The sequence below is a fragment of the Scyliorhinus canicula genome, chromosome 13 (assembly GCF_902713615.1).
Source record: "Scyliorhinus canicula chromosome 13, sScyCan1.1, whole genome shotgun sequence".
NCBI classification, from domain to species: Eukaryota; Metazoa; Chordata; class Chondrichthyes; order Carcharhiniformes; family Scyliorhinidae; genus Scyliorhinus; species Scyliorhinus canicula.
This window is the reverse complement of record NC_052158.1, coordinates 43,500,656-43,743,919: the sequence shown is the minus strand read 5'-3', so window position 1 is coordinate 43,743,919 and position 243,264 is coordinate 43,500,656. Positions and strand designations below refer to the sequence as shown.

Sequence of the window (243,264 nt, the reverse complement as noted above, 5' to 3'; positions counted from 1 at the left end):
CCAAATGCAGCCTTTTTTGTCGGCTCCTCTGCCGTTCTCGCTGGCCAGGCACTGCATGAGCCCAGTGGTGGTATCGCCCTTAAGGTTGTGGGGGCAGTGCAGGCAGCATATGGGAATGGATGGTGTCTCGGTGTGGGCGCCGATCTGCGACAACCATAGGTTTGCGTGGGGTGGGGGGGGGGGGGGGGGGTTGGATGCGAGGTTTCAGGGATGGTGGCAGGCGGGGATTGAGCGATTTGGCAATCTGTTCATAGGGGGCAAAGTTGGAGGACATGGAGGAAGATTACAAGTTACCCAGGGGAAACGATTTCATGCACCTGCAGGTCTGGTATTTTGCAAAGAGACTGGTGCCATCCTAGTGTTGCAGGCTAAGGTACTGTCGAAGGATGAGATAGGGGAGGGGAAGGTGTCCAAGGTTTACAAGGAGTTGGTGGACTGGGAGAGGGCCAGGATGGGGGACATAAAGCATATGTGAAGGGTGGCAAGGTTAGCACTGCTGGCCACGGCGCTGAGGAAAAGTTAGGTTTCAGCTATAAAAAGTGAATTTCTTGTGAGTTAGAAATCTATACAGAGAGGGTGGCACATGGCACAGTGGTTAGCACCGGGACTACGGCGCTGAAGACCCAGGTTCGAATCCTGGCCCTGGGTCGCTATCTGTGTGGAGTTTGCACATTCTCCTCGTGTTTGCGTGAGTTTCACCCCCACAACCCAAAGATGGGCAGGTCAGGTGGGTTGGCCATGCTAAATTGCCCCTTAATTGGAAAAAAAACATAATTGCGTACTCGTAGACGTAATGTCTGAAGTGCTGGGGGTGAAGGTGGCCCTGAGTCCAGAGGTGGCCACCTTCAGAGGGGTCAGCAAAAAAGGGGGGGGGGGGGGAGAAAGAGTGGTTAGGGGGTTAAAAAGGGGAAGGCAGGATAGGAGAAGGGGTGAGATTGGGGGAGTGGGTGTTGGTTATTTATAATGTATGATTTTTCTTCTGCTTTTGTTTGTTTATATGAAAATACCTTGACTAGAATCATACAGTTTACAGTGCAAAAGGAGGTCATTCGGCTCATTAAGTCTGCACCAGCCCTTGGAAAGAGCACCCTAATTAAGCCAATGGCTCCGCCCTTTACCCAAAACCCAGTAATCCCACCTAACCTCTGGATACTGGGGGGTAATTTAGCATGGCCAATCCATCTAACCTGCATTGTGGGAGGGAAAAGGAGCACCCGGAGGAAACCCACGCAGACACGGGGAGAAAGTGCAAGCTCCACACAAACAGTACCCAAGGCTAGAATTGAACCCGGGATCCTGGAGCTGCGGCAGCATTATTCAAGGAACTATTCAAGGAAGTTATGGATAGTTTAGGAATAAAGCAATTTATCGCAATGGTGTATCATCCGGAATCACAAAGGGCATTAGAAGGTTGGCATTAAACTCTTCAAGACCATGTTGGTCTGTAGTCAAGATTATCCAGAGGATTGGGATAAAGGCATTCCATTTGTACAATTTGCAATTAGGAATGCACCGAATGAATTAATTATATGCAGCCAATTCAAATTGATTTTTGGTCCTGGGGTAAGAGGACCACTTAAATTGATTAAAGAGAAATTGATGAATCAGCGGTGGGAGACAACGGTGTTGGACTATGTGTCAAATTGTAGGGAGATATTAACTAGGGCTGCTGAGCTGACTGGGAAGCATTTATAATTGTCACATCTTGTGATGAAAAAGAGGTGGATAAGCAATAAAAAGTGTGTAGTTTTGTTAGTGGGGAGAAAGTACCGGTATTGTTACCAATGATCGGTGAACCATTAAAAGCAAAATTTAGTGGGCCTTGGGAAATTGAATAGGGTGCATTATTTGGTAAGAACGGCAGACAAGGGAAACTCACAAGAGTGTGTCCTGTTAATATGCTCAAAAGGTATTTTGATAGAGAAGGAATTAAGGAGGAAGTCTTCGTAGCTCTGGGAGAAGAGATAAATCCAGACAATTATGAATTTGACATTCCTCAAATTAAATTGAATAACGAGGATGTATTCAAAAATTGGGATAAATAATTGAGTTACCTTCAGAAGAAAATCAAAATGACCTAAAAGAGTTGTGATAATCACATAGAGCCCTTTGTGGCAATAAATTGGGAAGTAAGAAAGTAATTATTCATGATGTCGATATAGGAAATGCTATTCCCATTAAACAACATCCATGCAGGCTCAATCCACTAAAGTTAGCACAAGTACAAAAGGCTGATATACGTAAACGCCAAACAGAACTCCTCGATAGAGTTAATGAGGAGCTGAAGGCTAGGGATCAGCATTGCATTGGAGCCTCATCTAGCAGAATGATGACAGAAGAGAAAGCTAGCTTGAAAAGGCAGATTCGGGGGGGGGGGGGGGGGGGGGGGGACTGAGATCCGGCATCAAATTGCACAGGAACCTCAGCATACCAGATGTTGTCTGCATGAGCTAGAAGAGGAGTGACAACAACTTTAACAAGAGAGGAAATTAATCACAGGACAACAGGTTGCAATTTAAAGAAAATGCAAGAACTATGGAGTTCCAGGAAGTCAAATTCCTATCATTGTAATGACTCAGGAGTTGATGATACTAGGATCTGCTCAGGAGGGACAGATGAAGGACTGGAACTGTCTCACTGTTTCACAGAGAGCCTCTTCAGTGGAGGAATATTGTATCTGGAGGCTGAAGATCTGGTACAAATGTAGCCAGAATATTCAGCAATCTTTCAGCATATAATGACTCTCGTCTTGCACTGTCTGAATACACTAGCTGTTACCAACTATTTTTTGGATATCCTCAACAGACCTCGATGGAAGCAGAATACAAAACAGTTGATAAATGTGAAGAACTGATGATGAATGCTGCAACATCGATCAACAACCTGCCTTACTGTCAAGTGAAGAATTCTGCTGGCAGTGCCAGGCAACTACATATAACTGAATTGTTGATTAAACTTTTGTTGTGTAACAGTATGGATGAAATCTTAGTGGCCGCCTGGGTCTTTGGAAATCGCTCTCGCTCTTGGAGTGGATTATAACATGTGAGAAGATTAAAATGGACTACATTCATGTTGATGTTTGCCGGTTGAAAAATGTAAAATGATATATTGTCTAAAGTATAAGTTGTATATGATCTGAAGAAATGTTTAACATTAAAAAGGTTTTAGAAAAATGAAACAAACTGTTTACATTGCTGGTTCATTTTTTTTAAGGGGGAGGTGTGATGATTGGATTCATTCAGGAATATTGGCTTCTGAAATTGGTACAAGAGTGAAAAGCCTGCGAGTATAGTCTATGGCTGCAGTGATCATGGTTTTAAAAATAATTTTATTTGCTTCTATGCAATCGCAGGTAAAATTAACAAAGGAATGTGTTTTTCAGTCTTGGCTAATGAACTGTGGTTTGACTGGGGAGGCCCTTGGGGAGTTAATGTGCTTTTGCAGCTTGCAGAGATAATTTGTATTTTAGCTTGGGAGATGAGGTCATTGCTGGGTGCAGCCCAGAAAGGCCGTGAGTTTGGAGAACCTTTGAGAACGAGAGAGGAGCTGAGTTCTGATCTGCCTGACTGAGTCCACAATTCTTTCCAAAGAGGATAGTTTTTTAAAAAGAGTAATAATACTTTAAAGCAGATCAATCTTGTCTGAAGGGACTGAAACAATCTAGGTGAAGCAGCTATTTGAAGATATTCAGCCAGATTCTGAAGGGATTCCAACCGGAGCCAAATCTATTTTATAAAGCTAGTATTACTCTCCCTGCTAATTTTACGTTGGATTAAGAGCTGTATGTTTATTTTCTTGTTGTTTAATGGGAAATTGTATAGTTGTGTTAAGGGGTAATTGCAAGCTACTCTTTTTAGGTGTGAAGTTAAAGGTTTAATATTGCATTCATAATATAGTTTTGGTTTAGAAATACCAAAACCCTATTTTTCATGCAATCATTCCTGCAGTGAATCATTCTTTCCAAACAGTCCTAAAATAAACTAAAATATTGGGGTTTAAGTCCAGTAACCTAGCCTCTGTTAGGGTCTGGTCTGGGATTGTAATAATATATGTCCATCCGTCCTCGCCAGCAGCAAACACAGTTGTGTTGGCACGAAACACCATGGACACGTTAACTGTTACGGCCTCACAAATTCGTGCATGGACTCAAAAGGACCCTACATTGGAAACATTATGCCTCATCATGCTACATGGGGGGGACTACAGGGAAAACTTTCAGAAGAGCTGTGAGCATTCGCAACTAAGCAACATGAGCTTAGTGTAGAGGACGGCATCCTCCTGTGGGGAGCCCACATGGTTGCCCCGAGGCAAGGCATTAAAAAACATTTTGCAGAACTTACACAGTGGACACCCGAGAGTTTCCAAAATTAAAATGCTCACCAGGAGCTACGTGCGGTGACCAGGGCATGATAGCAATGTTGAGAGGATGGTGCAGCAGTGTGCGGCCTGCCAAGAACATCAAAAGCTCCTGCTGTCAACCCCGCTTCACCCATGGGAGTGGCCGGGGTGCCTTTGGGTGTGTTTGCACGCCGACTTCACTGGTCCCTTCCTGAGGTCACTGTTTCCACAGCTGATTGATGCCCACTCAAAGTGGATGGATGTATATCGGATGCCTTCCACCACTTTGCAAGTCACCATAGAGACGCTACGCCAATCATTCAGCATCCACAATATTCCAGATGTGCTTGTCACCAGTAACGGTACCCCTTTCACAAATGAGGAATTTCAGGGGTTTACCGCCCCATATCACTCTTCTTCAAATGGTCTGCCTGAGCGGGCAGTGCAAACCTTTAAGAGCATCATGAAAAAACAACTACTAGGTCAGTTGAAATAAAATTTGCATGTTTTAATTTAATTGGAGGATCACACCACATGTTACAACCAGGATAGCGCTACTAATGGGTCGACGGCTCCAAACCCATTTAAGCTTTTCCCGTTTAAGATATTTCTCAACCTTGGCGGGAAGGTGGAAAAGAAACAAAATCGCCAGAAGAGATATCATGACCACTGGAAGCAGGACAGAGGGTTCAAACCAGGAGTCGCAGTTGTTATGTTAGTGTCCCTTGAAGAAAAATTTTGTTTTGCCACATGGCTTGTAGCACAGCTTCAGTGATGTCCTTTGTGAGTGGAGCTGGGCTGTGGCTGTCAGTTGAGAAGGGGTTTAGTGTTTGGCTTCATTTTCGGTTTGTTTGTTTGGACTGGAGGAAGTTTCCCTGTTTTCTCTGTTTTCTCTTAAATCTGTTCCAGTGAACTGAAAGCACACTGGGTGTGGCAAACTGCCTTGGTGACCTTAAAGCTAGGGTTGCTTTCCTGAAGGAGTTTTGAATCTGCTGGTTGGAAACTGGATCAGAATCTCAGGGAAACGACCAGTCCCATTCAAATGAAATTACAGTGTGCTGGGCCACACCCTTGAAAGGGGTTTTGGTTTTATTGGATTTTGTATTGAATTGGAACAGCTAAGGGGATTCATTAAGAGTTATACACATAGATTACTGTCGCTGTTGTATGTTTCTTCATGTTTGTAATTGATAAATTCTTGATAAGTGTTTTATATATGTTAACTATACTCTTATAATAAACTTTGCTTTGATAAAAGCGCCTAAGAAGTTTGATGAATCACACCTGAAGCGAAGGCTCTTGTGCTCATCCTAGCCAAGTTCAACATAAAAGTTATAGGTCATGTGAACTTCATATTATACTTTGGAGTTTGTAAGCCCTGGCCCATAACGCAGTAAACTACTGGAATTTTGGGGACGACACCCAGTGGATACCGGGGACCATCATGGAGAAGACAGACAAAATCTCCTAAATGGTTAAAACCAGAGAACGGACTGTACGCAAGCATGTGGACCACCTCTAAGCCAGGCAGCCCACACCAGAGGCAAACCTGCCAGATGAATCAGTCCCGCGTCCCCCTTGCCTATCATTCATTAACCAGGTAGCACATACCTCCAAGGTCCAGGTCAGCAGGAGATGGAAGGCTCAGCGTCAGAAATGGATACATAACCAGCAGGGGCTGGTTGAGCACACTCAGCTAAATCGCTGGCTTTTAAAGCAGACCAAGCAGGCCAGCAGCACGGTTCGATTCCCGTACCAGCCTCCCCGGACAGGCGCCGGAATGTGGCGACTAGGGGCTTTTCACAGTAACTTCATTGAAGCCTACTCGTAACAATAAGCAATTTTCATTCATTTTCAATATCGTTGGTGGACACTATGGTCAGAGATGGATGGTCGGTAAAGGCGACACTCCTTGATGCGTTACACACACCCGGACCCAGCCCCAGTAAAAGGCGAAGGAGACCTCTTCTGCAGGCAGCGACAGAGAAACCTTCAGACTTTGAGGGGGGAGGGATGTAATAACCCTAGCGAGACCCACGAGGATGGAGCTCACAGAATCAACTTTGAAAAGCTGCCCCGAATTGGGACCGGCATGATCGGTAGTCCTGTTTGGAAGCTGTGTGCCTTTTCTTTTGGTTGAAAATAAACTGCTATTTTCACCTTCTCGGATCTTTTGAGCTTTTATTCTGACCTGAGCATTTCCAGCATTTTCTGAATCTCTATCACATTTCCAGCATTCACAGTATTTTGCCCCATTGGATCCCAAGAGCTGGCTGTGTGCACTTTAGGGAAGTGGAGACTATGGGCTGATTTGGTGGACAAATTATTTCAATTGGAGAAGAAAGGGAGGACCAAAGGCCATATTTACAAGTTGTGCAAGGACAGAATTACAGGTTCATCAATCATTAAAAGTAACAAGACAGCTCAACAAGGACATTTTATAAAAAATCAAACAATATTACTGGAGTCCATTTTTGGAGGAATAGTAGAGAAGTGATGTTGAACTTTTCTCGAACCTTGTTTAGACCCTCTGAGAGCTGTGCAGGGTTCACATCAACATATTGAAAAAGGACGGAAAGGAACTGGAGAAGGTGCAAAAAAATATTGAGAGGATGATATTGAGAATTGAGAGATTGTAACTATCAGGGCAATATCGAACAGGCTGGCACTCTTCTAGAAAAGAGTAGGCTATGGGGGGACATCACAGAAAGCTTTGAAGTGATAAAATATAAAATCAAGAATTTGGGGGTAAATGGAGAGATGTTTCCACTTGTGTGGGTGAGTCCATAACTAGGTTCCAGAAATATAAGCTGGTCAATAATAGATCCTATGAGGAATTCAGGAGAAACCTCATTCCAAAGGGAATAATTGGAATGTGGAACTTGCTCTAAGAGGGAATGGTAAAGGCAAGTAGTTTTAATGTATTTGATTGGAAGTTAGGTAAGTAGATGAGGAAGAAAGGAACAGAAAGCTCTGCTGATAGCGTTGTCATGATACACAGACACACATATAATGATATACAGACAAGCAGCTAATGGACACAGAAAACAGGCCATGACCAATAAGCAGGCAGGACACTCGGGGGTGGGATCTGACCTTAAAAGACACAAGGCACTCGCACTCCTCTTTCCATTGATGAACATCTAGAGAGTCAGTCAAGGGTGTTGTTACAATCTCACCTTCACTACGTGGCAATGAGCTTGTCTGGTTCAGTCAGACAGAGTAACCACACTTAAATTAGCAGAGTCGAACTCACAGAGAACTGTGCTGACTGCACTATTAGTTCCATAAACCTGATTGAACTAACTTCAAGGTCTGGAGTATCTTTCTGATCTAAGCTGCATCCAGTTGCAGCCAGTGTTAGACCAGTGTACCTAACACAACATGATACCAGGAGATTACTAATTTAAGGTGGCTTACCTCAGTCCGTTCAGTGACGACCAGCAAATGTATCCCGGCACCATGGAAAAGATTCAGGCTCCACACCAGCTTAGGACCTGGCAATCTCAGTGCCAACTGACGGATATTCAAGCAAAAGTTTCTGCTGTACATCGAAGCCTCAGACCTCGAGGGTGTGTCTGATGCAAGAAAGATCGTGCATCTCCTCTCAATAGCAGGTGATCAAGCCATTGAACCCCTTCAACTCGTTTAACTTCACTGAAGACCAGGATAAGACAAAGTTTCAGACCATCCTGGACAAGTTCGATAGTCACTGTGAAGTGGACACCAATGAAATCTTCGAGCACTACATATTCAAACAATGTCTTCAAGGTAAAGATGAATCTTTCAATGCCTTCTTAACTACCTTCTGCCTGCTAGTGCTGTCCTGCACCTATGGTGATATTGCTGATTCCATGATCAGAGACCAAATCGTACTTGGAGTTCACTCTGATCCTCTGAGAGAGCAGCTCTTAAAAATCAAGCATATGACCCTGCCAGTCGGGATTGAAACATGTACAGTGCATGAGCACACAAAAAATCGGTATTCCCAATACAAATTGGCTGAAAATGATAAACTTGCCTCCCACAAGGCAGTGAGTGTGCAGGCCATCTCCCGGATGCAGTGCCTCAGCATTGAAGACAGCGGCCATCTCGCGCGCTATTCTCGAAGCCTCACGCATGTGCGATGCGAACGGGATAATGAAGCGACCGACACCCACACTGCGCAAGTGCAGACGTCTGCTGACCGCACTGTGCATGTGCGACAACGTACACCGTGTCACGACACTGACGTCATGACGTGCCCGAACTGTGACAACGCCTAATTAAAGGGACACTGCCCTGCAAGAGGCAAGCGATGTTTAAACTGCTGGAAGCCTGGATACTATGCAGCCTTGTACAAGTCTGCACCACCAGTCAGAGGCCAACGCTCCCAGTTCCGATGACGACGCATCCAGAATGTGCAACGACAATTACAGGATTCTGATCCTGGCAGTACAACGGATCCAGAGGACGAGTGCCTGGAGTCCGCCTACCGAGTGGACATCATTACCACACATGAACATGCCACACCTAACTCATTTCCCATTTGGTCCATCCTCGCTGTGAATTCGGAGGACGAATGGCGTGCGGTGATGCAGGTCAACCGCTGCTCCATCCTGTTCAAGCTGGACACAGGTGCTTCTGCCAACCTCCTCTCACAGGCAGACTTCAAACGCATCAAGAAGCCCCCCAAGGTCCTTCCAGCATGGACTGGACCTGGACTAAAATGGTAATGGCATCACGGCACTGGGGTCCTGCCATCTACTCGTCTCCAACGGAGTACCCATGCACGGCTAAGGTTTGAAATTGTCAAGCCGGACATGGCATCCCTATTGGGCGCGCATGCCTGCAAAAAGCTAAACCTGGTGCAGTGGGTTTATTCAACGACATCCTCCAATGGGGATCTTCAAGCTGGTATTGACGACATCCTCGCTCAGTATCCAGATGTGTTTGACGGGATGGGCACTTTGCCATATCGGTACAAGATCCTACTGCGACCAGATGCCAAGCCAGTGGTCCATGCACCACACCGGTGAAGGAGTGCCTGAAGGAACAGCTCAAGGAGCTGCAACTGCAGGGGATCATTTCCAGGGTAACCGAACTGACTGACTGGGTTAGCTTGATGGTGGTGGTTAAAAATCATCTGGAGACATGTGCATCTGCATTGATCCCAAGGATCTCAACCAGAATATAATGCGTGAACACTACCCTACCCCGAAGCGGGAGGAACTCACCAGTGAGATGGCACATGCATGATTTTTCATGAAGTTAGATTGCGTCACATGGATTCTGGAAAATCCAGCTGGATGAGTCCAGCAGAAGGCTCTGCACCTTCAACACACCGTTTGGCAGGTACTGCTATAACCGTATGCCGTTCGGCATTGTCTCAGCATCGGAGATATTTCATCGCATCATGGAGCAGATGATGAAGGGCATTGAAGGGGTTTGTGTGTACGTGGACGACATCATCATATGGTCCACGACCCCTGAGGAGCATGTTTCCCGTCTCCAGTAGGTATTCTGCCGTGTCCACGCCAATGGCCTGAAGATGAACAGGGCCTAATGTTGCTTTGGCATGTTGACACTCAAGTTCCTAGGTGACCAGATCTCTCAGCAGGGCTTGTGCCCCGCCACAGACAAGGTCAAGGCCATCGCAGCCATGAAGGTCCCGGAAGACAAGAAGGCGGTATTGCGCTTCCTGGGCATGGTCAATTTTCTGGGTAAGTTCATCGCAAACATGGTCTCACACACCCAAGTCCACTGCCTTCGAGTGGAAGGCAGCCCATCAGGCAGAGTGGCTGGAGCTGAAAGCCAAGCTCACCACTGCAACCGTATTGGCATTTTTTGACCCAGACAGGGAAATTAAAATCTTGACAGATGCGAACCAGGGTGGCATCGGTGCGGTCCTGCTGCAATGCGATGACACTTCATCCTGGGCACCGGTTGCCTACGCATCAAGGGCAATGACGCCCACCGAACAAAGGTATGCACAAATCAAGAAGGAATGCCTGGGCCTTCTCACTGGCATTCTCAAGTTCACGACTATATCTACGGCCTGCCGCCATTCACAGTCGAGATGGATCACAGGCCCCTGGTCCACATTATCCACAAGGACCTTAATGACATGACGGCTCGGTTGCAGCGAATCCTCCTCAAACTCAGAAGGTACGACTTTGACCTGGTCTACACACCTGGCAAGGAGCTCATCATCACCGATACACTGTCCCTAGTGAATCACTGAATGTCATCTGGCAAATTGAGTCACAGGTTGAGTCACAGGTGCAACTGTGTGCTAGCACCCTCCCTGTATCTGATGAGAAGGTGATTCGTATCTGTGAAGAGACAGCCAAAGACCCCCTCTTGCAGCGTGTTATGCAACACCTAGCCAATGACTGGCAAAAAGGGCAGTGCCCTCAATTTTTCAATGTAAAGGACGACCTGACGGTGGTTGATGGTATTCTCCTCAAACTGGACCAGATTGTAATTCCACACAGTCTCCAGAGCTTGGTGCTCTGTCAAATCCATGAGGGCCACCTGGGTGTGGAAAAGTGCAGACGCAGAGCCAGGCAGGCTGTCTACTGGCCCGGGATCAGCCAGGACATCGCAAACATGGTCCTTAACTGTGCGACCTGTCAATGCTTCCAGCCAATGCAGAGTAAGGGGACACTTCAGCAGCATGAAATCGAAACCTCTCTGTGGTCCAAGGTTGGCATCGACTTCTTTCATGCAAATGGTTGTGATTACGCGTTAATCATTGATTACTTTTCCAATTACCCTGAAGTTGTGAACTCTCATACCTCACACCTTGGACCATCATCAAGGCCTGTAAGGAGACATTCTCCAGGCATGGTATCCCACTCACTGTCATGAGTGACAGTGGCCCGTGGTTCAGCAGCCATGAATGGTCTGTGTTTGCCCAGTCGTATCAGTTCAAACACGTCACCTCCAGCCCACACTGTCCGCAGTCCAACGGAAAAGTTGAGAGAGGGGTGCACACAGTGAAGCAGCTCATCTGCAAGACCACGGATTCTGCGTCTGACAATCACCTTGCACTGCTTGCGTAGAGGGCGACCCCACTGTCCACTGGCATGTCGCCGGCTCAACTCCTGATGAATAGGGACCTGTGAACAACACTTCCAGCCATACATGTGCCCAACCTGGATCACCTGCCGGTGCTACAGAAGGTGCAGCAACTCCGAGACCGGCACAAACAGTGCTATGATGCTCACGCCACTGATTTGCCTGTGTTATCCCCATCAGACACTGTTTGGGTCAAGATCCCTGATGGAGGCTGGTCAGCTTCAGCTGTCGTTGTTCGACAGGCTGCCCCCCGCTCGTATGTTTTGCATCTGGCTGATGGTTCTGTTGTGCGATGAAACAGACGGGTACTGTGCAAAGTTGCCTGTTCACAACCATATTCGTCTCCGTTTCCTTCTGTTGTTTTGCCACCTCCTGATACCTCGACTCACGAGGCCACCAGTCAGGCTTCAATCCCACCCCAGGCGCTGTCGTCCCCACCACCACCTCTCCAGCGGTCGACCAGGATCAGTTGCAAGCCACAGAGACTGGACTTATAAACATTTGTTCTCTTTGCTATGTTCCGTGTTCTCACATTAGACAGCTGGTTTCACATGTACATATGTTCACATCCACTGCATGTACATATGTTAATATTGGCCTATTCTTGCAAATACGTTCACATATGTCATCCAAACATAAAAAAGGGGAGATGTCATGATACACAGACACACATATAATGATATACAGACAAGCAGCTAATGGACACAGAAAACAGGCCATGACCAATAAGCAGGCAGGACACTCAGGGGTGGGATCTGACTATAAAAGACACAAGGCACTCACCTCCTCTTTCCACTGATGAACATCTAGAGAGTCAGTCAAGGGTGTTGTTACAATCTCACACCTCCACCACGTGGCTTAGAGCTGGTCTGGTTCAGTCAGACAGAGTAACCACATTTAAATTAGCAGAGAGTCAAACTCACAGAGAACTGTGCTGACTGTGCTATTAGTTCAATAAACCTGATTGAACTAACTTCAAGGTCTGGAGTATCTTTCTGATCTAAGCTGCATCCAGTTGCAGCCAGTGTGAGGGCAGTGTACCCAACACAAGAGTGAGATAAAATTGGTAGGGAGAAAGGCCATGTGGAGTAATAGAAACGGTAGAAAGATGGGCCGAATGGTCTGTTTTGTGCCTTAAAAGCTAGAATCGAAACAACAAATTTTGGAAATACTCAGCAGGTCAGGCAGCATCTGTGGAGAGAAACAGAGGGACTGGAAATTCCCATTATCAATTGATCTTTGGTTGGTTAGTCAAATTTTCCACAATGATTCCCACCACTCCCTGAGTCAAGTTCTTAATCCCCCAAGCCAGAGTCACTGAGACACAGTGTCGCTCCCCAAGGACTGGCACAATCTAACACTCGATTCTCAGTCCCTCTCTTCCATGCCTCTTTCCTTCTAGCCCCTACCTCCAATGTCCCTCTCCCCTGTGCATGTGCTGACCCTACCACTGCACGTCATCACTGTTCCAGATGCTGTGGGTCCTCTTCAGATCTGCTGTCAAAAACATCCGAGGCTACACATCCCACACGGATGTTGTCAGTTTGAAAGCCTCCGAGGGTGAAGAATGCTGTTCCCACACTAGAAATCTCTGTCAAACGTTTACCAGGGGAACTGAGACAGCAGCTGCAATAAGTGAGGTTTTATTCAGATGGGACAATGACAAGTTTAAATCCCCACCTGATCTGCTGCTCAAAGTCTCCTCCGTTTCCCAGGTCAGTTTCCCAAACTTCAGGAAACTCCTGTTCCTGCAGAAATATTTGGATTGTCTGTGAGAGACGTCAATCAGAGAGCCCACCCACTCTGCCCATTCTCTCCTCTTCCTCTACCACAGCTGCTTCACTTCCTGTAGGGACTCAAAACCAAGTCAGGAGATGGTGAGTGAAGGAGCACAATTTACAATCATTACATTGCACAATATCCACACTAATGTTCAGGCAGTCTGACTATCCTGTGGGCAATCAGCTGTGGAAATGCCCCTTATGCTGTGTGAGAAGATCCAGCTCACAGACCTGTTTACTCGGTGCTTTGTGCTGAGCTGTTTGATTGGCTGTGTGTTGGATATTGAGGGTGTTTATTGGAAGCATTTCCCTTCTGATTTACAGTCTGAGTTTTGTTGATGGGTCATTGCTGAATATGAGAAGGTGAGGTGTATTTATCTGGGAGGGGCAGAGACACATTTATTGAAATATATTTTAATGTCTTCTTTAAAGGTTTTACCTGGAGGCATCAGCCTTTCCCAGAAGCCTGGCCTTGGATTTGATAGTTTTGCCCAGTGCTGTGTGTGAGAGCTGAATTTGAGATGTGCAATCTGAGTGAGTGCAATGTGTCTAATTTCTCAGGATAAACCAGAAGCCATCAATCAGCTACACTGTATCAATATTTTCTTTAGCTTCCAGGACTTCCTGCCCAGTGAGTTCCCTTCAAATAATTTTGGAAAACAAGGGGAGAAATTTCAAAATCTCGATTAAATTAACATTTCTCCTGAGTTTTTTTTATTTTCAACGTATACTATAAGGGTAAAACTGGTCTTTATCAGCACAACTCGAGTTCATAGTGAATTGATAACCCGTTTGTACTCTGCCCAACTGTCTTTTCCATTGTTCTCAGAGCACCTGGGAAGATGGGGACTGGGTGGAAGAAAGAAAGTAGTCACGTTGTCTGCTTCTGATCACTATCCCGTGTCCATGTGCTGGAAACAGAGGGTGTATGACAGTCAGGTGAATACAAAGAAATGACTTTCACACAGGGGAATAGCAGACTGGCACACACTGCGGAACAGTCTTTGACTGAGGAATCAGACCCTTCAGCAAAGGAGAAGAGGGAGTTGGAGGAAATCATGTTTCCTTTTCCTGTTTACAGAAGGATTGCACCGTACTAAACCGGAGAGTACAGAGGGGATAGACACCGCAGATAGATCCTGAGCGTCGCCCAAGGAACAACTACACATTTTGCGAAGACATCCAGTATTCCTAAACACAGAGAAGATTGTGCAGTAAAGGCATAATCTGGAAATTGGTTTGGTCAGGGGAGCTTTGACACATCATCAGATCTTAAACTGGTCAGTAGTGTGGAACCTTCCATCAGAACTAACCTTTCCGAAGGTTCGGCTGTGGGTGATCGGTCTGGGTGAGGCTGGGAAGAATTGTGAAAGGCTCCAAGTGTGGTGAGAGCTTCAATAATTCATGGAGCCTCATGAACCACTGCCTCATTCTTATCAGTGAGAGGCTGGTCAATTGTGAGGGCTCCACAGGCTCATAAAATCTGCTAACACGCAAGGAGGACCTGTTCCTCCATCAGTAACAGAAGTACACCTACATGGAAGTGAGACCATTCAAATTTGAGGCATGCGAACAAGCCCACCCTGAATCACTGACATTCAAGAATCAATACGTTCACAATGGGGTGAAACCATTCAAGTGTGAGGTATGTGACAAACCGTTCGAAAATCTATCAGTCCTCCATGCACACCAACGTGTTCACAAAGGGAAGATGCAATTCACGTGTGAGGTGTGTGACAAATCATTCTCTCAGTCATCAAGCCTCCGTAGACACAAACGGATTCACGCAGCTGAGAAACCATTCAAGTGCAAGGTGTGTGACAAATCTTTCTTATGTGCATCGGCCCTCAGCGCACACCAACGTATTCACACAGGGGAGAAACCCTTTAGGTGTGAGGTTTGTGAGACAGCTTTCACCCACTCCTCTGATCTCCTGATCCACCAGAGGATTCACACAGGGGAGAAGCCATTCACATGCGAGGTGTGCCACAAATCATTCTCACGGTCATCGAGCCTCCGTGCGCACGAACGTATTCACACAGGAGAGAAACCATTCACGTGCCACGTTTGTGAAAAATCGTTCTCTGCCTCATCAACCCTCCGAGTACACAAACGTATTCACACAGGGGAGAAACCATTCACGTGTGAGATTTGCGACAAATCATTTTCGCGGTCAACCGCCCTCTGCAAACACCAATACATTCACACTGGGGAGAAACCATTCACGTGCAAGTTGTGCAACAAATCATTCTTGGCTTCATCAGCATTGCGTGTACACCAACGTAATCACACCGGAGAGAAACCATTCACATGTGAGGCATGCAACAAATCATTCTCGGACACAGCAATCCTCCGTGCGCACAAACGTATTCACACTGGGGAGAAACCATTCACTTGCAAGATGTGTAATAAGTCATTTTCGCGGTTATCAAACCTCCATGTACATAAACGCCTCCACACTGGGGAAAAACCATTCACATGTGAAGTGTGTGACAAATCGTTCTCATGGTCATCAGCCCTCAGTGCACACCAACGCATTCACACAGGGGAGAAACCATTCACATGCGAGCTGTGTGATAAATCCTTCTCAGACTCATCATCCCTCCGTGCTCACCTACGCATCCACACAGGGGAGAAGCCATTCATGTGTGAGGTGTGCAACAAATCTTTCTCCTGGTCATCAGCCCTCCGTGCACACCAACGCATTCATACAGGAGAGAAACCCTTCAGATGTGAAGTTTGTGAAACTGCGTTCACTTATTTCTCCGATCTCCTGACGCACCAGAGGATTCACACAGGTGAGAAACCGTTCACGTGTGAGGTGTGCAACAAATCATTTTCGCGGTCATCGAACCTTCATGTGCACCAACGCATTCACACTGGGGAGAGACCGTTCACGTGTGAACTGTGTGCAAAATCATTCTCGCAGTCATCAAAACTGCTGCACCATCAGAGAATTCACACAGGGGAGAAACCATTCACCTGCAAGGTATGTGACAAATCATTCTCAGAGCCATCGAACCTCCGTAGACACCGATATATTCACACGGGGGAGAAACCATTCAAGTGTGAGGAGTGTGACAAATCATTCTCGCAGTCATCTAAACTCCTCCTCCATCAGAGGATTCATTCAGGGGAATAAACCTTCAAATGTGAGAAATCTTTTGTGACGTTTTCAACCCTCCTGAAGTACCAGAGGATCCACACTGGCAAGAAACCTGTGTATGAAAAGGTTTTCACGCTGCCTGTGTATCTCCTGGTCCAACAACACATTCACAGGGGAGAAACCCTGTGTGAGTTCTGTAATAAAGCCTTTACGCAGATGTCAGATCTCCTGGAACATCAGAGACAAAGCCTTCCAGCCTGACATGTGCCAGAAACGTTTCACCTACTCCTCTCGCCAACATCCCCACACGGACTTGGAGCCGGCTCACCTGCTTCCCTTACACTGAGAGTTGTCTGTGTTGTTTACCCTCCAGTGCTCACACAGAGGAGCTGTCGTTCCAAGGCACTGTCTGTCTCAGCAGTGCCTGTCTCCATACACTCCCGCATCATCAGTTCAGTAATTTCAAAAAGTCCATTTAACCTTTGACCAGATGGCCAAACATCACCAAAAGAAGACATCAATTTGTATAGAAGCTGCTGTATAAACTCAGCATCCTTTCAGTGCAGCGTCAGATACAAGTCACTCACTGACTCTCACTCTGACCAAGAAGACAATCAGATAATCAGTATTTGGAAAGGTTTCAGCTTCTGACCTACCATATATATATTATAAAAATATATTTCTTTCTGCTCCAATGATTTGGATGTCCAAGAAACTTCATCACAATTCTGCAGTTGCTTTTTGATGATATGACTGTGACTGAGCGGGAGATCTGAAACAGAAGCCTTCAAAATCCAGACTGGTGTCAAGCAAGGATGTGTGATAGCTCCTTTTCTATTTACAATATACCTGGGAGTGACTATTCACCTCATCAAAAATTAACTACCCTCTGGTGTTAGTATTAAATATCATCTCAATGGGAAACTCAATTACCGTTGTCACCTCCTTGTCATAACTAAACTGATCACCATAGATTCACATGGTCTACAGTTTGTAGGTGACTGCAGTATCGTTGTCCACTCCAGAAAACCTCTCTTGACCTTTCCTTGATGGAAACAAGCCCCATCTTGTGTCACTAAAGTTCAGTGTAATTTCTGAGCATTGGAATTGGGAGGCAGACTACAGCACAGGGATTTTAAAGAAACCTCTGTCTGTAGTATTCTGAGAGAATTTCCCCTCATGTACGTGTGTGTCAGTAAAGTGAGCCAGCTCTCAGGAGTGGGTATGGGGTAAAATCGGATCCTGCTTTAGATGGTGATGTTAATTATAGAAAGATCCTCTTCAGATGACGGGTGTTTGACTAATACCATGGGTAATGTTTGTACTCTCCTGTCTGGGGAGACTACTATCCTGAGTATGGTGAGGGAACGGGGGTGAGTCTCTCCAGACCTGAGTTCCCTCAGCCCATCATACCTCGATGTAATAACTATGATATGTTCACCTGACACTCTTTCAAGATTCATCTCATGTTCTGGGAAAGAATTTTGGTAGAATTCTCCGGCCATTGTAATTCACTTTCCCCACCTTCAGCGCACCCCGACCTGTGGATTTCCCAGCAGAGTGGGGTGACTTCAATGGAAAACCCCATTGACAAGTGGTGGGACTACAGAATCCTGCCGACTGCGAACGGCCCGTTGCTGCAAAACATGTTGCTGGGGGACCAGAGAATCCAGCCCCTTGAGTCATTTTCAAATGCTTTGTTATTTTGGTTGATTCAGGGTTTGGGATAAACTGAATATTTTGTTGTTATTTATCTGTTGTTTTTATCAATCTTCTGTATGGATTTATAACTCGCAATAAATTTTAGCTTAAATCAGATTACCTTGTTGATTTGTCGATTAATCTATCGATGTCCCTTTGCAACTTTCCACCCTATCCACAGTACTGACTGTCACCTCACTTAGTGTCATCAGTAAACTACCCCAGACTATTCCACCATCAAATTTATTGATCAATATAATGAAAAGCTGAGCCTCCAGTCCGATCCCGAAGGAACACGCCTAGACAATCAGAGAACATTCCCTTTATCCCAGCTCTCTGTCTCCGATCTCCGAAGTCCATATATAGGGAAACCTCTAGAGACCCTGTCCAGCATGTCAGTGATCTCCTCAAATTGTTTTAATTAAATTGATCATGTTTGTTATAATGACTGCTGCACAAGAATTAACAACAGGTATAACCACCCAGAGAACACGGTGAACAGAAGATTATAAGAAATAGGAGCAGGAATTGACCAATCAGCCCCTACTGCCTGATGTTCCATTCAATATGATCAGGGCTACAGGGCTAATCTTCTACCTCAATCCCACCTTCCCACACTACCCCATCTCCCTTATTCCCTCGTCTTCCTAAATCCATCAATCTCAGTCTCGAATCAATTCAGTGAATGAACATCGACAGCTCCCTGTGGAAGAGAATTCCAAAGATGCACAATCCTTTCTAAGAACAAAGAAAAGTACAGCACAGGAACAGACACTTCGGCCCCCCCAAGCATGTGCCGACCATGCTGCCCGTCTCACCTAAAACCTTCACTTCCGGGGTCCATATCTCTCTATTCCTATCTGACACGTGTATTTGTCAAGACGCCCCTTCAGCGTCACTATCGTACCTGCTTCCACCACCACTTCAGGCAGCGAGTTCTCGGCACCCATTATCCTCTATAAAAAACCTCCCGCACATCTCACACTTGCATGTTAACTTTTCCCTCACACCTTAAACCTATGTCCTCTAGTAATTGACTCTTCCACCTTGGGAAAAAGCTTCTGACTGTCCACTCAGTCCATGTCCCTCATAATTTTGTAGATTTCTATCAGATTGCCCCTGAACCTCCGTTGTTCCAGTGAGAACAAACCGAGTTTCTCCAAACCGAGTTAATTCAGTGAAGACATTTCTCAGCATAGTTCTCATGGATTGACTGTCTCTGAACAATGATGTTCCATTGTTTTAAACATTCACAGCTACAGGTGATGGCCAATCAGCCCCTCAATCCTGACCCCACTTTAATTCCATGATGGCCGATCCATATAAATCCTGAACACCCGATAAATTAAGGAACATCAGAGCAGGACGAGACCATTTAGCAAATTTTAGCCCCTCAAGCCTGTTCCACCAGACAATTAGATAATGTCTGATTTGTATATTCACCCCATCCATCCCACTTTGTTCTATATTCATTCCTTCATCACCTTCATGATGTAAATCTCTCAATCTAACTTTACATATTATCAGTTGCCATTTCACAGTAGTGACTGTTTGGGGTGTTGAGCAAACTGAAGACAGGAGTTAAAGGGACAGTATTTGCCTCAAAGGTGGAGGTGACGTTGTGTCTGCTTCATCCGATGCCAATGCTTATGTAGTACATTGTATATATTGTGTTGCCCTATTATGTATTCTCATGTATTTTCTTGAATTCTGTTTAATTCCCTTTTCTTCCCATGTACTGAATGATCTGTTGAGCTGCTTGCAGAAAAATACTTTTCACTGTACCTCGGTACACGTGACAATAAACAAATCCAATCCAATCCAATCCATGAGTGTTGGGATGGTTCACAGCTCAGGAGAAGCATTGTATTGGTTTGTGTCAATGAAAAGCCAGTGACAGAGTGAGAAGGAGGCTGAACAGGAACTCCCCAGATTGAGAAGTTAAACATCCCAACTTGGAAATATATCACCCATGTACATAGGGGAAAATCCTGCAACACCCTCCCTAACAGCACTGTAGGTGTACCTACATCACAGACTGCAGCGATTCAAGAAGGCAGCTCACCACTTTCTCAAGAGTGATTATGGATGGGAACTAAATGATGGCCTAGCCAATGACGCCCACATCCCATAAATGAATTTTAAAGTAAACAAATAACATTTCTCAACTCTCATCATAAGACAACCATCTCATTCCAGGGACCAATCCAGTAACCATTCCCTGTGCTGCCCCCCAAAGCAAGTATGGAGATGGAATGTGCACACAGTATTCCAGGTGTGGAGTCACCAAAAACCCACACAATTGTAGCAAGGCTTTTTAAATTCATGTTGTCACATTCTCTTGCAATAAAGACCAAAATGTAATTTGCTTTCTGAATTCACCGTACCTGCATGCTAACTTTCTGTATTCTTTGTACAAGTACACCTCTGAAAATCAACATCTAAAAGTATCATGCCTTTTGCATGCACTCATTCATAACAGGATGCATCTGTCTTTAGTCCCACATTGTGTAAGTATCAACAGTTTAATCTATGTTTGGTCTCGTGCTCTTTCACATCTCGTTAGATAATTTGCATATTATAATTTATTCCTCCAGGCATTGAATAGCTAAATAAACACTAATATAAATAGAGAAGTGAAAGTTTATTCCATCCCCTTACAGCCCACACCTTGATAGGAGGCATCTTTTCTGACTCCTCATATTTACCCAATTAACATGTAATTGATGCAACTAATTGAAAATTATCTTCTCTTTTGACCTAGTGTTTCATTAAGTGTTTCAAGTAAGATACCATAATTATTAATTAAATCAATGCAATTCCATGAGCCCAATTCAGAATAATAACCAAATGCTTATCCACTGGTGTTGACGAGCATTATTTATTTATTCATTCTTTCACGGGATGTGGGCATCGATGGTGAGGCCAGTATTTGGTCAGCTGCCTTCATGAACTGCTGCAGTTTGTCTTGTGAATGCTGTGCAATCATTAGTGAACATTCCCCATTTCTGACCTTTGATGAAGCAGCTGAAGATGACTGGGCCTGAGATACTATCCTGAGGAATTTCTGTCCTGGAGCTGAGATGATTGATCTCAAATCAGCACACCATCATCCTTTGTTTCAGGTATGACTCCAACCAGCAGAGGGTGTTGCCCTGATTCCCATTGACTCCAGTTTTGTTAGGGCTCCTTGATGCCACACAGTCAATGGCTGCCTTGATGTCAAGGGCAGTCGCTCTCACCACACCTCTGGAGTTCAGCTCTTCAATGTTTGAACCAAGGCTCCAAAGAGGTCACGAGCTGAGTGACCCTGGTGAAACCCAAATTGAGCGTTATGTTATTACTCTGCTTCTTTTGGGTAAGCAAATAAATTAAATCAACAAATTTGAGGGACAAATTAAAAGGCAGCTCCTTAAATGGAAACTGTATCAAAGTAAAAACAGAATGTCAAAAAAACTTAAAAACATCAAAACAAAATGTGATTGAAGTGGTTGACCACCCCAGTGCCCGTGAGCAAGGGCTCGATGGTGCCGGCAGACACTGCGTGTTCCCTTCCCAGGAAGAGGAGCAAACAGTCGGGACAGACGGCTCCCTTGACCATCTGCTGCCTGGATTTATTAATGACCAGCTGGCCAGGCCCAGGAGCAGTCCCACAAGGAGGTCCTACTCCCTCCCCGCGTCCCCCCACACCAGGAGCCTGAAGATCAGGAGCATGGGGTTGAAGTGGAAGCAAAAATGAAAGCAAATGTTTTCTTTGAAAATTGAAAAAGGGTTGCAGCATTGCACAGTTTACATATGCATGGTCCACACGTACTTCGCAAGGCCGCAAAAGGCACAAAAATCTTGAGATTCCGTGAACCAATGCAACCCATGGGACTGCTGCGTGCAACAGTGCAACACCCTCCACCCCAGGACTCCAATGGTAAGGAGACCCTCTACCAGGACCTCTGCCGCCAGACGGCAACAAAGCGTGCCAGGGTCTTTCCAGAATGTTATTGCTGACTAAGTACGGCGTGATAGCACTGATGACAAGAATAGACTGATGGGGAAGTAATTGTACGGGTTGGATTTGTCCTGTTTCTTGTGGACGGGACATATCTGGGCAATTTTCCACGTTGCCAGATAGATGCCAGTGTTCTCTCTGTATTGGAACAGCTTGCCTAGGTTTCACAGCAAGTTCTGGAGCTCAAATCTTCAGTATTATTGCAGGAATATTGCCAAGGCTGATATATACTTTTCAGAATCCAGTGCCTTCAACCTTTCATGCTATCACGGGGAGTGAATCAAATTGGCATCTGAGTTGCTTGGGACCTCAGGAGGCCGAAGTGGATCGTCCACTCAGCACTTCTGGCTGAAGTTGGTGCAAACAATAATAATCTTTATTAGTGTCACAAGTAGGTTTACTACTACACTGCAATGAAGTTAATGTGAAAATCCCCTAGTCACCACACTAAGGCCCCTGTTCGGGTACACTGAGGGAGAATTCAGAATATCCAATTCACCCAACAAGCAATTTACTTGTAAGAGTAAACTGGTGCACCCGGAGGAAACCCATGCAGACATGGGGAGAACGTGCAGACTCCGCACAGACAGTGACCCAAGCCGGGAATCAAACCCAGGTCCTTGGCGCTGTGAAGCACTGTGCTACTGTGCCACCCATTAATATGATACAATTGGATATAATTGTGCCCCTTCTTATCTAGAAACTGAACTATATACTGATGGAACTAGCTCTGTCAATTGTCCTTGGCAATTGAATTCAAAAGCATGCTTGCTTTCTTCCCATCCTTGAGAGCCATTATAGTGTCTCCAACTTGAAACTCAACCAGTCGAACCGTTTTAATCAAAGGAGTTTTTTATCTGTTTTTTGGGATTTTCACAGATTTCTCGCTAGAAATTATCTGCTCAATGCAATATATCATCTGGTTCAACTATTCAGTCTCTGTTGAACTAGAGGAGTTACTGTGGGTATCATTAGATGTCTTTATGTACACATCAGTCATTACCTGCTAGTGGTTCATTCCTGCAGATCACAAAGCTGGTAAACATATGGGGGCAGTAATTGGCTAACATATCATCAAGGGGCTCGTCTGCACAGAACTCATTGAACATCGATTGTAGGCTGCTCTTCCTCTTTCTATCCCTCCAGATGTTTGAGGATGGTGAGACATGTGCAATTTGTGTTTAATCATCGTCGGTTTCTGCAGTTCTTTCAAAAGAAACGTGATCTTTGATCACTATCTACCTGTACAGGCATTCCTCATCTGTAGATCACTTTGTGCTCGCATAAACTAGGTGGGCTGAATAGCTTGTTTCCGTGTACCAGATTCTATGTACGTGATGAATGTTGCAGTTCACTCAGTGAGTCGTTGTAGCTGTGGCAACATGCATTTTTACATGCATGTTGCAGCCTTGAGCTGCGATTAGAGGCTGACCATCATATGGCTGACCATGAATCTCTCCCGCTCTTACCACCCGCCAGTGGCATAGATATATATGGCGCGATTTAACTAAATGAGAACAAAGTCCCATAGTGAGCACGTTTAGCCGTGAGCGCTGGGAAACACAAAGCTATAAAATGCCACTTGCGTTAAATAAGGGGCCTCAGCGGGGAACATGGTGCCGAGGCCGCACTTGGCCCCGATTTCTGCACCAAGGAGCCTGCTCGCCGCGTAGCCATCTGGGATGGCCACTTGCAAAGGACCATGGGAATTATGGCCAGCACAGGACTCAGACAGATTCAGAGCTTGTGTGTGTATTTGCAACCCAGAAAGCCAGATGCAATCGAAACCCCCGCTCGTTTGCATTCTAATGGCCCATTTCCCCAGAACGAAAGGACTGTACTCAGGTAACCAGTACAGATGCAGACTAACCGGCGCCACTCCCTTTGCTAAGAAAGCCCAAACAGTCAAGGTCAATGACCGCTCAGGACATGCCAAGCCATCAAGGCACCCGCCCCTTTATTGGCCAAAATCGAAGATAGTGATCGATGCCTGTCGAATTATTAGGTCCAAAGCTAAGGACCGCCCCAAAGAGTGCGAAATCCCAGAGGGAGGAAAAGAGACACAGCCATGTGTTCGGTCTCTCTTGGCCCCAGCCTAGGCCTAAAACCAAGTGTCGCACTACGACCAGAAGACAAGTTCAAGACCAACGATCGCTACCAGACGGATGAGCCCAGCAGAAACGAAGCCACTTCTTCTACCCAGCCACGCAAGATCCCAACAAAGGCCTTGTTCATCTGCAAACAGCCGGTTGCCCTGAAGTTAAGTATAGCTTATTGTAGTTGTTAGGTGTAGTTTAACTTGTAGTGTTTTATGTTGCATGTCGAAGCAATCCTTGTGTGTAAATAAACCATCTTTGAACTTGAACTGACTAACTGGTTGTTTGGCCTTTGATCGATATCTGGTAAAGCCTTGTGGTGGTATCATTTGATACCTGGCGACTCTGAAAAGTAATATTATCATTAATAACTGCCATATCTAGTTAATTTGGCAACATTATTGGTGCCGATTGGCAACATTATTGGCAACATCTGACGGGACTCGACCTAGAAGTGATTTTGTCACTCCGAGAGAACCCACAAAACTTTGCATTAGAAATCCAATTGAGGAAAAGTGAAAGAAACCACAAGTGTAAGGCCTGTATCGATCAAATCACCAAGATTCGGAAGTGTGTATTAATCTGCATGCGTACTAACAGGGATATAAGGTAACAGAACCAACAGAACAGAGCAGTGACCCATATGGGAAGAGGAATTGAGGAAGTATTTGAAGGGGAAAGCTTTGGTCCGGGTTTTGCTCAAATGATGAGTCAAGTCCAGGAGGAATAAGACAAACCTGGTGGGACAACCTAACCGAGGTACAAAAGAAGAATGCAGCGAAAGTTCGTAAGCCGATGGCAATAGTGTCCTGTTTGGCACAGTTGCGAGGCACAGAGGAGGTCGCTCCGCAGACAGCTAGTTGAGAAGAGGAGAAGAATGAGGGAAACTATAGTGAATGTGAAAAGATTAATGAGCAACTCCGGGAACAGTTGGCAGCTAAAGATAAAGAGATGGCTGATGTCAAATGGGCACACCAATCTTGTTTAGTTCACCTCAGCAGCTTTCAGATCCAGTACGATAAAGCCTATCAAGATACACAGCGCGCAATTTTGGTACAAGAGACAGAACAGCAGGTAGCACAGTTAACAAGACAATGCACAGATTTAAAGGCAGCTTTACGAGCGTTCCATAGCTCCACTACAGAACAAAGACAGAGCACAGTAGATCACACGAAATGTAGACGACAAATAGAGAAGTTGCAGTCACTACTGTCAGTGCAAAACGGATTCAGAGATACCTTTGGACAAGATTTAGATGAGGAGAACAGCCCCAATTGGCAAGAACTAAATGAAATCACCCATAGATATGTGGAGAATACCGAAAAACACAATAGAGCACACCACCCCCCCCCCCCCCCCCCCCCCCCCGCCCCAGACCCCGAAAAGAAAAGCACCCGCACCACCCATTGCACAGGCAGCACACACCCCCATGAATCCAGTCACCACACAGTGCAAGTCATCGGATCGGGATGAGCCTGATTTTGTTCACACCAGCCAACTAACCATCACCCAATTGAGAGATGCCTGCGCCAAAATTGAACTATTCGGACTCACCACAGACCCAAATAATTTATTTGAGAGAGTACGACAGCAAACGGTTATGTACGGTCGAGATGAAAGGGAGGAAGTTAAGCTTATAGTCATGAGCCTTGACCCGTCCATTAGCTCAGCTTTACCAGAACCCCAGAATGTAGGAGGAGGAACCCTACAGGAGATGAAAACGGCTATTTTAGATGCGATTGGGTATTAACCCGACTTTTTAATGGCCCATGGACAAATTTACAGCTCAGCTACATTGGTCCCCTACACCCCCCCCCCCCCCCCCCCCCCCCCTCCCACCTGCAGAAATGGTTTTAAATATATATTAGTAGTAATTGACACCTTTCCAAAATGGGTAGAAGCATTTCCATCCCGGACGAACACAGCGAAAGCCACAGCTAAGATTTTGACCCAACAGATATTTACGCTCTGGGGTCTTTCCCGTAGCATTGAGTCAGATAAAGGTTCCCATTTCACCAGCAGAGTCATGCAAAATGTCCGAATGGTTTTTGGAATCAAGCAAAAATTTCACAGAGTGTAGCACCCCCAATCCAGCGGCATTGTGGAACGAATTAATTGCACCTTGAAAGCGACCATTAGAAAAATGGTGCAACAGCAAAATACCACATGGGACACAGTCCTCCCATTCACCTTTATGTTTGTTAGGAACACAGTATCCAGTTCCACACGTTTCACCCCCCACACTCTCATGACTGGACGGCCCATTAAAGGAACTGAATATTTATTAGGTCTCGATTTGGCAAGCCCCACATTCACTGCCCTCACCCATGAAAAAGCAGTCCAACAAGTCATGTAAAATATTAAAACAACCCAGCTCGCTGCAGCTGTCCGACTAGGTGCTAGGAAAAAGCAGAGTAAGGCCTGCTTTGATAAAACAGTTCACCCCGTAGAGTATACAGTCGGTCAGCAAGTGATGGTTTCTCCGTACAATCCCAGTTTGTTCCTCTCCCCTAAATTTGCAGGACCCTACTCCATTTCGGACAAAGTGAGCCCCTCTGTGTACAAGGTAACGTATCCCAATGGTAAAACTGGTTGGTTCCACATCAACCAGCTCAAAGTCCATGGAACCCAATGTAGCCACTCCCCGGCAATAGCAGACGATGCCACCCTGCCCATCGACAACCTTGTCCAACATTCCCCCAGCCATGACAGTACGTCCACGCCCATAGACCCGACTTTGTCTCCGCCCATAAGTACGACTTCAAACCAACAATTGGCAATAGAGAACAACCACATGACACTGTTATCTCAGGGAGTCTGGAGATAGTCGTTGTAGTGGATAGTCACATTTGTAGTAGCACTGAGATAATTTATAATAATTAGTAGTTTTTGATAATTTTCTTATGGTTATCTAACCCATGTTATTGTTTAACAATAAACATTTAACTAGCCATGAACTAGACGTTCTCTAGTGCACGCATTCTGACCAACCAAGCACGAGAACGTAACATAGTACCAGGACTGGTTTTGAAGATTAACAAGATACCAGGATTGGTTGTGAAGATCTCAAAAGGCAAAGATAACAGAAGAAGAAAAGCTATTTCTACTAACCACATTGAGTACTGACAGATATCACTCAACGCCCTACTAGGCATCAGTAATGGGAGGTCTGAAGACACCACACCAGCTTTAAGTCACTGGTAATGTAGATGCGAATTGGTGCATTTTTAAACAATAATTAACATTCTACGTAGCAGCTCCAGGTCTTCAGGCATAGCCTGATGAATGGAGAATAGCGTTGCTGCTCACTGTAGCAGGTCTACAGGCAATAGAAAAATAACGAACCTGCTAAAAATAACTTTGATGAAGTCGTGAAAAAATTCGACCGGCTCTGCACTCCGAAAAAAATGAAACGTTTGAGCAGTTTGTTTTTCACACAAATACACAGCAGGCAGGTGCATCATTCGACAACTCCTTAACAGACTTGAGGTTAAAGGCTCTATTTATGTAACTTTGCAAGCGTCTATGATACATGCTCAAATCGTGTTCGGGATTAGCAATGACAAAGTTCTGGAGAGATTGTTGAGGGAGAATGAACTCCAGCTTGACGATGCCATTAAGATTTGCCATGCCAGCGATCTAGCTGCGCAGCAGATTAGCACTCTAAACCTAAAGAATTTTGGCACGAAGATCGGCGATGCAGCTGATGCCATTAGTGTTGTAACACACTCTAACACACTCCCAGCAGCAGTGGCCATTTTAAATGAGTAACCAAAACCACCATTTTGCGCAAGCGATGTGGCAACAAGCATTTGCAACGGCAATGTCCAGCATTTGGAAAAATCTGTTCTAAATGCAAAGGCAAGAATCAATTTGCAAAACAATGTTTCTCGAATAAAAAATCGGAAGTACAAAAATCAATCAACATGATTGATGAGATAAATCTTGGAGACGCATTTTTTAACGATATCATATCTCGTGAAGGATAAGCATTGTAACGGCATGCAAGCAGACAAGGTTTCAAAGCAAATTAGCAGTAATAGCCAATTCAAATACAAGTGTTCAAAGAGATAACTGGATGGTTCCTCTGATGATGAATAAAACATTAATCAATGTTAAACTCGAGCTGGGAGCGAGGGCCAATCTTATATGTGTGTCGGATACGCAAGAAATGAAAATTAAACCACACGTTTTAAATAAAATGGTACTTTTGAAGGATTACAACGGCAAAAGAATTAATACTCTGGGAGTATGCGAACTAGAGGTCAGTGTATAGAATAAGGTGCATAAAGTGAAGTTTCCCATCGTAGAGCTGAGTGTGAATCATTACTGGGAGTGGAAGCATGTGAAGAACCCGAATTTGTAAAAAGAGTATACAGTGCTGACTGTGCTGTAACAACGCAAAGGATATCAGTAGATTCAATCCTGAAAGCATTTCCAGAAATATTTCAAGGATTTGGAGTTTTGACATTCACTTATCGAATCTAGTTAGAAGAGAATGCGCAACCAGTCATAGATGCACCAAGGTGAGTACCAGCTCCATTAAAGAAACTAAAAAATGAACTAGAGAGAATGACAAATCTGGGGATGATAAAACGAATTAAAGAACCAAAGGATTGAGTCATAGAATCATAGATTGAATCATAGAATCTACAGTGCAGAAGGAGGCCATTCGGCCCATCGAGTCTGCACCGGCCCTTGGAAGGGGCACCCTACCCAACATCCACCCTATCCCCATAAACCTCACCCAACCTTTTTTGGACACTAAGGGTAATTTACCAAGGACAATCCACCTAATCTTTGCACATCTTTGGATTGTGGGAGGAAACCGGAGCACCCGGAGGAAACCCACCCAATCCACACGGGGAGGACTTGCAAGCTCTGCAGAGACAGTGACCCAAGCCGGGAATCTAACCTGGGACCCTGGAGCTGTGAAGCAACTGTGCTAACCACTATGCTACCGTGCTGCCCCACAGTGAACTCCATGGGCTGCGTGAAGAAAATAAATAACGACTTGAGAATCTGCATGGATCCCAAAGATCTCAATTTAAACATAAAGAGAGAGCATTATCCTATTGCGAAAAGAGAATGGGCCGAATGGCCTCCTTCTGCACTGTAGATTCTATGATTCAATCTATGATTCTATGAGAGATGTCAGGAACGACATGTTTCTGGTGCAATGAGGTTGGCGTCTGGCGCAACGTGTTGGGAAAATCTCACCCATAATATCAGTTTGAATAGTTGGGCATGGAAGTACGCACCATGCTGACATTTCTGCCTTGCCACCACAACCCTGGCAGATGCACTGAGGCTGTACGAGCAGGAGCTGCTCGGGGATGGCCCTGCAGCAGCGGAGCGTGCTCCAGAGAAACAGGAGCCAGCCAGTCTGGATGGAGAGCTGGCCACCCAACAGGCTGAGGAGGAAGTGGGAAGGAGCAACCACATTAGGCCTCGTGTACACCTGCCGCACCTGTCATTCGAGGACCTGCCGCCCCCGGCGTGTTGTCGAAGACTCCGGCTGAGCAGGAGACCATATGGCATATCTGCCGGCTCATGGCTCACCTGGAACCGCGGTGGTATTGGGGTGGGCACCTGCTCCCAGTGGCCGTCAAGGTGATGGTCGCCCTGAACCTTTCTGCAAAGGGGTGCTACGAGGCACCGAGCGGGGACCTGTCTGGCATCCTGCAGACCTTGTTGCACAGGTGAATTTGTGCCATCATGGAGGCCCTATATGCCCGGTCGGCACAATATATCAGCTTCAATGTGGACTGAACCCACCAGGTTTCTCAGGCAGCAGGGCTCACTGCCATTGTCAGGATGCTCCAACTCCACGCGCTCTGCACCCTCCACCTCCTCCCCCCTCGCACCTAAAACCCCCTCCATGATTCCGACCTGCCTCACTACAGGATGCGGGCCCTGGGATGGCAGTAACAGGGCCTGTTTCATGGGATGGAGGATGATGACGACCTGCTCTGCGATGAGCTCTGGTGCTCTGCATCGTTTTGATAACATCTGACTCTTGGCCACGGTAGCACTTTCCACCATCCACCTGGGTGATCCTGCATGTGAGCTGTTCATTCTATTATACTATCCATCGAACCCTGGGGCGAGAGGGATGGGGTGGAGCCAGGTACCGGGGAGATGTGCAATGGCTGACTTGGGGGCTCTGGCCTCTGCCCACCTCCAACTGTCACCCATCTTACCCCCCCTCGCACCACCCCAGCGCAACCAGCCCAGCCCAGCCAACCCATCCCTCACATCGAGGCAGGTTGGAATGTTTGTGAACAGGTGTTTATTGTGAACAGGTGAACATGTTTCTACAGGTTTGTGCCCGAGCCCCTAACGCTATCCTGGGTGCTGCACCTGTGCCAACTTAACTGGTGTCTATCTTTCTGGCCTTACAGGCCCTAACGTTCACCTAGGTGGATCCCCAGGTGATAGATCAGGAATGGAGGTGTGACTGAGCCAAGCTCTTGTGCGCCGCTGCAATGTCCAGATGGCTCTCGTACATGGCTGCCTGTCATGTGCCACAGCCACCGCCCGCACAGAATGTCCCAGGCCTTGGGCATCTTGAGCCATTGCCAATACCAAGGCCTCCACTGCGAACACCACCCTTTCAGTGTTGGCCTGGGAAGTATGCATGGTGGGCACCACCTTTAGCCTCCGTAAGGGGTTGGGCTCCTCTAACTGCAGCTGTAAGGGCTGGATGTTTGCTGACATTTCCTCATGTTGTCCCTGGCTCTGTGTCTACATCTCCATGCATCAATGGGACCAACATTTCCAGAAGCGCGAGACCTGTCTGGACGACAGCTAGTCCCGGAGGTCGGGCCCTCCCTCATGGGGATCCCTACCTCCACCTGATGTACCGCTGCACGTGTGTGTGTGTGGTGCGCACCAGATAGTGCCCCAGGAGCCTCTTCACTACAGTGCCCAACGAGGTGAGTGTCTCTGGGATGGTGGAGTGTGTTGTAGACAGCTGTGACAGAAAGTTGGTATCGTCCCCATTTTGGTGCTCTGGGATGTCGCGAGCTGACATTTTGGGGCTCGCTTTGTCACTCGATGTGTGCTGGGGTTGTGGCCAGGGACGGCGGGCACAAGAAGCCTCTTCGCCGGGTAATCCTGCAAGACATAAGACATGACGCATGGTTGGATCGCAGGTGGGGGTGGTGGAGGGGCGGTGTGGAGATGATCGGGTGTTGGGGTGGGGAGCTGGAGGTGTGGTGCAAGGGTGGCGGTGGTGTGGTGCTGAGGTGAAGAGGTTGTGGGTGGTGCGGTTGTGTGCGGGTGGTGCCATTGGGACACCGCAACTCAGCAGGGGCTCACTTGATTCCCCGATGGGTGGGGTGCAGGTGTGTTGGGTGGGGGACACGGTGCTGATTATTCACTGTAGCTGTCCTCCGGAGATTGTGCAGCTTTTTTTTTACAACACTGCTGTCTGGTCCTGGCGGTGGGCCCACGGTGCTCAGGGCCTCTGCCGCCTGTGCCCAGGCCTGGTGTACGGCAGCAGGTGGCAGGCTCCTTCCCACCCCGGGGAACAGAGTGCCCCGCCTTTCCTCCATGGCATCCAGGGGGGTCTCGAGCTCCGCACCTGAAAAATGGTGTGCCACTCTTCGGGGCGCCATCTTCTTGGCTGGAATGAGTGTGTGTGGAGATAGAGCTTATATTGCTCTATCCTGTAAAACCTCAGATACTTCGAACTTTTAATCAAAGTTTTACTCAAGTGTCTTAAATAGCAAGAAGAGCAAAGGCGAAACACAAGTATAAGTTCAATCAACTTTATTAAACAACAATATTATCCCTTAAATTAGCACAATAATATTTACTAAAGATTCCCAAGATTACTAACCGTAAAGATGACTTTGGTTGAGCCATGGGTCTGATTCTCGGAGGTCCTTTGTTGCGAAGGTGGATCTCACATGCTGCTTCTCGATTGCCTCTGCATGGAGTCTTTGCTGCTGATGTGCCTCGGGTGCCTGTTTTTATCTCCCCCTTCTGACTTTCTGCCAATGAGGCCTCGGGAGGGGAGCTCAGCACCCAATGGTCTGGCTGCTGACTGTTTGACAGGACACCTGACTTGTGAGTCTGGCTCATTCTGTGCTACTGACAATAGACCAGTGCATATCAATAGGGGTGTGATGGGTGTGTTCCAGTCATGTTTCTGGCAGTTGTTTGTCAGTTGTGTATTTGACTTTGGCCAAGTCTGAACTCCCCACAGCCTGTCTGAGGTATGACTGCAGTTTGATTTGAAGTGCCCTATTCTTTAATTTAAAATATCCAATTTAATTGCGCTCAAAACTAGCCCCTATCAGGTTACCACAATATGCAGCTACTGCTCTGGGGTCGGCGCCGCTTTCAGGGTCGTATAACACCACCGATTCAGTTCTGGCGTCAGCACTTAGGGCGCGATTCTCCGCTCCCGCGGAAAATCGCGAAGGTCGTCGTCAAATCGGCTGACTTTCACGATGGCCTCGGAGGCCGCTCCTCGCCCCCTATTCTCCCCTCCCGGCGGGGCTAGGAGCGGCGCTCCGTAACTCTCGGCCGCCGGGCGGCGCGCTGAGAATGATGCGACGGCGGCGCCTATGTGACGTCAGCCGCGCATGCGCAGGTTGGCCGGTTCCAACCCGCGCATGCGCAGCTGACGTCACGACACCGATGGCACGAACCCGCGCATGCGCAGCTGACGTCACGACACCGATGGCACGAACCCGCGCATGCGCAGCTGACACTGACGGCACGAACCCGCGCATGCGCGGTGGCCGTCTTTCCCCTCAGCCGCCCCGCAAGACGTGGCGGCTTGATCTTGCGGGGCGGCGGAGGGGAAATAGTGCGTCCGATTGGGACGCCGGCCCGACAATCGGTGGGCACCGATCGCGGGCCTGTCCCCTCCCGAGCACAGTCGTGGTGCTCTGAGCCCTGTACTCCCCCAACAAGCCCAAAACGGGCATATCTCGCCGTTTCCTCGACGGCAGCGACCCGGTGTGGGGGCCCTCCCGCGATTCTCCCACGCGGCATGGGGAGCGGAGAATCGCGCCCTTAGTCTCTGGGTTGGACCAACAAGCAGCCATTACTATATTTATTATCAATCTCTTACAGACAATAACAGCTGCTGATGTGGATCAGAAGCGTCAGTTATTAAACCTCAACACCTCATTCTGTTATCTGTGCAAACATACAGCTGACGTTTTGGCGGATTTCTCTGATTTCCCAGCCGCTGTATTTCAGCGGTGCGCCGTTCACTGGCAGCAGCATTCTCTCTTCCTGGCGCTTGTCAATCGGATTTCCCATTGAAGCCATCCCACACCGCCGGGAAACCTGGGGGCTGGGATGCGCTGCCAGCAAAGAAATCCGGCCTTGAAGTCCGATTAAACTACGGCTATCCTAAAATAAAAACAAGTTACTGCAGATTTAAAATGTACTCAGATTGTCAAAGGCAAAGCAAATCTTTGCAACATATTGGTAAATTCATCAGTAACAATAATCAATCAACTAATCTATGACAATTTTACCAAATACCTCACAGAAACACAAGTCTTCTCACATCAGGTGACATTTATTTCACACTTGTTCATAACAGGATACATCTGTCCAAAACTGTGTTTTGGACAGAACAGTTTAGATTATATTTGACACACATCCTTTCACACCTCGTGTGATAATTTGCATAAAGCAATTTATACTCATACACACATCATTGCTAAATACTTGTCATTAAGAATCAAAAAGAAAAAGCTTATTTTATCCCCTTACTCTGTCTCATCTACTGGTTCTGTTTGAACCGGAACAGAGGACTCGAGGGGAAATCTCATCGAGAGTTTTTCCAACTGGTGAGATTTCATCGAGGGAATTTGGAAATATTTTCCTGTTTGATCAATTATTGGCAAGAGGCAAATGATTTTAAATGGTCACTGATCGGAAGGGAGGTTCGGTGAATTTCTTTGGTTGTTTGAACAGGGAATTGTTTGTCGCAGGGAGTGGGGAGGTGGGAGGAGAATTTCTTTATTTTTTTTAAAGGTAAAATTGGACCAAAATTTGACATAACAGCAGAGGTTTGAAAGTCAGGTGGTAGTGTTCACAGAAGCTGTCTGCAGTGTGTGGGTCGTGGTTCTGACGCTGAGGCCTGGATTTCTGCTTAGAGGCAGTTTTCCCGAGTGGGGAAATGTTTTAGGATGTGCAAGCCCCACAATCATAGAATCCCTACAGTGCAGCAAGAGGAAGCCATTCGGACCATCGAGTCTGCACTGACCCTCTGAAAGAGCACCCTACCCAGGCCCATTCTCCCACCCTATCCCCATAACCCCACCCAACCTGCATATCTTTGGACTGCGGGAAGAAACCAGAGCACCCAGAGGAAACCCACGCAGACACAGGGAGAAAGGGCAAACTCCACACAGATAATCGGCCAAGGCTGGAATTGGACCCGGGTCTCTGGCGCTGTGAAGCAGCAGTGCTAACCACTGTGCCACCGTGCTGCTAGACCCTGACTTCAAACCAAAGTCCAATCACTGTCCCTCACATCTGCAGCACAACTCCCTCCCACTCTCCAGGTGACAGATTCTCTAGTCTATCAAACAGCTCCACTGTCTCACTAAGCAGCTGTAGGGATTCTGAAACTTGTTGCTCACCAGACCTGGTTTAGAAACTTTCAGTTTTTCCCCTGATTAAATTAATCTTGCCTTTACTGCCAGGAATATCAAACCTTCAAAATCCAGTCCCACCCCTGGAATTTCCTGCTCCCTTCGCCAGCATACTGACTGTCCGATGGTCCAGAACTGTTGTACCTTCACAGTTGATGAGCTGAAGGGAACTGGATTCTGCAGCAGGCCAGGGACCTTCAATAGAACACAAGGCTCCCAGGAGATCCCTGTTAATCCACCACTGCAGGACCAGGGATACAAGGAGACAAGTTCAAAGAATGATTGAATGATACTGCTCTCTGGATCGGGTCATGGAGAGCAGATAGACACGGGGGGAATCAGATAAATCAGAATTCACTGATCAAGGCAGAGCTGGAGAGGCTGAATGGCCTCCCCGTGGTATATCTTTGTGATGGGAGTACTGAATGGCAGGGAGAATGGAGGAAGGTGACCCATTGTCAGATCGAGGAGAAGGGATCGAGCCTCACCTCCCAAGCTGATCGGAATGTCCTCAATACTGATGGTGGGTTTGCAAAAAACTGTTCCTTCTCACAAAACAAACTGGATATTGATGGATCTCTCGTGTATTAAACCAAAGCAGATCAATTCCAAACCGGAGTTATTCACTTCATCACTGGAGCCTTTGTCTTTCAGAGACTGAATCATGATTTCCCTACTTTCACTGAGTGAGAGAAATCATTACAAATGTCAGGTGAAAAAGCAGCAAGTCTGTGATGAAACACAGTCCACTCTCCCCCTGAACCCACAGGTTTTGCAGTTTATAACTTGGTTTGGTGCACGTCCAGCTGTTGTTAACCTACTGACTCTGTATCTCAGGCCTGGGAGGATGAGTTTGAGGATGATTCTCCACCTGCAGTACCGGAGAAAAGAAAGGTTTCTGTCAAACATTTTACAACATGGGGAATGTTCTGAACAGAGAGAGCACACACACACACACACACACAGACAGACAGACAGACAGACACATTCCAAAACGGACAGACAGACACACCAAAAGAGAGATAGACAAACACACCAACATGGACAGACACTAATAGAAACACATAGACACACAGTGATAGAGATAAACAGACACCAACAGAGAGAGACAGATACACAGTGAGAGACAGACACATGCAAACAGACATGCAGACAGACACCGACAGAGACAGACACAAACCAACAGAGACAGATGTTCATTGACAGTGACAGACAGACACAGCCTCAGGTTTGTCTTGTTTGTACACTTACAATTTGCTGGTCTGTAAGCAGATTTTCTTTCTACTCCTACAAGGGACAGAAACACAAACAGACATTCAGTTACAAACACCTCCCTCATCCTGTTCAGCCCCCTCGACTGTTACCATTCATCACCATAGCCCCCAACCCTCCCCACAACCAGGTAAAGTTTCTAAATTGTTGTGATATTTAAAGCTCCTCATGCCCGAGAGTGAGAGATGCTGCCCTTGTTTCCTACCTGTTTTCTTCCACACAATTGCACCAATGACAACAGTAATCAGAGCAACGACAGCCACAATTCCAACATCCAATCTGGAATTTGTTCCCTGTCTAGATCCTGGACGAAATCTGAACATCCCATCTGTGGGGGAAATGAGAAGAAAATCAATGAACAACGGCACTCACTACACATTCAGAAACTATTGTAATGAAGCTGTGTCTGTGACTGAGCAATACATAGAACAGTACAGCACAGAACAGGCCCTTCGGCCCTCGATGTCGTGCTGAGCAATGATCACCCCACTTAAACCCACGTTACCCGTAACCTAACAATCCCCCCCATTAACCTTACACTACGGGCAATTTAGCGTGGCCAATCCACCTAACCCGCACATCTTTGGACTGTGGGAGGAAACCGGAGCACCCGGAGGAAACCCACGCACACACGGGGAGGACGTGCAGACTCCACACAGACAGTGACCCAGCCGGGAATCGAACCTGGGACCCTGGAGCTGTGAAGCATTGATGCTAACCACCATGCTAACGTGAGGGCGGGATTCTCCGATTCCCCCTGCCGGGTCGGAGAATCGCCAGGGTGCGGAGTGAATCCCACCCCCGCCTTGAATCCCGCCCCTGCCAGCCGCCGAATTCTCCGGCACCGGAGATTTGGCGGGGGCGGGAATCGCGCCGCGCCGGTCGGCGAGCCCCCCCCCCCCGGGCGATTCTCCGGCCCGCGATGGGCCGAAGTCCCGCTGCTGTAATGCAGGTCCCACCGGCGTGAATTAAACCACCTGCCTTACTGGCGGGACAGACGGGGCAGGCGGGCTCCGGGGTCCTGGGGGGGGACGCGGGGCGACCTGGCCCCCGGGGGTGCCCCCACGGTGGCCTCGCCCGTGATCGGGGCCCACCGATCTGCGGGTGGGCCTGTGCCGTGGGGGCACTCTTTCACCCTCCGCGTCAGCCGTGTCAGCCTCCGCGATGGCCGACGGGGAGGTGACCCCCCTGTGCATGTGCAGGGATGACGTCAGCAGCAGCTGATGCTCCCGCGCATGCGCAGACTTCCGCTGGCCGGCGGAGTCCCTTTGGCCCCGGCTGGCATGGTGCCAAAGGCCTTCCACACCGGCCAGCGGCGCACAAGCCACTCCGGCACGGGCCTACCCCTAAAGGTGAGGGCTTGGCCCCTAAAGGTGAGGGCTTGGCCCCTAAAGGTGAGGGCTTGGCCCCTAAAGGTGAGGGCTTGGCCCCTAAAGGTGAGGGCTTGGCCCCTAAAGGTGCGGCCCGACGCCGGAGTGGTTCACGCCACTCCATCCCGCCGGGGCCCCCCGCCCAGCGAAGTACGGGAGAATCCCGCCCAGAGTCTGTGATGTGACGGGCAGTCTGCCCAGAGAATACAAACATATGGGGCTAGGCTCTCCACAATCGGGATGCTCCATTTTTCCGGCAGCCCGGGGGTTTCCCAACAGCGTGGGGCTGCCTCACAATGGGAAACCCCATTGACCAGCTGGCGAAATAGAGCATCCCACCGGCATGCTGAACCAGAAATGGAGAACCCAGCTCATGGGCTGGAATTCTCTGGCCGTTGGGATTCTCTATTCCCGCTGGAAGCCCCCACCCCCATGGGTTTCCCAGCACAGTGCAGTGGCTTCAATAAAAAAATCCCATTGTCATGCGGCAGGACTAGAGAATCCCGTCACCAATGACCGGCGCATTGCTGAGAAACACATGCTGGGGAACTGGAGAATCCAACCCAAGAATTAGGAGGAGGCCACTCAACCCCTTGAGCCTGCTCCCCCATTCAGTAAGATGATGCCTCCTCTGACTGTGGCCTCAACTCCACATTCACATTCACTTCCATTTAGTCCTACTCTCTATGTTTCCTGGAAGAAGTCTTACAACACCAGGTTAAAGTCCAACAGATTTGTTTCAAACACGAGCTTTCGGAGCGCAGCTCCTTCACCTGAGGAAGGAGCAGTGCTCCGAAAGCTCGTGTTTGAAACAAACCTGTTGGACTTTAACCTGGTGTTGTAAGACTTCTTACTGTGCTCACCCCAGCCCAACGCCGGCATCTCCACATCATGGCTACCATCTATGTTTCCTGTTAGCTAACCAATCCTTTATGGGCAGCATGGTGGCACAGTGGTTAACACTGCTGCTTCACAGCACCACTCAACTGATGAAGGAGCCACGCTCCGAAAGCCTGTGATTCCAAATAAACCTGTTAGCCTTTAACCTAGTGCTGTAAGACTTCTTATTGCTTCACCAGAGATCAGGTTCAATTCAGGCCTTGGGATGAGCCAATTAGGGGGATGGAGTGACACCTAGGTCGGGTAACTTCATTGCAGTGTTAATGTGAGCCTACTTGTAACAATAATAAAGATTATTATTGTAATGCAACTGTCACTATCACTTACCCGCCCCCCTGATCAGCCACTACCTCTCCACCTGAAACCTCACCCTCTTGCCCACCAATATCACCACTCACAAAGTACTACTATCAAACCCCAAATGAAACACCTGGTTCACCCACTTCTTCCTGAGCCTCACCTGATCCATAACCTTCAAATGGGTCTTCTGCAGCATCACCACATCAGCTTTTAAACTCTTCAAATGTGCAAAAACGCTCAATCTCTTCACCGTCCCCCTAACCCCCTCGCGTTCCTCTCTCTCTCTCTCCCCCCCCCCCCCCCGCGTCCTGCCCATCCAGCGAGGTCCGCCCCAATCTTTTGTTACCGTCGAACATCCCCCCCCCCGGGCAGAATTCCACCCATCTACTTCCTCTTGCAAATACCTCATCAGTTTGATTCCCTCTATCACCATTCACACCCCAGGTCCATCGAAACCTGCTCAGTCAGGCTCCACCAACACTCCCGTTCACTAGCCAACATTTGTTTGCTAGTGCGGTGACCCCTGCCAGCGTCCCCCCCCCCCCCCCCCCCCCTCAGTAACCTGGCCCCACGTACCCCAACAAATCGCCACCTCCCTTATATCAAAGAACAATACGAACATGTACTCATAAAAAAAGGAAACCAAAACCCAAACCACATGTGAACAAATGTAAACAATACCTCCCTATTCAAGAAAGAGAAACAAAACGCCAATCAAATAGAAAATCCTCCACAAGAAAAACACTATCCCCGTCTCCACCAACCAAGCCCATCTCTCATCTCAGTCCCAGTCCTTCAGCCTCAACGGACGACTCCACTGCCTCCACCATCTCAAAATAAGAATCTCTTGAGTTGTGCATCACTCTCAACTTCGCGGGGTAGACCAAATCTCACCCCACTGCTGCCTTCATCCGTCCAAAGGCCGCCCACCTTCTTGCCAGCTCCACTGTCAGTTCTTGGTATATTCATGTACCAACGCCTTCCCACTTTACCTCTCGTCTCTACTTCACCCAGCTCCAGACCTTTTCCTTCATGTTGAACCGGTGAAAGCAGACTATAACCACGCTTGGTGGCTCATCGCTTTAGTCTTCGGCCTGAGTGACCGATGTAGCGAGAGGATTCTCTTCCTCCCGCCCCCCAATCAACTCCGCAAACATCTTTGTAAAGTACTAGGTAGGCTCCGGGCCCTCCACCCCCTCAGGCAGGCCCACGATTCTCAGATTTTACCTCCTTGACCTATTCTTCAGTTCCTCCACCTTAGGTCTGAGCCCTTTGTTGGCCTCCGCCACCTTCCACAGTTCCTCGCCCAGGTGAACTGGTCGCTATTTTGCGACAGAGCCTCCTCCACCCCCTTCAGCTTCTCTACTTGTTCCCGTATATCGACCAATGTCTTCACCACTGCCGCCTTTACTGGCGCAATCGGCCCTCCAGCCACACCTTCATTGCGGTCATCATCTTCCTCCGTATGCTTCGAAAAGGCCTCTTGAACTCTACCGACATCACCTCAGGCAGAGTCTCCACGTGAAGGGAGCTGCCCCAGCCGTCGACCCAGTCACCGCCATCTTTCTTCCTGCAGCACTCATCAACTCACTCGACGGTAGACGTTCACTCAGCCCCTTCTTTCTAGCACCCTTCTTCTGGGTCTTCGATATTTCATGTCTTCCTTATAATTTCCCACACCAGCTCATTTACAAACTACCGCTGAAACTGGGCATAAAAGTCTAAAAACCAGAGACTCTAGCAGGAGCCACTTAACGGGAGACCTCCACCTACATGTCGCCACCAGGAGTCAGACAAATAGTTTTTTTTAAAAATAATTTTTATTCAAATTTTCACATTTTCACAAAAAAGAAAACAGTAACAGAAAATTCAAAGAACAAAAAGAACAAACACCCCCCCCCATATATACAAAAGAGAAATAATAAATAAACGCCCATCGTTAGCGAAGATTCAAGCAAAAATAAAACAAAGAGACCCCCCCCGGGTTGCTGCTGCTGCTGACCTTTTGATTTTACCGTTCTGCCAGGAGATCTAGGAATGGTTCCTGAAAAGCCCCTGCACTGACCCCCTTAGGGCAAATTTCACCCTCTCCAATTTAATAAACCCCGCCATATCGTTGACCCAGGCCTCCATGCTTGGGGGCCTCGCATCCTTCCACTGAAGAAGAATCCTCCGCCGGGCTACTAGGAACGCAAAGGCCAGAACACCGGCCTCTTTCGCCTCCTGCACTCCCGGCTCCACTGCAACCCCAAATATTGTGAGTCCCCAGCCTGGATTGACCCTGGATCCTACCACCCTCGATACCGTCCTTGCTACACCCTTCCAAAACTCCCACAGCGCTGGGCATGCCCAGAACATATGGACATGATTTGCTGGGCCCCCAGAGCACCTAACACACCTGTCCTCAGTCCCAAAAAACCGAATCATCCTTGTCCCGGTCATTTGAGCCCTATGCAGCACCTTAAACTGTATGAGGCTAAGCCTCGCACATGAAGAGGAGGAGTTCACCCTTTCCAGGGCATCCGCCAACGTCCCCTCCTCAATCTCCTCACCCAGCTCCTCCTCCCATTTACCTTTCAGCTTCTCCACTGAGGCCTCGTCTACCTCCTGCATCACCTGGTACGCTTCCGAGATCCTCCCCTCTCCAACCCACACCCCCGAAAGCACCCTGTCCTGAACCCCACGCGGCGTCAGCAGAGGGAACACCACCACCTGCTGCCTGACAAACGCCCTTACCTGCATGTACCTAAAGGTGTTCCCCTGGGGGAGCCCAAACCTCCCTTCCAGCTCACCCAGGCTCGTGAACTTCCCATCTATGAACAGGTCCTCCAGCCTCCTGCCCTGTGCCAACTCAGGAACCCGCCATCAATTCTCCCCGGAACAAACCGGTGGTTCCCCCATATCGGGGACCCCATCGAGGCCCCACCTCCCCCTGTGCCGCCTCCATTGCCCCGAAATCTTGAGGGTAGCTGCCACCACCGGGCTCTTGGTATACCTCGTTGGAGGGAGCGGCAGCGGCGCCGTTACCAGCGCTCCCAGGCTCGTGCCCACACAGGATGCCATCTCCATCCTCTTCCATGCTGCCCCCTCCCCGTCCATTACCCACATACACACCATCGCTGCGTTGGCAGTGCAATAATACCCAGAGGTTGGGCAGCGCCAGCCCCCCCCCATGCCTGCCCCGCTCCAGAAACACCCTTCTCACCCTTGGGGTCCCGTGCGCCCACACAAATCCCGTAATACTCCTGTTAACCCGCCTGAAAAAGGCCTTCGGGATAAGGATGGGGAGGCACTGGAACAGGAACAGAAACCTCGGGAGCACCGTCATCTTCACTGACTGAACCCTACCCGCCAGAGACAACGGCAGCATGTCCCACCTCTTAAACTCCTCCTCCATTTGCTCCACCAGCCTTGTGAGGTTAAGCTTATGCAAGGCACCCCAGCTCCTGGCCACCTGAACCCCTAAGTACCTGAAGCTCCTCACCGCCCTTTTCAGTGGGACCCTCCCAATCACCCCCTCCTGGTCCCCCGAGTGTATCACAAACAGCTCGCTCTTCCCAAAGTTAACCTTATACCCTGAGAAATCCCCAAATTCCCGGAGAATCCCCATCACCACCGGCATTCCCCCCACCGGGTCCGCCACATACAACAAGAGGTTGTTCGCGTAGAGCGACACTCGGTGCTCCTCCCCACCCCGGACCAGCCCCTCCAATCCCCCGACTCCCTCAGCGCCATAGCCAGGGTTCAATTGTCAGCGCAAAAAGTAGGGGGGACAGGGGACACCCCTGCCTCGTCCCTTGATATAATCGAAAATACTCTGACCTCCTCTTATTCATGGCCACACTTGCCATCGGGGCCTCATACTACAGCCTCACCCAACTGACAAACCCCTCCCCAAACCCAAACTTTTCCAGCACCTCCCACAAGTACCCCCACTCGACCCCTAGCAAAGGCCTTGTCCGCATCTAGCGCCACCATTATCTCCGCCTCCCCTTCCACCGCTGGCATAATTATAACGTTCAAGAGCCTCCGTATATTAGTGTTCAGCTGCCTCCCCTTCACAAACCCCATTTGATCCTCGTGTATAACCTGCGGCACACAGTCCTCAATCTTCGTGTTTAAGATCTTTGCCAACAACTTGGCGTCCACATTCAAGAGTGAAATCGGCCTGTATGACCCACACTGCAGGGGATCCCTGTCTCGCTTAAGAATCAAGGAGCTCAGCGCCCGAGACATCGTCGGGGGCAAGGCCCCCCTCCCTTGCCTCGTTAAAGGTCCTAACCAACAGGGGACCCAACAGATCTGCATACGTCTTGTAAAATTCAACTGGGAACCCATCCGGCCCCGGAGCCTTCCACGACTGCATGTTCCCTATCCCTTTGACCAGCTCCTCAAGCTCAACTGGCGCCCCCAGACCCTCCACCCGTCCCTCCTCCACCCTCGGAAATCTCAGCCGGTCTGAAAAGCGCCCTATCCCCCCCCTCCTCCGCCGTAGGTTCGGACCGATATAGTCTCTCATAAAAGTCCCTGAAGACCCCATCAATGTCTACCCCCCTCCACACCACATTTCCTCCCTGATCCTTAACACCACCAATCTCCCTGGCCTCATCCCGCTTACGGAACTGATGTGCCAGCATCCTGCTCGCCTTCTCCCCATACTCGTACACCGCACTCTGAGCCTTTCTCCATTGAGCCTCTGCCTTTCTGGTGGTCAACAAGTCGAACTCAGCCCGAAGGCTGCGCCGCTCCCTCAGCAATCCCTCCTCCGGGGCCTCCGTGTACCTCCTGTCCACCCTCACCATCTCCCCCAGCAATCTCTCCCTTTCTCTCTGCTCCCCTCTCTCCCTGTGGGCCCGAATGGAGATCAACTCTCCCCAAACCACCGCCTTCAGCGCCTCCCAGACCATCCCCACTCGGACCTCCCCATTATCGTTGGCCTCTAGATACCTCTCAATACATCCTCGAACCCGCCCCCTTACCGCCTCGTCCGCCAGCAGCCCCACCTCCAAGCGCCACAACGGGCGCTGTTCCCTCTCCTCCCCCAGCCCGAGGTCCACCCAATGCGGGGCATGGTCAGAAATGGCAATCGCCGAGTACTCAGCGTCTATTACCCTCACAATCAGCGCCCTACTCAAAACGAAAAAATCGATCCGGGAGTAGGCCTTATGCACATGGGAGAAGTATGAAAATTCCCTGGCCCTCGGTCTCGCAAACCTCCATGGTTTCACCTCTCCCATCTGGTCCATAAACCCCCTCAGCACCTTAGCTGCCGCAGGCCTCCTACCCGTCCTGGAACTGGATCGATCCAGTGGCGGATCCAGCACCGTGTTGAAATCCCCCCCCCCCCCCCCCATTATCAGGCCCCCCGCCTCCAAATCTGGAATCCGGCCCAACATGCGCCGCATGAAACCTGCATCATCCCAATTCGGGGCGTATACATTGACCAGCAGCACCCGCTCCCCCTGCAGCTTGCCGCTTACCATCACATACCTCCCGCCGCTGTCTGCCACCACATTCAACGCCTCAAACGACACCCTCTTCCCCACCAGGATCGCCACCCTCCGGTTTTTTGCATCCAGCCCCGAGTGAAACACTTGGCTCACCCAGCCCTTCCTCAACCTGACCTGATCCGCCACCTTCAGGTGCGTCTCCTGAAGCATAGCCACGTCCGCCTTCAGCCCCCTCAGGTGCGCGAACACGCGGGACCATTTAACCGGCCCATTCAGTCTCTTCACATTCCAGGTGATCAGCCGGATCGGAGGGCCACCTGCCCCCTCCCCCGTCGACTAGCCATCACCCTTCCGTTATCCGCCACGTGCCCGCGCCCCCCACTCACCCCGTTCCCCACAGCGACAGACCCCAATCCCGACCCTCTCTACACGCTCCAGCTCCTTCTTGGCCATTCCAGCAGCAACCCGTTATCCCCCCACCCGCCCAAAACCTCCCCACCCTCCCCCCAAGCTAGGCCCCACCCTAGCTGCGTAACTCCAGTCATTGTACTTCCGTAAGTCAGCCGACTCCTGCCGACCCCGGCTGCTCCCGCCACCCCAATTACCCTTCCCAGTGACACACACCCATTCCCCCAATGCCGCCCCCCACCCCCTGCGTCTCCAGTGCGGGAGAAAAGCCCGTGCCCCCATCCCAAGCCCCGCCCCCGACCCAAAACGCAGGAAGACAGGCACATGACCCAACAGGGCCACAAACCCCACCCAAACCCGTAACCAGTGAAATAATAAAAGTCCCAACATGATATGATAAAACACCCAAGTAAACAGATAACAGTCCCGAAAAGTAGACAAGAAAAAACAGAACAGCAAAGAAAACATCGTCCAACAGAACCAAAAAGAAAAAAGTGAAAGGATATCAAGGAGGACAAAGCCGTGTACAATGTTTCCCAGCCCCCAGTTTTCAGTTCAAGTCCAGCTTCTCTGCCTGGAGAAAATTCCAGGCCTCCTCTGGGGAGTCAAAGTAAAGTTGGCGCTCTTTATAGGTGACCCACAGGCGTGCCGGCTGCAACAAACCAAACTTGACCCCCTTCTTGTGGAGCACTGCCTTCGCCCGGTTAAACCCAGCCCTTCTCTTCGCCACCTACGCACTCCAGTCCTGGTATATCCTGATCTCCGTATTCTCCCACGTGCTACTCCTCTCCCTCTTCGCCCAACGAAGCACACACTCACGGTCGACCAAGCGTTGAAATCAGACCAGCACCGCCCTGGGTGGCTCGTGCGGCCTGGGCTTCCGCAGCAGCACCCGATGGGCACCCTCCAGCTCCAGGGGTCCCCGGAACGACCCCGCGCCCATCAGCAAGTTCAGCATCAGGACCACGTAGGCCCCCAAATCCAAACCTTCCAGCCCCTCCGGGAGGGCCAAAGTCCGCAGATTCTAACGGCGGGAGCGATTCTCCATCTCCTCCATCCTTGCCAACCATTTCTTGTGAAGCGCCTCGTGCGACTCCACCTTCACCGCCAGACCCAGGAGTTCGTCCTCGTTCTCCAAAGCCTTTTGCTGCAGCTCCCGAATCTCCGCAGCCCGAGCCATCTGAGTCGCCCCGAGCCTCTCCAGCGATGCCCTCAATGGCTCCAGGATCTCAGCCTTTAGTTCCTGGAAGGAGCGCAGCAGCAGCTCCTGCTGCTCCCTCGCCCACTGCTGCCACGCTGCCGGTTCCCCGCCCACCGCCATCTTGTCCTTTCTGCTTCGCACCTTCTTCTGCTGCAAAGTTGATTTTCTGGTCGCTCTACTTCTAGTCCAGCCCATCCACCGGCCGCTGAGCACAGTGGCTGCGTTCCCACCCGGGGAGAAGCCGAATCAGCGCTGTTGCGGGCCCTTAAAAGAGCCCGAAAGTCCAAAAATAGCGGGAGCTACCGAACGTGCGGCTTAGCTCTGCATCGCCGCAACCGGAAGTCGAATCCCCGATTTTTCAATGGCCTTGGTGAGATATTTTCACAGTTACTCCCTCTGCTGCTAGAATTCAGCTTTCATAAAGGCCTTCAAGTCAGCTTGAGGCCTCTAGAGCGCCCTTCCCCCGCCTGCATGCTGGAAGAGGCTTTTATCTTTGCTGCAGCTTCAGCCAAATCTTTCACTGTTTCTGCGGGTCTGGTAACCAAGAAGCATACCATTCCTGGGGGAAAGTACTCCTCCAACATTCACCTACGCCTTTTCATCAAAATTCTATCCCGTATTGATTAAAAAAAGAGCTGTTTTCTGTAACCTTCGGCAGGAGCTGCCTTGTGTGTGACCACTCACTCCATGGTGCACACCGGAAGCCTCCGACAAATAGTTTTTGAATTAGTAGCCGGATGAAGGTGGAGATAAGGCTGAGATGAGATCAGCCATGATCTTATTGAATGGCGAAGCAGGTTTCAAGGGCTGAGATGTCTACTCCTACTCCTAGTTCATATGTTAAACAAGTGATCAACAAATAGTGGGAGGGATACTGAAGGGATAGTTTATAGGCAGATTATAGAAATAAGCCAGAACTATCAAGTTGTGACAATAACTTATCCAAATATAGACTAGGATCGTGTGAAGAGTAAGGCAGTGGGGAGGGGGAGAAATTCCTGAAATTTATACAGGAAAACGGTCAGCAAGGCAGAAATTAGTGTTGGAGCTAGTTCTAGACAATTAAGTGGACAAAATGGTGGACTATTTAGTCAACAGTGATCACAACATCAATAGGTTGCTTTCACTTTCCCCCTCTCTTCACATGGTCCATCACCAACACATCCCTTGCCTTCCTTGTCCTCTCTGCCTCTATTTCCGGTAATAGACTGACCACCAATAGTATTTGCAAGGCCACCGACTCCAACAGCTACATCAACGACAGTTCCTCACACCCTGCTTCCTGTAAGGACTCCATCCCATTCATCTTCACCTTCCAGTTAGGCACATTACAACCCTCAGAACTCAACATTTAGACTGTGATGTTTTCCGCCATCATGATCTTTTTTTCTATATTCGAAACTGTAACTTCATTGAAGTCTACTTGTGATAATAAGTGATTATTATTATTATTATTATTTGTCCCAATGCAAAAACACCACTCCCCTCCCCCACTGGACCTTCGGTCACTTGTTCTTTAGTTCTGTTTTTACTGAGCACCGATTTATTCTCCCATTAAAACTTTCTGATATTCTACCTTTATGCAACTACTCGTACCTTCTCCTGCTATTAACGCTTCCTCTGTCTCGTGATCAACACGTCTCTGTTGCAATCTGCTAGCTCCAACCAATCACTGACCTTTTTCTCTATTCTGCTGCACCCGTTTTATACAGTATATAATCTGTCACATTTCTCCCTCTCTTTAACTCTGAAGTTGATTCATATGGACTTGAAACATTAACTCTATATTCTCTCCACAGATGCTCCAGATCTGTTAAGATTTTCCAGCATTTTCTGTTTTGTTTTAGATTTTCAGCATCAGTATTTTTTTTTTCTCAATTTAAGAGTACCCAATTTTTTTTTTCCCAAGGGGCAATTTAGCGTGGCCAATCCACCTAACCTGCACATCTTTGGGTTGTGGGGGTGAAACCCACGCAAGCACGGGGAGAATATGCAAACTCCACACGGACAGTGATCCAGGGCCGGGATTCGAACCCGGGTCCTCAGCGACGCAGTCCCAGTGCTATCCACTGCGCCAAATGCCGCCGCATCTGCAGTATTTTGCTTTTGTTTTTAAGTTTGAAATGGGGACAGGAAAGAACAAGGAAAAATCAAAAATGAAAATAACCACCCAGAGGAGGGCTAATTTTAGTGAGATTGAAAAGGGATCTGGCCCAGCTTTTCTTTAGGCAAGGAGGGCTGGGGCTGCTTTGTGACTAAAAAGGAGATCATCTAGAAACAGAGGGTAAGGGATATGGTATTAAATGAATATTTTGCATTGGTTTCCACTAAATAGGATACTGTCAATGACACAGTAAAGGAGGAGGTTGTAGAAAAATTGAGTAGGATAAAAACATATCAAGAGGAGGAACAAAAGTAAAGTATTGTTAGCCCTCAAGGTCATGGGGGCTGGGTTGACTGCATCCGAGGTTACTGAGGAAATGAAGGCTGGAGATAGAAGAGGTTCTGGTCACGAGCTACCAATCCTCCTTAGATATGGGAGTGGTGTAAGAAGATGGCAGAATCACAAATGCTACTGCCCAAAAGAAGGGATAAATAAACCAATCAGTCTGGGGAGGTGGTGGTGTAGTGGTTTTATCACTGGATGAGTAACCTAGAGACCCAGGCTAATACTTTGGGGACATGGGTTCAAATCCCACCATGGCAGTTGGTGAAATTTGAATTCAATAAAAATCTTGAATTAAAAAGTCTAATGATGCTCATAAATGAATCCATCGTTAGCAGAACTTGTCTTGTTCATTAATATCCTTTAGGGAATAGGAATCTCCTTTAGGAGCAAAGGAAATCTGCTATCCATACCTGGTCTGACCTACATGTGACTCCAGATCTTAAATGTCCAGTGGCCTAGCAAGCCATTTGCTTAATAAATCACTGTACCAAAATCAGCAGGGGGGCAATTTTGAGACAATAGGAAGAAGAAGAGGCCATTGAGTCTGTCCCACCATTTAACAAGATCATGACTGGACACAGACACTGACACTGTTCCTCTTACCCCAGACTCTGGTCTCCACTTCTTTTTCACTCTGTTCATACTGACAGGAATAGGTGGCTCCATCCTTAGGGTTGATCTGAGCCCATCTCCGGAGCTGGTAGGTCCCATCGTGGTTGGGTAGGATGCCAGTGGAATACGTGTCCATGAAGTCGTCACCATTTCTCAGCAGAATGACTTCGATATCACGAGGATAAAACCCCGTGACTAGGCAGGAGATTTGGGCTAGGTTAGTGTCTGACACCTTGTCCACAAAAAGAAACACTTGAGGAGCAACTGAGAGAGCAAAACAGATCAGGTCCAGTCAGTGAGAGACAGGGAATGGTACAACCCCTTTAAATTGGGGATTAGACCCCTGACCCCACAGAATTGTACAAACCCCTTTAAACTGGGGATATGACCCCTGACCCCACAGAATTGTACAAACCCCTTTAAACTGGGGATTAGACCCCTGACCCCACAGAATTGTACAAACCCCTTTAAACTGGGAATTAGACCCCTGACCCCACAGAATTGTACAAACCCCTTTAAACTGGGGATTAGACCCTTGACCTCACGGAATGGTACAAACCCCCTTCAACTGGGGATTAGAGCCCAGAACGGTGCAAATCCACATAAACTGGGGATTATACCCCCCACCCCAGAATGGTATATATTTGTTTAAACTGGAGATTAGACCCCAAACCCAGGGAACGGTACAAAGCCCCTTAAACTGGGGAATAGACCCCCAACCTCAGGGAATGATAGAAACCAGTTTAAACTGAAAATTGGAACCCTGACCTCAGGGAACGGTACAAACTTGTTTAAACTGGAGATTAGACCCTAGAGTCCAGCGAATGGTATAAATCCCTCCAAACAGGGAATTAAATTTCCGATCCCAGGGAATGTACAAACCCCTTTAAACTGGGGATTAAATCCTTGACCCCAGTGATGATACAATCCCCTTTAGGCCGGTGATTAGGTTACGGACTCTCACTCTTCCCTCATTCTCAGTCCCCTCCCTCATTCTGTGCCCTCCCCACCTTCCCCTCCTGTCCCTTCACAGGGACAGTGACCCAGAGCCGCGATCGAACCTGGGACCTCGGCGCCGTGAGGTAGCTGTGCTGACCACTGCGCCTACACCACCCCCCCCCACTCTCAATCTCCCCGCACCCTCAATTCTACCCTCTCACTCCAAAGTCCCCCCTCACTCTGTCCTCACTCTCATTCACAATCCCCATCCCTCACTCACAATCCCCCTCCCTCACTCACAATCCCCCTCCCTCACTCACAATCCCCCTCCCTCACTCACAATTCCCCTCCCTCACTCTCAGCCCCCTCCCTCACTCCCAAACCTCCTCGTGCTCTCCCCCCTCATTCTCAGTCCTCTCTCAGTCCCCACTCTCACTCCTCGTGCACCCTTAATCCTCTCCCCTCACTCTCAGTCTCCCACACTCTTATTCCCCCTCCCCTCCCCTCCCCTCACTCTTTGTCCTCCATCCCTCAGTTACCTCCCCACCTCATTTCCCTCTCCTTCAGTGCCCTCTCCCATTCGGTCCCCACCCCCACCTCGGTAGGAGCACTCACCGGATTCCAGATGTTGCTTTCCCTGCTCCAGGTATTTTTTCAGCCACTCAATGCAGGTTCCCTCCAGGTAAGCCTTCCTCTGCTGATTCCTGGCCTTGTTCTCATCCCATTTGTTCTTGGTGATCAGTCCCCAGGCTACCGGGGTGACCCACACCATGTGATCCTTGTCGAAGCTGATGTAATCCTGCCCATCCCAACCTTCCTGGTGAAATCCGCTGGTCTGCCCGTCATCCCTGAGCTCACAGCCGTGCATTACCTGGACCGTGTGGATCCCTGTCGAGCAAATGCACACAGACAATTGGAGCCAGTCCCACAGAAAGCCCACCCACACTTTCCTGTCAATCAGCAGAAAGGGCGGAAGGGAGAGGAAGTGACCTTCCCAAAATCCTTCAATCTCAAACCATTCCCAGCAATTGGAATGTAGCAAACATGTAGCAAAACTGCTGTTTAATAAAGGAGGAAGAGGGGGGCAGCACGGTGGCTCAGTGGGTTAGCCCTGTAGCCTCACAGCGCCGAGGACCCAGGTTCGATCCTGGCTCTGGGTCACTGTCTGTGTGGAGTTTGCACATTCTCCCCGTGTTTGCGTGGGTTTCGCCCCCACAACCCAAAGATGTGCAGGCTAGGTGGATTGGCCATGCTAAATTGCCCCTTAATTGGAAAAAATGAATTGGGTACTCTAAATTTATTTTTTTTAAATTTAAAAAATAAAGGAGGAAGAGAGAAACTAGAAAACCATAGCCTAACACCAAATAAGAGACAAAAACGCTGAAATCTATGTTCAGGGACATAGGAAACTTGGAGAATTATAATATGATTAAACAACATGAATGTGTATTTATGTAAGGGATGCTTACATAATCATGCTTGTGAAATCAGTCTACATGGGTTTCCTCTGGGTACTCCGGTTTCCTCCCACAGGTCCCGAAAGACGTGCTTGTTAGGTGAATTGGACATTCTGAATTCTCCCTCAGTGTACCCGAACAGGCTCCGGAGTGTGGCAACAAGGGAATTTTCACAGTAACCTAATTGCAGTGTTAATGTAAGCCTATTTGTGACACTAATAAAGATTATTATTAGTAGATTTTTGAAGGTGTATTGAACAAAGGGGAACGAGTGGATGTGGTGTACCTGCATTTTCAAAATGGTTTTGATAAGGTACATACGGAAGGAAGTAGGCCACTCAGCCCTTTGGGTCTTTTTCGCCATTCAGTGGAATCATAATAGTGTGCACCAACTATCGTGTGTGCACCAATCCTCGGAGAGAACACCCTACCTAGGTCCACTCCCTGTAACCCCAACTAACCTTTGGACGCTGAGGGACAATTGATCATGGCTAATCCGCCTAACCTGCAAATCTTTGGAGTGTGGAAGGGAACCGGAGAACCCGGAGGAAACCCATGTAGACACAGGGAGAACATGCAAACTCCACATAGACAGTCACCCAAGGCCAAAATCGAATCCAGGCCCCTAGTGCTGTGATGCAGCAGTGCTAATCACTTTGCCACCATTCCGCATCTCTTAGTGAATCTGACTAGAATCTCAACTCCAATTCTCCTGCATTCTCCTGATGACCTTTCACCCCCTGGGTTATCAAGAATCTAATCAGCTCTGCCTTAAAAACATTCAAAGACTCTGCCTCCACTACCGTTTGAGGAGAGAGTTCCAGAGACTCAGGATCTTCTGAGACGAAAAGGAGCCAGAGACATTGTTATTACACAAATTAGGATCGCTGGGATTGAGGGTTGGTTAACGGACAGAAAGTAGAGTTGGAATAAACATGTTCAGCGGGATTTTCCGCCGGCAGTATTCTCCATTGCGCCGGGAGCGTGACCTCACCCACGGGTTTACCGGCGGTATGGGGTGGCCACAATGGGAAATCCAATTGGCAGGTGGCGGGAATGGAGAATCCCGCTGCCAGCGACGGCACGCCACCCAGGAAAATGCGGCTGCCGGACTGAAGAATCTGATGAGGAGAAATTGAGTAAACTAGACCTGGAGAGCGATCTTCCCAAAAGGGAATAAAGTCCCCAAGTGAGCGCTTTTAAACATACTAGGGTGGAAGATGGGGAGGGTGAAAACTCACCACCACTCTGGTTAGTGCGATTTAAGGCTGTCTGAATATTGGTCTGTCCAACGTGCTCTGAGCTCCTCAGGATCTGTGTCTGCTCGTCCCAGTACTCAGGGCTCTGACATTCTTGAATCCATTGCTGCCGAGGGATCAGTTTCCGAAGATCACTGTCATAGTAATCGATCGGGATGTCATCCACGTAACCAACAGCTACAATTTCTGGCAGGCCAGGGATTGGTGACATTGCAGTGTAGAAATACCGGAGAGAGTGCGAGACTGAAACACAGAGACAGAAATAACATGAATAAAAAAATCCCAAATTATGGACCCCATAGAGTGCGAGACAGAGAGCAGATCATGGACCCAGGACACCAAATCCACAGAAAATAAGAAAACGCACAGCAGACAAAATTCCACGAAATAAACCCCAACACAACACAGAGCCCCTGTAAATAAACCCCAACACAACACAGAGCCCCTGTAAATAAACCCCAACACAACACATAGCCCCTGTAAATAAACCCCAACACAACACATAGCCCCTGTAAATAAACCCCAACACAACACAGAGCCCCTGTAAATAAACCCCAACACAACACAGAGCCCCTGTGGGCAGGACGGTAGCATAGTGGTTAGCACTATGGCTCCACAGCTTCAGGGTCCCACGTTCTATTCCCACTTGAGTCACTGTCTGTACGGAGTCTGCACATTCGTCCCGTGTTTGCGTAGGTTTCCTCCAGGTGCTCGAGTTTCCCACAAGTCGCGAAAGACGTGCTATTAGGTACTTTGGACATTCTAAATTCTCCCTCTGTGTACCTGAACAGGGTCCGAAATGTGGCGACTAGGGGCTTTTCACAGTAACGTCATTGCAGTGTTAATGTAAGCCTACTTGTGACAATAAAGATTATGATTATTATAAATAATCCCCAACACAACACAGAGCCTCTGTAAATAAACCCCAAAACAACACAGAGCCCCTGTAAATAAACCCCAACACAACACAGAGCCCCTGTAAATAAACCCCAACACAACACAGCGCCTTGGGCAGCACGGTGGCGCAGTGGTTAACATTGCTGCCTACGGCGCTGAGGACCCGGGTTCAAATCTCGGCCCTGGGTCACTGTCCGTGTGGAGTTTGCACATTCTCCCAATGTCTGCGTGGGTTTCGCCCCCACAACCCAAAGTAGTGCAGGGTAGGTGAATTGGCCACGCTAAACTGCCCCTTATTTGGAAAAAAAACTAATTTTATAATACAACACAGAGCCCCTGTAATTAAACTCCAACACAATACAGAGCCCCTGTAATTAAACCCCAACACAATACAACACAGAGCCCCTGTAATTAAACCCCAACACAATACAACACAGAGAGCCAGTAAATAAACCCCGACACAATACAACACAGAGAGCCAGTAAATAAAACCCAACACAACAAAGAACCCCGAAAGTAATCCCCAACACATACCAATTTTGTTGTATTATTTACCAGCTGGAAATTCTCTGTTTACAAGGGTCTCTAGATCAAGAACAATGTGGTTGACTCTTAACTGCCCTCTGAGCCATTAAATGCAATGGGTAATAAACCTTGGGCATTAAATGCTGGCCCAGCCAGCAATACTCACATCCATTAATCAACAATAAAAAATGTGAAATAAAGTTGGTACCTATTTTGGTGTGTTCATAAGATTACAGGGTCATCTCGTTGAGGTGCTCAACATGTAAAAAGAATTTGACAGATTAGTTATGGAGAAACTGCTGCACCAAGTGGGCTCCTCACAGAAAATGGGCTATAATTTTAGAATTACAAGTAGCCTGTTTTCCCAGACAAGCACTGAGACCCTTTCTGATGCCATTACCCATTGACTGAGGTTTAATACGCTAGTATCCAAGCACAGAGACCCTCTCTGATCCCATTACCCATTCACTGAAGTTTAATACGCTAGTATCCAACCACTGAGACCCTCTCTGATCACATAACACACTGACTGAGGTTTAATACGCTAGTATCCAAGCACAGAGAACCTCTCTGATCCCATAACGCACTGACTGAGGGATAATATCCCAGTACCCACAGACCGAGACCCTCTCTGATCCCATAGCGCACTGACTGAGGGATAATATCCCAGTACCCAGACACCGAGACCCTCTCTGATCCCATAACGCACTGACTGAGGGATAATATCCCAGTACCCACAGACCGAGACCCTCTCTGATCCCATAGCGCACTGACTGAGGGATAATATCCCAGTACCCAGACACCGAGACCCTCTCTGATCCCATAACGCACTGACTGAGGGATAATATTCCAGTACCCACAGACCGAGACCCTCTCCGATCCCGTTACACACTAACTGATGGATAATATCCCAGTACCCACAGACCGAGAGCCTCTCTGATACCGTTACACACTGACTGAGGGATAATACCCCAGTACCCAGACTGAGACCCTCTCTGATCCCATAGCGCACTGACTGAGGGATAATATCCCAGTATCCACAGACCGAGACCCTCTCTGATCCCATAACGCACTGACTGAGGGATAATATCCCAGTACCCACAGACCGAGCCCCTCTCTGATCCCATAACACACTGACTGAGGGATAATATCCCAGTACCCAGACACCGAGACCCTCTCTGATCCCCATAACGTCTGACTGAGGGATAATATCCCAGTACCCAGACACCGAGACCCTCTCTGATCCCCATAACGTCTGACTGAGGGATAATATCCCAGTACCCAGACACCGAGACCCTCTCTGATACCGTTACACACTGACTGAGGGTTAATACCCCAGTACCCACAGACCGAGACCCTCTCTGATCCCGTTACACACTGACTGAGGGACAATATCCCAGTACCCAGACACCGAGACCCTCTCTGATCCCATAACGCACTGACTGAGGGATAATATCCCAGTACCCAGACACCGAGACCCTCTCTGATCCCATTACACACTGACTGAGGGATAATATCCCAGTACCCAGACACCGAGACCCTCTCTGATCCCCATAACGTACTGACTGAGGGATAATATCCTAGTACCCACAGACCGAGACCCTCTCTGATCCCATAACGCACTGACTGAGGGATAATATCCCAGTACCCAGACACCGAGACCCTCTCTGATCCCGTTACACACTGACTGAGGGATAATATCCCAGTACACAGACACCGAGACCCTCTCTGATCCCATAACGCACTGACTGAGGGATAATATCCCAGTATCCACAGACCGAGACCCTCTCTGATCCCATAACGCACTGACTGAGGGATAATATCCCAGTACACAGACACCGAGACCCTCTCTGATCCCGTTACACACTGACTGAGGGATAATATCCCAGTACCCACAGACTGAGACCCTCTCTGATCCCATAACGCACTGACTGAGGAATAATATCCCAGTATCCACAGACCGAGACCCTCTCTGATCCCATTACACACTGACTGAGGGATAATATCCCAGTACCCACAGACCGAGCCCCTCTCTGATCCCATTACACACTGACTGAGGGATAATATCCCAGTACCCAGACACTGAGACCCTCTCTGATCCCGTTACACACTGACTGAGGGATAATATCCCAGTACCCACAGACCGAGACCCTCTCTGATCCCATTACACACTGACTGAGGGATAATATCCCAGTATCCAGACACCGAGACCCTCTCTGATCACATAACGCACTGACTGAGGGATAATATCCCAGTACCCAGACACCGAGACCCTCTCTGATCACATAACGCACTGACTGAGGGATAATATCCCAGTACCCAGACACCGAGACCCTCTCTGATCACATAACGCACTGACTGAGGGATAATATCCCAGTACCCAGACACCGAGACCCTCTCTGATCCCATAACGCACTGACTGAGGGATAATATCCCAGTACCCACAGACCGAGACCCTCTCTGATCCCGTTACACACTGACTGAGGGATAATATCCCAGTATCCACAGACTGAGACCCTCTCTGATCCCATAACGCACTGACTGAGGGATAATATCCCAGTATCCACAGACTGAGACCCTCTCTGATCCCATAACGCACTGACTGAGGGATAATATCCCAGTACACAGACACCGAGACCCTCTCTGATCACATAACGCACTGACTGAGGGATAATATCCCAGTACACAGACACCGAGACCCTCTCTGATCACATAACGCACTGACTGAGGGATAATATCCCAGTACCCAGACACCGAGACCCTCTCTGATCCCATAACGCACTGACTGAGGGATAATATCCCAGTACCCACAGACTGAGACCCTCTCTGATCCCATAGCGCACTGACTGAGGGATAATATCCCAGTACCCAGACACCGAGACCCTCTCTGATCACATAACGCACTGACTGAGGGATAATATCCCAGTACCCAGACACCGAGACCCTCTCTGATACCGTTACACACTGACTGACGGATAATATCCCAGTATCCACAGACCGAGACCCTCTCTGATCCCGTTACACACTGACTGAGGGATAATATCCCAGTACCCAAACACCGAGACCCTCTCTGATCCCATAACGCACTGACTGAGGGATAATATCCCAGTACCGACAGACCGAGACCCTGTCTGATACCGTTACACACTGACTGAGGGATAATATCCCAGTACCCACAGACTGAGACCCTCTCTGATCCCATAACGCACTGACTGAGGGATAATATCCCAGTATCCACAGACTGAGACCCTCTCTGATCCCGTTACACACTGACTGAGGGATAATATCCCAGTACCCAGACACCAAGACCCTCTCTGATCCCGTTACACACTGACTGAGGGATAATATCCCAGTACCCAGACACCGAGACCCTCTCTGATCCCGTTACACACTGACTGAGGGATAATATCCCAGTACCCACAGACCGAGACCCTCTCTGATCCCATAACGCACTGACTGAGGGATAATATCCCAGTACCGACAGACCGAGACCCTGTCTGATACCGTTACACAGTGACTGAGGGATAATATCCCAGTACCCACAGACTGAGACCCTCTCTGATCCCATAACGCACTAACTGATGGATAATATCCCAGTATCCAAACACTGAGACCTTCTTTGATCGTTACGCACTAACTGAGGGTTAATATCCCAGTACGCAGACAATGAGAGCCTCTCTAACCCCGTTACTCACTAACTGAGGGTCAATACCCCAGTACGCAGACAATGAGAGCCTCTCTAACTCCGTTACTCACTGCCTGAGGGATAGTACCCCAGTACCCAGACACCGAGCCCTCTCTGACTAAAATACTCACCAGCACTGACCACTGAACACAGAAGGATTGGCATTAACAGTCCGATCATTATTACTTCCTTCAAAAGACTGGTTGAACAATTTGTGAGGAATCCTTTCCCAAGGGAATGTATCTGGCTCTATGAGCTGTGTCCAGTTCAGACCGGGTGATTCCTGTCCCTGTGTCCAGTTCGGACCGGGTGATTCCTGTCCCTGTGTCCAGTTCAGACCGGGTGATTCCTGTCCCTGTGTCCAGTTCAGACTGGGTGATTCCTGTGAACTGTGTCCAGTTCAGACCGGGTGATTCCTGTCCCTCTGTCCAGTTCAGACTGGGTGATTCCTGTCCCCGTGTCCAGTTCAGACCGGGTGATTCCTGTCCCCGTGTCCAGTTCAGACCGGGTGATTCCTGTCCCTGTGTCCAGTTCAGACCGGGTGATTCCTGTCCCTGTGTCCAGTTCAGACCGGGTGATTCCTGTGAACTGTGTCCAGTTCAGACCGGGTGATTCCTGTCCCTGTGTCCAGTTCAGATCGGTGATTCCTGTGCCTGTGTCCAGTTCAGACCGGGTGATTCCTGTGAACTGTGTCCAGTTCAGACCGGGTGATTCCTATCCCTGTGTCCAGTTCAGACCGGTTGATTCCTGTGAACTGTGTCCAGTTCAGACCGGGTGATTCCTGTGAACTGTGTCCTGTGCTGTGTCTAACTCTAACTTAATGGTTACACAAACAGTTTTAAGAGCTACCCCACAGACTGGGTCAACTGATACAGGAAACCACAAAGAGTATCAGCAGCAACTCAAGTGTGCTCAGGCTAAATGTAAACAAGTTGATGCATGGTGCTGAGATGAATGAGGGGGTGGTTAGGACAGGGAACCCTGTAACATCCCAAAATGCAGCTCCTATCTTTCACATTGATAGCAGCGGAGGGCAGTTGACAAGGGGTGAAGGGTTGAAGGAGAGTGAACACCTTCCATGTCAGAACACAGATTGGAATTTTTATCCCTGCCTTGATTCTCTCCCTGTCAGAATGTGAAGGTGGGAGTGAGTTGTCAATGTTGAATTTGAGTTGCAATGACGTGCATGTTCCAAATTGGCAATTAAACACAGCTGTCCCCAAATGGGGAAGGATTAATGAATCATTGTAAGAGTAGATAAGCCAGTTCGCTCTGAGCAGCAAGGACGAACTGGGAGAGTCTGTGACATTACATTTGCTGTCTGGGAAATAACCCTGTTTTAAGGCACAGGTGGGTGTCACTCATTCTTCCTTAGCATACAATTATTGCAATTAACATGATTGTCCATCAACAAAGGACTGGGCTGGGTACACGTTACAGAGGGGCTGACACGGGGTGCAGCAGATGTGTATGTATGAGTTTGAGCTGCAGAGCCTCAGGAAAGGCAGCTCTCAGCTGTGGAGGGATCGAGACTGGACAGAGCCAGTCTGCGATGGAGCTGAGGGCTGAGATTTGATTACCGTGAGTGGGGTGGTGAAGGAGAGAGAGAGAGAGAGGTGAGTGTGAAGGGAGTGGGGATGGGGGTGAAGAAGGGCTGAATTATTGTTTGGTGCCCTCATTTGGTGCTACCTTTTGCACGCTGCTAGAAGACTCCAGCACTATAGTCAGTCCACTAGCACAAGACTCTGTCTATCGACACTGCTTCTGCAGTGCCACACTAGTGCCCTTACTATACCAAACACCCTTATACAACATCTGCCCCCAAGTCTTTATCCAACTCGATTTACTGTCATAATATACACATCAGTATATAATGGTGCAGACACTCACTGACTGACACACTGCAAGACCAATCAACACACACAATACAGCAGCCAATCACCAGTTAGGGCACGGTCACTATAAAGCCAGAGGGCACTAGTTTTCCCGCTCATTCGGGATACAGCCTCTGAGACAGACAGAGCCCGCAGTCAGTAGCACAAACATCTACCATGTGCTAGCAGTATAGGCTGATCAGGTTAGCCATAGGTCTTCAGTCAATCTAACATAGTGTCGACCCACAGTGCAAGTATGTTTAACAGCTCATAGTTAAATAAAATAGACTTATATTTCTACAAGTGTTGGTAGCCTGTCTATGTTACTGCTATGGTAAACACAGTCCTCACAGACCCAGCATACCCAACACATCATTTACCATGCTCCTCCTGCTCCCCCAGAACCTTTCTGACTTTACAAATTCAGTTGGTGTGGAGGCTTTACTACTTTTCCACAGCTTGCTCCTTTCACATTCGGAGGAGGTGCAGCCTCAGTTGCTTTGGCCTGACTCTATCGGTTTGGAGTTGACATTGTCGTGTTCGGTGTTTCAGATACTCGAGTCTCTTTAAATTATTTGCTTCTTACACTTTTCCGTGATGTGTTTTTCTTCCTCAACCATCGTCTTTTTTGCTTGGATACCATTGATTTATCCCATTCATCCCGGAGTAAATGTTCACTACGTCCATTCATTGACTGGACTCGGATTTCCTTTCCCTGCGCGCTCTTCCATATTCTTCCTGGAGGGTGACATTTCAAAAATTGAACTGTCATTTCTACTTGTTTCAGAATTTCTCCAACTTATTTGCTCTCTTATTTTCCAATTATTTTTCAAGCTTCTGAAACTTTTCATCAGCTCAGCACCTACTCTGGTGAGTTCATTTGTCTTAGTTTTAGAGTTGCTTGCAGAACCGTTATGCAAGCTTAACACCTTCACTTGGGCATGCAGTTCATTTCGGGATCTTTCTTACGCGGTCACCGACTGCTCCTTAGACTCCTTCAATTCACTCATCAGACCCTCACTTTGTTTCTTGGAGAGATGTTTCCATAAGACCATAAAAAATAGGAGCAGGATTAGGCCATTCGGCCCATTGAACCTTCTCCACCATTCAATCATGGCTGATATGTTTCTCATCCCCATTCTCCTGCCTTCTCCCCATAACCCTTAATCATCAAGAACCTATCTATCGCGGGAAATGACTTTAGGTTCTTACAGATACGGGACTTTGTATGCAGACAGGTCCCATCCTTCCCACGCCTCCCGCCAATAGGGATCCAGGACAGAATAGTCTCTGGAGGAGAAGGAGGAGATGGTAGAGTTTCGGATATTTACAAGGTGCTCATGAAGGGGGAAGAGTCCCAGACAGAGGAACTGAAACTCAAATGGGAGGAGGAGCTTGGCGGGGAGATGGAGGACGGGCTTTGGGCGGAAGCCCTGAGTAGGGTAAACTCAACCGCAACATCTGCAAGGCTCGGCCTCATTCAATTTAAGGTTGTTCACCGGGCCCACCATGACGGTGGCTCGGATAAGCAAATTCTATGGGGTAGAGGACAAGTGCGCTAGATGTGCAGGAGGACCAGCGAACCACGTTCACATGTTTTGGGCATGCCCTAAGCTTACGGGGTACTGGGAGGGATTTGCGGGGGTCATGTCCCGGGTGCTGAAAACAAGGGTGGTGATGAGTCCAGGGTGGCAATTTTCGGGGTTTCGGAAGACCCGGGAGTCCAGGGGGAGAAAGAGACCAATGTTCTGGTCTTTGCTTCCCTGATAGCCCAGCGGCAACTACTGCTGGCATGGAGGGATTCAAAACCCCCGAAGACCGAACTATGGCTTTCGGACATGTCAAGTTTTCTGGGTATGGAAAAAATTAAGTTTGCCTTGAGGGGATCTGTACTGGGGTTCGCCTGAAGGTGGCAAACATTCATCGACTTCTTCGCGGGAGAGTGAACGTCAGCGGGGGGGGGGGAGATTAGAGTAGGGTAGGAGGGATAAATAGGCGGGTAATGTCTATGGGAGAGGAGTGGGCATGTGCATTATGGTTTGATTGAAGTTTTCTGTTGATGTTTGTATATTTCTGTTATCTGTAACTATTTACAATGCCAAAAAATACCTCAATAAAATTGTTTGTTAAAAAAAGAACCTATCTATCTCCGTCTCAAAGGCACCCAGTGACTCTATTTTGAGGCAGAAAAACTGGCGAGTAGCTCGCAGGCTGCAAAATGAAATAGGGGTGTAGCGCGCACTGTTACACTGGTGGAGCGAGCTGGAAAAGGCTGGCAGCTGGACATTCCTGAGATCGGGGGGTGCCAGATCTTCAATATAAAACACAGGGGGCGAGATTCTCCCAAACCGGGAGAAATCGTAAGGCTGGCGTCAAAAACGGGCGGGTTTGACGCCAGCCTCCGCCCCCCCCGACCGGGAACCGATTCTTGTCCCCGGTCGGGGCTAGCATGCCGCGGCCGTGAACTCCGGCATCGCGGACTTAACAAATTTCGTTAAGCCCGCTTGCCAGAGTTTGTGACGGCTGACGCGTCACACGACGTCAGCCGCGCATGCGCGGATTGGAAGACCAACCCGCGCATGCGCGGATGACGTCATCGCGCATTTGCTCGAAACCCGCGCATGCGCGGGCCGGGATGCCCCTCAGCCGCCCCGCGAATGGATACAGCGGGGCGGCGGAAGGACAAAGAGTGCGTGGGGTAAGTACCCGCTGCCCGCGATCGGTGCCCACCGATCGCGGGCCCATGGCACCCTTGGCACGGCCGTGGTACTGCCGTGCCAATCGGTGCCATGGTTGCCAAGATCCCAACTTTACGGCATTTTTACGAACGGTCAGACCAGGTGTGTTTGACGTTCCTAAAAACGGTCGTATAGGGCTTGGACTTCGGCCCATCGGCCAGCTGAGAATCGCTGCTCGCCGTAAAAAAACGGCGGCAGCGATTCGTGTCGGGAGGCGGGCGTGGGGGGGGGGGGGAGAATAGCGGGAGGGCGTCAGACTAGCGTGGCTGTAAAAATTTACGACCCCCGCTATTCTCCGCACCGTCGTGAGTGCGGAGAATCGCGCCCAGGAACTGTCCCCCGACACGCATGAGGATAACACCCCCCCCCACCCAGAGGGAATCCCCCACCTCGGTGGAGCTCTCCAAACGTCCCTCCTCAAAACTGCCCCCTGGCACCCTGGCAGCGCCACTCTGACAGTGCAAGGGGCAGTACCAGGGTGGGAGGGGCAGTACCAGGGTGGGAGGGGCAGTACCAGGGTGGGAGGGGCTGTACCAGGGTGGGAGGGGCAGTACCAGGGTACTGACTGGGAATTAACCCTCACTTTCTAGGGGCTATATTTACAAGTGCGTCCCAGGTGCGTTCCCTTCACCTGAAAGGCAGTTGTAAACACATGAGGCATCAGGTCAGCAAGGGAGGAATTAATTATCTTAATTTTTTTTAAAAATTCCAATTAAGGGGCAATTTAGCGTGGCCAATCCACCTACCCTGCACATCTTTAGGTTGTGAGGGTGAGACTCACACAGACATGGGAAGAATGTGCAAACTCCACACGGACAGTGACCTGGGCCGGGATCGAACCCGGTTCCTCAGTTCCGTGAGGAAGCACTGCTAACCACTGCACCACCGTGTCACCCTGCTAATTATATTAAAATGTATGGAAATGAGTTTCCAGTTTTGGCACTGCCAAGGGGAGTGCCAGGGCACTGCCAAGGGGAGTGCCAGGGCACTGCCCTGTTCTGTCCCCGGCCACCCAGGGGGCTCCAATGGCCTGCATGTCCCCCAGGGTGGCCATCATGCCTTGTCTCCGCTTGTGGAGATGGTGCCGGGAGAATGCGGCCTCAACCAGGCCCTGCATATTTCAATGAGTCATAATATTATCTGGATCATGCCCAGTGACTGCATGATTCGGGTCGGGTGACTCGCGTTGGGTTCTGTGCCCAATTTGGGCCTCTCCCGCAATGCACCTGGTGCAATGGGATTGGTACCATGCGCAATGCAGTGGGAAAGTCGCACCCAACATTTTCTTTACTTCCTCATGTTTTTCCAGGGGTACGTACGGAGTCTTCAGAGTCATTTAAGGCAATACCTTCTTTGAATGCATTTTCTGCTTGCTGTCACGCCTGGCTGTACTTCAAATTGTATTCTTCCAACTCAGCTTTGATACAAACATTTTCCTGTAGAATTGTTTCATTTTCTTTTCACTGGGTTATTTTGGGGGAGGTGGTGATGTAGTGGTTTTGTTACTGGGCTGGCAATCCAGAGACCCAGGATAATGTTCTGGGGACGTCGGTTCAAATCTCACCACAGCAGATGGTGAAATTTGGATTCAATAAAAGTCTGGAATTAAAAGTCTAATGATGACCATGAAACTATTGTCGATGGTTGCACAAACCCAAATGGTTCACTAAAGTATAAAAGAAAATTACAGCGGATGCTGGAATCTGAAACAAGAGAGAAAAGAGCTAACGTTTCGAGTCTGATGACTCTTTGTCAAAGCTAACAGACGGGGAAAATGGGAAATATTTATACGGTTCATGTTTCTCTCATCTCTCATTCTCACTCCACAGTATAAATATTTCCCACTTGTTCTGTCTGTTAGCTTTGACAAAGGGTCATTGGACTCGAAACGTTTTTCTTCCTACAGATGCTGCCAGACCTGCTGAGATTTTCCAGCATTTTCACTTTGGTTCACTAATGTCCTTTAGCAAAGGAAATCAGCCAACCTTACCTGGTCTGGCCTACATGTGATCCAGATCCATAAAAATATGGTTAATGCCACTCACCCCTCGAGAGCAATTAGTGAAGGGCAATAAACACTGGCACAGCCAGTGACGTGCACATCCAAAGAATGAAGATAAACATCAGACAGCTTTCTTTCATTCACAGCCAGCTGCCCACTCAACACTGCCACCTGCTGTTCTAATTTGGGCAATGTGTCAACATGTTCATGAGTCGCTGTTTTAAACCATTCAACTATATCTCAGCCTCTTCTTTCCTCTAAGCTCTTTGGCTTGTGCACTTCATTGTGCTGTTAATGTACAGCTCTGTGGCTGCCAGCCATTCAAAACTCCACTGACTTCAGCGGGAACAGAAAATTGCGCCGGCGAGAGAGGCCATACAATTCCACCTCATGATCTGCCACCATTTTGTAGTTTTCTTGGGTATTGTCTCCCTCGGCCTGCAGTCTCCCGTCTCCCTCACCCTGTGTCTTCTTGTCCTTTTGGGACTTAATTGTCAGCATTCGTTACATTTTATTTTAAAGGTCTGTACTCTCCACAATTTGGAGGTTTAAAATACTTGGATTGGATTGGATTTGTTTATTGTCACGTGTACCGAGGTACAGTGAAAAGTATTTTCTGTGAGCAGCTCAACAGATCATTAAGTACATGGGAAGAAAAGGGAATAAAAGAAAATACATAATAGGGCAACACAAGATATACAATGTAACTACATAAGCACCGGCATCGGATGAAGCATACAGGGGTGTAGTGTTAATGAGGTCAGTCAATAAGAGGGTCATTTAGGAGTCTGATGACAGTGGGGAAGAAGCCGTTTTTGAGTCTGTTATCTTATCAAAGGCTTTTAATATTTCAGCAAAACTAGCTGAGGATTCCTCAAAGCCTAGCATTTGGATTTCCTCATCAGCAATTGCACCAAACAAGAATAAAAATAAGTAAACTTGTACCTCTTCTGATTTCTTACTTAATCTTGATATATTCCTGTAATCTAAAAAAAAATTCTTCTCCATGATTCCCAATTTTGGGATTGGTTTGTTCTTTGCCTTTGCCTAAATTGATCTGGCAGAGTAGATTTTCCATCCTTCACTTCCTGTAAGGGCTGAGAACTAAGTGAAGAGACGGTGAGCGAAAGAACAGAATTTATAATAATTACACTGCATAATATCCATACTAATGGTCAGGATTGAATATTGAGTGAGTGAAGGAGCAGAGTTCACACACATTGTATCCCATAATATCCACAGTAATGTTTACGATTAAATATCCATTAAGTGAAGGGGCAGAGTTTATTCAGATTGTATCCCAGAATATCTAGATAGCCTCTGAATAGTGTACTGGTGGCGGAGAGAATGGGTTTGGAAGCTAAGAGGAACAGCTCTGATTAGGGGAACTGTTCTTGACACTGTTGAGACTCCAGTTTCTGAAGATGTTGCCATCCATGTGAATGGTGAGTGTTTAATCACACTCTTGACTATTGCCTCTCGACAGTGGGGAGGACCTGATTGGTTTGGAGAAGAGTTCCACCATCAACCCAGGGGGAGGCTGGGTTTGAATATTGATTAGATTATTTTTAGCTGAAGACATTTGAGCATTGTGCCTTGCTTCAAAGTTGGTTCTGTATTTGATTGTTTAGACCAGTGATGTATCTGAGCTGAATTTGGGATGTGCAGTCTGAGTGAGTGCAGTGTGTCTAATTTCCCAGGATAAACCAGAACCCTTCAATCAGCTATGCTGAAGCAATGGTTTTCCTCAGTTTCCAGCACTTTCTGCCCAGTGTGTTTTCTTCAAATAATTGGGGAAAATAAGAGACAATATTTCAAAATCTCCATTGAATTAACATGTCTCCTGAGTTTTTCTTATTTTAAACACATACTCAAAGGGTGAAACTAGTCTTCACCAACGCGACTCAAACTCATAGTGAATGGATAGCCCGTTTTACACTCTGCCTGACTGTCTTTTCCAATGTCCTCATGGTGACTATAAAGATGGGGGTCTGGGTGGAAACATAGAATCCCTACTGTGCAGAAGGAGGCCATTTGCCCATCGAGTCTGCACCAACCCTCTGAAAGAGCACCTCACCTGGGCCCGTTCCCGCTCACTGCTGTGAGGAAGCAGTGCTAACCACAGTGCTACCGTGCTGCCCCTGGAAGAAAGAAAGTAGCCACGTTATTTTCTCCTGGTCACTGTCCAGTGTCCTTTTAGGCAGCATGGTAGCAAAGTGGTCAGCACTGTTGCTTCACAGCGTCACGGACCCGGGTTCGATTCCCGGCTTGGGTCACTGTCTGTGCAAAGTCTGCACCTTCTTCCTGTGTCTGTCTGGCTTTTCTCTGGGTACTCAGGGTTCCTCCCAGAAAGTCCCAAAAGACATGCTTGTTAGGTGAATTGGACATTCTGAATTCTCCCTGTGTACCCGAACAGGTGCTGGAGTGTGGCGATTAGGGGATTTTCACAGTAGCTTCATTGCAGTATTAATATAAGCCTACTTGTGACACTAATAAAGATTATTAGGTGTGTGACAGTCAAGTGAGGGAATAGAAAGGACTTGTATTTGATCCCCCACACTGGGGATTAGCAGACTGACACTCACTGTGGAACACTCTCTAACTGCGGAGTCAGCTCCTTCAACAAAGGAGGAGAGGAAATTGGAGGAAATCGTGTTTCCTGTTCCCAGCCCAGGGGGTCGTAACACAATCCACACAGGGAGAAAATCGTGGGGGATTGCGCTTCACTAAATCCTCGAGATTTCTGATGCATCTGAGGGGCCAGACAGGAGAGAAACCATACAGGTGGGCCATTGTTTGGGGTGGAGGGAGGATGGGATCGTTGTTGTTGACAAGGGGATTGACATCAAGAAAATATGAAAATGGAGAATAAAAGTATTTTTAAGAAAAGGAGAGAAACCATACAAGTGTGATGAAGCCTTGCACAGACATCGACACTGGCGAATCACTGACACATCTACACTATGGAGAAGCCGTTCAAATCTGAGGTGTGGAACAAGCATCTCGCAAACACCATGCCTCCTCTTACACCAACGTAATCAAACAGGAGAGAAACTCTTCAGATGTGAGGTCTGTAAGACAACTTTTGTGCACATTTCCAATCTCCTGACACACAGGAAAAGATATTCAAGTGTGAGGTTCCAACAATTCACTCTCAACGTCATAAAAACCTTCCATCAGAGGATCCCAACAAAGGATGAATGACATCAAATTAGTATTCAATTGGAAGGTCTGTTAACCCATCCCAACAAAGGATGAAGCTTTTGTGGGACCTTTGATGCTCCTTGGACACCAAAAGATTTGGACACTGCAGAAACTCTACAATGGTGATGTTTGTGACAGGCCTTTTATGCAGTCCTCTGATTTCCTGAAGCAGCAGCAAAATCTGTGAGGGGTGTGACGAGGGTTTCACATAGTCAGTGTATCTCCTGATCCATAAACACACTCACACAGTGGAGACATCCTATCAGTGTGAGTTCTGTAATGAAACCACACAGTTGTTGGACCTCCTGGAACATCAATGAACCCACATGGGAGACACACCCTTCCAGTGTGACATGTGTCAGGATTGTTTCACCTACTCCTCTTACACCAAACATCAACATCCCACATGGACTTGGAGCTGGCTCACCTGCTTCCCTTACACTGAGAGTTGTCTGTGTTGTTCACCCTCCAGTGCTCACACAGGGGAGCTATCCTTCCAAAGCACTGTCTGTCTCAGCAGTGTGTTGTTAGGAATGGGTTAACAGACTGATGCACGATCAATTGCACAAAGACGAGAGTTGAATACAACTGAGGCTTTATTACTCTTAAGGTGTGTGGCCTCCGACAGCAGCTGGCGAAATGGCTGCTGTACGGGGAGCACACATATTTATACTCCGCCTACTGGGTGGAACCAGCAGGCAGGGACTATCCCCGTACCTGTAGTACAGTGTCGTACCACACATCTCCTAATATATACAACAGTGGTGATTACCATATTCACCCCCTGTTAAAATTGAGTCCGGTGGGGGTGGCGGAGAACTATATACAGAACAAGTTTAATATACAGAGGCAAAAAATTTTTTTTGAAGTCCAGTACAAGGTGGTTTAACAGTCCCGAACCAATTACAGGTTTTGCCGGTCCGGGGCCTTAATATGACGTTGGGAGCGACGCAGTGGTGGCGGCGATTCCAGTGTTGGTCTGGTCCTCGGTGACTCAGGGAGCGTGCCGAAATCCTCCTCATCCCCGGGCTTGGGCAGGGGGAGGACTGATGGTCCTGGGGGGGGGGGGGGGGGTTGCTGATGGGAGCGCCAGGGGAGGGGAGGGTGGCACTGGGCCGGAGGGTTGTGTGTGTGTGTGTGTGTGTGGACCCTGCTGGTGCCAGGTCCTTGAGGGAGACAGTATCTTGGCAGCCGTCGGGGTATGCTACGTAGGCATACTGGCGGTTAGTGTGGAGAATTGCACCCTTTCAACCAACGGGTCCACCTTGTGGAGTCATACGTGCTTACGGAGGAGTACGGGTCCTGGAGCTGCGAGCCAAGTCGGGAGTGACACCCCGGATGTGGACTTCCTGAGGAAGGCAAAGAGACGTTCATGGGGTGTGTCGGTAGTCACAGTGCATAGGAGCGACTGAATGGAGTGCAGTGCATAAGGGAGGACCTCCTGCCAGCAGGAGGCCGGGAGATCTCTAGACCGTAGGGTCAGCTGGATGGCCCTCCAGACCGTCCCATTCTCCCTCTCCACCTGCCCGTTTCCCCGGGGGTTATAGCTGGTCGTCCTGCTGGAGGCGATACCCCTGCTGAGCAGGAACTGACGCAGCTCATCACTCGTGAATGAGGATCCCCTGTCACTGTGGATATAGTAAGATGTCTTACAACACCAGGTTAAAGTCCAAATTTCTCCACACTGCCACTCGCCTAAACCTCACCTATAACAAGAAGTGCGTATTCAGCACAAACCGCTTAGCCATCCTCGGCTATGTGGTCCAGAACGGAGTTCTGGGACCCAATCCCGACTGCATGCGCCCCCTCATGGAGCTCCCCTGCCCCACTGTCCCAAGGCCCTCAAGCGCTGCCTGGGGTCCTTTTCTTACTACGCCCAGTGGGTCCCAAACTATGCGGACAAGGCCCGCCCTCTCATCCAGTCCACCTTTTCCCCTCCGTCGAAAAAGGGGCCCAAGCCATCGTTGAAGCTGTGCGGCATTGGAGGCATTACCTGGCCGGCAGGAGATTCACTCTTCTCACTGACCAACGGTCGGTTGCCTTCATGTTTAACAACACACAGCGAGGCAAGATCAAAAACGACAAAATCTTGAGGTGGAGGATCGAGCTCTCCACCTACAACTATGAGATTTTGTATAGCCCCGGTAAGCTCAACGATCCCCCAGATGCTCTATCCCGAGGTACATGTGCCAGCGCACAAGTAGACCGACTCCGGACCCTGCACGACAACATTTGTCACCCGGGAGTCACACCGTTGTACCACTTCATCAAGGGCTGCAACCTGCCCTACTCCGTCGAGAAAGTCAGGGCAATCACCAGAGACTACCAGGTCTGTGCGGACTGCAAACCGCACTTCTACCAGCCAGGCCATGCGTGCCTGGTGAAAGCCTCTCGCCCCTTTGAACGCCTTAGCGTGGATTTCAAAGGGTCCCTCCCCTCCACCGACTGTAACACGTATTTCCTCAGTGTGGTCGACGAGTACTCAAGCTTCCCCTTTGCTATCCCATGCCCCGACATGATGTCTGCCATAGTCATCAAAGCCCTCAACACAATCTTCGCTCTGTTCAGCTTCCCCGTCTATATCCACAGTGTGGAGATGCCGGTTGGACTGGGGTAAGCACAGTAAGAAGTCTTACAACACCAGGTTAAAGTCCAACAGGTTTGTTTCAAACACGAGCTTTCGGAGCGCTGCTCCTTCCTCAGTGAATACGTACTTCTTGTTATAGGTGAGGTTTAGGCGAGTGTGGTGTGGAGAAATTTGGCAAGGTTGGCATCGTGGTCCTGCTGATCGTGGCCGCAGATGATGACATTGTCTAGGAACGGGAAAGTGGTCCGCAGCCATTACCGGTCGACTATTCGGTCCAACTCCCTTTGGAAGACCGAGACCCCGTTGGTGACGCCGAAGGGCACCCAGAGAAAATGGTAGAGGCGGCCATCTGCCTCAAAGGCAGTATATGGGTGGTCCGCCTTACGGATGGGGAGCTTGTGGTAGGTGAATTTTAGGTCTACATTTGAGAAGACCCGGTACAGTGTAATCTGATTGACCATATCAGATATGCGTGGGAGGGGGTACGCGTCAAGCTGCGTGTACCGATTGATGGTCTGGCTGTAGTCCACGACCATTCGGTGTTTCTCCCCACTTTTCACCACTACCACTTGGGCTCTCCAGGGGCTGTTTCTGGCCTCGATGATGCCTTCCCGAAGCAGTCGTGGACCTTGGACCTGATGAAGGTCCTGTCCTGGGTGCTGTACAGTCTGCTCCTGGTGGCGACGGGTTTCCAATCCGGGGTTAGGTTTGCAAATAGCGAAGGTGGGTCGACCTTGAGGGTCGCTAGGCCGCACACAGTAAGGGGTGGTAGGGGCCCGCCGAATTTCAATGTTAGGCTCTGGAGGTTACACTGGAAGTTAAGGCCGAGTAGCAGGGCAGCTCAGAAGTTGAGGAGGACGTAGAGGCAGAAGCCGCTGGATTCTACACCCTGGACCGTGAGCGTGGCGATACAGTACCCCCAGATCGCCACAGAGTGGGAACCAGAGGCCAGGGAGATTCACTGATTGGCAGGGTGTACCGCGAGGGAGAAGTGCCTTACCGTATCTGGATGGATGAAGCTTCCGGTGCTCCCAGAGTCCAGCAGTTAAGAGGTCTCGTGCCCATCGTTCTTCACGCTTGTCGAGGCGGTGGCTAGATTGTGCGGGCGAGACTGGTCAATCGTGACCAAGGAGAGTCGCGGCTGGTCGTCGCTGGTGTTAAACGATGGGGTGCCCGGGGAACACGCGTCCTGGAACGATGGTGGCGCCCATGTGCTGTGGAGGAGACAAGATGGCGGCACCTGATGATCCTGGGGTGGACAAGATGGCGGTGCCCACGGGCTGCATGTGGCGGGGGTTGAAAAAGATGGCAGCGCCCATGGGCCACACATGGTCCGAGGAGGGGATGGCGGCGCCCACTAGCCGCGAGTGGTCCGAGGAGGGCAAGATGACGGCGGCCACTGTCTGTACGCGAGGGGGGTCGGGGCGATAGCGGCGACTGAGTGGGTCTGGCACATCACAGTGAAGTGCCCCTTCTTGCCGCAGGCCTTGCAAACGGCGCTGCGGGCCGGGCAGCGTTGGCGGGGGTGTTTCTGCTGCCCGCAGAAGTAACATCGGGGGCCCCCAGAGTTGGCTGGCTGGCACGTGGCACAGGCGTAGGATTGGCTGGGTGAGGCCCTCAGTGGGGCGGCCGTCTGCAGAGTCCACGATGCATAGGAGGGGTGGGCCACGCGGCTGGGGGTGTAGGCCTGAAAATTGCGCGAGGCGACCGTCATCGATAGCGCCAGCTTTTTCGTTTCTGCGAGGTCGATCGTAGCCCCTTGTAAAAGTCGCTGCCGTATGAGGTCTGACCCTATCCCCCTAACGAAAGCGTCCCGCATGAGGAAGTTCGAATGTTCCGTGGCCGTGACGGCCTGACAGTGACAGTCTCTGACTAGGGGAATTAAAGCACAACAGAAATCTTCTACGGACTCACCAGGGAGTTGACTACAAGTAGAGAGTATGTGTCTGGCGAAGAGCGTGTTCGTCCGCTGGGTGTAGTTTTCTTTCAGTAGCGCCATGGCTTCATCGTACGTCGTCACGTCCTGGATAAGAGGGACTACATTGGAGCTCAGCCGCAAGTAGAGGATTTGGATCTTCCTAGCTTCCAGGATTGGGTCTGGTGCAGACCTGAGGTAAGCTTCAAAACAAGCTAGCCAATGCTGAAAGTCCTTTTTGGCGTCGCCTGATTGCGGATCCAGCTGCTTGATGCGGAGGTCCATCTTCTGAAAATCTTGGAGTAATAAATTGATGCACGATCAATTGCACAAAGGCGAGAGTTGAATACAACTGAGGCTTTATTACTCTAAGGTGTGTGGCCTCCTACAGCAGCTGGCGAAATGGCTGCTGTACGGGGAGCACACATATTTATACTCCGCCTACTGGGTGGAGCCAGCAGGCAGGGACTACCCCCGTACCTGTAGTACAGGGTCTTACCACACATCTCCTAATATATACAACAGTGGTGATTACCACACTGACCTTCCAATTAAATACCAATTTGATGTTAAGTATCCAATAGAAGTCACTGATATATAAAGGGGTTACAGGTGGCACTATTTGTTGGTGGAGATTTGTGTGTGAAGTTGGATCAAAGAAATAAAGGTGTCTTGTGGAGAAGCAGAAATCTTGTTTCCTTTACTCTCCAGCAACCCAGAAGTTGTCATCCAGCATCTGTCTCCACCCTCTCGCACCATCAATCCAGTTGTTTCAAGAAGGTCAATTTAACCTTTGACCAGATCGCCAAACATCACCAACAGAAGACGTCAATCTGTATAGAAGCTGCTGGAAAAACTCAGTGTCCTTTCATGCCTGGTGATTCCATGTCTTGATGATCAGCGTATTGTTCGATCCCTCGGGATTTCCCTTCCCACCACATATTCTTTGGGATTTCCCTTCCCACCACATATCCTTTATCTTCTGGATTTGACTTTGGGAATGAGTCTAAAACTGTTAAATTCCTCAAACATTGTCATGAACAACCCCCACACTGTCTCGAAGCCCACCACTGACCCCCTCAACTCAAATGTAATCTTGTCCAAGCAGAGAAAGTCGTACAATACCCCAGCCAAGCCCCACCCATGGCAGTATATCCCACCTCCAATTTAGCAAGATCCTTCTCCGGGTAATTACAGAAGCGAAGGTCACAACATCAGCCCCCTTCCCCTCCAGCAGCTGCGGCATTTCCAATGCCCCAAAGATCACCACTGTTGGGTCCGGCCTGACCTGCACCCCCACAATTTTAGATAACGTCCCAGACACCACTTCCCAGTATCTCTCCAGCTTCTCGAAATCCCCAAACTTATAGAACAGTACAGCACAGAACAGGCCCTTCGGCCCTCGATGTTGTGCCGAGCAATGATCACCCTACTTAAACCCACGTAACCCGACAATCCCCCCATTAACCTTATACTACGGGCAATTTTAGCATGGCCAATCCACCTAACCCGCACATCTTTGGACTGTGGGAGGAAACCGGAGCACCCGGAGGAAACCCACGCACACACGGGGAGGACGTGCAGACTCCACACAGACAGTGACCCAGCCGGGAATCGAACCTGGGACCCTGGAGCTGTGAAGCATTGATGCTAACCACCATGCTACCGTGAGGCCCTTGTGCCCATGATTTACTGGCCCTCGCCCACATTTCTCACACTCACAGGCCACCCTTTGAAAGAACCCACTCATCCTCACCTGGGTCATATATACCTTGTGCACAACCTTGAACTGAATCAAGCTCATCCTTGCGCAAGAAGAGGTTGAATTCACCCATCATCTAGCACCACAGTCTCCAGCCTATTTCCCCCCCCAACTCCTCCTCCCATTTGTTCTTGATCCTCACCACCTGCAAACTCCCCTGCTTCCCCAAGACAGATCCTCTTCAGGTGATGAGTGTTTGACTAATACCATGGGTAATGTTTGTATTCTCCTGTCTGGGGGGACTACTATGCTGAGTATGGCGAGGGAGTGGGGGGTCAGTCTCTACACTTCATCATACTTCGATGTAATAACGGTGTGATATGTTCACCTTATACTCTTCCAAGATTAATTTCATGCCCTGGGAAAGATATTTTTAATTGTTTTTATTGCCTGATTTAAATTTTGGTAAGCTGAATGTTTTGTTGTTGTTTGTCTTCTGCTTTATCAATCTTCTGCATAGATTTATAACTTCTAATAAATAATTTTTTTTCACTGAACCCAAAATACTGATTTGTCAACATGGTGTGTTCTTATTCGCTGAAACACTCAGGAGCTTGCAGTAAGAGTCCTGTACACGACATATTGGTCAATGTCACTGTGGCTGCCATACTTTCTCCATCAATAGCTTGAGAATTTCTAGTTCATAGGAAGCAAAACATTTCGCAAAGAAAGAGTTACATTTTTATATCATCTGTTCCCACAAACCTCAGTATGTCAGCCTCAGTGCCCAAGGGCACAATCTATTGGCTGTGCGGTGCCTGACTCGGGCCGCGACAAGGTCGGTAAATCTCACGAGAAGCATCTCGCGGGGTGTACCAGCCTCGTCACGCCTCGCGAGATCGGACACTATCGCTTGAGGATTTGCGATCTGGATCCCGCCCATTGAGTTCGGGACACCAGATTTGCATATTCAAGTGAGCAGTTAGCCGGATCTACCCAGCGCCCACCTCAGAGACAAACGTGGACCAGGCATACCGGCACTTGGGGGGGGGGGGGTTCTTGGTCTCCCAGGATGGTCCCCCCCAGGATGGTCTGCCTTTGGGCAGGGGGCTACCCCGGCACCCCTGATGTCCACCTTGGCATTGCCAGTCTGGAACTATGGCAGTGACAGGTGGGTACCACCCTGGCAGTTCAAGTATTCAGGTGGCAAATGCTGGGTGGCATTGTGCCAGGGATTGGGAATGGGGTGCACAGCTCTTATGAGGTGGGGGTCAGGGGGGGCTCAATGACCCTCCTATTGGTGAGTTGACATTCCGGAGCCTGCGTCCAGAAATGAAGCAGTGTCCCGTTTAATAGCGGCGCTCCCAGCGCTGTGAAACCACTGCTAAATGTGCTCAACATGGGACTCTGGGCATATTCTCCAGAAAGATTTCTCAATGTGGTAGTGGGTGGAAATTGCCGCGAGCTTCCTGGCACTTGGCCCAGGGAGGCTGGCAACTTAACGAGGCCTTATGCGCTTCTCGCTGCAAATGAAGGCTCGCCAGCCCCCCTCCCCCCCCCCAACGTCCCCGTCCCCCCCCCAACCAACAAGGTCGAGCAGCACTTAAACAGCTCTTGTACAGCCAACCCCAGCCAGATCGCAACAATGGCCCAGAGGAGACCACACCCAAGATTCGGGGATGCAGATCAGGGGAGGCTCCTAGATGCAATGGAGGCCAGAAGAGATGTCCTGTTCCCCCGTGGGGCCCGAATGGTCAGCCACAGGGCAGCCAATGCTACCTGGGATGAGGTGGCGGTTGCCGTGAGAGCCGGGTGTGTGACCAGGAGGACTTGCCTCCAGTGCAGGAAGAAGGTCAACAGGGCAGCACGAGTAAGTCGACGCCAACTCCTCGCCCCCCCCCGGGGCTGCTGAGACCTATCCGCACCGATGCGGGCATTCCACACCCCCCCCCCCACCCCCCGAACTCTCCGTGTAATCACCAACTCTCCCTCCACCCACCTCTCCTGTCAAACCACCCCCCCCCCCCCAACCCTTCCTTCACACTCCCCCTCACATCACTGTGAACCACTCGTGTGGCTAACGATGATCTCTCTGTGTCTCTTCAGGAAAAGCTTTCCCACAGCAATCGGGAGAGGGCCCACACTGACGGTCAGGTGCCGAACGTAAGAATCCTCACCTCCTGCGCGGAGAGGGCCCTGGAGGTGACGGGTGGCCAGGGCAGAACGGAGTCTAGTGTACACCACAGAGGTGAAGAACCAGCGGGCTCCACCTGAGGACCTGTCAAACGTGAGTTGTTATTGCCTTCCTGACTGACCCGTCCCTCCCACTGTCCACATGTCCATTCTCTCACAGGCCCTCCAGCCAACAGCCCCGGCCCATCCTGGGTCGCCCCCTCTGAAGGAGAACGTTCAGAAAGCTCCGAAGACAGAATCAAGGCATCACAGCTATCATCCCCACCCCCCATCAGCGCAGATACACCACCTCGGTGGGAAATGTTAGTGGGCAGGTATCTGGGGCACAATCTGGTGAGCACCACACAGCTGCTTAAACATCAGGTGGTGGCAGAAACCACCAGGCGAGACAGCAGTCGAAGGCCTGTTGGATCCCAGGACCCAGCTGGGTCCCAGTTTGATGCTGAGCCTGCGGAAGAGGTATTCCCCGAGCTGATGGAGATGATAGGGAGCGGTCAGGACATTCAGGGGGAGATGTCAGCAACACTCCAGCCGATCCATGTGGCACAGTGATTAGCACTGCTGCCTCACAGCTCCAAGGGTCCCAGGTTCAATTCCAGCCTCGGGTGACTGAGTTTTCACATTCTCTCTGTGTCTGCGTGGGCTACGGGGATGTGGTGGAGGCGTGGGCTTAATTAAGGTGCTCTTTTCAAGAGCCGGTGCAGACTCGATGGGCCGAATGGCCTCCTCCTGCACTCTAAATTCTATGATTCTATGATTGGAGGAGTCTCAGAGGGTGCAGGAGATGTCGTCAGCAATGCGTGACGTCGAGGCCAACAATGCTATGGTGGCAATGGAGAGTCTGATGCAGGTGACTGTCAAGGCTGAGGGTCTCGACAGAATGTCTGTCTCGCTGGGGGATGCGACCCAGTACCAGACTGACCTTGATGAGATTCTGCGGGACATGTCCCTCTCTCAGATGGTCAATGCCGAGTCACTGCGGGGCTTGTTACAGTTGCAGGTGGACATTGCCAAGGTACTGCAGAGCACGGTCCAATCACTGAGAAGAGTGTCGACACCTTGGTGCAGACATCGGGGAACCGACAGGGCTGGCGGGGCTCGAACCAGCTGCCCCGCCATCCCACGGTAAACCTCAGGGCCCTGTGGGCACCGAGCAGGAGCAGGGAGCGCTGAGTGCCAACCTGACCGTTCCATGGAGTGGCGATGGTGACCACCAGCTTCCCTGAGTTCCACTCCTCTGATGAGGCCCGTGCCAGAACAGGGCAGCACGGCTGTGCGGATGCCGCTGACAAGTGAGCTGGGTCCTCTGGCCCCAGAGGATGCCTGCCGGGGCATCGAGGGCCACAGGACATGGGGACACACCTAGACGTAGAGCTAGGAATGCAAAGCACATCAAGGATCACAGAGGGCATCGGGGAAGGGGGTGGGGTGGAGGGGGAGCGGCACCATCAGGAAAGTGGGGAATTGTTACACACAATACTCACCATTGTGCAGAACCATCATGATGCCTCTGTCACTTTCTTCCACAATGCGGACCGACCTCCTAAGCCTTGGCCCATCTCTCCAGGCATCCCACCCCTTCCTGTGACACTCCCCTACCCTCCAGCCATGGACATGTCCCCGGTGCTCAGTCCCATCCCTTGGGTGTTCGGATGTTGGCTGCTGCATGTGTGGTGTTGCAGTGTTCAGGCACAGTGTCCATCCATCACGGTGTGATTCGGATGCTAGGTAACGACTCCCACGTGCTACATGGCTGCCTGCTCACGGGAATCCACTTGGGTTTGTAAAGTGCTCACTTAACCACGATTGCCAATTCCCTATTTGCGATAACCTTCAGCCTCATGGCCAGAGGTGTCGGCAGCCGGTGGGGGTTATGGGTGGTCGATGGGGCAGGGACAAGGGTTGCCCCCAGAACAGGTACACACAATTCAGGGGCTGGCATGGTGGTGCCGAGCGTGGTTCTCCCCCCATCCTCCCTTGACATCCCACCCCTGCAGAGGTTCTCCCACTCCCAGCCGAGGGTCTTCCAACTCTGCTGAGCACTGGGGCGGCAATTCCAGCCCCTTTGGGCTCTTTGACTGTGAGCAAAGATGGCTACTCACCTTCTCGGCTCCCCACAGAGGTCCTTCACCAGGTTCATGTTTTTAAAAAGGAGTACTAATGAGTGCCAGCGTGACCACTCGCTGAGGAGGCTGAAGAATGATGGGAGGTCGTTGGATATTTTTTTTTTTTAGAACAGTACAGCACAGAACAGGCCCTTCGGCCCTCGATGTTGTGCCGAGCAATGATCACCCTACTCAAACTCACGTATCCACCCTATACCCATAGCCCAACAACTCCCCCTTAACCTTACTTTTTAGGACACTACGGGCAATTTAGCATGGCCAATCCACCTAACCCGCACATCTTTGGACTGTGGGAGGAAACCGGAGCACCCGGAGGAAACCCACGCACACACGGGGAGGACGTGCAGACTCCGCACAGACAGTGACCCAGCCGGGAACCGAACCTGGGACCCTGGAGCTGTGAAGCATTGATGCTAACCACTATGCTACCGTGCTGCCCCTATGCACCCGATATGGTGTGGCTCCTGTTAAATATATGGGAATAGGGCTTAAGTGGTGATAATTGGTTTCTCGTCACGCTATGGCAAGATCCCAATTTTGCCTACGGGAGCGGACCTGTTGCATTGCAAACTGTTTTAGCTCCTGCCGCGGTTCTCATTTTTGGCCTCTCCCGCTATTCACCGGCCTCGTTTCGCTCGAGCGAGAGCGTAACGAGGCCGGAGAATATTTCTGATGGATTAGATTCAGTTTCTAAGGGGTTAAGTCCCAAGGGTGTGTACAGAATGTTTTCCCGCTGTAAACTGGCAGCTTGAAAGTTTGACTTGATTTAAAGTGGTAACTAGTTGGAGCTGCAGGTGTTGTCTTTGTGGCTGAGTTCCTGAAGCCATGAAAGATGGTAAAGTCTCTGATGTCAGCTGAAATAGACTTAAGGGATTGTCTTCACTCAGTGCTGCTGATTAGCCATTCTGCTTTTGGGGGGGGGGGGGTTCCTTCTTATTGTTTCTATTTTTTTCTGTGGTTATGTAACTTTGGGCAGCACGGTAGCATTGTGGCTAGCACAATCGCTTCACAGCTCCAGGGTCCCAGGTTCGATTCCTGCTTGGGTCACTGTCTGTGCGGAGTCTGTACATCCTCCCCGTGTGTGCGTGGGTTTCCTCCGGGTACTCCGGTTTCCTCCCACAGTCCAAAGTTGTGCAGGTTAGATGGACTGGCCATGCTAAATTGCCCTTAGTGTCCAAAATTGTCCTTCGTGTTGGGTGGGGTTACTGGGTTATGGGGATAGGGTGGAGGTGTTGACCTTGGGTAGGATGCTCTTTCCAAGAGCCGGTGCAGACTCGATGGGCCGGATGGCCTCCTTCGGCACTGTAAATTCTATGTATCGATGTATCTTAACATTGTGTTAATTTAAGTTGTTGTTAATATGTTTTGTTGTTCATTGAGGATGGGCGAATGTTTATGATTGCTATCATTATTGTTATTGTTGGTATTTTATTACGGTTCGTTGTTGTTGTATAAATACAAAATTTTTCAATAAAAAATATTTTTTTAAAAAACCATTCTGCTTTCATTTATTCATGAAAGTTGTATTTGGGGACAGTTCTAACGGACTGCCAGGAATAAAACTTGAGGAATAAACCCACTCTTCCCAGGAAAGCTCAATGTTTGTTTTAGTGAGGTTTCTTACCTTGTTTGCAAATCCCACCTTGGCCTCTCCCCTCCCTATCTCTGGAATTTCTTCCACCCCTCAGTACTGCACTGGAGTGTCAGCCAGGATTTCTTGTGCTCAAGTCCTGGAGTGGGACTTGAACCCACAACCCTCTGACTCACAGAACAAGGTTGGGGGTTCACACCGACTCCAGATGGATTATTCCATGATCATGGATTAAAGTTGTTGTCAGGGCCACACAAATAATTCCTCAGAATCTGGACTCCCTGTACAAACCCCGCCTACCATTTATTGAAACACAAACATGTTATAAAATGAGTGAAGAAATTATCCTGTAGGATTAACACAAACTGCACTGGTCATGAAGTCAATCAGATCACAATGTACCACCTTAAATAAAACATTGGTCATAGGCTATTTTAAAAAAGTTTGCTTCAGTTTGCCAAATATGCAACAATCACAAATACACAGCTTGTGTTCGAGAGGTTACACTGTCTTCTGTCGGCTTTATCAACCTAATCTGGCTGAAGTTGACCAGATCAGGAACTTTAAATGTCATTGAGTGTAAATTGAACGTTTGTGATCTTTATCACTGGTTTGTTAAACATCATTCAGGAAGCTGCTACCAACCACGGAAATAACCACGGCCCAGATGGGAATAATGAGAGTGATGAGTTTCTGCCGATTGCTGAAGGATGAGTTAGGAGAGAGATGGGGGAGGAGAGATAGGAGGAAAGAGAAGGAGATAGAGTGGATTTAAGAGGAAAGAGAAGTAGGGAAGAGGATCAAAGAGAGCGAAGAGAGATGGGTGGGAGAGGAAGGAGAGATAATAGGCAGAGGAAAAGAGGAGAGCAGAGTAAAATACTCTCTCTCTACTGTGCATATGTTAATCCCACACTGGGCTACATATCCCACACTGATGTCAGTTGAAAGGCTCTTCATTACACTCGGGTTTTTTGGACGTTCAGGCAACCCTGGAGAAGTGAACAGTTCAAGACATCCCAGGAGAATAGTGGGAATGGCTGATTGAGTTTCAGAAATTAGAGCTGAACCTCCACAGCAGGCGGCCCCTGATCACGGCAGGGCTGTAAGATATCAAATCCTGGGGCATCTACTCACACAATGAGCCCCAGCACACTCACTGAGTCACCAAGTCACTCTCCAAGGAAGAGAGACAATGCCTGATCATTGGGTCAACTCTCTTCTGTGTCCCTCCCCTGTGCTGATCACACCATGTACATCATCACTGCCTTGAATGCTGTGGGTCTCCCTCTTCTGATCTGCTGTCAAGCACATCCCACAGTGATATTATCAGTTTGAAAGCCTCCGAGGATGAAGAATGCTGTTCCCACACTAGAAATCTCTGTCAAAGTTTACCAGGGAACTGAGACAGCAGCTGCAATAAGTGAGGTTTTATTCAGATGGGACAATGACAAGTTTAAATCCCCACCTGATCTGCTGCTCAAAGTCTCCTCCGTTTCCTTGGTCAGTTTCCCAAACTTCAGGAAACTCCTGTTACTGCAGAAATATTTGGATTGTCTGTGAGAGACGTCAATCAGAGAGCCCACCCACTCTGCCCATTCTCTCCTCTTCCTCTACCACAGCTGCTTCACTTCCTGTAGGGACTCAAAACCAAGTCAGGAGATGGTGAGTGAAGGAGCAGAATTTACAATCATTACATTGCACAATATCCACACTAATGTTCAAAAATGAATATCCAGTGTCGAGGAATATTCTTGTGATGTACCGTCGCTGGATAGTGTAATGCTTGTAGAGATATAACGGTTTTTATTTTGTTTCTATACAACAATGTTGCAAATGTATTAAAGTCAGTTTCACAACATGGAGTGTTTGAGGTGAATAACATAAATGCCTTAAAGGGGAAACTAGACAAGCTCATGAGGAGAGAAAGGAACAGGAGGATTTACTGGATAAAAGTAAATTACTGTGGATGCTGGTAGCTGAAACCAAAGAGAAAATGCTGAAAAATCTCAGCAGGTCTGGCAGCATGTGTAGGGAGAGAAAAGAGCTAATGTTTCGAGTCCAGATGACCCTTTGTCAAAGCTGATGCTTAAGACAGCCTCGGCTTTTTCCAAAAGCTGGAACTTGGATTTAAAGTGTTACCTTCAGCAAAGGAAGAGAGGGAAATCATGTTTCCCTTTTCTGTTTTACAGAAGGATTGCATCGTACTACACCAGAGAATACAGAGAGGATAGACACCACAGAGAGATCCTGATCATCACCCATCGAACACCTGCACAACTGTGGGAAGACATCCAGTCCCTTCTCAGCATTGCTCAACACAGAGAAGGTTGGGCAGTGAAACCATCATCTGGAAATCAGTCGGGTCAGGGAAGCTTTGACATATCATCAGATCTGAAACCGGTCAGTGATGTGGAACCTTCCATCAGAACCAATCTTTCTGAAGGTTTGGCTGTGAGTGATCAATCAGGGTGAGGCTGGGAAGAAATGAGTGGAGAGTGGTGTGGTGAGAGCTTCAATCATTCATCGAGCTTCATGAACCACTGACTCATTCCTGCAGGTGAGAGGCTGTTCAAGTGTGAGGTGTATGAAGAGGACATTATAGGCCCATAGAATCTCCAAACATGCAAGGTGCACCTGTTGTACAACTGTTAACACAAGAACAGCCACATGGAAGAGAAACTGTTACAGTTTGGGGCGTGACCAAATTTTCACAGTCATTGATGCTCATGAATCATCGACACATTCGCACTGGGGAGAAGCCATTCAAATGTGCGGTGTGCGACAAATCCTTCACAAAGTCATCGAACCTCCGCATGCATCAACGCATTCACACAGGGGAGAAACCATTCACATGCACGGTATGCAACAAATCATTCTTGCAGTCAACATCCCTTCTCGCACATCAACGCATTCACACAGGGGAGAAACCGTTCAGTTGTGAGGTGTGCGACAAATCATTCATGCATTCATCGTCCCTCCGCGTCCATCAACGCATCCACAGAGGGGAGAAAGCATTCACGTGCGAGGTGTGTGACAAATCGTTCTCGAACTCGTCGAACCTCTGTGTGCACCGACGCATTCACACAGGCGTGAAGCCATTCATATGCAAGGTGTGTGATAAATCATTCTCGCAATCATCGAACCTCCGCACGCATAAACTCCTTCACACCAGGGAGAAACCATTTACATGCGAGGTGTGCATCAAAGTATTTTTGGATTCATCAACACTCCGCAGCCACCAACGCACTCACACACTGGAGAAAGCATTCAAGTGTGAAGTCTGTGATAAAGCTTTTGTGAAGTCTTCGACCCTTCTGATACACCACAGGATTCACACGGGGGAAAGACCGTTCAGGTGTGAGGTGTGTCAGGCAGCTTTCTCCCGCTTCTCTGATCTCCAGACTCACCAGAGGATCCACACAGGGGAGAAACCCTTCAAGTGTGAGGTTTGTGATAAAGCTTTTGTGACATCTTCCAACCTCCTGGTGCACCAGAGGATTCACACAGGGGAGAGACCCTTCAAGTGTGATGTGTGTGAAATGGCTTTCACCCATTCCCTCGATCTCATGAGACACCAGAGGACTCACACGGGGGAGAAGCCCTTCAGGTGCGAGTTTTGTGGCAAAGCTTTTGTGAAGTCTTCGGCCCTCCTGAGACACCAAAGGACTCACACAGGAGAGAAGCCCTTCGCATGTGAGATGTGCGACAAATCATTCTCGGACTCATCGACCCTCCGCGTCCATCAACGCATCCACACTGGGGAGAAACCATTCATGTGTGAGATATGTGACAAATCATTCCGATGGGCATCAGCCCTCCGCACACACCAACACAAACACACTGGACAGAAACCATTTGCATGCCAGGTGTGCGACCAGTCATTCTCGGAGTCATGGAACTTCCGCGCCCATCAACGTATCCACACTGGGGAGAAGCTGTTCACATGCAAGGTTTGCAACAAATCCTTCACGAGGTCGTCCTACCTCCTACTCCATCAGAGGCTCCACACGGAGTAACCCTTGAAATGTGAGGTGTGTGTGTGAGACCTTCTGTTATTGATGCTCCTGGGACACTAACACATTTACAAGGGCGAGAGGCCATTCGGGTGTGAGGTTTGTCAGATGGCTTTCTCCAACCCTCTGATCCACCAAGGACGAAAGCACTTCAAGTGTATGGTGTGTGACCAAACCTTCATACCATTACCGACACATTCACACTGGGAGAAGCCGCTCAAGTGCGAGAAGTGTGACTAGGACTTTGGACCATCATTGGCCTTGTTGAATCACCAACGCATTCGCAGATGGAGAAATCATTCACATATGAGGGACGTGACAAATCATTTTCTGAGTCACCAACCATCCATTTACACCGACATATTAACATAAGTGAGAAGCCATTTGGGGGCTGCACGGTAGCTCAGTGGTTAGCACTGCTGCCTCACGGCGCCGAGGTCCCAGGTTCGATCCCAGCTCTGGGTTGAGGAGTTGTTCAAAATGTTCCTTCTAGCGTTAACAGATGGCATTGTCATCCTTAAGAAGAGAAATACCATCATGTGAACGAAGGAGATTTTGTCCATTTGACCTCAATCTATAGACGGCCCTGGTGATTCAAAAAAATTTCACATGTCATAATGATCAGCTTATTGTTGGATCTTTTGGGAATTCTCTTCCCACCACATGACCTTTATCTTCACTATTTATCTTTGGGAATCAAGTCTTGAGCTGTTGAGATGCTGCCATCTTGAGTTGTGACCTTGGGTTGTTCTGCCACGCAATGAAGGCTGATCGTTTTTGTTCCAGGAGGTCACATATTTCAGCATCATGTCCGTTGTGCCGGTCCTGGTGACATTCTGTGTCACTAAAATTTGGTGAATTTCTGACCATCGGAATTGGGAGCTAGACTAATGCACAGGGATTTTAAAGAAACTTCTGTCTGTAGTATTCTGAGGAGAGATTCACCAGATGTGAGTGTGTGTTAGTAAAGTGAGCCAGCTCTCATGAGTGAGTATGGGGTAGAACCAGATTCTGCTTTAGTTGGTGATGTGAATTATAGACAGATCTTCTTCAGGTGATGAATACCATGGGCAATGTTTGTACTGTCCTGTCTGGGAGGTCTACTATCCTGAGTATGGTGAGGGAGTGGGGGGAGAGTCTCTACGCACCTGAGTTCTCTCAGCCCATCATACCTTGATGCAATAACTGTGATATGTTCATCTTACGCTCTTCGAAGATTCATTTCATGTTCTGGGAATGATCACAGAATCCATACAGTGCAGAGGGACCATTTGACCAATTGAGTCTGCACTGACCCTCCAAAAGAGCACCCTATCTAGGCCCACTCTCCGCAACCCTCGACCCTACCTAATCTTTGGCCACCAGGGAGCAATTTAGCATGGCCAATCCACTGAACCTGAACATCTTTGGACTCAGGCGGGAAGAAATCCTATTCTGAGTTATTTCCGAGATCTTAAGTTATTTTTGAGATCTTGAGTCATTTTTAAATGATTTGTTATTTTGGTTGATTCAAAGTTTGGTGGAAGCTGAATATTGTGGTGTTGTTTATGTTTGTCTTCTGTCTATCAGTCTTTCACAATAAATTTACATTTTCGTTTCACTCAAGTTAGCTTTTTTGTCAGTCTGGTGCGTTCCTACTCGGTGAAACAAAACAGTCAGGAGCCTACGAAGAGTCCTGAACAGAACATATTGGTCAATGACACTGTGGTTGGTATACTTTCTCCATCAATGGATTTCGAATTTCCAGTTCACAGGAAGCAGAATGTTTCCCTGAGAAAGAAAGACTTGTATTTATATTTCAACTTTCAGAAACACAAGGCATCAGAAAGCACTTTGCAGCCAATTAAACACTTTTTGAAGTGTAGTCACTGTTGTAATGTAGGAATCATGGCAGGCAATTAGTGCACAGCAACATGCCACAAACAGCAATGTGGTAATGACCAGATAATCTGTTTTTGTCGTGTTGATTGCAGAATCCAGATTGACCAGGATATCAGGGATAGCTTCCTTGCTCTTAAGAGGTCCTGGAATATTTTACATTCACCTAAGAGGGCAGACAGGGCCTTTGTAACCCATCTGAAAGACTGCACTGAAGTCAATCAGATCACACTGTACCATCTTAAATAAAACTGCTTCAATTGGTCACATAAAGTTACAAAAATATTGCTTGAGTAAAGCTCCTCGACAAATATGCAACCACAAGTACACAGGTCATAACCGAGAGTTTATGCTAGTTTGTGTTGGTTTTATCAGCGTAATCCAACTAAACTTGACGGTATCTGGAAGTTCATATGTGAGTGTTCAATTTTGGTTATTAGCCGCTAAGGGCAAAAGAGATATTGGTGCCACGCTCTAAGTTCGTAAAACAGAGTGCAGGGTTTATTTAGAGATGTTGCTTCCACAGGGTAAGATGGTGAACTCCCCAAAGCCCGGACAACGCTCCGCTGACATCACTACAGATCACGCGACTTTCCATCAGCAGACTGTATTACTTGAATACATAACAGTAAGTTATACGAAACGGAAGGGGGAAAGGCTGAAAGCTGCAGAAGTGCAGACTGGAGAATTGGGATCCGAAAAATGGCGGGGAAAAGTGGTGCCAAGGGCGCGTTTGAGGGGAAATGCAATTCTTACGAAGAAAGATTTCAGTTGTATCTGAAAACAAATAAGACACCAGAAAACCTGCACGTTGCGACTTTAATGTTGTTTCAAAATCTGATCCACCCAACTAAACCAGGAGAAAAAACCGACAAAGTGTTCATGAAAATCTTGGAGCATTTCTCTCCCCATCCACTGTTGATAGCTGAAAGATTCCGCTTGCACCGTCATGGCCAAGAGGAAGGAGAAAGCATTTTCCAATTCGTAACAACATTAGGTAAATAAACAAAGTACTGTGAATTTTGTCAAACACCTGATGATTCACTTCGAAATAGATTGGTCTTTGGATGCGGAAATGAAGTCATCCAAAAAAACTGTTAACTGAAAATGTTCTAACCCTCAAATCTGCTGTGGAACTCAACTTCCATGGAATTTACAGTCTGTATATTTACATTGTGTATTCATCGTATGTCCTATGTTTTACATCTGCCTGGATGTAAGCAGAACAATGCTTTTAACTATCTCTGTACAGTTGACAAATCTAAGTCTAAGAGGCTTCATTGATTTGAGTCTGTGCAGAAGTTCAGAAGATGGAGGCTGCTGAAAGTAACTCTGCGAAAAATCTACCTTGTCATTGTTGTACTCAAGTGGGACATTTAGCAGGAAAATATTGAAGTAAGAATGAATGCAAAAGTTGTGCCAAAATGGGCCATATTTGCAAGGAATGTTGGTCACATCAACCTTCATCAGCACGAAGTGCATCAAGGAAAATACAGCCAAGTCTGCTAGTCAAGTGTACAAGTTTTTTATTAAATTTATGAAACTGAAAATCGCTTATTGTCACAAGTAGGCTTCAATGAAGTTACTGTGAAAAGCCCCTAGTTGCCACATTCTGACGCCTGTTCGGGGTAGGTTGGTGCAGGAATTGAACCCGCGCCGCTAGCCTTGTTCTGCTTTACAATTCATTTTTTCCAATTAAGGGGCAATTTAGCATGGCCAATCCACCTACCCTGCACATCTTTGGGTTGTGGGGGTGAAACCCACGGAGAATGTGCAAACTCCACACGGACAGTGACCCAGAGCCGGATCGAACCTGGGACCTCGCCACTGTGAAATAGCAGTGCTAACCACCGCGCCACCGTGCTGCCCCATGGAAGAGGTCATGCCAAGAATGTAATGCATTATGGTGACTTGAAGTTAAGTCAGAAAGCGGACGTGCCTCGCCAAGTTGTCCAAGGAAACTTCCCAGCCATGTTTGATAGAGCATGGTTGAGAAAGATAAAACTCAGCTGGGCTGTCGTGAACCAACTGGTTGATTCATGAATAACAGAATAATAGTGCAGAAGAGACCCTTCGACCCATTGAGTTTGTACCAACGCTCAAAAGACCTGCCTACCTAACCCATTTGCCAGCACTTGGCCCATTGCCTTGAATGTTATGACATGCCAAGTGCTCATCCATGTACTTTATAAAGGATGTGAGGCAACCCGCCTCGACCACCCTTCCAGACAGTGCCTTCCAAAATGTCACCACCCTCTGGGTAAAAAACATTTTTCCTCAAATCCTCCCCAAACCAACTACCCCTCACCTTAAACGTGTGCCCACTCGTAACTGACCCTTCTCTATCCACACTGTCCATGTCTCTCATAACCTTGTACACCTTGATCAGGTCGCCCCCTCAGTCTTCTCTGATCCAGCCGAAAGAACCTAAGCCTCCAACCTCTTTATAACTTAAATATTTCATCCCAGACAACAGCATGGTGAATCGCCTCTGCCCCCCCCCCCCTTCCCCCAGTGCAATCACATCCTTCCTAGAATGGGGTGAACAGAACTGCACACAATACCCCAGCTGTGTCCTCAACAAAGTTCTATACAACTCCCAACATGACCTCCTTGCTTTTGATAAAGACAAGGGTCCAATATGCCTTTGTTACCACCCTATTAACCTGCCTTCTGCCTTCAGAGGTCTATGGACAAACACTCTAAGGTCCCTTTGTTCCTCAGAACTTCCCAGTGTCAGACCATTCATTCAATACTTCCTTGTCAAATAACTCCTTCCAAAGTGTAACACCACACTTTTCAGGGTTAAATTCCATCTGCTACTTTTCAACCCATTTGACCATCCCATTTATATCTTCCTGCAACCCAAGACACTCAACCTCACTGTTAACCAATCTTTGTATCATCTGCAATCTTACAATCCTATTCCCAACATAGTCACCTGTGTCATTTATATAAATGATAAACAATAGGGGATCCAGCACAGATCCCTGTGATACGGCATTGGACATTGGCTCCAGAATTATGTTGGGTGGGGTTACTTGGTTATGGGGATAGGGTGGAGGTGTTGACCTTGGGTAGGGTGCTCTTTCCAAGAGCCGGTGCTGACTCGATAGGCCGAATGGCCTCCTTCTGCACTGTAAATTCTATCTATCTATGAAGCCGTCTGTTTCCTGCAGCTAAGCCAATTTTGAATCTACCGTGCTAAATTCCCCTGTATCTCGCGCATTTGCCTTCTTTATAAGTCTCCCATGTGGATCTAGGACATAGAACAGTACAGCACAGAACAGGCCCTTCGGCCCTCGATGTTGTGCCGAGCAATGATCACCCTACTCAAACCCACGTATCCACCCTATACCCGGAACCCAACAATCCCCCCCCTTAACCTTACTTTTTAGGACACTACGGGCAATTTAGCATGGCCAATCCACCTAACCCGCACATATTTGGACTGTGGGAGGAAACCGGAGCACCTGGAGGAAACCCACGCACACAGGGGGAGGACGTGCAGACTCCGCACAGACAGTGACCCAGCCGGGAATCGAACCTGGGACCCTGGAGCTGTGAAGCATTTATGCTAACCACCATGCTACCGTGCTGCCCTAAACTTGACAATCTTGTCAAAGGTTTTGCGGAAATCCATGTAGACTACATCAACTGCACTACCCTCATCTACACATGACCTGCAACTACTTTTTAAGTATACAAAGGTGTTTGAGAGTCACTGGTCTCGATGACAGGAATTGGAGTTAAACTCAAATTAAGCCAAACAGTGCACCTAAATATACAAAGCAAGAACCGTACCATAAGCCATCAGGCCAAAAGTCGAAGAAGAACTTTTTTTAAAATTTAAAGTGCCCAATTCTTTTTTCTCCAATTAAGGGGCAATTTACTGTGGCCAATCCACCGAACCTGCACATCTTTGAGTTGTGGGGGTGAGACGCATACAGACACAGAGAGAATGTACAAACTTCACACGGACAGTGACCCGGGGAGTCGAAGAAGAACTTGAAAGATTAGTTCTGACAGGAGTCATTGAACCCATTACTATCGATGATTGGTTACTGTGTTGAAGCCTGATTGTTCAGTAAGAATATGTGGAGATTTTAAAACCACAATTACAGTCGTAGAGGGCACAGAAAAGACCCTTCAGCCCATTGTGCCTGCGCCGGTCAGAAACAACCCATACCAGCCTCCCCGAACAGGCGCCAGAATGTGGCGACCAGGGGCTTTTCACAGTAACTTCATTTGAAGCCTACTTGTGACAATAAGCGATTTTAATTTTTTTTTCATTTTCAAACCATTGCCTTGTATGCCTGGGTACCGCAAGTGCACATCTAAATACTTCTTAAATGTTATGAGGGTCTCTGCCTTCCAGACAGTGAGTTCCAGACTCCCAAAAGCTTTTCCTCACATCCCTTATAAACCTCCTGCCTCTTACCTTAAAGCTATACTCCCTGATCATTAACCCCTCCAACAAGGGGAAACGTTTCTTCTTGACTACTCTTTTTATGCCCCTCATAATTTTATACATCTTACATTATGCAATTAACCCAGGAAAGTGTGCAGATTACTATCCTCTACCGCTTATTTTAGATATATTTGCTGGACACTAAAGAGGCCAAACATTAAGCAAAATAGACATTTCACAGGTATATCTACAAACGAATGTGGCTGCAGAGTCACAATCGCTACTTATCATGGAGACTTTTGTTATCGGAGACATCCATTTGGGATAACTTTGGCACGTGCTCTTTTTCAGAAATCCATGAATCATATTGTGAATGGTCTAACTGCTGTGGAACGTTACCTCGATGACAGTCAGTACAAAATCTTGCATTAAAAGTCCATGGCCATGAAATCATTTTTGATTTTTGTAAATGTCCTTTAGGGAAGCAAATCTGCCACCCTGACCTGGTCTGGCCTCCATGTGATTTCAGACCCACAGCAATGTGGTTGACTCAGAATTGGCCCAGCAAACCACTCAGATTAAAGGCAATTAGGGATGGCCCGTGCCAGCAATGTCCACAGCCCATGACAGAACAAGGAAAGGAAGCACTGACCACTGTTACAGAGGGAATAATAAGAGTGGCAAGCTTTTCCTGATGGCTGGAAGAAGAGCAAGATAGGAGACAGATATGGAGGAGGAAAGAGAGACAGGGAAGATAGCAGATCGAGCAATGGGAAGTGGGTATTTGTTTCCATTCATGGGATGTGGGCATCGCTGGCTGAGCCAGCAATTATTTTTTTTGGTAAAATTTAGAGGACCCAATTAATTTTTTACAATTAAGGGGCAATTTAGCGTGGCCAATAGCCCTACCCTGCATATCTTTGGGTTGTGGAGGCGAAACCAACGCAGACACGGGGAGAATGTGCAAACTCCACATGGACAATGAGCCGGATGGGCCAGCATATATTGCCCATCTCGAATTGCCCCTTGAACTGAGAGGCTAGCTAGGCCATTTCAAAGGGCATATAAGTGTTGACCACATTGGAGAGAAAGGAGAATTCATAGGTGGAAGAAGAGAGCAGAGGAAAGTAAATTACACTCTCCTTCCTGTGCTGCTGCTGTGTCCCTCCCTCCAGTGTCCCTCGATCTCGTGTCGCTCACTCCTCTGTTTCCCTCTCTCCTGCGTATGTGCTGATCCCACTACTGCACGTCTTCAATGCCCTGGATGCTGTGAGTCTTTCTCTTCTGATCTACTGTCATCCGAGGCTACACACCCCACACTGATGTCAGTTTGAAAGCTTCCCAGGACAAAGAATGCTATTCCCACACTAGAAATCTCTGGCAAACGTTTACCAGGAGGAACTGAGACAGCAGCTGCAATCAGTGAGGTTTTATTCAGATGGGACAATGACAAGTTTAAATCCCCACCTGATCTGCTGCTCAAAGTCGCCTCCGTTTCCCCGGTCAGTTTCCCAAACTTCAGGAAACTCCTGTTGCTGCAGAAATATTTGGATTGTCTGTGAGAGACGTCAATCAGAGAGCCCACCCACTCTGCCCATTCTCTCCTCTTCCTCTACCACAGCTGCTTCACTTCCTGTAGGGACTCAAAACCAAGTCAGGAGATGGTGAGTGAAGGAGCACAATTTACAATCATTACATTGCACAATATCCACACTAATGTTCAGGCAGTCTGACTATCCTGTGGGCAATCAGCTGTGGAAATGCCCCTTATGCTGTGTCAGAAGATCCAGCTCACAGACCTGTTTACTCGGTGCTTTGTGCTGAGCTGTTTGATTGGCTGTGTGTTGGATATTCAGGGTGTTTATTGGAAACATTTCCCTTCTGATTTACAGGCTGAGTTTTGTTGATGGGTCATTACTGAATATGAGAAGGTGAGGGGGAATTATCTGGGAGGGGCAGAGTGAGGATTCTCACTGATTTCCTATTGTTGAGTTGTGTGTGTTGGGAGCTGTTATTACCCTGCTGACTGAACGGTCAGCTGTGCGATGGGATCTCTGTACTGTCTTTTCAAATCCCTCCCCCATCTCAGTAACCTCCTCGTAAATGAAGAATTATATTTATATATACTTTCACGACCACCAGATGTTCAAAGCACATTACAGCCATTTAAGTAGTTTTGAAGTGTTATCACTGTTGTAATGTCAGAAACGTGAAAAGTTAAGAAGGCAACTGCAATGTTAGCATCCATGTCAAGAGGGCTAGAATGTAAGACCAGGGATGTACTTCTGAGGCTGTATAAAGCTCTGGTCAGACGCCATTTGGAGTATTGTGAGCAGTTTTTGGGCCCTGTATCTAAGGAAGGATGTGCTGGCCTTGGAAAGAGTCCAGAGGAGGTTCACAAGAATGATTCCTGGAATGAAGAACTTGTCATATGAGGAACGTTTGAGGACTCTGGGTCTGTACTCGTTGGAGTTTAGAAGGATGAGAGGGGATCTGATTGAAACTTACAAGATACTGCGAGGCCTGGATAGAGTGGACGTGGAGAGGATGTTTCCACTTGTAGGACAAACTAGAACCAGAGGACACCATCTCAGACTAAAGGGACGATCCTTTAAAACAGAGATGAGAAGGAATTTCTTAAGCCAGAAGATGGTGACTCTATGGAATTCTTTGCCGCAGAAGGCTGTGGAGGCCAAATCACTGTGTCTTTAAGGCAGAGATAGATCGGTTCTTCATTAATAAGGGGATCAAGGGTTATAGGGAGAAGGCAGGAGAATGGGGATGATAAAATATTGGCCATGATTGAATGGCAGTGCAGAATTGATGGGCCGAGTGGCCTAATTCTGCTCCTATGTCTTATGGTGACAGGCAATGTGTGCACAGCAAGACCCCACACACAAGAATGTGACCAGATAATCTTTTTTTAATGGTGTTGACTGAGGGATTGTAACAATCCCACTCGAGACCGATAACATGTAAAAGAGATTCAAATTCCCAGTGACCAACTGAAAGAAATCGCACACAATCATTTTCAGAAATTTACACTGACAAACTAGCTAAAATAATAGTGCCTAAACAATACATAGTTGTCCACTAGTACACTAAACTCCAGTCAATATACCCTCCTTTAACTTTTAACCTGACAGAACACCTCACACCACAGTTGTATTTAACATTCCGCTATCTGCAGAATCAAAATTTTTACAGGAATCAGTCCAACCTCAATTTCAGCTCCCACCAGATTCACTTTTCCCCATTTTACTGAATTGTGACTTTGAGTGGCCGTCAAAAGGGGTTTCTTTGAGTTTCCATGGGAGTTCCAGACAGACTGCCTACACGGAGTTTCCCTGCAACAAATCCTTCCCCGGCAACCCTAGGATGAAACTTCTGGTATTTGGATTGCTTTGGAGTGCATCTCTTTGACCAGAGACCATGTTTCTCCCGCATTCTCCCTGATAACTCTCAGAAAGAACATTCTCTCCTCTCTGCTGACCACACTAGCCTTGGTCTCTCAGTGAGACCTGTCCACCCTCTCTCTCCCTGGCCCTCTCTGTCTCTCTTGTCTCCCTGTCCCTTTCTCTCTCTCTCGCCTTGTTTCTCTCTGTATCTTTCACTCCCGTCTCCTCTCTATTGTTTCTCCCTCTCTCTATCCCTCTGCATCTCATGGGCACCCAGGGAACTGTCCTTCGTCCACTTCCCTAGTGATGATTAACATGGTGACATCTTCATTCCTCAGTTGGAAGAGAAGTGTTGGTTTTCCATTAACTTATTTGACCTGAAGCCATGAGACTCCAATTCATTTTTCCCAATTAAGGAGCAATTTAGTATGGCCAATCCACCTAGCCCTACACATATTTGGGTTGTGGGGGCAAAACCCACGGGGAGAATGTGCAAGTTCCACATGGTCAGTGACCCAGGACCGGGATCGAACCTGGGATCTTGGCGCTGTGAGGCAGCAATGCTAACCACTCCGCCACCTTGTTGCCCTTTCCATGGATACAATATTGAGGAATCGCACCTGCCAGTGGGATGGGACATTCCCAGGGATGTTGAGGGAGGAGTCTGGGATGATTCCGGATTGAAACCATTCAGTGAGTATCACTGTCACTTGACCAGTCTGCGGGGCAGCTCTCCGAGTACTAGTCCTCAGACCTTGGTGAGAGAGACTTTACAGAGTTCATTGGGCTGAGAGCACCTTAATCTTATTCTGACACAAAGCCAGCATTGTCCAGGTCTGTCTGACTTTCCTCTTATTATTGGACTTTGAACTGATTGTTTATCATTGTTTGCTGGACCATTTCAGAGGGCAGTTCAGACTCAACCGTGTTGTGTGGGACTGGAGTCATATGTAGACCAGGTCCGGCAATTGAGCAGGTTCCCTTCCCTGAAGGACAATGTTTGGGGTTTTAGCACAATCTGAAAGTTTCCATGTTTTTATTTTGATTCTGTCCCACAAATTTCAAAATGGATTAAATTTAATTTCACAACGTGGAGTGTTTGAAGTGAATAACATGGATGTCTTCAATGTGCGGAGATTGCTGAATGTCATTATGATGCCGGCGATTGAGGGGGAGGCAGAGATAGTGGTGGCGCTGGATGCGGAGAAGGCCTTCGATAGAGTGGAGTGGGGGTACCTATGGGAGGTGTTGGGGAGGTTTGGATTTGATGAAGGGTTCATTAGATGGGTAAGGCCCCGATATGAGGCCCCGATGGCGTGCGTGGCCACGAATAGGAGGAGGTCGGAGTACTTCCGGCTTTACCGAGGGACCAGGCAGGGTTGCCCCCTGTCCCCCTTGTTGTTTGCACTGGCAATCGAGCCGCTGGCGATGGCATTGAGAGATTCAGAGAGGTGGAGAGGCTTGGTGCGAGGTGGAGAGGAACATAGGGTGTCGTTGTATGCCGACGACCTGTTACTGTATGTGGCGGACCCGGTGGGAGGGATGCCGGGAGTGATGGAGTTACTAGCCGAGTTTGGGACCTTCTCAGGGTATAAATTAAACTTAGGCAAGAGCGAGGTGTTTGTGGTGCACCCTGGAGACCAGGAGGAAGGAATTGGTAGGCTCCCGCTTAGGCGGGCAGGGGAGAGCTTTAGGTACCTGGGGGTGCAAGTGGCCAGGGACTGGGGGACTCTCCACAAGCATAACTTTACCAGACTGGTAGATCAGATGGAGGAGGAGTTCAGGAGGTGGGACATGCTGCCATTGTCGTTGGCGGGGAGGGTGCAGTCTGTCAAAATGACAGTGCTTCCGAGGTTCTTGTTCCTTTTTCAGTGCCTGCCCATATTTATCCCCAGGGCCTTCTTTAGGAGAGTGACTAGCAGTATTCTGAGCTTTGTGTGGGCACATGGGACTCCGAGAGTGAGGAGGGTGTTCCTGGAGCGAGGAAGGGATAGAGGCGGGCTGGCGCTGCCCAACCTTCTGGGGTACTATTGGGCAGCCAATGTGTCAATGGTGTGTAAATGGATGATGGAGGGGGGAGGGGCGGCGTGGAAAAGAATGGAGATGGCGTCATGTAGAGGTACGAGCCTGGGTGCCATGGTAACGACACCGTTGCCGCTCTCCCCTAAGAGGTTTACCACGAGCCCGGTGGTGGCGGCGACCCTAAGAATCTGGGGACAGTGGAGACGGCATCGGGGGGAAACAGGGGGCTCGATGGAGGCTCCACTGGGTGGCAACCATCGGTTCATCCCGGGGAACACGGATGGGGGATTTAGGGGGTGGCAAAGGGCAGGCATCAGCAAATTGAGGGACCTGTTTATTGGCGGGAGGTTTGCGGGCCTGGGGGAACTGGAAGATAAATTTGGCCTTCCCCAGGGGAACATGTTCAGATACCTGCAGGTAAAGGCGTTTGCTAGGCGACAGGTAGAGGGATTCCCTTTGCTGCCCTCGCAGGGGACGATGGACAGAGTGCTTTCAGGGGTGTGGGTAGGAGAGGGGAAGGTGTCTGACATCTATAAGGTAATGCAGGAGGTGGAGGAGTCGTCAGTGGAGGAGCTGAAGGCTAAATGGGAGGAGGAACTCGGGGAGCAGATAGAGGACGGGACTTGGGCGGAGGCCTTGGAGAGAGTCAACTCTTCCTCCTCATGTGCGAGGCTTAGTCTCATCCAATTTAAGATGCTGCACCGGGCCCACATGTCCGGGACTAGGATGAGTAGGTTCTTCGGGGGTGAGGACAGGTGCACCAGATGTTCGGGGAGTCCTGCGAACCACGCCCATATGTTCTGGGCATGCCCAGCACTGGAAGAATTCTGGAAGGGGGTGGCGGGGACGGTGTCGAGGGTGGTTGGATCCAGGGTCAAACCAGGGTGGGGACTCGCGATTTTTGGAGTTGCGGTAGAGCCGGGAGTGCAGGAGGCGAAAGAGGCCGGTGTCCTGGCCTTTGCGTCCCTAGTAGCCCGTCGAAGGATTCTGTTACAATGGAAGGATGCAAGGCCCCCAAGTGTGGAGACCTGGATCAGTGACATGGCGGGATTTATAAAATTGGAAAAGGTCAAATTTGCCCTGAGAGGATCAATACAAGGGTTCTATAAACGATGGCAGCCTTTTCTGGACTTCCTGGCTCAGAGATAGGTAACTGGGTCAATAGCAGCAGCAACCCGGGGGGGGGGGGGGGGGGGGTGCATTATTGTAGTGTTTATTCTGTAACTTTATAGTGTGTTAATTTGCGTTGTTGTTAAAATGCTGGGTTGTTCATGGGGATGGGGCGAATGTATATGATTGTTAATATTATTGTTATTTTCGGTATTTTACTAAGGTGCGTCAATGTTGATAAAATCAAAATTTCTCAATAAAAATTATTTAAAAAAAACAAAAAAAAACATGGATGTCTTCAAGGGGAAACTAGATAAGTTCATGAGGGAGAAAACAACAGAAGGATATGCTGATAGGGTGAGATGAAGAGGGGGGAAAGGAGACTTGTGTGAAGCATAAACATCAGCATGGAGCAATCGGGCTGAACGGCCTGTTTCTGCTCTGTAATTCTACGTATGTATCTTGAACCCAGGATTTGAACCCAATCTCTGGATTGTTAATCCAGCACCGGAGCAATTCAGCTGCAAGACCTGGAGACACATTTATTGAAATGTCTTTTTTTGGAAACGCCCCCCCGGGGAGGGGTATGGTTGGGTTCTGTGTCTCTTTGTTGAGCCCCCCCCCCTCACACACACACACACCCTTCCCAGCTAATTGGTTGCTGGCTACAAACGGAACTTGGAATAAGTTGGTGAATGGCTTCCACTTCTTGTGGAAGCCCTCGTCCAACCCCCGGCTTTTTTCCATTTGGAGAAATTCCAATAAGTCAGACAGCCAGCCTGCAATTTTGGGTGGTGCTGCCGATCGCCAGCCGAGTAGTATTCTTCGGCGGGTGATTAGGGAAGCAAAGGCGAGGGCATTGGCCCTCCTTTCCATAAAGAGCTCTGGCTGTTCAGATTCCCGAACACTGCCACTTGCGGGCATGGCTCCACCCTCATCCCCACAACTTTGATCATCGCCTTGAAGAACGCTTCCAGAACCCGACCAGTCTGGGGCATGACCAGAACATGTGGGCGTGGTTGGCCAGCTCTTCCTCACATTTATTCTCCACCTCCAGGAAGAACCTGCTATTTCGCTTCTGGTTAAGGGAGCTCTGTGTACCACTTTCAGCTGCATTAGGCATAACCTTGTGCCAAGTGGAGGTAGAGTTGACCCTGTGCAGTCCTTCGCTCTAAAGTCCCCACCCTTTTTCAACCCTAGGTCTTCATCCCATTTTTCCCTTGTCTCATCCAGTGAAAAGCATGCCTTTCCCAGTAGTTGCCCGTGCAGGTCCCTGCAGCTCCACCCCACCTTCCCCGCCAGTTGTCCACATCCAGCAGATCCTCTAATAGTGTTTGTTTTGGCACCCGTGGGTATGTTTCTCTACTGAACTTTTTAATTTACATGTATCTTAACTAATTTCCCCGGTCAGTTTGAACTTCTCTGGCAGTTCCTCTTGCGTTATTAGTCTCTTGTCCGTGTAGAAATCCCTAACTGTCAGTGTCCCCCTGACCTGTCTCCATCTTTTGAAGGTGACGTCCATTTTGGCTGGCACAAACCTGTGGTTGCTGCTCTGTCTTAGCTTTCCAGCGCCCGGAGGGATGTCCCCATGTAGGAACTCTGCTCCATTCTTACCCATTCTGCATTCCGGTTCCTTTATCCATCCCTTTACTCTTTCCGCATTTGCTGCCCAGTGGCAATATTGCAGATTTGGAATGGCCAGGCCCCCCATGCTTCTTGTTCTTTTGTTCTTTGCAGGACTTTTGGGGGGGGGATCCTGGGTTCTTCCCCTTACCACCTCCCTACCACAGACACCAACGCTATGATAATTTTTTCCACTGAGTTGAAAAAGGCCTTGGGGATATAAATTGGTATGGATCTGAATAGAAGAGGAACCTGGGCAGTACATTAATCTTGATCATCATTACCCTCCCCGCCAGGGAGAGTGAAAGTGTGTCCCACCTATGTAGGTCCTTTTTAACTTCCTCCATCAAACTGGCCAGGTTCCACTTGTGGATCCATGTCCAGTCTTGGGCAATTTGGATCTCCAGGTAGAGGAATTAATTTTGGGTCTGTTTAAATGGCAGTCCCTCCAGCTCTGACCCTCTCCCTTGTGGGTTCAGGTCTGAGAAGGCCCCAAACTCTTTCAAGAGTGCCATGATTCCCTCCATGCTGCTTTCTGGGTCCCCAACATAGAGGAGCAGGTCATCTGCATGTAGCGAGACTCTTTGCCCCTCTGAGCGTGATCGCCAGGGCAAAAAGCAGGGGGGGACAACGGGCATCCCTGTCTTGTGTCTCTGTGCAGCTGGAGGTACTTAGAGCTGGTGGTATTCGTCCGCACGCTCGCCATGGGATAGCTGTACAGGGGTTTCACCCAAGCGGTGAATCCTGTTCCAAGCACGAATCGCTCCAGTGCCTCTCTGAGATACTGCCATTCGACCCTGTCTGCATTCAGGGAGATGATCCCCTCTGGTGTTCTCTCCCTGGATCGGATCATTATCACGTTCAGCAGGCGCCTGATGTTCGCCAATAGCCGTCTACCCTTAACAAAGCCCGTCTGGGCTTTTGCTTCTACCTCTGGTACACAGTCCTCCAATTGCCTGGCTAGGATTTCGGCTAGTATTTTCGCGTCTACATTGAGCACCGAAATGGTTCTGTAGGACACATATTCTGTTGGGTCTTTGTCCTTTTTGGGTATTAGCGAGATTGAGGTTTGTGCTAGCATAGGCGGCAGGATGCCCCTCCCCAGAGTGTCCATGAACATCTACCGCAGGTGCGGGGTCAGTGCTGTCGCAAATGTTTTGTAGACGTCCGCCAGGAATCTGTCAGGTTCCGGCATCTTCCCCACCTGCATGGAGTTGATGCTTTTCATGACTTCTCCCAGTTCTTATGGTGCTTCCATCCCCCATTTCCTATCTGCCCCACAACTGGCATGTCCATCGAGGAACTGCTTCATCCCAAGTCCCTTTGTTGATAATATACTCGTCTATGGCCTGTGACATTTTCTCGCAGAAAGCCTTGTTGGCGTGGGGTGTCTTGGGCACGGCCCGTCTCCAACCTCACATCCAAGTAGTGTGTAGCGTGGTCAGAGATCACGATCGCAGAGTATTCAGCTTCTCCTGGAAGCACCGATTTTCCCACTACAAAGAAGTCAATCTGGGTGCATACATTGTGTACCTGGGAGAAGAAGGAAAACCCCTTCTCCCCTGGGTGAGTGAACCTCCATGGGTCCACTGCCCCCATCTGCTCCATGAATGTACCAAATTCTTTTGCCATGTTAGAGGTCTTTCCTGTATTGGGATTCGACCTGTCCATCATGGGTCTTGTACACAGATAAAATCCCGTTCACCTGCACTCTGGGGTTTCCCTTTGTTAGGGGGGGGCAACCAAAATGGCTGCGATCACCGTACTCACCATGAGGCCGGGCTCCTGCATTCCAGGGCTTCCCTTTGTACAAAAATGGCTGTTTGCGGTCGCCACGTGTGGCCTGTTGCAGCCAGCCTAGAGCCCTTACCATCCATGTTCCTATGTTTCCCCTATGATTCTTGGGATGAAGCAGTTCCTCGATGAACATGCCAGTTCCCCCTCACTCGTACCTCCTGACGCTAGCTTTCCCTCTTGATGTCGGTTATGTGCCTATACTTCGCCCACTATGAGGTTTCCCCTCCTGCTATCCCCCTCACCCTTTCCTGTGCTTCGCTGCCTTCGTCTTTTCCTTCCTACATTTTAGCTCCCATATTCAGAGTGAGGCAGTGGAGTCCCGCGCAAAGTGTCTTTCCCGGTCCTGGTGCATTTTGGCGATTATCGCCCTCGGCTGCTCTCCGACCTGGGTTTCGACTGGAGCGACCGGTGGGCTCTATCTATTTCTGGCGGGTTGGGGAAGCTGTCCCTTCCCACCAGGTTTCCCAACATCTGGGCCACACAGTCCGTGTGGTCCCTACCTTTGATTCCTTCCGGCAGGCCCACTATCCTTAAGTTCTGGCGCTGTGACCAGTTCTCCTGGCCCTCTATTTTCCCCTTAAATGTCCTGTGCTGCCACCAACTTCGCTATTTCCGTCTCGAGGGCGGCGATCCGATTGCTCTGATCTGTTTAAGGCTTTTCTAGTTCCTTGACGGTGCTCCCTTGGGCCTCCAGTCTCCTCTCTCCCTTGTCCAGGGCCACCTGCAGAGTGGCCAGGACCTCCACAAATGCCACCTTGGCTGCAGCTTGAATATCTGTCTTTATCTCTCTTCTGAGCTTAGTTCTCTGGAGAGGAACTTCCTCCATCCACCCTCCAGTGAGGAGGAGCCCGCGTACAATTTGCCATTGCCTCTGGTTCTGGTGTGTCCGGCCTCTCAACCACTTGTTTCTCCTGGTTTCTGCAGCTTTTTGTTTCTTTACGGCCTCAGGAGCTACTGTTGCTCGGCATCTTCTCTTGTGCTGTTGTTAGACAGGGTGAGGGGATACATTTTTTCTGCTGGCTATTAAGAGCCTAATTTCGGATTGTTAGGAGAAGAGCCACCTGATGTGTGACTGCTCATCACCGGAAGTCCTTGAAATGTCTTTTAATGCCTTCTTTAAAAATTTTACCTGAAGGCCTCGGCCTTTCCCAAAAGCCTGGGCTTATATTTGATAGTTTGCCCAGTTCTGTGTGTGAGAGTTGAATTTGGGATGTGCAGTTTGAGTGAGCGCAGTGCATCTAATTTCCCAGGATAAACCAGAGCCCTTCAATCAGCTACACTGAAGAAATATTCTCTTTGGCTTCTGGCACTTCCTGCCCAGTATGTTTTCTTCAAATAATTTCAGAAAAATTCCACTAAATTAACATTTCTCCTGAGTGTTTTTTATATTAAACATATACACTCAGGGTAAAACTGGTCTTTGCCAGCATGACTGGAGCTCTCAGTGAATTGATAGCCCATTTTACACTCCGCCCAACTGTCTTTTCCATTGCCTGGGAAGATGGGGGTCTGGGTGGAGGAAAGAAAGTAGCCATATTGTCTGCTCCTGGTCAGTATCCAGTGTCCCTACTGGAAACAGAGGGTGTGTGACAGTCAAGTGAGGAAAAAGGAAGGACTTTTATCTGATCCTTCACACAGGGGAATAACAGACTGTCACTCACTGTGGAACAGTCTCTGAGGAGACAGCCCCTTCAGTAAAGGAAAGGAAATTGGAGGAAATCATGTTTCCTTTTCCTGTTTTACAGAAAGATTGCACCGCCCTTCACCAAAGAATACAGAGAGGATAGACACCTCAGATAGATCCTGACCATCACCCAAGGAACAACTGCACAACTGTGAGAAGACATCCAGTCCCTTCACAGCATTGCTCAAGAGAGAAGGTTGGGCAGTGAAACCATCATCTGGAAATCGGTCGGGTCAGGGGAGCTTTGACATATCATCAGATCGGAAACTGGTCAGTGGTGTGGAGCCTTCCATCAGAATCAACCTTTCTGAAGGTTCTGCTGTGGGTGTTTGGTAAGGGTGATGCTGGGAAGAAGTGTGAGTGGACTCCAAATGAGGTGAGAGCTTCAATCATTCATCGAGCCTCATGAACCACTGACTCATTCCTACAGGAGAGGCTGTTCAAGTGAGAGGTCTGTGAGGAGGGCTCCGCAGGTTCATGAGATATCCGAACTCAGTAGCGTTTCTTTTGAACCTGAGCTGTCCAGCGACATGGAAGAGAAACCATTCACATGTGAGGTGTGTGACCAAGCCTTCACACGGTCATCAACACTGCTGCAACACCAAAGCGTTCACACAGGGGAGAAGCCATTCAAGTGCGCGGTGTGTGACAAATCATTCACACGGTCATCGATTCTCCGCACACACCAACGCACACACACAGGGGAGAAACCATTCAAGTGTGCGGTGTGCGACAAATCATTCTCACAGTCATCGATCCTCCGTGCTCACCAACGCATTCATACAGGGGAGAAATTGTTCATGTGTGAGGTATGTGACAAAGGCTTCACGTTATCATCAAGTCTCCTACGCCATCAGACAGTCCACACAGGAGAGAAACCCTTCAAGTGTGAGGTTTGCGGAAAAGCCTTTGCGACATCTACAAGGCTCCTGATACACCAGAATATTCACTCCGAAGAGAAACCTTTCAGGTGTGAGGTTTGTGAGATGGGTTTCACCCAATACTGTCATCTCTTGTGTCACCAGAGGATTCACACTGGAGAGAAACCTTTCAAGTGTGAGGTGTGTGACCGAGCTTTCACACATCCGTCAACGCTCGTGCAACACCGTCGCGTTCACACCGGGGAGAAGCCGTTCACATGTGAGGTGTGTGATAAATCATTCTCGGACTCATCGACCTTCCGCTCACACCGACGGGTTCACACAGGCGAGAAACCTTTCAAGTGTGAGGTGTGTCACAAATCATTCTCACAGGTATCGAATCTCCGTGCACACCGACACATACACACACGAGAGAATCCATTCATGCATGACAAATGATTTGCCTGTTCATTGAACCTCTGCAACCATTGGCGCATTCACATAGCCGGTTTTGTGACAAAACCGTCAAGCATTTGCCGATACGCTGTGTCTACACTATCAGAGGGATCCACACAGGGGAGGAACCCTTCAAGTTTGAGATTTACAAGGATATGCTCCTTAAGTCTTCACATCTGAAAACCAGTGGATTCACACAGGTCTGAGGTGTGTCGCAAGGCTTTCACACAGTCAGTGTGTCTCTTGATCCATCAGTACACTCACACCGGGGAGAAACCCTATTGGTGTGAATTCTGTCGTAAACCCTTCACACAGTTGTTGGACCACCTGTAACATCAGTAAACCCACACGGGAGACCCTTCCAGTGTGACGTGTGTCGGGATTGTTCCACCTACTCTCTCACCGACATTTCCACACGGACTAGGAGCTGGCTCACCTGCTTCCCTTACACTGAGAGTTGTCTGTGATGTTTACCCTCCAGTGCTCGCACAGGGGAGCTGTCCTTCCAAAGCAGTGTCTGTCTCAGCAGTGTCTGTCTCCAACCTCCCTCACCATCAGAACAATCGTTTCGATAAGGTCAACTTAACCTTTGACCAGGTGGCCAAACATCACTAAAAGAAGACATGAATCTGTATAGAAGCTGCTGTATAAACTCAGCATCCTTTCAGTGCAGCGTCAGGTACAAGTCACTCACTGACTCTCACTCTGACCAAGAAGACAATCAGATACTCAGTGATTAGAAAGTTTCAGCTTCTGATCTACCAGCACAAGCCCCAGGGGAGGAGCCATTCCTGGGGTAGTAATGGAGGGACTCAGTATCTCTGGTCTATGGAGGGGGAGAATCAGCCGGGAATCCTGTTCCTCAGTGAGCCCAGCTGGGAAGGCAGGGAGGGAGGGAGGGCAGGATGTGTCTCGGCTGTGACAGCCTCCATTGTCTCTCAACATTCCCTGTCTGGGCCAACACCCTGAATAGCCACTCGAAAAGAGCACTTAGAGGACAATCAATGTCACAGATTATACTTCAAGTCAGTACCCTGAGTTTGGAGGGAATGGGAGAGGATGACAGCTTGTATTTATAGAGCACTTTGATATAGTCAAACATCCCTAAGTGTTTCATAGACACGTAATCAGAGAAAAATTAATACCAAGACAAAGGAGATATTAGGAGGGGATGATCAAAAATATGGTCAAAGAGGTGGGAATTAAAGAGGACCTGAAAGGAGGGAGAGAGATAAAGGGACAGAGAGGTTCAAGGAGGGAATTCTAAAGATCTCTTAACACCCAGGGTGCATCCGTTACAAGCTCTATTAACACAAGGACAGCTACATGGATGGGAAATCTTTTGAGTGTGTGATTTGTGTTGGGTTTTCCTGGTGTCTTCCAACCCCACTGGGAGGAATCGCACAGGGGAGGAACCTTTCAGTTGTGCGGGGTATGACTAGATCTTCATACCTGGTATCACTTCCCAGCATTCTCCCCATAAGCACATTCTCCCTCTTGTTCCCAATCCCTTCACCAGTATCTCCCTGTCCACCCTGTACAGACCCCTCAATTTTGAAAACCTTGATCAAATCTCCTCTCAGCCTTCTCTCCAAGGAGAATAATCCCAACTTTTCCAATCTGTCTATGTAACTGAAGTTTCTCATTTCTGAAACCATTCTCATGAATCTTTTCTGCACTCTCTCTAATGCCTTCACATCCTTCTTAAAGTGCGGTTCCCATGACTGTCTAAACAGACCCTCTGTACAGCTGGTACAGAACTTCTACAAGGCACAACTGGTTTTGGGGAGAAGTCATGGGTTATCCTTTCTCTTCAGCATGGTCCTGGAGTAATGAGCAGTTTTGACAGAGGGAGCAGGACCACTAGTGCTTGATGTACTCCAGTCACGGCTACCAATGGATGGACAGACCAGTTGTCTACCAGATACACTCTAATCTTCACGCTTTGGACTTTGAGAAGCAGGGAGATCAACCAGGAAAGAATAGAGTAAAAGTAAGTATGGGAACAAGAGCATAGAAGGTGGATATGAGGGAGTCATCAAACCAGATTCACAGCTACAGGAACATTGTGGGGAATGGAGGGTCAAAGGACAGAGAATTGGGAATTAGAAAATGCTGTCCAACTCACCCGGGGGTAGTTTCTCCAGGAATGGAAACTGATTGGTCCATAGACCCATGTGACCACTGGATCTCCGTAACCGTTGGTGGGTTTGTATGATCGAATCGGGCTCCTGTGTCACTGAAGTACGGTGTCAATTTTGACCATCAGGTTTGGGAGCCAGACTAAATCACAAGGATTTAAAAAAAACTTTTGTCTGTCGTATTCTGAGATAGTTTCCCCTGATGTGAGTGAAGTGGGCCATCTCTCAGGGGTGGGTATGGGGTAGAATTGGACCCTGCTTCAGTCGGCGATGTGAATTATAGAAAGATCCTCTTCAGGTGGCGGGTGTTTGACTAATTCCAGGGGAAATGTTTGTAGTCTCCTGACTGGGAGGAATACTATCCTGAGTACGGTGAGGGAGTTCCCTCAGCCCATCGTACATCGATGTAATAACTGTGTGATACTAGGGCCTGGTTTAGCTCACTGAGCTAAATCGCTGGCTTTGAAAGCAGGCCAGCAGCACGGTTCGATTCCGTAACAGCCTCCCCAAACAGGCGCCGGAATGTGGCGACTAGGTGCTTTTCACAGTAACTTCATTTGAAGCCTACTCGTGACAATAAGCGATTTTCATTTCATTTCATTTTCATACGTTCACCTTACACTCTATTCCTATTCACTGAAATACTCAGGAGCCTACAATAAAGTCTCGCCGTCCACGGGGGTAACGTTCCCGTGAATTCTTGCAAATGGCAAAATCCCGCATTCAATTAGATATGTTCCAGTAATACGAGGAAAGCATTGGTTTGTGCAGTTACTCTAAGGGAAACTGTGATGCAATACATATATATGGCAGATGGGGAGTTCTGAGCAACACCTGATATGTATTGAACATTTTTAAAAGAGACAATCCACATTTATAAAAAAAATTAATCACCTGAAAACTGGCAGACAAAATCAGCGAACATTATTGCAGCTCTGGACAACAAAATGCAGACATTTCTGGGTTAATTTCTCTGTTAAGGTTGCATTTCAGCTGCAACCAGTCCAGTCTCTGTTCCGTCATGAATTCTTTCTCCTCGGGGAAAGAAAATATGGATCAGCGAACATCGCTCTTGCGATGGCAATGCGGTGTATAAAGTACAAAGCGCAGGTAAATGAAAAGACGTCGCGGAAGGCGGCTATATCATCCTGAGCTGGAGTACTTTCTCCATCAATGGGTTTAGAATTTCCACTTCACAGGAAGCAGAATATTTCTAGCTTTTGGGGCTAAAAGGATCAAGGGATTATAGGGGAAGGTGGGATCAGGGGATTGAATTTGATGATCAGCCATGATAATAAATGGCGGAGCAAGCTCGAAGGGCCAAATGGCTTCCTCCTGCTTCTATTTTCTATGTATTTTTCCCTAAGAAAGGAAGACTTGGATTTTTATACCAACTTTCACAAATTCGGGGCACTGAAAAGCATTTAATAGTCCGTGAAGTGCTTTTTGAAATGTAGTCACTGTAGTGTAGCAAATCCCTCCCACCACTTGATGCGCTGTGTCTGGAGGACTCTCCCTTTGTCTCCTGGGTCCTGCTCCCAAACACAGCATCCGATGGCATTAAGATCAGTAACGCAGGAGTATCTAGGTGACTGAGGCAGGTGAGTCTTGATCCAGCAGAGCTGTTCCAGCATTTACAGTTAGATGGAGCTTGACTGTGTATTTAACCTGCACTGTAGCTTCTCTGTAAGGAGTTGATGGGACAGTGTCAACGTGGAGAAGGCACTGCACCACCATTTTAAATGTGGAAAAGTTATTCCTTTAAGTTCATATGCCAGTGTCTTTTAAATATGATGTGACTTTCACCCTTTCAGACAGCGAGTGCCAGACCCTCACCACCCACTGGGTGAAAACATTACTCAACTCCCCAGTAATCCTTTCATTAATGACTTTAAATCTCTGCTGCCTGGTTATTGACCTTTTGCTCAGGGAAATAAGATTGAAACAATCCCATCAGCTGCCTCTGCCATATCTCGCCCTTCCACTAACCTGCCTGGGGAAACTTCCATTAATACTCCCCCTGCCCAAGCCCTGAACTCACATCTTTCTCCAGTTTCTCTCCCATCTCCCCTCATGTCCTCTCTGAGCTCATCTTGTCCATGAGAGCCGCCACCCCTTGACCTTATTCTCACTAAACCGCTGATCCACCCCACTTCCCCTCCTGACCCCCATGATCGCCGATATTGTTCACGGTTCTCTCCCGTCAGATATTTTCTCTCTCCTTTAGATTTGCTATTATTAAAAAAAAACACTTGGCCTTGCAACCTTGCAAACTATCACCCCATCTCCAACCTCACTCTCCTCTCCAAAGTCCTTAAACGTGTTGTTGCTTCCAAATCCCACAAATGGATGAGGGGCAGAATGAAGGGTTAGATAAGTGGGGTAGCATCAGGTGAGGGGCAAGAAGCTATCAGAGAGGACTGGTGAGGAGAGAGGGGTTATTTCCCAAGGCCCACAGTCACAGAATCAATCTCCGAGTTACAATGTCACTCACCGTGTTAAAGTCACTTCCAGATTTACGCTGTCACTCCCAAAGTCCCTTCCCAAATCGCAGTCAGTCCCCGAGTCATGAAGTCACTCCCAACATCACTCTACAAGTCTATCTCTTACCACCCTCTCGTGTTCCTCCCTCCTGTGCCCCCTTCTCTCCGGTGTCCCTCTCCCTCGTCCCTCTCTCTCCTGTGTCCCCCTCTCCTGTGTTTCCCCCTCTCTCTCCTGTGTCCCCCTCTCTCCTGTGTCCCTCTCTCTCCTGTGTCCCTCTCTCTCCTGAGTCCCTCTCTCTCCTGTGTCCCCCCTCTCTCTCCTGTGTCCCTCTCTCTCTCCTGTGTCCCTCTCTCTCTCTCCTGTGTCCCTCTCTCTCTCCTGTGTCCCTCTCTCTCTCCCATGTGCCCCTTTCTCTCGTGTCCCTTTCTCTCATGTCCCTCCTCTCTCTCATGTGTGCCCCCCTTTCTCTCCTGTATTGCTCCCTCTCTCCTGTGTTTCGCCCTCTCTCCTGTTTCCCCTCTCGTGTTTCTCCCTCTCTCTCCTGTATGTCTCCCTCTCTCTCCTGTTTTCCCCCCTGTCTCCTGTGTTGCCCCCTCTCTCTCCCCTGTGTATCCTCCTCTCTCTCCTGTGCCCCCCCCCTCTCTCCCGCATGTCCCCCCTCTCCTGTGCTTGTGCTGATCCCATGTGACAAATGTAAGATTTTAGATATATTCGAATAAACATTTGACAATTTAAGGGTTAACGGCTTGGGTTGGCATGTGTTTGACTGCAGTAGTCATGTTTTTAAAATAATCTCATTTTGCAAGACCAGAAAGCTTTTCGGAGCTAGAGGTGAAATTGAGCATCGTAAAAGCCTGGGCTGATGCACTGTTGCTTGACTACGGGGAGTCCCTGGGGAGTTAGTGTCTTTTCACCCTGGGGAGTTGATTTGTTTTCTGCTTGAGGAGATTATGTCATTGCGGGTGGAGCTCAGGTATTCAGGCATTTGAGTTCTTGTCTAAAAGGGTAGCCAGATTAGAACACAAGTAAAGTATTTTGCTCTAACAGTAGTATAGATTTTTAAAATAGTTTTAAAGCAGTGTCGACTCTGAGGACACGGGGCAAGCTGAAATAAATCTGTTGAAACAGCTTTTTGAAGACATCCAGCCAGAGGCTGCAGGCTAACAGGAGCCAAATCTGTTTGCAAGTATTATTCTGTGCCATTAGGATGTGCAATGGATTGCGAGTTATATGTTTTCCCCTTTTTGTTGTATAATTGAGAATAGAGATATTAATGAAGGGTATTGTATTTACTGAATTGAGCAGTATTATTTAAGGGGTCATGTAAGCTATTTTCGGGTGTATTAATAATAAAGTTTTGTTTTAAAAGTCCAAATCCCTATTCAATCCTGGAGCAAATCATTCTTTCTGCACAATCTTAGAAAGTGAACTAAAACATTGGAGTTTTGGTCCAGTATCCCAGTCACTGTTGGAGGTCTGGTCTGGAATCGTAATACCCGGCACTGCACGTCATTGTTGCCTTCGCAGTGGGTCTTCCTCTTCTGATCTGCTGTCAAACACATCGGAGGCTACACATCCCACATTGATGTTGTCAGTTTGAAAGCCTCTGAGGATGAAGAATGCTATTCTTACACGAGAAATCTCTGTCAAACGTTTACCGGGGGAACTGAGACAGCTGCTGGAATAGGTGAGGTTTTATTCAGACGGGACAATGACAAGTTTAAATCCCCACCTGATCTGTGGGGTCACTGTGCTGTCACCCCTGGTGGATCAGTTCTCTTTGCAGGACAGGGCATATGCAGGGAGGGTGATGGTGATGTCTGGGACATTGCAAGCTACAAAGCCAGGCTGTTGCTTGACGAGTTTGTGGGACAGCTCTCCCAATTTTAGCACGAGTCCCAGATATTAGTAAGGAGGATTTTGCAGGATTGACAAGGTGGTGTTTGTCGTTTTCAGTGTCTAAGCCGACACCTGGCGGTCCGTCCAGTTTTATTCTAGTGTCACTTTCACCGAATGTGAGTGTTTCGGTCGACCATTTCAGAGGGGAGATAAACACATTGCTGTGTGTCTGGAGTCACATGTAGGGCGGACTAGCTAAGGATCGCAGATTTCCTTCCCTCATGGAATAACAATCCAGAGATTGTTCAAATCCAACCATAGAAAAGCTATAGAATGACAGAGCAGAAACCGGCCATTCGGCCCAATTGCTCCATGCTGCTGTTTATGCTTCACACAAACCTCTTCTCAGCCCTCTTCATTTCAACCTATCAGATCAACCTTCTGTTCCTTTCTTCCTCATGAGCTCACCTAGTTTCTCCTTAAAGACATCCATGTTATGAAACTGTGTTTAATATATTTGGATTTTGTGGAAAAGAATCAAAATAAAAACATTAAAAGATGTAGGTTGTCCTAAAAAACCAAATATTGTCCTTCAGGACAATGCTCCAGCTGCCTGATCTGGTCTGCATGTGACTTCAGTCCCAAACAACATGGTTGACTCTGAACTGCCTTCTGAAGTGGTCCAGCAAACAATGATAAACAATCACTACAAAGTCCAATAATAAGAGGAAAATCAGACAGATCTGGACAATCCTGGCTTTGTGTTAGAATAAGGTTAAGGTGATCTCAGCCCAGTGAAATCTGTAAAGGCTCGCTTATTGAGGTCTGAGGACAAATATCCAAGTGAGGAGAGCTGTCCCACAGACTGGCCGAGTAGCAGTGACACTCAATGGTATCAATCCGGAAACGTCCCAGGCTCCTCGCTCACCATCTCATGGAATGTTCCATCCCACTGGCAAGTGGGGAATTTCTCAATATTGGCTCCATGGAGTCTCATGGCTTCAGTTCAAACAAGTTCAAGGAAAACTACAATGTTAACTATCACTGGGGAAGTGGACTAAGGACAGATCTGAAAACTGGGTGTCCATGAGGTGCAGTGAGCCATCAGCAGCAGCAGGATTGTATCCACCAAAGTCTGACAGCCCGGCACAGCTCTCATTCTATGATTTTCATCAAACCAGTAGCTAGACATGTCAAGGATACACTTTGGAATCAGGTTTGAACCACAGGATAAACACTAAGAGTAACAGGTAACAAACTGAGCTAAGAATCTCACAACCAACATATCAGAGTAACATTCTGTAGTGCTACCAATTCCACAATAGGAAAAGGCGATTCCATGAACATCTCCATTTTCAGCCATGTTGGACCCTGTCTGTCCACGCGAGCAAGACACCATGTTAATAGCACGGCTGTCTCATGGCGCCGAGGTCCCAGGTTTGATCCGGCCTTGGGTCACAGTCCATGTGGAGTTTACTCATTCTACCCGAGTCTGCGTGGGTTTCACCCCCACAACCCAAAAAGATATGCAGAGTAGGTGGATTGGCCACGCTAAATTGCCCCTTAATTGGAAAAAATAATTGAGTACTCTAAATTTAGAAAAAGACACAATGTTAAAATGTCCTTAAACAAAAATATCGAATGGATGATCAAAACCGGCTCCCTCCTGTGGTACTGAGAGAGAACCCCTCCTGACCTCTCAGTTCCTCCCCATTGTTGAGTTTGAACTGCAATGTTCAAGGGGGAGTTAATGTGTTTTCAGCTTTGGAAGATGTCATTGCCGGGTGGCGCTAAGATACTCAGACATTTTGAAAAAGCATTTGAGTTGTGGTCTGCCAAAGACAGTGTGGTGGAACACTCGTCACTCACATGGTTGGGAGCATCTGCAACAACTGAAGAGTCTCGACAGTATCAAGAACACAGTAGTTCTCTGAATCAGAGCTGCTATCATTAGACTCAATGCCCGCCCCTCCAAAGTAAAGTCACCATAATCCCTGATGACAACTGGCTGCTTTCCCCTTTGAGGGGGAGGGCTGGCTGGTGGTGATTTAACCTGAGGATCACAACACCTCAGGTGAGGGGCAAGGTTGAGAAGGTGGGGCAGTCATGAATAACCACAACAGGTATGGGAATTGACCCCACACTGTTGGCCTCACTCTGCATCACAAACCAGCTGTCCAGCCATCCAGCGATACAACATCAGAAGAGTATTCCTTCACTCACTGAATATTAATGTGGATTTATGGGATACAATTGGGATGAACTTTGATGCTTCAGTCACTGGATATTCAGTCCTGAACATTTCTGTGGATATTACATGATGCAATTATTATAAATTCTGCTCCTTCACTCACCGACTCCTCACTTGGTTTTCAGTCCCTACAGGAAGTGATCCAGCTGTGGAATAGGAGGAGAGAATGGGTGATGCTTCCTTTGGGAAACCAAATAAAATTATAGTCATAGAGTCATAGCCTTCTTCCGCACAAAAGAGATCCTTCAGCCCACTGTGTCTCTGCCAGCCATCAAGCACCTCCCTATTCTAATGCCATGTTGAACAAATCACAGATTGAGGAATAAATTAAAATGAAACTGCTTAAAGGGATCAAACTCAACAGAAGCCCAAAGAAAATTTAAAAAAGTGAAACAAAATATGATTGAAGGGGCTGATAAAACACCGAGATGCCCATGAGCAAAGGCTCAATGGTGCCGTCACCTGGGATACATGGCGGTGAACCTAGCCATGGAAGAGGGGCAGACAGTCAGGACAGACGACCCGCTTGACTGTCTGCTGCCTGGACCTAATAATGGCCAGCATGGCTGCACCCAGATGCAAGCCCATGAGGAGGTCCTCCTCCCTCCCCATCACCCACTCCATACCGGATGTCTGAACATCGGGATTGTGGGATTGAAGTGCAACAAAAAGAGAAAGGAACAGATTTTTTAGTAAATTGAAAATGAGGTGGTTTGCAGCCTTGGCTAACTTACATATGCTTAGCCCACGGAATCCACAAGGCTGTAGACTTAGTCCCCTACTGCTCCCAATACATACACGACTGTGTGGCAAAATTTGGCTACAACTCCATCTACAAGTTTGTTGATGACATAACCCTAGTGGGTCGGATCTTGAACAAAGATGAGTACTGGAAGGAGATAGAGTGGAGTGGTGTAATGACAACAATCTCTCCCTCAACATCAGCAAAACTAAGGAGCTGGTCATTGACTTCAGGAAGCAAAGAATCGTACACACCCCTTTCCGCATCAATGGTGCCAAGGTGGAGATGGTTGACACCTTCAAATTCCGAGGTGTGCACATCACCAACAATCTGTCCTGGTCCACCCATGTCGACGTTGTAACCAGGAAAGTACAACAGCGCCTGTACTTCCCGAGGAAACTTGGCATGTCCACATTGACTCTTACCAATTTGTGCTGACGCACCATACAAAACATCCTATTTGGCTGCATTACAGCCTGGTATGGTAACTGCTTGGCCCAAGACCGTAAGAAACTAGAGTCGTGATCACAGCCCAGTCCATCACACAATCCCCGCCTCCCATCCATTGACTATCTACATCTCCGGCTGCCTTGGGAAATAATCAAAGACCCCTCCCACCTGGGTTATTCTCTCTTCCAACCTCTTCCATCGGGCAGGGGGTACAAACGTCTGAGAACACGCACTATCAGATTCCAAAAGGTTCTTCCCCATTGTTGCCAGACTCCTGAATGACCCTCTTATGGAGTGAACTGATCTCCCCACATATCTTCTCTACTAAGTAATACTTGTGTCTTTGTATTCACATTGCGTCTTTATCATATGTCCAAATGTTTTTTCATGTGTGCAACAATCTGTCTGGACTGTATGTAGAACAATACTTTTCACTGTATCTCTGTACACGTGACTATAAATCAAATCCAATCCAAAGCCACAAAAGACGCAAGCATGTAGGGAGTGTATGCACTGATCAACCTACAGTTATATGGGAGCACGGCATAAAATATCTTCCACTCCAGGTGCCCGATGGCAAGGGGAGGACTGCTGCAGAGACAGCCCTCCAGCGGGGACCTCCGCTGCCAGATGGTAACAACCCAAACACCAGGATGGTGAGAGCTAATCGGGGGCATAGACATATTGAACTTGCTGCCCAGAATTGTCAATTCCTGTGATCTGCAAAAGACAGCAGAGCAGCCGGTTCTTTCCTCATTGATGGCACCTCGTGGCTCCGCACAGGCGCACTGGACAAAATATCCCATGGTGTCTGTGGAATTGCGCCCGCGCAGTGAGGAGCGGCAGGATGGAATTCATGGAGCCGCAATGCCTGATGGGAGTTGTATTTCTGCCGCGCTCAGCGGCGGTTGGCGGCAGCATTCGGGAGTTGGAACCTGAGGGAGCGCGAGCCCGAGTGGCTGTCACGTGGGCGGGGCTGGCGTTGGAGGTGCGCACCTGTCAATCCCAGCCCCGGGCGGCGGGAACCAGGACTGCAGCCGTTTAACCTCCTCACCCCCCCTTCCCTTCTCTCCCCTCCAATCTGCGGATTCCCAGTTTCGAGCAACAAACATCAAAGTGGTGCAGAGGGGATCCCCTGTCAATGGACAGGTTATGTTACAAAGGAAGGAGCGAGGCCTCTTCATTCAGCAAAATATTCATGTGCAAAATACTCACATATAGAACAGTACAGCACAGAACAGGCCCTTCGGCCCTCGATGTTGTGCCGAGCAATGATCACCCTACTCAAACCCACGTATCCACCCTATACCCGTAACCCAACAACCCCCTTAACCTTACTTTTTAGGACACTACGGGCAATTTAGTATGGCCAATCCACCTAACCCGCACATCTTTGGACTGTGGGAGGAAACCGGAGCACCCGGAGGAAATCCACGCACACACGGGGAGGACGTGCAGACTCCACACAGACAGTGACCCAGCCGGGAATCGAACCTGGGACCCTGGAGCTGTGAAGCATTTATGCTAACCACCATGCTACCATGCTGCCATATATATATCATATATATATGATATATATGTATTCATACCTGTGTATGTGTGTGTGTATATATATATATATATATATACACACATAGGATTGGTAGTATCAAAACAAGAGGATGGTTCGAAGAGTGAACAATGAAAGGAAAGCTGGAAGATCTAAAACAAGGGAAATGGCTAAATTTAATATCCTGGACTTGGTGGACAGAATCTGAGTTCCTGAGTGATGGAACGAAAATGATATTCTCAAGAGGAGAAGATAAGGAACAGGGTGCAGCAGTAAGGTTCGACCATGAAGCTGCCAAATGTGTGAGCGGTCAAATGTGATTCAGCTACGTGGATATCCGTGGAACTAAAAAGGACAACGAGTGTGCTGTATGTGCCCACAAATCAACATCCAGACAAACAACGTTGATTAAACGTATGAGAGAATTCAAGGAACAGGAGTGGAAGACCCAACCAATTTGTTTTCAGGAAAAAGCAAAACACTGGATGCTGGAAATATAGAAATAAAAACAGAAAATGCAGGATAAACTCAGCACGTCTGGCACCGTCCATAGGGAGAGAAACAATGAACATTTTGAGTCCAGATGACTGAAGAAGAATCATATGGACTCAAAACATTAATTCTGCTTTTTCCTCTCCACGGACGAATGAGTTTTTCGAGCACTTTTCTGTGATTGTTTTCAGAGATTGGAACAGGACTGAGTCATGGAATGTAGAAGAGGCTCTTCAGCCCGTTGAGTCTGCACCAATAGAACTACACTAATCCCACTTTCCAGCACTTGGCCAATTGCCTTGAATATTATGACATTTCAAGTGCTCATCCATGTACTTTTTAAAGGTTGTGAGTTTTCCCACCTCTACTACTACTAATGCAGTGCATTCCAGACTCTGGGTGAAAATGGTTTTCCTCAAATCCTCTCCAATCCTCCTGCCCCTCAACTTAAAATTATACCCCTTCATTATTGACCCGTCAACTGAGCGGAACAGCTGCTTCCTATCCACCCTCTCCCTTTTAATCTTATGCACCTCAATCAGGTCCCTCCAACCTTCTCTGCTCTAAAGAAAACAGCTGAGCTTATCCAACCTCTCTTCATAGCTCAACGGCTCCAAACTGGTGAATTTCCTCTGCACCCTCTCTCATGGAATCACATCCTTCCTATAGTGCAGTGACCAGAACTGAACACAGTATTCCAGCTGTGGCCGAACCAAAGTCCTGTCCAGCTCCAACATAACCTCCCTGCCATGACTAATAAAGGCAAGTGTCCCGTATGCTTTCTTAACTACCCTATTAACTTGTCCTGCCGCTTTAGGGATCTGTGGGCAAGCACCCATGACCCTCTTTCTCTGAGCTTGCTAGTGTCTTGCCATTGAGTACTCCTTTTGTCACTCCTTACTCCTTTTTCACTCCTTACAAAGTGCATGACCTCAATTTCCAGGGTTAAATTCAATCTGCCACTGATCTGACCAACCTGTGTTGGGAAAGGAAGAGAGAACAACGAAAAAGCACTATATGAACTTTGAAAAATAAATTAGGAAGTCAAAATCTGGCACAATTTTGCAACAATATAAAATTCACGACAACAAACGGGTAAATTTTCTTCATTTACAGGATGTGGGTGTTGCTGGGGAGGTCAGCATTTTTAATTCACATTCTTAATTACCTTTGAGAAGGTGTTGGTGAGCTACCACCTTGAACTACTGGTGTGTTCTTTGGTGGTTTGGTCAACATAAAAGGAGATGGAATTGATGGAAAAAAGTTTGGCAATACATGATAATTTCAATTTCACCATAAGATGGTGAGAAAAAGACAGGGGAACAGTGTCAAGAACTCGAAGGCTGCAGCCAGGAACTGACACAGAATCAGATCATAATTTTGGTGAAAGTGGAAGAGACTGAGGAAGATTGAATGCACAGAAAGTTCTGGTCGCCTCATTATAGGAAGGACGTGGAAGCTTTGGAACGGGTGCAGAGGAGATTTACCAGGATGTTGCCTTGTATGGAGGGAAAATCTTATGAGGAAAGGCTGATGAACTTGAGGTTGTTTTCGTTAGAGAGAAGAAGGTTAAGAGGTGACTTAATAGAGGCATACAAAATGATCAGAGGGTTAGATAGGGTGGACAGCGAGAGCCTTCTCCCGCAGAGAAGCAGATGGAGGTGGCTAGCACGAGGGGACATAGCCTTAAATTGAGGGGTAATAGATATAGGACAGAGGTCAGAGGTGGGTTTTTTACGCAAAGAGTGGTGAGGCCGTGGAATGCCCTACCTGCAACAGTAGTGAACACGCCAACATTGAGGGCATAAAAAAATTTATTGGATAAGCATATGGATGATAAGGGCATAGTGTAGGTTAGATGGCCTTTAGATTTTTTTCCATGTCGGTGCAACATCGAGGGCCGAAGGGCCTGTACTGCGCTGTATCGTTCTATGTTCTAACATGAATGTACAATGGAAGCAGATTAAAGAATCTTTCAAAGGAGGTGGGGGACAGATAACATTGGGTTTTTAAGAAGACAATGGATGTGGAAACCGTGGGTTATAACCGCAATGTTGCAAAGGATGGAAGAGGAAGAAAACAGAAAAATCATAGAATCCCTACAGTGCAGAAGGAGGCCAACAATACCCACACTGCAGATGGCAAGCTGAAATATAGACACTTAAATAATGAGTTAAGAAGAGAAACATAAAATACAGGTCAACAGTGGTTAAAAGAGTAGTGTGATATATTCAAAGAGTTGGAAGGGTAATATGTGTGCAAAAGAAAAGGAGAATACTGGCATTCAGCATAAAGGAGTGTAAACAATAGCAATCTTAAATAAGGAAAATGTTTTATTCACAAAATCTGATGAAATCAGAAAAAAATATGGAAGGAGCATATTGAACCTTCAAACGATGAAAAAAAAATAAAACCTTGAAACGATGAAAAATGAAATGAAAATGAAAATTGCTTATTGTCACGAGTACGTTTCAATGAAGTTACTGTGAAAAGCCCCTAGTCGCCACATTCCGGCGCCTGTCCGGGGAGGCTGGTACGGGAAGGCTGGTACGGGAATTGAACTGTGCCTGCTTTAAAAGCCAGCGATTTAGCCCAGTGAGCTAAACCAGCCCCTAGCCGATAAACCAGCCGATTGAGCTGGAGGAAGAGAGTAACGCTGACATAAATATTATTGGACCAGAAATACTAGAGAATGAGATGAGAGGAGCAATAAATGAGGTAAAAACCTGGGAAAAGCAGATTAAATACTTGCAAAATTGATTAAAATCATTGGGATGAACTTAACATAAATGTTTACTGAGATGTGCAAAGTTAGTGACATATCAGAATGACCAGAGCACTTCTTTCAGACTATAATACCACCACAAAAGAAACCAAAGGCATGCTAACGTTCTGACTGACATACAATTAATCTGCTTTTCCATTTTCCGAAGGTTGTGCTCAGAGTTATAACACAGAGTGTGTGGGAATGCACAGAGCTGTATCTGAGATGGCCAGTTCAGATTTGATGGAGGAAGAGAGACAAAAGCAGTAATTGGCAGAATAAGATTAATGAGTGAAAACAGTTTAGAGTTTGGACAAAAATTCTATTTTTGTTCTCTAGATTTTGGAGAAGAATTTGATTGGGTTGACTGGATTAAACTCTTGACAGTGCTGAAAGACATTGGAGTAGACCGGAGGAATTGACGACACATGAAATCTGTACCTGGAATAAACAGTAACAGAGTGAGCAAAGGGGTGTCAGAACCATGTGTAATTAGACAAAGACCTCAAAGAGTTTTGTCTATCGCCTGTCCTCTTCGGTGTCTATACAGAAGCTTTGGTCAAAGGAGTTTGAAGGCACAGAAAGTGATGTTAAGATTGGGGGAGTGAATTATAACATCAGTTAGTTTGCAGATGATAAAAGTACTTGATGTGAAACTTAAACCTTAGAGACAGATGAATTGTATGTTTGGAAGAGAATGGAAAGGACAAGTAGCAAATGAGAAAGTGATGAGAGTGAACGGGACAAAGAAATTTACTGAATGTAATTAGGAAATGACAGAGAGACTGGACAGGGCACATATTTCCAACATTCACAACTCGGATACCCCGAGTTCATGAAAAGTTGATATAAAAATGCAAGTCTTTCTTTCTCAGGGAAACATTCTGTTTTCTGTGAACTGGAAATTTTAAACCCATTGATGGAGGAAGTATACCAGCCACAGTGACATTGACCAATATATTGTGCACAGGACTCTTACTGTAGGCTCCGGAGTGTTTCAGTGAATAGGAATACACCAGACTGATAAAACAGCTAGTTTGGATTCAGTTAAAAAAATTTATTGAGTTACAAATTGATACAGAAAACTGATATAACAGACAAACAATAACACGATATTCAGTTAACACCAACTTTGAATCAACCAATAACAAAACATTTGAAAATGACTCAAGATCTTTTCCAGAACATGAAATGAATCTTAGAAGATGTGTACAATGAAAACGTTGCACTGTTATTACATCGAGGTATGATGGGCTGAGGGAACACAGGTCTGTAGAGGTTCACCCCCACTCCCTCATCGTACACAGAATAGTAGTCCTCCCAGGCAGGAGAGTACAAGAATGGTATTAGTCAACACTCATCATCTGAAGAGGATCTGTCAATAACTCACATCACCAAGAAAACCAGTGGCTGATACTACCCATCCTGGCTCACTTTATGAACACACACCAGGGAAAACTCTCTCAGAATAATAGACAGAATTTTCTTTAAAATCCCTATGCTTTAGTCTAGCTCCCAATTCCAATAGTCAGAAATGACATTGAACTTCAGTGACACAGGATAGAGCTTGTTTCCATCATACAAACCCATCAATGGTTTCAGAGGTCCAGTAGTCATGTGGGTCCATGGACCAATCACTTTCTATTCATGTTCTGCGCTATTTAATTCCCAACTCTCAGCCCTTTGACCCCCCCCCCCCCATTCCCCATAATGCTTCTGCAACCGTCAATCTGGTTTAACCACTCCCTTGTCACCACCTTCTACATTCTTCTTCCCAACATTACCTTTATTCTCTTCCTTCCTGGTCAAATTCCTGTTTCTCACATCCAAGGGATTTGAGCATATCTGGTACATAGCTGGTTGATCAACCATTGATAGATCTGACTGGCCCACATCAAGCACTAGTGGTCCTGATTTTGTGTGTCCTTGTGGAAGATCTGTTCCAACTGTACAGAGCTTTGTTTTGACCCCATCAGAAGAACTGTGTTCAGGTCTGGCCACTTCACCTCAGAAAGGATATATTGTCCTTGGAGGGAGTGCAGCGTAGATTCACCAGAATATTCCTGGGGATAAAAGGGTTAAATAATGAGGACAGGAAGTACAGACTGAGATTGTGTTCCTTTGAATGTAGATAAAGGGGTAATTTAATTGAGGTGTTTAAGATGATTAAATGAGTTGATAGAGTAGTTAGAGAGAAACTAGTCCTCTCGTTGGAGAGTCCAGAACAAGGGAATACAACATTAAAATTAGAGCTCGGCTGTTCAATATAAAAGAAGCCGGTCACTGGGCCCCAAGTCTGTGTGGAGATGGTTGTGTATGGTGGAGCAAAAACAATCTTGACACATGTCACACCGGAAGAGTTTGTCTCCCACATGGGTTCGCTATTCCAAGTGGACAGAGAAAAGAGTGAAGATTTTATTCCAGAACTCACACCGATACTGTACCTCATGTGAGAGTTTGATGATGGATCAGCAGATACGCTGACTGTGTGAAAGCCTTGTCACACACCTCACAATGTTTCCTCACTAGTGTGGATCTACTGATGCTTCAGGATCATACTTGAAGAGTTACTCCCCTGTGTGAATTTTCCGATGGAGAAGGAGGTACGATGACCTTGAGAAAGATTTGTTGCACACATCACATGGGAATGGTTTCTCCCCAGTGTGAATGCGGCGGTGTTCTACAAGCGTCGATAACTGCGTGAAGGCTTGGTCGCATACCTCACATTTGAAGGGTTTCTCCCCTGTGTGAATCCTCTGGTGCCTCAGTAAATCGGAGGATTGGATGAAAGCCATTTCACAAAATTCACATCTGAAGGGTTTCTCCCCTGTGTGAATCATCTGGTGAATCAGGAGGCTTGAAGATCTTACAAAAGCCTTATCGCAAACATTACACTTGAAGGGTTTCTCCCCTGTGTGGATCTTCTGATGGACCAGGAGGCTCCCTAACTGTGAGAAAGATTTGTCACACACCTCACACTTGACTGGCTTCTCCCCGGTGTGAATGCGTTGGTGTGCACGGAGGGTTGATAACTGTGCAAACGATTTGTTACATACCTCGCATCGGAATGGTTTTTCCCCTGTGTGAATACGTTGGTGTACGCGGAGGGTCGATGAGTCAGAAAATGATTTGTTGCACACCTCACACTTGAAGGGTTTCTCCCCCGTGTGAACACGTTGGTGCTCGCGGAAGGTTGATGAATGTGAGAATGATTTGTTGCACACCTCGCACGTGAAGGGTTTCTCCCCTGTGTGAATGCGTCGGTGTGTGCGGAGTGTCGATAATTGTGAAAACGATTTGTCACACACCTCGCACGTGAATGGTTTCTCCCCTGTGTGCATGCGCCGGTGTCTGTGGAGGTTCCAGGACTTTGAGAATGACTTTTCACACATCTCGCACCTGAACAGCTTCTCAGCTATGTGAAAGTGTGGCTGATTGAAGAGTGTCGGTGACTGTGTCCATTCTTGGTTGCTCACCTCACTCTGGAATGGATTCTCTTCCATGTGGTTGTGCAGTTGTTTCTTGGGTGACGGTCAGGATCTATCTGCAGTGCCTATCCTCTATGTACTCTCTGGTGTAGTACAGTGCAATCCATCTGTAAAACAGGAAAAGGAAATATGATTTCCTCCAACTCCCTCTCCTCCTTTGCTGAAAGGGCTGACTCCTCAATGGCTACTTTCTTTCCTCTCCAACCCCCCTCCTCTCTACTTGCCCTACCTGTCATCTCCCAGGCTCCGAGGGCAATGGAAAAGACTTCATGGGCCAAGGCTTAGAAACACCAAACCTATGAAATTCACCTGACCTACAACCTTTATGTTGAATTTGGCTAGGATGAGCACAAAAGCTTTCATTGCAGGTGTGTTTCATCGGACTTCCTCGACACTTTAATCCAAACAAGGTTTAGTCTAAGAATGTAGTTAACATATATATATTATATATATATAAAACAGCAAGAATTTTTATCAATTACAAACGTAAAGACACCACACAGGTATGGTAATCTATGTATATAACACTTAACAAATTTCCCCTCAGCTGTTCCAATTAAATAACAAAATTTAATTAAACCAAAACCCCTTTTCAAGGACGTGGCCCAGCACACTGTATTCTCATGTGAATGGGACTGGTCCTTTTCCTGAAATTCTGATCCAGTTCCAACCAGCAGATTCAAACACCTTCCAGAAAGCAACTCTATCTTTAAAGTTACGAAGGTAGTTAGCCACTGGGTTTTTACTGGAACAGCTTTTTAAATGAAAACAGAGAAAAACACTTCTTTCTCCTTCTGCAGTCCAAAGCAGTTAAATTGAAACTAGTACCCCCCTCTCACCTCACAGCCACAGCCCAATGTGCTACAAGTCACATGACAAGAGACAAAATCTTTCTTAAATGGACACTCACATGACAATAGTCAGAGGGTGGAGTGTAAAATAGGCTATCGACGCTCTGTGAGATTGTGTCATTAGTGTAGTTTTACCCATCAGTGAACGAGTTTAAGAATTTAATGGCGCCTTTCCAAGTGTTAGAGATTAAGATGCTGGACAGTTTGCTCATTGAGACTTTATATTCAGTCTGCCTGTTGGCGAGAGAGGTTCATTCTGCCTGGGGATGTTCAACAAGCGACTTTTGAAGGTGGGTGGCGTGGTGGCACAGTGGTTAGCACTGTCACCTCAAAGCACCAGTGACCTGGGCTCCATTCCGGCCTCGGGTGACTGTGTGGAGTTTGCACTTTCTCCCTGTGTCTGCGTGGGTTTCCTCCAAGTGCTCCAGTTCATTCCCACAGTCCAAAGATGGGCAGGTTAGGTGGATTGGCCATTTTAAATTGTCCCCGAGGGTCCAGGGATGTGTAGCTTAGGTAAAAGGGTCATAGAAATAGTGCGGCGAAGTAGGCTTGGGTGGATTACTCTTTCAGAAGGTCAGTGCAGACTCAATAGGGATTCTATGAATTCTATGAAGAAGAGGGTACAGAAGAAATTTACTAGAATGACTCCAGGATTGATGGATTACAATTATGTGGATAGATGTGAGAAGCTGGGATTGTTGCCCTTAGAACAGAGAAGGTTAAGAGCAGATTTGTTAGAGATGTGTAAAATCATGAAGGATTTTGACAGAGTTGTTCCCATTTGCAGAAGGTTCGATAACTTAGTTTGTACAGCACCTATAACAGGGGAAAAGGTCACAAAATACATCAAGATGCATTATCAGATATAATTATCAGATATAATAACAGTGAGCCACAGAGGAGAGATGACCAAATGTTTGGTCAAAGAGACAGATTTTTAAAATATCTTAAAGAAGGGGAGAGTGTGTGTTCCTGAACTAAGGACCCAGGCAGCACAGCCACTGATGGTGGAGTGATTGAAACCGGGAATCTGAAGAGATAACATTGGAGGAGTGCCGACGTAGAGGGTTGTGAGGTTGGGTTGATTGTCAATCGTGCCTCAGGAGATAGCACTCTCACCTGAGCACGAAGGTTGTGGGTTCAAGTCCCACTGCAGGTCTTGAACACAGAGCCTGACACTTCAGTGCTCCACTGTGAAGAGGAGTCATCTTTCAAATGCGATATTAAACCAAGGCCACTTTGGACCTCTCAAAGGTGGGTGTCAAAGATTCTATGGCACTATTTTGAGGAATAGGGGAGTTATGTTGTCCTGACGAACATTAATCCATCAATAAACATCACAAAAAAAAGATCATCTGGTCATTAACATATTGCTGTTTGTGGGATCTTGCTGTGCACACATCGGCTGCCATGTTTCCTAAATTACAATAGTGATCGCATTTCATTGGCTGTAAAGGGCTTTGGGACATCTGGTGGTCGTGCAAGTTTTTCTTTTTTCCTGAGGAGGTTAGAGAGAGAGAGTGGGTGGGAGGTCTTGGAGGTATTCGAAAAAAACAGGAAAGATTCAGATCCCAACACAGACAAAACTGACCATTCAGTCCACAGGATAGTAACCAGCTCACAACACACACACACAACTCAACAATAGGAAATCAGTGAGAATCCTCACTCTGACTCTCCCAGATAATTACACCTCACCTTCTCATATTCAGCAATGACCCATCAACAAAACTCAGTCTGTAAATCAGAAGGGAAATGCTTCCAATAAACACCCTGAATATCCAACACACAGCCAATCAAACAGCTCAGCACAAAGCACCGAGTAAACAGGTCTGTGAGCTGGATCTTCTGACACAGCATAAGGGGCATTTCCACAGCTGATTGCCCACAGGATAGTCAGACTGCCTGAACATTAGTGTGGATATTGTGCAATGTAATGATTGTAAATTGTGCTCCTTCACTCACCATCTCCTGACTTGGTTTTGAGTCCCTACAGGAAGTGAAGCAGCTGTGGTAGAGGAAGAGGAGAGAATGGGCAGAGTGGGTGGGCTCTCTGATTGACGTCTCTCACAGACAATCCAAATATTTCTGCAGTAACAGGAGTTTCCTGAAGTTTGGGAAACTGACCGGGGAAACGGAGGCGACTTTGAGCAGCAGATCAGGTGGGGATTTAAACTTGTCGTTTTTCCCCATCTGAATAAAACGTCACTTATTGCAGCTGCGTTCTCAGTTCCCCTGGTAAACGTTGACAGAGATTTCTAGTGTGGGAACAGCATTCTTCATCCTCCGAGGCTTCCAAACTGACAACATCAGTGTTGGATGTGTAGCCTCGGATGTGTTTGACAGCAGATCAGAAGAGGAAGACCCACAGCATCCAAGGCAGTGATGATGGACAGAAGTGGGATCAGCACATACACAGATTGGAGGAGCAACTTGAGTCCAATTTTTAAAGCACTGAAAAGAAAATTCAGCCCATCTACATTCTCTCGATGCCTATGCTCCACAGCAGCTTTCTCTCTACCCATTTTATCTCACCCTATTAGCAGACCCATCTATTCCTTTCTCCCTCATCTAGTTACCTGGCTTCCCATCTAACTTACTATGTGACCATCAATTTACTCGAAACACGATAGGAAGTAAACAGTGGTTTTAATAGACTTACAACTAAGCCTGCCTGCAACCAGAAGAACTGAGGGCAGACTCACAAGGCTGCAGCACTTTATTCTTCCGGTAGTGGGAGGGGCCATGGGCGGAGCCGAGGGTGGAGCCCTGTACAAGCTCCTCATCTCCCCCTGTGGGCAGAGCCACGCAATGGCTCACAGACAGAGCCCACAAGGACACAATGCTATACAGTGTGAATGCAATACTATACAGTGTGAATTACATGATGTACATTCACCACACCTATTTGTCGCAACCATTCCCTGTGGGAGCAGGTTCCACGTTCTAACCATTATCCTGGGAAAGGAGTTTCTTCTGAATTCCTCATTGGATTTATTATTGACCATTCTATATTTCTGGACCCCAGTTTTGGACTCCTCTGTAGTGATCTCTATATGCATGTACATAAGGGGTTAATGTGTAATCAGTAGCACCAGATGAGCACTAGAGGGAATAACAACAGGGGTATAAAAGCAACCGCATTGGGCCTTTCTCTCTTTTGGGTGTACTGTGACCAGGATGGGAGTATATGAAGATCTATATACCTTATTTGAGCAACAATAAGAAGACAATGAGAGTCTGCTCACCACCGTATGTGAGACATGTAACAAAGACATCATAATTCACTTACAAGATGTGCAAGATCATAGCGAGACTGATAGATCACAGTTCGTCTGTACCAAAGAACTCAACAAGCAAAGTAAAACTACTCATGAGACCAGATCAATTAAAACATCTTGACAACCTACAAGAAACTGAAATCTTGAAGATGTTGACTCCTGAAGAGGGGCACCAAGAGATCACAGATGAAGCAGATCAACCAGAAATGACTCCAGAAGAGGAGCACCAAGGAAGCAAAGAGGAATAAAATCAACCAGAAATGACTGATGTCACCAAGATCAATGCAACACCAGATCGTTCTCACAAACTTCAGTTCAAAAGCTCAATGAAACATCAGATACCACACTGATACCAATAACTTTGAGAATGACTCAAATTATCCACAAGGAACAGTCATTGAGCACAATGAAAAGAAAAACAATGAAAAGAACAACAAAGGCAACAACAGAAACAACAACCTGTACAACATGGTACAACTCTGCACATGAAGGACAATGCAACAGCACAGTCCAAAACAATGGCAAGAGTACAAACATCACATGGCATAACAAAAAATTTCACAAATTCGCATTTGCTCCAAGACAAAGAAGCAAAACAGTGGTTAAGGCAAATGATATACTGAATTGATACCACAAGCACAAAAAGGAAAAAAGGTCAAGATCAGACAACAAAGAGATTCAACCATTTGAACACCTCATGATGACTTGTTGGTACTGAACACAAGAAAACGGAAGAAATAAAGAGACCTAAGAGACTAAATGTATCAACATTTGACTGATTAACTCATTGATTTTATGTAATGCATTTGCAAACTGCATCCAATATGTCTGTTCAATTTTCTTTACACCATACAGAAAATATGTAACAAAAAAGGGGGGAATGTAGTGATTTCTGTATGTGCATGTACATAAGAGGTTAATGCGTAATCAGTAGCACCAGATGATCACTAGAGGGAGTACCAACAGGGGTATAAAAGCAACCGCATTGTGCCTTTCTCTCTCTCTCTTTCGGGTGTACTGTGACCAGGACAGGAGTATAAGATTAGCTCAAATAGTTAGTGTAGTTAAGCAGAGATACTGTATTTAGATCTTGTTGACTTTATCACTAATATTCATGTTAAAGTAAAGAACTCACACAATTATTGTTATAGTTACTCAATAAACCTTTTGTTACTACTGGACGAGTTTGAGTCTTCTTCATCAAGATTCGGAAAACCTCATCAACAAGAGATTTGAGTAACACATATTACACGCAGTAGTATATCAAACATACTATCAAAAAGTGTAATAAAAGACCCCCACACAAGTGGGAACAGCTTCTCTCCATTCATTCCCAAATTCTTAATTTTCCAATTCATCCTGCTTCACATTTCTATGCTGCCCCCCCTCAGCTTTTTCTTTTCACCATAGTTACAACATCTCCATTCTCAATATAATCCTTATCTGTTTTTGCTATTTAGAACCATAGATTAGAAACCATAGAATTCCTACAGTGCAGGAGGCCATTTAGTCCATTGAGCCTGTACCGACCCTCTGAAAGAGCACTGTACCTAGGCCCACTCTTCTGCTCTATCCCCACAACCCCACCAAACCTGCACATCTTTGGACACTAAAGGGCAATTTAGCGTAGCCAATCCACCTACACATCTTTGCGTTGTGGGAGGAAACCAGAGCACCCGGAGGAAACCTATACAGACACGGGGAGAACGTGCAAACTCCACACAGACAGTGGCCCAAGGCTGGAACTGAACTCGAATCCCTGGAGTTGTGAGGCAGCAGTGCTAACTACTGTGCCACCTTCTCAAGTTCCTTTCTGTCTTTTTTCAGTATGTTGATCTGAACTGCACAGCTCTCCAAGTGTGGTCTAATCAAGGTTTCCTCCGGGTGCTCCAATTTCCTCCCACAATCCAAAGATGCGTAGGTGGAAACCGCAATCTGGTTTCCCTTTAAAAGCTCTCGCAGAGGGGTACATGGCAGGGATGCCCGCTGTCGCCATTGCTGTTTGCGCTGGCCATAGAGCCACTGGCGATGGCTCTCACGGGGTTGGCAGAGTGACGGGATAATGAGGCAACAGAGGGAGCATCGGGTGTTGCTCTATGCCAATGACCTCTTGCTGTATGTTTCGGATCCATTGGAGAGTATGGGAAGAATTATGGGCTTGCTGGGGAGGTTTGGCGTGGGGAGGGACAAGTGAGGTATTCCCAGTGAATGAGCTGGGACAGCGAGCTAATTTAGGGGGGGTGCCATTTACGGTAGTGAGGGATAGGTTTAGGTATTTGGGGATTCAGGTAGCGAGGGAATGGACGGGGCTCCATAAGTGAAACTTAACAAAGCTGGTGGAGGAGGCCAGGGAGGATTTTAAGAGGTGGTATACACTGCACCTAACGTTGGCGGGGAGGGACAAGTGGTGAAAATGAATATTCTGCCGAAGTTCTTGTTTAGCTTTCAGGCTCTCCCGATCTTTATACCAAAGGCCTTTTATCGGAAAGTGGACACAATCATCTCTGACTTTGTATGGGCAGGGAAGGTGCCAAGGGTGGGGAGGAGCCTGCTACAGAGGCACAGGCAGCAGGGGGGGTTTGGCGTTGTCACACTTGCTTCATTATTATTGGGCGGCGAATGTGGACAAGCGGCGGTGGTGGGAAGGAGAAGGAGTAGAGTGGGTTAGGATGGAGGAGGAATCTTGTAAGGTGTCTAGTTAGAGAGTTATGGTGGCAGCAGCATTGCCAATGTCTCCGAGTAGATATTCAGGGAGCGCAGTGGTGCAGTCCACAGTGAAGATGTGGAATCAGCTGAGGAGACATTTTAGGAAATGATGTCGGTGTAAACGCCGCTGTGCGAGAATCATGGGTTTGAGCCAGGAGGATGGATAGTGAATACAGGAGGTGGAGGGAAGTGGGGCTGGTCAAGGTGAGGGATTTGAATTTGGAGGAAGGGTTCACCAGTCTGGAGGGACCCGGAGAGGGTAGAGCTGCCGAGGGGGAGTGAGCTCATATATCTGCAGGTTAGGGACTTTGTACGAAAGGTCTGGAAGGGGTTCCCTAGTTTGCCGGGATACACCCTGCTGGAGCGACTGCTGCTTCTGCGTGTGGAAGGGGAGGGAAGAATTAGGGATATATACAAGTGGCTGGGGGAGCAGGGAGGCGAGCAGGTGGTGAAGATCAAGGAGAAATGGGAAGTGGAGTTGGGAGTGGAGATCAATTGGGGAGAATGGAGTGAGGCGAAGGGTGAATGGGACCTCCTCCTGTGCAAGGATGAGCCTGATACAGTTTAAGGTGGTGCACAGGGTGCATATGACTCGGGTGAGAATGAGTGGGTTCTTTCAGGGGCTAGCAGATGAGTGTAAGAGGTGTGGGCGGGGGCCAGCGAATCACGCGCACATGTTTTGAGATTGTGAAAAATTGGGAAGATTCTGGGCGGGAGTGTTTGCGGTCTTAGCCAGGACAGCTGAGGAGGAGGTGGACCCAGACCCTTTGGTGGCAATATTTGAGGTTTCAGAGTAGCCGGAGCTCATGGAGAGGAGGATAGCTGATGTCATGGTCTTCGCCTGATTGCATGGCGACAAATTTTGCTGTAGCGGTAGTCGGCATCGCCACCGGGGGTGGCAGCTGTATGACTTCCTGCGGTTAGAGAAAATAAAGTTTGAGTTAAGGGGCTCAGCAGGGGAGTTTGAGAAAAGGTTGGACATGTTTGTGACCGTGTTTGAGGAGCTGTTCGTCGCAGAGGGGTGGGGGGGGGGGGGGTGAAAAAGAAGAAAACTCTGTACAAACTGTATAGCTGATTGTTGGGAAGAATGTTTCCCGGGGTGTTGATTTGCTGTAACCTACTTTGATACAAGTTTGAATAAAATGCGTTAAAAAAAAGCTCTCGCAGGATTTCTTTTGAAAATTCTGTTGTGCTTGTCGACTTCACACATGAAAATTCTGTATCGTTTCACTCTCTCGTATCTTCTCGGTCCATCATCAGCTTAGTGGAATCTTCTGTTCCCTGTCTGTGAAAGGCTAGCCAGTTGATGGAATTTATCGTTTTGAGCCTGTGCTAACTTTACATCTGTGATCGTCTTGCGTGCCAGTTATATACAGTCTGCGCTATCTACTCGCTGCATTAGCTGTAATTTCTTGTATGTTTTAGCACCTAATTAGGACACTTTATTTGCTTGTACACTTGCAAACCTGCTGAAAAATCTTTGTTGCTCAACTTCGATCTGCAGTTTGTAGGTTCCAAAGGTCGCTATTTGTCTTATCATATAATTTACAATGCAGAAGGAGGCCATTCAGCCCATTGTGTCTGCACTGGCCCTTGGAAAGAGCATCCCACTTAAACCCATGCCTCTACCCTATGCCCGAAACCCAGTAACCCCACCTAACCTTTTTTGGAAATTTAAGGGCAATTTATCATGGCCAATCCACCTAACCTGCACATCTTTGGACTGTGGGAGGAAACCAGAGCACCCAGAGGAAACCCATGCAGACACAAGGCGAACGTGCAAACTCTGGACTGACAGTGACCCAAGCTGGGAATCGAACTTGGGACCCTGAAGCTGTGAAACAACTGTGCTAAATAAGTTTTTTATATATCGTCTTGATTTATTAGATTTGCTCTAGCGCCAGTAACGTTTCATATCAATTAGAGTTTTATTGATTATTATCAGATTTGTACAATCATCCGTATTTTTGACTTTTGAGATTTCTTTTAAAGTTTTTCCTATTTTCGATTCTTCAGTGGTGTGTATGACACCCACAAAAATGTATCGTCTAGTCTTAGAGCCATATTTTCAGCTACATATTGCTTGTTTTCAGTTAATCTGTCACTGATGTATTTTTTATCTTTTGCATTTTATGGATTTCATTAGCCTTTGTCGCTTGTTGCAACTCACTGACATGTATTGTTGTGCAAAATTGTTCTTTTTGCCACATTTGGCACATATTTTTCCAAATGCAGAACATTTTCGTAGAGGGTTAGTCTTTCCTCTTACACAAAATGGTGGCTTCAACTTTTTTTCTAAATGGCCACTTGGACCACGTTTTTGGTTGACCTGCAACACAGCATTAATGTCATTGCTGGAAGCTGCTGTTTTTGTGCCATTTTCATGGAGATGAATCTCCGGTTTTCTTTTCAATACTTCTTGGCTTGTTTTGCATATTTTAATTGCATCAGCGTGCTTTAATTCGGATTCTCTAAACAGACGTTCACAAAGTTTATCGCTCTGGAGGCCATACACAATCTGGTCTCTGACTGAGGAATCATGTAGCTCTGCGAAATTGCAGGTCTGCGCGTTTAACTTCAGATCTGTGACAAAGCTATCTATTGTTTCGCCCGTTTTCTGCACAAGCATTTGAAAAATATACCTTTTATATACACCTTTGTTAGTCTGAGGGTTACAATGTTGCTCAAATTGCTATATTACCTTCTAATAGCTCTTTTTGTCCTCCTCCGTGTCAAATTGAAAAGATTGCCTGGGGACCCGCTACTTTTTTAAAAAAGTGTAATTTTTCTCTCGATCGAGGCATCTTGTGAGCCAAGAGCCTGTACATACAGCGTAAACTGCTGTTGGAAAACACGCCAGTTCACATCTACGTTACCCAATGTGCACAGGTATTGTGGAGTCTTCAAGCCTACCATCTTTTGTCTGCTACAAGGTATGCTAATTTATTCGCATTTTTCTTTGGATTTTTCGATTTCCGCACAGCGTTTTCTTTCTTCAATGTTTTCTGTTGAATTGCGAGATCTAAATACTCCTTTCTTTCTGACACCCATGTCCTGGTACCATGTTGCTTAAATTATTATTAAGGTTGCAGTGTTGCTACAAAGAACATGCAGATTTTTGTTTTATAAATGTAGAGTTCCTGGAGAAGTCAACTGTTGACTTCTACAGTACCTAATTCTTTTTTTCCAATTAAGGGGCAATTTAGCGTGGCAAATTCACCTACCCTGCACATCTGTTTGGGTTGTGGGAATGAGACCCATGCAGACACAGGAAGAATGTGCAAACTCCACACGAGCAGTGACCCAGGGCCGTGACGGAACCTGGATCTCGGCGCAGTGAGGCAGCAGTGCTAACCATTGCGCTACCGTGCTGCCCGCTAGAACATGCAGACTTTGAACTAAATCAAAGTTAATTTATTTACACTATGCTATAAATTGTGAATTCTTAAGTATGCCAAAAAAACTAAAGTATTAAATCAAATAACTACAATACACAGAACTGCTGAAAAACACTACTGTCTTCAAGCTTCTCTGTTAACTCACTCCCAAGATAATGTGGACCACCGTGTAGGTTGTGAGATGTGCTCGTCCTCCATCTAGTGGCTAGATGCTGTAATTACACACTATTCTACAAGATCATTCATATATATATATATATATAAAGATGATATACTATATATACAAAATTATATACTAGATATCATTACAATTAGATACTGCACTCACTCAGATTGCACATCGCAAATTCAGCTTTCAGACACAACACTGGGCTAAATGATCAAATCCAAGCCCAGGCTTTTCAGAACGGCCAGGGCCTTCTGGTAAATTCTTTAAGGAAGATATTAAAATAAATTTCAATAAATGTATCTCCAGGTATGGCAGCTGAGTTGCTCCGGTGCTGGGTTAGCAATCCAGAGATTGAGAGTTCAAATCCACCCACAAAAAGTTACATACATAGAATTACAGAGCAGAATCAGGCCATTCAGCCCAATTGCTCCATGCTGGTGTTGGTGCATCACACGTGCCCCTTCTCACCCTATCAGCATATCCTTTTGTGAGGGCCACGAAGAATCCAGCACAAGTTTGTAGCATCAAACAGAAAGTAACTTAAAATCATAGAAAAGATACAGCACAGAAGGAGGCCATTCTTGTCCATGCCAGCCCAAGAATACCCAGATGCTCTTTCTTTCCCACCTTCCTGCCCCCGGTCCATAGTCCTATAGCTTAAGAGCATTTAAGGTGCAGATCCAGGTACATTTGAAAGAGCTTAGGGTCTCTACCTCTACCACCAACTCGGGCAGCGAATTCCAGACTCCCACTACCCTCTGCGTAAAAAGGTTTTCCCTCACGACCTCTTTACACCTTCTTATCTTGAATCTATGTCTCATGATTCTAGAATTCTCCACCAGGGAACAAGAAAGAAAACACCAGAGAAACTGTTCGACCTTTCACATCTTTTGTCCTCACTGGGGACTGCCATTAACACTCTTTCCCCTTGGTTTCTGTGGCCATTAGCACCCTGTTTCCCTGGATTTCTGTGGCTATGACTCATCTTTCATTCTCACTCCACAGTATAAATATTTCCCACTATCTTTGTGTTAGCTTTGACAAAGTGTCATTGGACTCGAAACATTAGCTCTTTTCTCTCCCTATAGATGCTGCCAGACCTGCTTAGATTTCCCAGCATTTTCTCTTTCTATTGGCCCCTGCCAATAGGATCCAGGCAGGTTATAACATCCCACCTCCCCCAAAAACCGAAGAATCCGCCGAAGACCCTGGCGAAGGATGGCGTGGTCTCTTTTGACATCAGGCTGTGTGTTGTGAACACAACATGCCGGATGGGGCGTGATTCTTCTTCAACAGAAGGTGTAATAGGGCCAACGTGGTCACCAGATTGGGGAGAAACTTCCCCTAGTAATTTACGAGGCCAAGACAAGAATGAAGCATCCATCGGGGGGAGGGGGGGGGGGGGGGGGGGGGGGGCTGTTGGATTACGCGCACCTTCTCCACGACGGAGTGCTACCTTAGTGGTCCGCCCAATAACCAAGGTAGATCACTTCTTTCACCTGAAAAATGCACTTTGTACGACGTAAATGGACTCCAACCTTTGAGAAGCACTTTAGCACACCCTCCAAATTGTCTAAATGCTCTTCCCGTAATCAAGAAGTTCCTTGAAATAAACAGCGACACGTGGCAACCCTCACAAGATGTTCTCTATAACCATTTGGGCGGCATGGCGGCACAGTGGTTAGCACTGCTGCCTCACAATGCCAGGAACACAGACTCAATTCCGGCCTCGGGTGACTGTCTATGTGGAGTTTGCACTCTATCCCCGTACCTCCGTGGGTTTCCTCCGGGCTCTCCAGTTTCTTCCCACACAGTCCAAAGATGTGCAGTTTAGGTCGATTGGCCAAGCTAAGTTGCCCCTTAGTCTCCAAAAATGGTGTGTAGGTTAGATTAAGGGGTTAATGAGATAGGGCGGGTTGTGAGCATGGGCGAAATACTCTTTCAGAGGGTCAGTGCAGATTTGATGAGCTGAATGGCCTTCTTCTGCACTGTAGGGATTCTATTACACGTTGGAAAATGGCACAGGCGGAGGACACTCCAAAAGACAACTGTGTATCCTCATACAGGCCCCTGTGCCTATTAATAGTCACATACTGTCGGGAGGTAGGATCCAACTCCAGCTGTGAACAAGCATGACTCATGTCCAATTTTGTGAATGAGATTCGGCCCGTGTGTTTCGTGTAGAGATCCTCTATGCCGCACATGGGGTATCAGTCTAGTAAGGAAGCTGTGTTTACTGTTAGTTTATAGTCGCCACACAAGCAGACTAGACTGTGTTATCTGGCTTTATTACCGGTATGACTGGCGCTGCCATATTGGCAAAACAGATGAGCTTGATAATGCCCAGGGACTCCGATCAGTGAGCACCGCTTCTACTTTCTCCAGCAAGGCACAAGGAACTGGGCACGCCCGGAAATACCGTGGCGTGGTTTCCAGGTCAACCTGAATGCGGGCTACGGCCCCTTCCCCAAACCGGGCTGGAATACCTCTGGGTATCTTCCTAGCACCTCAGTCAAAACACCAGTTTTTCCCACTACGTTGAGCAGGAAGTTCACTGACTGGCATCCATAAACAACAGGGGTCATCGTTGTCCCAGCAATGTCGAATGGTTTCCCCCCCCTTATAAGTGGCCGACCTGGCTTGTGTATCAGTCAAAGCAAGGGTTTGAATACCCCACTTGATATGGTCAAACATCTTCTGTCCAACTATGGAGATCGATGCACTGGTGTCCAGCTCCATTTCAAGCCGGTGTCCATTCACCCATATCGCCTTAATGGGGGCCAATCGGGGAGCTGCCACGCAATGCAGTTGCAAGCAGTGATCCTCCACCCCCTCATCTTCAGGTTCATCCAAATGGAAAATACGGGCCCCGGGCTGGCCCCTGTTTCTGCTGGAGTACCTAGCCCTCTGACGCAGCCATGACTGGTGTCCACGCCGGGGTTGGTGCCCACAGATCGTACATTTATCTCGCTCCTCATCCAAGGGATCTGGAGAAGGCTCTCTTCAGGAAGGAACTTCCGACAGCCACCAGCGTTTGTCCTTACAGCACCCCTTCCAAGGCAAGGTGGGAGGTGTGTCCGGACAGGAGGGGGCAGACCCCAGGGCGTTCACTCCATGCCCTGTAGGTCCTGCACCTCCTGTTATACACTTTCTTGGGACAATACTATCTGGATGGCCTGTTGAAAAGTCAAAATTGGCTCAGCTAAGTTTTCTCTGGGTGGCTGTGTTGTTAATGCCGCAAACACACCGGTCATGTAACATCTCTGACAAGACGGTGAATTCACAGTGCTCCACAATCTTGCGTTGCCTGAATAAGAATTTGGCAATGTATTCCCCAGGTATGTTAAACCGGTTGGACTATCACGGAGAGGGTTGCGTTAAAATGTCATCCCATCAAATTCTCAAGCTCATCAGACATTTTGTCAGATGCGGTTGGGTACGTAAGGCCTATCATCCCAAACACATGCATGCCAGAGGCGGTTAGTAAAATCACAACCTGGCGGCAGTTTTTGGTGATGTTATTCGCCTTGAAGAAGGAACGTATTCTTTGTGCCTACTGATTCCAGTCCTCCAGCGCAGCATTAAATATATCCAAATGTCCGAAAAGAGGCATGGTGCAACAGAAAAAAACTTCCAACCTGTATCCAACAAAAGTTCAGGAAGGTGGCTTCAGCAGCTATCCAATTTTAATCCTCTTTGTCAGTTTTGTGAGGGTCATGAACAATTCAGCATATGTTTGTAGAGTCAAACAGAAAGTAACTTTATTTACAACAATATTTACTCAGCACCAGTTCACTACTGTTTTTCTCTGTAGCCGATAACACACTGGCCAGCCCAATTTATACAGTTGAAAGGTTAACAATTGCCCCCCTCATCACTGGGGAGCTCATATTCCCCATGGGATAACCAATTGTCTCCAGTCAATAGGATACAGGCAGGTTAAAACAATATCCTTCTATTCTCTCCCCCCCCCCCCCCCCCCCCCCCAAGAGCTTCTATAGTTTCCCCTTAAAGTTTTCCACCTCCAATATTCCATGATGCAAAACTGACTTTAATAAATTTTGGAATCAAAATAAAAACAAGAAAATTTTCAGATTGTCCTAAAAACCCAAAAAATTGTTCTTGAGGGAAGGGAACCTGCTCCAATTACCTGGTCTGGTCTACATGTGACTCCAGTCCCACACAACATCATTGAGTCTGAACTGCCTTTATTGACCCAGCAAATAATAAACAATCAGTACGAAGTTCAATAATAAGAGGAAAATCAGATAGATTGGGACAATCTTGGCTTTGTGTGAGAATGTCAGGACAAGTACCCAAATGAGGAGAGCTGCCCCGCAGACTGGTCAAGTAGGAAGATGGCAATGGGAGGACTGCTGCATTGACAGTCCTCCACCGGGGACCTCCGCTGCCAAATGGCAACAGCACACACCAGGATGTCTCCAAAGAGAATGGGTGGTACTCCCTAATTGCTGTCTGCAGGAGCTAATCAGGGGCAGAGACTTGCTGCCCACAATTGTCAATTCCTGGGACATGCAAAAGACAGCAGAGGGGGACGAAACTCTCCTCACTGTTGGCACCTCCTAGCTCTGCACAGGCGCAGTAGGAATAAATATACCACGGCGTCTGTGGAGTTGCGCATGCGTAGGGAGGAGCGGCAGTCTGGAATCAGTCGGCCCGCGGTGCCTGATGGGAGTTGTAGTTCTGCCGCGGGCCCAGCGTTCGGGAGATGAAACGTGAGGTAGCGCGAGCCCGAGCGGCCGTCATGTGGCTGGGGCAGAAATTGGAGGTGCGCAACCTGTAAATCCTGGGCGAAAGGAAACAGGATTGCGGCCGTTTAACCTTCTCACCCCCTATCTTTTCTCCCTCATCGTCCCATCTCTCCTCCCCCATCCCCATTTCTCACTCCCCATCCCAAAATTCCTAGTTTCGAAAAACAAACATCAAAATGATGTACAGGGCAGCCCCTGTCAATAGACAAAGTTATGTTGCATTTGGCAAAAGACGGACTGAGGGCTGTCAGATCATCATTCAGCAAAATATTCATATATATTTATGTACTCAATACTCAAATATATAAAATACTCAAATCTCAAGTCTGTGTGGAGTCTGCACGTCCTCCCCCTGTGTGCGTGGGTTTCCTCCGGGTGCTCCGGTTTCCTCCCACAGTCCAAAGATGTGCGGGTTAGGTGGATTGGCCATGCTAAATTGCCCGTAGTGTCCTAAAAAAAAAGTAAGGTTAATGGGGGGGGGGGGGGGGGGGGGGGGGTTGTTGGGTTACGGATATAGGGTGGATACGTGGGTTTGAGTAGGGTGATCATGGCTCGGCACAGCATTGAGGGCCGAAGGGCCTGTTCTGTGCTGTACTGTTCTATGTTCTAAATCTATTATATATATGGGTGGGGCAGTGGTTAGCACTGCTGCCTATGGTGCTGAGGACTAGGGTTCGATCCTGGCCCCGCCGGGGGCTACTGTCTGTGTGGTGTTCGCACATTCTCCCCGTGTCTACATGGGTTCCACTCCCACAAACCAAAGATATGCAGGTTAAGTGGATTGGCACACTAAATTGCTCCTTAATTGGAAAAAAAATAATTGGGTACTCTAAATATATATTTTAAAATATATATATCTGTATAAGAATAACATGATGTGGAAATGCCGGCGTTGGACTGGGGTGAGCACAGTAAGAAGTCTTACAACACCACGTTAAAGTCCAACAGGTTTGTTTCAAACACGAGCTTTCAAAGCTTTGAAACAAACCTGTTGGACTTTAACCTGGTGTTGTAAGACTTCTTACTAAGAATAACATACACACACAAATAGAGTTAATGTTTGGAATCCTTATGACCCCTCACTGAAGAAGAATCCCATGGACTCGAAATGTTAAGCCTGTTTCTCTCCATGGACGCTGCTAGACCTTTCTGAGTTTTTCCAGCATTTTACTGTGATTGTTTTCAGAGATTGGAACAGGATTGTTGGGAAAGGAAGAGACCACAAAGAAAGAGGACTATACAGACTTGGAAAAATAAATGAGTGAAGCCAAAATCTGATAGATACCCATTCTTAATTGCCTTTGAGAAGGTAGTGGTGAGCCAACTTCTTGAACCGCTGCAGTCCACATGGTGTAGGTACACCCGCATTATTGTTAGGTGGTTCAGGCATCAGAAAAGGAGAGGATATTGATGGGAAAATGTTTGGTGATGCAGGATGATTTCAACTGGACCACACAATGGTGATATGAAGATAGAGAAGTCATGTTAAGAAATTGAATGCTATAGCTGGGTGTTTACTTCTGATGGTGTCTCAGTAATAAAATCGAAAAAGCAAGTCTTGACTTCTTCAATTCCAATTTTATTGTGTTCGACAATCACGTTTCACCCAACACCACACGGCCACTTGTAGCCCCATTATATATGTGTACAGTCCAGCAAACAATCAATGTGGTATGTTAAACAATTCCTCCAATTAAACACCTCCAATTCTGACTTCAGCATTGGGAAATATTACCACTTTCCTAACAGTTTCCCCCTCTTAAAAAAAAACGTATATTACCATAACACAAATGTATGTGTTCTTTCCTACAATAAATGCACCCTATCTCCTTTTTTTAATATCCACCCTCACATTCTCTTCCTTATAGGGAATTTCTAATAACTTTTTCGAACTTGCCCCTTTTTTCATGAGACAGTCAGATAATTGGTAACTGATGTCAACCCACTCGATCTTGTCAATCTGTTTTAGGATTGCCATGGCATAGAAAACGCTCTATCTACTGTCTCAACGAGCAACTAGTAACTCTGCTGCCAATGTACTTTTTGTTTATAAATTTAGATTACCCAATTATTTTTTCCAATTAAGGGGCAATTTAGTGTGTCCAATCCACCTACTCTGCACATTTTTGGGTTGTGGGGGAGAAACCCACGCAGACACGGGGAGAATGTGCAAACTCCACACGGACAGTGACCCAGAGCCGGGATCGAACCTGGGACCTCAGCACCGTGATGCGGTTGTGCTAACCACTAGGCCACCGTGCTGCCCCGCCAATGTACTTTTTAACCACTCTCTGTATCTTTTTAATTTCCCAAGCCAAAGGGCAATGTCAGTTGTGGCAAGGTTTAAACAACATAACGGGCTACAAAGCAAAACCAAATGGAATCTCCGGCAACAGCGCACCACTCCCCGATGAACTCAATGCATTCTATGCTCGTTTCGAGCAGGAAACCAACAAACCACTGTCAACTGCCCCAGCTACCTAGGACACACCCACACCTATCATCAAAGCCTCTGAAGTCAGATCGGCCTTCTTAAAAGTGAACCCCTGGAAAGCACCGGGTCCTGACGGAGTCCTTGGTCATTCACTCAGGTCCTGCGCGGACCAACTGCCAGTTGCGAGTTTCCCACCTGCTTCAAGAAGAAACCATCATACTGGTGCCAAAGACGAACTAGGAAATGTGCCTCAACTACTACTGTTCGGTGGCCTTGCCATCTATCATTATGAAGTGCTTCGAGAGGTTGGTCATGAGACACATTAACTCAATACTCCCAGAATTCCTTGATCGACTGCAATTCGTATACACCACAACCGGTCCACAGCAGACGCGCTCTCTCTGGGCCTACACTCATCCCTGGAACATCTCGACAAGGACTCCTAGGGAGGCCCGGTGGTGCAGTGGCGCCGAGGACCCGGGTTCAGTTCCGGCCCCGGGTCACTGTCAGTGTGGAGTTTGCACATTCTCCCCATGTCTGCGTGGGTTTCACCCCCACAACCCAAAGATGGGCAGGTTAGGTGGATTGGCTATGCTAAATTATCCCTTAATTGGAAAAAAATAATTGGCTACTCTAAATTTATATTTAAATAAAAGACAACAAGGATTCCTACATCAGAGTATTCATTGACTACAGTTCCGCCTTCAACACCATAATATCAGCCAAGCTCATATCAAAACTCCAAATCTTAGGACTGGGCTCCTCCCTCTGCAACCGGATCCTGGACTTCCTGATCCACAGTCCACAATCAGTAAGGATAAACAACAACACCTCCTCCATGATAGTCCTCAATATGGGGCCCTGCAAGGCTGCATACTTAGCCCCCTGCTATACTCCCTACTCACATATGACTGTAGCAAAATTTGGCTCCAACTCCATCTACAGGTTTGCTGATGACACGACTGAAGTGGGTCGGATCTCGAACAACGATGAGTCAGAGTACAGAGGAAGATAGAGAACCTAGTTGCATGGTGCAATGACAACAATCTCTCCCTCAATGTCAGCAAAACTAACAAGCTGGTCATCAACTTCAGGAAGCGAAATGTCACACATGCCCGAGTCTGCATCAATGGTGCCAAGATGGAGATGGTTGACAGCATCAAATTCCGAGGTGTGCATATCACCAACTATCTTTTGTTATGATGTCTTCTCTTTGGTCAATATCTCTCTATTCTTCTTCAGAGTCTTCTGTCTCGTGTTTGGTTTCAAAAACACTATTTTCTCTTCAGACAGTTTATTGTGTAATGGAATTTCTAATCACACCTAAAACACCGATTGACCACACCCTGGGAATTTCAGGGATTCATTTTACTGTTGAAAGTTCCCAATTTATTCCTCCTGCCATAATTGTCAAAGGTATTTCCGTCCTCATTTTAGTTATACATCTTCTTTCATATTGACACGTGTGGCCTGTTTTTACCTTACCATCCCGTTAACATAGTGGGCTGGATCCTGTGATCTTGAGGCTAAGTGTTGAAGCCGTCGGAAACGCCATCGAGTTTCCCGACAGCGTCAACATGGCCGGCCTCAGGACCACAAATTCTGGCCCCTACAGGAGGCCAGCACGGCACTGGAGCGACCCACGCCACTCCCGCTGCCAATCCCGGCATCATATCGGCGCCCTGGGTCTGCGCATGCGCAGTGGGATCGGTGTGAATTCCGCGCATGTGCAGTGGCTCCATTCGCTGCGCCGGCCCCGACGCAACATGGAGTAGGGCTACAGGTGCCAGCACGGCAGAAAGGAGCCCCACCCAGCCTGAGAGGCCAGCCCGCCAATCGGTGGGTCCCGATTGCGGGCCAAACCACAGCGGAGGCCCACCTGGTGCTCCCGCGGAACGGTGCCGGCGGGACTCAGATTTTTGCTATGGCCTCTCCGGGCCGAGAATCGCCAGGGGGAGGGGGTATAGGGGGAGGGGGTAGAGCGGCTCCCGACCGGTTCCGCACTGGCGGAACTCGCCGCTCTGCAGAGAATCGCGTCCAGTGTCCAGCATCGCGGGGATTCTCCGGCTCGGCTCCGGCTGAGAGAATCACGCTCAGTGTCTTTCATAGTCTGTGTTATCGCCAATCGGCCCATTTATGTCATGAATGCTGCTGGGAGCATTAGTCAGGGTGGCCCAGCTGACTAAGGAGCTGTGTTCAGATCACAAATGAATGCTGCTGGGAAGGAATGTTTGCCCAGGAATCTTTTATCAGTCTAATATCCTGAACACCAGCACTGATTGGGGAATTTCTCGACGGAATTTTTGCAGCCTGGCATACAGTCCGCTAAATTCTGTTCGATATTCGTCTGTGGAGGTATCCTCCGACTTTCTAACCTTGACAAACACCGACTAGGCCTCATAAGCACTTAATAAGTCATTCTTTGAGTAAATTCTATTCATGAAAGTTAATAAAGTATCCAAACCTTCATTTGAGTTCAAATACTCCAGCTCCAATTCTGAGAATACCTTGCATCTTATTTTGCTTTCGTATGGTAGCGAAAGTGTCAGGGCTATTCCTTGTTTTTCTTGGGCAAGGACGTAATTATTGTCAACATGGTAGCTTTATTCTGCAATTGGTCACGGGTTGATGCTCAGAAAATAATGGTGGGTAGTCATATACAACCCTTGGATTTAGCCATTTGTTTTCCAAGTTCGTTCATCGTAATCACGCATCAAGGTTGGAATTCAGAATACAGTCTTTCATCAGAAGAATCTTAGTTTGCAGTCCTCTGGTTCCGATGGTGTCTCAGTGATAAAAACTGGAAAGCAAGTCTTGACTTCTGGCATAACTATAAGATTCAGGGTGGGAGATATGAGAGATATCCGAGGTAGGTTCTTTACTCAGAGAGTGGTTAGGGTGCGGAATGGACTGCCTGCTGTGATAGTGGAGTCAGACACTTTAGGAACGTTCAAGCGATTATTGGATAGGCACATGGAGCACACCAGAATGACAGGGAGTGGGATAGCTTGATCTTGATTTTGGACAATGCTCGGCACAACAGCGAGGGCCGAAGGGCCTGTTCTGTGCTATACTGTTCTATGTTCTTCAATTCCAATCTTTTGGGTTCAACAACCACATTGCATCAAATACCACAGTGCCTCCTGTATTCCCTTTAAATATATATATAGTGCAGTCTATCAAACAATAAAAGATGTGTATATTACATGGATTGGCCATTCTAAATTGCCCTGAGTGTCCAAAGGTTAGTTGAGATTATGTGGTTACGGAGATAGGGCGGGGGAGTGGGACACGGTAGAGTACTCTTTCAGAGGGTCAGTGCAGGCTCGATGGGCCGAAAGGCCTCCTTCTGCACTGTAGGGATTCTATGGAAATCTGTGTGGTCTATTACGTCAGAATTGGAGCTTCAATTGTTTAAGCATTGGGGAACATTAACTCTTTTTAAAAAATATTTTATTCAAGTCATCTCACATATATACACAAAATAATTTTCACATATAAACACAAAATATCAGAAGAACAAAACTCACAACCAGCTTGTCTCCCTGATAGCAACACCCCGCACATCTCACCTTCCCATTTTAACCCCCTTACTCCCCCCTTGCTGACCCCTCAAACCTCTGTAAAGAAATCGGTAAACGGCTTCCACCTCCAGGTGAATTCCTCTGCTGACCCTCACAGACCGAACCTGACCTGTTCGAGCCTCAGGAATTCTGCCAGGTCGCTCATCAACACTTTGGCTTTCGGTGGCTCTGCGTCCCGCCACCCTCGCAAAATCCTTCTCCGGGCTATCAGGGAGGCAAAGGCCAAAACATCAGCTCTCTCACCCCCTGGATTCCCTAGTCTTCCGATACCCCAAATATCGCCACCTCTGGACTCGGAATCACCCCACACCCAACATCTCGGACATCACGTCCGAGAACCCCTGCCAGAACCCCCTCAGTCTTGGACACACCTAGAACATGTGGACGTGAATCTCGGCCCCCCCTGCACACCGGTCCTCTATCGCGGAAAGAACCTACTCATCCTCCCCGCCGTCACAGGAGCCCTATGCACCGCCTTAAACTGGATGAGGTGCACTGTCGGGATTCTAAGAACAGGGGAGTTATTGCTGATGTCCTGGTCAATATGGATCCTACATTCAACATCACTGAAACAGATTATCTGGTCATTATCACATTGCTGTTTGTTGGACCTTGCTATGCACTAATTGGTTGCCTCGTGTCTTAGATTATAACAATGACCACACTCAAAAAGCACTTTATTGGCTGTAAAGTGCCTTCAGATAGAGATTGTGAAAGTTGGTATATAAATTAAATGCAAATCTTTCTGTCTCAGGGAAATGTTCTGCTTCGTGTGAACTGGAAATTCTAAACACATAGGTGGAGAAAGTGTACCAGCCACAGTGACATTGAGCAATATATTGTGTACAGGACTCTTACTGTAGGCTCCTGAGTGTTTCAGTGACTGGGAACACAGTATGTGGTCAAATCAGGTAGCTGTGATTGAGTTAAAAAATTAATTTATTCTGAGTTGTAAATCTGCACAGAAGGTTGATAAAACAGCAGTCAAATAACACAATATTCAGTTTAGAACAAACTTTGAATCAACAAACACAACAAAACATTTGAAAATGATTCAATATCTTTCCCAGAATATAAAATGAATCTTGGAAGAGTGTAAAGTGAACATATCACACTGTTATTACATCGAGGTATGATGGGCTGAGGAACTCAGGTCTGTAGAGACTCACCCCCACTCCCTCACCATACTCAGGATAATACAGTAGTACTCCCAGACAGGAGAGTATAATAATAATCATTATTGTAACAAGTAGGCTTACATTAACACTGCAATTAAGTGAAAAGCCCCCATTCGCCACATTCTGGCGCCTGTTCGGATGCGCGGAGGGAGAATTCAGAATGTCCAAATTACCTAACACCACGTTTTTCGGGACTTGTGGGAGGAAACCAGAGCACCCAGAGGAAACCGATGCAGACACGGGGAGAACGTGCAGACGTCGCACAGACCGTGACACAAGCCGCAAATCGAACTTGGGACTATGAGTCTGTGAACGCTGTGAAGCAACAATGCTAACCACTGTGCTACCGTTCCGCCCATACAAACATTATCCACGGTATTTTTAAAATACCCGTCACCTTTAGAGGATCTATCTCTAATTCACATCACCAACGAAAGCAGGATCCGATTCTACCCCATGACCACTCCTGAGAGCTGGCTCACTTTACTAACACACATTTACATCAGGGGAAACTCTCTCAGAATACTACAGACACAATTTTCTTTATAATCCCTGTGCTTTGTCTGGCTTCCAATTCCGATGGTCAGAAATGACACCGAACTTTAGTGACACAGGATGGAGATCGTTTCCATCACACAAACCCACCAATGGTTACAGAGATCCAATGATCACATGGGTCCATGGATCAATCGCTTTCCATTCCTGTTCAGTGCTATAAATTCCCAACTCTCAGCCCTTTGATGCTCCAGTCCCCACAGAGCTTCTATAACTGTCAATCTGGTTTAGCCACTCCGTCCTTTCCACCTTCTACACCCTTGTCCCCAAATTTCCTCTGGTGGGAGAATCCAGAACAAGGGGACAGAGTATTAACGTTAGAGCTAACCTGTTCAGGGGTGACAGACAATTTTCAGTGTAACAGAAGCAGGTGACCAGGCTCCTATTCTGTGTGGGGATGGCTGTGTATGGCAGAGTAAAGGTTGTGAAACAATCCTGACACATGTCACACTGGAAGAGTTTGTCTCCCACGTGGGTTCACAATTTCAAGTGGACAGAGAACTGAGTGAAGATTTTATTCTAGAACTCACACCGATACTGTACCTCACGTGTGAGAGTGTTGATAGATCAGCAAATACACTGACTGTGTGAAAACATTCTCACACACCTCACATCAATGATTTTTCACTAGTGTGGATCTGTTGATGCTTCAGGAGTGGGTGTCTCAAGCATCGTACCTGAAGATTTATTCCCGTGTGAATTTTCCGATGGAGCAGGAGGTACGATGACTTTGAGAAAGATTTGTTGCACACATCACACAGGAATGGTTTCTCCCCAGTGTGAATGCGGCGGTGTTCTACAAGCGACGATAACTGCGTGAAGGCTTGGTCGCATACCTCACATTTGAAGGGCTTTTCTCTTTCTGTGAATCCTCTGGTGCCTCAGTAGATCGGAGGATTGGATGAAAGCCATCTTGCAAAATTCACATCTGAAGGGTTTCTCCCCTGTGTGAATCATCCGGTGTATCAGGAGGCTCGAAGATCTTACAAAAGCTTTATCGCAAACGTTACACTTGAAAGGTTTCTCCCCTGTGTGGATCTTCTGATGGACCAGGAGGCTCCCTAACTGTGAGAAAGATTTGTCACACACCTCACACTTGACTGGCTTCTCCCCGGTGTGAATGCGTTGGTGTGCACGGAGGGTTGATAACTGTGCAAACGATTTGTCACACTTCTCGCATCGGAATGGTTTCTCCCCTGTGTGAATACGTTGGTGTACGCGGAGGGTAGATAAGTGGGAGAACGATTTATTGCATACCTCACACTTGAATGGTTTCTCACCTGTGTGAATGCGTTGGTGTGCGCGAAGGTTTGATGAGTTGGAGAATGATTTGTTACACTCCTCACACTCGAACGGGTTCTCCACAGTGTGCATGCGTTGGTGTCCACGGAAGGTTGATGAATGCGAGAATGATTTGTCGCACACCTCGCACGTGAATGGTTTCTCCCCTGTGTGAATGCGTTGGTGTATTTGGAGATTCGATAATTGTGAGAAGGATTTGTCACACAACTCGCACGTGAATGGTTTCTCCCCTGTGTGAATGCGTCGGTGTGTGTGGAGGCTCCAGGACTTTGAGAATGATTTGTTGCACACCTCACACCTGAACAGCTTCTCATCTGTGTAAACGTGAGGCTGATTCAGGAGTGTCGGTGTGTCCATTCTTGGTTGCTCACCTCACTCTGGAATGGTTTCTCTTCCATGTGGTTACGCAGTTGTTCCTTGGGTGATGGTCAGGATCTCTCTGCGGTGTCTATCCTCTCTGTATTCTCTGGTGTAGTACGGTGCAAACCTTCTGTAAAACAGGAAACGGAAACATGATTTCCTCCAACTCCCTCTCCTTTGCTGAAGGGGCTGATTTCTCAGCATCTACTTTCTTTCTTACCCCAGCCACCATCCCCTCCCACCGCTATCTTTCCTGGCAATGGGGCCAATGGAAAAGACAGTCAGAGGGTGTAGTGTAAAAAAGGCTATTGACTCATTGTGAGCTTGTGTCAATCATGTAGTTTGACCCATTAGTGTACGAGTCTATGATGAAAACTACTCCAGGGTAATGATAATTTAATGGAGCTTTTTCAAGTGTTGGAGACCAAGATGCTGGACATTTGTAGACTTAGTCTTGTTCATTGAGACTGTATATTCAGTCTGCCTGTTGGTGGGAGAGGCTGATTCTGCCTGGGGTTCAGAAAAAAAACTTTGGAGAAGAGATTTACTGGAATAATTCCAGGATTGAGGGATTACAATTATGTGGAGAAACTGCAGAAGCTGGAATTGTTTCCCTTAGACCAGAGAAGGCTAAGAGCAGATTAGTGAGTGGGCTGCATGAGTGGCCCTCCTTCATCTCAGTGGGCCACAAGGTTAAATTTGGGCTTGTTTACTAACCATGATCCCATGAATAAGATTAAATACATTTAATGAACACTGATCATACTGGTAGGAAAAAACCAACTTGGATGGAAACCAGTGGAATATGGCAACTCTGCGCATGGGCGACGGTGAACAAAATGTCTTGTGGGCCTATTACGATCCCAGACCAGACCCCAACAGTAGCTAGGATACGGGATGGAAACCCAATATTTTCTTTTAATTTTGTACGGCTGTGAGGAAAGGATACCTCACTCCAGGAGTGATTAATCGAGGAAATAGGGATATGGTATATTAAAACAAACATTATTACCAACACAGTATTAAAATAACTTTAACATCACACCAGAAAAAAGCTTACACCTTAAACAATGCTACTCAATACAGTGAATACAATACTCTAAACAGCTATCTTTATTGCCACTCAAAAATAAGAAAAAATATCTTAGCTCTCAATCCACTGTTAAAATACCATTAGCACCCAGGAGTACCCACTTTCTAAAAATGGTCTTATAGAAAGAAAAAACTTTCGACACTGCTTTAAAAAAAAAATCTGAGTTCTGTGAGAACCATGCAGAAACTCTGGCTGTATTTCTTCAGATACTGTTTCAGAGTGTTTACCTTTCCAACCACAATGATCTTCTGTCTGCCGAAGTATCTTTTAACTGAACGGCAGAGAGCAAACTGCTTGACTTTTGTTCACAGCTTAATCTAAAACGCCACTGAATTGCTTTCCCTGCAAAATGCCTGATACCTTAACTCCACCCAGTAACATCATCTTACCAAGCTGAAATCTAACTAACTCCACAGGGAATCCCCTTAATCCAAACAAAACTGCATTAGCCCAAGCTTTTTACAATGGCTTAATTGCACATCTGACATCCAAACCCTTTGTTGTCTTTCAAAATATGATTTCTTTTAAAAAATGACTGCAGCAGTCATACACACACGGACCCAGGCTATTACCCCTTGCTGCATCAAATACCTAGAATATACATCGGAAAGTCCTACATTCATCACAGGGCTGCACTCAGACAGCAGATGGGCCGCATGTGGCCCCCAGGCTGGAGGTTGCCACCCGCTGATTTATACAGAGTAAATAAAGAGAAACTGTTTCCATTGGCAGAAAGGTTGCTAACTAGAGGTTACAGTTAAAGAATGACTGGAAAATAATCAGAGGCAATTTGAGGAAAAATGTTTAACACAACGTGTGTTTAGGTTTGGAATGCATAAACCGGTAGAGTGGCCAAGCAGTCTAAGACACTGGATTAAGGCTCTAGTCTCTTTGGGTGTGGGTTCGAATTCCACCGCTGCCACAGGCAAAACGGGCAGTATGGTGGCATAGTGGTTAGCATTGCTGCCTCACAGCGCCGAGGTCCCAGGTTCGATCCTGGCTCTGGGTCACTGTCCGTGTGGAGTTTGCACGTTCTCCCGTGTCTGCGTGAGTTTCACCCCCACAACCCAAAAGATGCAGGGTAGGTGGATTGGCCATGCTAAATTGGAAAAAATTAATTGGGTACTCTAAATTTATTTTAAAAAAGGTTTGGAATGCATTGTCTGATAGGGTGGTGGATGCAGATTCAACAATAATCTTCACAGGGAATTGGATAAATACTTGAAAGAGGAAACAATATAGGGATATGGGGAAGGATTGGGGGGAGTAGGACCACTATGATTGTTCTTCACAAGAACCAAATAGTCTCCTTTTGTGCTGGACTATTCTAGGATTCTGTGTGATTCTGTGAAGGTTTCTCTTGTTACCATCCCGGGCTCTCACAGTCATTTCCATATGTTGGTCAGGAATAGGGACACTGAACATTGGAAGAGGTACAAGCTCCACTCACAGGAGAGACCAGTGACTCCCTTCCTCAGCTCAACTGCTGCTAAAATTCTCATATCTTTGTACACTCCAGACTCAACTATTCCAATGTTATCCTGGCTGCTCTCACACAGTGCACTTGAGCTTCCCAAAACTCTGTTCTTCATGACTGAACTGACACCAAAACTCATTCACCAATCATCCTTGTTTTCAAATCCCTCCATGGCCTTTGTCCCTACTGAGTACTGTAACCTCCATAGCAATTCATCGACCATACCTGGACACACATTTATTGTAATGTCGTCTTTAAATATTTTACTGAAGGACCTCGGCCTTTCCCAAAAGCCTGGGCTTGGATTTGATAGTTTTGCCCAGTGCTGTGTGTGACAGCTGAATTTGGGATGTGCAGTCTCAGTGAGTGCAGTGTATCTAATTTCCCAGGATAAACCAGAACCCTTCAATCAGCTATACTGAAGAAATATTTTCAATGTTATAGGACAGCTGAATCAGGGAACAACACAAAGTCGTGCATCATGCATTTCTCTACATCAAAACAGACTCCGTACACCTCCTCCCTACAAGTCAGAAGCTTTTTCCCAGGGTGGAAGAGTCAATTACTTGGGGATATAGGTTTAGGTGTGAGGGCCAAAGTTTAGAGGAGATATGTGAGGGAGGTTTCTTTACACAGAGGGTAGCTGGAACTTTCTGCCGTAGGAGGTGGTGGAAGCAGGTATGATAGTGACATTTAAGGGGTGTCTTAACAAATACATGAATAGGATGGGAATAGAAGGATACAGACCCCGGAAGTGTAAAAGGTTAGATGGGCAGCATGATCAGCACAGGCTGGGAGGGCTGAAAGGCCTGTTCCTGTGCTGTATTTTTCTTTGTTCATTGATTTCTAACCATAACTTAACTTCTGAGCATTGACCCAGCTCTTCAGCTGGTCTCAATGAACTCCAGCCTTAACCTCTGCAGCAGCAGCTGTAAAACCTAAAGTAAACACGGTCCAATTAGACACCAAAGCTGTAAATAATGCAGAATCAGGGAGTGGATTCCATTCTGTCTAGGAGCAACAACAGATTAGTTTCCATAGCAACTTTGACATCATAAAAGGTGACAAACACTTCAAGGTGCATTATCAGACATACTTCAACAGTGAGCCACAGAGGTTCGGTTCGGAGAGATGACCAAATATTTGACCAAAGAGGCAGATTTTAAGAAGTATCTTAAAGAAGGGATCAGTGGGAGAAAGACAGATGGAGAGATTTCGAGTGAATTCTTGAGCTTAGGAGTCAGGCTGCACGGCCACTGATGGTGGAGTGATTAAAATCAGGGGTGCTCAAGAGATCAACATTGTAGAAGCGCGGACATATAGAGTTGTGGGGCTGGGTTGATTGCCAACCTTGCCTCACCTTGCTCTCTCACCTGATTATGAAGGTTGTGGGTTCAAGTCCCGCTGAAAAACTTGACTACAGAGGCTGACACTAACAGTGCTCCACTGTGAAGAGGGGCCGTCTTTCAAACGCAATGTTACACCAAGGCCCCTTTGGGTCTCTCTACGGTGGGTGTCAAAGATTCCATGGCACTATTTTGAAGAACAGGGAGTTAGCCCTGAGTGTCCTGACCAACATTAATCCTTCACTCAACTAAAAAACAGATGATCTAGTATTTATCATATTGCTGCGTGTTGGATCTTGCTGTGTGCACATTGGCTGCCATGTTTCCTACATTACAACTGTGACTACACTTCAAAAGTTCTTCATTGGCTGTAAAGAGCTTTAGGACACCTCACAGTGAAAATATTTACACCAATCCATGTGGAAACAGGTACTTTTTTTATTCCGTTATGGTATGTGAGCATCACTGGATGGCCAGCATTTATTGCCCACCCCTAGATGCCCTTCAGAAGGCGGTGGTGAGTTGCCTCCTTGAACCGCTACAATACTTGAGGTATAGGTACACCCACTATGCTGTTAGGGAGGGATTCCAGGATGTGGCCCCAGCGACAGTGAAGGAATGGCGATACATTTCCATGATAGGGTGGTGAGTGACTTGCAGGGGAACATCCAGCTGGTGGGGTTCCCAGGTATCTGCTGCTCTTGTCCTTCTAGATCAGGGGTGGGCAAACTGCGGCCCGCCAAAGGTCTTTATGCGGCCCACCAAGTCATTTAAAAAAAAAATTTTTTTTTAAATTTTTTTTTAAATTTTAAATTTTTTTTTTAAGGTTAATGGGGGGGGGGGGGGGCTGTTGGGTTACTTACTGATATAGGGTGGATACGTTGACTTGAGTAGGGTGATCATTGCTCGGCACAACGTCAAGGGCCGAAGGGCCTGTTCTGTGCTGTACTGTTCTATGTTCTAAATCATAACCAGGTGAAGTAATTATTGTACTTAATATACTATGCGGCCCTTTAAAATTGTGAATTTCTGAGTGTGGCCCTTGCACGGAAAAGTTTGCCCACCCCTGTTCTAGATGGTAGTGGGTTTGGAAGGTGCTGTCTAAGAAACCTTGACGAGTTACTGCAGTGCATCTTGTAGATAGTACACATGGTTGCCACTGCTCATCAGTTATGGAGGGTTTGAATGTTGGTGGAAGGGGGAGCAATCAAGTGGGCTGCTTTGTCCTGGATGGTGTCGAGCTTCTTCAGTGTTGTTGGAGCAGCACACATCCAGGCAAGTGGAAAGAACGATCTCCCAGAGTCTTCTCTGTTTATTCATCATTTGCCTAAAGTGCAGCTTCTTGCAGGGTCTGCCCAGGTCATAGGCTGTCATACACTCCAGCTTGGTCGCATGGTCGCAGAATTCCTGAATCGTGTAAGGGTTGATATTAATGCAATTTTTGTTTTACGCTGTGGAGGTTACAGAGTTAGGGGGTGGGAGTTCGGAAGAGATTTGAAATGTAAAGAAACAGCCAGATCCCAACACACAGTACTGACCTCTCACAGTCCACAGGATAATAACCAGCTCCCAACATACACACACAACTCAACAATAGGAAATCAGTGAGAATCCTCACTCTGCCCCTCCCAGATAATTACAGCTCACCTTCTCATATTCAGCAATGACCCATCAACAAAACTCAGCCTGTAAATCAGGAGGGAAATGCTTCCAATAAACACACTCAATATCCAACACACAGCCAATCAAACAGCTCAACACAAAGCACCGAGTAAACAGGTCTGTGAGTTGGATCTTCTCACACAGCATAAGGGGCATTTCCACAGCTGATTGCCCACAGGATAGTCAGACTGCCTGAACATTAGTGTGGATATTGTGCAATGTAATGATTGTAAATTGTGCTCCTTCACTCACCATCTCCTGACTTGGTTTTGAGTCCCTACAGGAAGTGAAGCAGCTGTGGTAGAGGAAGAGGAGAGAATGGGCAGAGTGGGTGGGCTCTCTGATTGACGTCTCTCACAGACAATCCAAATATTTCTGCAGGAACAGGAGTTTCCTGAAGTTTGGGAAACTGACCGGGGAAACGGAGGCGACTTTGAGCAGCAGATCAGGTGGGGATTTAAACTTGTCATTGTCCCATCTGAATAAAACCTCACTTTAGAATACATTAGAACAGTACAGCACAGAACAGGCCCTTCGGCCCTCGATGTTGTGCCGAACAATGATCACCCTATTTAAACCCACGTAACCCGTATCCCAACAATCCCCCCATTAACCTTACACTACGGGCAATTTAGCATGGCCAATCCACCTAACCCGCACATCTTTGGACTGTGGGAGGAAACCGGAGCACCCGGAGGAAACCCACGCACACACGGGGAGGTCGTGCAGACTCCACACAGACAGTGACCCAGCCGGGAATCGAACCTGGGACCCTGGAGCTGTGAAGCATTGAAGCTAACCACCATGCTACCGTGAGGCCCCAATTTATTGCAGCTGCTGTCTCAGTTACCCTGGGTAAATATTTGACAGAGATTTCTGGAGTGGGAATAACATTTGTTATGCTCGGAGGCTTTCAATCTGACATCATCAGTGTGGGATGTGTAGCCTCGGAATTGTTTGGCAGTAGATCAGAAGAGGAAAACCTACAGCATCCAAGGCAACGGTGATGTGAAGTGGTGGGTTCAGCATCTGCACAGGCGAATGGGACATGTTACGACCCCCTGGGCTAGTGCACAGACAATTCCAGCCCCACTTTTCCCAGAGTCCCAACACAATTGACAGTAACAAATAATTCTTAGGAAAACACCCAAAGTCTTTGGCCCTTGACTGCCCAATATCTACAGCCATCAGATTTGTAAATGTAAACAATTTTATTAATAACAATAGCTATAATTAAATACAACAGGTTAACTTTGATCTGATTTCTGACGTGCACTTTGTCCTGCCCCACAATCTACAGGCACACACAAGACAGAGAAGCAACACAGAGTGGGGAAAAGGGGTGTAAAACAATAAGTAAAAAGGATAAAGACTTTGTTTCAGATGGCTGCCTTCTAGAACACCTTCCTTCAATCTAGGCTGTCAGTTTGAGGTTTCTGCTTTCAGTCTGCAGTGGGTTTTGCTGTAGATTCATTCAAATTCTCTGTACAGCTATGTAGCTTTTCTGGAGAAGACACATGAGAGAGAGTAGCTTCTTTCCTCTGAGTGACCAGGACCCGACTGTCCTTCCCTTAGTTCTCTGAAAATCATCCCTCTTGTGTAGGACCCAATCTCTGCCTGTTACTCGGCAGAATACGGCCTTTTGGCCAATTCATTGGCAACCGGCTAATTAATCGAACCAAGGTCCACCGATCTCTTGAGTGCCAAAAAGTCTGCGTTCTGCTGTTGAAAAGCTTAGCACAGTATACTTTTTAGTGACTTTTGAGTTCCTCATTTTCTCTGCTCGACTTAAAAATATTTGTCCATTAAGCATAATAATAATAATCTTTGTTAGTGTCAGAAGTAGGTTTACATTAACACTGCAATGAAGTTACTGTGAAACTCCCGTAGTCGCCACACTCCGGCGCCTGTTTGGGTACATTGAGGGAGAATTCAGAATGCCCCAATTCATCTAATAAGCACGTCTTTTGGAATTTGTGGGAGAAAATTGGAGCGCCCAGAGAAAACCCACGCAGACATCGTGAGAACATGCAGACTCTGCACAGGAACCCAAGCCGGGAATCAAACCTGGGTCCCTGGTGCTGTGAAGCAGGGCCGGCTCAAGGTACCGGCAACTCGGGCAGTCGCCTGGGGCGCCATGTGCTAGGGGGCGCTAGGAACCCTTTACATATGTTCAGTCATTGCTGTGAATTGCTGGTACAGTGAGATTTCTTTCGTGACTTTTGAACAGGTCCTCAACGGGAAGGGAAGACGCATATTTGCTTTGATGTCTGCCGAGATAGTGAAGCAAGTCCGGTTCTACATTTGGGTTCACATATGGAGGGGGAGGGGGTGGATTGGTAAACACAACCATCAGGCCTGCTGCTGGGGCCACAGGGCTGCCCTGCCGCCTATAAATGTCAATAACGTCTCATTAGAATCAAATACCTGCAGCACTCCACCACCTCTTAGATCAAAGCAAATCACTAAGGATGCCGGAGACGGAGACAATCCCCCCTCCCATCCCCCCACCTCACCCATAACAGACAGAACACTCAGCAGGTCTGACAGCCTCTGTGGAGACAGAGATCTGCAGATGGGATTAGCTTTGTATTTGCAGTTCTGCTTCCCGTTCACTGGACGAAGAATGATCCGGACTCCAAACCTTAGCTCCGAGGTTCTCTCTCCACTTCGTGTGACCCCCCCATCAAAAATAAAGGTTAAGAGTTCCAGTCGCCTGAATCAACAGCCTTGGCTCGGGGAAATACTAATTCTGTTGTAAGAAATCTGCAACAACAACAAACATATTGACCAGACAAGAGAACAAGGTGAAGTGATTCTGTCAGCGGAGATTCCCTCTGTGGACGGGGCAGACAGGCTTGGGGGGGGGGGGGGGGGGTTTGGATAATTCCCTCAATTATACACTGTCTCACCCAATGAGTAGATGAGTAGAGTAAAATAAGAATTAATCACAGGTGCGTTTGCCAGTGTATTTGTTGTGTTAACCATTAATAAATCACATTTTCTTACTGTCGTTAATGATTACAGAGAAATGGACACCAATTTGTAGCAATCTGAGTTTTGGCAGAGAATTCCGTTTTGTCATTGGGAGGAGAAGGTAACAATGCTGTCAACTTTCAGCCTCTCTCTCTCTCTCCCCTCTCTCTCTCTTTCTCAGTGCCCAGTAGTGACATCATCAGGCAGTATTAATAAGGTGGGGTGTGCGGGCAGAGTCTGTCCTCAGGTACTCCAAACCCTCCACTGGACAACAATGCAGAGATCACCCATTGAAAAAAACAATGCCTTCTCCAAACCCTTCTTCAGGTAAGCTCCTTCCGCATTCCGAGCCACCCCTCTCTTCCTCTCTCTCTCTCTCTATCTCACTCCTCTTGTTCTCACTGCGGGGAGGGGGTGAAATGAATCGTTCCCACACTTTTCCCGTAATCACTGCAGGGTTGGTATTGATTAACCTGCCCCTGGTTCACAGTCCCGCGCACCCAGCCTGAAATGCCACGGCCATGTCAATTTCACACGAGCGGCGTTGCTGCACTTCGGGCATTTCAAGGTCCAGGGCAACGACTCCCACCAAGTGGCAACTGACCTTACCCCGGTCTTGCTGTTTGCCAATCAGCTCCCTATCTCGCCGGAGAAACCAGAGCTTCACCGGAGCGCCGGTGACGCTTCAGCTGTCTGTCCTTTGAAGTCTCAAAACTCTTCCGAAACTTTGCTCCAACTTTTTTTCACCCCCTTGACCACACGCCTGAGACCGTTTGACGGTGCAGAGGCCAACAATCATGAGTTCGCTTCAGACGTCCTTTTGCAGCCGCGAAAAGGGAAAAGTCTGACATCTGGTTAAAGTTACTGAATGGGCAGCACATGCATCTGAGGAAGAAAGTTTCGCGGATCGTCGCTCGGGTGATTCAGAAACATTTAATTTGTTATCAATTGGACAGCGTTCGGGTCCTGTCCTGACCATCATGGTATGTTTTGAGGGGCAGACAGTTTTTGTTTTTTAAATGAGAGCCAGGTTAGTTGTGTACACAGTGAATTGAAGATCGGTCCTGGACAGAATATAGAAACAAAACAATTTCTACCCATTAAAAGTTGTGAGGCTAAATGAGAACTATTTGCCAAATGGCTCTGGGGTGACTCGTGTGTCCAGCAGTGGGTCCGGGAAGCAGTTCGCGTTACTGTACAGAGTGGCTGAGCTGTGAACGCCGCCAAGTTGTATTGTAACTGCTGAATTTTTATTCTACATTTTCAGTTGTTCTCCTTGTGAAAATTTTTAAAAATTATACTTGTAAGGGCACCGAAGTTCAGCTTGCCCGGGGCGCCAGCAACCCTAGGGCCGGCGCTGCTGTGAAGCAACAGCGCTAACAACTGTGTTACAGTGCCACCCATACCTTGCATCCATGGATAAAAAACTATAACCACAGAGAAATGGGAAATAAGGGAATCAACAACAAGAGCCCTTACAGGCACATGAGAGAAAATAAGAGAGGAGACTGAATCAGTGCTTGAGGAGTAACTCTTGGACTCAGGGGAGTGACAGTCACTTAGAGATTTACTCCAATGTGGCCAACTCTGAGGAGATAAAATAGGGTCAATCGACCCTGGATGGGAACGAGCATTTTTAAAATGTTGATTTTAGTTTTAAAAGCACATAAAGAGACAATTTGGCCCATCTGCTTTCTACTGGTGCTTATACTCCACGTGAGCTTTCTCCCGACTTATTTTATCTCACCCTATTAGCAGATCCTTCTGTTCCTTTCTACCTCATCTACTTACCTGGCTTCCTATCAAATACGTCAAAACTGGGCGGTGCAGTGGTCCCCGTGGGGCAGGTCAAAGTGCGCGTCAGAAATCAGATCAAAGTTAACCTGTTGTATTTAATTATAGCTATTGTTATTAATAAAATTGTTTAAATTTACAAATCTGGTGGCTGTAGTTATTGGGCAGTCAAGGGCCAAAGACTTTGGGAGTTTTCCTAAGAATTATTTGTTAGTTTCAAAAACCTACGACGCTGAGGAACTGGGTTTGATCCTGGCCCCGAGTCACTGCTCGTGTGGAGTTTGGATATTTTACCTGTGTCTACTTGGGTTTCACCCCCACACCCAAAGATGTGCAGGTTAGGTCGATTGGCCATGCTAAATTGCCCCTAAATTGGAAAAAAAATTATTGGGTACTCTAAGTTATAAAAATACATCAAAACTATTTACCTCAACCATTTCCTGTGGGAGCAAGTTCACATTCTAATCATTCTCTTGGGAGAGTTTCTCCTGAATTCCTCATTGGATTTTTTATTGACCATCTTATATTTCTGGCCCATGTTTTATCTTGTCTCCATTTATCCCCAAATTCTTCATTTTATAAATCATAATTTTAAAGATTTCTATGACATTCCCCCCAAAGCCATCGCTTTTTTGGGGAAAAGTGTGTCAGCCTGTTCAGTCTTTCATGATAGTTGCAATCTCTCAATTCTCAATATCATCCTTATCAAAACTTTGACAAAGAGTAATCTAGACTTGAACCGTTAGCTCCCTTTTCTCTCCACAGATGCTGCCAGAGCTGCTGAGATTGTCCAGTATTTTCTGTTTTGTTTCAGATTCCAGCATCTGCTTTTATCGTCCTTATCAATGTTTTTTTTCCTAGTTCCTTTCTGTCCTTTTTCAATATGTTGATCTGAACTGTGCACAGACCATAAAGCCATAAAACCTAGGAGCAGAATTAAGCCACTAGGCCCATCGAGTCTGCTCTGTCATTCAATCATGGCTAATATTTTTCTCACACCCATTGTGCCTTCTCCCCATAACTCCTGATGCCCATAAGCTCTCGATGTGTGATCTAAACAAGATTCTAGACAAGTTCAACATCACTTCTCGGCTTGTCAGTTCTATCCCTCCAAAAATGGACCTGTTATTGTTTGATTGTTTTATAAAATGTCCTTGTTGAGCTGCCTTGTTACTTTTAATGATTGATGAACCTGCAGTTCTGCCCATGCAAAACTTTTAAATATGGTCCTCCCTAAAACATCAAATTATGGGACGGGGGAGGTGAAGGAGGGGGATTGGGGAGGACTGATGTGAGTGAAGGAAGGGTGGATAGTCTGGTGAAGTGTCGGATGCCTCGAAGGACGGATGGGAGTTGAAGTGAGAATGGGGATTTGAAGGAGGATTTAATGGGAGGGTGGTGAATGGTGGTGGTGGGGGGGTTGTGGGTGGGTTGACAACCCACGGGTTGTCCGTGGGTGTGTGAAGGAGGGAATGGGGAAGGTGTATGAAGGTGAGAATTGATGGAGGGGGATAGGGCTGATGGAGGCGATGGGGAGGGGGTGAATGGTGGGGATAAGCACAGTAAGAAGTCTTACAACACCTGGTTAAAGTCCTCAAAGGACAGATGGGAGTTGATAAAGTTGATATTTGGAATCACTAGCTTTCGGAGCTTAGCTCCTTCCGAAAGCTAGTGATTCCCAATAAAACTATTGGACTTTAACCTGGTGTTGTAAGACTTCTTACTGTGCCCACCACAGCTCAAGAGTATCTCCACATCATGGGTGGGGATAAGGGAAGGGGTTAATTGTAGGGAAGGGAGTGAAGGAGACGTGAGGGGAAGGGGTGAGGGTGGAGAGAATGGGGTGATGGTAGGGAGGGGATGAGGGGTGAAATGGAGGGGGAGGGAGGGAGTTAAACGGCAGCAATCGTGGTGCGCACCTCCAATGCCAGCCCGGCCCCGTGACAGCCGCTCGGGCACGCGCTTGCTCATGTTCCTCCGAACACGGCACCAACCTGTCGTCGCGCACGGCAGAACTACAGCCCCCATTAGACATCGCGTACTGGCTCTCCCCAATTCCAAATTACCGCTTTTCACTGCGCAGGCTCCGTGGCCACATGCAGCATGGGTAATGTAGTTCCCACAGGGTGAGACTGTCTCCACAGACCCTGTGGAGAAATGGAAGGTGCAGTGAATCAGAAAGGACCCGCCTTCTCCTGTGATTGGCTGATCCAGTGATTGATATGTTAATTGTGGGCAGGATGTACCCCTGATTGGCTCTTGTCGATATTAGCCAAAGCCCACTCACCCCGCCCATTCTGCAGCTGGTTTACCTTCTGAAAGGACTGATAATGAGGAGGTGGTGTGTGAAGGAACAGAGTTTGGACAAATCGTCCCGCAAAGTAACCGCACTAATGTTGAGGACTAAATATCTAGCTGATGAACATGCAACAAAGAGGGAGTTCAGCCCATTCAGCCCCTCGAGCCAGTTCCCACATTTAATAAAAAATAGCTGATCCAATACACACCACAAATCTGCATCCTGCCTGCCTCCGACAACCTATCACCACATTGCTGACGAAGATTCCATCCACCTCTACCTTAGAAATATTCAAAGCCTTTGCTTCCCCCACCTCTTTAGGACAAGAGTTCTGAAGACTCACGTCCCTCTGAGAGAAAATGTTTTGCCTTACCTCTGTTTTAAATGGCCAACCCTTTATTTTTAACCAGTGGCCCCTCATTCTAGATTCTCCCACAAAGGAAACAACCTGTGCTTACCCATCAGGATCTTATATGTTTCAATCAAGTCACCTCTTAATAAAAGCAAATTACTGTGATTGCTGCAATCTGAAACCAAAACAGAAAATGCTGGAAAATCTCAGCAGGTCAGACAGCATCTGTGAGGAGAGAAAAGAGCTAATGTTTTGAGTCCAGATGACCCTTTGTCAAAATCTTACTTTTTAAAATTCCAGTGGATACAATCGTAGCCCTTTCAAACTTTCCTCATAAGGCAACCTGTCTGGGAAAGCTTCTCTGCATTGCTTTCATTGCATTTGGAGGGAGCGTGTCGAGAATCCGGCAAGCGGAGCCCATCAGTGCATAAAACCGGGCTAAGTGCGGCCTTGGCTGCACGTTCCCTGCTGAGGCCCCCTATTTAACCAGGGGATGCATAAATTGCCTGGTGTTTCTTGGTCCAACTTGCGCCGGGAAAAACGAGGCTAAACGCGCTCACTGTGTGACTATGTTCCCATTTTGTTTATTGTGCCCATTGTGTTTACACTTAAATAATCAGGTCATGGAATTTAAGTGGGATAAGGATGATGTAACTAATGGGAGGAGCTAGGGCTATACCAGGTCTCTACCAGGCAGGCAGAGTTTAGTTTTTGGCTGGGCTGAGAAGTAGTTTCTGAAGAGTGCAACCAGAGATTCTACATTATTCTGACAGGGTTCCGGTCTCTCTTCAAACTGTCTTTAAAGATCCCTATCCAATGTTTGGCAAGTATTCCTGGGTCTGCTAACTGTATTTAAACATGGATTTTGACCTGAGATGGGTTTGTTTGAGCGGAGGTAAAGATAGCAGTTAAGGGTTATTATTTAATTGAATTGTTAAGCATTTTTAATGGGTAATTGTAAACTATTTTCTTTGTGATGCTAAAATTATTAATACTGTGTTAGTAATAAAGTTTTTTCTTATATAGCATATCCCTATTTGAAATGACTCATGGAGTGAAGTAGCCTTTCCTCATTATCTTACAAATTAAATAAAATATTGGGGTTTCTGTTCAGTATCCTCGCCACTGTTGGGGTCTGGTCGGATTGTAATGAGACTCTTCAGCATTGTCCCTTCCTCTCATGTGCTGAGCTGCAGAATGGAATAAAAATAGAAAATGCTGGAAAAATTCAGCCTGCCCGGCAGCATTTGTGGAGAGAAACAGCGTTATTGTTTTATGTCTGTGACTCTTCAATAAAACTGGGAAAAGTTGAAGATGTAATAGGCTTTGAGAGAGAGATGACAGGTTTGAGGAGAAAAGGAAGGTCTTTGTTTTTTTAATGTAAATGATTTTTATTGGGTTTTGTATGACAGCAAGGAATTAGAAAGTAGCAGTCGCAGTGGTCGTTCTGATTGCCTACACATCAAATTCTTGAAAGTAATTTCAGCCAAGCCATTAGACAAAGGATGGCGTGGCACAATCCTCATGAGCTTAATCCTGTTTGCCCAGACAAAAGTCTGGAATTGCCCCCATTAATGAAGTCCCATTATCCAAGACAATGGACTCTGGCAGACCATGAATTGCAAATACACAACGTAAGACGTCAACCATTGCTGATGAGGCTGTGGTGTCCATCCCCTGAACCGGTAACCACTTGGAGTGGGCGTTGACCAGGACTAAGACCATTCGGCCCAGAAAGCGGCCTTACTCTACATGGACCCTCCTTCAGGGATGACCTGGCCATTCCCATTGATGGATACTGGACGATGGGGGTAATGACTGCTGGGTCTGACATGTGGCGTACTACTGTAGCAATTCCTTATTCACCTTATTAATCCCAGGTCGCCATATATAGCTGAAAGCCAGAATCTTGATCTTAGTTTGCCCATGGGTGGGCACCATGCAGCTCCTGTAAAAGGTGTTCCTTAGCCAGGGTGGAACGACTACCTGCGATCCCCATAAGATCGCACCATCTTCACAAGTCAGTTCATTACGACACGTGGTGTATGTCCTCATACTCTCAGTTCTTTTGCACCTTGGACATGACTGGATCCTAAAGGGCCCAGTTTCAAGTGTGATCGGCCAAAATTGGCAATGTGTCCAAAAAGTTCAAAGTCAGTTTTATTTCTTGAGGCATAGGTTGAGAGCTCTTTTTGGAGGGGATCCACATTTGAGATCTGGGTACCCAGCCTTTGCTGAAACGTGATAGGCCACAAGCAGCAAGGCCCAACGCTGAAGCTATTGGAGGGATCTCCTTATCTTCCTTCGACAACCTTAACTTCATTGCAATGTTAATGTAAGCCTACTTGTGACACTAGTAAAGATTATCGTTAAAGAGACTTGTGGCCTGTTCTTATGACAAATCAGCAGCTGTATATATATTGGTGGAATTTCTTCACATCGTATATAATCGTTAACCATTTCCTATCTGAACAACATAACACAGAACAACATATAACATACAGTGCAGAAGGAGGCTTTTCAGCCCATCGAGTCTGCACCGCCCACATTAAGACCTTCCACCCTATCCCTGTAACCCAATAACCCCTCCTAATCTTTTTTTTTTGGACACAAAGGGCAATTTAGCATGGCCAATCCACCAAATCTGCACATCTTTCGACTGTGGGAGGAAACCGGAGCACCCTGAGGAAACCCACGCACGCACGGGGAGAACGTGCAGACTCCTCACAGACAGTGACCCAGCGGGGAATCGAACCTGGGACCCTGGCGCTGTGAAGCCACAGTGCTATCCACTGGGCGTAGTTCCGTTCTGCCACAGATAAGATCCTTGAAGTGAATTCAATGGGGTGTTTGGAATTATCATCCATTTTGTGGGACAACACCATCCCAATCCTGTACTGCGAAGCATAGCACGTCAGATTTATGGGTTTCCTGGGGTCGAAACGGGCCGAGAGGTCTGAGGACTGCAAGGCCTCATTTCAAAAGAGCTTTCCTGTAGCTCACTCCACTGCCACCATTGGTGTTTCCTTAAGAGTTGATGCAATGGAGCCAATGTTGTGGCAGATTGTAGTTGATCACACCAAGAAACGATTTTAGCTTGGAGCTGTACTTTGGAGCTGGAACTTCACGAATGGCCTGGACCTTTTCCTTAAGGGGGTGGAATGTGGTTGTGTCTACTCTGAACCCCAAATAGGTTACCTCCATGGCCTGGAAAGTGCATTTTTCCCTTTTAAGGTGCGCATTTCGAAAAGGTTCCCGGCTGGGTCACTGTCTGTGCGGAGTCTGCACGTCCTCCCCGTGTGTGCGTGGGTTTCCTCCGGGTGCTCCGGTTTCCTCCCACAGTCCAAAGATGTGCAGGTTAGGTGGATTGGCCATGCTAAATTGCCCGTAGTGTCCTAAAAAGTAAGGTTAAGGGGGAGTTGTTGGGTTACGGGTATAGGGTGGATACGTGGGTTTGAGTAGGGTGATCATTGCTCGGCACAACATCGAGGGCCGAAGGGCCTGTTCTGTGCTGTACTGTTCTAAATTCTTCCAGGCATGACATGAGCTCCTCCGGGATGGTCCCTGTAACCAGGTATTATCAAGGTATACCATAACTTTTGGGATCCCTGGAGCAGGTTTTCCATTGTCTGTTGGAAGGTGGTGCAGGCTGATACTATTTCGAATGGCCGTCTTGTATAGTGATACAACCATTTGTGGTATTTATGTGGTGTATCTTTGGGACTCCTCATCCAACTCTAGTTGGAGGAAGGCGTGGCTAAGGTCCAACTTTGAATAGGTGAGGCCTCCTGCCAACTTGGCAGAGAGGTCTTTGATCCTGGGGATGGGGTACATATCCACTTGGGGGGCCTGATTTATCATCATCTTCTAATCTCCACAGATTCTGATGGATCTGTCCGGTTTGAGGACAGGGACTATGGGGGCAGCCCACTCTGGGAATTGGACTGGTCTTATGATGCCCAACTCCAAGGTGCTTCAGCTCAGTTTCCAACTTCTGGTGCAGGGCGCTGTGTCTGGATTTACATAAATTTTCGTCTTCAAGCCTGATATGGCCCAGTTTACTGTGGAAGACGTCTTTATATCGGTGCAGGACATCTTAAAGTACGTAATTGAAATTTAAAAAATCTCCAGCCAGTTTAACCTGATGTGTTTTAATCAGTCCCTTTGCAGGATGCTGGACCTGCCCCCTTTAATGACAACCCACAGCAGACTAGCTTCTTGCCCCTTCTAAGCCACTGATGGTTCCGCAGTACCGAGGATCTGAAGGGTCTCCCTTATAAATATCGCTAACTTGGCCTTGGTACTGCTTAGCTTTAAGACCTGGGTTCCCACCCAGATATCTTCAAAGGTTTCCTCACCCCCAAAGGTCCCGGTATCACTCTACATTTTTGAGGGTTCAGATCTGTTGTTTTCACTTGGACGATGTTCACTTGATACATGCTGTCCCCCTTAGGGCTCCTCCCCACTTGGTTAAGTGGATGCAGTGGCTCGGGACATCCTTGGAGAGGTGAATGGACCGGGACGTCCCGGAAGAGGGGAATGAATGAGGTGAATGTAGTGTCTTTAAAGTTGGAGCTGGGAGAAGCTGAACTTTTACTGAAGGTGACCCCTGGATTGGACAGGACTATCAGATATTAACTCAAAGGGCATCTACTCACACAATTTGCTCCAGCTCACATCCTGCATCAGACTCGCTCTTGTGGTCACAGAATCACCCTCAAATTACCAAGTCCTTCTCTGAGCCGATTTCCTGTCTCCCTCCCTCCTGTGCCCCTCTCCTGCACCTTTTCCTGTGTTCCTTTCTCCTGTACATGTATTGATCCCACCACTGCATGGCTTCCTTTTCTGATCTCGTTTCAAACACATCCGAGACTAAGTTGTATTCTGTTAAACTCTGTGACAGTTATAACTATTCATAAGATCCGACGACTTCAAGCAGGATCAGTAACACAACAATGAGGTTTCTTTATTCAAGGCTGATTTAGCCATTTTCAGGTATGTCCCTTATGGGACAGGTCTCATCTTCAAGCTGCCATCATACACAGCTCCCACTCTATGGTACATCATAACCGAAACATACCTCTTAACGGTACACATCCCACACTGATGTTGTCAGTCTGGAACCCTCCGAGGATGAAGAATGCTATCCCCACACTAGAAATCTCTGTCAAACGTTTATCAGGGGAACTGAGACAGCAGCTGCAATAAGTGAGGTTTTATTCAGATGGGACAATGACAAGTTTAAATCTCCACCTGATCTGCTGCTCAAAGTCTCCTCCGTTTCCTCGGTCAGTTTCCCAAACTTCAGGAAACTCCTGTTACTGCAGAAATATTTGGATTGTCTGTGAGAGACGTCAATCAGAGAGCCCACCCACTCTGCCCATTCTCTCCTCTTCCTCTACCACAGCTGCTTCACTTCCTGTAGGGACTCAAAACCAAGTCAGGAGATGGTGAGTGAAGGAGCACAATTTACAATCATTACATTGCACAATATCCACACTAATGTTCAGGCTGTCTGACTATCCTGTGGGCAATCAGGTGTGGAAATGCCCCTTATGCTGTGTGAGAAGATCCAGCTCACAGACCTGTTTACTCGGTGCTTTGTGCTGAGCTGTTTGATTGGCTGTGTGTTGGATATTGAGGGTGTTTATTGGAAACATTTCCTTTCTGATTTACAGGCTGAGTTTTGTTGATGGATCATTGCTGAATATGAGAAGGTGAGGTATAATTATCTGGGAGGGGCAGAGTGTCTGAGGATTCTCACTGATTTCCTATTGTTGAGTTGTGTGTGTGGTGTGTTGGGAGCTGGTTATTATCCTGTGGACTGTGAATGGTCAGTTCTGTCTGTGTTGGGATCTGGATGTTTCTTGTTTTTTTCAAATACCCCCAGGACCTCCCACCTTCTTGCTGTAACCTCAGGAAAGGCAAAAATAAAGATTCACACAGAGTCTTTCACAACCACCAGATGTCCAAAAGTTCTTTCCAGCCAATGAAGTATTTTGAAGTGCGGTTACTGTTGCAATGTGGGAACCGTGACAGCCTATGTGCACAAGATCCCAAATTTTGTTAATCTTACAAAGCAACTTGCGACCGTGAATGATGTTAAAGATGTAATGTAAAATGCAAATTGTTGTTTATTGAGGATCTGGGTGGAGGAAAGAAAGTAGCCACATTGTCTGCTCCTGATCACTATCCAATGTCCCTGCCGGAAACAGACGGTGTGTGGCAGTCAAGGGAGGAAAATGAAAGGACTTGTATCTGATCCTCACAGGGAAATAGCAGACTGGCACTCACTGTGTTTCCCTTTCCTGTTTTACAGAAGGATTGCACCATACTACACCAGAGAATACCGAGTTTATAGACACCTCAGATAAATCCTGACCATCACCCAAGGAACAACTGAACAACTGTGGGAAGACATCCAGTCCCTTCACAGCATTGCTTAACACAGAGAAGGTTGGGCAGTGAAACTATCATCTGGAAATCGATTAGGTCAGGGGAGATGCCATATCATCAGACCTGAAACTGGTCAGTGGTGTGGAACCTTCCATCAGAACCAAACTTTGGCTTTGGGTGATCAGTCTGGGTGAGGCTGGGAAGAAGTGTGAGTGGGTTCCAAATATAGTGAGAGTTTTAATCATACATCGAGCCTCATGAACCACTGACTCATTCCTCCAAGTGAGAGACTGTTCCGGTGTGAGCAGGGCTCCACAGGCTTTTGAGATCTCCTCACACTCAGCTGCTACAAACACTGGAGAGCCACATGGAAGAGAAACCATTCACGTGTGAGATGTGCAATAAAGCTTTCATGACATCTTCAAGCCTCCTGAGACACCAGCGGAAACACACAGGGGAGAAACCTTTCAGGTGTGTGGATTGTGGGTTGGCTTTCACCCAGGCATCTAATCTCCTGGCTCACCAGAGGATTCACACGGGGGAGAAACCGTTCACTTGTGAGGTGTGTTACAAATCATTTATACAGGCATCCAGTCTCCGCAGACACCAACGAACTCACACAGGGGAGAAACCATTCACGTGTGAGGCATGCAACAAATCATTCTCGCAATCATCGACCCTTCGTGTACACCAACGTATTCACACAGGGGAAAAACCATTCAAGTGTGAGGTATGTGACAAAGCCTTCATAAAATTTTCAAAACTCTTGGTCCATCAGCCAGTCCACACGGGGGTGAAACCATTCACCTGTGAGGTGTGCACCAAATCATTCTCGTGGTCATCGGCACTCCGCGTGCACCAACGCATTCACACCGGGGAGAAACCATTCACGTGTAAAATGTGCAACAAATCATTCTCAGAGTCAGCCACCCTCCGCATACACCAACGCACTCACACAGGGGAAAAACCATTCACATGCGAGGTGTGCGACAAATCGTTCTCGGGCTCATCGAACCTGCGGAGACACCAATGTATCCACACGGGGGAGAAACCATTCAAGTGTGAGGTGTGCGGTAAATCATTCTCACAGTCATCAAACCTCCTGCTCCATCAGAGGAGCCACATTGTGGAGTAACCCTGGATGCATGATGTTGAGTGGAACATTTTTGTGACATCTTTGACCCTCCTGGGACACTAGAGGATTGAAACAGGGAGAAGCCATTCTGTGTAAGGTGTGTGACAAAGCTGTTACATAGCCAGCATATCACCTGCACCGTGAACACATTGACATAGGGCAGAAACCCTATTGTGAATTCTGTCCCAAAACCTTCATACAGTTATTGGACCGACTGGAATATCAGAGAACACATGGGAACTGACAACAGATATGAAGGAATTTAAGATTGATTGAGTTTCTGAACTACCTAACCAAGTTCTTGCCAATCTGTCATCAGAGTGTGAAATCTTTATTATTGTCACAAGTAGGCTTACATTAACACTGCAATGAAGTTACTATGAAAATCCCCCAGTTGCCACTCCGGCGCCTGTTCGGGTACACAGGGAGAATTCAGAACGTCCAATACAGCTAACAGCACGTCTTTCGGGTCTTGTGGAAGGAAACCGGAGCATCCGGAGGAAACTGACGCAGATACTGAGAGAACATCAGACTCTGCACAGATAGTGACCCCAGCCGGGAATCGAACCTGGGTCTCTGGCACTGTGAAGCAACAGTGCTAATCACTAGTTCCCTGCAATGGATGTTCAGTGGTGTCGGGACACAGAACAAGAAGCAGCTTTTACTCACATCAAACAACTAGTGACGGCCACGCCAGTGCTGAGGTACTATGAAGCCAATGATGAAGTTACCCCGCAGAGAGATGCCAGTGAAACAGGACTTGGGGCAACCCTCATGCAGCAAGAACAACCAATTGTGTTTGTATCCAGAGCATTAACACAAACTGAACAGTGCTATGCACAGATTGAGTAATAGTGCCTGGATATTGTCTTTATTTGTGAGCATTTCAACCAGTACCTGTTTGGGAGAGAGAAAGCGATGGCATCTTTCTCAAACCACGTCTATCTGCTCCAAGTGTTTCCAAAGGAAGTTACTTCATTTGCAGAAATATCATTTGGAAATGAAGAACAAGCAACGGAAGCAGATGTAAATCACTGACATGCTGTGGAGAGCTGCACTCTCTTTGAAGGAAGTTGATGAAGCTAGTACAGAGAGTGAAATCTTCCAGATTCAACAAGAAGCAACAACACAACATACTCTGGAATCATCAGCCCAGCAGTGACATTGAATCTGACAGACAAGCGTCCTGCTCAGATCAAACAAACTACACAACAAAATGTTACAGGACGTTGTGATGAAAGGATGGCCTGAAACCATCAAATACATACCTGTTGCTGTAACAGAGAATTGGGCAGACAGAGATGGAGAGGGACAAGGATGGCGTCTTGTACAAAGAGACTAGGATCATTATCCTTAAAGAGATGAGGAAACAGAGGCTGAAGCACATCCACACAAACCGACAAGGAATCAAGTCTAGTCCGAGGAATGGAAGAGAAGTGCTCTACTGGTCAAACATGGGCAATGAGATTAGGGATCACATCAGCCAGTGCAGAGCTTGTAATGAACATCAAGCTAAAGAGTCACTCATGACTCCTGACATTCCAGACAGACCATTGATGAAGCTTGGAGTAGACCTCTTCACTCTCACTGGAAGTAACTGTCTCATCACAGTTGACTACTGTTCAGACTACTGGGAATTAGACCAGCTGATGTCAATGACTGGCAGTAAGATTGTAAAATGCCTGAAAGCATACTTCAGTTGTCCTGGCATTCCTGACATTCCTCAATTCACGAGCGAATAACTCAGACACTTGATGAACATTTGGGAAATTCAGCACAACACATCATCTCCACACTGAGGCCAGTCAAATGGAAAGGCTGAGGCAGCGGTGAAAATTGTCAGAGGAATTATTTAAAAATTGCCTAGATCCAACACAAATGTGTACGAGGCAATGTTGTAGTGGAGAAACATACCTATTGAAGGTACAGAAAGTTGTCCACTCTAGCGACTAATGTCAGGCTGCATCCAGACTAGTCTTCCAACAGCTAAAAAAATTACTGAGGCCAGAAGTAATAACAGGAGTGAGTAACAAGATCAAATTGAAGTGACAGACAACTTTCACTGCTATAAAGTTGCCACATCATTACCACAGTCCAGAGTCGGAGAGCCGGTCAGAGTGAAAACATTCAATACACTCAACAAAAGTCAGCTGACTGGGAAACCTGGGACCTGTGTTGAGACATTGTCACCTTGATCGTACACGATGAAAGTAAGCATCCAGATCTATTGTCACAGCCGCAGACATCTACATACAGCCGGAGAAGCTGCTCTTTCACAGCAGACAGCTGATCGCACAGATTTGATTTCACCAACTGAGCAAAGAACTGAATGACTATCAGTCCCAGAGGTCAACTGGTCCCCAACAAGTGCAGCAGATCAGCAGCAACAATTAGCACAGCAACAACATTCCCCAGAGAGATGATGTCACCTCAGGAATCAGCAGACACCGAATGAACAGTCAACAGCAACTTGCATGTCCCGTAAGAAGACCCAAACGCTTCAAAGATTATGTGAGTAATGGGTGTACAGGGCCAATGAAAATTGGAACAGACGAGAGGAAACAGGTTTTTTTTGTTCATTTGTGGTCATTTTCTTTATGGACTATGTATGTGGAGTCATTTGAAATTGTTATTGTATACATGTTTTTTCTTTTATCATGAGAAAGGTTGTGTTTACTTGTGTGGCAACACTGGGTGGAACATGTCCTGCACATGGGCAGTTGCAGTGTCAGAGTTTCAGCTGCCTGCATTAAAACAAATAAGTTGGCTTGACACAGACAAACAACAAAGTTTAAGTTTTCCATTTTTAGGTCTGTGCAATCCCTCACCAATTGCAAGTTCCTGTCTGTAGTCTATCTGTCACACATCAATTGTTCCCTCTGTATTACATGCTTCTGATGATTTGCAAATAATGAAGATATTCGGCTATTTTAACAAATGTGAGTCCCAACGTCCAATGAATTCAGAGACTTGGAGAATTGATTGTCATATTTAGTTTGAGGACACACCTCGGTTTTTAAAAAAAATCAATAAAACAATATTTTGAATAAAATCTTCCCAAAAAGTTTCATTATGCGTTGAGGGACATGAATCCAAGACCTGAATTTTTCATCCGTCAGGCGTGAGCACTCGGTGGGCAATACCTGATCTAAGAGAAACATGAGAGAATACAGGGACAAAACCCACAAAGGGTTAACAGCAGCTGCCAAGAGAGGATTGTAAAATGCAGATAGCCTTGGTCAAACGGGCTCAGCAAACAAAACAGCAGATTTTTCAAGTCACAATCGAGTGAATCTTTAGTATAAAGCTAAAAGCAATGTTTCACACCTTCATTGAAATTAACTATCTTAGTAGCAGATGGAAAAGAATGGATAACGGTTCAGTTGAATTAGGTGACAATTCAAGGTGTGAAATTTTGCTGACATCAGGTAAATTAAAAGAAAACTGGAGACAACCTGTAGACAAGAACACAAATTAAACCCAAATCAAAGTCAAAATTATGAGCTGGGGACACAATTCGATAGTAAAACTATAGAAATTACAGGAACCAAAATTCACACACCTATTGAAATCAAAGCATTTTTGAACATCACAAAGGAAACAATGTAATCAGAGATCTATGAGCTGAGGTCATGTCAAAATGAATACTTAGTTGTGTTAGAAAATTGTTAATTAAAGGTAGCTTTTACAATCCAAGTGAAATGAAAGTTACTTTCCAATAAAGTCATAAAAACTTAATAACTGTTAGAAAGATATATAAACCCTGAGAAAGGGGATGGTAGGCAGCGAAGCAGAGAAGGAACAAGAGAAGCAAGCAGAGTGAGCTTACAGTCAGCTCGGTCATGGGACAGAGCAAAGCAGCCGAGCTAAAACAGCTAATACTTCTAAGGAAGACCAAAATTTAAAGAGGAGGCAGAGTCAGCTCAGAGAGAGTCAGCACAGTCAGCTCTCATAGCTCGGTACATGGGATCGACATAGCAACCGAGCTAACCAGCGAATACATCCAAAGAAGACCAGACTTTAAAGAAGATTGATTGTCAAGGTGGGCCTGAAGGTCCCTTCAACCAACCAGGAGGGTCCAGAAGCAAGATCTTTTTACCTTTCTGCAAAGACAGTGATTGCAGCTTTTAAAAGAAGAAAAATATAATAATAAAATAACTTAAAAGATTTAACATGAAACAGTGGTTATTCCTAAGCCTACTTTACTTAGCAACGCAGGACCCCGGACAACGATGCTACTAAGTGGTAAGTAGGTAAAATTCTTCTATGAAGATATGGGTTATACCGGGGGATAACTTGAAAATATAGTTTGACCTGAATAGCACCCACCGAAGCCTGCATCGGAGTCAGGGAGTGAGAATCCCTGTTCACCATTTAGAATGTCGACCCTTTTTTGTATAGGGGGAATTCTAAGAATGGTGGTGAGTTTTCAACAACAGGTGTTGATGCCTCTACAAGCCTCAACTGAATATTGCAGACAGAATTGAATACTCAACTGCCAGTTGAATTAACATGAGTTTATTAAGGCTCTATGTTCATTCAAACAGTTACGTAAGTTTCAAAACTCATAACTTGAACAAAAATAATTACCCCACCAATGGAGAGGTTTTCTCTGGAGGTGAGCGTTGTGAACCTCCCAAACTCAGATCGGAGCGTACGGTGGTTGGTCCCTCGGGTTATCATTCTTGAAATATCGGTGATCACATATTTTATGGGGTTTCAGTCAAGCAATCCTCTAGTTTCCAGACGTCATTCGAGCCTGTCCTTGAGAGAGAGCCTCGTCTCGATGTTCCATAACAAAGGTGTTATCAGTGAAATGTCCAGCTGCAAGTGTTGTTGGCCTACGAAAGTCATTTTGCAGAGAGCTGCAGTTTCCTCACACAGACAAGTCAATTGGCATCTTTACCATCCGCTTCATGGCCCAATCTTAGCCATTGTCCTCTTTTACCACCATGCCTTACGGTTAATGTTGGTAATTGTCCCACTCAACAGTGGGAAGAGGGCGGGCGCTGAGAAAAGGGAGGATGCGGCTGGCATTTCTAATGGTCTCCCTCAGGGGGACAGCTACTTACGGAGCTGTCTCAGGGAGCTGCTGATCTGTAAAAAATAAATTGCGATGGAAAGGCTGTGAAAAGAGTGTTGAGGCAACACATTCAAACACAAACCTCAGTCCTCAGACATTTAAAATGTTTTTATTTCAGCCTGGACAGTTCACCCCGCCCTGGATCGAAGTTGCAGCTAAAATGTAAACATTGCCTCCCGGGGAGGCAATCCCGGGGAGGGATTAGACAGCCATGGCTGACAAAGGAGGTCAGGAAATGTATCAAAGAAAAAGAGAGATCCTATAAAGTGGCCAAAAGCACTGGGAAATCAGAAGATTGGGAAGGCTACAAAAACAAACAGAGGTTAACAAAGAGACAAATAAGGAAGGAGAGGATCAAATATGAAGGCAGGCTAGCCAGTAATATAAGAAATGATAGTAAAAGTTTCTTTCAATACATAAGAAACAAACGACAGGCCAAAGTAGACATTGGGCCAATTCAAACTGATTCCGGAAGGCTAGTGATGGGAGACGAGGAAATGGCTGGAGAACTTAATAAGTACTTTGCGTCTGTCTTCACAGTGGAAGACATGAGTAATATCCCCAAAATTATAGAGGGTCAGGGGGCTGAGTTGAGTGTGGTTGCCATTACAAAAGAGATGGTGCTAAAAAAGCTAAAAGGTCTTAAAATTGACAAATCTCCTGGCCCCGATGGGCTACACCCTAGAGTTCTGAGAGAGGTGGCTGAAGAAATAGCGGAAGCGTTGGTTGAGATCTTTCAAAAATCACTGGAGTCAGGGAAAGTCCCGGACGATTGGAAGATCGCTGTTGTAACCCCCTTGTTCAAGAAAGGATCAAGACAAAAGATGGAAAATTATAGGCCAATTAGCCTAACCTCGGTTGTTGGTAAAATTCTAGAATCGATCGTTAAGGATGAGATTTCTAAATTCTTGGAAGAGCAGGGTCGGATTAGAACAAGTCAACATGGATTTAGTAAGGGGAGGTCATGCCTGACGAACCTGTTAGAATTCTGTGAGGAGGTGACAAGTAGGTTAGACCAGGGAAACCCAGTGGATGTGGTCTATCTGGATTTCCAAAAGGCCTTTGATAAGGTGCCACACAGGAGGCTGTTGAGTAAGGTGAGGGCCCATGGTGTTCGAGGTGAGCTACTGGCATGGGTTGAGGATTGGCTGTCTGACAGAAGGCAGAGAGTTGGGATAAAAGGTTCTTTTTCGGAATGGCAGCCGGTGACCAGCGGTGTCCCACAGGGTTCAGTGTTGGGGCCGCAGCTGTTCACCATATATATTAATGATCTGGATGAAGGGACTGGGGGCATTCTAGCGAAGTTTGCCAATGATACAAAGTTAGGTGGTCAGGCAGGTAGTGCTGAGGAAGTGGGGAGGCTGCAGAAGGATCTAGACAGTTTGGGAGAGTGGTGCAGGAAATGGCTGATGCAATTCAACGTGAAAAAATGTGAGGTCTTGCACTTTGGAAAAAAGAATCCAAGCATAGACTACTTTCTAAACGGTGAGAAAATTCATAATGCCAAAGTACAAAGGGATCTGGGAGTGCTAGTTGAGGATTCCCTAAAGGTAAACATGCAGGTTGAATCTGTGATTAAGAAAGCGAATGCAATGTTGTCATTTATCTCAAGAGGGTTGGAATATAAAAGCAGCGATGTGCTACTGAGCCTTTATAAGGCTCTGGTTAGGCCCCATTTGGAGTATTGTGTCCAGTTTTGGGCCCCACATCTCAGGAAGGACATATTGGCACTGGAGCATGTCCAGCGGAGATTCACACGGATGATCCCTGGAATGGCGGGTCTAACATATGATGAACGGCTGAGGATCCTGGGATTGTATTCATTGGAGTTTAGAAGGTTAAGGGGAGATCTAATAGAAACTTACAAGATAATACATGGCTTAGAAAGGGTGGACGCAAAGAAACTGTTTCCGTTAGGCGAGGAGACGAGGACCCGTGGGCACAGCCTTAGAATTAGAGGGGGTAAATTCAGAACAGAAATGCGGAGACATTTCTTCAGCCAGAGAGTGGTGGGCCTGTGGAATTCATTGCCGCGGAGTGCAGTGGAGGCCGGGACGCTAAATGGCTTCAAGGCAGAGATAGATAAATTCTTGATGTCGCGAGGAATTAAGGGCTACGGGGAGAATGCTGGTAGGTGGAGTTGAAATGCCCATCAGCCATGATTGAATGGCGGAGTGGACTCGATGGGCCGAATGGCCTTACTTCCACTCCTATGTCTTATGGTCTTATGGCCTCACCAATCGGCCCAGCTGCCAACCGTAAAAGCAGGTTGACCATGTAAAATTGTTTATGACCATGTAATTGCAATTGACCATGTTTAATTGGCCTCCTAATGGGTTACATTTCCCGCGGAAGGAGGCCATTCGGCCCATTGAGTCTGCGCCGACCTACTTAAGCCCTCACTTCCACCTATCCCCATAACCCAATAACCCCATCTAACGTCACTAAGGGCAATTTATCATGCCCAATCCACTTAACCCGCACGTCTTTGGGCTGTGGGAGGAAACCGGAGCACCCTGGGGAAACCCATGCAGACATGGGGAGAATGTGCAGACTCCACACAGACAGTGACCCAGCCAGAACCTTGGACCCTGGCGCTGTGAAGCCACAGTGCTATCCACTTGTGCTACCGTGCTGCCCAGTGTTATTGGCATTCCTCCCTCTCCTCCCTATCCACCTTAGCCTTAAATGAGATCAACTCCCCCCCCATCACCAGCACCTTCAGAGCCTCCCAGACCACTGACTGCGAGGCCTGCCGCATGCAATTAAACCCCACATACACCTCATTTCACAGAAGCTCCGGTCTGCTAACAACCCCACGTCCATTCTCCATCCTGGCCTCTGGGCTGCCCCCTTCAACAAAACCACATCCATCCAATGTGGAGCATGATTTGAAGAGACGATTGCTGAGCACTCCGACCTCCTAACCACAGTCAACAGCGCCTTTCCCACTACCAATATTGCTACCGCCCCCCCCCCCCGAACCCGCCTATCAAACCCTGAATGAAACACCTGATTCACCCAAACCTTCCTAAGCCTCACCCGATTCATCACCCTGCAGCATCACCACATCAGCCTTTAAACTCGTCAAGTGTGCGAAAAATCCAACTCTTCACCGATTCCCCTCATGTTCCACGTCACTATTCTGACCGGGGGTCTCTCACCCCACCCGTCCCCCCTATCCGCCATCACCATAACCCCGGGCCCTGCCCCTCAGGCCTTGCTCGATCCATCCTTTTGTTACCGTTGTTTCCCCCCCCCCCACCCACCCTCCCAGAAACACTGTCCACTTCTTGCAAACACCTCTCCCAGTATCGAGACTCTCCCCCACCTTTCACACCTCCCAGGCTCATTGAAACCTGTTTGACCAGGCAATTCCTGTTTGCCCTCGACACCACCCCCCTCCTCACACACCCGTTCACTAGCCAACCTTTGCTTGCTAGTGAGGTCACCCTGCCAGCGCTCCCCATCCCCCTCCTCAGTAACCCGGCCCCATATACCTCAACAATCCCCAATCTCCCTCATATTAAAAAACAGTACAAAACCACCCCCACAGAAAAAAGACATAAACCCGAAACCTAATAACCCCCCCCCATTCAAAAGACAGAAAAACCAAAAACCCCATCAGACAGAAAAAGCCTCCATAAGAAAAAACACAATCCCTGTCCCCACAAACCGAGTACCAACTCTCAAATCAGACCCAGTCCTTCATCCTTCACGAATGCCTCTGCCGCCTCCACCGTTCAAAATAGAAATCCCTCGAGTTGTGCGTCACTCTCAACTTCGACCACTCCGAACCTCATGCTGCTTTTACACAGTGCTGCCTTCACCGTCCGAAGGCTGCCCGCCTTCTCGGCAGCTCCGCCATCAAATCTTGGTATATTCGTATACCAACACCTTCCCACTTCACCTCTCGTCTCTGCTTCATCCAGCTCAAGAAATTCTCCTTCACCATATCGCTGATACCCAAGAAAGACAAAGACCCGACTGAATGCGAATTATACAGACCCATTTCGCTGCTTAACGTAGATGCAATAATGCTCGCGGAAGTCCTGGCCAAGAGACTGGAAGACTGTGTACCAGACGTGGTCGCAGAGGACTCGTGGTCGCAGAGGACTAGATGGGCTATGTCAAGGATAAGCAGCTAACTCTGAACATCAGGCAGCCGCTGAATGTGATACTGACCACCCCCAGGGAGGGAACACCAGAGGCTATCGTCTCCCTGGTGCAGAAAAGGCCGTCGGCAGGATCGAATGGAAGTACCTCCTCGAGGTACTGGAACGGTTTGGGCTCGGGACGGGGTTCACCTCGTGGGTGAAATTCAAGCGTTTGGACACCATCAGCTCTGAATACTTCCAGTTTCACAGAGGTACCAGGCAGGGATGCCCGCTGTCCCCTCTCCTGTTTGCCCTGGCAATTGAAACCCTGGCGATGGCTCTGCGAGACGCAAGTTGTTGGAAGGGCATCCGAAGAGGAGACAGAGAGCACAGAGTCTCACTGTATGTGGATGATTGCTACTCTACATCGGACCCGCAGAACGGCTTGAAGGAAATCAATAAGCTCTGGAAGAGTTGGGGCCTTCTCGGGCTACTAACTCAACCTGGGCAAGAGCTTGGTATTCCCTGTGAACCCGAACGGGGGACGCATGGAGCTGGAGGGACTACCATTCAAACCAGCCCAAAACGAATTCCGCTATCTGGGGATCCAGCTAACCCACGACTGGACACGGATACACAAGTGGTATCTGACCAGTCTGGCGGAGGAAGTCAAAAAGGACCTAAAGAGATGGGATGCATTCCCGCTTTCCCTGGCAGGGAGGGTGCAGATGATCAAAATGAACATTCTGCCTAGATTCCTCTTCCTGTTTAGATCCATACCAACCTCCCTTCCCAAGGTCTTTTTCCAAGGAATAGATGAAATGATTATGTCGTTTGTGTGTGTGTGTGTGTGGAGGGGTGGGGGGGGGGAGAATCCAAGTGGAGCTATGCCTGAGAGTGGCAGTATTCAGGGTGTCGGGCCAGCTGGAACGACATATGGGTAAGAGGCCTGATGCCCTTGCTTTTGCTTCCTTAATTGCACGCCAGAGAATCCTGCTTGGCAGGCAGCCAACAGCGCCACTCACAGGTGCAGACTGGCTGGCAGACCTGTTGGAATTTCTCCATCTGGAGAAGATCAAATACACCATTTGAGGGTCGGACGAGGGCTTCCGCAAAGCGTGGGGACAATGATCAGCCTGTTCCAAGACCTGTTCCAGGCCAATAGCGGATAGGGAGGGAGTGAGACAGGGGGGGGAGCAATGAGGGCAGATAGGATCACACAGAGCAGATAAGAAAAATGAAATATGGTGGGGGCAACAAGGAGGGAATCCAGGGAAATATCAGGAGGGGATATGGCAAAAGAATTGAGAAGGGGGCCAGAGGACGCCCCCCCCCCCAACAAAGCCATAGGGGCAACAGCAACATACAAAATGAAAGAGAGACTACAATATCTACGATGGAAGGGCCAAGGGCCAAAGATGGAGCCCAAATAACAAAAAGGGAAGGAGCAGGAAAGGGGAGCAAGGGAGGAGGGAGCCCATGATAGGGGGACACTTAAATTGTGCATAAGAACTGTCTTACTTACCTGCTATGTATTGTACAGATGTAAAATTCAATTAAAATATATTTTTTAAAGACCTTCTCATTCACGTGGAACTTATGAAAGCAGATTATGACTGCCCTTGGTGGCTCATTTGCTGTCGGGTTTAGCCTGAGCGACTGATATACCCTGTCCACCTCAAAGCGGGAGGGTTCTTCCCTCTCCCTCATTAACTCCTCCAGCATCTTTGTGAAGTACTCTCATGGCCTCAGTCCCTCCACCCCTTCAGGCAGGCCTACGATCTGCAGATTTGGCCTCCTTGGCCTGTTCTCCAGGTCCTCCACCTTAGCTCAGAGCCCTTTGTTTGCCTCCGCCACTCTCTGCAGCTCCTCACCCATTGAGATGAACTGGTCCCTGTGCTGTGACAGAGCCTCCTCCACCCCCTGCATTTCTCTCCTTGCTCCCGCACCTCGACCGACATCTTCATCACTGCTGCCTTTACCGATGCAATCGCCTCCTCCACCCACTCTTTCGTCGCAGCTATCATCCCCCTCCGCAGCACCTCCATATGCTTGGCGAACTGCCTCGCCAACTCCCCTGACATCACCCCAGTCAGAATTTCCACTGTGGGGGGAGTCCCCACCCGTCGACCCAGCCTCCGCCATCTTTCTTCCTGCAGGACTCACAAACTCGCTCGATGGCGGACTTTTGCTCACCCCCTTCTCTCCAGTGCCCTTCTTCTGGGTCTTTGACATTTCACATCTTCCTTCATAACTTCCCACACCAACTCATTCATAAACTATCCCTGAAACCGGGCATAAAAGTCTAAAAACCTGAGACGCCAGAAGGAGCCACCTAACGTGCGTCCTCCACCTACATGCCGCCACCGGAAGTCCTTGACAGAGATTTCTAGTGTGGGAATAGCATTCTTCACCCTCGGAGGCTTTCAAACTGACAACATCAGTGTGGGATGTGTAGCCTTGGATGTGTTTGACAGCAGATCAGAAGAGGAAGATTCACAGCATCCAAGGCAGCGATGACCTACAGTTATGGGATCAGCACATGAGAGAGAGGGACACCGGGAGATAGGGACGACAGGAGAGAGGCAAAAGTGAGGGAAGCAGAAGACAGGGACACAGGAAGGAGGGAGTAATTTTCTATTGGTCCTCTTCTGCCTACCTCTCCTCCCTCTTTCCTCATTCTCTTTCCCACTTCCTCCTCAATCCTTTCTCTCTCCCAATTTTCAATTTTCATCCTCTTCCATTCTCCTCTCCTCTTCAATTCACTCCCCTTTTATCTCTCCTCATTCATTCTCCTGTCTCTCGCTCTCTCTCTCTTTCTCTCCTTCAGCATATAAAGATGAGATGGATAGAGTGAAATGGCACCATTTTGAACTTAATGATCAATGAGAAAATGGAGCAGAATCTAAACACAAAGATATTGAGAATAAAATGGTGACTGTATTAAACTTCTTAAACCTATTTCTCCTGTTTTTGTGACACAACTGAAATAGACTTTTAGATGTGGGCCTGTAGTTTCCTGAAATAACCATGACATATCGTCTGGAGTCATTAATATGTTGGTGCCTAAATGCCCTAAAACTCAGAGGGTAATTTGAAGAGGCTTGCTCCTCAAGTAAGTGCAATTGGGAGAAATGCACCACTCTGTTACAGGGGTCCAAAGAGACATCCCATCGAAGCTTTGCATCTTGCACTCTTCAGGACAGATGCAAAATGGCAAAGTTCAAAGGACGCAACAATTTATACTGCAATTCGACTCTGGTTGTGGCATTGCCGTGGAGAGTGCACCAGAGGGCTATAGTTGCCCCTCACTATTATTTATTTCAAAACAAAGCAATGCCTGGACATGTTCCTTATTCCTGCAGGGTACAGGTTCCTGTGTATGAATACATATAGCCCCTAGTAAGCCTAGATGAGCCACATTGTGAGCCTAACTGATAATCTTGGATTGGCCATCAGTGTAATTCATAGCACATCTAACATTAGACATATGTTCTGAGTTTTGCAAGCACAGGTTGGTTGAGTATCAGAAGTAATAGAGTGACATCTATTTTGATAACTACAACATTTCATTGAGTCAACATTGTCAACCAAGACAAAGGCATTCCACAAAGTAGGCTCACAGGCTCAACATAAGTTTTTTTTTGTTCTGATAGGTTCCTGGTGCTCATCTCCACATGAGCAGTTGTCCGAATCCTGGATCCCCCTGCCCTCCTCCCAAATGCTGCATCTGATTAAAATAAGACAAGTGATACAAGAGCATCTTTGTGACTGAGGCTGGTGAGCCTTGAGCCTGATCCAGGTGTGTGACCTGAATTAATCAATGGCAGTTCAGGGACAGTTTCGACAGAGCTTGACTCTGTACTGAATCCGTGCTGCACCTTCTCTATGAGTGTTTAATGGGATAGTGTAAACATGTTATCCCTTCAAGCACATAACCATGTGTTTTTTTATATGTGATGATGATTGTCCCTTTTAGGCATTGAGTTCCAGACCCTCACCAGCTTCCGGGTGAAATAAATTCCTCCTCAACTCCCCTCTAATCCTTTACCCATTTACATTCAATATATGCAGCCATGTTATCTGGGCCCCACATCATTTCACACACCTACATTAGGCCTCCTCTGTTCGAAAGACATCCCAGCCTAACCTCATTGTTAAAATCTCCCCTGTACCTGTTGAGCAGGAACACACTCTTCCTGCTATGTACCTTAATGGATGACCTCTTTGCAAAGTGAAATAAGGCATATCCATGCTGTCTGGGCCCATATAATTTTACACACCTCCATTAAGTCTCCTCTCAGCCTCTCTGTTCCAAAGACATCCCCGCCTAACCTCATCATTAAAATCTCCCCTGTACCCTGCCAAGTGCGAACACATTCTTACTACAATGCAGTGACCAGAAATGTGTACCATTCTCTAACATTGACTTCATTAATGTTTTGTTTGAGCATAACTTCTCTGCTCTTATATTCTATACATTAGCCAATGGAGGCAAGTATGCCTTCTTCATCACTTTATCTACGTGTCCTGCTACTCTCAGCAATCCATGAACATTCACTCCAGAGAGAGATTGTCAGGTGAGATTCAAAGGGCAAATGTATAACATGATCATAATTTGATGTAGTGTTCACTCCAGTGTGCACAGAGACAGAAATGTTAGGCATGGAGAGACAAACATCAGGAAGCAGGAGAAATAGAGATGGAGGGAGAATTACAGAGAGAAATGGAGTGATATTGGTGGGAGAGGTAGTCTCGCTGGTAATTTCTCTCCATCTCTCACTTTCCCTCTCTTTTAGTCTGAATTTCTGTTTCCATTGTCTGTTCATCGCCCTCAATGTCTAACTCTTTCCTTTTCCCTTTCTATCTTTAAAGCTCTGTGTACTCTCTCTCTCCCACTTTCTCCCTTTTGATCAGCAGAGAGAGGGAAGGAGAAATAGAGACAGAGACAGGGTGTCACAAGGAAAGGGCAACGACAGAGACAGGAAACCAAAGGGTGCAGCTTTACTCTACGGCTAATGTGTTTCTCGGCTCTGACATATGGCTATACAACATGAGTCGCATTGAATAAGTGGCCTCAACAGGGAAAGCGCAGCCTGAGGCCTTACATAGCTCCGTTTTGTACACTGAGGAGCTCCGCTCGCTGGAACTCCCCAGCGTAGCGGGAGATTGGGACGCCATTTTTCAAGGCCCCTGAAGCAACCCCCAATACCTATCCCAGCTGAAATGCAACTTGGTAGGGTCTCTAGCTACCCCATCGCAACCCCCCAATGCTCACCATTAGTTGTTAGGAATGGGTTAACAGGCCTTCCAATTAAATACTAATTTGATGTTAAATATCCAATAGAATTCACTGATCTATAAAGGGGTTACGGGTGGCACTATTTGTTGGTGGGGACTTGTGTGTGAAGTTGGATCAAAGAAAAAAAAGGTGTTGTGGAGAAGCAGAACTCTTGTCTCTTTTACTCTGCAGCAGCCTGAAGCTTAAACAGTGGTAGCAGAGGATGGTTGCTGGGCCAAAGTAAAGGGTTGCAAGATACAACTTTTCCAGAACAAAAAAAGGGAAAACATCACTCAAATTCTAAATCAACAAAGGAGTGAGTAAGAACACAACAATATAGCTGAAACCAGAATAAAAATGTAAAGATATGAGCATCCACCATTGTTTTTGGAAACGGAACCGTATGACCAATGGAGAAGTAAAGTTATGTGGACTAAGGTAACTGCTTTGGGGAAAAGGAAACAAGGTATGGTATTGGCTCTTTCGTTACCTTGCCAAGGTAAAATCAGTCACAAAGTGTTTTCCAAACTAGAGTTGGAACATTTGGACTTGCAAGAAGGTCTGAAGACTCTATTGAACTTCGTGGATAAGGTTTATCAAAAGGATGACTTATTAAGTGCGTATGAAGCCTGGTCAGAATTTGATAGATTTTGGAAAACAGAGGATATTTCTATTGAGTATATAATGGGATTTTGCAGACTCTACAAAAGGCTGCACAAACACTGCCTAGAATTTCCACAGTCTGTGTTGGCATTTAAGTTACTGGTCTGTGCTAGAGTGACCAATATGGATAGGCTCCTGGTTTTCACAGGAGTTAAGTTTGCAGATAATAATACCTTATTTGATAAAATGATAGAGGCCTTAAAGAAATTTTTAGGGAAACATTCAATTCCTATGACTCCGATGACATAAATGGGTCAGAGAGCAATAAAGCAGACTGTGGAAGTTACACTACTGACAGGATGGCGAGATTGTACGGGTACAAGTAGGCTATGAGAGTATGGAAGAAGATTGGGACCCAGAAATTATGAAGACAGAAACCCCTTTGATACCTATAACAGGAGGAGGGACATGGAGAATGGTATTAGGAAAATGCCTGGGGTATTATAAATCGATGATTTTGATTTGTGTGGAATTGACTGGTTAAAATGAAACCTGGACTCAAAATCATAACAAGGTTAAATAATTTGAAAGTTTCAAGTTTGGGGATGATAATGCTCTGAAGTCACTGAAAAGAGTGATCCCTTGCAATATTGCCGGAGTGAATCATTTCATTAGCACAGATGTTTGGGGCAGCACGGTAGCATGGTGGTTAGCATAAATGCTTCACAGCTCCAGGGTCCCAGGTTCGGTTCCCGGCTGGGTCACTGTCTGTGCGGAGTCTGCACATCCTCCCCGAGTGTGCGTGGGTTTCCTCCGGGTGCTCCGGTTTCCTCCCACAGTCCAAAGATGTGCGGGTTAGGTGGATTGGCCATGCTAAATTGCCTGTAGTGTCCTAAAAACTAAGGTTAAGGGGGGGGGGGGGGTTGTTGGGTTACGGGTATAGGGTGGATATGTGGGTTTGAATAGGGTGATCATTGCTCGGCACAACATCGAGGGGCCTGTTCTGTGCTGTACTGTTCTATGTTCTATGTTGTGTCAAGTGAGATACCTTTGCTTCTGAGCAGACTGTTGATGAAGAAAACACACATGAAACTGGATATGGAAAAGCATAAGGCAACAGTTTTTGGAAAGATGGCGGACTTACAATTTACACAGTTGGTACACTATTGTATCCCATTACTGACAAATAATATTTCGGGTAAAGACGTTAAGGAAGTGTTATTAGTAGCTGGAAATGGGACTTTCACTGACAAAAAGGTCATGGTATTGAAACTGCATAGTCAGTTTGCACATCCATCTCCTCGGAGGCTGAAAACTTTTTTAAAGGATGCAGGGATAAGGGATGAAGACTATACTAAACTGATAGAACAGGTCAGCGATCGCTGTGAGGTTTGTAGGAAGTACAGAAGGACACCAGCACGGCCGATAGTAACTCTACCCTTGGCCAGGGATTTAAACAACATTGTGGCCATGGACCTTAAAATCTGGGATAAAGCAAACAATATATTTATTTTGCCTTTTGTAGATTTAGCGACCAGATTTAGTCAATCAACCATTGTACGTGGTAAATAAAAGAAAGCAGTTCTGGATCAGATCATGGAAAAATGGACAGGGACAGGAATGGGCCCACTGGCAAAATTCCTTACAAACAATGGGGGTCAATTTGCTAATGATGTGTTTAGGGATATGTGTGAAAACATGAATATCACACTCTTGAATATGGCTGCGGAAAGCCCATTTAGTAATGGTGTGTGTGAAATAAACCATGCTGTAATAGATGACATGCTCTGGAAAATTTGGGCAGATCGACCAAATTGCAAGTTAAATTCAGCCTCAGGATGGGCGGTACATGCAAATAATTCATTGCAGATAGTTGGGGGCTATAGTTCCTATCAATTTGTATTTGGTAGACATCCTAAATTCTGTTCATTTTGAATGACCAGCCTCCAGCTTAGGAAGGGACTATAATTAGCTCTGCCTTTGCTGAGCATTTAGATGCATTACATTGAAGTAGAAAAGCGTTTTTGAAGTCTCTGAAAGAATCCGCAGAGCTTTAAAGCATAACGTACGGCCATTTTTCAGCAAGGAGACATAGTATACTATAAGAGCGACAATTTAAATGAATTGAAAGACCCAGGGAAGGTCATAGGTATAGATAGTAAAACAATTATTTTGCAACATGTCAATCAGACTATTAGGGTACCTTCATCAAGGATCATGGGCATAGATTACAAACTTGCAAATTTAGAAAGTGCAGATGAACATGGTGAGGAACCAGGGTCATCTGATACTCATGTGTTACAGAACTGTGAAGACCAGTTAACTGAAATAGACAGGGTTTCTGGAGAAGAACACAATACTTCTGATGAATTAGAACAGGCCATTTTTCCGATAGGGCAACTGCCAAAAATTGGTACAAAAGTGACATACTTGCCTGAAGGGTCCAGTCAATGGAAGGATACAACTGTTATTAGTAGAGCAGGGAAGGCCATTGGAAAGTATAAACACTGATTGAATGTACAGAATACAGGGGAAGCTGACAAGACAATGGATTGGGATCCGGTGCTTTCAAATATATTGGGCTGAATATCGGACTGACGGAGTTAGGTGCCACTTTAAATCAGCAATCTTATTTGGAGAGCATTAACCCAATAGCAATTAGTTGTGGTTGGGCTTCACAAAAAGACACGGTGGTCCCAAAGACGGAAAAAGGGGATTTGCGAAGTTTAATTGGGCAACTGAATTGGTTAGGTAGACAGATTAGACTGGATGTTAGTTTTGATGACCTAGAGTTGAGTATAAAAACGAATGATCCTAAAGTGGAAGACTGAAAACGAAAAACTAAAAACATTGGCCAAACTTAAAAAAGCACATTGGCCTCTGAGATGTTACGTCTTGTAGAGGCAGTGGATAAGGCCGTTTATATATCCTAGATATTAACAGACATTTTGGGATTAGGGGATTTGGGTAAAATACCCATTGAGTGTCACATTGACAATAAATCCCTGTGGGAAAATGTACATTCCACAAAAAGTGTAAATGAGAAAGAAGTCTTACAACACCAGGTTAAAGTCCAACAGGTTTATTTTGAATCACTAGCTTTCAGAGCACAGCTCCTTCCTCAGGTGAACTTCAGTTTTAATCTGGTGTTGTAAGACTTCTAACTGTGCCTACCCCAGTCTAACGGTGGCATCTCCACATCATAACTGAGAAAAGGTTGAGGACTGACATCGCCAGGTTAAATCATACACAGGGGTGATACCAAAAATTAAATGGGTCGACAGTAGTCGACAGTTATCTGATTGTTTTACAAAGAGAGGGACTGATTCGACAAAACTTTTGGACATTATTAAAGAAGGGCATATCTTTCTGTGAATGTGTTTTTTTTCCGTCAAGAAATGAATTGGAAAAAAAGGGGAAATTGTGTGTTTTGCGTTTCTTATATTTTCTGTTTTTCTGGGAAAACCAATATTCATCAACATTTTTTTTCCCTCCAAGAAAGGGAATGGGTTAGGAATGAGTTAACAGACCTTCCAATTAAATACTAATTTGATGTTAAGTATCCAATAGAAGTCACTGATATATAAAGGGGTTACAGGTGGCACTGTTTGTTGGTGGCGATTTGTATGTGAAGTTGGATCAAAGAAATAAAGGTGTTTTGTGGAGCAGCAGAACTCTTGTCTCCTTTGCTGTACGGCATTCCAGAAGCGTAAACATTAGTTGACCCCAAACCAGAACTTGGTAAGAGACTGGTCCCTTTTGATGGACATCAATCCCAGAGAGCCAATGAGCACCATCTTTGAAGTTACGAATGAGCACCACGTCTTCAGGTTTCAAGTCTCAAAGAGGTCAATGTCGAACTGGGCAACACCCTTGCAAATCTTGGTTACGGCACCACTTTGCGCCGATGTCTGATATAATCAAGCTCAGTTGCACAAAGCCATTTGTATCTCAGCGGGGGCTGCCCCAGTTACTGGATGTGGCATGGTTCAGTAGGAAAATAAAAATCTTGCCAGTCTTGTACCCATCGAGGCAGACATCTGTTTCTTCAGCTCCCGTTTAACTGTCTGCACGCCTCCCTCTACCAAATGATTTGATGATGGATTGTAGGGGTAGTGCGGACATTACAAATCCCATTGTTTTTCACAAAAGCGGCAAACTCTTCACTTGTGAAAGGCCCTGATGTCGGCCACGAAAAAGAAATGCTCAATCGGCCAATGTTCTCCCGGGAGGTGATCATCGCCATCTTGTGTACATTCAGCCACATTAAGTGGGTGCCCACGAGGATGAGGAACACCGCACCCAAGAAGGGACTGGCGACAACAAACGTGTACTCAAGCTCGAGGGCACCTGCGGGGAGCTTCTGGTGCTCTTGACAGATGGGGAGCACTACTGAGCCAACATCTCAATATCTGCGTCCAAACCCAGCCACCAGACATAGCTTCCTGCCAGCATCTTCATTTTGGACACTCCGGGATGTCCATTGTGAAGGTCCTTCAACATGGCCTAAATAGGCCTAGATAGAGTGAAAGTGGAGAGGATGTTTCCACCTGTAGGAGAAACTAGAAACTGAGGGCACAGCCTCAGACTGAAGGGACAATCCTTTAAAACAGAGATGAGGAGGAATTTCTTCAGCCTGGATGTGGTGAATCTGTGGAACTCATTGCCACAGAAGGCTGTGGAGGCCAAATCACTGTGTCTTTAAGACGGAGACAGATAGGTTTTTGATTAATAAGGGGATCAGGGGTTATGGGGAGAAGGCAGGAGAATGGGGATGAGAAACATATCAGCCAGGACTGAATGACGGAGCAGACTCGATGGGCCGAATGGCCTAATTCTACTCGTGTCTTGGGGTCTTAAAGCCTGTCTCTTCGCCGGGACAACAACCCTTGAGCCCTACAGGAGGATACCGTCTTCCACGGTCAGCTCTGACAATTTCGAGGAGAACGCCTTCAACTCCCCTGGTAGCTGTAGCTGCTGCCCACTATATAGCACCAGATGTCGCACCTTGTCAAGTACAGGGTCGGTTTGTGTCCACTCACAAACACACAAGGCAGTGACGGGCAGGAAGTCCATTAATTTCACTTTGTCTGCTCTCGGGGGCTTCTCGGACTCGATCTGCAGGGGAAGGCACTGCTGGGAATGGTCATGTTATGGTTTGAATTGCTGGCTGAGAAGAGGAACATCATCTAATTATGGCAGGGTAGGCTTGACGGGCTCCTGCTCCTAATGCTGTTACGTTCTTGTCAGCTTGCTTAAAATGGTCTATGGATGAGTTAAAATAAAACATTTGAGGTGATTGAATCAATGTGGAAAAAGGGTGTGAGAGGAATTTACTGGGCTGGATTTACCTCTCCAGATGCCGAAATCGCGTTCAGCGACGGGGCGAAGAATCCGTGTTGACGCTCCCTGAAAAGCTGCGTACTCCAGGAGTATGCCGCATCCATTATCCACGGCCTCAGGCCATGTTCCCGACGGTGTGGATTACGTGTGCTCACACCGTCCGGGAACCTCGCTGGCGGCTGTGGACTCAGTCCGGCACTGCCAGTCAGGGGAGGGCCGATCAGGGGGTGGGGGGCTTCACTTGGGCTGGAGGCACTGTGGGCGGGCGTCCTGGGGTGTGCGAGCGGCCGAAAGGGGGCATTACTGTTGCGGTACTGGGTCCGCAGGCTGAATCCACCATGAAGCACAGCCCGGCCGCTGCAGGCCGCCACCATGCGCATGGGAGGCCACACAACCGGAAATGCTCAGGCCCGTATCGGCAGCTAGAGCTGTAAGCTCTACGCTGCCTCTCTGCTAGCCCGCAGCAAAACGGTGAATTGGTGGCCGTTTTGCACCAGTTTTCCTGGCAAAAAGATCACGGGCGCGATTCTCCCACACAGGGAGAAATCGTAAGGCTGGCGTCAAATCCGGGCGGGTTTGATGCCAGCCCCCCCCTCCCCGACCGGGAACCGATTCTGGTCCCCGGTGGGGGCTAGCATGCCGCCGCCGTAAACTCCGGCATCGCGGGCTTAACGAATTTTGTTAAGCCCGCTTGCCAGAGTTTGCGCCGGCTGACACGTCATATGACGTCAGCCGCGCATGTGCGGATTGGAAGACTCTAACCCGTGCATGCGCGGATGACGTCATCGCGCATTTGCGCGAAACCCGCGCATGCGCGGGCCGGGATGCCCCTCAGCCGCCCCGCGAAGTGATACAGCGGGGCGGCGGAAGGACAAAGAGTGCGCGGGTATTGGACCCGCTGCCCGCGATCGGTGGGCACCGATACTGTGGTACTGCCGTGCCAATCGGTGCCAGGGTTTTAAAAATCGGCACTTTACGGCCGTTTTTACGAACGGCCAGACCAGGTGTGTTTGCCGTTCGTAAAAACAGCCGTAAAGGGCTGGGAACTCGGCCCATCGGCCAGCTGAGAATCGCTGCTGGCCGTAAAAAAACGGCGGCAGCGATTCGTGTCGGGCGTGGGGGGGGGGGAGAATAGCGGGAGGGCGTCGGACTAGCGTGGCCGTAAAATTTTACGACCCCCGCTATTCTCCCACCATCGTGAGTGGGGACTCGCGTGGGGACTTCTCCAACGGAGAATCCAGCACTGATTTTTTTCACAGTCCCACAGCTGCCCTGTAGAGGTCACTCTCCACCTACTGAGAATTTTCCCCACTCGATCAGCTCAGTTCACCCAGCAACTGATGATGCGCAAGAGACTCGGACTGTGATTGGTGAAATTGGCTGGAAATGTTCCATGTGGTGAATGGTTTTCATGCCTCAGTGGGGAGTTTCACTTCTCGGGAATTTCCAGCTCAAGTCACAAGTTCTCCTTGTTAAAAACCAGAGGAACCAGTTGAAGAGGAAGCAGGTGTGGGAAAGAAATTCAGGTTGGTCAGTGAAGCAATTGGATTAATTTCATTCAAACTCAATATCAAAGGGAGGGGGCGGGGTATTGCTGGAGGTCAATGCCAGAATGTCTATTTAAGGTGACTGCCCAAGCCCAATGCTCTCCTCAGTGATACGCATAGATTCAGATAAAGAATGAAAGGGGAATGATCACCCTAATATTGTATACAAGACCACCAAATGATGGAATGGGAGTTGAGCAAGAAACATGGAAACAAATTTGCAAAATGAGTAAACCACACAGGAGTAAGGGTGTTAACTCAGTAACGTTCACTGCATTGCACCATCGTGGTACATTTGTGCTACCCCTGTTTTAAATGATTGCTGCATGCGGTCACTGTAACCCACAATGTTCATTGGTTGCACACAGCTGCAGGGATTGTAAGGGCCTAGCGTTTCTTAAAGGGGAGGTTGTGGCTGTTGGAGGTGGTTAGGTGGGGTCACTGGGTTCCAGGGATAGGTCTGGGTGGGGTGTTCTTTCAGGGAGTTGGTGCAGACTCGATGGGTTGAATGGCCTCCTTCTGCACTGTAAGGATTCTATGACAAAAGCATAAGCAGCAACTGATAGATCTAAGCTCTGCAGTCCAGTCACATTCAGCCGTGAATGGTGGTGGACAATGAAACAACTCACTGGAGGAGGAGGCTGCACAAATATCCCCATCCTTAATGATGGAGGAACCCAGTGCATCTGTGCAAAAGGCTGAAGCATTCGCAACAATCTTCGGCCAGAAATGCCGAATGGATGATCACAGATACCAGTCACCCTCTGGCGCTCCCCAGCATCACAGATGTCAGTCTTCAGCCAATTCAATTCACTCCACATTATACCAAGAAACGGCTGAAGGCACTGGATACTGCAAAGGTTCTGGGCCCTGACTATGTTCCGGCAACAGTACTGAAGGCTTGTGCTCCAGAAACTGCCGCACTCCTAACCAAGCTGTTCCAATACAGCTACAACACTGACATCTACCTGGCAATGTGAAAAATTTCCCACGCAAGAAACAGGACAAATGCAACCCAGCCAATTATTGCCCTATCAGTCTACTCTTGATCATCAGCAAAATGATGGAAGGAGTCATCAACAGTGTTATCAAGCGGCACTTACTCAGCAACAACCTGCTCGCGGACACTCAGTTTGGGTTCCTCCGGGGTCATTCAGCCCCTGACCTCATTACGGCCTTAGTTCAAACATAGACAGAAGAGCTGAACTCCAGAGGTGAGAGTGACTGCCTTTGACATCAAGGCAATATTTTATCAAGTACAGCATTAAGGAGCCCTAGCTAAACTGGAGTCAATGGTAATCAAGGGGAAAACACTCCACTGGGTTGGAGTCATACCTAACACAAAGGTTGTGGTTGTTGGAGATCGGTCATCTCAGTCCCGGGACATCACTGCATCAGTTCCTCAGGGTAGTGTCTGAGGCCCGACCATCTTCAGTTGCTTCACCAATGACCTCCCTTCCATCATAAAGTCAGATGTGAGGATGTTCACTGCTGACTGCACGTGTTCAACACCATTTGCAATTCCTCAGATAATGAAACGGCCATGTGCAAATGGAGCAAAACCTGGACAATATCCAGGCTTGGGCTGACAAGTAACCTTTGCGCCACACAAGTGCTAGGCAATGATTCATGCAGCGAGTAACTCACTTCCTAACCCTCCTAACCCTACCCAAGTCAGGAGTATTATGGAATACTCTCCATTTGCCTGATGAGTGCAGCTCCAACAACACTTACGAAGTTCGACACCATCCAGGACAAAGCTGCCCATTTGATTACTTCCCCTTCCACAAACATTCAATAAATCCACCATCGATGAACAGTGGCAGCCATGTGTACCACCTACAAGATGCACTGCAGGAACTTACCTAGGTTCCTTAGGCAGCACCTTCCAAACTAACGACACTATCATCTGGAAGGTCAAGAGCAGCAGATACCTGGGAACCCCACCACCTGGAGGTTTTCCTCCAAGTCACTCTCCATCCTGACTTGGAAATATATCGCCGCTCCTTGACAGTTGCTGGTTCAAAGTCCTGGAACTCTCTCCCTAGCAGCAGTGTGGGTGTACCTACACCTTGGGGATTGCCGACACTCAAGAAGGCAGCTCACCACCACCTTCTCAAGGGCAACTGGGTATGGGCTATAAAAGCTGGCCTAGACAGTGACACCCACATTCTGTAAAATAATTTAAAAAAAACTTAACCATGACAGTCACATTACAGAAACATAGTTCAGTACACTCACTGACACACTCCACACCTGCTTGCTGGGGAAGATAGCTCACAACAAGATAGCTGGAGGTGGCAGCAAAGAACTGGAGGAGGAAAAAAACCAATCTGCATGTTTGACACCCCTGGAGGAGACACTGCTGACCATTTTGGGACGTGGCATCACTGAGCCAGTGACTTCCTGCAGGCTGAAGCAATTGAAATTTACGGTATCTAAGCACCTCGTCCTCCTTCTCCTATCCTATTTCTCCTTCATTTCGCAATCTCTTTGGCCCACAAGTCTGCATGGTCACATAGTGCCCGTTTGACTGACCGAGGCTGACGCTCTGAAGACCAGGATTCAAACTCCACCATGGCAGCTGAGGGAATTTCAATTCAATTAATCAATAAATCTGGAACAAAAAGCCAGTCTCATTCATGAACATGAAACCACCAGTTTGTCATGAATACCCAGGTCTGGTCTTGAGTGTGACTCTAGATCCTCATGGTTTAACTGCCCTGTAAAATACAATGCAAATGTTCAAACTGCAGAGTCCCTCAGAAAGGCACAATTCACAAAGCTCTCAGTTGTGACTCTACCTTACACAAGCTGCAAAGCCCAGATTCCCAGCTGCTTCAGCTGGACGATGCCATGCCAAGAGAAGCATCCAGGATTCCTCACGTAGGGCAGTATAAGCATTCCAGGGGGCTGAGTTACTCTGCCGTGCCTTTACTTTCTAGACTGTCATCTCGAAACTCTTAATAGCTACACAACAGCCGAGTCCTTCCCTGTTTGAGACATCACGATCATTGTTTAACGGGTGTTGCTTTTGTTGTGATTGCTCTGGAGTCTTTCTCCCTTGCTCGATCGTCTCAGTCTCCATGGTAGCACAATGGTTACCAGCACTACTTCACGGTGCCAAGGACCCGGGTTAGATTCTTACCTGGGTGATTGCCTGTGTGGAGTCTGCACGTCACCCTTTTGTCTGCATGGGTTTCCTCCAGGTCCCCCCGTTTCCTCTCATAGCCCGACAACGTGCATATTAGGTGAATTGGCCATGCTAAAATTGCCCCTTAAGTGTCCGAAAGATTAGATGGGTTATGGGGATAGGGCAGGGGCATGGGTCTATGTAGAGTGCTCTTTCAGAGGGTTGATGCAGACTTGATGGGTTGAATGGCCTCCTTCTGCACGGTAGGGATTTACGACTTTATGTTGATTCTAAGTGTGGCTCCAAAAACCACAGGCTATCCAGGACAAAGTAGTCCACTGGATTGGAACCCCATCCATTATTTACTTCCTCTACCGCCAATGAACAGTGGCAGCATGTGCACCATCGACAAAATTCACTGCAGGGACAAATCACCAAGGCTCCATTGACAGACACAACCTGCGACCATCTGGGAAAACAAGAGCAGCAGACATACTGGGGAACCACTGTCTGCAATTTCTCCACCAAGTCACTCAACCTCCTGACTTGGAAATATATCATCATTCCTTCACTTACTGGGTCAAAATCCTGGAACTCCCTCCCTAACAGCACTGTGGGTCTACCTTGTTGCACGTTTTACTTGAGTGTAATACGCGTTTATTGGAGTGTATTAACACGCCTCCGTTTAAAGGCCGTGTGCTTAACACTGCTAGGCTCTGTATGTGTAATTTCAGCTCGGAGTCGCCAGGTGTCGTATATAAACACCTCACAAGTATTCCAAGGTCAGGTTCAAAGTAATAAAACTATACACCGATTAGTAAGTTCCAACGATCAATATTTATTATACAAATATAATAAATACGCATGCACACGCTAAAGACTAATACCTATTTCTACTATTAAACGACTAAATACTTATCTAAGTGGGAACCAGCAAGGTCAGGGGACAAGGCCTTTGTTCCTTTCTGGGCTGCACCTTCTGTTCGTTATTAGACGAGTACTGTATAAGTTCACGTAGCGAGCGTCGTTTTGGGACTTACTGAACGATGGCTGGTGCTCAACGGCTGGTTATGGAAGACAGGATCAACGGCTGGAGTCGGAGTCAGGATACAACAGCAACGGAGTCAACAGCGGAGCCGGAGCAGAAAACAACAGACAGGACCATGTGTGGGGTCTATCTTTACAGTGGCCCCCAATGTCCGTGCCTTTTCGGGGCGGGCTTTGCCTATCATGCATTGATTGGATCAATTCCCAATCGATGTCTCACAAATCCCCCAATCTGAGGGTCCCTTCTCGATGTGTGGGGCGGTCTCTAGGGTCTTTTGTGATGGATACTTCTGGTGCCGTTTTGTCTGGGCCTCCACTTAAAGTATCTATTCAAAACCAAATGTTGCTATTGTGTGTGCCCAGATCTGGATTGCCTCATTAATATGCAAAGCGTTTTGCTATTAACACCTTTGGTTGAGATCTTCCACCTGGCCATAAACTAGTTTTGCTACGTGCAGAATGCTAATCAGTCTTTGCAGACTGCTTGTCTTGGCTAAACTGCTTTTTCCCTGCAGTCTTAGCAGTTCTCCATTTTGTTAGCCCAGTGTCCATCTTAGGTGGCTACATTCCCTCCTTGTGATCCTCACAATTAAAAATATTATGAAGGATCACCTATGCACGTTGCTTCGAGTGCTTCTGGGTGCCTTCTTGGTGTTCCCTGACCTCGGCAAGTTCCTGAGCATCTACTCTGTCCTTGACTATGGGAAGAAAATTTTTTACCTGACATCTCTACTTGGCGCTATGTCAAAGGGGACATGCATTACCAAAACCGGGAACCTCTACCTATCACAACTATCCTTATCTTACCTTAAACATTTTATTACAGACTAAACCTCATCCATTCATACCACATCACATAACATTTCCTGACTCGGCAGTTGAGTCCAGGACAATATAATACATGGGTATCTTTTATTCACATAGTGCTTTATTCATTGAGAGGCTGGGGGGATTGGTGGAAACCAAAAATAGGAGATTGAACTCCATAGATGGTTGAGGGGCAGGAACGGGAGGCTCTCCTTTTCCATTTCCTCAACCTGAGGGTCTGTATGATTAGGCAGAGGATTGCAATCACTAGCAGTGATTCAATCACATATGACATGGAGTACCATGTCATAAATTTTGTGCACCAGGTCTGAACTTCACTGATCAGAGCTGAGCACGGGGGAGTTGCTGTGAGTGAAACATTTACGGCGGGGGTTGTGGGGGAAACGTGTCTTGCTTCCACACATACAAATATAACATTTAACAGTAATAAGCAGGCTTCCATCATGGTCTTCTTTTTGTTCTCTTTCTCTTCCTGCTGTATGGCTGATCCTTGCTGTGAACCCTCTTTCGTCCTTTGAAAGCTATGGGATCAAGCACAGTATCTGTCAATACACAGCTTAATATCCGTACTTGTTAGTGTATCTGTCCTCTAATTCCAATTGACCCATTAAAATGACTGGCCAAGTGACACCCTGTGACTCCCCTCATTTTTTTTTTCAAAATGCAAATTTATGAACCAGAATACACCTAACAACTCTCCTCCTGCGAGCCGTCTCGCAGGCTTTGCTCATTTACCATCCGAATGTTCCTGGATGTAAATAGCATGTGGGATGGCGGCCTAAGGGCTGCCTAACGAAAAATGAAAACAAATTTGAAAGAAAAGGTCGAATGGGTTGCGTATGGGCCGCTACAGGTACGATTTGAATGGGATCCCCGGGTAGGGCGTGCTGTGCCATACCCGAGCTTGGCTGACCAAAGTGGGTTCTCAGACAGGGCGGGTCCTCAGTGCCGTTTGTCCACTGCCTGAGTAACCTGGAGTAAACGGGCAAGAATGTGTTTACCGTGGGTTTGCAGCCTCTATTCGCCGAATAGAGGGGCACCTAAAAACAAGGGAGGAGCCAAGATGCTCCTTTTGAAAAATGAGCTGGGCTTCAGATATTGTAGCCGATAAGGTGAGCTGCTCACCATAGAAATTCTCAGAGGTATCTGCGGACAAACTAAAGTGCGTACGAGGTGGTCACAATCTTTTCAGCTGAAAAGAAGGTGTCTAGCCTCCAACTGAACCAATAACATTGAATACAAACAACATAAACTGACAAACAAAACATACGTGCAGGTTCCATCAGAAAGGACATCGCTTCCCTCAAGCGGTTCCTATTTTACATCATCTGGACACCTCACTTTTCCTCTGTCTCTGTGAACAGGGTCACAAAGGGGTTGCCGTATCCGGATTCAGACACCGTGTCGTCCTGCTCTCCCGGATCCCACACCCTTGTGTGGATCAGGCATGAAATTTTTGAATTATGTGACCGGGGGTCACTTTTGTCGTTGCGGACAAGTTTGTACGAATTGTCCCTGTGCCAGAGTGTTGGGTCTAAAAGTGAATGGGTATTGTCGGGGTAGTCGGGGTCGGGTGGTGGGTCTGGGTTTTTAATGTAAGTGACTTCCATGGGGTCACTGGAGTCGGGGTCATAGTCGCTGCAGTGTGGGCTGTAGTGTGGTGTGCTTTGGCTGTCCTCAGAGTCAGTGTCTGTATCGCTGTCTCTGCCGCGGCAGCTTGTGGGCGTTTCGGGGCGTGGTCTGTCGTGGTCAGTGGGCGGAATCGTGGGCGAGTCCGATGAAGAACTGGTCTGTGAGGGGGATGGTGGAAACGTGTCTCTAGTGGGCGGGGCGAGGTGTTCTGCTGCGTCTAGCAGGACATGGTGTGCATGGTTGGCCTGTGTTCCATATGCCTTTAACTGGTTAATATGGAACCACGCTGTCTTTCCATTAGGATATTTTATCCTGTAAACTGAGGGGCTAATTTTATCCGAAATTGAATATGGGCCGGAATATTTTGGTGCCAAAAAACTGCTGGGGTTGTATACAGATAGCATTACCTGTTGCCCAACCTGGAATTCTGTGGGGTGTACGGTCTTGTTAAAGCATGCTGTGCTTTGTCTACGGCGTTTCCCTAGCTGAACTGCGGCTGCGATCTGTGCAGACCTCACAGTCTCAACCAGGTCTTTAACTGCCTTTTCATGTGTGAGGGCCATCACTTCGGGGCTAGTCATGTCCAGTCCTAAAAGGAATTCTGTACCTTTCATAGGGCGTCCGGTCATGAGTGTGTGTGGTGTGTATCCTGTGGAAGTTGAAACTGTATTTCTGATGAACATGAGTGCAAATGGGAGCACTGAATTCCATGTGGAGTTGTTTTCTTGTACCATTTTTCTAAGTGTGGATTTTAGGGTCCGATTCATGCGCTCTACAATCCCGCTGGACTGTGGGTGATACGCAATATGAAAGTTTTGTTTTATGCCAAATATTGTCAGGACGTTCTTCATGACCCGTCCTGTGAAGTGAGATCCCTGGTCCGAATCAATGCTTCGGGGTAAACCCCATCTCGTGAAGATGTGGTGGGTCAGGATCTTTGCAGCTGTCTTAGCTGTATTCGTTCTAGAGGGGAATGCCTCTACCCATTTGGTAAATGTATCGATTACCACCAGAACGTATTTATAGCCATTCCTACAAGGGGGCAATGGTCCTATAAAGTCGATCTGGAGGTTTGTCCAGGGGCCATTAACTGGTCGAGTATGCTGAAGTTGTGCCTTTTTAGAATACCTCTCCGGGTTATTCTGGGCGCAAATAAGGCAATTCTCGATGTAGTGAGTTACATCTGTCCTTAGGTTAGGCCACCAACAGAGCTGCCTGAGGTGCCTCGTGGTCGTGTCGATTCCTTGATGTCCATGCCCGTCATGGAACAAAGCAACCATTTGATTCCTGTCCTGCTGCGGGACCACATAAAGCTGATCCTTTATGATCACACCCTCATGTGTGGTCAGTGCGTGTCTGAATTTGTCAAACTGAGGCACAAAGTTGCCTTTAAAAATCTCCCTGAGATCCTCATCCTGCTTCTGTGCTTCAGCTAAATCCCTGATATCAGTCTGTGAGACTTGAACTGCGCTCACAGGGGCGCTAGCTGGTGCGCTAGCTGGGGGTGTCCACAAGTGTCCTCGCCTGGAACCTGCCTTAGCCAGTGCGTCGGCTTTTACATTCCCAGGGGGGATGACCTATGGTGGCTTCTAACTTTTATGATGCCGAAGGTTCTGTCCTTCGCTTTTTCTAAAATGTGTCGGAGTAAAGGGGCTGATGGAAGGGGTATCCCGTCTGCGGAGACAAAACCTCGTGTCCTCCACAGGGGTAGAAAATCTGTCAAACTATTGCAGACATATAGACTGTCCGAATATATGTCCGCCGGGCTGGGGAAAGAGTCGGGGTGGTCCACTATATATGCTATGGCCGCGAGCTCTGCTGCCTGCGCGCCTAAGTGACCTGGTAATTTTAACGCTATTTCCTCGAGAGCGCGACCCTGCGCGTCCTCGACATAGATGCCGCATCCCGTGATACGCTCACCTTCTAAAACCGTGGATGAACCGTCCACGTATATCCGTAGTGGTCCACACGTGTCTGTGTGTTGGGGGCTTTGTCTTGGGTTCCCTATCTTCCTGGGGGGTGTCTTTGCTATAAAGGGTCCTCTGTTGTGTAGGGGTGCTACAATTTCACATTCATGGGGCTGTCCTGGGTATTGGAGGTTGTCGGCTAAAAATGTGTGTGTGCGGGTCCGTTTTACTGTAATGTCCCGTCCTTGTAAGAGTAGTGTCCACCTAGCTGCCCTAATCTGGCTAACTGAACCGTCCTTCAGTCGACCGTCTAGGAGTAACTGTGTGGGGGTGTGCTCGGTCAAAATAGTGATGGGGTTGAGTCCGGTAATGTATGAGAAGTACTGAACTGCCCAGAAAACTGCTAGGAGGTGCCTCTTGCAGGCTGAAAATCCTTGTTCCACTGGGTCTAAAAGTCAGGAGGCATAAGCCACTGGTCTTAGCTGCTCGTGCCGTTCCTGAAGTAACACGGCCGAGAGGGTCAGATCTGTGCTCGCTACCTCTATTGCATAGGGGGAAAGTTGGTCTGGAACTTGTAGCGCAGGTGCTGTGCTAAGGGCTTTCTTTAACTCCTCCACAGCCTCTGTATGCTGTGGAAGCCATTCCCAGGGGGCTCCTTTCTTAAGGAGGTCTGAGAGTGGGGCTGCCTTTGTCGCGAATCCGTCAATGTGGTTCCGACAATAACCAACCAGTCCTAAGAACGACCGGAGGGCTGAAACATTCTGGGGAAGGGGCAATTTGACAATCGAATCAATTCTTTTGAATTCGATCTCGCGTTTGCCGTGTGTGATGACTGTACCCAAATACATCACTTTATTTTCCAAAATCTGGGCCTTTCTTGGGTTAACTTTACAGCCAATTGAGGTTAAAAGTTCCAGGAGTTCGGCCAGAAGCGTAATGTGCTCTGCCTTTGTGTCTGTCTGCAGTAGTAGGTCGTCTACATACTGTACCAGACATTCAGGGCGGGAAAATGTTTCTTGACCATTCGCCAGCTGTCGGTGGAAAATGGAGGGGGAATTGTGGAATCCTTGTGGAAGGCATGTCCACGTATACTGTTGTGCTTTAAAAGTGAAGGCAAATTTGTACTGGCACGCCTTTGCCAATGGGATTGACCAGAAGCCATTGCTAATGTCCAATACCGTGAAATATTTGGAGTTGAGTCCCTGTTTGAGCATGGTCTCGGGACTTGTTGCTACCGTGGGGGCTACTGCTGGGGTTACTTTATTGAGTTCCTGATAATCGATGGTCAGACGCCATGATCCGTCGGGCTTTCTCACTGGCCAAATAGGGGCATTATTGGTCGAGGCGACTGTTCTAAGCACACCTTGCTCCAATAAGCTACCTATCACTTTCTCTATTTCACCCTCTGCTTCTAGGGGAAATCTGTACTGTTTCTGTGGTCTGGGGTCAGGTCCGGTAACGTGAATTTGTCCAGTCATTCTGCCGCAGTCGTGCCGGTGACTGGCAAATGCTGTCCTGTGTTTATTTAATACTGCCTTTACTTGTCTGTCCGTGTTTAGTGTAGTCAGGTCAAATGAATAGTCTCCTACTGCACTAATCCTATTAGCGTACTCTCCTACTGTGAGAGTAGCGGGTGCTCTGTCCGATCTTGCCATTCGCCAGACACACTGGTTCACTGGGTCGAACGACAGGCTATGGGCATTCATGAAATCTATCCCTAATATGTGTTCTGCTGTCCGGGGAAGATTTACTAATACGACGGGGTGTTTGGTGGAAATGTTCCCTAGCTGGATTGCTACGGGTGCTGTAATGTGTCCCTGCTGCGAGTGTCCTGTGAAACCGCTAAGTGTGATGGTGGATGTGGTCGGCCACGTGTCTGCCTGTGCCGTGGTGGTGGAATTAATCGTGGTGCGGGACCCTCCTGTGTCCCAAAGTAACTCTATGGGCTTCCCTCTAACTTTAGCTGTGACTACCGGTCTTCCGGATTGATCCCAAAGAGTGTCACAGACCCAAGTGGGGGAGCCCGAACACCGTCAGTCCGTTCCGTCCACATTGGTCTGTCCTGACTGGATCCCTATACTATGGATCGGTTTGGCTTTATTGCGATTCAGAGTGCCTGTCTGCTGGCCTCTCTGTGATCTCTGGGGTCCATTACATTCCTTAGCCCAATGTCCTAACTGGCCATAGTTGTAGCATTCCTGCGACTTCTGTGGAGGGCTGCTCTTTCCTTCATTCACCAACGCGGGGTTTTGGTGCGCTCTCACTGCCTGTATGTCCGCTGCAGCCTGAGCTTCTTCTGGGGATTTCACTTTGCCTCTGCCCTGAACTGATTGCTCCCAAGCGCGGGACAATCTTTTCAGGACCCACTTCTCATTATGGGCCTCTTCTGAGGGGTCATAGCTGTTGCAAGCGCTCTGTCCTGCTTCTGTTGCATGAGAAATTATGGTGCGCGTCCATTTAACCATATTTTCACGGTTCAAATGGGCTCTATTTAAATCGCCAAATACTGCGTTAAAATGGATCCACAGCCTTCCTGCGAATGCTGTGGGGTGCTCGGTTTTCTTCTGTCGGCACTTATTAAGTCCTTCTACTGGGTCACCTCGATTATACCCTATGGCATCTAAAATGGAGGTGTGCATTTCCTCTAGGGTGCCTCCGCCAACGTTCTGTGGGTCGGGGAGGGCTGCTACTACCGATTGGTCCAAACTCAGAACTGTGAGTTTAACCTGCTCTCTCTCGTCCAGGCTGTACATGGTTGCCTGTTTCTTTACCTTTGCGAAAAACTGGTGGGGGTCTGCGGTGGGGAGAAACGGAGTGATTTTTTCACACGCGTCCCTGAGTTGAGTTACAGTTAAGGGGGTGGTGTAAGTAATATCGGGTGCGCCTTCTGTGGTCGCTTTCCGTTGGGTGGTGACTGGATTCATTGGTACGGTAACTATTTGATCTGTGGGGGGTTGGGGTGCTTGTCTTTTCTGCTGCGCTGCTGGCGCACATGTTCCCTGAACATAACGCTGCGCTGTCTCACTTAACTCTTTCCAGTCTGGGGCATTCTCCTCATCTAACTGCGTTCCAAAGGTGCTTTGAAACCCATTTTGCACTGAAAGCAGCGATTGCAGCTCTGCAATCTGTTTCCTGCATTTCGCGTGGTCTACAGTACTCTGTCTTTGTTCTGTGGTGGCAGCATGGAGTGCTCTCAAAGCTGCTTTAAGGTCAGAGCATTGCCTCTGCAAAGCCTCTACTTGCTTCTCTGATTCTTCTCTTATCAGGACGGCACGTTGCACGTCCTGATAGGCCTTTTCGTACTGGGTCTGGGAACTGCTGAGATGGGCTAGACAAGACTGATGTGCCCTCTTGGCATCATCCACCTCTCTACCTTTCTCTGCCAACTTCCCTCTAAGATCCATATTTTCCTTCTCGATGTCCCTGACATCCACTTTACTCATTCGATTTCTCTCCTCTAATTCTGCCCGGAGCGTCTGAACGACCTCCTCTGTGCCTCGCAATTGTGCCAAACGGGACACGATTGCCATCGGCTTGCGTGCTTTACTAAGGGTCTTCTTATGAATTTGAGAGAGGTTCTCCCACCAAGTATGTCCTATACTTCCGGGACCTGTCTCCTCATTCAAACAGAATTCTTTCCAAAGGGGCCATCCCTTTCCTTGCAGATACTTGCGGAGTTCCAGCTCCCACACGGGACACTGACCTACTCGGCTACTGCTGGTCGCTGCGACCACAAACCGTTCTGGATTCATGAGGCGTTCCATTGCCTGCATGGCCATTTTCTCTGACTCACTTTAATTTGGAACAGGGGGTGTTGAGGTTATGTCTCACGAAACGGGTAAGGCTTACGCTATGTTCCGTTCACAAAACTACCGAAAGTTTGTCGCAACAAAAATGCTTTCAGGTTTTCCTTACAACCCTGTTAGTACGCATGCACTAAACACACTTCCGAATTACGTTTATTCCTTTGAACACCTTGAATACTTGTGATTTCTTTCCTTTTTCTTTACCAGATTTCTAATTCAAATTTCAGGGTCCTCGACGGAGTGGGGGTGCCACTTGTAACCGTGTCCCGTCAGGATGTCGCCACTAAATGTTGCACGTTTTACTTGAGTGTAATACGCGTTTATTGGAGTGTATTAACACGCCTCCGTTTAAAGGCCGTGTGCTTAACACTGCTAGGCTCTGTATGTGTAATTTCAGCTCGGAGTCGCCAGGTGTCGTATATAAACACCTCACAAGTATTCCAAGGTCAGGTTCAAAGTAATAAAACTATACACCGATTAGTAAGTTCCAACGATCAATATTTATTATACAAATATAATAAATACGCATGCACACTCTAAAGACTAATACCTATTTCTACTATTAAACAACTAAATACTTATCTAAGTGGGAACCAGCAAGGTCAGGGGACAAGGCCTTTGTTCCTTTCTGGGCTGCACCTTCTGTTCGTTATTAGAAGAGTACTGTATAAGTTCACGTAGCGAGCGTCGTTTTGGGACTTACTGAACGATGGCTGGTGCTCAACGGCTGGTTATGGAAGACAGGATCAACGGCTGGAGTCGGAGTCAGGATACAACAGCAACGGAGTCAACAGTGGAGCCGGAGCAGAAAACAACAGACAGGACCATGTGTGGGGTCTATCTTTACAGTGGCCCCCAATGTCCGTGCCTTTTCGGGGCGGGCTTTGCCTATCATGCATTGATTGGATCAATTCCCAATCGATGTCTCACAAATCCCCCAATCTGAGGGTCCCTTCTCGATGTGTGGGGCGGTCTCTAGGGTATTTTGTGATGGATACTTCTGGTGCCGTTTTGTCTGGGCCTCCACTTAAAGTATCTATTCAAAACCAAATGTTGCTATTGTGTGTGCCCAGATCTGGATTGCCTCATTAATATGCAAAGCGTTTTGCTATTAACACCTTTGGTTGAGATCTTCCACCTGGCCATAAACTAGTTTTGCTACGTGCAGAATGCTAATCAGTCTTTGCAGACTGCTTGTCTTGGCTAAACTGCTTTTTCCCTGCAGTCTTAGCAGTTCTCCATTTTGTTAGCCCAGTGTCCATCTTAGGTGGCTACAACCTACACCTCAGGGGCTGCAGCCGTTCAAGAAGGCAGCTCACCACCACCTTCTCAAGAGCAAATAGAGATAAATGCTGGTCTAGCCACAGGTACATCACAAGATGAGTTGACATTAATACAGAAAACTAATGCTCTGGAGACATGAGTTACCACCTGGCATCTAATTACATTTTAATTAATAAATCAGGAATAAAATGCAAGCATGGGTAATGGCGATTGTGAAACTATTCGATGAAAAATCCCACCTCGTTCGCAAATGTCCTTTAGCGAGGGAAATCTGCCATCCTAACTGGGTCTGGTCTACATGTGATACCAGACCCATAGCAACATGGATGACTCTTAGCTGCCCTCTGAAATGGCCTAGCAAGCCACATTGTTGTAACAAAAGGCAACTGAAAAGTTAGATATGAATAAAACTGAATGTACCACCTGGCCTTTCCCAAGTTAATGAATATGTCAATGGCACACTCTGCCCAGTCAATCTTGCCTGACATACTCATACTTAGCACCACCATCAACATTCCTGGGGGGCCGCAGGGGCAAGACAGACCCACCAGAGGTGGCAGCACAGTGGCATACCGTCAGGAAAGATTTGCTCTGGGACCCCTCTAAATCAACTCATGAAATCTCTTGGCACCTGATGATGAAACGTGGAAAAGGGAACCTCCTGCCACATACTGTCCACACTCAGCTGATGATTCCATGCTGAACACCAATTGGAAAAATTACTGTGGGCCGTTATCATCAGCAGCAACTGAGTTGTACTCAACAACAATTTTAACCTCATGGCCCAGCATATTCCTCACTTTCCCATATAATTAAGCCAGGGCTATCAACTCTGGTTCAATGTAGAGAGCAGGAGAGCATTCGAGGAAGTGCACCAAACATAGTTAAAATCAGGTGTCAGGACTTCCGGTGGCGGCGATGTCCGAGTGAGCTGCACATTCGGCGGGCTCTCACTCCGGCGGGCGTTTAGGGGCTGATTCCCCGCAATAGCGGGACCACGGAGCTGAAGGAAGGCGGCAGCGAAAGTGCTGAGGAGCGGGCTGCGGCACATGGAACAGCGGGAGTCCAGGAGGCAGAAGAAAAGAGAGAAAAAGGGACAGAGAAAAGGACCTGAAGAAATTTACCTGGAACCTAAGATGGCGGACACACGGACCCCGGAGTCAGCAATCCAGCAGGCGCTGGATAACATGCTCCAGGTAATGAAGTCCAGTTTTGAAGCACTGAAGCGGGACAGCTTGGACCCAATCTAGAAAGCGGTGGATCAGCTGAACCAGAGGCTGGATGCGCAAGATGTTAAAGTTAAGGAGCTGGGAGAGGCGGTGGAGGAGCAGGTGGATGCGCAGACGGTTGATGCGCTAGAAGTTGACGGGCTGAAGGAGCGGCAGAGAAGATTGCTAGACAGAATGGAGGAGCTGGAGAATAGAGCCCGCAGGAACAACCTGAGGATGGTCGGCCTCCCGGAGGGGGCTGAGAGAGCTGATGCCACAGCGTTTGTAGCAGACCTATTGATGCAGCTGATGGGGGCCAAAGCCTTTCCGCGACCGCCGGAGCTGGAGGGGGCATACAGAGTGCAGGCGAGGCAGGGGCGGCCGGGTGGATGCCCCCATCCGATGGTGATTAGGTTCCACAGGTTCGTGGACAAGGAGCGGGTACTGCGGTGGGCAAAAAGCGCCAGGAGCAGCGCGTGGAACAACAGTGTCCTCCGCATTTACCAGGACCTAAGCCAGGAGGTGGCTCGGCGACGAGCAGCCTTTAAGAATGTCAAGGAGGTGCTGTTCAAGAAGCACGTGAAGTTTGGTCTGCTGTTCCCGGCTCGTCTATGGGTCACGCACAAGGGTCAACACCACTACTTCTCCGAGCCTGAAGAAGCGATGGACTTTGCAAGGGATTAGGGGCTGGTCCCGAAAAGAGGCCCCACGGACGCGAATTAGGGCCCGAGGACTACCGTGGGAAGGTACGCCGAATGGGCCTGGACTGCTGTTCAACGGTTTGCTGGGTCAAAGGTGCCAAGCGGAACATTTGGGACTCTTTCCTTTGTTCATGGACATTGGTTTGGGGTTTTTTTTTGTATTTTTTATTGTTTGTGTTTTTTCTCTTATGTTTTTGTTTTTTCCTCTTTTTTTCTGTTTTTTCCGTTTTGGGCGGATTTGTACTTTTTGTGCAGCTCGCGGAGGACACTGGAGCCGGCACGGTAACAAAGTGGGGCCGGTCAGCAAGGGGGGCCAAGGACGTGGGTTGGGGGGGTTCTTTTTTTGTTTTTTTTTCTTAGTTTTGTTGAGGTCCATGCCTTCCTGTGCCAGTGAGTTTGCTCCAGTGGGTTGGAGAGGGGGATGGGGCGCCGGGGAGTGGGGAGGAGGACGGGGAAACAATGGGAATGAGACAGGAAGGCGCCGGAGTGTTGAGTCACCGGGCTAGCAGATTGGCTAGTCAAGGGAGTCAGGTGGGGGGGGAGATCACAGCCAGTGGATGGTGGGGGTATCGGGGGATGTTGTTGGGGGGGGGGGGGTTGTTCTGCTGACGTGGGAGGGACATGAAATAGGCACTGGAAAGGAGGTTGAGGGTGGAGGCAGCCAACAGGTGGGCCAGGAATGGCGCAACGCACGGGCCGGGGGCCAGCCAAAGGTAGAGAGGGAGCGAGGAAACGGGGACACGGGGGAGAGACACTTGAAAGAACACATGGAGAGAGGGGCAAAGTAGGGAAGAAAACAAGAGAGGGACACAGGGGAGAGAGGGATACAGTGAGACTGGGACAGAGAGAGAGAGGGGGCAAAGGAGAGAGAGCACAGGAGAGAGAGAGAGAGACACACATAGGAGACAGAGGGGCACAGAGAGAGGGGGACATGGGGAGGGGGACACAGGGAGAGAGGGACACAGGGAGAGAGGGACGCAGGAGAGAGGGACAGAGGAGAGAGGGGCAAAGAAAAGAGAGAGAGGCACCTAGAGGGGAGCAATACAGGAGGGAGGGACTCAAAAGAGAGACACAAGGAGAGAAGAGCAAAGGGACTAAGGGTCAGAGGAGATTGGGGTACAGGTGAGAGGGAGACAGGAAAGAAGAGGCAGCGTGTCAGATACTGACCAAGGATGAGAGATTGGAGTTTTGCATGTCTGCTTTCAGAATTGTCCATCTCCGGATGCATATAATAAGGCCACAGACATATCTCTCTCTCACCTTGTTCAATGTGGCAGACCAAACTGGAATCCTAACTCTGCACGGCTCTGATCATGACCTAGCTTAAAGTTCCATGGAGACAGCCACTCTCTCCGTAGCATATATTCTCACATTCACTGATCCGGCAGTCTGCTGCTGATGAGTTGGATTCCTGTATCCTGTCTGCTATTGTACACTCTGTGGGCCATGTTTTTACAAGGACAGTTACTGCTCTATTATCCTCTCCTCAACAAGAATCCCCAGGTTTCAACATCCCTGTCAAGCTGAGTGGAGCTTGGAGAGGATTGTGCACCTGATACAGACTCTCCACAGCTTTCCCTGTCTCCAGTATCTACTCATACTCACTTTGTGAGGAGTGAATCACCAGATTAGAACACGACTAACTCTCTAATTATAGAGTGAGTATTTGCACTGGTCCATGTAAAACTGACGGTGAACCCTTAGAAAAAATGTGATTCTCTGAGGTACCATTCTTATGGATGTCCTGCACCATCTCCTGGTAAATGTGAGGGCCCCGGAAGACAAAAGAGAAAGGCAAGTGCCTTAGTTGTGGCAAAATGACAATCTGGGAAACACCACGTTCAGGCTCCTCATAATTCAATCATTGATGAAATGAGCCCAGCATCTGACTAACATGGATATTTGTCATTCTGTCACCAGAAATCTGTGAGCTTCCTGTCACCAGGCCTCAGGCTGAGAGATATGCTGCCTCTCTCCAGGATCTCCTCCTCCATAGAAGTCAGCTGGAATATTTGTGGCTGGCAAATAGTCTCCAGTTTTGTGCATGTTGTGCTGTGTTCTCCAGCAAGAGGATATAAAACAGACCAGTGGCTGAGTGATGATGAATATTTACTCAATATTGGTGAGGGAGACTCTGAGACACCTGATTCAGATTGAAGGTTTGGGGGTGGGTAATGGGTATTTAAATGAGGCGGTGATAGGGAAGACACACGGCTCTGAACTGATGTTCCATTTTTAACCTGACAAGACCACTTCTATTCAGTATTCTTATTTCCCAGTTTTTACTGTTTTCTTCTCAATAGTACAGAGGGATGTGAAGGCTGGGTCCTGCAGAGAGTTGTGTGGGTGTTGTTGCCACTTTATTATGAAACCACAGGCAGCGAGTACGTTTCTTGTATTGACCAAATGACCACACAACCAGTATGTTAGTTCAAAAGACAGTTTATTATTAAACACAAGACTTATTTCTCTGTGGAATGATACATGCGGCTATGCATTAAACTACACCTATCAACTCAGATGACCTTTACTTAACTTCTGGATGACCGGCTCTGTGTGGATAGGTAAGGCCTTTATCTGAGTCCCCACGAGTGTCGGCTGGAAGTCGTCAGGTTTACCTCGGTTGCGGCTCGTCTCTCTCATGTAGCGATCGCGGGTCTCGAATTTGGCTGGTCGTTATACTGCGATTGGTGTGGGCACAGGCCAGTCCCACAATAGACCTAACATATGGCTGCATTGTCTTTTATCACCCTGAGCTTTTGCGCTCTTTCGGGCGCTCCTAACTCAGGATCCAATGGATCGATCACCCTAATCAATTCTGGCCAATTAGGGGTGGGTACCTCGATGGATGGGCGGTCTAGCCGTTATTGTTCTAAGTGCATAGGCCTTTTGAAATAAGGGGAGGTGGCACCGGTGAGTCTGTTACTGTTCCCCAATGTCCTGGGGAAATTGGTGATTGACCTTTAACATGTGCAGGTTTCAGTCCGGTCTGGTTTTCCTTTGCTCAATACACAGGGCTGTGTACTATCTGTGGCCCAACATGACCACAATTCCCATTATCCTTTGCGGATGGCCATTTTAGGTGGCCACGTAGGGGGCAGCATGGTGGTGCAGTGGGTTAGCTCTGCTGCCTCACGCGCCAAGGTCCCAGGTTCGATCCCGGCTCTGGGTCACTGTCCATGTGGAGTTTGCACATTCTCCCCGTGTTTGCGTGGGTTCCGCCCCCACAACCCAAAGATGTGCAGGGTAGATGGATTGGTCACACTAAATTGCCCCTTAATTGGAAAAAAATAATTGGGTCCTCTAAAATTTTAAAGAAAAAAAAAATTATTTTAGGTGGCCACAGTGTGAAGAGTGATCTGATGGTGGGCACTTGGCAAGGCACAGTGATAGATGGTTTACAGGAATACTGAATGATCTCATAGTTAAGCATCCTCCCGGAAGGAGCGATCACGGTATGATTGAATTTAAAATACAGATGGATGGTGAGAAGGTAAATCCAATACCAGTGTCTTGTGTTTAAACAAAGGAGACTACAATGGATGAGGGAAAGTTGGCTAAGGTAGACCGGGAACAAAGACTTTATGGTGGGACAATTGAGGAACAGTGGAGGACTTTTAAAGCGATTTTTCACAGTGCTCAACAAAAGTACATACCAGTGAAAAGGAAGGACTGTAGGAAAAGGGCTAATCAGCCATGGATATCGAAGGAAATTGAAAGAAAATGGATATAAAATGGCAAAGATTAGTGGGAAACTAAAGCATTGGAAAATCTTTAATGGTCAATAGAAAGCCACTAAAAAGCTATAAAGAAAAGTAAGATAGATTATGAGAGTAAACCAGCTCAGAATATAAAAACAGATAGCAAAGTTTCTACAAATATATAAAATGAAAAAGAGTAGCTAAGGTAAACATTGGTCCTTCAGAGGATGAGAAGGGGGATTTAACAATGGAAAATGAGGAAATGGCCGAGGCATTGAACAGCTATTTTGTGTCGTTCTTCACAGACACAAATAACATGCCAATAATTGATGGCAAGGAGGCTATGGTAGGTGAGAACCTAGAAACGATCATTATCACTAAGGAGGTAGTGTTGGGCAAGCTAATGGGGCTAAAAGTAGACAAGTCTCCTGGCCCTTATGGAATGACTCCAAGGATACTAAAAGAGGTGGAGGGGGAAATAGCAAATGCGCTCGTGGTAAGTTACCACAATTCTCTGGACTCCGGAGCAGTTCCGGCCGATTGGAAAACAGCAACTGTGACGCCACTGTATAAAATGGACTTAGACAAAAGGCGGGTAACTATTGGCCGGTTAGCTTCTGTAGTGGGGAAAATGCTTGAGTCTATCATCAAGGAAGAAATAGCGAGACATCTGGATAGAAATTGTCCAATTGGGCAGACGCAACTTGGGTTCATGAAAGGCAGGTCATGTTTAACTAATTTATTGGAATTCTTTGAGGACATTATGAGCACGGTGGACAACAGGTAACAGTTCTAGATTTCCAGAAAGCATTCAACAAGGTGCCGCACAAAGGCTGTTGCATAAGATAAGGGTGCTTGGCATTACGTATAATGTATTAGCATGGATGGAGTATTGGTTAACTAACAGAAAGCAAAGAGTGGGGATAAATGTGTGTTTTCTGGTTGTCCATCAGTGGCTAGTGGTGTCCCTCAGGGATCAGTTTTGGGACTGTAGTTCACAATTTACATAGATAATTTGGAGTTGGGGATCAATTGTAATGTATCAAAGTTCAGGGATGACACTAAGATGAGTGGTAGAGTAAAGTGTGCGGAGTACAATGAAAGTCTGCAGAGGGATATAGATAGTTTAAGTGAGTGGGCAAGGGTGTGGCAGATGGAGTACAATGTTGGTTAATGTGAGGTCATCCATTTTGCTAGGAATAACAGCAAAATGGACTATTATTTAAATGATAAAGAATTGCAGCATGCTGCTGTGCAGAGGGACCTGGCATGAATCACAAAACATTGGTGTGCAGATGCAGTAGGTCATATATGTCAAACTCAAGGCCTGCGGGCCAAATCCGGCCCGCGGTGGAATTATCTTTGGCCCGCGAGATAATATCTAATTACTTTTTTTTTAATTTTAATTTTAAAAAAAAATTTAGATTAGCCAATTATTTTTTCCAATTAAGGAGCAATTTAGCGTGGCCAATCCACCTACTCTGCACATTTTTGGGTTGTGGGGGTGAAACCCACGCAGACACGGGGAGAACGTGCAAACTCCACACGGACAGTGACCCAGAGCCGGGATCGAACCTGGGACCTCAGCGCCGTGAGGTGGTTGTGCTAACCACTAGGCCACCGTGCTGCCCTAATAATATCTAATTACTATTAAAGCTGGCCCCAGCAATTGAAGCGCCTATGGCGTATGATATGGCTGATGCCGAGTTTATTCAGGTATAGTGTGAATCACAAAGTGTTGGCCTGTGGAAAAATGTTTTCATTAGAAATTACTCTGGAAAAGCTCCAGATAAAGCAATAAGAAATAAATGCAACTAATTTTTTTATTTATTTAATATTTAATGTTGTTTTTATAGGCAATAACCTAAGCTTTATTAGTTCCAGGTTCAATAAGTTCATTTCAATAAGTTTTGCAAAAAAACATTGAACCAGTCCGGCCCTCGACTTGTCCCGATTTTTTAATTTTGGCCCACGGTGTATTTGAGTTTGACACCCCTGCAGTAGGTAATTAGGAAGGCAAATGGAATTTTGTTCTTTATTGCTGAAGGGGTGGAGTTTAAAAACAGGGAGGATATGTTGCAGCTGTATAGGGTGCTGGTGAGGCCACACCTGGAGTACTGTGTACAGTTTTGGTCTTCTTACTTGAGAAAGGATGTACTGACACTGGAGGGAGTGCAGAGGAGATTCACAAGGTTGATTCTGGAGTTGAGAGGATTGGCATATGAGGAGATATTGATTAGACTGGTACTATACTCATTGGAATTGAGAAGAATGAGAGGGGATCTTACAGAAACATATAAAATTATGAAGGAACAGTTAAGATAGAAGCAGGGAAGTTGTTTCCACTGGTGGGTGAAACTAGAACTAGGGGGCATAGCCTCAAAATAAGGGGGAGCAGATTTAGGACTGAGTTGAGGAGGAACTTGTTCATCCAAAGGGTTGTAAATCTGTGGAATTCCCTGCCCAGTGAAGCAGTTGAGGCTACCTCGTTGAATGTTTTCAAGGCAAAGTTAGATGGATATTTGAACAGTAAAAGAATTAAGGGTTATGGTGAGCGGATGGGTACCTGGAGCTGAGTCCACAAAAAGATCAGCCATGATCTTATTGAATAGCAGAGTGGGTTTGAAGGCCTACTCTTGCTCCTAGTTCTTGGGTTGGATACTCCGCTGGCGGGATTCTCCGTTGCGCCGGCAGCGCACTCACGCCTGGGGTTTTCCCAACGGGGTGGGGCTGCCCAAAATGGGAAAACCCATTGGCCGGCTGGTGGGACAGAGAATCCCGCTGATGGCAGGGGAACGGGCGGAGAAGTCCGCCCAATATGTTCTTATTAACCCTCCTGATTGATCCGTAGCAGCAGCAATTCCACTGAGGTATGATTAGGACTGGGTGTTCTACTTGCTCTATGCCCACCACCCACCCTAAACAAATCCAATGCTGATTTCTGCACTATCCCTTTAAATGCTCGAGATTTCACCCTGCAGATATGCAGCAGGCCCATTGCGTCGCTTGGAGACGCCAAAGCAGGAATTCAGCATTAAATGTTTCAATTGAGTTGTGATTGAAGGCTCTGACTTGCTGACTTGACTTCCAGGTTTCCCCCACGCAGCTTCCAGGTTTCCCCCTAGTCCATCTCTGTTACCCACCTCCGACCCTACTGCCCAAATGCTCCTTCACATGAATATTGAAGTATCTGAAGCACTGGGAAGAAGGTCACATTGCCAAATGTAAGGAGTTATCCGAGTAAATGAGAGGACGTTGGAGGATATATAAAACAATGACTAAACTTAAGCGAGTTGTTTCCAAAGTGGTAAAAATTAAAAGGTAAATGTTAAAATGGTAAAAGATGTCACTGTAGATAATTTTCTTCATTGCCCAAAAGGTTCATTCAAATATGATGTGCTAAACTTGAGTAGACTCACCCTCATTCCCCACAATGACTTCACTAACTAATCTGTAGCTATTTTCACAAAGGTTGTAGTTTGTCAATATTGGGAAGTTCACACAGTCATGGATTCCCTCTTTACGTTAACTTGAGTAAAGTGCGCTTGGGCAGTCTGGGAGCTGCAGAGACAATTGGAAGATGGAGTGATGGTGGCCTGCAGATACAGAATGAAGGTTGGAGAGCAAGGCAGTGTCAAAAGGAGCACTGCCCACTCCTAGGACTGTGTCACTCTGACCTCTTCCCACTCTTTATTCAGTCAAATCCCAGTCAGTTTGGCTTCAACCAATATCCTGAGCTACGGATTGCTGCCATTTCCTGTCTAACACCTGGCCATTCATCTTATAATTCCATAATCCAGAATTTTACCTTGCTCTGGGGTTTGGGTGCCCGAACATAATTGTGTGAAATTGTGCAAGAAGACTTTGGGCACGTGTCCCAACGTCACTACTAACTCATGCAATATTTTGGTTGGTGGGCACTTGCCAGAGTCAGAAGTGCTCCCGCTGACAACCAGGCTGGCAATTTAGCCCATTGAGGGGAAGAGGGAACATCATTTTCTGTGGGACATCTGCTTTTACAGTTGACAGCTGGGCGATTGGTGAGGCAACATTTAAGGTTTTAGCTTTAACCTTGATCCAGGGCGGATTAAATGTCTGGGCTGAAATAAATTTGAAAAGGTGACTGATGTTTGAGTTTGAATTTGCTGCCGAGATGCTCTTTTTACAGTTTTGCCATCGAAATGTATTTTCCCAGGTCAGTGGCTATCCCCCTGAGGGAGCATACTGGAAGTGCCAGCCTGCACCCTCCCTTTTCTCAATGTCTACCCTCTTCCCAGCTCCCCTGGTAGCGCGGAGTGTTTGCGCAGCTTGTCAATTGGCCAACTAGCCTGAAATCACGTTTTGAAACCACAGCAGGTTTTGCTCTGAGGCCCGCCCAGTGTGTGCGCCTGACAGACAGAAAATTCAGGCCATAAACGTACGGGAAGTTCACTGGACAGCAGGAGACCATTTTGCCTGTTGATTCTATGCTGGATCTCTGCAAAGAGAAAGTTGCCTAGTTTCATCCCCCCACCATTTGTCAAGACTTTGCAAAAAAATTCTTCTCTTCAGGTAATTACCCAATTCTCTTTTGACAACAATGACTGAATCTATCCCCATTATCAGACAGTGCATTCCAGAACTGAATCATCCCTGCCTGAAGAGGTATTTTCCTCATGTCAATATTACTGCTTTTGACAGTCACCATAAATCTGTGCCCTCTGGTTCTCTAAAGCTTCCAGCAATGGGAAAAGTTTCACTCTATCGAACCTGTCCAGACTCCTCATGGCTTTGATTACCATTCAAATCCCCTCATAGTCCAGTCTAAGGAGAACAGTTCCAGTTTCTCTGATCTATTTTTGTAACTGATATTGCTCACTGGTCACTGCTGGACAGGCTGTAGTATGTTGGGAATGGACTGCTGGGAATGGTCAGGTTATGGTTTGAATTGCTGGCTGAGGAGATGAACATGATCATATCATGTTCTGGTCACCACATTACCAGAAGGATGTGGATGCTTTAGAACATAGAACATAGAACAGTACAGCACAGAACAGGCCCTTCGGCCCTCAATGTTGTGCCGAGCCATGATCACCCCACTCAAACCCACGTATCCACCCTATACCCGTAACCCAACAACCCCCCCCCCCCCCCCACCTTACTTTTATTAGGACACTACGGGCAATTTAGCATGGCCAATCCACCTAACCCGCACATCTTTGGACTGTGGGAGGAAACCGGAGCACCCGGAGGAAACCCACGCACACAGGGGGAGGACGTGCAGACTCCACACAGACAGTGACCCAGCCGGGAATCGAACCTGGGACCCTGGAGCTGTGAAGCATTTATGCTAACCACCATGCTACCCTGCTGCCCCAAAAATTGCGTTCCCTGACCGGGAATCGAACCCGGGCCGCGGCGGTGAGAGCGCCGAATCCTAACCACTAGACCACCAGGGAAACCTTTAGAGAGGGTGCAGAGGTGGTTCACCAGGATGTTGCCTGGTATGGAGGGTGCTAGCTATGAAGAAAAGTTGAGTAGATTAGGATTGTTTTTGTTGGAAAGACGGAGGTTGAGGGGGGACCTGATTGAGGTCTACAAAAGTATGAGAAGTATGGACAGGGTGGATAGCAACAAGCTTTTCCCAAGAGTGGGGGTGTCAATTACAAGGGGTCACGATTTCAAGGTGAGAGGGGGAAAGTTTAAGGGAGATGTGAATACAAAGTTTTTTACGCAGAGAACGGTGGGTGCCTGGAACGCTTTGCCAGCGGAGGTGGTAGAGGCGGGCATGATAGCATCATTTAAGATGCATCTAGACAGATATATGAACGGGCGGGAAGCTGAGGGAAGTAGATCCTTGGAAAATAGGCGACAGGTTTAGATAAAGGATCTGGATCGGCGCAGGCTGGGAGGGCCCAAGGGTCTGTTCCTGTGCTGTAATTGTCTTTGTTCTTTGTTCTATTGATGGCAGGGCAGGTTTGACAGGCCATGTAGTTGGTTCCTGCTCCTATTTCTTAACTTCTGATGTTCTCATCAGTTTGCTTAGAATGGTCTGCAGATGAACTAAAATAAAACATATGAGGTGATTGGTTTATCTGTCACACTGGAGCTGTGCCCTGTCCAGTGCACCAGATGCAGTGAATGGGTGATTGACTCAATGTGGAAAAAGGGTGTAAGAGGAATTTACTGATTATTTTCACAGTCCCACAGCTGCCCTGGAGAGGTCACTCTGCACCGGCTGAGAATTTTCCCCACTCGATCAGCTCAGTTCACCCAGCAACTGATGATGCCCAAGAGACTCAGACTGTGATTGGTGAATATTGGCTGGAAATGTTCCATGTGGTGAATGGTTTTCGTGCCTCAGTGGGGAGTTTCACTTCTCGGGAATTTCCAGCTCAAGTCACAAGTTCTTGTTAAAAACCAGAGGAACCAGTTGGAGAGGAAGCAGGTGTGGGAAAGAAATTCAGGTTGGTGAGTAAATCACTTAACCTGAATATCGAACAGAGATGCTTAACAGGTGACCAACGTTGCAACATAATTAACAGTTACTGCCCAAGGCTCTGCTGCCCCCAGTCATCCATATAGATTCAGATAAAGGATGAGAGGATTGCTTACACTAATGGGAATATTGTATCTGTTGTGTCTGTGTCAGCTCTCTAAATGAGCAATACATCTGGTGCCTTCTCCTTACACTATCTTCCTTTTCAGATAATGATCGAATTCCTTCCTGAATGCTTTGATTATCATAGAATCATAGAATTTACAGCACAGAGGAGGCCATTGGAGCTGTGAAGCAACTGTACTAACCACTGTTAGTACAGTTCCCGCTGGCTCACTGTCTGTGTGGAGTCTGCACATTCTACCTGTATCTGCGTGGTTTCCTCCGGGTGCTCCGGTTTCCTCCCACAGTCCAAAGACGTGCAGGTTAGGTGGACTGGCTGTGATAAATTGCCCTTAGTAACCAAAATGGTTAGGAAGGGTTATTGGGTTACGTGGATCGGGTGGAAGTGAGTCGCTACATACTCGATGGGCCGAATGGCCTTCTGCGCTGTATGTTCACTGGGCTACCTACCGCGCTGCCTGTGCAGATTAAACCTGCCTCTATCATACTCTCAGGCAGTGCATTTCAATTCCTCACCATTCGCTGTCTGAAAATGTTTCTCCTCGTGTCTCCATTGCTTCTTTTGGCAGTTACATTAAATCTGATTGACTTGATCCTGATCCACAAACAGACACGGAGATCATGGTGTTAACCCACATCCATTCACTGCAGTGAAGACAGCAGGGTAAATTCATGCTACCTCCTGTTTTAAATGATTGCTACGTGCTGTCAGTGTGACCCATGTTGGTTATTGGCCACACAGCTGGCCGGATCTGAAGGCCTAAGTGAGTTTGTGGTTGCTGGAGGTTGCATGAGTTCTTTCAGGAGTGAATCTGTCCTGTGAAAGAGCAAAGAATGGCTGACTCTCACTGATGAGCTAATCAGGGGTTGAGTAGTTTGTGGAATTTATCGTGATGTTAGTCCAAAAGCAGCTGCTGCGGGAGAAAGATCTGCAACAGCCATCAGTATTTATGTGTTAAACGAACAATTAGAAAAAGGAAGCAGAGATTCTAGATGGGAAATGGAAGTATTCACAGTATAGAGGGTGCCCTGCTCCAACTGCAGTGGCCAGGACCCTCAGAACAAGACAGCTTGTTTTGCATATGGTAAAAGATGCAACAAATGTGGGAAATGGAATCACTTTGCCAAGGGCTGTCCAAACAACAGCAGCTCTCCTCTGCCATCAGTAACATGGCAGCTGATCTGCCCTCCGGGCTCCAAGCATCAGTAAGGTGGTTGAATGAGCTCAACCAAAGTAGTGAAGCTACAGAGCCACCAACAATACTATTGCGAGAGTGTCGTCACCGTCACATTAAAGGGTGAGATCTTCATGACCCTCCACATAATTAGCAGTAACACCAGACTTAAAGTCAAGTTTGATACTGGAGGGAATTGTAACATACTATCCAGTCATAAGTTACAGGAAATAAACCTGACTATAGCACCATACTGCAATACCCAGGTGGACCTCATGGCTTATGGCAGTGGACAGACTGTGCACACTGAGGGTGGAGCAACCTTCCACTGCACACAGGGCAATTTCAAGTTTCATACAATTGACAGGCAGTATATATCTAGAATGGCAGACCAATAACCTCTGTTTCAAGGGCCCTGGCTGACATTTGAGACTCCATATGCACAGATTGAAAAAGAACTACTTGTTTTAGTCTTTGCCTGTCAGAAATTCCAAGACTTTATATTTGATGGATTTCGGTCGGCCTTTGTAGCATGGGTGTGGCTGTTGTATGCAGCCCCATTTGCCAGTGTTTGCACTAACTAAGTGACCTCCAACCCCTTTCGTCTCTGCCGAGGTACCAGGCAGGGATGTCCATTGTCCCCTTTGCTGTTTGCACTAGCAATTGAGCCACTAGCCATGGTTCCAAGGTCCTCGAATACATGGGGAGGAAATAGTTCGAGGTGGGGTGGAAGACAGGGACTTGCTGTATGCGGTGACTTACTATCATATGTGAGGGATCCGGAGTATCAGTCAGGTCATTGAAGGATCTCAACCAAAGTAGTGAAGATACAGTACCACAGTGTATTAACAACAATACTATTGCGAGAGTGTCGTCAATAGATAACATTGTGGGGATCTTGCAGTGTTTTGGGGTCTTCTCTGGCGATAAGATAAATATAGGAAAGAGTGAATACCTTGTGGTTGGGTTCCTGAGGCAGAGAGAGGGGGTTTAGTGGAGCTGGAAGTCATTTCTGGAATTTGAGTGTCCAGATAGCAAGGAACTGGAGGAAATTCCGGATGTTGAATTTTACGAATCTGGTTGATAAGGTCAAAGCAGACCTGCAAAGTTGGGAAGCTTTCCCATTATCCCTGACGGGCCGAGTGCAATCGGTTAAAATGAACGTCTTGATGAGATTTTTATTCTTATTCCAATGCCTTCCAATATTCTTCAGAGAGATTGACCGTCTGGTGACTGGGTTTATTTTGCGGGTAAGAAACCGAGGATCAGGAGGATATGCTCCAGACGGGGGGAGACAATTAGTGGGCTGGGTCTTGCCAAATTTTCAATACTATTATTGGGCAGCGAATGCTGAAAAGGTGGTAGAGTGGTTCGGAGATTCAGATGAGCTTTGGTTTGGGTGAAAGCAGAGGCTATGAGGGGAGCAAGCCTAACGGCGCTGGTATCAGCTCCCTTACCGGTGGTACCAAATAAACACTCATCTACCTCAGTAGTGGTAGACACTTTGCAAATCTGGAAGCAACTCCGCCAACATTCGGGTGGGTGATGTAGTTCATGACTGTGATACTAGGACTGAGTTGAGGAGGAACTTGTTCACCCAAAGGGTTGTAAATCTGTGGAATTCCCTGCCCAGTGAAGCAGTTGAGGCTACCTCGTTGAATGTTTTCAAGGCAAAGATGGATAGATTTTTGAACAGTAAAAGAATGATGGGTTACAGTGAGCGGTGGGTATGTGGAGCTGAGTCCAGAAAACGATCAGCCATGAGCTTATCGAATGGCACAGCGGGTTCGAGGACCCAGATGGTCTGCTCTTGCACCTTTTTCTTGGGCTGGATACTCCGCTGGCGGGATTCTCCGTTGCACCAGCAGCGCACCCACGCTTGGGGATTTCCCGACGGAGTGGGGCTGCCCACAATGGGAAACCCCATTGGCCGGCTGGTGGGACGGAGAATCCCGCTGATGGCAGGGGCATGGGCGGAGAATTCCGCCCCATATATTCTTATTAACCCACAGAATGCATTGAATTAGCACCCAATTGACCTGATTGAGAACTTAAACCAATTCCTGCTCTGCGACTAAGGTCAGGGCAGCACAGTCCTTATGCCAATCATCTCATCAACTACCTTCAAACAAACCTTCTTGGTGAGAGCAGCAGCTTTCTGTCCCCCCATTACTGAGTAACGATTTGACCCTCGTCATTGATCCGCAACAGCAGCAATACCACTGAGGTATTATTAGGATAAAAGAAAATTACTGCGGATGCTGGAATCTGAAACAAAAGGGAAAATGCTGGAAAATCTCAGCAAGTCTGGCAGCATCTGTAGGGAGAGAAAAGAGCGAATGTTTCGAGTCCGATGACTCTTTGTCAAAGCTAACAGACAGAGAAAGTGGGAAATATTTATACTGTGGAGTGAGAATGAAAGATGAGTCATAGCCACAGAAACCCTGGGAAACCGGGTGCTAATGGCCACAGATACCAAGGGGAAAGAGTGTTAATGGCAGTCCCCAGAGAGGACAAAAGATGTAAAAGGCCAAACAGCAGGGAAACTAACATCAGAGGATGCACTGTAGGTGTGGGGGGAGGGGAAGGGGGAAGCAAAGAGGAGAAAGGTGCAGGAAAGGTGGATAAGATTGGGGAGGGAAATTAAATGTATATTAAGAAAGAAAGAAATGGTAAAAGACAGTTAAAATGAAATGAAAACAAATGGGTCGAGGTGGGGCTGATCATCTGAAGTTGTTGAATTCTATGTTCAGGCCGGAAGGCTGTAGTGTGCCTAACCGGAAGATGAGATGTTGTTCCTCCAGTTAAAATACCCTCCAGGTATTATTAGGACTGGGTGTTCTCCTTGCTCTATGCCCACCACCCATCCTTGACAAAAACAAAGCTGATTTCTGCAATGCCCCTTAAATGTTACAAGATTTCACCTTTCAGACATGCATCAGGCCCATTGCGTCGCTTGGAGACGCCATAGCAGGAATCACATTAAATGTTTCAATTGAGTTGTGATTGAAGGTTCTGGCATGCTGACTTGACTTCCAGGTTTCCCCCACACAATGCGAACCAACACTAGCTCAATCTCCACCACCAACCTCCAACCCTATTGCCCAAATGCTCCTTCACATGAATATTGAACAGTAAGAAGTCTTATAACACCAGGTTAAAGTCCAACAGGTTTGTTTCAAACACGAGCATTCGGAGCACTGCTCCTTCCTCAGGTGCATCCTGAGGAAGGAGCTGCGCTCCGAAAGCTCGTGTTTGAAACAAACCTGTTGGACTTTAACCTTGTGTTGTAAGACTTCTTACTGTGCTCACCCCAGTCCAACGCCGGCATCTCCACATCATCAATATTGAAGTATCTGAAGCACTGGGAAGAATGTCACATTGTCAAATGCAGGGAGTTATGAGAGTAAATGAGAGGACTTAAGAGGATATATAAAGCGATGTCTAAAGTTAGTCGAGTTGTCTCCAAATGGAAGGTAAATACTATTAAAATGGTAAAAGATGTCACCGTAGATAATTTTCTTCATTGCCCAAAGGGTTCACTCTATATTTTTAAAAAAAAATAATTTTTATTGGAATTTTTTACAGAAAATATAAAAATATAACAACAAGTATAGCAACAAGCAGTAATATGCAACTAACAGCCCCATAACACCCACAATTCCCCCCAAACCATAACATCACATGTATCACACTACCCCCACCCCCCCAACAAGAAAACTTAACCATAAATTAAAATTAAATAAATCAAATTTAAATAAAATAAGCAAACATAATCAATGTTCCCCCCCCCCCCCCCCCCCCCCCCCCGGGTTGCTGCTGCTACTGTCCCAGTACCCTATCGTTGAGCCAGAAAGTCGAGGAATGGTTGCCACCATTTTAAAGAACCCTTGTACCGACCTCCTCAGGGCGAATTTGACCTTCTCTAGCTTAATGAAACCCGCCATGTCATTGATCCAGGTCTCCACACTTGGGGGTCTCGCGTCCTTCCATTGTAGCAAAATCCTCCGCCGGGCTACTAGGGACGCAAAGGCCAGCACACCAGCCTCTTTCACCTCCTGCACTCCCGGCTCTACCCCAACCCCAAAGATCGCGAGTCCCCATCCTGGCTTGACCCTGGATCCCACCACCCTTGACACCGTCCTCGCCACCCCCTTCCAGAACTCCTCCAATGCCGGGCATGCCCAGAACATATGGGCATGGTTCACTGGACTCCCCGAGCACCTGACACACCTATCTTCACCCCCAAAGAACCTACTCATCCTCGTCCCAGTCATGTGGGCCCTATGCAGCACCTTGAATTGAATGAGGTTAAGCCGCACACACGAGGAGGAAGAATTTACCCTCTCCAGGGCATCAGCCCATGATCCGTCTTCGATCTGTTCCCCCAGTTCCCCCTCCCACTTCGTTTTCAGCTCCTCTACTGACGCCTCTTTCACCTCCTGCATAACCTTGTAGATATCAGATATCTTCCCCTCTCCGACCCAGACCCCCGAGAGCACCCTGTCACTCACCCCCTCGCGGGGGGTGCAGGGAATCCCTCCACCTGCCGTCTAGCAAATGCCTTTACCTGCAGATATCTAAACATGTTTCCTGGCGGGAGCCCAAATTTCTCCTCCAACTCCCCCAGGCTCGCAAACCGTCCGTCGATAAACAGGTCCCTCAGCTGTCTAATGCCCGCTCTATACCATCCCTGAAATCCCCCATCCATGTTCCCTGGGACGAACCTATGGTTCCCCCTTAACGAAGCCTCCATCGAGCCCCCCACTTCTCCCCTATGTCGCCTTCACTGCCCCCAAATCTTGAGGGTAGCCGCCACCACCGGACTCGTGGTATACCTCGTAGGAGGGAGCGGCCATGGCGCCGTTACCAGGGCCCCCAGGCTTGTATCCCCACAGGACGCTCTCTCCATCCGTTTCCATGCTGCCCCCTCCCCCTCCATCACCCACTTACGCACCATCGACACGTTGGCCGCCCAGTAGTATCCCGAGAGGTTGGGCAACGCCAGCCCCCCCCCCCCCCATCTCTACTCCGCTCCAAGAAGACCCTCTTCACCCTCGGGGTCCCATGCGCCCAAACAAATCCCATGATGCTGCTGGTCACCCTTTTAAAAAAAGGCCCTAGGGATAAAGATGGGCAAGCACTGGAAGAGGAACAAGAACCTCGGGAGAACTGTCATTTTGACGGACTGCACTCTGCCCGCCAGCGATAGCGGCACCATGTCCCACCTTTTAAATTCCTCCTCCATCTGTTCCACTAGTCTGGTGAAGTTAAGCTTATGAAGAGCCCCCCAACTCCTGGCCACCTGCACCCCCAGGTACCTGAAACTCTTCACTGCCCTCCTGAAGGGGAGCCTCCCGATTCCCTCCTCCTGATCTCCCAGGTGCACTACAAATACCTCGCTCTTTCCTAAGTTTAGCTTATAGCCCGAGAAGCCCCCAAATTCCGCTAACAGCTCCATCACCCCCGGCATTCCCCCCTCTGGGTCCGCCACATATCCCATGATGCTGCTGGTCACCCTTTTAAAAAAAGCCCTAGGGATAAAGATAAAGGTCGTCCGCATACAGCGATACCCGGTGCCCCTCCCCACCCCGCACCAGACCCCTCCACTTCCCTGACTCCCTCAACGCCATGGCCAGCGGTTCAATCGCCAGTGCAAAGAGCAGGGGGGACAGGGGACACCCCTGCCTGGTCCCACGATAAAGCCTAAAATACTCCGATCTCCTTCCATTTGTGACTACACTCGCCATCGGCGCCGCGTAAAGCAGCCTCACCCATTTGATGAATCCCTCCCCAAATCCAAACCTCTCCAGCACCTCCCACAGGTACCCCCACTCAACTCTATCAAACGCTTTCTCTGCATCCAGCGCCACCACCATCTCCGCCTCCCCCTCCACTGCCGGCATCATGATAACATTTAGCAGTCTCCGCACATTCGTGTTGAGCTGCCGTCCCTTGACAAATCCTGTCTGATATTCATGAATTACCCTTGGCACACAATCCTCTATCCTGGTAGCCAGGATCTTCGCCAGCAACTTAGCATCTACGTTAAGGAGCGAGATAGGCCTATATGATCCACACTGCAAGGGGTCCTTATCCCGTTTTAGGATCAAAGAGATGTGCCCGCCTCATTGAAGGTTCGCGCCAGCAGGGGACCCACCAGGTCCGCATATTTTTTGTAAAATTCCGCCGGGAACCCGTCCGGCCCCGGGGCCTTACCTGACTGCATTTGTCCAATTCCCCTGACTAGCTCCAACTCTATCGGCGCCCCCAGCCCCTCTACCAGCCTCTCTTGAACCCTTGGGAAACATAGCCTGTTCATGAAGCTCTCCATCCCCTCTCTCCCCCTCGGAGGTTCCGACCGGTACAATCCCTCGTAAAAGTCCCTAAAGACCCCATTTACTTCTGTCCCCTTCTGCACTACATTTCCACCCCCATCCTTCACTCCCCCAATTTCCCTAGCCGCATCTCGCCTACGGAGCTAAAGCGCCAACATCCTGCTCGCCTTCTCCCCATACTCATATACCGCGCCCTGTGCCCTCCTCCACTGTGTCTCCGCCTTTCTGGTGGTCAGCAAGTCAAAATTGGCCTGCAACCTGCGCCGTTCTCCCAGCAACCCTTCCTCCGGTGCCTCCACATATCTCCTGTCCACCTGCAGAAGGTCTCCCACCAGTCTCTCCCTCTCCTTCCTCTCCCTCCTTTCCCTGTGGGCCCGGATGGAGATCAGCTCCCCCCGGATCACTGCTTTCAGAGCCTCCCAGACCATCCCCACCTGGACCTCCCCCGTATCATTGGTATCCAGATACCCCTCAATGCTTCTCCGAACCCTCTTACACACCTCCTCCTCCGCCAGCATCCCCACATCCAGGCGCCAGAGCGGGCGCTGGTCCCGCGCCTCTCCCATCTCCAGATCAACCCAGTGCGGGGCATGGTCCGAAATCGCTATGGCCGAGTACTCGGCATCCTGCACCCTCGGAATCAACCCTCTGCTCAGGACAAAAAAGTCTATCTGGAAATAAACCCTATGGACGTGAGAGAAAAAGGAATACTCCTGCGCTCTCGGTCTTCCAAACCTACAGGGATCCACCCCTTCCATCTGGTCCATGTATCCCCTCAGCACTTTGGCCGCCGCCGGTCTCCTACCCGTCCTTGAACTGGACCGGTCCAGTGTGGGATCCAGCACTGTGTTAAAATCTCCCCCCATGATCAGGCCCCCTGCCTCCAGGTCCGGGATGCGGCCCAACAATCGCCTCATGAAGCCAGCATCATCCCAATTCGGGGCATATACGTTCACCAGCACCACCTTCTCTCCCTGCAGCCTACCCCTCACCATGATATATATGCCCTCCTTGCCCGACACCATCTCAGCCGCCTCAAACGCCACCCTCTTCCCCACTAGAATCGCCACCCCCCGGTTCTTCGCGTCCAATCCTGAATGATAAACTTGCCCCACCCACCCCTTCCTCAGACGGACCTGGTCCGCCACCTTCAGGTGGGTCTCCTGGAGCATAGCCACGTCCGCCTTCAACCCCCTTAGATGGGAGAACACCCTGGTTCTCTTAACCGGCCCGTTCAGCCCCCTAACGTTCCAGGTAATCAGCCGGATCAGAGGGCAACCCGCCCCCCCCCCCCCTCCCCCGCCGACTAGCCATAGCTTGGTAGATGTTCGCCCCAGGCCAGCACACCCCGCTCGACCCGTTCCCCATGACGATAGCGCCTCTCCTCTTCCCCCCCGACTCCCATCGGCTCCTTCCTAGTCGTTCCAGCAGCAACCCGGTATCCCCCCCCCCCCCCCCCCCCCCCCCGACTTCTGCTGACCCCGGCAGCTCCCGCCAAAACCTATCCCCTCCCGGCATGGGGTCATCCCCCTCTTGCCACACCTCCTTGGCATTGCTGCAGTGCGTGAAAGAAGACCCGTAGAGGCCCCGCCCCCACCGCAAGCTCCACCCCCCTGCCCCGCAGCGCGGGAAACCAGAGGAAAGCCCGCTCTTTCACACTGCCATACCCCACCCTTCTGACGCAGTTCCCCAAAATCCAATTTCCCCTCAATCCCCAGCCCCGTACAGAAGAGAACATATAAAACTCGAACCCCCAACACTCCCCACCTATCCCACAACCATGCCCAACAAACAAACCCACCCGTAAACAGAGCAAACAGAAAACCAGCATACATAACACATATGTCGAAGTTAAAAAAGTTGAAACAGTTGGAACAAAACAGCCACAGCGGAAACAACGCCGGCCAAAGTATGTCCCCAGGCCCTAGTTCGAGTCCAGCTTCTCCACCTGTACAAAGGCCCACGCCTCCTCCGGGGACCCGAAGTAATGGTGCTGGTCCTTGTATGTCACCCACAGGCGCGCAGGCTGCAGCATTCCAAACCTGACCTGCTTAGCATGAAGCACCGCCTTCGTCCGGTTGAACCCGGCCCGCCGCTTCGCCACCTCCGCACTCCAGTCCTGGTAGATCCTCACTTCCGAATTCTCCCATTTACTGCTCCTCTCTTTCTTGGCCCAGCGCAGCACACACTCCCGGTCACTGAATCGGTGGAACCGCACCAGCACCGCCCTCGGGGGCACATCTGCCTTGGGCCTCCTGGCCATCACTCTGTGCGCTCCCTCAAGCTCCAGGGGCAAGTGGAAGGACCCCGCTCCCCTCAACGAGCTCAACATCGTGGTCACATACGCCGGGAGATCCGACCCCTCCAGCCCCTCCGCCAGGCCCAGGATCCTCAGATTCTTTCGCCTTGTGTGAATGTCCAGCTCCTCCAAGCGGTCCTGCCACTTTTTATGAAGTGCCTCGTGCAACTCCACTTTCCCCACGAGGACCGCGGCCTCCTCCTCACGCTTAGCGGCCTGCTGCTGCAACTCCCGAATAGACTCCTCCTGTGCCGCCTGGGTCCCAAGCAGCTTGGTCGTAGTTGCATTCATGGAGTCCAGCAGCTCAGCCTTCAGCTCAGCAAAACAACGTAGGAGCGAGGCCTGTTGCTCCTGCGTCCACTTCCACCAGTCCTTGGGTGTTGCGCCGGCCGCCATTTTGTTTTTCCTCCCCCGTTTTATTGGGGGAGTTGCTGCAGCCTTTTTCTTCGTCCCACTCCGGGTGAGCACCATATAGTGTGGGGCAAGTTCTTCCAGGCACCTTCCCCCACCGGGATGCATAAAAACAGCGCCATTTGGGGCCCTCAAAACGGCCCAAAAGTCCCTAAATAGTGGGTGCTGCTGAACGTGCGGCTTAGCTCCGCATAGCCGCAACCGGAAGTCCGGGTTCACTCTATATATTATGTGCTAAACTTGAGTAGACTCGCCCTCATTCCCCACAATGACTCCGCTAACTAATCTGTAGGCATTTTCACAAAGGGTGTAGTTTGTCAATATTGGGAAGTTCACACTGTCATCGATTCCATCTTTACGTTAACTTGAGTAAAGTGCACTTGGGCAGTCTGGGAGCTGCAGAGACAATTGGAAGATGGAGTGATGGTGGCCTGCAGATACAGAATGAAGGTTGGAGGGCAAGACAGTGTCAAAAGGAGCACTGCCCACTCCTATGACTGTGTCACTCTGACCTTCTCTTTCCAATCTTCTCTCAGTCAGATCCCAGTCAATTTGGCTTCAATCAATATCCTGGGCTATGGATTGCTGCCATTTTCTGTTTAACATTTGGAGTCCTCCAATTCATTTTATAATTCCATAATCCAGAATTTTACCTTGCTCGGGAGGATTGGTGCCCGAACGTAATCGTGTGAAATTGTGCAGGAAGGTTTCGGCACATGCCCCAACGTCATCACTAACTAATGCAATATTTTGGTTAGTGGGCACTTGCCAGAGTCAGAAGTGCTCCCGCCGACAATCAGGCTGGCAATTTAGCCCATTGAGGGGAAGAGGGAACATAATTTTCAGTGGAACATCTGTTTTAAAGTTGACAGCTGGGCGATTGGTGAGGCAACTTTACGTTTTAGCTTCAACCTTGAACCAGGGCAGATGAAATGTCTGGCATGAAATAAAATTTAAAAAGGTGACTGATGTTTGAGTTTGAATTTGCTGCCGAGACGCTCTTTTTACAGTTTTGCCATCGAAATGTATTTTCCCAGGTCAGTGGCTGTCCCCCTGAGGGAGCATACTGGAAGTGCCAGCCTGCACCCTCCCTTTTCTCAATGTCTACCCTCTTCCCAGCTCCCCTGGTAGCGCGGAGTGTTTGCGCAGCTTGTCAATTGGCCAACTAGCCTGAAATCACGTTTTGAAACCACAGCAGGTTTTGCTCTGAGGCCCGCCCAGTGTGTGCGCCTGACGGACAGAAAATTCAGGCCATAAACGTACGGGAAGTTCACTGGACAGCAGGAGACCATTTTGTCTGTTGATTCTATGCTGGACCTCTGCAAAGAGAAAGTTGTTTAGTTTCACTCCCCTGCCCTTTCTCAAGACTCTGCAAAAAATCTTCCCTACAGATAATTACCCAATTCTCTTTTGAAAGCAACGACTGAATCTATCCCCATTATCAGACATTGCATTCGAGACCTGAATCATCCCTGCCTGAAGAGGTATTTTCCTCATGTCAGTCTTACTGCTTTTGACAGTCACCATAAATCTGTGCCCTCTGGTTCTCTAAAGCTTCCAGCAATGGGAAACGTTTCACTCTATCGAACCTGTCCAGACTCCTCATGGCTTTGATTACCATTCAAATTCCCTCATAGTTCAGTCTAAGGAGAACAGTTCCAGTTTCTATGATCTATTTTTGTAACTGATATTGCTCACTGGTCACTGCTGGACAGGCTGTAGTATATTGGGAAGGGACTGCTGGGAATGGTCAGGTTATGGTTTGAATTGCCGGCTGAGGCGAGGAACATGATCATATTGATGGCGGGGCAGGCTTGACAGGCCATATAGTTGGTTCCTGCTTCTCCTTCTTAACTTATGATGTTCTCATCAGTTTGATTGGAATGGTCTGTGGATTAACTAAAATAAAACATATGAGGTGATTGAATTATCTGTCACCTTGGAGCTGTTCAGTTCACCAGATGCAGTGAATGGCTGATTGAATCAATGTGGAAAAAGGGTGTAAGAGGAATTTACTGATTATTTTCACAGTCCCACAGCTGCCCTGTAGAGGTCACTCTGCACCGGCTGAGAATTTTCCCCACTCGATCAGCTCAGTTCACCCAGCAACTGATGATGCGCAAGAGACTCAGACTGTGATTGGTGAAATTGGCTGGAAATGTTCCATGTGGTGAATGGTTTTCGTGCCTCAGTGGGGAGTTTCACTTCTCGGGAATTTCCAGCTCAAATCACAAGTTCTCCTTGTTAAAAACCAGAGGAACCAGTTGAAGAGGAAGCAGGTGTGGGAAAGAAATTCAGGTTGGTGAGTATATCACTTAACCTGAATATCGAACAGAGGTGCTTAACAGGTGACCAACGTTGCAACATAATTAACAGTTACTGCCCAAGGCTCTGCTGCCCCCAGTCATCCATATAGATTCACATAAAGCATGAGAGGATTGCTTACACTAATGGGAATATTGTATCTGTTGTGTCTGTGTCAGCTCTCTAAATGAGCAATACATCTGGTGCCTACTCCTTACACTATCTTCCTTTTCAGATAATGATCGAATTCCTTCCTGAATGCTTTGATTATCATAGAATCATAGAATTTACAGCACAGAGGAGGCCATTGGAGCTGTGAAGCAACTGTACTAACCACTGTTAGTACAGTTCCCGCTGGCTCTGTCTTTGTGGAGTCTGCACATTCTACCTGTATCTGCGTGGTTTCCTCCGGGTGCTCCGGTTTCCTCCCACAGTCCAAAGACGTGCAGGTTAGGTGGACTGGCTGTGATAAATTGCCCTTAGTAACCAAAATGGTTAGGAAGGGTTATTGGGTTACGTGGATCGGGTGGAAGTGAGTCGCTACATACTCGATGGGCCGAATGGCCTTCTGCGCTGTATGTTCACTGGGCTACCTACCGCGCTGCCTGTGCAGATTAAACCTGCCTCTATCATACTCTCAGGCAGTGCATTTCAATTCCTCACCATTCGCTGTCTGAAAATGTTTCTCCTCGTGTCTCCATTGCTTCTTTTGGCAGTTACATTAAATCTGATTGACTTGATCCTGATCCACAAACAGACACGGAGATCATGGTGTTAACCCACATCCATTCACTGCAGTGAAGACAGCAGGGTAAATTCATGCTACCTCCTGTTTTAAATGATTGCTACGTGCTGTCAGTGTGACCCATGTTGGTTATTGGCCACACACAGCTGGCCGGATCTGAAGGCCTAAGTGAGTTTTTGGTTGCTGGAGGTGGCATGAGTTCTTTCAGGAGTGAATCTGTCCTGTGAAAGAGCAAAGAATGGCTGACTCTCACTGATGAGCTAATCAGGGGTTGAGTAGTTTGTGGAATTTATCGTGATGTTAGTCCAAAAGCAGCTGCTGCGGGAGAAAGATCTGCAACAGCCATCAGTATTTATGTGTTAAACGAACAATTAGAAAAAGGAAGCAGAGATTCTAGATGGGAAATGGAAGTATTCACAGTACAGAGGGTGCCCTGCTCCAACTGCAGTGGCCAGGACCCTCAGAACAAGACAGCTTGTTTTGCATATGGTAAAAGATGCAACAAATGTGGGAAATGGAATCACTTTGCCAAGGGCTGTCCAAACAACAGCAGCTCTCCTCTGCCATCAGTAACATGGCAGCTGATCTGCCCTCCGGGCTCCGAGCATCAGTAAGGTGATTGAAGGAGCTCAACCAAAGTAGTGAAGCTACAGAGCCACAAACAATACTATTGCGAGAGTGTCGACACCGTCACATTAAAGGGTGAGATCTTCATGACCCTCCACATAATTAGCAGTAACACCAGACTTAAAGTCAAGTTTAATACTGGAGGGAATTGTAACATACTATCCAGTCATAAGTTACAGGAAATAAACCTGACTATAGCACCATACTGCAATACCCAGGTGGACCTCATGGCTTATGGCAGTGGACAGACTATGCACACTGAGGGTGGAGCAACCTTCCATTGCACACAGGGCAATTTCAAGTTTCATACAATTGACAGGCAGTATATATCTAGAATGGCAGACCAATAACCTCTGTTTCAAGGGCCCTGGCTGACATTTGAGACTCCATATGCACAGATTGAAAAAGAACTACTTGTTTTAGTCTTTGCCTGTCAGAAATTCCAAGACTTTATATTTGATGGATTTCGGTCGGCCTTTGTAGCATGGGTGTGGCTGTTGTATGCAGCCCCATTTGCCAGTGTTTGCACTAACTAAGTGACCTCCAACCCCTTTTGTCTCTGCCGAGGTACCAGGCAGGGATGTCCATTGTCCCCTTTGCTGTTTGCACTAGCAATTGAGCCACTAGCCATGGTTCCAAGGTCCTCGAATACATGGGGAGGAAATAGTTCGAGGTGGGGTGGAAGACAGGGACTTGCTGTATGCGGTGACTTACTATCATATGTGAGGGATCCGGAGTATCAGTCAGGTCATTGAAGGATCTCAACCAAAGTAGTGAAGATACAGTACCACAGTGTATTAACAACAATACTATTGCGAGAGTGTCGTCAATAGATAACATTGTGGGGATCTTGCAGTGTTTTGGGGTCTTCTCTGGCGATAAGATAAATATAGGAAAGAGTGAATACCTTGTGGTTGGGTTCCTGAGGCAGAGAGAGGGGGTTTAGTGGAGCTGGAAGTCATTTCTGGAATTTGAGTGTCCAGATAGCAAGGAACTGGAGGAAATTCCGGATGTTGAATTTTACGAATCTGGTTGATAAGGTCAAAGCAGACCTGCAAAGTTGGGAAGCTTTCCCATTATCCCTGACGGGCCGAGTGCAATCGGTTAAAATGAACGTCTTGATGAGATTTTTATTCTTATTCCAATGCCTTCCAATATTCTTCAGAGTTATTGACCGTCTGGTGACTGGGTTTATTTTGCGGGTAAGAAACCGAGGATCAGGAGGATATGCTCCAGACGGGGGGAGACAATTAGTGGGCTGGGTCTTGCCAAATTTTCAATACTATTATTGGGCAGCGAATGCTGAAAAGGTGGTAGAGTGGTTCGGAGATTCAGATGAGCTTTGGTTTGGGTGAAAGCAGAGGCTATGAGGGGAGCAAGCCTAACGGCGGTGGTATCAGCTCCCTTACCGGTGGTACCAAATAAACACTCATCTACCTCAGTAGTGGTAGACACTTTGCAAATCTGGAAGCAACTCCGCCAACATTCGGGTGGGTGATGTAGTTCATGACTGTGATACCAGGGGCTGGATTCTCCGTAGGCCTTCGTAACGCGGGTTTCCGGCGAAAAAGATCGGTGCGCATGACTCCGGCGTCCGGGCCTTCTTTTAAGCTGGCAATCTCCGGTCCCGGAAGGGCCAGCAGCTGACTGACGCGATACGCGTCAGTTTCTCCAGCTGCGGAAGTGGTGAGACCCGGCGTTTTTTGGAGGAGGAGGAGGAGAGAGACTGACCCGGCATTTGGGGGGGGTGGTGTGTTCCGGCATTTGGGGGGGTTGGTGGTGTTTTCCGGCATTTTGGGGGGGGGGGTTTGGTGGTGTGTTCCGGCATTTGGGGGGGGGTTGGTGGTGTGTTCCGGCATTTGGGGGGGGGTTGGTGGTGTGTTCCGGCATTTGGGGGGGGGGGAGGGTTCCGGCATTGGGGGTGGGTGTGTTCCGGCATGGGGGGGGTGGGTGTGTTCCGGCATTTGGGGGGGGGGTGTGTTCCGGCATTTGGGGGGGGGGGGTGTTCCGGCATTGGGGGGGGGGGTGTGTTCCGGCATTGGGGGGGGGGGTGTGTTCCGGCATTGGGGGGGGGGGTGTGTTCCGGCATTGGGGGTGGTGGGGGGGGGTGTGTTCCGGCATGGGGGGGGGGGTGTGTTCCGGCATTGGGGGGGGGGGGGTGTGTTCCGGCATTGGGGGGGGGTGTGTTCCGGCATTGGGGGGGGGGGGGGGGTGTTCCGGCATTTTGGGGGGGGGGGTTTTGGTGGTGTGTTCCGGCATTTGGGGGGGGGGGTGTTGGTGGTGTGTTCCGGCATTTGGTGGGGGGGGGGGGGGGTTGGTGGTGTGTTCCGGAATTTGGGGGGGGGGGGGAGGGTTCCGGCATTGGGGGTGGGTGTGTTCCGGCATGGGGGGGGGGTGTTCCGGCATGGGGGGGGGGGGTGTGTTCCTGCATTTGGGGGGGGGGGGGTGTGTGTTCCGGCATTTGGGGGGGTGTGGTGTGTTCCGGCATTTGGGGGGGGGGGGTGTGCTCCGGCATTTGGGGGGGGGAGGGTTCCGGCATTGGGGGTGGGTGTGTTCCGGCATTGGGGGGGGGGGTGTTCCGGCATGGGGCGGGTGTTCCGGCATTGGGGGGGTGGGGGTGTGTTCCGGCATTGGGGGGTGGGGGTGTGTTCCGGCATGGTGGGGGGGGGTGTTCCGGCATTGGGGGGGGGTGTGTTCCGGCATTGGGGGGGGAGTTGTGTTCCGGCATTGTGGGGGGGGGGGTGTGTTCGCATTGGGGGGGGGGGGGGTGTGTTCCGGCATTGGGGGGGGGGGATTTGGGGGCAGCGGCGGGCAGAGAGGGGGGGCGACGGATGCCCGGGGCCAACGCACCGTCGCCCCCCCCCTCTGTACGCCGCTGCCCCCTACCCCAACCCCGCCCCTCACCACCCCAACCCCGCCCCTCACCACCCCTACCTCAACCCCCCCTCACCACCCCTACCTCCCTCCCTACCTCCCTCCCCACCACCCCTACCTCCCTCCCCACCACACCTACCCCCCTCCCCACCACACCTACCCCCCTCCCCACCACACCTACCCCCCTCCCCACCACACCTACCCCCCTCCCCACCACACCTACCCCCCTCCCCACCACACCTACCCCCCTCCAATGCCGGGTCTCTCCCCCCCCCCCTCAACGCCGGGTCCCCCCCTTCAACGCCGGGTCCCCCTCCCTCAACGCCGGTACCCACACCCCGTCCCCCTCCCTCTGAAGGCCGGTACCCACACCCCCCCTCTCTCCTCCTCCCCCCCCTCTCTCCTCCTCCCCCCCTCTCTCCTCCTCCCCCCTCTCTCCTCCTCCCCCCCTCTCTCCTCCTCCCCCCCTCCCCCTCCCTCTCTCCTCCCCCCCTCCCTCTCTCCTCTCCCCCCCCTCCCTCTCTTCTCTCCCCCCCCCCTCCCTCTCTCCTCTCCTCCCCCCCCCCCTTCCTTCCTCCGTTAGTGGGGGGGGGTGCGGCGTTAGTGGGGGGTGGGGGTGGGGGTGTGGGGGTGCGGTGTTGGAGGGGGTAGGGGTGGTGAAGGGGGTAGGGGTGGTGAGGGGAGGGGGTTGGGGTAGGGGCAGCTGCGTGCAGAGGGGGGGCGACGGTGCGTTGGCCCCGGGCATCCGTCGCCCCCCTCCTCTGCACGCCGCTGCCCCTACCCCAACCCCCTCCCCTCACCAGCCCTACCCCCTTCACCACCCCTACCCCCTTCACCACCCCTACCCCCCTCCAACGCCGCACCCCTCCCACCCCCCACCCCCCACTAACGCCGCACCCCCCACCCCCCACTAACGGAGGAAGGAAGGGGGAAGCGAAGGAAGGGGGGAGGAAGGAAGGGGGGGGGACGGAGGAAGGAAGGGGGGACGGAGGAAGGAAGGGGGGGGACGGAGGAAGGAAGGGGGGGGACGGAGGAAGGAAGGGGGGGGACGGAGGAAGGAAGGGGGGGGAGGAGGGAGGAGGAAGGAGGGGGGAGGAGGAGGAGAGAGGGGGGGTGTGGGTACCGGCCTTCAGAGGGAGGGGGACGGGGTGTGGGTACCGGCGTTGAGGGGGGGGGACCCGGCGTTGAGGGGGGGGGGACCCGTCGTTGAGGGGGGGGGGACCCGGCGTTGAGGGGGGGGGGGACCCGGCGTTGAGGGGGGCGGGACCCGGCGTTAAGGGGGGGGGGTTGCGGCGTTGCGAGAGATGGGGGGCGGCATTGGAGGGGGGTAGGGGTGGTGAGGGGGGGGTGGTTGGGGTAGGGGGCAGCGGCGTACAGAGGGGGGAGGCGACGGTGCGTTGGCCCCGGGCATCCGTTGCCCCCCTCTCTGCCCGCCGCTGCCCCCAAACCCCCCCGATGCCCCCCCGATGGCCGCAACTCGCCCCCCCCCGATGCCGCAACCCACTCCCCCGATGGCCGCAACCCGCCCCCCTGATGGCCGCAACCCGCCCCCCCGATGGCCGCAACCCACTCCCCCGATGCCGCAACCCACTTCCCCGATGCCGCAACCCACTCCCCCGATGCCGCAACCCACTCCCCCGATGCCGCAACCCACTCCCCCGATGCCGCAACCCACTCCCCCGATGCCACAACCCACTCCCCCGATGCCGCAACCCACTCCCCCGATGCCGCAACCCACCCCCCCGATGCCGCAACCCCCCGATGCCGCAACCCCCCGATGCCGCAACCCCCCGATGCCGCAACCCACTCCCCCGAGGCCGCAACCCACTCCCCCGATGCCGCAACCCACTCCCCCGAGGCCGCAACCCACTCCCCCGATGCCGCAACCCACTCCCCCGATGCCGCAACCCACCCCCCCCGATGCCGCAACCCCCCGATGCCGCAACCCACTCCCCCGATGCCCCCCTGATGCCGCAACCCACTCCCCCGATGCCGCAACCCCCCGATGCCGCAACCCCCCGATGCCGCAACCCACCCCCCCCCGATGCCGCAACCCACCCCCGACACTGAACGGCGTCAACCATCATCAATGGTTGACGCCGTTTTAAATCAACTGTGATTTTCGCCGACGTGACCCATGGCCACGTCGGCGGGACTTCGGCCCATTCGGGCCGGAGATTTAAGGTCAGTGCAAAAAAAATGAAATCCCGCCGGCGCCAGCTGTTTTCACAGGCTGCCGGCGGGATTTGCACAACGCCGGTTTTTTACCGGCGGGAGAATTCGAAAACCTGCGGGAGCGGAAATAACGCCGCTTCCCGCCAATTCTCCGACCCTGCGTGGGGTCGGAGAATTTCGCCCCAGGACTGAGTCGAGGAGGAACTTGTTCACCCAAAGGGTTGTAAATCTGTGGAATTCCCTGCCCAGTGAAGCAGTTGAGGCTACCTCGTTGAATGTTTTCAAGGCAAAGATGGATAGATTTTTGAACAGTAAAAGAATGATGGGTTACAGTGAGCGGTGGGTATATGGAGCTGAGTCCAGAAAACGATCAGCCATGAGCTTATCGTATGGCACAGCGGGTTCGAGGACCCAGATGGTCTGCTCTTGCTCCTTTTTCTTGGGCTGGATACTCCGCTGGCGGGATTCTCCGTTGCACCAGCAGCGCACCCACGTTTGGGGATTTCCCGACGGAGTGGGGTTGCCCACAATGGGAAACCCCATTGGGCGGCTGGTGGGATGGAGAATCCCGCTGATGGCAGGGGCATGGGCGGAGAATTCCGCCCCATATGTTCTTATTAACCCACAGAATGCATTGAATTAGCACCCAATAGACCTGATTGAGAACTTAAACCAATTCCTGCTCTGAGACTAAGGTCAGGGCAGCACAGTCCTTATGCCAATCATCTCATCAACTACCTTCAAACAAACCTTCTTGGTGAGAGCAGCAGCTTTCTGTCCCCCCATTACTGAGTAACGATTTGACCCTCGTCATTGATCCGCAACAGCAGCAATACCACTGAGGTATTATTAGGATAAAAGAAAATTACTGCGGATGCTGGAATCTGAAACAAAAGGGAAAATGCTGGAAAATCTCAGCAAGTCTGGGAACATCTGTAGGGAGAGAAAATAGCTAATGTTTCAAGTCCGATGACTCTTTGTCAAAGCTAACAGACAGAGAAAGTGGGAAATATTTATACTGTGGAGTGAGAATGAAACATGAGTCATAGCCACAGAAACCCTGGGAAACCGGGTGCTAATGGCCACAGATACCAAGGGGAAAGAGTGTTAATGGCAGTCCCCAGAGAGGACAAAAGAGGTAAAAGGCCAAACAGCAGGGAAACTAACATCAGAGGATGCACTGTAGGTGTGGGGGGAGGGGAAGGGGGAAGCAAAGAGGAGAAAGGTGCAGGAAAGGTGGATAAGATTGGGGAGGGAAATTAAATGTATATTAAGAAAGAAAGAAATGGTAAAAGACAGTTAAAATGAATTGAAAACAAATGGGTCGAGGTGGGGCTGATCATCTGAAGTTGTTGAATTCTATGTTCAGGCCGGAAGGCTGTAGTGTGCCTAACCGGAAGATGAGATGTTGTTCCTCCAGTTAAAATACCCTCCAGGTATTATTAGGACTGGGTGTTCTCCTTGCTCTATGCCCACCACCCATCCTTGACAAAAACAAAGCTGATTTCTGCAATTCCCCTTAAATGTTACAAGATTTCACCTTTCAGACATGCATCAGGCCCATTGCGTCGCTTGGAGACGCCATAGCAGGAATCACATTAAATGTTTCAATTGAGTTGTGATTGAAGGTTCTGGCATGCTGACTCGACTTCCAGGTTTCCCCCACACAATGCGAACCAACACTAGCTCAATCTCCACCACCAACCTCCAACCCTATTGCCCAAATGCTCCTTCACATGAATATTGAACAGTAAGAAGTCTTACAACACCAGGTTAAAGTCCAACAGGTTTGTTTCAAACACGAGCTTTCGGAGCACTGCTCCTTCCTCAGGTGCATCCTGAGGAAGGAGTAGTGCTCCGAAAGCTCGTGTTTGAAACAAACCTGTTGGACTTTAACCTGGTGTTGTAAGACTTCTTACTGTGCTCATTCCAGTCCAACGCCGGCATCTCCACATCATAAATATTGAAGTATCTGAAGCACTGGGAAGAAGGTCACATTGTCAAATGCAGGGAGTTATCAGAGTAAATGAGAGGACTTAAGAGGATATATAAAGCGATGTCTAAACTTAGTCGAGTTGTCTCCAAATGGAAGGTAATTACTATTAAAATGGTAAAAGATGTCACCGTAGATAATTTTCTTCATTGCCCAAAGGGTTCACTCTATATATGATGTGCTAAACTTGAGTAGATACACTCTCATTCCCCACAATGACTCCGCTAACTAATCTGTAGGCATTTTCACAAAGGTTGTAGTTTGTCAATATTGGGAAGTTCACACAGTCATGGATTCTCTCTTTACGTTAACTTGAGTAAAGTGCGCTTGGGCAGTCTGGGAGCTGCAGAGACAATTGGAAGATGGAGTGATGGTGGCCTGCAGATACAGAATGAAGGTTGGAGGGCAAGACAGTGTCAAAAGGAGCACTGCCCACTCCAGGTCTGTGTCACTCTGACCTTCTCTTCCCAATCTTCTCTCAGTCAGATCCCAGTCAGTTTGGCTTCATTGAATATCCTGGGCTATGGATTGCTGCCATTTTCTGTTTAACATTTGGAGTCCTCCAATTCATTTTATAATTCCATAATCCAGAATTTTACCTTGCTCGGGAGGATGGGTGCCCAAACGTAATCGTGTGAAATCGTGCAAGATGATTTCGGGCACATGTCCCAACGTCATCACTAACTAATGCAATATTTTGGTTAGTGGGCATTTGCCAGAGTCAGAAGTGCTCCCGCCGACAATCAGGCTGGCAATTTAGCCCATTGAGGGGAAGAGGGAACATAATTTTCTGTGGAACATCTGTTTTACAGTTGACAGCTGGCTGATTGGTGAGGCAACATTTACATTTTAGCTTCAACCTTGATCGAGGGCGGATGAAATGTCTGGCATGAAATAAAATTTGAAAAGGTGACTGATGTTTGAGTTTGAATTTGCTGCAGAGATGCTCTTTTAACAGTTCTGTCATCGAAATGTATTTTCCCAGGTCAGTGGCTGTCCCCCTGAGGGAGCATACTGGAAGTGCCAGCCTGCACCCTCCCTTTTCTCAGTGTCCACCCTCTTCCAGGCTCCCCTGGTAGCGCGGAGTGTTTGCGCAGCTTGTCAATTGGCCAACTAGCCTGAAATCACGTTTTGAAACCACAGCAGGTTTTGCTCTGAGGCCCGCCCAGTGTGTGCGCCTGACGGACAGAAAATTCAGGCCATAAACGTACGGGAAGTTCACTGGACAGCAGGAGACCATTTTGTCTGTTGATTCTATGCTGGACCTCTGCAAAGAGAAAGTTGTTTAGTTTCACTCCCCTGCCCTTTCTCAAGACTCTGCAAAAAATCTTCCCTACAGATAATTACCCAATTCTCTTTTGAAAGCAACGACTGAATCTATCCCCATTATCAGACATTGCATTCGAGACCTGAATCATCCCTGCCTGAAGAGGTATTTTCCTCATGTCAGTCTTACTGCTTTTGACAGTCACCATAAATCTGTGCCCTCTGGTTCTCTAAAGCTTCCAGCAATGGGAAACGTTTCACTCTATCGAACCTGTCCAGACTCCTCATGGCTTTGATTACCATTCAAATTCCCTCTTAGTTCAGTCTAAGGAGAACAGTTCCAGTTTCTATGATCTATTTTTGTAACTGATATTGCTCACTGGTCACTGCTGGACAGGCTGTAGTATATTGGGAATGGACTGCTGGGAATGGTCAGGTTATGGTTTGAATTGCCGGCTGAGGCGAGGAACATGATCATATTGATGGCGGGGCAGGCTTGACAGGCCATATAGTTGGTTCCTGCTTCTCCTTCTTAACTTATGATGTTCTCATCAGTTTGATTGGAATGGTCTGCGGATTAACTAAAATAAAACATATGAGGTGATTGAATTATCTGTCACCTTGGAACTGTTCAGTTCACCAGATGCAGTGAATGGCTGATTGAATCAATGTGGAAAAAGGGTGTAAGAGGAATTTACTGATTATTTTCACAGTCCCACAACTGCCCTGTAGAGGTCACTCTGCACCGGCTGAGAATTTTCCCCACTCGATCAGCTCAGTTCACCCAGCAACTGATGATGCGCAAGAGACTCAGACTGTGATTGGTGAAATTGGCTGGAAATGTTCCATGTGGTGAATGGTTTTCGTGCCTCAGTGGGGAGTTTTACTTCTCGGGAATTTCCAGCTCAAATCACAAGTTCTTCTTGTTAAAAGCCAGAGGAACCAGTTGAAGAGGAAGCAGGTGTGGGAAAGAAATTCAGGTTGGTGAGTACATCACTTAACCTGAATATCGAACAGAGATGCATAACAGGTGACCAACGTTGCAACATAATTAACAGTTACTGCCCAAGGCTCTGCTGCCCCCAGTCATCCATATAGATTCACATAAAGCATGAGAGGATTGCTTACACTAATGGGAATATTGTATCTGTTGTGTCTGTGTCAGCTCTCTAAATGAGCAATACATCTGGTGCCTTCTCCTTACACTATCTTCCTTTTCAGATAATGATCGAATTCCTTTCTGAATGCTTTGATTATCATAGAATCGTAGAATCTACAGCACAGAGAAGGCCATTGGAGCTGTGAAGCAACTGTACTAACCACTGTTAGTACAGTTCCTGCTGGCTCACTGTCTTTGTGGAGTCTACACATCCTCCCCGTGTGTGCGTGGGTTTCCTCCGGGTGCTCCTGTTTCCTCCCACAGTCCAAAGACGTGCAGGTTAGGTGGATTGGCTGTGATAAATTGCCCTTAGGAACCAAAATGGTTAGGAAGGGTTATTGAGTTACGTGGATCGGGTGGAAGTGAGTGCTCAAGTGGGTCACCCCATACTCGATGGACCGAATGGCCTCCTTCTGTACAGTCTGTTCACTGGGCTACTGTGCAGATTAAACCTGCCTCCAGTGGCGGACTGGGTCTAAAAATATTGGTTGCTAGGAGACAAAGGTGGCCCACCCACAACTACAATGCTATCATTTAATTTTCATAACGAATAAATAAAATTTTCAAAAAATGCATATGGGAAAAAAGGGTACAATTAAAATTTTTGTGGAAAAAATGTGTATTTCCTAGTAATTACAGTGTACATGTACTGTACATATTACTGGCAGTAGATACCAAATGTAAATACAGAATGTTATAATTGAATTTTTTATTTATTTTTAAAATTTTAAGTAATTGGTTGATATTTTTAAATAGTTTACTGCACAATTTACACATTAACAGATAGTTCAGAAGCACAATAGAGTATTGCATGCAGTCCACTATATTAAGAGCAATCGTTTGTGTTCGCTAGGTGATTGTGCGAATCTGCCAATAATTGCTTCTGCATCCAATTCATCTAACAATTCCTTTTAAATGGATAGCAACATGTATGATTCCAAATTCTCCTCAAACAGCGAATTTCTTAACCTTGTCTTTATGATCTTTAGCTTTGAAAATGCCCTCTCACATTGGACTTGAGTAACTGATAGTGTGCAGATGACTTTATAAAGTTCATAAAGGTTATCATATGCCTTGTCATGAAGTCTGTTGGATGCCAGAATTTTTAGTACACACGATGGGCAAGTGCTGCAAATTTTACAATTGTTGCAACTGGAATCCATATTCTCACTTAAGCAATAGCTTTAATACATCAAAGTTTGAAGCAAAAGAAAACAAGTCCAATATTACTTGATCTTTGCTGATTTGTGGAAACAGCTTAATAATACCTTCCAGTGCTTCATCTTCAAGGCCCTTCTCTGCAATAGTTTTAAACTTTGCTGGGTCCAAGTAGGACACATCTTTATACAACTGTTTGTGTTGTACAAAGCGTGATTCTAGTGACTGTACAATGTGATCCATTATTGGGTTAAACACATTTACTCGAAAATCAGCTAGAGAATCTGAGGAATTTCTTTCATCATCAATAAGCTCATCTGCCATTCTTTTCTTCTTCCTCTGCCTCTTAACTGGCAATGCTGTTTCCAACGCATCAATTTCCAATGTTTGATTTTCATCCATATTTATTTACAAATTCCAAAGCCTTGCTGTGAACATTATCAAATGTTCTTGTCTGTTCCTTCAACTTTGTTGTAGCTGAATCTACCAAACTCCATGCAGTAAACTAAACCACTTGTCTGTAGATAACTTGATAACGGGGTTGTAGTTTCAAATATATACAAGTAAGTAAATGCTGTCAATATGGTTTCAAACTTTAGAAGACTTTGAAGTAATCATGTTTTGTTTTTGCATCAAACTTTTCTGAATCTTGTATCATTGATACACATGTCAATAGATTTACGAAAGTACAGGCAGCGGCATCATCAAAACGTCCAAATATACTTGTTGCTGCATTGGATTTTCCTGACCATCTGGTCTCACCAATTAGCTTTAATCGGTTAATTTTTTCTTGTCCTAGATGTTTTCCAACAACTTCTATCCATACAGCCATTCTCTTGTATGATGCTTTCACAAAAGTTGCTATATTCTGGAGCAAATTGAAAAAAGAAACTGCAGGCACACAACATTTTGTTGTTTCAGTTATCACCAAATTCAAGACATGGGCATAGCACCATATATGAACATGTTGATCAGCCACATCAGCAATTTTACTTTGTAAACCATTATACTGGCCATGGTAGCTTGCAGCGCCATCTGTGCTATCAGATAAACATTTTTGGGGGTCAATTTTAAGATGCTGTAATGTTTCAATCAATAGATCAAAAAGTCCCTGTACTGTACCATCATTACTTGGCACAACTGAAAGTAGTCGCTCATAGATAATACCTTTAAGCACATACCGAATAATAATGCTAAACTGGTCGATGGATGCATTATCTTGTGTTGAATCAACCTTTTGCTTGAGAAACTTCATGACTAATTCTTTCTTGTATCATATTCTTCATAATTTTGATTAACATGTTTATAGTTGTTTTACTCAGGTATGTAACAAGTCCATCACGGCCTTTACTTTGAGCCTTTCCTTGTTGCTCTAATCGTTTGATTCTTTGTTTAGACTTGTTTTGCACTGCAGAAACGTGAGCTGCCATAATGGGGTCATATTTTGCCATCAACTGCACTGTAGCTAAAAAATTGCCATGATTCAGAACCTCATTATCGAGAGTGTAGGCCAATTCATTTCTGTGACCTCGAAAAGGAAGTGCTTGCTTGCCTAACATCTTTATGATGTCTATAATCCTCATGACAATACTTCTCTGCTTCAATACTTCTTCTTTCCTTTTAATTAGTGATGCTGCAAAAAAATTATCTAAGGTGCCATCATTAACCACACTGATATATTGCTGAGCATTTCTGACATGTGTTGTTGTCGATTCATGTAAAGCCAAGCTCTGGCTAATACGCCTGTAGTCACTAAAGCCACGTGCAAAGGGTGATGGATTACAAGTGTTGGGAAACTCAAAGGCTAAGCAGTATGAACAATATAAGCATCTATTTTCTTTGTTATATGTTAGCCATTTTCTTGGGACTGAGTCATTCACAATTTTCCTCTCATACAAACGAGCATCAAATGGCAGATCATCAAGTGACTGAAGTGGATGTTCAGCAAAAAACTGTTTTAGCTTTGCTCGTGATGGATATTGGAAGATTCCAGTAATTGATCTTTCATTTTCTTGCGTAGGTTCATTTACAGGATGTGCTTCAGAAACCAAGCCATTTATGCTTGAAGGAATATCTGATTTCCTGTCACTAGTTGAAGCTATGTGTTCAGATGTTGCAACTACAGGCAGTACAGATACCGGAACAAGGAAGCCAGAAGAAATATTGGGCCTGGGTTGATTAGTAATGGATGCACTTGTATTTGTCTCTACATTCAAAGTATCTCTTCTCTGTTCTTGTAACTCGCATGTCATTGCATCATCACCATGAGCATTGTTTCTTGCTTCTTGATTATTTGTTGCAGAACTGGATATTGATGTGGATTGTGCTTGGGGTATTATAAACTCTGTAATAGGCCTGCATCGCTTGGCTGATTCCTTCCTTTCTGCTTCTATTTGTTCTTTGCGTTTTAGTGACCCAGATTTATGCTTCTTCTTTTCCATGCTGGTAGGGGTAATATTCCTGAAATAAAAACTTAATTAAAAATAGCCCACATTGGGAAAAATGAATATTGATGATTGCAAGAATAACTTGAAGGAACGCCAGATAAACCCCTACTTGATAAAAAATATAAAATAACTTACTTACACTTCAATAGGCTATGTTCATTAGTCAATACTACTGTGGCCTATGCAGCTTCAGAAGAGGAGACAATCCACTGTCCAGTGTTTACACCAGCAAGCAACTGAAACAACTGTTGAAACTTAGAAGTTTGGTCCGACTATAGTAAGACATTAAGAATGGTCCCACGACCAAAGTTAACATGTCCAGTTTGATACCAGTGTAGTGTTACAAGTCGCAACCCTTTGAGTTTACCGATCATGGCTTATCACTTCAATATCTTTGACCTAATGATTCACGGTCAAAGGTACCGCTTCTCCTTTTTGGTGACCTCACGACCCTATGTACTGCTTGATATCCTTTCAAGTTGCCGACCATCTCAAATCATGAACTGTAACTTTATCTTTAAATTCACACACTCTTGCTGAAAACGTGGATTTCCAACCTTGTCCGACTTTGACTTTGACTAAAGTCAAGTTTAATACTGGAGGGAATTGTAATATACTATCCAGTCATAAGTTACAGGAAATAAACCTGACTATAGCACCATACTGCAATACCCAGGTGGACCTCATGGCTTATGGCAGTGGACAGACTATGCACACTGAGGGTGTAGCAACCTTCCACTGCACACAGGGCAATTCCAAGTTTCATATAATTGACCAACAGTATGTATCTAGAATGGCAGACCAATAACCTCTGTTTCAAGGGCCCTGGCTGACATTTGAGACTCAAAATGCACAGATTGAAAAGGAACTTCTTGTTTTAGTCTTTGCCTGTCAGAAATTCCAAGATTTTATATTTGGTGGATTTGGGTTGGGCTATGGATGGGCTTTGGGTTGGAAAGTGGATGAGGCTGTTGTATGCAGCCCCATTTGCCAGTATTTGCACGAACAAATGATCTCCAAACCCTTTAGTCTCTGCTGGGGTACCAGGCAGGGATGTCCATTGCCCCCTTTCCTGTTTGACTAGCAATTGAGCCATTAGCCATCGTTCTGAGGTCCTTGAATACATGGGAAGGAATAGTTAGAGGTGAGGTTGAAAGCAGGGACTCGCTGTATGCCGATGACTTACTATCATATTTGAGGGATGGAGACTTCCGGTGGCGACCATGGAGGAGTAGGTCACACATTCGATAGCTCCCACCTGAAACTGACTTTTAGACCTTTTTTCCCGACTTTTCTCGGACTTTAAGGGATAGATCGGTGTAGTGGACGATATTAAGAAGGATTCCTCCTCCGATGTATGGCTAATTGGACTAGAGGTGGCCATGTGAAAAGACTCAGCCCTGATACAGTGAAGCAGTCGGGACTGGTACCGCGGTGCATCATGGTGGAGGGTCAGGACCAGGGGGTGGTGGCTCAGTGGTCTAAGGAGCAGCAGATGAAGTTTTTTAAGGACTGTTTCGCTGAGCTAAAAAAGGAAGCGCTGGATCCGATCAAGGCTGCGATCGATCAAGTGGTTATGAATCAGGCGGCCCAAGGGAAAGCGATACAAGAAATTAAGCTGAAGTTGTCTATCCAGGAGGACTATCCTGGAGCAAGGTGGAGGTGTTGGATGAGCGCCACAAGAGAATGCAGGAGAAGTTGGAGGACCTGGAGAACAAGTCCAAGAGGCAGAACTTAAGGCTCGTTGGCCTCCCCGAAGCAATTGAGGGGTCGAATGCGGGAGCATATGTGGCGAGTATGCTGGAGACACTGATGGGGCCCGGGCATTTTCTCGGCCCCTGGAAGTGGACGGAGCGCATCGAGCCCTCGCAAGGAAGCCTAAGGCGAATGACCCGCCAAGGGCCATGGTGGTGCGTTACCACCGTTTTTCGGACAAAGAACTCGTCTTGCGGTGGGCCAAGAAGGAGCGGAGCAGCAGGTGAGAGAACAGCGAGGTGCGTATCTATCAGGACCTGGGAGAGGAGCTGGCCAAGAGACGTGCTGAGTTTAGCCGGGTGAAGGCGATCCTCTTCAAGAAGGGGGTGAAATTTGGGATGCTGTATCCAGCGCGGTTGTGGGAAGACCAGCCCTTTTACTTTGAGGCACCGGATGATGTATGGTCTTTTATCAAAGAAAAGAAGTTGGAAGAATCTTAAAGGACGCTTCAGTCTTGAAGGAGTTATGTGGCGGCGGTTTGTAATTTTTGTAATATCGGTTCAAATAAAACTGTATTGGGTTCTGGGTTAAGTGTTGGGCTGGGTGATGGTAGCTTTGTTTTTGCAGAGATTGGATGCGGAGAGGGGTGGGAGCCCCAAAGTGGGTGCTATTCTGTGGGAGGTTGGGTCTTGTTTCAAGCGATGGTTTCTTCATTGGTTTATGTTAATTTATTTTACTTGACGTTGTTTACTAACTGGGGACCGCAATGTTTTAAAATGGTTTATGCATGTCGGGAGAGGGGTTCAAACAATAGGGAGTCAGACTGTTTGGCATCAAGGGCAGGGGC

The 243,264-nt window shown here is 47.7% G+C and overlaps 3 protein-coding genes, 1 non-coding gene and 1 pseudogene across 9 annotated transcripts; 2 read left to right on the top strand and 3 right to left on the bottom strand.

The window, feature by feature from the left end:
• The first annotated feature begins 13,103 nt into the window (after positions 1 to 13,103).
• LOC119976216 (zinc finger protein 271-like) lies at positions 13,104 to 18,105 on the top strand. The gene is made up of 2 exons (XM_038816534.1): positions 13,104 to 13,277; positions 14,011 to 18,105. The coding sequence occupies exon 2, from the start codon at positions 14,719 to 14,721 to the stop codon at positions 16,321 to 16,323; it is 1,605 nt and encodes a 534-aa protein (XP_038672462.1). The 5' UTR covers positions 13,104 to 13,277; positions 14,011 to 14,718; the 3' UTR covers positions 16,324 to 18,105.
• Positions 18,106 to 33,618: 15,513 nt separating this feature from the next.
• On the bottom strand, positions 33,619 to 80,947 carry LOC119976219 (H-2 class I histocompatibility antigen, Q9 alpha chain-like). 6 transcript variants are annotated; one of them, XM_038816544.1, is made up of 8 exons: positions 57,577 to 58,239; positions 53,969 to 54,014; positions 52,321 to 52,581; positions 50,238 to 50,510; positions 48,675 to 48,947; positions 36,199 to 36,321; positions 35,973 to 36,008; positions 33,619 to 35,592 (listed from the first exon to the last, which is right to left on the bottom strand). In XM_038816544.1, exons 3-8 carry the CDS (start codon positions 52,547 to 52,549, stop codon positions 35,555 to 35,557), a joined length of 972 nt encoding a protein of 323 aa, XP_038672472.1. In that variant the 5' UTR covers positions 52,550 to 52,581; positions 53,969 to 54,014; positions 57,577 to 58,239; the 3' UTR covers positions 33,619 to 35,554. The 6 variants fall into 6 exon arrangements, with proteins under 6 accessions (XP_038672472.1, XP_038672474.1, XP_038672470.1 ...); XM_038816546.1 differs by lacking the exons at positions 53,969 to 54,014; positions 57,577 to 58,239 and adding an exon at positions 80,843 to 80,947; XM_038816542.1 differs by lacking the exons at positions 53,969 to 54,014; positions 57,577 to 58,239 and adding an exon at positions 59,906 to 60,034.
• A 40-nt stretch (positions 80,948 to 80,987) lies between these two features.
• On the top strand, positions 80,988 to 166,393 carry LOC119976223 (zinc finger protein 91-like). The gene is made up of 4 exons (XM_038816553.1): positions 80,988 to 81,039; positions 81,567 to 83,243; positions 101,871 to 102,542; positions 165,209 to 166,393. Exons 2-4 carry the CDS (start codon positions 81,999 to 82,001, stop codon positions 165,947 to 165,949), a joined length of 2,658 nt encoding a protein of 885 aa, XP_038672481.1. The 5' UTR covers positions 80,988 to 81,039; positions 81,567 to 81,998; the 3' UTR covers positions 165,950 to 166,393.
• LOC119975894 lies at positions 119,208 to 151,485 on the bottom strand (annotated as a pseudogene).
• A 46,123-nt stretch (positions 166,394 to 212,516) lies between the features above and the next one.
• trnae-cuc lies at positions 212,517 to 212,588 on the bottom strand. Its single transcript has one exon. It is a non-coding gene; the product is annotated as a tRNA-Glu (tRNA).
• Positions 212,589 to 243,264: the final 30,676 nt, after the last annotated feature.

Bases quoted from the DNA above. Each gene is read 5' to 3' on its own strand.
- LOC119976216 (XM_038816534.1), top strand. From the start codon at position 14,719: ATGGAAGTGAGACCATTCAAATTTGAGGCATGCGAACAAGCCCACCCT.
- LOC119976223 (XM_038816553.1), top strand. From the start codon at position 81,999: ATGCAAGGTGCACCTGTTGTACAACTGTTAACACAAGAACAGCCACAT. The intron at 83,244-101,870 runs GTGTGCGACCAG...TTCACATGTGAG, and splicing joins AGAAACCATTTGCATGCCAG to GTGTGTGACCAAGCCTTCAC. The intron at 102,543-165,208 runs GTGTGTCACAAA...TTCACGTGTGAG, and splicing joins AGAAACCTTTCAAGTGTGAG to ATGTGCAATAAAGCTTTCAT.
- LOC119976219 (XM_038816541.1), bottom strand. From the start codon at position 57,625: ATGATCGGACTGTTAATGCCAATCCTTCTGTGTTCAGTGGTCAGTGCT. The intron at 48,948-50,237 runs GTGAGTGCTCCT...TTGCTCTCTCAG, and splicing joins AAAGCAACATCTGGAATCCG to TTGCTCCTCAAGTGTTTCTT. The intron at 36,322-48,674 runs GTAAGAGGAACA...TTTCCCCCACAG, and splicing joins AGTGGAGACCAGAGTCTGGG to ATGGGATGTTCAGATTTCGT.